This window comes from Phocoena sinus, chromosome 19 (assembly GCF_008692025.1).
Source record: "Phocoena sinus isolate mPhoSin1 chromosome 19, mPhoSin1.pri, whole genome shotgun sequence".
NCBI classification, from domain to species: Eukaryota; Metazoa; Chordata; class Mammalia; order Artiodactyla; family Phocoenidae; genus Phocoena; species Phocoena sinus.
In genome coordinates, this window is record NC_045781.1 from 8,363,998 (window position 1) to 8,636,468 (window position 272,471).

The following is a 272,471-nucleotide window of genomic DNA, read 5'->3' on the forward strand; positions in this document are numbered from 1 at the left end:
GCAGCATGTGGGATATTCCTGGACCGGGGCACAAACCTGCGTCCCCTGCATCGGCAGGCGGACTCTCAACCACTGCGCCACCAGGGAAGCCCAAATTGTACACTTTAAACGACTGAATTGAATGGTCTGTGAATATCTCAGTGAAGCTGTTTTTAAAAAAAGGAAGTGGTCATCTTCCACTTTCTGTTGGGACACTTGCTCTTAACCCCAGCCTCCATACTAGCACAAGACAAAGCACCTTATGGAGACGTCCACATGGAGAGGAACCAAAGCTTCTGACCCTCAGCCCGGCCAACAGCCCCAGCCAACAGCCAGCACCATCTTGCTGGCCACGTGAGTGAGCCGTCTTGGAAGGAGATCCTCTGGCAGACAGTCAAGTCACCCCAGAGGGAGGAGAGAGAAGCCATTCTTGCCAAGCCGTGCCCAAAGTGCTGATCTGTAAGAAAAATAATTGTTTGCTGCGAATTCCCTGGTGGTCCAGTGGTTAGGACTTGGCCGCTTTCACTGCTTGGGCCCCAGTTCCCCTGGTTGGGGACCTAAGAACCAGAAAGCCCTGCGGCGCAAGTTTGCTGATCACTTGCTACAGAGCATTAGATAACCCGAATATTCTCCCCACCCAATTCTCTCTTCTCCTATTCTCTCCGTTTTTGCCCAACCCAAATTCTCTTTCTCTCCCTGACTTTAGTTCCTTTCTCTGCTGAAAGTGGCAGAAAAATAAGCAGAAACATTGAGAAGTGCTGTCAAGGAAAAGAAGGAGCTATGACAGTGTCTGGCTTAGTGTAGGAGTCAGGAAATAATATTGTGAGAATGTGAACTCACTCTCCATTTTTCTGAATTTAGTCTATCTGATAGGTTTATTCATTTACATTTCCCTGAGGATGTCCTCAATGCCCAGCCCTGTACTAGGCAATATATAACCTCTAGGGGGAGTATTTTGTACTGTGGTTTCAGGGAACATGTCTCAGAGGAAGTAATGACCAAACAGACTCTGGAGGAATGAAAAGAAGTCAGGTGACTGTGCCATGGTGACCCCAGGGGACAAAGGGATCATTGAGAAACCAGATCATGAATTTTTTAAAAACTGACATATAACATTGTATTAGTTTTGTGTATGGTCTTTTTATTTTATTTTTTCATAAATTTATTTATGTATTTATTTATTTTTGGCTGCGTTGTGTCTTGCTGCACACGGGCTTTCTCTAGTTGCAGTGAGCAGGGGCTACTGTTCATTGAGGCGTGTGGGCTTCTCACTGTAGCTTCTCCTCTTGTTGCGGAGCACAGGCTCTAGGCATGCGGGCTTCAGTAGTTGTGGCACAGGGGCTCAGTAGTTGTGGCTCGCAGGCTCTAGAGCGCAGGCTCAGTAGTTGTGGCGCACGGGCTTAGTAGCCCCATGGCATGTGAGATCTTCCCGGACCAGGGCTCGAACCCATGTCCCCTGCACTGGCAGGCGGATTCTTAACCACTGCACCACTAGGGAAGTCTCTTTATTTTTTTTTAAGCCTGGAAATCTATTTGATCATTGCAATATGTGATCATTGTACTTTGAGGCAAACAGAGAATGTAAAAAATTCAGGATCCTAGGGAATTCCCTGGTGGTCCAGTGGTTAGGACTCTGTGCTTTCACTGCGGAGGGCCCAGGTTCAATCCCTGGTCGGGAAACTAAGATTCTGCAAGCCACTGGCTCAGCAAAAAAATAAAATAAAATTCAGGATCCTGAGCACTAAAGATGCAAGTCAACTCTTCCAGAATGAGCACTGCTTTGCTTAGAATAATTTGAGGCTGTCTTTGAAATAAGCAAGTTTGGGAAGCACATGCCTCTTCAGATTTGTCATGTTTCTTCCAAATATTGCTGGGCCCCCTAGGAAAGGCCCTTTCCTAACTGCCTTCCTGACCCCCAATTCAGCCTCCAATCATGACCTTACCCCTTATCTTACTCTAGAGGATGAGATGCAGGTGCAGATGGTTTGAAGTTCAGGGACAGAATGAGAAGAGCCATTTGATAATTTTGATTTTATTTTATTCTGTCAAAAATTTTTATATTTGGGACTTTTAATAGGCCCTTTTTTGTCCTATGAGTTATAGTATACTGTATCTTCATAATTAGTTAAGTTATGGTTTATGATATTGATTTATATAACTGATATGTTTGTATCATTATAGTTAATTTTTAATTCTAATGAAGGGGAAAAGTGACACCAATAAATCAAAGATGAAGTTAACCAGGCTTCCCTGGTGGCGCAGTGGTTGAGAGTCCGCCTGCCGATGCAGGGGACACGGGTTCATGCCCCGGTCCAGGAAGATCCCACATGCCGCGGAGCGGCTGGGCCCGTGAGCCATGGCCGCTGAGCCTGCGCGTCCGGAGCCTGTGCTCCTCAACGGGAGAGGCCACAACAGTGAGAGGCCTGCGTACCGCAAAAAAAAAAAAAAAAAAAAAAAGATGAAGTTAACCAATTAAAAAAACTTGGATCTTCAAGCTTAAAAAAAAAAGATCTTCAAGCTTACACAAAGTAGTCCAGGGCTTCTCTGGTGGCACGGTGGTTAAGAATCTGCCTGCCAACACAGGGGACACGGGTTTGAGACCTGGTCCGGGAAGATCCCACATGCCGCAGAGCAACTAAGCCCGTGTGCCACAACTACTGAGCCTGCGCTCTGGAGCCCGCGAGCCACAACTACTGAAGCCCACATGCCTAGAGCCCATGCTCCGCAACAAGAGAAGCCACCGCAATGAGAAGACCACGCACTGCAATGAAGATGAGCCCCTGCTCGCCACAACTAGAGAAAGCCCATGCACAGCAACAAAGACCCAATGCAGCCAAAAACAAATAAAAATAAAATAAATTTATAAAAACAAGAAACAGTCCAATGAATATTTACATAACTTTATCTAGATTCATTAATTTTAAGTTTTGACACATTTATTCTGTCACACGCACGCACACATTTTGTATATATAATTTTTATTTTGCTAAACTATTTTAGAGTTAGTCATCCCAGGTCTTTAAATAAATGCAGGGAAAAGTTTTGAGAATTTTTTTTGAGAACTACAGATCTCACCAGGAAACTCTGGAAGGCCAGATTCTCTTAAACATTTCTGGTACATAAAAAGCCAAATATGCACAAATTCCTTAAACCAAAAGATTCATTCCTGGGACTTCCCTGGGGGCGCAGTGGTTAAGAATCCGTCTGCCAATGCAGGGGACACAGGTTTGAGCCCTGGTCCGGGAAGATCCCACGTGCCACGGAGCAGCTAAGCCCATGTGCCACAACTACTGAGCCTGTGCTCTAGAGCCCATGAGCCACAACTACTGAGCCTGTGTGCTGCAAATACTGAGCCCGCATGCCTTGAGCCCATGCTCCGCAAAAAGAGAAGCCACCACAATGAGAAGCCAGCGTACTGCAACAGAGAGTAGCCCCCGCTCAGCCACAACTAGAGAAAGCCTGTGCACAGCAATGAAGACCCAATGCAACCAAAAATAAATAAATAAATTAATTAAAAAAAATTCATTCCTGAGGTCTGGGTCACTTGAACATTTCTATATTTAACTCCAAATATTCCCCAGCGTTAAATGATGTCAACTAGGGAAAAAATTATGGTGACAAGGGGATTCACTAAGTTCTCTCTATTTTTTAAATCAATATTTATTTATTTATTATTTTTGGCTGCGTCCGGTCTTAGTTGCGGCATGCAGGCTTCTTTCTAATTGTGGCACACAGGCTCCAGAGCGCATGGGCCCTGTGGTTGAGGCACACCGGCTCTCTAGTTGTGGCATGTGGGCTCAGTAGTTGCGGTGCACGGGCTTAGCTGCTCCGTGGCATGTGAGATCTTAGTTTCCCAAGCAGGGGTGGAACCGGCATCCCCTAGATTACCAGGGAAGTCCCTCACTAAGTTGTCTTGATCATCACTGTGGCTGATGGCATTTTGCAAAGATATGGGTACAATAATATCTCTCATCCTACATACTCTTCTCGCAACATCCCTTTGACACTACTTCCAATGAAGGGGTGGGAGGTCTATGTTTCCTTCCTTGAAACTGGACTGGATTTGGCGACTGTTTGACCAATAGAATGTGGCAAAAGGGACACTGCTTAACTTCTGAGCTAAGTCAGGAAAGAGCAGGCCACTTCCACCCTGTTCATGGGAACACTTGAGTTTGAGCCCTGAACCGCCAGATAAGCAGTCCTACTGCGCTGAGGCCACCATGTTGAGAGGAAGCCCAACCAGCCCATGAGGAGACACCGTGCGGAGAAGCCCAGAAACTATACAAAGATGGAGAGGTCCCTGCCCAGCCCCTAGCTCTCCATTCATCCACTGTTCCAGTTCTAATCATATGATCTGCAGTCATATGAGAAGTCCCAGGCCAGAATCAGCCATCCTGAATTCCTGACTCACAGATACTGTAACAGATAATAAAATGAAATTGGTGCAGCCACTACGGAAAACATCATGGAGGTTCCTTAAAAAACTAAAAATAGAGTTACCATATGATCTAGCAATCCCACTCCTGGGCATATATGTGGAAAAGATGAAAACTCTAATTCGAAAAGATACATGCACCCCAATGTTCATAGCAGCACTATTTACAATAGCCAAGACATAGATACAACCTAAATGTTCATCAACAGAGGAATGGGTGAAGAAGATGTGGTACAAATATAGAATGGAATATTACTCAGCCATAAAAGAAGAATGATACAATGCCATTTGCAGCAACATGAATGGACCTAGAGATTGTCATACTAAGTGAAGTAAGTCAGACAGAAAAAGACAAATATCATATGATATCACTTATATGTGGAATCTAAAAAAAGATACAAATGAACTTATTTGCAAAACAGAAATAGACTCACAGACATAGAAAACAAACTTATGGTTACCAAAGGGAGAAGGGGGGAAGGGATAAATTAGGAATATGGGATTAAAATATACACACTACTATATATAAAATAAACAAGATCCTACTGTGTAGCACAGAGAACTATATTCAATATTTTGTAGTAACCTATAATGGAAAAGAATCTGAGAAAGAATATATACGTATAACTGAATCACTTTGCTGTACAAGTGAAACTAATACCTCATTGTAAATCAACTATACTTCAATAAAAATTGTTTGTCTTGAAAAAAAGAATAAATGTCAGCCACCTTAAAAAAAAAAAGGTAATCAAATGATTGTTGCTGCTTCAAGCCACTAAACTTCAGGGAAGTTTTTTATTTAATTGTGGTAAAATGCACATCCCATAAAATGTACTAGCTCACCCATTTGTAAGTGTACAGTTTGGTATTGTTCAGTACATTTACATCATTGTGCTACCAATCTCCAGAAATTTTTCATCTTGCAAAACTGGAACTCTATACCCATTAAACAATTCTCCATTTTCCCCTCCACCCAGCCCCTGGCAACCACCATTCTACTTTTAGTTTCTATGAGTTTGACTACTCTAGATACCTCATATAAGTGAAATCATACAGTATTTATCGTTTTATGACTGACATTTCATTTAGCATAAGGTCCACAAGGTTCATCCACGTGTAGCCTGTGTCAGAATTTCCTTCCTTTTTAAGGCTGAATATATTTCACTGTAAGTACATACCACATTTTGTTTATCCATTCATCCATCAATAGACATTTGGGTTGTTTCTACCTTTTCCACTAGGATGAATAGTGCTGCTGTGAACATGGGTATACAAATATCTCTTTGAGACAGTTTTCACTTCTCTTGGATATATACCCATGGGCAGTTTGGTTTTTAGCAACAGCTAATCAGAACAGCTGCCGAAACTGAGACTGTGTAACTTAAAAGGGTTGGAGACCAGTTATTCAGTAGATCAGGCTCCTGGGTTTAAGGATTACGTAGGTGACTGCTCACCATTAACCAATGCAGCCGTTCTCACCCACCTGCCCATTAGCATTATCTGGAGAGCTTTTTAGCAAAGGCAGTGCCCAGGCCCCACCTTCAGAGACTGCTTGATTGGTCCGGGGTGGAGCTGAGACATTGGGAAGTTTACAAAATGCTCCCCAGATGATTCTAAATTGCAGTCACGGTGGAGAACAGTGGAAGAAAGATGTGAGTCTTGCTTCATTCTAGTCTGAATTCTTTTCCTGTTCTTCCTGTTAGAACCATGTAACTCTTAGGGCTATTTAAAAGACACTGGGGGGACTTCCCCGGTGGCGCAGCGGTTAGGAATCCGCCTGCCAGTGCAGGGGGCACAGGTTGGAGCCCTGGTCCGGGAAGATCCCACATGCCGCAGAGCAACTAAGCCTGTGAGCCACAACTACCGAGCCTGCGCTCTAGAGCCTGCGTGCCACAACTACCGAAGCCCGCATGCCTAGAGCCTGTGCTTTGCATCAAGAGAAGCCACTGCAATGAGAAGACTGCACACTGCAAGGAAGAGTAGCCCCTGCTCGCCCCAACTAGAGAAAGCCCGCAAGCAGCAATGAAGACCCAATATAGCCAAAAATAAAAAAATAAGTAAATAAATAAATAAAAGACACTGGGGGGAAGTCCCTGGTGGTCCAGTAATTAGAACTCAGCACTTTCACTGCTGTGGGCCCAGGTTCAATCCCTGGTCAGGGAACTAAGATCCTGCAAGCTGCGTGGCAAGGCCATAAAAAAAGAGAAGTTAATTAAACAAACAAAAAAAGACATTGGATTGGGGGCATAAATTAGGAGTTTGGGATTAACATATACACACTACTAAATAAAAACTAGATAACCAACAAGGACCTACTGTATAGCACAGGGACCTATACTCAATATCTTGTAATAATCTATAAGGGAAAACGTTCTCCAAAAAAATGTAAAACTGAATCACTTTGCTGTGCACCTGAAACTAACACAATATTGTAAACCAACTATACTTCAATTAAAAAAAAAAAAAGACATTGGATTAAGCTCTGAGTATTTCTCATGGATCTGCTTTTTTTAAGCTCTGGGTATCTCTCGTGGCTCTGCTTTTTTTTTTTAATTTATATTTATTTTGATTCTACCAGGTGTTAGTTGCAGCACATGGGACCTTTTAGTTGCGGCATGCATGTGGGATCTAGTTCCCGGATCAGAGATCGAACCTGGGCCCCCTGCATTGGGAGTGCAGCGTCCTACCCGCTGAACCACCAGGAAAGTACAGGTCAATACACTTTCTAAGCCATTCTGTACACACTGCTATGAGAGTCAAATAATACATGGAGATTTAAAAACTAATTTTTTAAAATAAATTTATTATTCTTTTTTCGGCTGCGTTGGGTCTTCGTTGTTGCACGTGGGCTTTCTGTAGTTGCAGCAAGCGGGGGCTACTCTTCGTTGGGGTGCACGGGCTTCTCATTGCGGTGGCTTCTCTCGTTGCAGAGCAGGGCTCTGCGCATGCGGGCTTCAGTAGCTGTGGCATGCAGACTCACTAGTTGTGGCACACGGGCTCTAGAGCGCAGGCTCAGTAATTGTGGCGCAAGGGTTTAGTTGCTTCGCGGCATGTGGGATCTTCCCAGACCAGGGCTCGAACCCGTGCACCCCCCCGCACTGGCAGGCGGACTCCCAACCACTGCGCCACCAGGGAAGTCCCCAAAAATAATATGTTTTAATAAAAGTATAATATGATAAAGTACATACATTTCATTATACAGATTGATGAATTCACATCTGTATGAAGTGTTATGGGTCAAACTGTGTCCCCTCAGAAGATATGTTCAAGTCCCAATCCCTGCTTCGTATGAATGTGACCTTACTTGGAAATAGGGTCTTTGCAGATGTAATCAAATTAAGATGAAATCATTAGGGTGGGCCCTAATCCAATATGACTGGTGTCTTTCTTCCTTCCTTCCTTTCTTTCTTATTTGAAATACAGTTGATTTACAATGTTGTATTAGTTTCTGGTGTACAGCAAAGTGATTCAGAATATATATATATATTCTCTTTCAGATTCTTTTCCATTACGTTTTCTGTGTCTGAGAGTCTCTGTTTTGTAAATAGGTTCATTTGTATCATTTTTTACATACATATCTATTTTTTTCAGATTCTTTTCCCTTATAAGTTATTATAAAATATTGAGTATAGTTACTGTGCTATACAGTAGGTCCTTGTTGGTTACCTGGCTATGAGTTTATAATTGTTGAAGTTGGATGATGGGTACATGAGGGTTCATTTTACTCTTCCCTTTATTTTTGTGTATCTTTGAATTTTTCCATAATAAAAAGGTTTTTTTTTTTTAACTGTTTTTAAAGTTCTGAATCTAAAGCTATCGAACTATGCCGTGCTACTATTTCCAATCACAGGATCAAATGATCCAATGACAGGATCAAATAATCTCTGTGCAGGAAAGACTTTTAGAAGTCATGGAATGACCGGGCAGCAGAGGGCTATATCAAGTATCTTTTGGATAAGACTTTGGAAATAAACACTTTTGCTGAGTTGCCTTATATTATTAAAGAGAAATGTAAATGGATCATAGAAAGGAAAATAAAGGAGTCAATCTCTTTTGAAGAGCGAAAACAGATCCTTAGCGTTGAATGATTTATTTGTTAATATGTTGACCTTGAAATTGACCTTAAAGATCCATGGCATGTACTCCTTTGCATTTGGTTAGGGAGTGATCTGAGCCTTTACCTGTGAGTATTTAGTAACTCTTGTCAAATGATCACTTTGTTAAAAAGAGCCCTGTAAAGTAAAGCTAACTGCTCTATAAATTATTTTCTCTGCACTTCTAGACTCATTCAACATCTAAAAGTGTCCCCTTTCCCTCTTTCCCCTTATACATTTCTAAAGCTTATAGAGAAATTTCAATGTAATGATATGTTCTCAAATTTATATATTTTTAAACTTTTTTTTACAGAAGTGAAATTCACATAACATAAAATTAGCCATTTTATTTTATTTTTTGGCTGCGTCACATCATGCAGGATCTTATTTTCCTAACCAGGGATCGAACCCGTGCCCCTTGCAGTGGAAGCCCAGAGCCTTAACCACTGGACTGCGAGGGAAGTCCCTAAAATTAACCATTTGAAAGTGACCAGTTCAGTGGCATTTAGTACAGCCACCATTGGCAACCACCATCTCTATCAAGTTCCAAAACATTTTTATTACCCCAAACATAGTGGTATACATTTTGTAAATTTCCAGGAGTCTACCATGACTTTGCTATGCACACAATTCCAAAAGAACTGGAAAAGTTCAGCATGACAGCTTAATATACCTTAGTGTAAACTGTTCTTTCCATTATTTATGAACTATCGTTAACTGCGTTCATTAGGTAATCATTAATTACCAACGTAATGTCGCAGGACATCCTATCATCCCCACTCCCTATCCTCTAGTGCCGGTAGGTAACAACCTCCTCATTATTGTGATGTCCCAAAAGTTCACGCAAATTTCCAAAACATCCCCAAGGGAGCAATATTGTCCCCCTGAGAATCAGTTGACGACCAAAAATAATTTCCCTCCATAATTTTCAAAATGTCCTCTAGGGGGCGACATCATCACCTTAAGAATTAGGTAGACCAAGGATCATCTAAACTGGACTTCTTTACCTCCGACCTCCCCATTAAATCCAAGGTTGGATTAGCAAGAAAGAGGTGGAAATAGCTATCGGGTTGGCAATCAGTAGGATCCAACACACCGTAATGTCTCTCTTTGGCCGATGGTCTCCTTTTTTCCCCAGGGTTTCCAGAGGTTGGAGCCAGCTGCTGGTGCTGGTTCTACACCGTGTGATGTGTCTTCTCTCTAAAGGACTGCTCATCCGTGGCGCAAAGAACCCATCCTAGAGCCACCCCAGGAACTAGAAAAAACAAATCTTTTGCCAGAATTATGATCTTCCAAGAATACAATGAAACATGTGCCATGGAGGCATTGGTTAGACTTATGGGCATTACAGAAGGTTCTGTCTCAGAAAAATACAGGAACCTGCCTGCTCAAAGATGTTTTGGAGATCCAAAAGAAGAGGTATGTTGGAATGCAATATTTTTTCCAAAACAAAAGGCGAGTTGCTGAAACTTGTGTCTCCCCCGCCCACACACTACAAAAAAGCCAAAATGTTTGGAGGCCCTCTTGGAGTTTTGGAGGCAATTTGCTTCATGGTTGGGAGACTTGCTCTCACTCATCAGCAAAGAAAACTCTAAAGCTTCTGAGCCCCATGCAAGAGGAGGTTCTCTAGCTGGTCCAAGATATAGTGTATCGGAGAGGGGAAAGTTCTCTTTTCACCCCTCTTGAGTTCTTGTGGCTGGATTAGTAATAAAATTGACACAAGACAGATTAACAGGAGAAAAAGAGACACATTTTAATCCTTGCCCATGGAGGTCTCATAGAAATGGAACCTAAGAAGTGGCCAAAACAGGCAACTTCTAGACAAAAATTGTTTCTTTTAGACAAAGTTTGGGCTTGAGTAGTAAATTAGTAAAGAAGTAACTGTTTATATTGTTTATATAGCCTACTTGGCCCTGAATTCCCTGTCTCTGGTGATAAGGGAGTCTTTCTACCTCTCAGTACAGGGAAGACACCTTTCACATGGGAGATATATTTCCTGTTTTCAGGGAGACAGAGAGGAAGGTCAAAGTGTCCCTCTTGTATCAGTCATTTTTTCAGTAACTTTCATTCGAAATTATCAATATGCCGTTGAGGTATATTTTGGGATGGTCTGCCCTAGGTCCCTACAAGTGCAAAGGACTCTGCAAATGGGTCTTATAATGCAGTGATCCAGGGGCTCTCAAAAGTGGTGACTACACTACAGTTTGTCTGGTTTACTATTGATGTGCATTTAGGAAGTTTCCAGTTAGCGGTTCTTTCGAATAGTGCTGCTGTGAGCATTCTTGTTTGTACCTTTAAAAAAAATTTTTTTTTAGTTGAAGTATAGTTGATTTACAATGTTGTGTTAATCGCTGCTGGACAGCAAAGTGACTGTTTTATATATGTGTTCTTTTTTTTTTAAATTTATTTATTTATTTTAGTTTTGGCTGCGTTGGGTCATTGCTGCACACGCGCTTTCTTTAATTCCCGCAAACGGGGGCTACTTTTTGTTGCAGTGCATGGGCCTCTCTATGCGGTGGCTTCTCTTATTGTGGAGCACCAGCTCTAGGCGCAAGGGCTTCAGTAGTTGTGGCACGCAGGCTCGGTAGCTGTGGCGCAGGGGCTTAGTTGCTCCGCGGCATGTGGGATCTTCCCAGACCAGGCCTCGAACCCATGTGCCCTGCCTTGGCAAGCGAACTCTTAACCACTGTGCCACCAGGGAAGCCCTATATATTCTTTTTATATTCTCAGTTTTACATGTTTTTCATTATGGTTTATCGCACTGAATATAGTTCCCTGTGCTATACCGTAGGACCTTATTGTCCATCCATTCTATATGTAATAGTTTGCATCTACTAACCCTAATCTTGTTTGTACCTTCTGTATGCACTTGTTGGATATATACTTTGGGGTTTGTCAACGAAAAAAATTAATCAGTTGATCTAGGAAAGAAATGGAAAATTTTATTTGAGCCAAATGGAAGATTATAACCTGGGAACAGCCTCTCAGAAAGCTCTGAGAACCGTTCCACCCATTACAGGTCAAAGCACAGTTATATAGGTTTTTGAGACAGAAGACTGTACATTAAATGACATAGATAGTTTGCAAAATCCAGATCTGTGAGTACAAAGTGATGGGTCCTGTGTCCCCTTACAAGATCCAGAAGGAATGTTATCTTTTAAGGAGTTGTCTTGTTGATGCCTGGAGAATGTTTCCCTTTATGGTAGAGCAGGTATTTCTGCCAATGGGGGAGGTTTGGTCGATGCCTAATGCAGATACACAGTGCGCTGCAGAGGGGAGAGAGGAGGCCAAAGGGCAGAGAAAAAAATTTTTGTGTTTAAACTTTTCTTATCTTGCCATAAAACATGAATTTTATTTCACAGGTTGGAATTGCTCTATCTTGGTGTAGGTGTACGTTCAGCTGTAGTTGATAACTGCCAGGCTATTTTTCAAAGTGGCTCTAAGGGAACTCCTGTGTTTCTCCATTACTAGAATACTTCTGTATTTTGGTCACCAAATGCGTAGAGGTTTTCCCACACCAAGCAATTCTCCAACTGGCATGGGGTCCTACACTTCAATTCAGTTCTGACACTAGCTGGAGTTAACATGAGATCCTGCAAGTTAAGGGCTTGTTGCAGGAAGGGGGACCCCTTCCAGGGCCCGAGAGAGGGCTCTTTCCTAACACTTGGAAATGAATTGCCCGAGGAGACACACGTGCTGACAAAAGCAAAAAACTTTATTGGGAAGGGGCACCTGGGTGGGGAGCAGCAGGGTAAGGGAACCCAGCAGAACTGCTCTGTCCCATGGTTCGCAGTCTCAAGTTTTACAGTGACGGGGTTAGTTTCCGGTTGTCTCTGGCCAATTATTCTGACTCAGGATCCTTCCTGGAGGCGCACGCATCTCTCAGCCAAGATGGATTCCAGCGTGAGGCTTTCTGGGAGGTTGGCAGGACATATCATATCCTCCCTCCTCCTTTTGTCCCCTCCTGAATTCTTCTGGGTTAGTTTTACAAGACATACTGTGGGCTGGCGTGTCCTCCCTCCTTTGGGCCCCTCCCGCATTCTCCCAGTTCGTTTTGGGTGGCAGCACCCTGAGCCTTATTGGGACCTCTTGCTGAGAAACAGCTCATTCAAGAAGTTATCATCATGTCTAGCCAAGGCGGGCGGTTTCGGTCCGCATTCTCCCAGTTCGTTTTGGGTGGCAGCACCCTGAGCCTTATTGGGACCTCTTGCTGCGAAACAGCTCATTCAAGAAGTTATCATCATGTCTAGCCAAGGCGGGCGGTTTCGGTCAACGATTCCCTAACAGGCTCAGTTCCAGGAGATGGCCCACCTGCGACTTCAAGTGATGTTGGCAAGTACCTACAGATTGGAGGTTCCCACAATCCCTTCTTCCAGTTCAATTAATTTGCTAGAGTGGCTCACAGAACTCAGGAAAGCAGTTTACTTAGAAGATTACCAGTTTATTACAAAGGATATGAAAGAATGCTAACAGAACAGGTAGATGAAGGGATGCATAGGGCAAGGTCCGGAAGGATCCAGAGCACAGAACACAGAAGCTTCGGGAATTCCCTGGTGGTCTAGTGGTTAGGACTCCACGCTTTCACTGCCCAGGGTGCGGGTTCAATCTTTAATCCCTGTTTGGGGAACTAAGATCCCTCAGGCCAACAAACAAACAAAAAACCCCACAACACAGAAGCTTCCTTCCCCTTGGAGTGTGGAGTGTACCACCTTCTCGGAACATGGATGTTTTCTTTTTTTTTTTTTTTTTTAACATCTTTATTGGGGTATAATTGCTTTACAATGGTGTGTTAGTTTCTGCTTTATAACAAAGTGAATCAGCTATACATATACATATGCTCCCATGTGTCTTCCCTCTTGCGTCTCCCTCCCTCCCACTCTCCCCATCCCACCCCTCCAGGCTGTCCCAAAGCCCCGAGCTAAAATCCCTGTCGGAACATGGATGTTTTCTTATTCACCAACCCAGAAGTTCTCCAAACCCCATAGCTCAGGGATTTTTAGGGAGGTGTCACTATATAGGCACGATTGATTAGATCATTGGCCATTGGTGATTAAGCTAATCTCCAGCCCTTCTCCTTTCTCCTAGGGGTTGGAGAGTAGGACTAAAAGTTGCAAACCTCTAATCTCCTGATTGGTTCCCCTGGCAACCAGCTTTGTGGCTTTCCAAAAGTCACCTCATTAACATAAACTCAGGTGTGGTTGAAAGGGGCTTGTATGAATAAGAAAGGCACCTTTATCTATAGCTCTTATCACTCAGGAAAGTTCTAGGGCTTTAGGAGCTCAGTGCAAGGTACAGGGACAAAGACCAAATATGTATTTCTTAATATAAATCACAATACACGTGGTTAGTCCAATTTATAGTCCTATCAGCCGTGTAGGAGAGTTCTGGTTGCTCCACATTAGCACCAATACCTGGTTTAGTCACACTGCAATACTACACAGAAATGAGAATGAATGAACTTCAACTATATGCCACAAATCTAATGTTGAGTACAGGAAGCCAGATTCCAAAGAGCATAGGTTAGAAGTCAGAAGGGTTATTACCCTGGGAAGAGGTAGCGACTAGATGGGGACAGGAGGAGGCTCTGGATTGGCTTATCATTTTCCATTTTCTTTTTGTTTGTTTGTTTTCTCCACCCTACCCCCTTTTTAAAAAATAATTTTCTGTTTCTTGATTTAGGTGCTGATTACGTGGCATATTCACTTCATGTAAACCTATCAACCTGTATAATGCTGAACTAAAACCAATAAAACACCGGGTTATTTTGTCACCAAAATGGGTTTATCCAGGAACAGAAGAATTGCAATTCATGTCTCACAATCTATGAGGAACTACAGGCAAGCCCAGAGAGCAAAGGAAGGGAGTCTGCTTTTATAAGGAAAAGGGGGGAGTTGGGAGGGGCTATTCTACATGAAAGTTCGTTGGAGGAAAGTAGGAGTTCAGGGGTGGCAATGACTTCTCATTGGCTGGGCTGTTGCTAAGCGAGGAGAAATTCTTCCTTTGGTATAGTAATGCAGTTGCCCCTCCTGTTTGGGAGTGCAAGGTAGTTTCTTTCCGTGGGGTACACAATTGGCATCAAGGAGCAGGGCATGAGAGCTCCCCCTTCTGGCCTCTTGACTCCATCTTTTCTTTTGTTTTATAAATTTATTTATTTATTTATTTTTGGCTGCGTTGGGTCTTCGTTGCTGCCCTGGGTTTTCTCTAGTTGTGGCGAGCGGGGGCGCTGCTTTTCGTTGCGGTGCGCGGACTTCTCATTGCGGCGACGTCTCTTGCTGCAGAGCACGGGCTCTAGGCACGTGGGCTTCAGTAGTTGTGGTACGCCAGCTTAGTAGTTGTGGTGCATGGGCTTAGTTGCTCCGCGTCACGTGGGCTCTTCCCGGACCAGGGCTCGAACCCATGTCCCCTGCATTGCAGGCGGATTCTTAACCACTGCGCCACCAGGGAAGTCCCTGACTCCATCTTAAGTGAGATTTCTGTTTATTAATTTTCACAATACTCGTGATTATATTTTTTCTGTATGTATGCTAGTCTTCAATAAAGTAATAAAAACAAATAAAAATAAGGGTAGTCTGTGGGCCTCTGGTAAGCCTCAAGGAGAAATAAACCTTGGGGTTTTATAAAAAGCCATGATCTGTCTGGTGATTGATTCTTCTAGTACTAATAATCAGCTCTTGGCATATTCATGGGTTCCATGAAGACCACTGACTGGCCACAGAATCCCAGGTGATGGTGCATTCTCTGAGGCACCAAGAGATGAAATGGGCAGGCCCAGCATCTAGTGGAAGTGTTATATTGGGGACTGAACCCAAGCTGGTCCTCAAGGCACAAGTAGTTCTGTGAAAAGTTCTCACACCTACCAGCCACTGGTGGCAGGTTCTTTACCTTGGATCCTTTCCAACTGGAAGGGTCAATTCCCCTTCATTGCAATAATGATTGTCATCACTGTTGGAAACTTTTTTTTTTTTTGCCTCTGCCCTATTTCTGCCAGCATCACCATCCCTGAACTTTACTATCTGTTTTCACAGTATAAATTTTATTTTATTTATTTATTTTTTTTGCGGTACGCGGGCCTCTCACTGTTGTGGCCCCTCCCGCTGCGGAGCACAGGCTCCGGACGCACAGGCTCAGCGGCCATGGCTCACAGGCCCAGCTGCTTCACGGCATGTGGGATCTTCCCGGACCGAGGCACGAACCCATGTCCCCTGCATCGGCAGGCGGACTCTCAACCACTGCGCCACCAGGGAAACCCCACAGTATAAATTTTTAAAAGTTAAAAACATCACCCTCACACAAAACCATGGTGAGCACATATCAAAGATGTTAACTCATCAATGGGGGAACTAGCAGAAAAATAAAGCTGGTTCAAGGGAGGACATGAGATATGAATATGTACAGACAGTGGGGGAAAAAAATGCCGGAATTAAGTTGGAAAGTTTGATACAAAACTGGTTAATGTCTTTCAGGGCTGTCTTTTCTGGCAGAAAAAAATCACTTTGAAACATGAGAATCTCCCATAACTTTACTGAGTCTGGACCCTAATCAACAATTAAATATTAAGTCCAAGTCATCTAGAATGTCAGAAGCTCTTGGTGGACAACGTTGTAGTTTGACACTGAAAAAGCATGGAGAAATCTTGCTCCCTGGGATTCGCTGATATTTTCATTTTCCTCATTACCTAAAAGGAAATGGCCCTCAAAAGCAGAAGGCCCTCTAGAATTGTGGCTTATTGAAGCTTCAGAAATGGTGCCAACTGGAGACCAGATCTTGAAAGGACAGGGTACCATCTTCCTAGACATGGTCTGTGGTCTCACCTAGTATTGTTTTGTCTACAACTAGAATACACGGGGTTCAGAAATCAAGGCATAGAAGGGGAATGGCACCTTTCACAATGACACATAATGACCCACTTCTGTGCTTTTCCTTTCCGTTCTCACAATCCTGCTCTACTAGCTCTCCGTGTGTTTAAAAAAAAAAAAAATCCTTTTTTTTGGACAATTTAGTTATGAGCATGTACCAATGTTTTATTACAATGATGCATGCAAGGAGAAAAGGTCTCTTGTAGGCCGACTGAAACATTTTCTCTTGGTAAGGTCATTTTATAGAAGAGAATTGTTAAATAACCCTATTAGACTACAGATTAGATCCAGGAAGAAAAGATGATCCAGTTAAAGATAGCAGATTCTCGGCTGGCAGTCAGCTGACTGTTAACTGAGTGGGCCACTGATTTCCCAGAAGTTTCATTCCATCAAAATTCAATAGAAAATGGCTTAATCATTTCACTTTATCAGGAATGCCAATTTCTTCCCTGAAGGAGGTTGTAAATCACCCACACGAAGAGCTTGTGTCCCAGACCAGGTTTGGGACATTTAAAATTTTATAGTAAGATTAATATAGCGGGTGATCTGGTGCTTCTGTCTCCAGGATTTTCTCTGTTCCTGGAAACTAAGTCGTCCTTGCCTTGTTTCAGGGCATGAAATAAGCTATTTCTTTTGCCTGGAATTATCTCTTCTTCATGTCTCAGCTTAAACAACCCTGTCCCCCAGTATAATAGGAGCCCCCTTACTCTTCAACTTAGAGTTTCTTTCCCCTGGGGCATTATCAGTTTTTAAGCTCCAAAAAGAAACTATGTTCCATTCGCCCATTACAGGACTTGGCACTATACAAGGAGCTCACAAAAGCATCGAATGAAGATCCTCTCTTGTAAACAGGACTGAACAGAATTTTTGCTGGGGGCAAGAGCCAAGTACCTAGACACCGCGAGGTTCAGTATGCACCGATTAAACGGCCAGCTTGGACTTCCCTGGTGGCACCGTGGTTAAGAATCCGCCTGCTGATGCAGGGGACACGGGTTCGAACACTGGTGCGGGAAGATCTCACACGCCGCGGAGCAACTAGGCCCGTGCGCCACAACTACTGAGCCCGCGTGCTGCAACTACTGAAGCCGGCGCGCCTAAAGCCCGCGCTCCGCAGCAAGAGAAGCCACCGCAATGAGAAGCCCGCAGACCACAACGAAGAGTAGCCCCGCTCGCCGCAACTAGAGAAAGCCCGCGTTCAGCAACGGAGACCCAAAGCAGCCGATAAAGAAAGAAATAAAATAAAATAAAATAATTCTCACTTTAAAATTTAAAAATGGGCAGCCAATAGTAGCTCCCCTTAGTACAGTTGTGAGGATCAAAAGATTTTACGTTTTTATACTCGAACCCGGTTAGTGCTCCCATGTCCGGCATTTAAGATCTTGCACCTACTAATAAGCAAGCTCCAGGTTCTTAACTCCCCCAAAGCACTACCAAGGACCGCCCTCCCCGCCCACCCGCACCGCCCAAGGATAACATCATCAACCCAGGTCTCTAATGATGTCATCTCCGGGCCTGTTCTGCTTCATCCTCCGGAAACCTACAACTCCAGGCACCCGGTCTCCAGCCTTCGGTTATTTTTTTCTCTCCATAGCCCGAATTCCTTCTTTCCCATTCTCCCACCTAAAACTTTCGACTCTTCCCGCCTTCCCTCAAGGTAGCAATTTTCGGTTCTCCCCGCTTGCTCTCGAGCGAATTCCTCAAAGTCTTTTACTCTCTTAATTAATTGCTTCACTAGACCCACACTTCAGCTCTTTCCGTCTAAATCCTATTACCGCCGCCGGGCGTCAGTCGGCTGTTTCCGCCTCCTGTCACCCACCCTAGACACCGCCTTCGCTTCTTTTCGGATCACCTCAGTTCCTTGTTTTTTCCCAGTCCCGATTCGCTTCGGCTATTTCCGGCTCCCCGGGGCCTCCCATTCTTTCTCTGGCCCCACCCCCGTTAACAACTTCGGCTCTTTCCGCCTCTCGCGATCTTCAGCTCAGCTCCTTCCGGCTTTTTCCGCCTTGCCTCGGCCTCACTCTCTCCCTTCGGCTCTTTCCGCGGCCCTTCGGGAGAGCAGTCTGTGCCTCTCTCCTCCACGTGACGCCGCCTCCACCTCCCAGTTCCCCCTCCCACCTCGCCCTTCCTCCCGCCTCAGCCTCTTGGCACGTCCGGGCCCGAGCCGCCATTTTGTGTGAATTTCTGACTGCGGCGGGGGCCGGGAAGCCGGGGCACCAAGGGCCGGCAGACAGTCGGCCTGTCTCTGCGGACCGTTTCCTTTTACTAAATTACTTTTTTTTTTTTAATCGCCCTCGCTCGCTCTCCTCTTTTCCCTTTCCCCCTCGCTTGCTCCATCGCGCGCGGCCCGCGCTAATTACACCGAACCACCCACCAGTGTCCGTGTCCCCCGGGTCTCCCACTCCCGGGCCCGCAGCGGTGTGTGTGTGGGGGTGCTCTCGCCCCGATGAGGGCCCCGCGCCTGTGAGCGAGTGACCCCAGGGGCGGGCTGCGGAGAAAGCAGGCGCCGAGCGGCCCGCTGAGGCCTAGGCCGCGCGGCCTACGCGGAGGTCGGCGCAGAGGTGATTCCGAAACTGAAAAAATATATACGCATTACTATCAGGAGCCCTCCGAGCTGAAGTGTGCCCCTCCCGCCACGCCCAAGCAGTCCTTTTTCGTGCATTAACATCCCCTCCCCCCCAAAGGAACTATGGAGGCCGCGCCCGGGACCCCCCCGCCGCCGCCATCAGAGTCGCTGCCGCCGCCATCGCCGCCACCGCCATCAACGCCTTCGCCTCCTCCGTGTTCCCCCGACGCCTGCCTGGCCACCCCGCACCTCCTCCACCACCGCCTCCCGCTCCCTGACGACAGGTCAGGCCCCCGGCCCGGCCGGGGCGGCGTCCCCGGGGGGAGGTTGAGGAGGAGGAGGAAGGGGGGCGGCCGCCATATTGGGCCGGGCCGCGGAGGAGGAGGAGGAGGAGGAAGGGCGGGGTCGGTGGGTGTCTCTCGCTCGCTCGCTCTTTCTCACTTGCTTTCTCTCCCGGCCTCATGCGTTTCCCCCCCCTCGCGGCGCTCGCCCGCTCTCCCTCGCTCTCGCTCTGTCTTTTTTGGGCGCCATGCTGAGGGGAAGGTGAGGAGGCGCCCCCCGGACCCCCCGCGCCTGCCCTGGGGAGGGGGCGCCGGGGGCGGGGGGGCTTCGGAGGCCCACGGGGGTCCTGGCTGCCCGTGCTCCCGGAGCTGGCAGCCACGGGCCCGCCTGCCCGTCGCCTGGCTTCGGGGAAGGGAATGGGGGAGGGGCCCCCGGACCCTTTTGGGGGGGATGTCGAGCAACAGCCCCGCTCTTAGGGGTTTGGAGTCGGGGGGTGGCTCCCAGAACCCGGCAGTATCCTTTCTCCTGGGGGAGGTGTGCCCTGCCCTACTTGGAGAGGTACCCTAGCTTTTGTAGGAGGCAGGAAGTGGGGGTTCGTTAATTGCTTTCTCCATCCTTACGGGGGGTCCTTTCGGTGGGGGCCTCTTGTACTTTTTTTTTGGCGGGAGGTGTTTCCTAGCTATTCTCTAGGGGGCAAAATTGGGAGGATCTCTCGCCCCTTTGGAAGCCCCTGCCTCTTTTTGGGGAGAAGACCCTTCCCCATGCTTTCCTTAAAGGGAGGGGTCCTCCTGATTTTCGTAGGTAGGTGATGCGTTTATTGGCGGGGGTCGGGGGGGAAGCTGGTGAGGTTTGGTTTCCCTGCCTTGGAGAGGAGAGGAAGTTTGTCCCCTCTTTCTCGTGGGGTTCCCTCCTTTTTCGGGCTAAAATGGGGCGCCATCCCTTCCGGGAGAAAAACGAGGTTTCCTTGTGCTTTGGCAAGGGGTGAAAGGCAGCGCCCCCCTCCCCTTTATTAAGTACGAAATGGGCTCGCCCCATGCCCTTCTCTGGAGGGTGATAAAGGGGCCAGCCCGGCGCGTTTCAGCGAGAGGTTGGGGCCCCCATTTACCCTGCGTCAGCAGAAGGTTGGGGTGCAGGGTTCGCCCACTTTTTTGGTGGGGCAGGGGAAGAGGTGGCTAGAGAGTGGATTTGGAAATCGTAGAAGGGTTTCAGTCGGCAGGAAAGTGAGTCTTGGAGGGAGTGGGGGTGGGGAGGGGAAGAGAAGGCGCTGGACAGATGGCTGCCCCGTCGCAGCCCGGGGCTGGGGAGTCGCAGAGGACCCTCCCTTAGACAGGGGTCTTAGCTAGGGCTTCCCATGCCAGGCATCACGGCCTCTTCTCCCCACTCCCACCTCCCCTTTTCCCTTTCTCCTTCACAGACCATACTTTGCCTTTTAAAAGAAATGCCACCCACATTCAGAGACACAAGTGCAGCAGTTTGGTGAGCTTTTACAAATTTTTTTTTGTTTTGTTCTGTTTTGTTCTAATTAAATGTATCGTCCTGGGAATCGCAGCCCATCGCAGCCTGACTCCAGTTCAAGGAAATAAACAGATTAGCAAAGGTCTGTTCGCTAAGCCCACGTTGGGCTTTCGGGCCCCCTCTTGGGGGCAGGTGCATTACTCAAAGGTGCTTACACGCTTTATTCGACCTCTAAGGAGTTCTCTTATGTCAGAAGTGTATGTCTTACAATGGGTTGGGATGGTAAGTAGCCTCTTTTATTGAGTAATTCAATTATCTCCCTCTTTTTGTCCCTTTCCTGCCTGCCTTCCTCCTCGCCTTTAGACCAAAGTGATGCTTGAGAGCGTGAATTTATATGTTCAAATCAGGATTCTAACCCTGTTGAGCCCTTTTAGACTTGCACATCCTTTTCAATGTTTAATTTTTAAAATTTGATGTACACAGTTTTCTCAAAAAAGAAAGTGTATTACTGTAACATGACAAAAACCTCTGTAAAAGGCCCATATGTTTTCAAGCCCTTGGTGTCCCTCTTGCCATTTCAGTCCATTGCTTTGTCTCCAGCCTTCATCTTTGAAGAAAGTGGATACTTCAAGTCCATTTGTAGGAGACGAGGTTACTGAATTTGGTTTATGATGCTTGCGTGCAAGTTAAATGTTCTCCCTCCCCCTCTGCCCCAGCCGCCCCAAAAAGATTGTGGTTCAAGTAGATCCAATTTTCTCATTTGACTCCGATGTCTCTTATGGTGATGGACGTTTAAATTAAGCAAGTCATTTGTAAAGTACTGTTTAAGCACCAAATCTGTAAAGTGTGTCAAGCCTCAGTTTCCTCTCCCCGTCTCCACTGTTCCTTTGTTCGAAAGCACATGCCTGACCGTGAAAAGTCGATGCAAACGTGTTACACGCCCAACCATGGTGGAGAGAACACTTCCTCCGGCCCCCAGTCCCCCCTCTCCTACATGTACAAGGAAAAAACAGCAACAGAAATGACTTGCAGAACCAACCACTACTTCTGATGTGTTTTACAAGCATAAGTTCTTCGGTTAAAAGACAAAACACGTTGAAGTTCCATTTTCCCTCTTAACCACTTTTGGTCCCTGACATACTTTGTTAGAGAAAACTTTTTAACACACACCCTGTTCCCCTCCCAAGATCCTGTTTCCTTTTTTCCATTCTTAGGAGAAAAAAAATTCACCGACATTTAGATGAGGAAACATGTAAACTGCAATTCAGTGGGCCACTTGTTTTGTTCTTCCTCTCGGTATGTTCACAACTGCCGTGAAGATCTTAGGTATGTAAAATCATTTGTGGGAGGAAGAAGTGTCCACACAGTCCAGTATTCCTGCAAAACAATGTCTGAAGCACAAACTGAACACACTATCCAGTGCGCAGGGTCAGCCGAAAATGAATTGCATTTATTTGAAGTTTCCCATCCTTTGTAAAATTTCTCCTCCAGGAGCCAAATGCAGAAACTGGATGCTAACAGATGAACCTTCCAAGTGACAAGGGCTACTAAGTGGAGAAGGATGCTTTTTTAACTTTACTTTTAAAGTGAAATGTTAAGGAAATTGCATTTCTTTTATAAGTGAAAATTTTAGCAGTCATTAATGTTAAAATATTTCCTCAAGCACTTAAAAACGCTCAGGCATATCAACACAAGGGTTTATTGTTTTTTCCTTCTCAAAGGAATCTCATCCATCAAATCCAAGAAGCCCCAGTAATTATGTCAAAGTATTTCGGTAGTCTTTGTTTTTGAAATGTCACAGTACTACCTTTTCCTCCTCAAACTGATGTACCAGTATTAGTTAAATTTCATATTAATGGATGTTGCAAAAAAAAAGGGTGTCACTCAGAATCCCTGATTTAACAGCAGCTCTTATACACTTGTAATCTTTAAAATTTTTATGTTCTCTGGGGAGAGAGCTTTAATCTGAAAGCAAATAAAAATCTCCCAGTAGAAACAAAATTACCTGTGACCATGAAAACAGTTATTCTGGTCCTAAACCCCTTTATATTTTTTATTCCCCTCAAATTTGCTCTTCAAAAGAAAAAATTGTGATTCCGCAAAAGGGCTTTCTAAATTCATCATCTGTACTATCTCCCAGATAGGGTTTCGATTTGCTCTGAAGGTTTAAATTTTTGATTCTTAACAAGCCGGAGTTTTCTTAAAGTAGAGCTAGCTATTTTAGAAAACCACTAGTATGGCCACTAGTATGGCTTTGCCTCAGCCAGGAAGGCTGATCCCAAGGGAAAGTTGTTTTGCACCTGAAGAAATTAAGGCTTTCCCAGCTGTTGATGGGCAAGTTAGAGATGAATGGTTGCTTCTGAGTTTGTGATTTCCCCTCCAGTTGAATGTAGACAGTTTCATATCGGGCTGGTTCAGCTATTTGTTGTTGAGTAATGCCTCTACCTCCGCTCCTTTCTCTTAGATCTTTTCCCTTCCCTGATGTGCGAAAAATGGATGTCTCAGGGTTGCCTTACTTGTTCGCTTCTGTTACATTTTTGTGGTTATCAGCTTCCTAGAACCATCTTGTTGTGTAGGCCAGATCCAGTTATGATAAATAACCTCTATGGCCAAAATCACTAATGAAACTATTTCCAAGCCTCTGTGGGTAGCTTCAGGTCCAACCATATTCCAGAGAACCTAATTTTGGTCCCCGCAGACGATATTTTCTAGTACCAGAGTGACTGGTTCTGACCCAGCTTAGGAGGTTAGAAGAAAATAATTCAGAGCAAATAGGAAGTGAAGTGGCTGAGTTTCTAAATGAGCAAGGTGCTCACCTGTACCTTGGTAACATAACGACTGACATAATAGGAGAAAAAAAAGGATTGTTTCTGCGATTTCTGGCGGTTGGTATTTAATAAGCTGATTCCAAGGTCCGTAGGAGCAGTCTGCTCATTGGTGGAGGGAATCCTGTTAAATGGTTTGAGATCGGTTTCACAGTTGGAACCTAATGGAAAGAGTGGAAAAGCTGCCTGTTTGGGTGGCATCTAAAGTTCATTTGAGTAGGTTAAGGTAAACTGAGATTGTTTGGTATCATGGATTTGGCTTTCCAAATTTATCGGCTGAGTCTTTGCTGCAGGCCTCTTTTGCTTTTGATAGTTCATGAAGATGCAGTCTTGAAGACATTGTGCAAAGTTTTTTGCCTGGAGTTAGTAACAATATGAGGTTGTGAGAGCAGTTCTTCAAAATTTTTTTTTAAAATTTATTTATTTTTGGCTGCCTTGGGTCTTTGTTGCTGCACGTGGGCTTTCTTTAGTTGCGGTGAGCAGGGGCTACTCTTCGTTGCAGTACATGGGTTTCTCATTGCGGTGGCTTCTCTTGTTGCGGAGCATGGGCTCTAGGCCTGCAGGCTTCAGTAGTTGTGGCTCACGGGCTCTAGAGCACAGGCTCAGTAGTTGTGGCCCACGGGCTTAGTTGCTCCGCAGCATGTGAGATCTTACGGACTAGGGCTTGAACCCGTGTCCCCTGCGTTGGCAGACAGATTCTTAACCACTGAGCAACCAGGGAAGCCCATGAGGGCAGTTCTTAAAATACATTTCTGACCCGTAGTCAGTTGATGACCAAGATGAAGACATGGCCTCTTAGTTGGTGTAGATGTAGTTGCATCCTGCTTTGGGAATAATTTTTTTAGTAGTACATAGGTTATTTGCTCAGAGCATAGTTTGCTTCTGTTGGCCAAATTGCTCTGGGTAGAGGATCTTTCTTGGTTTTTTATTTTTGTTATTTTTCATCTGTGTGAACTGGTGGCTCAGCTCGCTATTTGTAAGGCAAGTGGTGACATCTTTTGAACGTTGGAGGTGGCAGCAGGATATGAAGGAACAGCGTGGGTTTGGAGGCAGATGAGATTGTGTTCAGTGTGCAGTGGCCACCGAGGATAAGGCCCTCCTCTCGGGGCATTGCGGTCAAATGGGCATATGCAGAACACCCACACAATGCCTGGCATTCAGAGAATCTTGGTTTCTTTATCTTCCTGCTGTCCCTACTAGAGAAAAACTCTAAATAGAATTTACAGTCTGGTGTATAAACAGAGGTAAGAATAACATCTGTGTTTGTGAAGGAAGTCAATTTATCTTTCACTTCTTGGGTTTCTGGTCAGCAGTTTAATTGCAAGGAGCTGATTGGGGTTTCAACTAAGTGGAAGCCATCTTAAGGCATTTCTTGCTGGCTCAGTGTCCTTATTATACGATGCTGCAACAGTCATGCTTTCTTGAGCTGCTGGCTACCTTCCCCTGCTCATCTTTTGCAATCAGAGTCTGAGTCAGGGCTACGGCCTTGGTAGGCCTCCTGAGACCAGGGAAGCCAGGGCTCTAGCACCTCACCCACTGCTAACCAGTCACGTCCCCTTAAGTAAGTCCTTTACCCTCACCAGAGTCCGAGAGAACACGGTCTGTCCCAGCTCCAAGATTCTCCCACCCCTTGGTGATTTGGCTGCGTCAGTTAAGGTTTTGTTCATTCAGCAGCCAGGCTTGTCTCGTGCTTTTCTTGGAGCCGAACAGTTTTCGGAGTGTTCAAGGAGCGCTTCTCTCCTCGGGACTTCATTTAGAGTTGGGCAGAAGTTGGTACTGCCTTTACCCGGCCTCATGTTACCTTCCTGTATCTGCCCTGCCTTCTGCCGCTTCTGGCCACAGTGAGGCATGGTTGCTGCTACTGCAGCTCCTGATACCCAGCTGTAGAATAGATGCCTTGAAAATGAATTGTAGGGGTAGGCTAGGTGGCTAGATCCCAGGAAGAGCCGTTAGAGAAACCTTGGCTCAGCAGCTTAGCTGAATTCCAGGCTGGATCCCTTGTCCCTGGTGAGTGATCCCAGAAAACCCTACACTTCAGAGCCATAAAGCTTAATAGAGCCTGGATGCTGCCTGCTCCCTCCACACCAGGCAGGCCCAGTTCTGTTAGAGAGATGGTGGGGAGTGGTGGCTGGCTGTGGACGTGGGTGTCAGGCAGACTGGATGTGCCGCAAGGGTTACTCATCTCTTAGGTCAGTCTCCTGGCCTTCCCAAAGGTGTGACCTCCTGGGCATTGTCATGTGAAGGTCAAAGATTACCTGCCCCAGGGGCCGTCTGAGTGCTTTTCATGCATTAGCTCACCTTAGTCCTGCTGAGAAACTGAAACAGAGGTGAAGTCACTTGTTGAAGGTCACAGGGCTGTTGGGTGTGGAGGCAGTTAGAACCCAGCCAGCCTGTACCCAGCCCTGAGGTCTATACCCAGCCCTGAGGTCTATACCCAGAGGCCGTCCTGGGTCTGGCACAATATCTCTCAAACTGCAGCATGCAGGCATTAGTGGGTCCATTTATTGATTTGCCTCCTGTATGTGGAAAACAAATGGAGGAGGGTAGAAAAAGCAGAGTACCGCAGAGGTTAAGTGTGGCTTTGTGAAAGTTTATAAGCTGAGTTTTATCGGAACATTCGTTTATCTTGTCTGCGGCTACTTTTGCGCTAAACAGCAGAGTTGACTAGGTGGGACAGAGACTGTGTGGCCCGCACGGCCTGAAGTGTTTTTTGCTGCCCTTGGCGCTGGTCTTGTGGGCCTAGTGCCTGGAGGGTGTACACAGCAGCCACCATCGTTTATCTTTGTTGTGGTGGTGGAGGTGTTGGGGGCAATGGGAGGGGACTTTAAAGTTGTCCCCAGAGAGGGGGGCTGTGCTACTACTGCCCCTCCATGACTTGTTGAGGTTCCATCATCCCTATGTTCCACTCCTTCCAGTGGATGTAGAGGCCCACACCTAGTCTTTTGAACCTTTAAATTGAAGGGATGTTCATTCATTAGAAGGAACTGAAGACCTCTTGAAGCCCAGTGAGGAAATGGATGGCAGCTAACACATCCCTTCTATGGCCCGACCCAAGGGAGCTGGGCCCAGACGTGAGTGTCACTTGGCTAAACCTCCACTGCAGGTGGCTTGGATTATTACCCTCATTTTCCTAACAGACACCAGGGCTTAGGTTTCCTTGGGATTCCAGGCCCTGCCATTGCACGGGGCACCAGAGCAGTCCCCGGAAGCACAGCCTTTCAGTGACAGAGGCAGCCCCTGGCTGCAGCCCTGAGGTGGCTGACTGGCAGCCACGCTCATCTGCTCAGTTGGTGCACCAGTCACATAGGGGCTCTTGTCATTTATCCTCTGGTCTATCAGGAAGCCCTCGATAAACACCTTGGTGAATGAGTTTGTGACCAAAGACAACCCCTCAGTGACCTATTTAGAGTTTTAAGTAATCCAGGTTGCTGCCTGGGAAATGGTCCAATGTCTTTGTTGATGAAATTGACAAAGAGGGTGTGGATGGCTGAGATTGATGCCTGTTTGTGTAGACCATATCCGAAGCACCCGCCCAGTCTATACCTGGCCCTGTGCTGGGCCCTTGGAAACTCAGGGATGAGTGCCAGCCTCTTTCTTCTCCACCCTCCAGGAGCCCACCGTTGACTGGAATATTTGTATACAGATAATTGCATATATGAACAAGAAATCTTTGCGTCCTAGGCCAGGTCTCTTTTAAGAGGAAAATGTTAATACTTTGCCTTGGCTGAATGGAACCAAATTGATTCCCCTGAAAAAATTATAAACAAGAAGTCTTAGTTCACAAGTTTCATGGTTCGATTTTCCTTTCTGGAATAATAAAAATCGTCTCTCTTTGGATGAGAACCAGCATCTTTCCAGCTTTAAGCAATCCAAAGCGTGGCTGGCCTGAGAAGGAGGTTAGGAAATTCTTCGTTGCTGCGAAGCAGATTTCAGAGGTTCATCTGACAGGAAAAACTTGGATCAGAGAGATGCCTCTATCAAGAACACGAGCTGTTTTCAGGGCGAGTGGGAGTAGGAGAATAGCTATTTGAGCAAAGAAAAGGACACTTGACTCAGAGGTTCGTCTAGCAAGCTGGGTTTTTCTTGGTCAGCTTGTTTTAAACTCTACAGAAATGTTCTGCCTAAGAGGTTTGTGTGCTTGGACGAACCCCAGTGTGGATGCCACACACTTGGGAGTGTAGCGATCCTTCTAGTGTTAGAGGACTTTGGAATTTTCCTCCCTTGGATTCATGTTGCTTTCTGTCCCTCTTGGGATAAGTCCTATTTGTTTTTTTGCTATAGGATTCCTTGGACCTTTGTAGGCACCTCTTTTTTTTTTTTTAAGACACTATTTATTTACTTATTTTGGCTGTGTTGGGTTTTCATTGCAGGGCATGGGCTGTCTCTAGTTGCGGGGAGCGGGGTTACTCTTCGTTGTGGTGCGCAGGCTTCTCACTGCGGTGGCTTCTCTTGTTGCAGAGCAGGTGCACAGGCTTCAGTAGTTGTGGCACGCAGGCTCAGTAGTTGTGGCTCGCGGGCTCTAGAGCGTAGGCTCAGTAGTTGTGGTGCACGGGCATAGTTGCTCCGCGGCATGTGGGATCTTCCCGGACCAGGGCTCAAACCTGTGTCCCCTGCATTGGCAGGCGGATTCTTAACCACTGCACCACCAGGGAAGTCCCTTCTGGGCACCTCTTATTCCCTAAACTATCCAGATGTCTTTGGGTCATATTTTTGAATGTCCCAATTCCATTCATTTGATGTTGGATGGCCTGGATTGGCTTTGTGTCTTTGCATGTTGATAGTTTTTACTCCTAAGCAGTTATTCTGGGCCAGGTTGGTGCTAAACACTTGATTTACATGGTCTCAGGGAATTCTTTCTAGGAGGATATATATCCATCCTGGAGGTTCCTTTACTGCCTTCACTTCACAATTGAAACAGGGCACAGAGTGTTTAAGGAGCTTGCCCAGTGTCTTAGTATCTTACTTTGGCATTTTTGCAGTACTGTTTCATTTAATCTGTTTTCTGTACCTGTGTCTTATTTTTTTCCAACTCAAGTATAAATTTCAGGGTGAGAGTTTTTTTGTTTGTTCGCCTGTTTAGTAAATTATTCTTTTTTGGATAATTTCTAATTGTCTCAAGGGTTGAGGTTAAGAGCTGGACCTGGAGTCAGAAAGTCCTGGACTCTGGTTCCAGTTCTGCTTCTTCCTGCTGTGACCCTGTGGGCATATTTCTTCCCATCTTTGAGCCTCAGTTTATTTGTCTATAAAATGGGGATACTAATGAATTGCTATTGCATACGTTTGTTAATGCATTTCAGTGACAGATGTGCAGAGGTGGAGAGCACAGCAGTGTGGTGCCTGGAATGGAAATTGCTGCTACAGGATGTTAGTAGTGAATATTTCCTATGGCTCTTGGATTTTATAAGACCCTGGGGTGCCCAGGAAGGTTTTGTAGTTGAGGAAACCACAGCAGAGATGTGAGGGCTGGTGGAGGCCCCCACCTTGAACTCCAGCTCTTTGCTAGGGAAATTAACTTTTTGAGGACCTTGATGAGCTCTCTTCACTTTACTGAGAGGTTGTCCCCACCCAGGGCATCTTTTTTATTTTTTAACTTTTTCTTAGGGAAATTTTCTAACATATTTAAGAGAAGTGAAAATAGTGTCATAGATTGCCTTATACCCATCACCAGTTTCAACATTTTGCAAATTTTGGTTCATCTCACTACCTCCCCCCATCCCCCTTGAGTATTTTAAAGCACATCCCAGACCTCATCTCATTTCACCCATACATTCTTCAGTATGAATCTTTAACTTAATTTTTTTTAACATAACCACAAAACCATAATCATGCCTAACAAAATTAACAATAATTACTTAGTATCTCAAATATCCAGTCCGGGTTCAGATTTCTCCAATTTCCCCCACATTGACTTCTGGCAGTAGGTGTGTTCATGTCAGGGTCCTGGCACTGGACAGGCTGTCTTGCTTCCGTTGAAGTGAGGGGTTCGGGCTGCGGCTTGGGCTTCTCCTGTGGTTGGTTTGTGCTTGCTGCTCGGGTGGTGTCTGTGATGTGGGCATGTTGCCATGGAAATGCTGTGATGTCACTGAGCCAGTTATGACCACACCTGAGAATGTTGAGGGGGAGGGAGACACAGTGCTTCTTTGCTCTTGATCTGTGGTTGATGAACCTGGGTAGTAATTACACCGAAAAACATGTGCAAGACCCAGGAAATTTCAAGAATTTCCTGCCTCTAAAAAATCCCTCAGTGAGGTTCCCCCCGTGGCTGCTTCACCACGGCCTAAATCGAGGGAAGTTCTCAGGGTCCTTCCTCAGGCATGAGCCCTGAGCCAGTTTTGTAAAGCAAAGGCTCCGTGCCTTCACTCCTAGTAAATGACTGTCCTGCAGGGTTGGATTTGGGGATCCTGGACTTCTGCATTTAGGCCTGTTGTTTAACATTTGAAGAGGCGGAGCCTCCTTGTAATTTTTGTAATCTTGTCCCTAATTAATGGGTCATTCAGAGCCTACCCAGGCAATTTGTTGAGAGTTTGGGCAGTTAATGATCATAACCCTGACCTTCACATTAACCTGGCCGCCTCTTGTCAAGGACTCTCATGATCTTGAGGTAACAGCCACTGCTCCCATGGGTTTTCATCTTTTTTGTTTCTTGCCTGTCTCTCCTCTTTCTCTCTCTTTTTTCTTTTGTAAATCAGGTAGACCCATAAACCCAGGCCCCTTTCAGCTTCCATCCAACTCTCCTCTAGAGGATTTCTGTGTTGCCAAACTTCATTTTTGTAAGGGACCTTTCTCCCTTTTTCCCGGGGCTCAGCTCTCGCTGTGCCTTTTCCTCCTGGTCAGCCACTTGGTTACTTTCTCATACCACCTAGATGAGAGCTGAGGAAGGGGAGATGTCGATTTGTCAGTTTCGTCAGCAGGGTTTATTTGCAGAGGATGGTGGCACAGACGGGCCAAGAAAAGTGAGAACTTGTTGGCCAGCAGTTGGCAGTGCCTGTAGCTTCTCCATAGAAGAAAATGCTTCCCAGTAAGCACTGCAGCTGGTTTAGGATTATCCATGTGGAGGTGTGCTCATGCTAGCTGGCTCTTAATACCAATAGCTATTACTTGTCTGGTACTTACTTTGTGCCTGCCCCCCATGTCCAGGGTTTTATCTGTGTTATGTCGTTTAACCCTCACAACCCCTTGAGGTAGGTACTACACTTATCCCGTTCTGCAGATGAGAAAACCGAGGCTCAGGTTACGTACCTAGGTTGAGTTCCTTGAGTTCCTTGGTCTGCAGAAGGAAGCAGGATGCCCAAATCTGTAGCCTGGTGGCTGGGCCCAGCCTCCTTGGAAGCATGATGTTTCTTTGCAGTACTGTTTTTGCCAAGCCCATGGTATGTGACGAACCTGACACACTTCTGTGCCCTGTGGAGTTGGCCCGTAGACATCCTTAGAATGGGCACCCTGATCTCTTCTTTGACCCAGAAGGAGGAGTTGGCCATCACCAGCTCTGCAAGTGGAAACTTAAATGCCCTGGATGCTTAGTCCAGGAGGCACAAGGCAGAACTGAGCCTCAGCAAGGCATTGGCCTTTTCCTGTTTCCTCCCGGGCATCCATTCCAGGTTGGTCGCCCAGCATGGTTGGTTTCTAGTTCCTGATGTCTCTGGCAGGCCAGCCCTGGTGCAGCCATCCCAGCACGATGCCAGTCCAGGCTCTGGGAATTAAGTGGTCTCTGCCCAGGCCGATGCTTCAGGGTTTCTCCTACATGCTTGTCTCAAGAAGGTTTGGCACGTCTAGATTGAAATGATTAGCGCAGTGGGGTTTCCCCCACTTTTCTTGGGGAATCATGTCACAGTCTATTCAGCATGCTCCCTCGGTATTTAATCCCACTCTGACATGAATTTTGCTGGCAGTCTGTTCAGTGGCACCACTTAACCCCGGTTGCTATTTTATGGAGGCAGCCTTTGTGCGGTTGTGTCAGTGGCCCACAGGATTCCTGCCTCTATCCCAGTTGGCTTGATTTTCTTTCTTTCTTTTTTTTCTTCTGGTAAACAGAGTCTGAAGAAAATAGGCCCTGTATTCATGCAGGACGTTTAGCTTGGAATCTCCAGCGTTATCAAGGGGAAACCCCCTCAGGTGACCAGAGGTGGGCCCAGGGCTCAGAAGAGTTGGAGAGCATGGTGGGCCAGATGGTGGTGAGGATGCGCAGTGGGCAGTCAAGTGTCACCATCCCCGCGTCCCCTCTGATATCCCATTCCCCTTCAGAAATCACCAGGGATTTTTTTTTTTTTTTTTTTTTGCGGTACGCAGGCCTCTCACCGTTGTGGCCTCTCCTGTTGCGGAGCACAGGCTCCGGATGCGCAGGCTCAGCGGCCATGGCTCACGGGCCCAGCCACTCGCGGCATGTGGAATCTTCCCGGGCTGGGGAATGAACCCGCGTCCCTTGCATCAGCAGGCGGACTCTCAACCACTGCGCCACCAGGGAAGCCCCTACCAGGGATTTTTTGATGCTGTTTATTTTGCAGCTGCTCCCAACTCCAGGGGAACAAAGTTTCAAGTATTCAGTACCCGGTTTGTAAAAAGTTGTAGATTCTCACTGAGCCCACATCTGCCTGGGGCTGTTAATACAGATAATGCAGAGAATTCCTCTTTGGCTAAATGTCTTTGAAGGGTGGTTTTGGATGCTGTACCTCCCTGCCTTTGGAATGAAAAGGCATTCTTCTGGAGCCATTCTTGAGGATGGTTGAAGCTCTTGGAGTTGCTTGTATGGTCTTTTGTTCCCCCCTCCCACGAGTGTTAGCAGTGATATGTAGCAGCAGGACAGGGATGGAGGCCTCAGCTGACCCTGGGCAAGACCTTTGCTGGCCGTGCCATGGCATCCTTGCCCGTGAACGTAGAGGTGGAGGAGTGTTTGTGGATGCCAGCCTCTCTGGCTCAGCTGCCCTGGCCCTGTATCACAGACACTGCCCTGTGGCCTGGGTTTCTTGTAATCTGTATCTTTTCCTGCAAGGACAATGCAAAACAGGAGGTGCTCAAGGACCCGGCACAGAGAAGATGCTCAGAAATGTTTGTGGCATCAAGTAGGCGGTCGATGAGTGGGCTCCCCCTTCCCTTTCCGTCCTCAGCAATTGAGGAAGAATGGCGAGCTTAGAGCCAGTTTCTGGCTTTTTCGTGTCCCCCTGTCTATCTGACCTCGACAGATTCTTTCACCTGCTATCCCTTTAAGTTCCTCCTGTTTGAAAATGAGGTGGTTGATGGTGCCCCACCGTCCCTTCCACTCTGACACGCCTCTTCTGGTTCCAGGAGGGTCTTTTGCCCTTTGCGATCTTGGGCCTTCTTCTCATCCGGGCTTCTGGGCCCCCAGGCATTTTCTGTCTTCCTGGGTTCCCTTCATCCCTGCCCTGGGATTCTGGCTACTTTCAGCTTTTTCCTTTCCAGACTAAAGTGTGGAGAGTGATGCTTTTGTTTAGCTTTTCTTCATAGACCCAACCCCCTTCCTCTCCGGTCTGTTGCTGGGCCTTCCCTAGTTCCATAGCCTCTGTCTAGTCTGTCTGTCCCTGTATTTCTCCTGAGGTGTGGTGACCTGGCCCGCCCAGCAGTGTTCCCAGCAGGGAACAGTCTATTCAGCGTGTTCGGCTCGGCTCGGTATGAAAAGGCCCAGGCGTCTCGGTATGAAGAGGCCCAGGCGTCGGCAGCAGCAGGTTTGCCCTGCCCATTAGTAACAGCTTCCCCCTGTTTGGTGAGCTTGCCAAAACCAGTTTCCCCAGTTAGGTGGCGCTTTTACTGCGGACAAGGCCATTCTGGCAGAGTTGCCTCATCGCATGAGAGCTTTGCTCCCACGAGAGCGGCTCCTGGTGTGGGCCGCACCCAAGCCAGAAGGTGCCTCACTTGTCAGGAATGCCGCCTCCTGCCTCCACCACAGTTGACTCGGCATCTTCCCTCTGGGCTGGCCCACGACAGCCTGGCGTTCCAGGGGAACGGCACGAGGCACCCATCGGTCACCTCTCTGTATTGTTTCCTTTGAAACATCGGGAGGAGTTTTGGTCCTGCATTCTGTGTTTGAGAGCTGCCCTTGACCTCTGCCAGGGTAACCGTGGGGCTGTACCATTTGGGTTTGAAGCTGCCCCGACCCCTTTGAATTGGGAGTGAGAGTTAATGGAAGAGTCCCCTTGGTGGGGAGCAGCGTGGAGGCGCACAAAGGGAGCAGTGTGAGGGAAAGGGCCGTGGAGGATCCTCAGAGAGGTCGGCAGTTGTTTCTCCACAAAGCCTGTTAGAACCTTCAGGGCTCCAGGGGCCGGGCTCGCCTGATGAGCTTGTTCCCATGCTGACCGGCTTCCATCTGAACGGCCGAGGCCTTTTTGGCCTAGATTAGTTCTCTCTGTGGTTAGCCTTTTAGGTCCTGGGTTCATTATGTTACTCTTTATCTTCTTCACATTCTCTTTGTGGGTCTTAGTTAATGGAGAAGGAAGGAGTTTTTTATGCTCTCACACATACTTTGCCATCGTCATGCATGAGGAACTTGAGGAGCTTTTGACATTTTTTTATTTTTTTAAAGCAACTCCTGCACTTGTGAGAACTGTGTCTGTGGGTTTGGCTCAAAAACTGGATTATTTTTCCAGCTGCTCCTTTCTTAACCCATTTATCCACCCCACCCCACCCCCCACCCTGTACATATTTTGATGTTCAGAACGTTCTGTCAGCAGCATCTGTCACATGTGGAGAGTGCTTTTGTTTTGTAAAGTAAGGGAGATTGGGGTGATGTGGGGGATTTGGTAGAGTCAGGAAGTCGTAGGACAGGGAGCCAGAAGGGATACCCGGAGGTGAGGCAAGTCAGGTGGGAAGCAAGGGGGCCAACAGCAGGTGGGGGTGAGCCCTCGTGTGGTCGTGTCAAGAGGGGCCTGGGACCCTTCCCCTCTCTCCACCTGCTTAGCTCCCTGCCTCTGGCCCAGAGCCGTGGAGCTGGCAGAGCAGTCAGGCCTCGAAACCCAGGGACCGGAGCCTGTTTGCTCGTGGCAGCACCTCTGGCATCCACGGCGCCCCCCCCCCCCCCCCCCCCGCCCCCAGCCGGGACAGACAGAGCCGAAGCAGCCCTTTGGGGGAGATACAGGATGGGACGGGGAGCGGCCCCCGCCCTGTCTCCCCGGGCCTTTCGCACTCAGCGCTGGGCCCTGCGTTCCCATCGCCCTGGGCCAGCCCACAGCCCCCGCGGCTCTCCCTTCAAACCCCTTGCTCACGTCGGCTTTGGGGTTGGTTCATAGGGAAGATGGTGAGTTGGAAGAAGGCGAACTGGAGGATGACGGGGCCGAGGAGACCCAGGACGCCTCCGGAGGCCCCGAGAGGAGCCGGAAGGAGAAGGGGGAGAAGCACCACAGCGACTCAGATGAGGAGAAGTCTCACCGGAGGCTGAAGCGGAAACGCAAGAAAGAGCGGGAGAAGGAGAAGAGGAGATCCAAGAAGAGGAGGAAATCCAAGCACAAAGTAGGTCCTGGCGGATGTGCTGGGCCTCCTGGCGCTGGGCCCAGCCGAGCGCCCCAGGGGCCGAGCTCATCTTGTCAGGCCAGAGGGCACTCTTAATCGGGCTGTTTTTCCTTTCCCCAAATTGGGTAAAGACCTTTTCTAAAAGAGTTGGTAGCTCACGCTCCATTGCTGCTAGATGCCCGTAGGTGAGGCGTTTTGCACGGAGTCCTACCGGCACATTCCAGCAGTGGCTGTGCAGGTGGCCAGCCCTCCGCAGAAGCTCTAATCCTCTGCCCCTGTCCTTGCAGCGCCACGCTTCTTCCAGCGATGACTTCTCTGACTTCTCAGATGACTCGGATTTTAGCCCCAGCGAGAAGGGGCACCGCAAGTACAGAGAGTACAGCCCCCCCTATGCGCCGGTGAGTGACTGCCGGTCAGGGACCCCCATGGGACTCGGAGCTGGGGGTAATGAAATCGCCCATGTTTCCTGAGCACTGGCTGTGTGCTGGGCATTCTTATGTGGCACTTTACACGGATTTTAATTCTGCAAGATTAGGTATTGTTTTTATCCCCGCCTTATAGGTGAGGACACTGAGACTTCGAGAACTTCAGCCAGGTTGCACGGCTCTGATGTACAGGAGCTGGGGTTGAGCCCAGTCAGTGGCTGATTGCCCTACTTCTGTATGCCACCTTTTCCCATGGCCTTGGCAGGGCTCGTCATATCCCCTGTCCCCAAGAAAGATGATGATTTGTCCCTGTGAGAGCTGACTTTTCCACTGTTCAGCAGTGTCCTTTTGTGGAAAGTTGGCAAGAGAATGAAACGGTTATGGGAGTAAATCATCTCGGATGTTGTGGGGTCAGAAGTAATATACCACTGAGCTTAAGCATAAATTTAAATTATTTGTCTGGTTTGTATATTTTTTTATTTTCCTCAGGCAAAACCAGTAAGAAGTAAATCAACATAGATTTTCAAATTTTGATAAAAAGTATTTTTAAAGTTAGTAGTTCTTAAAGGTGTCCTGTAACTCAGCATCATCCATCATAACAGAGAAGTTATTGTAAGGAATAAGAGTTGACATTGATCTACTAATGTGGATTCAGACTTTAAACCTGAGGGCAGCAGGAAATGGAGAGAACACCACCAGCTTTGATTGGGAACTAGGGGTTGAGGCATTTTAAGATCTGCTAAAGTGGGACTTCCCTCGTGGTCCAGTGGTTAAGAATCCACCCTCCAATGCAGGGGACACGGATTCGATCCCTGGTCGGGGAACTAAGATCCCACGTGCCATGGGGCAACTAAGCCTGCGCACCGCAACGAAAACCCAACGCAGCCCAAAAAAAAAAAAAAAAGGATCTGCTAAAGTAGTTGTATACATCTCCATGTTTTATGTTTTCTTTTTTTTTTTTATAATGAGTGTGGATTTTTTAAATGAATAGACTTTATCTTTAGAGCAGTTTTATTTTTTAAATTTTATTGAATATAATTTTCAGTGTTGTGTTAATTTCTTCTGTACAGCAAGGTGACTCAGTTATATGTACACATATTCTTTCATATTCTTTTCCATTGTGGTTTGTCACAGGATATTGAATATAGTTCCCTGTGCTATGCAGTAGGACCCTGTTTTTAGAGCAGTTTTAGGTTTGGAGAAAATGGAGCAGGTAGTCCAGTTCCCTACCCACCCCACCCCACCCAGTTCCCCAGTTTTTAATGTCTTGCATTAGTGTGGCACGTTTGTTGTAATTGTTTAGCCAGCGTTGGCACGTATTTGATTAGAGTCCATAGTTTACATTAGGGTCCCCCTTTGTGTTTTACAGTTCTTTGGGTTTTGACAAATGCATCTTGTTATATATGCACCGTACACTATCATATAAAATAGTTTCAGTTCCCTAAAAGTCCTCTTTTCTTTACCTACTCATCAGTCCCTCCCCCCAAGCCCCTCGCAACCACCAGTCTTTTTACTGTGTCTGTAGTTTTGCCTGTTCCAGAATGTCATTTAATTGGACTCATATGTAGCTTTTCCGGATTGTCTTCTTTGACTTAACGATATTCGTTTATATAGTCCTTCCATGTCTTTCTTATTTCTTTTAATTGTTGAATACTCCATTGTCTGAATGTACCAGTTTGTTTATCCATTTACCTATTGAAGGACATCTTGGTGTCTTCCATTTGTGCATGTATGTGTATTTTTGAACTTCATCCAGTATCTCTTGGAACTAGCACACTTTGGAAAGCATCATTTTAAATGGTTTTCTAGTTTGGTTGCCAAATACTCATTAATTGAATTCTAAGGCCCCAGAAAAATTTTGACTGAGGAGCACTCCTCTTGCCTATCAGGCCTCCTCCCCAAATGAGATTGTTCTATCTACCTGGGAAATACACCCTTCTTTTCCCTCTCCAGTAATTCAGGGGTCGTGGGGCCTGTGTTTCTCAATTGTCTTTAAAGCTGTGGCTCTTTCTGAAGAACAGAAACATCTGGGCCGACAGCCCAGATCTCATTCAGGTGGCTGGGGGCTAGCGTCTCACCCCAGGGACAGCAGAGACACCCAGACAGCTGTGCCAGTTCAGGGAATAGTGGGGATCTTGGTCTGAATCCGAGACCCCAGGGCCAGCTCACTGTCCTCTCCCCATCAGTCCCACCAGCAGTATCCCCCGTCGCACACCACGCCCCTGCCCAAGAAGGCCTACTCCAAGATGGACAGCAAGGGCTACGGCATGTACGAAGACTATGAGAACGAGCAGTACGGGGAGTACGAGGGTGATGAGGAGGAGGACATGGGCAAGGACGACTACGACGACTTCACCAAAGAGCTGAACCAGTACCGGCGGGCCAAGGAGGGCAGCAGCCGGGGCCGAGGTGAGACGCACAGCTTCTCCTCCAGGTTGTCGGAGCAGGCCCGGGGCTGGGGGTTGGGCGCTCAGTGCAGAGCCAGACAGACCTCATGGGCCACGTGCTCATGGAGCGTCAAGTCTGGGAGAAGAGATGTGCAGTCATGCAGGGCTGAGATAAACATAGAAGGAGACAGGCAGGGGGCTCCATCCCAAGCACAGGGGACCAGAGTTCTGCCACGTGAGAAGAGGGTCCAGTGCTGAAGCCGTGGTTGGGATGGAGCCAGACTGGCGTGAGGCAAGGAGAAGACTGCTGTGGCTCAAGGTGGTGGTGGGGGGGGGGGGGGTTTTTTTTTTTTTTTTGGCCACACCCTGTGCCGAGTCCTAACCACTGGACCGCCAGGGAAGTCCCTGGAGGGTTTTTTAAATTCACTTCCTGGTCAGCTATGAAGAGATATAGAAGGGACAGCTCTCACCCCTGGGGACGGTAACTGACAGCTGGCGCCTCCTCCCCCAGCCTCCCATCACCTGACAGAGTGTGACTGCAGCCACGGGACTGCCACACCTCTGAACCTTGAACCTGCGGCAGTTAGGAGGATGATGGGGGAGGGCAGAGCACCAGCAACCCAGCCTGGCCTCTTAGAACCATCTCCTGCCAATGATATTTCCCAACCCCAGAGTGCTTCCAGAATTTTCCAGCCCAGCAGTTCTTAGCCCTGCTTGAGGCCCAGCTTGTTGTTTGAGTGACTGGTCATTCTTTCTTTCAGCGGTCTTTCTTAGACTCCTCCCTAGATAGGCCCTGCTCTTTGGGGAGATTCTGGACTAGCCTGTCCAATAGAAATATAATGCAAGCCACCATGCAACTACAAATTTTCTAGTGGTCACATTAGAAAAGTAAAAGGAAACAGATGAAATTAATTTTAACAACACATTATATCAGTACATTCCAAATCTCACTTCGATATGTAATCAAAATAGATGTGACATTTTATATTCTCTCTGTCTCTCTTTTTTAATTAAGTCTTTGAAATTCAGTGCGCACTTTATACTCACAGTATTTCTTAGTTTGGCCAGCCACATTTCAGGTACTCAGTAGCCACACGTGGCTGGTGCCTCTGTGTTGAACAGCGCCTCAGTCAGGGTAGTGTAGTGAGTGCTACAGCAGGTGTGTGTCCACGGTGCTCAGCTACCCCTGTCCAGGGGCCCAGGGACCATGAATCAGCCTAGAGCAGCTGGGAAGGCTTCTTAGAACAGGAGGAGGCGGAGGAAATGATTGACCTTGGGCAGTCAGTGGGTTAACTTCTCTTCTGCTGGTGGGTCAACTTCTCTTCTGCTGGTGGGTCCTGCTTGCTCAGACACTCACTGTCTGAATCACCATGCAGGCAACCGAGGCCGTGGCAGGGGCTACCGAGGCCGTGGAAGCCGCGGAGGGTCTCGAGGCCGAGGCATGGGCAGGGGCAGCAGAGGCAGAGGCAGAGGCTCCGTGGGAGGAGACCACCCGGAGGACGAAGAGGACTTCTATGAAGAGGACATGGAAGTAAGGCTTTCTCCAGCTTGGGGTGGGGGGTGGGAGTGGGGGCGGGTGGCTGGTGAGCTGCAAGACTAGGTCTGTAAGACTGAGGTGGAAAGAAAGCATCAGATGGCAGGTTTATGTGTTTAGAAATGTTCATTTTATTATTTGGAATAGAGAAAACCTTCCTATGGTTCAGAATTGAAAAAGTACCAAAGGGTGAGCTGTCAAAAACATCTTCATCTCACTGCTCTCTCAGCGAGCGCCTTAGTTCCCATCCCTGAAGACAGGGTTCCCGAGGGTACTCTCGAAGCATTTAATGCCTTCGCAGTCAGTTGCCTGTTTAGTTACCTCCTACACACACACAAACGCGTGTGTGCATGAGGAGAACTGCCACGCTCACTGTTTTGTCCCTGCCCGAGACCTTGCCACGCTGCCCCTTGGGAGCTGCCCAGTGGGCTAGGAGTCCTAAGAGTGAAGACTGTGACCAGCCGCCGCTTAGGCTGTGGCGTGTGAAGAGGGGGCACAGGTGTGAGTCACTGGGTTGCTCACTTGCTCTTCTGAGTTTGACATTGTCCTGAGTGTACAAAAAGGCAGAAAGGGCTGGAGTATATAGTTCAGGACATTGTTCATTGTTCACCAAATGACACTTTCCTGCTTCTCTTTCCTCCGGAATTCCAGTACGGAGAAAGTGAGGAGCCGATGGGAGATGAGGACTATGACGACTATTCCAAGGAGCTGAACCAGTACCGCCGGTCCAAGGATGGCCGAGGACGAGGTGGGCGGGGGCCGCGAGGGGCCAGTCTGTGGGGCTCCTCCTGGCAGCTGCTGGCCTCGGGTCCTGGAGGGAGGCCTCGGGTTAACGCCGTTTCTCTCTTCTGCAGGGCTAAGTCGAGGCCGTGGCCGGGGTTCCCGAGGTCGAGGGAAAGGGATGGGCCGGGGCCGTGGTCGAGGTGGCAGCCGAGGAGGGATGAACAAGGGTGGAATGAATGATGACGAAGACTTCTACGACGAGGACATGGGCGTAAGTCGGCTCTTCATTCTGATCTGATGTTTTTACTCAAGGCTTCTTCTAGAAATTTGTTTTTTTCTTTAATGAGTTATCCTCCGAGGCTGGTCCTGTCCCCCTGCTCCCATCAGCCGTTCCCCGTAGGGCCTGTCAGCACTAATTATCTCTCATGGGGGTTGCGCTGCTGGTGAGACCCTCTGTTTTTAAAGGCATATCTTAGTAGCACCTGCAGTCACCTGTTCTCTGAGTCCCTGAGTTAGCCCTGGAGAGTTTTCCAGGAAGGCTTGTGCCGCCTCTTCTTGGAATGAATGCGTTCCCGCACAGGTGTGTGGTGCGCGAGTCCGCAGCTGCCCACACTCCACGCTCCGGGGCTCAGACCCCACAGAGTTGGGTGCTGGATGGAAGCTGCTGGTCAGCACTCCTGTTACACGGGGGCGTGCTCATCCCTGCCAGCTAGCCTGTTTCACTTTCCCTCCCTCAGAGCCCGTCTCCACCTGGCCTGCACAGGCCCTCCCTACCCTTCCTCTTCATTCCCCTTTATAGTCACACTCTGTGTTCCTAACAGGATGGCGGTGGAAGCTACCGGAGGGGTGACCATGACAAGCCCCACCAGCAGTCCGATAAGAAAGGCAAAGTCATCTGCAAATACTTCGTGGAAGGGCGGTGCACATGGGTAAGGGGCCAGTTCCAGTAGTACCAGGGTGCCCAGAGCAGGGACACATGGGCCTCTGGTAGTGTTCTGGAGGCCACACTCACTGGGGGCAGTGTTCTGGTGGGCTTGGAGTGATTGTCTGAGAGATGCCTGGAAGGCCTGGAAGACTTAGTTCACTCCTCAGAGTGACTGAAGAGCCAGGACAAGATTGGTGACACATCTGGGTTTTTTTGGTTTGGGAGGATTTTTTTGGCCAAAATTTTCATCCAATCCATATGGCCTCAAACGTTTTGTTAGAATTGATGCTCATGCAAAGGTGTAACATATCCTGGTTGAGTTACTGAACTTCAGTGTCGGAGAGGGAATCATTAAGGCATCCAGACAGAAAAGGTGGTCAAGGTCAGCCTTGACCTTCACAGCAGAGTATAATGCCAGAAGATGGGCCAATGACCTGAAAGTTCTGAAGGAAACAAGTATAATCCAGTGTTAGTTCAACCAGGCAGCTTGTTATTCAGGTATACAGGCAGCAGGCAGATATTGGCAAGCAAGCACCCAGGGAGTACTGCACCTGTGTGCCTGTCTTAGGAAAAAATATTACTGTTTTAAACAAAGGTGTGTTTGTGTGTAAAATAGTCTTTATTATAGTTGCAATTCATATTATTTTTAGAAACTTGAAATATATATAAACAAAAAACAGTAGCTATTCCTAAGAGAATGGGGGAACGGGTATAGAAGAACAGTTTCTCTTTTCAGTTTACCTGGATGTTGTTTTGTTTGGATTGTACAATTTGACTACAAATAGCAGAAAACTCAACTCCACTGGCTTAAACACATAGACGTTTGTCTCTCAGAATAGTCTGGGAATTCCCTGGTGGTCCAGTGATTAGGACTCTGCACTTCCACTGCGGCTGGCATGGGTTTGATCCCTGGTTGGTGAACTAAGATCCTGCATGCTGTGTGGTGTGGCCAAAAAAAAAAAGGTCTGGGGCGGGGGCGCGGGGGCATTACAGGGCTGGTACAGTTGTCAGTGGCACCATGGGGGACCCAGGTTCCTTCCTACTTTTTATTCTGGCATCTTTAAGCGTGTGGCTTTTGTCCTCATGGTTGCTTAATGGCTGCTGTGCCTCCAGGCATCACATCCAAGGGCTAGGAGGAAGAAAACTGTGTGAAGGGATTTTTTTAAAAATCAGGGCAGTATTGTCTTCCCTTGGGAGTTTGGGGTTCTGTTAGAAATTGGGGTTTTGTTAGAAAGGAAGAAGCATGAAACTGGATACTAGCTGTTATGCAGCATGTTAACAGTAAGTGAGTAAGAGAGGCGAAGGCAAGAGGAGGAAGAGTTAGAAAGAAGCAGTGAAAGGCAGCAGAACGGAGCCGGGAGGACTGAGGACATGGGGGAGGGAGGCAGGGGCAAGAGAAAGGGCCACACACTTTGGCAGAAGTTTCAGATTGGTGGGAAACTGCATTTCTGTGTCTGCCTTTCCTGGGCCTCCTGCCCTTTCTGGGGTCGGGGTGGGGGTTTGTTTCTGTCGTTGGTCCCTGTGTGCTTCAGCAGTGACAGAGCAGTACTTCCTTTTGCAAACAGCTTACCTTTTCACTGTTTCTCTTCCAGGGAGACCACTGTAATTTTAGCCACGACATCGAGCTACCAAAGAAGCGAGAACTGTGCAAGTTTTACATCACCGGATTTTGTGCCAGAGCCGAGAACTGCCCCTATATGCATGATATCCTTTGGTGCCCACATTTGGTCTAATTGAGGGTGCAGAGCTCCTTTTCTCCTTATTGGTAATAACAGCTGATCTTCACCACACTTTCGCTCTGTGTGCCAGTACTGTGCCAAGAGCTTTGTGCATCCATCTCTTAACCCTCACATCTGCCCTGTGATGGGTCTGCTCTTCTAGTCTGCAGATGACTAAACGGAGGCACACACGTTATATGTTCCCTTTACGTGTACAGTTGACCCTTGAACAACATGGGTTTGGACTCTGCAGGTCCACTCAGATATTGTTTTGTTTTCAGTAGTAAATACTGCAGTACTACACAATCTGTGGTTGGTTGGATCCACAGATGCAGAACTGAGGGTATGGAGGACGGATTACAAATTATACTCAGATTTTTGACCGAGTTGGCGCCCCTAACCCCCATGTTGTTCAAGGGTCAAGTGTACTCTCGAGACTGGCTTATACCATTGCCTGTTATCTTTCTGAGATTTTTCAAATGGCTGTGTAACCATGGGCAAATCGTTGAACTTTTCCCCTCTTCCTGTTGAGTGAGGATCTGAGGACACAGCCTCAAGGCCAGCGTGGTGGGGCGGGAAGCACTACAGAGCGGGGATGTTGAGAACCGGGGTCTCATCTTGGGTCAGCTACCAACCTGCTGTGCAGCTCTGAGCCAGTCACTTTGCCTCTCTGGGCCTCAGTTTCCTTGTCTCTAAAACAAAGGGGCTTGGATTCTGTCCTTGGGTGGGTTTCATGAGGTGAGGCATTTGCCTTAACTTGCCGTGAACGTGATTTTCCGTGTAAGTTGTACCACACGACCGGAAACTGCATCAACGGCGATGACTGCATGTTCTCTCACGACCCCTTGACCGAGGAGACCAGAGAGCTCTTGGACAAGGTAATGTCCAGGCTGACAGCAGCCGTAGCTAATGGGGACCAGGAGGTACGCCTGCCACGGGCCTGGCACTGCAGCCCGCCTGTCTGGCCTCTGTGCAGAACCAGAATCCCCAGTTGCGTTGATTGGAGCTGGGCCATGTTTAGGAGGAAATGGGGACTGTATTCTCTGCAGGGAGAATTGAGGTGATCACACGTGTGTCTTCTCTCCGGCCGAGACGGTTTTCCCTGGAGGGGTGGCTCCCTAAAAGGAATGTTGTGTGGTGTGTCTCCAAACATACCTTGTGATTTCTTAACTGTCCTTTAGAGAGAGCCCGTGGTATACAAAGAGGAGGTGAGACTTCGGATGGGTTCTGTTTTTTAATTATTTTTTAAGTTATTTGTATTTTTTATTTTTGGCTGTGCTGGGTCATCATTGCTGCGCGTGGGCTTTCTCTAGTTGCGGTGAGCAGGGGCTACTCTTAGTTGCAGTGCGTGGGCTTCTCATTGTGGTGGCTTCTCTCTTTTGCGGAGCACGGGCTCTAGGCACGTGGGCTTCAGTAGTTGTGGTGCCTGGGCTCTAGAGCGCAGACTCAGTAGTTGTGGCGCACGGGCTTAGTTGCTCCGCGGCATGTGGGATCTTCCCAGACCAGGGCTTGAACCCGTGTCCCCTGCATTGGCAGGCAGATTGTTAACCACTGTGCCACCAGGGAAGTCCCTGGATGGGTTCTGTTTTGATGGAAGGGTCAAACGTTTCTTTCCAAGTCTTAAGGATTCTTGTATATAGTAGAAAAAGTAAGGGGCAATTGGAGGCTCTCACGATGGGGAGACTTCCTCAACAGTGAGGTATCAGGGCTTCCTTAGCAGCCAGATGACATTTGAAACTCATCCTCATGTCTGTTGTTCTCCCTGAGGAATCAGGCTGAGGACTTTGGGGCCCCCGGTTCCTGTCCTTGATTTCCTGACATCCATCACTGGGTGAATGGGTGCGAGAACACGTGTCCTTGCACATGAAGGCTTTCCTGCCTTCTCTCTGGTTCCCAGAAAGTTTAAGGAGATTGGCTGTTTTTTGAGAATGGAAAGAATCGGTGCCTCAGCCAGGTTCAGGAATCCACCCATGCGGGCTGGGGCTGCCTTGAGGGGTTGAGGGGAAGCCCTGCACAAGCAAAGCAAGAGAACGTCCACTCCTCATTAGGAGAGCATTCATGGAGAAAGTTCTCATCTTTGCCAGGCCCTTTGGCCTGTTATCCTAGGAATAGGGTTTTGTAACTGGTAAGCTGTCTAGAATCTGTGAGTCATTCACAGGGTAAGGAGTGGGAAAAGTCATGGCGACTTCATTTCTCATTTGAAGAACTAAACAATCTCTGACTGAGGACTGCCCCCTGCTGGTGGTTCAGAGTTTGCTCTCTAGACCAGTGCTGTCCAGTAGGAACACCACAGAGCCATAAATTTAAATTTTTTAGTAGCCACATTAAAAAAGTAAAAAGAGGTGAAATTAGTGCTACCAGTATATCTTATTTAACCCAGTATATCCATGTCCAAAGTACCACTTCAGCAGGTAATAAATGATGAAATAATTACGATATTTGGGGGATTTTTTGTTTTTTTTTTGGTACTAAGTCTGAGGAATCTAGTGTTTATTTTCTGCTTATAGCACCCAGTAGCCACACATGGCCATTGACCACTATATTGGACAGCACAGCTCTAGACACCCTAATAAAAACTCAAAGCAAATCAAGGTGGCACGTTTCCATTTCTGGTCACAAACATTTTGAGAGTATCAGTAACATCCCCTATCTAAAGTCAAGTCTCAGTAAGTTAAAAATGAGTGTTGAACCTGGAAAAACCATTCCAGAATCGAATTTGGGTGGTCAGAAAGTAAAACTTGAACCTTTACAATGGGCCCAGAGTAACCCTGATAAACATGTGGGGTCAGCCATTTCCTTCTCTCCTGGACAGAGTTGCAGCTTGATCAACTAGGGCTGGGGCCTGAGGCTCCTGGGCAGCCCTTGGGTCCAAGCTGTGGTGCCACTTAGGACAGGGCCTTCGTCATCCTCTCCTGAAATGTCTGTGCTCTCTCTTCCACCCTTTTCTTCAGCTTTATTTTCTTGCTTCTTGGTGATGTTTCTGTCTGTCCAGAACCATCCACTTTAGGTTTGAGACGTGCCTGCCTTTGGGGCTGTCAGTGACTGTAACGTGAGAGTGAGTGGCAAGAATAAGGCAAAGGATTCCCTCCACCTAAATTCCTCTGTCAGCATTATTTTGCCCCATTTGCTTTATCACTTTGCTCTTGTTTATTTTTTTTCCTTGATCCATTTGAAAATAAGTTGCGTACATTATGGTTCTTTACCATTAAATCCTTCAGTTACCATTTTATACATATACTGTTTTATAGTCAGGTTTGTCAAGGTATAGTTTGTATCCAGTCTAAAAAAAAAAAGTGTCCCTGTTTAGTTCTGTTAATTTTTTTGGCTGCGCTGGGCATCATGCGGGATCTTAGTTCCCCAACCAGGGATCAAACCCATGCGCCCTGCAGTGGAAGCGCAGAGCTCTTAACCACTGGACAGCCAGGGAATTTTCCCTAGTTCTGTGAATTTTGACAAACACAGAGAGTCATGTGACCACCTCACAGTCTAGGTAGAGGAAATTCATTCTTTCACCCCCAGAACCCCTTCCCTTTTGTAATCAATGCCTCTCCCATCTCCAGACCCTGGAAACCACTGATCTGTTTTCTGTCCCTGTAGTTTGCCTTTTCAAGAAAGTTATATAAATAGATATATGGTATGTAGCTTCTAAACATGTGTGCAGTTTATATAGCCTTTTGTTTTTTGTTTTTTTATAAATTTATTTTTTAAATTTATTCACTTTGTTGGGTCTTTGTTGCTGTGCGTGGGCTTTCTCTAGTTGTGGCGAGTGGGGGCTACTCTTCGTTGCGGTGCGCAGGCTTCTCATTGCGGTGACTTCTCTTGTTGCGAGCACAGGCTCTAGGCGCGCGGGCTTCAGTAGTTGTGGCATGTGAGCTTCAGTAGTTGTGGCTCGTGGGCTCTAGAGAGCAGGCTCAGTAGTTGTGACGCACGGGCTTAGTTGCTCTGCGGCATGTGGGATCTTCCTAGACCAGTTCCCCTGCATTGGCAGGCGGATTCTTAACCGCTGGTCCACCAGGGAAGCCCTATAATAGCCTTCTGAATCTGCCGTCTTTCATTCTGCATAAAGTGTTTGAAGTTCATCCACATTGTTGCAAGTGTTGATAGTTCATCACTGTTTGTTCTTGAGTAGTACTCCACTCAGTGTGGATGATCTGAGATTGTTTATCTAGTCACCAGTTGAAGAACATTTGATTTGTTATCAGTTTGGGGCAAAAGCTTAGATTTTTTTTTTTTTTTTTTGTCCACGCCGTACAGGATCTTAGTTCGCCTGTAGGATCTTAGTTCCGCAACCAGGGATTGAACCCGCGCCCCCTGCAGTGGAAACGCAGAGTCTTAACCACAGGACCACCAGGGAATTCCCAAAGCTTAGAATGTTTAACAAATGGACATGAGCTTATTTCTTATTTCCTTGGCCCATGAACCTTGGCCCACATGTCTGTGTGTATCCGCAGGTGTGGCCGTCCTTTTCCATTGAGAGGATGCCTTTGACTTTTGGAAACCCGGGAATCATTCAGAATCAGTCCTGGCTGGGGACGTTGTGGGACCCAGCAAGGCCCTGGTTGTGTGGTGTGAGGGAGCTCCTTGCTTCAGAGAGGCCCAGGAAGGGGCGCATGGGAGTCTCTAAGGATAGATGTGCTGGAGGACTGCCTGGATGGTTTGGGTTCAGCTTTTCAGGGTGGGAGTGGGGTGTTGACATCCCCTATGTATCTTATGCATCAGTGTTCTGGGCTCTGATGCGATTCAGCCCCGGCTTTTGAGGCAGCACTTGCGGCCCAGTGTGGGTGGTGGGTAAAGAGATAAGTGCAGGGAGCTGGCTGTGTCCCTCGCGGGAGTCCTCATCGGGGTGTCATGGGGTCTGCGTGAGGGGTGGGGGGGGCGAAGTCCTGGAGTGGGAGCCCGCCGTGAGGTGAGATTTCTCCCCAGCATGGAATGAGTGTGGAAGCCCCAATTGTGGGGCACAGTGGGGAAGCAGAAGTGACGGGACCCAGGGAGGTGAGTGTGAGAGAGAGGGTGCCCGCCTTGCCTGGGGACCAGCGATACGCTCGTAGGGGCTGTCCTGTGGGCCAGTGCTTCAGTTCTTTTGGTCATTGAGTTCATTGCGTGGCCCAGTGTGCTGAGAGCACCGTGCCGGGCCAGGGTTGGCAGTGGAAGGATCACCTCAGCCTCTGTCCCCCGCACAGGGGCCATTGGCTGGGTGTTCCCGAGTGCTGAGAGATGTGTGACCCTCGTCTCGGGGGCGAGGGGAGTGTGGCGCATTTGGTGTCTGGACCACGGCATCTCCTCCCTGGGTGGGGAGGAAGTTGTGGTCAAGTTTGTTCCTGTTTAATGAGGTATAACGTCCTCCTTAGGTTTTGCCTACACCTGAGGGCATTTCGTTGCCATTGAGAGGAGCTAGCAGTGCAGGGCTTTGGCTCTGTGACTGGAGGCTGCTCTGCCCGAGTGGGAGTGAGTGCAGAGAGGCTGGGGCAGGGTCCCTCTCAGAGAAGGTGGGGCCCGGGCTGGAGGGCGGGGCTGAGCTGGGCAGCAGCTCCTGGGCGGAGTTTGGGGGTGGGGATAAGAGAAGGGAGGGGTGCGGGGTCCCCCCCTCACAGCCCAGCTAGTGGCCTGTGGAGGAGCAGGAAGTACATGGAATGAGGTGCGGCCAGATGGAGATGGAGATGGTACCCGTAGCTCTGGCTAGAGAGGTGGTGTGGGAGCCCCAGCCGAAGGTGGGGAGGTGGAGGGGCAGTGGAGCCGGGAGGCAAACCCAGAGGAGCACCAAGCAACCGGGTAGGCCCGTCAAAGCCTTAACTCCTTTAGTCCCCTGTGCCCCACCCTCTGGAGCCCGGGGAATGCAGGGGAAGGTGCGCTTGTCTGTTTTCTTTGCTCATTTATTTAACAAATGTGTGGTCACGCCTGCTTTGTAGCAGGCACTGTCCTGGGCACCGGGGACGCAGTGGTGAGGAGACAGGATCCAGTCATCAGGTAGACGCCGATTACACACTGGGATCGGGGCAGTGGAGGGAATGTGCAGGGAGCCCAGAGACCCTCAAACAGGCTGCCATGGGGGGAGGCTCAGTGAGGAGGTGACACTCGCTGGCCCCAGGTGAATAACAGGCAGGAAGGAGGGGCGAGGGAGGCATGTGCTGAGCTGGGGTCACAGTGCGAGCAACAGCTACACACACGGTTGAGGGACCAAAAGGGGCCAGCTGGCTGGAAGGGAAGCGGGCGGAACGTGGGGCAGTAGAGCAGTCAGGGCTGCCTCTGTGGCTGCGGCCCCTCCGCCGCCCCCGAGAGCAGTGCTAAAAGACACCACGAGGTGCGGGGCTCTCTCAGCACAGCTAGTCTCGGGCAGCGTTTCCCACACTGCGGTGGACACGTGTGAAATGTGGTCCTAGTTCAGTGGGTCCCCCTGTGCTGCTGGTCCACAGACAAACCACACCTTGAGTAGCAGGGCTCTAAGGGAACAGATGTTTTCCACTGATCAGACTTCCAAGTTTTCCATCCCCTTTGAAGCCAAATTCTTCTTGGACCCTGCGTCCCTGGGTCCACATACTGTTGCTGATGGTTAGGAGAGAGAAAAGCTGGGAACTGCCTGATACCCGCCAGGAAGTCCTGCCTCTGCCACCCACGCCGCCACCACTGTCCCTGGGCGGGGGAGCAAGAGGAGGGATTGTCTTGAGCAGCGCTGAAGCTGAGGCGCCGGGGCGTCTCAGAGCCCCCGTTAGGGTCCACTAAGGCATGTGTGCCGAGGTCCCCAAGGCCACCTGGGCCCAGGTTGGACAATTTGCTGGGGAGACTCCCAGGGCCGAGCTGGCTGAGATTTAACTCCAATGAAAGCACACAAAGCAGAATGCACAGAAGAAAGGCAGACGGTAAAGGCTGAAACCAGGCACCAGCTTCCAGGAGTCCTTGCCCCCTGGAGTCACACGGGACGTGTGTAACTCCTCAGGTTGTGACAGAACGCATAGAACGCTGTCCACCATGGGCGTGCAGTAGAGACTCAGTCAGTGCCCAAGGTTTTTATTGAGGGCAGCCTCTGCCTGGCATGTACCAAAATCCCAGACTCCCAGAAGGAAAAGGGGTGTTCCGCAGAAAGCATGGTGTTTGTGCAAACGGTTTAGACACAGTGAGCCCCTCTTAGCAGTCAGGGAATCCTGGGAACCCTCTCGAAATCCAGGTTCCCAGGCACCAACCAAAGGCCAACATTGCAAGCTGGCCTTCCAAGAGAAGCAGGCAGGCCTGCAGTGTTAACTTCTGCCCAGGATCCTAATTGGTGAGACGTTCTGCTTGAGTTCAGACTTTGGAATTGTCCGTCTACCCTGTACCAGGCCTATGGTGGGCCCTGTGGGTCTTGCCCTTGTGGAGTTGGTAGTCATCAGGCCAGGAATAAACAGAGATACAACTAAATGTAAAATCTTACAAAGCTTGGGCAGTGCTTTCAAGGGAGCTAATAGTGTTCCAGTAGTAAATACAGGAGACCTGGCCAGTCACTCTGAGTTGACCTTTAATAAGAGACCCCAGCAATTGGGGGATACGGAGCCATACATTAAGAATGGAGGGGAAAACGAATGCCTGGGGAGAGGCCTGGTCTAGGCCAGGACCCTGCTGGGGAAAAGAGCTTAGCTGTCCGCAGAACTGAAACAGAGCTGGGTGCTTAGGGTGGAGGAGTCCGCACACCATAGAAGGAAATGAAGCTTCCAGGGTGCTGTGAAGTCCTCCCCAGACACCCAGCCCTGCTGTCAGGCCCTGTGGGTCCTCGTAAGTGATTGGGTTTTGATTACAAGTGCGGTGAGGCGCCCTTAAAATTCAAACAGAACAATGAACTTTTTTTATATATAAATTTATTTTATTTTTATTTATTTTTGGCTGCGTTGGGTCTTTGTTGCTACGCGTGGGCTTTCTCTAGTTGCGGTTAGCAGGGGCTACTCTTTGTTGTAGTGCGTGGGCTTCTCATTGCGGTGGCTTCTTTTGTTGTGGAGCACGGGCTCTAGGCGTGAGGGCTCAGTTGTGGTGCGAGGGCTCTAGAGTGCAGGCTCAGTAGTTGTGGCTCACAGGCTTAGCTGCTCCGCGGCATGTGGGATCTTCTCGGACCAGGGCTTGAACCCATGTCCCCTGCATTGGCAGGCGGATTAACCACTGCACCATCAGGGAAGCCCAGAACAATGAACTGTTAATCAGCCATGAAATAGATAAAATAGATGAAACAGCTACAACATGGGGGTGAACCTTGAAAATGTCATGCTAAGTGAAAGAAGCCAGTCACGAAAGGCCACAATATTATAGGATTTCGTTTCTGTGAAATGTCCAGAATAGACAAGCCCATAGAGACAGAAAGTAGATTGGCGGTTGCCAGGGGCTGGGAGGGAGCAGGGCATGGGGAGTGACTGCTTAATGGGTATGGCGTCTTATTTGGCGGTGTTAGAACTAGATAGAGATGGTGGTTATACAACATCGCGAATGTACTTAATGTCCTTGAATTGTCCACTTGAAAATGGTGAAATAGTACGTTGCATGTGTTTTGCTGCCAAATAAGAATGGCTCCCCTGTCAGCTGTTCACCGAGAAGGGATGTGGCAGTGGTATGGGGCGATGACTTTTGTGCCAGAGAGGCTTTGTGGTCGTTGGCCTTATGCTGTAAGGCAGAGGTCCCCAACCTTTTTGGCACCAGGGACCGGTGTTGTGGAAGGCAGTTTTTCCGCAGACCCGGTTGGGGACGGGGATGGTTTCTGGGTGATTCAAGCGCGTTGCATTTAGTGTGCACTTTATTTCTGTTATTTATTACATTGTAATATATAATGAAATAATTATACAACTCACCGTAATGCAGAATCAGTTGGAGCCCTGAGCTTGTTTTCCTGCAACTAGATGGTCCCATCTGGGGGTGATGGGAGACAGTGACACCCGAAGTGTGTTGCTTATGTCCAGTCTGCTCCGTAAGATGCAGCTTAATTGTCACTTGCCACTCACTGATAGGGGTTGTTTTTGTTTGTTTGTTTTTGCATTGATAGGGTTTTGATATGAGTCTGTAAACAACCGATTTATTATGATCTCTGCAGTCAGACCTCTCTGCTGATGATAACCTGTATCTGCAGCCGCTCCCCAGCGCTGGCATCACTGCCTCTGCTCCACCTCAGATCACCAGGCGTTAGAGTCTCATGAGGAGCACGCAAGCTAGATCCCTTGCATGCGCGGTTCACAGTAGGGTTCATGCTCCTGTGTGAATCTAATGCCCACGCTGATCTGACAGGAGGCTGAGCTCAGGCAGGAACGCGAGCAACGGGGAGTGGCTGTAAATACTGACGAAGCTTTGCTTCGCTTGCCCGCCTCTCACCTGCTGTGTGGCCCGGTTCCTAACAGGCCACAGACCAGTACCAGTCCGTGGCCTGGGGGTTGGGTACCACTGCTGTAAGGGCCTTGGGATATTGAAGAGTTATCCTCAGCAAATTCAGCTCTCAGCCCCGGAGGAGTGCATTCCAGCCCGCCTCCTCCCCTGTCCTTACTCTCACAGTTTTGTCCTTCTGGCCCGCAGATGTTGGCTGATGACGCAGAGGCAGGCGCTGAGGATGAGAAGGAAGTTGAGGAGCTGAAGAAGCAGGGCATCAACCCCCTGCCCAAACCTCCCCCTGGCGTGGGCCTCCTGCCCACCCCGCCCCGCCCACCTGGCCCTCCGGCCCCGACCTCTCCGAATGGCCGGCCCATGCAGGGTGGCCCCCCACCCCCGCCCCCGCCCCCACCTCCGCCCCCCGGCCCCCCTCAGCTGCCCATGCCTGTGCATGAGCCGCTGTCCCCACAGCAGCTGCAGCAGCAGCAGGACATGTACAACAAGAAGATCCCCTCCTTGTTTGAGATCGTGGTGCGGCCCACAGGACAGCTGGCTGAGAAACTGGGTGTGAGGTGAGTGCCTGGGGGCTTTTCTGGGCTCAGCCAGGCTCCTCTGTGCCAGGGCCCTGTGGCCTGGAACCTAACCAGGCCAGCATCCTGCCTCTCTCCAAAGCCCTCAGTGGCCTGGTCTGGAGACCTCTGTTGCTCAACCATGAGCAGGCCTCTGTGTCTCCTCAGGAATGTGGCTGCCACCCTTCCTCTGCAGCCCTGCTCACGGGCACCATTTTCTCCTTCCAGGTTCCCTGGACCCGGAGGACCCCCAGGACCGATGGGCCCCGGGCCCAACATGGGACCCCCGGGGCCGATGGGGGCCCCGATGCATCCTGACATGCATCCCGACATGCACCCTGACATGCATCCGGACATGCACCCCGACATGCACCCCGACATGCCAATGGGCCCTGGCATGAATCCTGGCCCGCCCATGGGACCTGGCGGCCCTCCAATGATGCCCTATGGTCCTGGAGACTCCCCACATTCTGGAATGATGCCCCCCATCCCACCAGCCCAGAACTTCTATGAAAACTTTTACCAGCAGCAAGAGGGCATGGAGATGGAGCCAGGACTAATTGGGGACGCAGGTATGCAGGGCTCAGGGTGGGGGCCAGCCGGGGCTGCTGGGGTCTGCACAGTGGAATGTAGTCAGGAAGATTTGGTTTTTCTTCCTTGGTCTGAGTCTTTGAAAACATGAATCCAACTCCATCTCTGTACCGTGAGTGGTTGAACATTTTCAGTGACGTGGGATTCACTACCTGTTGAGTCTAGGAGGAGTGTTACGATTACCATCACTATAACTTATTTAATTTCTGTAAGTTTTGCTTGGTGTGTGTGGAGTGGGAGCTTGGGAAGTTAGAGGGATGGGTGTGGAATGGTGTTGAACTTCAAGGCTGAGGTGCCCTCAACCAAAGCGGCCTCCTTCTGGGGTGGTTCTTGGCTTGGAGCTGCCTTGCGACTCTGCTTGTTCTGTCCCCACAACTGACCATCTTCCTTCCTCCTTTCCTTCCTTTCTTACAAAACGAGAACATGTGTTGGTAACAAACTAAACGTCCGACAGCCGGGTGCTTGGGTGACAGTGCCGCATCAGTAGGAGGCGGTGTGCAGCCCTCAGAAGGATGAGATGTGTCATTGCTGCCAGGGGCCAGGCGTGCTTCTAGGCGTGGGGTCAGAGCAAGCAAAGAACGTAGTCCTTGCCTTAACTGCATTTGAGTGGAGGGAAACCGACAGGAAATGTGTAAACAAGGGCGTCAGCTCGTTTCGGCATTGGTCATTGCTGGCGGTGAAATGGGGCACCATGTGAGGGTGACGGGTGGAGGCCGGGCCGGCTGGGTGCGTCACAGCCAGCAGAGGCCTGTCTGAGAGGTGAAGGCGGGGAGAGAGTCGTGGGCTTGGCTTAGGTGGCAGCTGCAGCAGGTACGGAGGCCTCAGCCAGTCACCTTGTTTGTGGAAAACAAAGGTGTCCATGTGGCTTGGAAAGGGAGGACAGGGGAGAGAAGTCCCAGCACACAGGACCCTGCGGGCCATGGCGAGGTGGACTCGGTGAAAGAGTGACGGGGATAGTGGAGGAACACAAGGGCGATGGATGCTAGTAGGGGCCGGAGGGGAATCTTGGAAGCATGTGGGCTGCCCTTGAGTCGCCCTCGGCAGAGGTGAGGTGGGTAGCAGCCGAGAGAGGACAGGGAGCAGCAGGGCTAGGTTTAGAGGTGGAGCCATAGGGCCAACGTGACAGGGTGGCAGGGGCGGGTGGGGATGCCAGCTGCGGGGCAGAGGCGCTCTGGGTATTCATGCCGAGCCAGGTTGGGGCAGGGCAGCACTTCTGCTTTGGCCACATTAAGCACGAGATGCCCGTTTGACAGCCATGCAGACGTCAGGAAGCTGACCAGGCTGGAGGTCAGTGTGAGAGTCTTTGGCATCTCAGTAGTGTTCAAAGGCACGAGAGCAGGTGTTTGGGGCAGGGAGCCAGGTGAGTGCATGTTCTCAAGTGAGAAAAGCAGGCGACCTGAGGGGGCTTCCTCCCCCTTTAAACAACGTGTGTGAAACGTGCATGGAAAAGGTCTGGGTGGGGAAGAAAACCCCAAAGTCTGTCGAGCTGATAACAGTTGGTATCTCTGGAGTAATTCACTCTAATCCCATATCATGAAATCTACCTTTTTAGTACTATTCAGTTGTTTTTAATATATTGAAAATAGCAGAACCGTCAAGTAATTCACTCTTGAATTCCGTGCAGGGGGGACTGGGTGGGACTGTTGTTTAAGGAGTGTCCCCAGCTCCGAGCCAGGGTGTGGCTCAGAGCAGACTCGCCCATCAAGTTCACATGTTATGAAGTTCAGGGGCTAGAAGAAAGTGACCTTTCACTTTTTGCTTTATACACTTTGTGTATGACATATTTGCATATTTAATCACTTTAATCCTGAAAGTTTACTTTAAGTTACAGATTCACTTTCTTGGTAGTGCTGGCCACATTTTGGCTGCTCAGTAGGGGAGCCACATCACACGGTGCAGATAGGGGATATTTCAACCTTGCGGAACGTTCGTTCTGTGGGACAGTGCTAACTGGACTTTGTCTCTGACCCACACATGCGCGCGCGCACACACACAAGTCTCCAGGTGTGTCGTTGAAGATCTGCCCACGGTGTTCCCCTCGTCTTTGGCTCTGACTTGGGTAGCATTTTTGAAGGGAGGTGGCTAGTGCCGGGCGCCTGCCCGCCCTCCGAGAATGAAGGCAAGCCCTTCCGCCTTGTGCTTCCTAGGTGCCGTATGGGAGAAACACCCCCGCACCTCGTCCCTTTAAATGCAGCAGCACGGTCGTAAACGTTTGTGGAGTTACGAACCCATAAAGGGAGGAGGAATCACCCGTCAGCCTCTGGGTGGACATGTAGCCATAGCAACATTGTGGTGTATTTTCTTCTCTTCTCTACTAGTCTTTGTTTACCATGATTGAACTCATATTCTGAGAGATTAGGGTGTGTTTTTCTTTATTGATTATTTATTTATTTATTTCAAGAAATCATAAAATTAATGCTCATCAAGAGTAATTAAGACAGATTAGAAATGTGTGGAGTAAAAAGTGAAAGATCCCGCAGCCCCTCTCTCCTGTTCTCATCCCCAGAGGGACTGTTTTCTGTCTGTCTTTTCAAAGCCTTTTCTTTGTGTTTTACAAACATCCGTACGATGTTCCGTCCTGTTTTCACCTCATGAGCATTTGCCCATGTCACTAAACCTCACCGTGAACCCCATTCTCAGTGGCTGCATCCTAGGTGGGACCCTCCCCACCCCCCATTGGCTGCTCCGTCCTCCGCTGCTGGGCTTTCCGTGGGGCCCCTCCTGGGGAGGGTAGGAAGGGACGGGCTACACACTCTCACCCATCGCCATCAGGGGGTGGTTTTCCAGTTAAGGGCACGGGTGGGTCGGAGTTGGTGCCGTGAGGCCCTTCCCGACATGAACCCTCGGTTCTTCCCTGCCACAGAGGACTACGGGCACTACGAAGAGCTGCCGGGGGAGCCTGGGGAGCACCTCTTCCCCGAGCACCCTCTGGAGCCTGACAGCTTCCCTGAGGGAGGGCCCCCAGGCCGGCCGAAGCCGGGCGCCGGTGTCCCTGACTTCCTGCCCTCGGCCCAGAGGGCCCTGTACCTGAGGATCCAGCAGAAGCAGCAGGAGGAGGAGGAGAGAGCGAGGAGGCTGGCTGAGCGCAGCAAGCAGGACCGGGAGAGTGAGGAAGGCATGTGTCCTCCCCAGGGGCAGGGGCTTCCCTGACGGGCGCAGCCCCCCCGGGCCGCCGTGCAGGGCAGAGGTGGGGAGCACCTAGGTCGGGTTTTGTGTCAGAAAGGGACCTGTGGCCGGGGAGGACCCCTGCCCAGGGCTGTGAAGCTGCTGGGGCTGCTGCATGTCCCTGAGAAAATTAGAAGTCGGGGCTGCCCTTCTGTGTCGTGGGGTTCGGGAGAAACCCTGATCCCATTGAGGAGGGAGGTGGGCTGGTCCCTGGAGGAGACAGCAGGCAATAGGGTTCACCCCCTGCACCCTTACAGAGGAAGCTGTAGGGAGATTCTCAATCCCCCTTTCCCAGATCATGTTCTCGGGAAGCCAACAGATGAGAGCTAGTCATCGACATAAACCAGTAATGATCACAGGCACAGCTGCCAAGTCTCAGGTGCTGTGCAGTGACCTGATGGTATCCACCCCAGGGTGAAAGGGGGCAGACAGAAACGGTATGTAGAACCTGAAGCCAGAGGCCATGGGTGGCCCTGACCAGAGCCAAGGAGCAAGTGGGACAGTGAGAACAGGGGACAGCCCCCTCCCCTAGGGGCTCCGGTTGCACCTGCCTAGAAAGTTGGACATGGGCTAGCTTCTGAGTCTGCCCACCTGGCCCCGCCTCTTATCAGCTGGTGACTGCCCTGCCATGGGTCGCGGGAACGTTTTGAGGGGCCTGGGAGGCACGTGTCTGTGAGCCCCAAGCGCAGTGAGAGCCAAGGCAGCAGTAGCTGCTCACAGGCACTCAGAGCCAGGCCTGCCGTGCTTGGGCCTGAACCTGCCCAGGAGGTGAGGAGGTGGCGGCAGAGCCCTGGACTCGGAGTCTGAGCTCAACCCTGGCTCCGTCCCCTATCTTATGGCACTGTCTGTGCCTCTGTTTTTCTTACCTGTCAAATGGGCGTGATGATAACGCTATATCCTGGGTGTTTGTGACAAATAAGACAAAGCACTTAGAATGGTGCCGGTACGGGGAAAGGTCCATAAACGATAGCCAGAGACCTGCCAAGCTCGGTGCTTGGCCTGCCTGAGCTCACTGGCTCTTCGTGGCATCCTGTGCTGGGGATGGGGTGTTGTAAGAGAGGAGAAACTGAGGTTCTGAGAGGTAAGAGGCAGGGGAGTGGGCTGCCATGGGGTCCAAAGAGGGCTGGTGGCAGATATGGTGGCCACTCACCTTCTTCCTGCTCCTTTCTGCTTTTTCTCAGGTGACACTGGAAACTGGTACTCAAGTGATGAAGATGAGGGTGGGAACAGCGTCACCTCCATCCTGAAGACCCTGAGGCAGCAGACGTCTAGCCGACCCCAGGCTTCTGTTGGGGAGCTGAGCAGCACTGGGCTGGGGGACCCCCGCCTCCAGAAGGGACACCCCACGGGAGGGCGGCTGGCTGACCCCCGCCTCAGCCGGGACCCCAGACTTAGCCGCCACGTCGAGGCTTCCAGCAGTTCAGGCCCAGGTGACACAGGACCCTCTGACCCTCGACTGGCTCGCTCCCTGTCCACCCCCAAGCCCGAAGGCGGCCTTCATTCCAGCCCCGCAGGCCCCAGTGGCTCCAAGGGGTCTGGGCCACCCCCTGCAGAAGAGGAGGAAGGGGAACGGGCCCTTCGGGAGAAGGCTGTGAACATTCCCCTGGAGCCCCTCCCTGGGCACCCACTGCGGGACCCGCGCTCGCAGCTGCAGCAGTTCAGCCACATCAAGAAGGATGTGACCCTGAGCAAGCCGAGCTTTGCCCGCACTGTGCTCTGGAACCCTGAGGACCTGATCCCCCTGCCCATCCCCAAGCAGGATGCAGTGCCCCCCGTCCCTGTGGCCCTGCAGTCCATGCCTGCCCTGGATCCCAGGCTGCACCGCACCACCACCTCGGGCCCCCCCAACCCCCGGCAGCGCCCAGGCACCTCTACAGATCCCAGCACATCTGGCTCTAGCCTGCCTGACTTTGAGCTCCTCTCTCGCATCCTCAAGACTGTCAATGCCACTGGCCCCTCGGCGGCCCCTGGCCCTGGTGACAAGCCCAGTGACCCTCGAGTGCGGAAGACACCCACCGACCCCCGGCTGCAGAAACCAGCAGACTCTGCTGCCTCCTCCCGGGCAGCCAAGCCTGGCCCCACAGAAGCGCCCTCTCCAGCTGCCAGCCCCAGCGGGGAGTCCTCCCCGCCAGCCACCGCCCCCTATGACCCCCGTGTGCTGGCAGCCGGCGGCCTGGGCCAGGGCAGCGGGAGTGGGCAGAGCAGCGTGCTGAGCGGCATCAGCCTCTACGACCCCAGGACTCCCAACACGGGTGGCAAAGCTGCAGAGCCGGCCGCTGACGCAGGCACCCAGCCCAAGGGACCTGAGGGCAACGGCAAGAGCTCCGCCACGAAGGCCAAGGAGCCCCCATTTGTCCGCAAGTCCGCCCTGGAACAGCCTGAATCGGGGAAGTCTGGGGCAGATGGGGCCGCAGTCATGGCCACAGACAGGTACAACAGTTACAACCGGCCCCGGCCCAAGGCCGCCGCGGCCCCTGCCGCCGCCACGGGCGCCCCGCCAGCAGAGGGCGTCCCGCCCCAGCCCGGCGTGCACAACCTCCCGGTGCCCACCCTCTTCGGGACCGTGAAACAGGCACCCAAGACGGGCTCCGGAAGCCCATTTGCTGGCAACAGCCCGGCCCAAGAGGGTGAGCAGGACGCTGGGTCCCTGAAAGATGTTTTTAAAGGCTTTGACCCCACTGCCTCCCCCTTTTGCCAGTAGTGTTAAGCCGGAGTCGAGCGCTCCCTGCACCCCACCCTTCCCAGGGCAATATTTAAGGGCAGCAACCAGAGTTGGGGACTTGGGGGGAGGGGGGAGGGGGTCTGGGTGTTCTTTCTTTTCTTTTTTCCTATTCTTTTTTCTTTTCTTACCCCCCCCTTCTTTTTTTAAAGTAGTACTTTCTTTGAAACATATAAATTGTATATAACTATCTTTAACTTCTGGTCAGTGCTGCGGGGCTCCTAGGCTCCCGCCAAGAAAACCTACATGTGCATGTGTACAGTTGCGAGTCCCCTGGGCCTCAGCCCCAGCTGGCACTCCGCCTGGCCTGGCCAGGCCTGATTTTCAGGGACTTCTTAAAGGCTGGGGCCCCAGTTTGGTGGCTGGGGGTCTGGTGGGTTTTCTGGGCAGAGCTTGGCCCCTCCCCCCCATCCTACCCCCCGCCCCCCAGGACAAAGGGAACAGCAGGCGTCGAGAAGGCATTGAGCACTGCTCACCCTGTGGTGCATGAACAAGAAGAGACGGAGCCGAGACGGTGGGCAGGACCCGCATGGAAGCAGGTCTAGGCATTTCTGCGTCTCCTCTGCAGTGTGCAGGCCATGATGACCCGCTTCAGGGGCCAGCGGAAGTGAGAAAGTGTCAAGACAGAAGGAAAAGAGAAAGAGCCTTCGGAAGCTGCCTGGGCCGGGAGAAACAAAGTCCTTTTCCACTGCTGTCTCATCTGGATTCACACACCGGCCTCCCTGCCATCCTCCGTCCAGAGTTCATCCCAGAGCAAACCGGCGTCCTCCAGCCTGCGACAGGAGACTCCGGGTGAGAAATGGACCTGGAGTTGGCAAGGCTGGTGTAGCCAGGAGCTGCCTGCGAGAGGCAGAGCACGCGCTTTCCGTCTGCTTAGCCCGTCCCGTCCTGTCGTGTCCCGGCCGTGCCTTTCCCCCTCGTGCTGGGCTCTGTCCTGGGCTCAGAAGGCAAAGTGCCCAGTGAGCCGGCCCCGGCCCTCTGGGGACAGCTCAAGGATCCATGGCACGGCCACGCCATCAGGCTCCTGACAGAGGGATCCCTGGGTGGTTCTCGGCAAAGTGTTTTGCTTTCTCTGCTTTCTTCACACCTCCTTGCACCATATTTTTAGGGCCCGTGGTTTTGGTGTGTTTGGTTTTCTTCCAAGCCGACAGGTGCGTGGGTTCGAGGCGTGTACAGAGTTGGATTTGTGGATACTTCCGGGAGGGGGCCTGAGGACACGGTGGGAGACTAGCCAGGGCAGGGTGTGGGCTGCTGGGCCCTCTCCAGGAGAGGGACTGGGACCCCCACTGTGGGCAGGGGCCATGGGACCCAAAGCCTGTATCCTGCTCTCCTCATCCGGCTGAGCCGGGAAGGGAGCATAGATGCCTGCCCGGGCTCCGCCCGACCTCCCCCAAGACCCTGGCTGAGGTCCCATCCTGTCCACAGAGCCCCAGAGAAGGCCTACCCCGTGGACGTGGCCTGAGGGGAACCGGCGAGGCTTGTGCGGCCGGGGCTCCCTTCCGCCTGTGTGCCGGTACTGGCCGGCCGTCTCCCGCCTTTTTCCTCCTCATCCCACCGTCTCAACCACCTCGCTTAAGGGCCCTGACTCTTTCTTACTAAAAATGAGGAAACATGGTGTCCCAGCCAAAGGGTTCCCCCTCCCACCTCCTCGGGGTAGGAGGTTAAAGAGGGTTCAATACCAAACGCCCTGCCCCAGAAGAGAAATAGTCATTGAGTTTGGGGCCGGAAGCAAGGGCGGGAGAGGCAGTGCGCCATGATCAGGTTGGTTTGGTTTGTCTTTGTGTCTTTTTGTTTTGTTTTAAACAATCATCAGTGAGATTTTTCTTCAGCCACCAGTGTTGGCCTTGAAGCAGAGGGCTGCAGCCCCGTAGTGTTTGTAAAATAAGAAAGAATACACAGTGTGGCTGTGGTTGGGTTTTTTTCCCCCTCCTTTGAGAATTTTTTTTATAAAAGCAAAATTAAATACTTTTTTAAAACTGAAATCTGTGGATGAAATAGAAGCTGGAACCCACCTCTTGGAATATTCAGCCTAAGAACCTCATGGGACTATGAATTCACCTGAAATTTTCATTTGCCATCAGGCTGAGCTTTTAAAGAAAAATTGTTCTCTAACCAGGATTGTAACAAAAGTGTAAATACTATTTCAGAGTTGAAAGTTGATGGTGCAAATATGTATATAACGTACTGTATTTTTACAATGATCGTCGCATGACTCTATTCCACCCCCTTTTTGTACTCCATATCTGTCTTCCAGAAACGTCACCTGCCCTTTCTCCTGTGGTCTCTTAATCCAATAATTGTACTACTGCCATTAAAGGATGCAGTTATTTTAAAAAGCCTGTGGGCCTTGTTTCTCCGTGCTGCCCCCACCATCCCTTGTCCCAGAAATGACAGGGCGGGGGTGAAACCTTGAAACCAGGGTCTCTTCTGGGTGGCCAGTCCCAGGGTGACATTCATGATGACACTGTGGGAATGGTGCCTCCCAACAGCTTCAGCTTCCCTTAGCGGCTGACGAGCTGACGACTGCATTCTACAGTTCTTGAACTCTGGCTCCGGGCCAGTCTCCGCGTTTAAGGACACAGTTGGCCCACACAGGCATGGTCCTGCCCACCGCACAGATCACAGAAGAGGCCAGTGATGAACTCAGGACAACTGGGCTGGCTTCTAAGGATGAGAAACGGGAGCCCTCTAACTGCTGTAGACTGTGTCACCTCAACATTTATATGTTGAAACCTAGTCGCCCAATGCAATGGCGTTTGGAGGTGGGACCTTTGGGAAGTGATGAGGTCAGGAGGATGAAACCCTTACGAATGGGGTTAGTGCCCTTATAAAAATGAGACCCCCACAGAGTATCTCTGCCCCTTCCTCCGTGTGAAGATGTGGCAAGAAGACAGCCATCTGGGAACCAGGAAGAGGCTCTTCACCAGACAGACACTGAATCTGCTGGCACTCGATCTTGGACTTCCAGTCTCCAGAACTGTGCTATTTTGTTACAGCAGCCCCAGCGGACTCAGACATTACCTACTTGTTAACCAGGAGTCTTCTCCGGGGAAGCCGCACTCGGCGAGGGTGAGAAGGGAGCAGGACTTGGCCTGGAGAGTAGCCATGTCTTCTTTGGACTTCCTTTGGTTTCTGTGTTTCAGTGGGCCTCTTAATTTTCCATGACTGCCATATAAATTATAGAAGCCAAGTGGTTTAGAACAGGAACTTTGGTGGGGGGGAAACAAAACAAAACAAAAACAGGAACTTGCTACATTACAGTCCTGGAAGTCAGAAGCGTGACACGTCTCACTCCATGGTTGCCAGGGCTGCCTGCCTTTCTGGAAGAACAGGGAGATTCTGTTTACGTGCTTTTTTCAGCTTCTGGAGGCCACCCACCCACCTTGCCTCGTGGCCCTCTTCCGTCTACAAAGCCAGCAACGTCACGTGTCTCTGGCCCTTCTTCCACTGTCACATCTTTCTCTGACCGCAGCTGGGAAAGGTTCTCTGCTTTTCAAGACCCATGTGATTAGATTGGGTAATCCAGGATCATCTCCCCATCTCAAGATCCTTCATCACATATGCCAAGTCACTTTTGCCATGTAAATTACATATTCATGGGTTCTGGGATAAAAACATGGACATCTTTGGGGAGCTGTCCTGCCCTTTAATTGGGATCCTGGGTATTTCTCAGAGCAGGGTTCTCACAGCCCTTACGCTGGTTGCTGGTCTAAGCAGATAAGCTCTAGGTCTCTGTCAAATATTCAGGGTTCAGCCTTTGAATTTCTTCTAATTCATCCACATCGAGTAAGGATGATTTCACCTGTAACTCAAAACTCCAGCTCAGGGACTTCCGTGGTGGTTCAGTGGTTAAGAATCCGCCCTCCAATGCAGGGGACGCAGGTTCGATCCCTGGTTAGGGAACAAAGATCCCACATGCTGCGGGGCAACTGAGCCCACGCGCCACGAATACTGAGCCGGCACACTCTGGAGCCCACGTGCCACAACTAGAGAGAAGCCCACGTGCCGCAAGGAAATTCCCGTGTGCCACAACTAAGGCCCGACACAGCCAAAAGTAAATATTTTTTTAAAAACCCAAAAAACTCCCAACTCAGCTGCCTTAAACAGGCAGGAGTTCATCATCTTAAGTAAGAAGGTAGGGTGGTTTCAGGGTTGGTAAAAGAGTTAACTCCAAGTTCACTCAGGTTCAGCCCATCTTACCACACTGCCGGTCCGGGGCAGCAGTACCCCTCGTGATGGCAAGATGGCTAGAGCATCTTCCAGACTTCACCTCCTCACCCAGCCAAGTGCAGAAGCAGAAAAGAAACTTTCTATGTATCTATGAGCAAGGAAACGCTTCCCAGAAGTCCCTCAGTCTTCCTTTCAGGTCTCATTGGCTGGATTAGATGGTGTGACCCTCCCTACGTTGGTCCATGGCAAGAGGGGAAATAGAGGTCTGACGTCTGGTTCTTAGACTAATCAAAGATCCAGCGTCCTGGGGCTGAGCACATGGCTGCTTGGAAGGTAGACATTGCAAACACCCGTGGGGCTCGTGCAGGAAGAAGGCGGCGCAGGAGTTGGAAGCCGCAGCGGCGGTATAGGCATCATTCAAGTGTTTGGGGCATGGACCTTCTCTGCACCAGAGCCTGTGCTTGGCACGGGGCTCCAGCAGGAATGACACACTGTCTGGGGTGAGGTGTGCAAGGAGAAGGAAGGTGGCATTGAGGCTTGGGAAGTTGGCAGGTCCTGGAGAGCCTTGAAGGCTGTGTTACAGACATGGGCAGGGGAGAGCTTGTATTCAAGTAACGACTGGAATCAGAACCTTCCATCTGGCGGAGGTGTAGGACATGGGTTGGCCAGGGCAAGATGGGGTGGGGGTAGGGCGAGTGGGGAGCCTGGTGGGATGACAAAGCAGGAGGATCAAGGGGCTGGGCATCAGATGGATTTGAGACTCAGAGAATAGCACACATAGGAGTTGTAACTGGGTCAGATGTGGCAGGTGACAGAGATGAGGGGTCAGGACAGGATGTCTGAGGCAGCCCAGAGGAGGGCAGTTCCCTTACTGAGGTGGCACATGTGAGGAGAAGGTGGTCTTGGAAGGGGCTGAGTGCAGCTTTGGACCTGGAGCTCTGTGCTGCAGGCCGTGAGAGGCCCCTCCACAGAGCTAGTCATCAAAGCTGCAGGAACGGATGGCGTCACTCGGGAAGCACGTGGAGCTCTGCGCAGCATCGCTGTTGGAGGAAGAAATGGAAACTGAAATGGGACAGGAGTGGCCATCAAGCATCGGCTGGTAAGTGGGGCTGAGAGCCTTCCGATGGGACATTGGGAACAGCAAAGAATGCCAGGTGTTCCTCGGGTGCCTGCCCTGCCCCACCACCTAGATTCTACAGGTGTGAACATTTACTGTACTTGCTTCATCATACATTTAGCCAACTGTCCATCCCTCCGTCCACCCATACATCATATTTTTGTTTGTTTTGTTTTGTTTGCTTTGCATGTGGGACCTTAGTTCCCTGAGCAGGGATCGAAACCATGCTCCCTGCAGTGGAAGCGCGGGGTCTTAACCACCGGACCTCCAGGGAAGTCCCATATTTTTGGATGCATTTCAAAATAAGTTCCAGACATCAGAACACCCTAAATCCTGCAACATGTGTATCATTAACCAGAGTTCAATATTTATTTACATTCCCTTTTTTTTTTAAGGTGGAATTTCCATATCGTGAAATGCACAAATCTTACATGTACACTCGTGGAGTTTTCAGAAATGCATCCATCTAGGTACCCCAAACCCCTATGAATCTAGAGAACAAAGTTCCCTCATGCCCCTTCCTGGTCATTCCCTGCTCTTACCCTCCCATGGGCAGCCACTCTTCTGGTTTCTTTCCTTCTTAGATAACTTCTGCATCCAAGTAATCTTGGATGGTCGGTGCCTATATCGGCAGCTCATTGCTTTCATAGCGGTGTAGTGCCCCCTTGGACGGTGGACCACAATCACTCCCTCACCTGCTGAGGGATATTTGGCCATTGCTACTTTGGAGATGTTATAAATAAAGCTGCCGTAAACATTTGTGTACAGGTCTCTGTGTGACCATAGCTGTTCATTTCTCTTGGGTAAATACCTAGGACTGAGATTGCTGGGTCACAGAGCAGGTGAACACTGAGTTTTATGAGACTGTCAAACTGTCTTCCAAACTGGTCATACCATGTTACAATTCCCAGCACAGTGAATGAGACTTCCACTTGCTCTACATCTTTGCCAGCGCTTTATTTTGTAATGTATTTAATATTACTATTTTTAATTGAGGTGAAATTCACATAAAATTAACCATTTAAAAATGAACAATTCAGTAGCACTTAGTACATTCACAATGGACAGCCATCACCTTTTTTTAGCTCCAGAATTTTTTCATCACCCCAAAAGGAAACTCATTATTAAGCATTACATCCGAAAAGATCCTTTTTCCAAAAAAAGGTCATATTCACAGGTTCAGGGGCTTAGGATGTGAACATATATTTTGGGGGGGGCACCTTTTAACCCCCTACACTACTCTTTCATCTGGTTCCAGGGTTGCAGGCAGGGAAGGCTCTGATGGTCCTGGAGGACCTTACCAACTCCCTCTGACATCTGTCCTGGGATGTGTGTGTCATGGTTGCTGCTACTAGAGTATTTCTCACCTAGCAATAAAACATTTTGGATGAGATATGATCATTCAATAAGATTCCTAGGAACACTTTACCGGGTATTTGCAAAAGACCCACCTAGGGGAAAATGAGCTAGCTGCTTTTTCTCCCAACAGTGTTGTCCAAGGTGTGAGCCTGGTGAGCATTTCTTAACGATACTCGGAAACAATTGGGTTTTTTTGAATAAATTTATTTATTTTATTTATGTACTTTTGGCTGCGTTGGGCCTTCGTTGCTGCGCGCGGGCTTTCTCTAGTTGCAGCGAGCGGGGGCTACTCTTTGTTGCGGTGTGCAGGCTTCTCATTGCAGTGGCTTCTCTTGTGGTGGAGCACAGGCTCTAGGTGCGCGGGCTTCAGTAGTTGTGGCACACGGGCTCAGTAGTTGTGGCATGTGGGCTCCAGAGCGCAGGCTCAGTAATTGTGGTGCATGGGCTTAGTTGCTCCGTGGCATGTGGGATCTTCCTGGACCAGGGCTCAAACCGTGTCCCCTGCTTTGGCAGGCGGATTCTTAACCACTGTGCCACCAGGGAAGGCCAACAATTTTTTTTTTTTTTTAAGATTTGGAGCTTATCAGTTGTATTGGCAAAGATGGGCGAGTTTACGCTGCAGAAACACAGACTCCCAAATCTCAGTGGCTCATCCGCAGGTCAGCAGGAGGCTCTGCTCATCGCAGTCACTGAGGGACCCAGGTTGGTTGTTCCCACCCCTGGAACAACTTGGCAGCAGTGAGGGAGGTGGAGAAGAGCCCACCAGCTCTTAAATGCTTCCTCCCCAAAGCCAAGGACTTTGCTTTGGCTGCGTTTCATTAGCTAAAGCGAGTAAGGGGGCCAGCCTAACTTCAAGGGGATGGGGAGGTGCAATTCTACCAAGTGGCCAGGAGGCGGAGAGCTGGAAATATTTGGAGACCAGGACTAATGTTTTCCACATCAGCCCTCCCCATTTCTCCCAGGCATCCCTCATTGTTTGCAGGTGCCATGCCAGGGGCTACATTGCCAGCTGAGGAGGTGTGGTGGCTTGGATCTCTCACTGCAGGGAGCGTCATTATCTTAAAGCCTCGGTTGCTGCACCCAGAGATTCACCACCAGGTTTGTGTGGAGGCCACGCCCCTAAGCCTGTTCCAGCCAATGAGTGAACTGGGGGTGGGGTGGGGTGGGACCCAGGGATGAGGGTTTGTTGGGCCAGAGAGAGGGAGAAAACTGGTGTCTCCTCTAAGGACCCTAATCCTATTGGATCAGGGCCCCAACCTATGACCTCATGTAACCTTAATTACCTCCTTAAAGGCCCCATCTCCAAATACAGTCACATTGAGGGTTAGAGCTTCAACGTATGAATTTTGGGAAGACACAGTTCAGTCCTTAGCACCCGCCCTGTCCATTCCACCATATCCCCAGTAGCCCACTTGAAAAGCAAAAGCTTTCACATTCTTTCTTATTTCTTCTGGTGGTTACTCTGTTTGTCTCGAAATATGTCAACTTTAGGTATTTCCTGCCAACTTCCTGCTCCCTTCCCTCCCCCTTACTTTCAGGCTGCTCGTCTAAATACTATGATACCTCATTCTCTGTGTTTTATTCTCTCAACCAGCAGTGCCCACTAGAATGTTCCACAATGATGAAAATGTTCTCTCTTCGGTACTGTCCAATATGAGAGCCACTGGGCACATGTAGCCACTAGCACTTGAAGTGTGGCCAGTGCAACTGAGGCACTGACTTCTCGTTTTTAAGTTTAAATTTAAAGAGCCACATGTGCCCAGTGCCTGCCACGTTGGACGGCACAGCTCTAAACCTTAGCTGGAGCTCCTTGTTAAAATGATTACAATTACAAATCATGGGACTTCCCTGGTGGTCCAGTGGTTAGGACTCCGCACTTTCACTGCCAGGGCCTGGGTTCAATTGCTAGTCAGGGTACTAAGATCCCACAAGCCACGCAGCGTGAAAAATATAAAATAAAATAAAATAGAAGTGTTGACAGGGCTGTGTTCTTTCTGGAGCGCTCAGGGGAGAATTGACCTCTTGCTTCTGTTGTCACATCTTCTTCTATTAACTGATCCTCCTGCCTCCCTCTTATAAGAACACTTCCGTCCGCATCCTAATTCCTGGAACCTGTGAATGCTACATTCCATGGCAAAGAAACTTTGCTGATGTGACTGAGTTAGGGATCTTGAGATGGGGAGATGATCCTACATTATCTGGGCAGGCCCAGTGTAATCGCAAGGGTCCTTATAAGAGAGAAGCAGGAGATCAGAGTAGTAGATAGAGCAATGGAAGCAGAGGGTGGAGTGACTCCAGGAAGAGGCCACAAGCCAAGGAGTGCACGTAGCTTCTTGAAGCTGGAAAAGGCAAGCAAACAGATTCTTCCCTGAAGCCTTTAGAAGGAGAGCAGCCCTGCTGATGCCTTGATTTTATTTTATTTTATTTTTTAATTTTTATTTATTTATTTTTGGCTGCATTGGGTCTTCGTTGCTGTACACAGGCTTTCTCTAGTTGCGGCGAGCAGGAGCTGTTCTTCGCTGCAGTGCACAGGCTTCTCATTGCAGTGGCTTCTCTTGTTGCGGAGCGTGGGCTCTAGGTGCGCAGGCTTTAGTAGTTGCAGCACGCAGGCTCAGCAGTTGTGGCTCACGGGTTCTAGAGCACAGGCTCAGTAGCTGTGGCACATGGGCTTAGTTGCTCTGCAGCATTCCTGGACCAGGGCTTGAACGAACCCGTGTCCACTGCATTAGCAGGTGGATTCTTAACCACTGCACCACCAGGGAAGTCCCAACACCTTGATATTAGATCTCTGATCTCTAGAATTGTTAACAAAAAAATTAATTTGCATTGCTTTAAGCCACTAACTTCGTGGTAATTTATAACATCAGCCATGGGAAACAAATACACAGACTAAACTAACCTGTGTTATTAAAGTCACTGTGGCAGTGGCTACAGTGACTAAGAAGGGGCTTGAGGGGTCCCCTGGGGGCGCTGATCATGTTTATTTCTCAGTCGGGGAGGTGGTGATGTGGGGTGTGATTTTAAAAAAATTCATCGAATTATGTGCCGTGATCTTTGTACTTTTCTGGATGTGTGTGATGCTTTAATAAAAAGTTAAATAAGAAATTCCAGGGCTTCCCTGGTTCTTCCACTGCAGGGAGCACTGGGTTCACTCCCTGGTCAGGGAACTAAGATCCCACAAGCTGTGCAACCAAAAAACAAACAAAACAAAACAAAAGAAAAACGTAGCTCCTAAGAAGATTAGATTATATATACACAGAAAACTGCGTAATTCTGTCCTACCATTCCATGCTAAATCCTCACTTTACAGGGAATGGAAAAAAACAGAGAACTAACTTACCTGGCATCACCTGAGTCGGTCTAGAACAGACAGCCAGAACCATTTTAAGGCCTCATATGCTATCACATGTACTAAAACAATAACCACTAACACATACACACACAGTACGTGAGATGGTGCTGGCCCTGGGCTGGGTGTTTGCATGTATTGAATAATTTCCAGAACTCCATGAAGTAGGTCTTATTATGTTCCCATTTCACAAATGAAGAAATTGAGGCCCAGAGAGACTAAGCAACTTGTCCTAGATCAACAGCTACTGAGTGGCAAAGTCAGTCTCCAAAATACAGACAGTCTGGCTCCAGAGTCATCTTACTCTTGGGGAGAGAGAGCCCCAGGGCTTGTGGTTGTCAGAGGAATACAGAGCGATGCCCTTCCTCCCCTCTTGATCAGTATCTGATCAGGAAAACTGAAACCACTCCAGGCATTTAAACCAGAGGGAATGTAATACAGGGAATTGGACACCAAGAGGCTGGAAGGGCTGGAGAAGTAAAAGAGGCATAATCGGGTTACCACCAATTAGTAGCTGCGGGAAGCTGCTAGAATCCCCAGGGTCAGGGTAACAGGAAAACGACAGTGTCACCCAGAGACTGCTATGTTGCTGAAGTAGGAACCAGGCTGCCTGAGCAGGACTTCTGAAGCTTGAGCTTGGCAACCTTCCCTCAGGGCATCACCAGAAGCCAGGGGGAAGAAAAGCTTCTTGCTTTTATGCCTTCCAACTGACAGAAACTAAGAGGAAACCATCTGGCAAAGGAGATGGAGAAATGTAGTTTGCAGGCTTCTAGCCCCTGTTGTAGAGAGGAAGGTATAGGAGGGCAGCGAGTGTGGATCTAACATACTGACTCTCTTTTTCGTGCCCCAGGCATCTGCTGTCTTTGAGGGGCATGTGAAACCTTCTGCTGCGTGAGCTGTTCCTCTTGTAGGGGACCCAGCCGTCACCCTGGGGTGTCCTGAGTCACAGCACAACTATAGAGGAGGGTCTGCAGTGAGGAGGAGATGGGACAAGCTGGTGGAGGAAGAGGGGAGAGTGGGGAGATGACCCCTTCCCACTAGGCCCTGCTTCACCCTGGGCCCCTCCCTTTCTCCACAGTGTGTCCCAGAAATTGCAAGAGCAGGCTCTGCGTCTTCCCTGAAAGGGCTCTACTTCACCCTTCTCTTCCCCACACAGCTCACTTTATCCAGCCTTCTGTCTGTTGCTTCTGCTACGCCTCATGGATGATCTGATGTGTCTTCATGAAGGACTTTGTTAAAACAGATAGCCAGTGCTCCAAGCCAGCGGTCATCTAAGAGCTAAACACACAGACCGCATCTTGTGGGAGAGGAATGCAGGAAAGCCTGGAGAGGGAGTGGATGGATGGATGGGTGTCCAGGAAAGACCCAGCTTTCTGGGCATGTGCCAGGTGTATAGGACATATGATCGCCTTGTACCGTTGTGCAGGTTTAACACTGAACAAGGACATCGCACCTAAAAGGACACCATTCACATGGAAATCATAGATTTGTAGACTGATGTTGACAATTTACTAGCATTTCGCAGAAAATTCTCTTGTTCTAACCAGATCAGTGTAGTAGGATAATTTTCAGGTAAGTGGAGACACTAAAGGAGAGTTTTGATCCTTGGATGGGCTGGGGGCCAAGGAAGTGGGGGGAGGGAAAGGAAGGGAATCCCAGAGGGAGACACAAAGGTGGAGGGAGGGAAGGTCTGGCAGCCTGGGGGGCGAAGTCGTGAGATTAGAAAGGGGAGTTGCTTTTAGCAGAGATGGAAGAGCAGTTCAGGGTTAGGTGGGGTCTGAGGGGCAGGGAGAACAAGGCTCCCATCAGAGCCTTCAGACCCCTCCATTTCATCTCCTCATGTCTTTTACTTACCACAAGTGGGCGGCAAGTCTGTGTCCACCAGAGGGATATCCAGGTCCAGAGATGGATAGGACGCTGAAGCCGAGGCAAACATCCAGGAAGCCATAGGGAACAGAAGAGCTCAGGGGGCAATGGGAAGGACCCCAGCCACTCCCTGTGGCTTGGCCTGCCCTGACATTTCTGCTTTCAGAAGGACGTTTCTTGGGAAATAGGTGAAGATGGGCAAAGGATACAAACTTCCGGTTAGAAGATGAATGCACTGTGGGGATCTAATGAGTACAGGTAACAGTACTCTCTTGTATACTTGAAAGTTGCTAAGACAGTAGATCTTTTAACTTTTTTTCTTTACCATGCCACGCGGTTGGCAGGATCTTAGCTCTCCCACCAGAGACTGAACGCGCACCCTCGGCAGTGAAAGCACAGAAAAACAGATCTTAAATGTTCTCAACACGCACTGAAAAAAATGGTACCCGTGTGAAGTGAGGGAGGTGTTAGCTAACATTATATTGTGATACGCATTTTGCAATATATATGTATATCGAATCATCACACTGTACATCTTAAACCCAATCTTATACACCAATTATATCTAAATAAAGCTGGGAAAAAAACCCAAAATGACATTTCTCCTCTCTCCCACCCCCCACCCCAGGTTACAAAAGCAATCTTTTTTTTTTTTAATTTTATTTATTTATTGGGTCTTCATTGCTGCACGTGGGCTTTCTCTAGTTGCGGCGAGTGGGAGCTACTCTTCGTGAGGTGCACGGGCTTCTCATTGTGGTGGCTTCTCTTGTTGTGGAGCACAGGCTCTAGGCGCGCAGACTTCAGTAGCTGTGGCACACAGGCTCAGTAGTTGTGGCTCACAGGCTCTAGAGCGCAGGCTCAGTAGTTGTGGCGCACGGGCTTAGTTGCTCTGCGGCATGTGGGATCTTCCTGGAGCAGGGCTCGAACCCGTGTGCCCTGAATTGGCAGGCGGATTCTTTTTTTTTTTTTTTTTCCTGTATGCGGGCCTCTCACTGTTGCGGCCTCTCCCGTTGCGGAGCACAGGCTCCGGACGCGCAGGCTCAGCGGCCGTGGCTCACGGGCCCAGCCACTCCGCGGCACGTGGGAACCTCCCGGACCAGGGCACGAACCTGTGTCCCCTGCACTGGCAGGCGGACTCTCAACCACTGCGCCACCAGGGAAGCCCCGGCAGGCGGATTCTTAACCACTGCACCACCAGGGAAGTCCCCAAAGCAATCTTAATGGTAAAATTTTTTGGAAAACTCCCTCCTCCCCCCAAAAAAATGGGAAGAAGAAAATAAGTATTAGCCAGAATCTCATAAAGCAAGTTATTCAGACTGTTGTCACAGGGACACCTTGTTCCCTCACATGTAGAACCCTCACAACCCATAGCCTTCTCTTCCCTGGATTCACATGTTCACTTTCTGGAGTACATCCTTGAAATCATTTTTACAAGGAAGAGAATACCTGGGTGTGGGGACGATAAAAAGTGGAGAGGTGTTATTTAGTCAAGAAAACTGCTATATACCAGCAATAACCAACCAGGAAATTAACAGAAAATCAGATAACCTTCCCAAGAGCGATAAAAAAAACTAGAAAGTATCTCGGAAGTAACTTAATGAAGAACACACAAGGACTTTCTGGAGGTGTCAAATACTCCGGACAGAGTTAATTTTATTTAAAAAGCCCACTGCAGTAGAGAGAATGCTCTGAGCTCCGAAATCTGCAAGCGGGAATTCCCCGGTGGTCCAGTGGTTAAGACTCCGCTCTTTCACTGCCAAGGGTCCAGGTTCAGTCCCTGGTCGGGGAACTAAGATCCCACAAGCCGCGTGGTGCAGCCAAAAAACAAACAAAATCTGCAAGCATCTTAAAAATCAGACAGAAAAAGACATTGCTTATCTAGGGTAAGAGGGTTTCGCAGTCAACGGGAAGTTGCCTAGATGAGGAAAAGTAACCATGGTGGTTTGCAAGACACACAGGAAGTGTGTCTTCCTGGGGTCAGTGCGTTCTCAGGAGAAGCTGACGAGGAGGCATGTCCCACTTTTCAGTCCTCCGGAGAAGAGGGAAGCTATAGTTAAGGGCCTGGGGGGAGGAGACAAGCCAGACTTAAGTTTGCGTAGAGCAAAACAGAGGGTGAGACCGAGAAATGGGCCGTGAACACCTGGTTGGACAAAATGTTGAAATCTTATTCAAGGACAACCTGAATAAATGCCTTCTTTGTGGTTTTCACAACTTGGCATTGTAATTCCCCTCCACACTCTGAAATGTCCTGCCTGCCACCAAAGCTGATCGTTTATCTCCTTGGTTCATTGGGTTCATTGTTGTGTCCGTGGGTGTTGGAACAGTCCCTGACATCTAGTCAGTTCCTTTTTAAAAAAAAAAAAATGTATATATGTATATACATATATATATATGTGTATATTTATTTATTTATTTATTTATTTATTTGATTGTACCAGGCCTTAGTTGCGGCAGGCAGTCTCCTTAGTTGTGGCATGTGAACTCTTAGTTGCAGCATGCATGTGGGATCTCATTCCCTGACCAGGGATCAAACCCAGGCCCCCTGCATTGGGAGCACGGAGTCTTATCCACTGCGCCACCAGGGAAGTCCCCATCTAGTCAGTTCTTGATAAAAATATATTCTTTAAAAAAATGTGTAGGGAATTCCCTGGTGGTCCAGTGGTTAGGACTCTGCACTCTCACTGCCAAGGGCCTAGGTTCAATCCCTGGTCAGGGAAATAAAATCCCACAAGCTGCATGGCATGGCCAAAAAAAAAAAAAAAAAATTTAAAATGGAGATATAATTGACCTATAACACTGTATAAGTTTCTATTGTAACTGTGATGATTTGACACACATTGATCCATACATACAATTACCACTGCAGTATGATTACCACTGCAGTGTTGGAGCACCTCCATCGCATCACATAATTATATTTTCTTTTCTTGTGATGAATAAAAATATATTCACTGTAAAAGGATACCAATGCCTGATCTCACCCTCCGATCCGCAGGTCCTGACTATGTTGCTCCAAGATGGGGCTGGAGCATTAATGTTTTTCTTAAAGCTCCCGATTGATTCGTTTTAGAACCACTGATGGAATCACAAGTGCAGAGGCAACTGGCCAGCTCTGTCTCTTTAAAGAGGATTTGTTTTCTCTGCAATGACCCTTTAATCTTTTTTTTTCTTCTCTCCTTTCTCATCTGCCTAAAACCATTCATCAGCCAAAAATGTGAAAAATGTGTTTCAAATATTTTCAGTTCCCATTTAAGCCCATTTAATGCTTAACATTCATTGCCAGCAGGCAGACTATTAGTACAGCCCGTTTGAATTCCCTCCCCAAGTTTAACCCCCCAACCTGCCTCTCCCTCCATAAAATCCAAGCTCTTCCCAGTAGGAGAGGAAGGAGCAGAGGTCGACAGGGGCCTGGCCTAGCCGGCCTTGCAGCCACGGTTCTGGAGGGTGATGGAAAGCTGTGGAAGATCTTCACCCTCATAGGAGGGTTTAAGCTGGGGAGAAACATCATTTGATGCTCATTAAAAACCTCTTCCGGGGACTTCCCTGGTGGTCCAGTGATTAAGATTCCGTGCTCCCAGTGCTGGGGGCTGGGTTCAATCCCCCGTCCTGGAACTAGATCCGGCATGTCACAACTAAAAGATCCCGCATGCCGCAACTAAAAGATCCCACATGCCGCAACAAACCTCCCAGACGTGGCAATGAAGATCCCACGTGCTGCAACTAAGACCCGGTGCAACCAAATTAATTAATTAATTAAAAAATCTTCCACCTGCTAAGTCCGTTTTCCACTGAGCCCTCAGCACCACATTCAAAAGACATACATCAGATCATGCTACACCCCAGCTCAAAATCTCCCACTGGCTCCCATCACGAACTATGGCCCACCAGACTCCAATAACACACCCCAATTCTCTCTCTGCCCCCCATTCTCTCTCTGACGTCCTCTCCTCCCAATCTCCCCATTGCTTAGTTCTGCTCTAACCATACTGGCCTCCTGGCTATTTCCCCAGCGTGTCAAGCACACCCCGGCCTCAGGGCCTTTGCACTTGCTATCCTCTCTGACTGGAGCACCCCGCCTCATGACCTCATGGCTGACTCCTTTTTGTTACTCAGATTACTACTCACATGTCACATCCTCAAAACTTAGTGATTTAAAACAATAAATGTATTATCACACATAGTTTCTGTAGGTCAGGAATCCTACAGGAGTGGCTTAGCTGGGTGGTTCTAGCTCGGGGTCTCCCATGACCTTGGGTTGGGGCTGTGATCATCCAAAGAATTGACAGGGACTGGAGGGTCCACTTCCAAGGAGGTTGACTTGTGTGGCTGGCAAGCTGTTGCTGGTTGTTGGCTAGGGCCTCAGTTCCTCTCCACGTGGGCCTCTCCGCAAAGATGCTTGAGTGTCCTCACAATGTGGCAGCCAGTTTCCCACAGAAAAGGTGATTCAAGAGACCAAGGTGGAAGTTGTAATGTCTTTTGGGATCCAGCCTTGAAAGTCACATTCTGTCACTTCCACAGTATTCTGTCGGTCACACAGAGCTGTTCTGATTGGATGTGGCAAGAGACTATACAGGGGACTTCCCTGGTGGTCCAGTGGTTAAGACTCTGCGCTCCCAATGCAGGGGGCCCAGGTTCGATCCCTGGTCAGGGAACTAGATCTTGCACGTGGCAATGAAGATCCCGCGTGCTGCAGCTAAGACCCGGTGCAGCCAAATAAATTAAAATACAAAACAAAACAGGGACTTCCCTGGTGGCACAGTGGTTAAGAATCCATCTTCCAATGCAGGGGACACAGGTTCAAGCCCTGGTCCAGGAAGATACCACATGCTACAGAGCAGCTAAGCCCACGCGCCACAACTACTGAGCCTGCGCTCTAGAGCCTGTGAGCCACAAGTACTGAGCCCATATGCCACAACTACTGAAGCCCACATGCCTAGATCCCATGCTCCGCATCAAGAGAAACCACCGCAGTGAGAAGCCCGCGTACCGCAACAAAGAGTAGCCCCTGCTCGCCACAACTAGAGAAAGCCTGCACACAGCAACGAAGACCCAATGCAGTCATAAATTAATTAATTAATTAATTAATTAAAAACAAAACAAACAAAGAAGGACTATACAAAGTGTGAAGATCACTGGATCATCTTAGAGGCTGGCAGCCACACTGTCTCATTTTCTAGCTCATCACCTTGACTTATTTTCTTCATGGATTTGACACTACCTGAAATTACATTAATTATTCCTTTGTCTCCCTTCCCCAATAGTGTCATGCCCATAGGGGCTGGGACAGTTTTCTATTTTGTTCACTGCTATATCCTCAGTTTCTCAAACAGAGGTTGGTACATAGTAGGTAATCAATAAATATTTGCTGAATTAATAAATGGAGAATCTACTTTAGGGGAGGTCTTTAGATCATTGAATGAGCTTTTTTTCAGGTGTCCAGGTGAAAGATAACAAGGGTTTGGACTAGGGAAGTATTGGAGAGAAATAGATAGGTATTGATATGGTAACCTGTCCTCTTGCAAGTTTCTGATCTCTCCCTGCTACAATCCATCCTCCAAAGAGAGGCAGAGTGATTTTCTTAACAGATAAACATTGTCTGTTCCCTCCATAGCGCCATAGCTCCCTAGTGCACAGGATCAGGAATTAAAGGTGACCCAGGAGCTAAATGGGGTGATTTTGGAGGGTTAAGATTATCGATGCCTTGCTCTGGTTGGGGTTAAGGACAGCAGAGAGCTGCTTTTCTGGATTCAAAAGATCTCTACACACTCTAGGTCATCTCAGACAATATAATTATCACAGCTGCCCACAAGAAACTAAGGAAACTCTCTCATGGTGGTAAATAATCGTCATTTATTTTATTGTTATATTCAGTTTCCTACACTCACAGGAATCTTTCCTGGGCCCCCGATTCTTTCTGCAAGTCTCTGATCATGCTTTACCTGGTCCATGCCTACTCATAGTTCCAGTTTCAACATAGGCACCCCCTGCTGACCCCACATCCAAGCAGGGTTAGTTACCTTATCTGGACTCCTCTAGTGTCCCAGACTTTCCCTAGAATTTACTTATTTAGCAAATTTATGGCTTATTTTCTGCCTTCCCCTCTAGAGCAGGGGTCTGCAACCCCCGGGCCATGGACTGGTATCGGTCGGTGGCCTGTTAGGAACAGGGACGCACAGCAGGAGGTGAGCAGTGAGTGAGCAAAGCTTCATCTGCCGCTCCTCATCGCTCACATTACCACCTGGACCACCCCTCCCGCCCCCCTGCGGAAAACAGGTCTTCCATGAAACTGGTCCCTGGTGCCAAAAATGTTGGGGATCACTGCTCTAGAATGTAAGCTCCATGAAAGCAAGGAACTTTCCAATCCATGAACATGGTATATACATGTCCATTTATTTAGATCTTCTTTAATGTATCTCAACAGTGTCTTGTAGTTTTCAGTATAGAAATCTTGCACATCTTTGGTTAAATTTATTCCTAAGTATTTTTTTAAGATTTTTTTTGATGTGGACCATTTTTTTTAAGTCTTTATTGCATTTGTTACAATATTGCTTCTGTTTTATGTTTTGGTTTTTTGGCTGCGAGACATGTGGGATCTTAACTCCCCGACCAGGGATTAAACCTGCACCCCCTGCATTGGAAGGTGAAGTCTTAACCACTGGACCACCAGGGAAGTCCCAGTATTTTTGTTTTTGATGCTAATTGTAAAGGGAATTATTTTAAATCTCACTTTATAATTGTTTCCTGTAAGTATATTAACATAAGACTGATTTTTGTGTATTGATCATGTATCTTGCAGCCTTGCTAAATTCATTTATTGGTTTCAGTAGTTATTTCGATTCCTTAGAATTTTCTATATAAACAATCACATCACAGGAATTCTCTGGTAGTACAGTGGTTAGGACTCCATGCTTTCACTGCTGAGGGCCCAGGTTCAGTCCCTGGTCAGAGAACTAAGATCCCACAAGACGAGCAACCAAAAAAAAAAAAAAAATTACATCACATGTAAATATTGACAGTTTTACTTCTTCCATCTGATCTTTATGCCCTTTATTGCTTTTTCGTGACTTATTGCACTAGCTAGGATCTCCAATATAATTTTGATCAGAAGTGGTGGGAGTGGAAATCCTTGATTTATTTCAATCTTAAGGGAAAAGTAGTAAATATTTTACAATTAAGAATGATGCTGGGGCTTCCCTGGTGGCGCAGTGGTTGGGAGTCCGCCTGCTGATGCAGGGGACACGGGTTCGTGCCCTGGTCCGGGAAGATCCCACATGCCGCGGAGCGGCTGGGCCTGTGAGCCATGGCCGCTGAGCCTGAGCATCCGGCGCGTGTGCTCCGCAACGGGAGAGGCCACAGCAGTGAGAGGCCCGCGTACCATAAAAAAAAAAAAAAAAAAAAAAAAGAATGATGCTGGTTGTAGGTTTTTTGTAGATGCCCTTTATCAGATTGAGGAAGTTCAGGGCAGAGAATTTTATCTGTTCACTGATTTATACCAAATGTGTAGCATGATGCTGTCAGAGAGCAATTTCTCAGTAAACACTTGTTAAATGAATGAATGCGTATAAGATGCATGGCACAGTGGCTAGTAATTTGGCGTTGGACTTAGTTAACTGTGTGATTTAGGGCAACTAATTTAACCTCTCCTCTTCCTTCTCTGTGAAATGGGGATAATAATGGTATATATTACCTAGGGTTGAGGATTTAATGAGAGTATCCATGTAAAGGAAGAGCACAGTGTCTGACATGGTTAGTGCTCAACAAACATTAACTTTTATTACCTCACTTCTCTGAGCCTTATGTTTTTTTCCCTCTATAAAAGAGGGAATGTTCTAATCCTTAACTGCTAGGGTTATGATAGGGTTAAATGACATTATGCACATAATGTGCCTAGCACAATTCCTGGCACAGAGGAAGTCATTAATAAATGTTTGCTATTCTTATTTACCAAGTCCCCTACCTATATTGAATGGAGGGACATGGAGACCTGTTGATCAAGGACCCAGTCCACTGGAAGCTCACAGCCTGATAGCAGGGACAGATAAGTATAGAAATCATTACAACACAGTGTAATAAGGGCATATATAAAGCCATCTGTGGACCCAGAGGCAGAAGCTGGCTGCTGAAATCTGACAGTTAAATCAGGTCCCTCTCAACTCAGACATTGGCTTAGACCTAAAAGGAAACAATTGTTTATAGCAGGAAAAATTGGAAACAATCTAGGGCTTGGGATAACTTGTGGTACGTCCTTATAATGTATCAGTGTGAAGCTTTAAACTTGCTGTGGAACAGGGGATGGGAACTGGCTGGGGGCACCGGATGTGAATTACTTTTCATTAGCCCACTTTGTAACTTGCATCTTGTACCATGTTCAAAATAACTAAAAATTAAAAAAAAAAAATTATGCTATGGAAAAATATTCAGTGCCACCGGTCAGTGTTCACGATTGACCGCTACCATATGAAAAAAATTAATTTGTCAAACGACAACTGTTTACACCCGCCTAGAAAAAAGGTGGAATAGGGGTACAACAAAATATTAGCAGTAACCGCTCATTTGGTGGGACTAATGTTGAATTTTACTTTCTCCTCTGGGCTCTTCGAGATTTTGCAAAGTTTCTACATTAAGCACCACGAGTTTTGTTTTGTTTTTTGGCTATTAAAGTTATTAACAAAAACTACAAGTCCCGGTAGACATAGCGCCTCCGACTTCTGAAGACCGGCCTTCCCCCTGCGTAATGAACGCTGGGATTCGAAGTCCAGCCCCAGAAGCAAGGTGGGACGCACGGTACCGGCACAGATGACAGAGGAGGGATCACCGCTATTTCAACCAATGAACAGTGCGCACCGGACCTGAGTGGCACACGCAAAACCAATAGATGAGCGGCTAAGCCTGAGTGACGTGCGCTTCAGCCTACGGGCGGCCCATGGGGCGGTGCGGTGCGCCGCGGCCGTAGTGCGAACCATGGGAGGTGGCTGGTGGTGGGCTCGGGCTGCCCGCCTTGCCCGACTCCGCTTCCGGGGGGCGCTGCTGCCGCCTCCGCGGCCCCGGAGCGGGGGTGCCCGGGGGTCCTTTGCTCCTGGCCACGGCCCCCGCGCTGGGGCTTCGCCGCCCCCAGTGTCCGAGCTGGACCGCGCAGACGCCTGGCTCCTCCGGAAGGCTCATGAGACAGGTCTGGGGCTGTGGCTGGGGTCGGCCCGGATGGGAGAGGGGGATCCGCATAGCCGAGCTGTCCGCGCGCGCGAGTGGAGGATGGTGGTGGGATTTCTGCTGGAAACGGGGCCCGGGCTCAGGGGGGAGAAGGGCTTCCGTGTAAGCGCAGGCTGCAAGAGCGCAGTCTGTCCGCATAGGAGACGGGCTTGTGGATGGGACCGTGGGTCCGGTTTATGGGGTGCAGTAGGGATTGGAGAGGTTGGTCGGGCCAGGACAGGCAGCCTTATCAAACTGCGCTGTCTGGGTGGGAGAGGCTTCCAAAGAGGGCTATGGGCGGGGGAGTTGCCTACAAGAGGGGGCCTCGTTGGAGGGGCCAGTTCAGATTAAAGAGGCGACCACTCTGCATAAAGCGGGAGCGTGGAGCCCCACAGAAAAGGGAGGAAGTTGCGGATTAGAAGAGGGAACAACCAATAGAAGAAAATCTCTGGGCTGATTGGAGGGCGTGCTGCTCCTGGCTGCAGGGGGCGGGGCCTCATGTGGGCGATGGGGGTCCGGATTGGAGAGGACTGGTCTTGTAGGTACAGGATGGGGTAGGGGTGGGGGGATTGTAACCCGACTAGTCCCCGTTAGTGCCACACCAAGGACTTGAATGGATGTGAATGACACCAAGGAAGAGCATACCCAGCAGCAGATAGTGAGGTTTCAGAAAACTGAAGGGGGAGGCTGGAGAGAGGCCTGGGGGAGTGTGTGTGTGTGTGTTGGGGGGGGTGGTAACAATTTTTCCGGAGGTCTGAGGAAGAAGTGAGGGGGCACCCCTTGGGGATACACATGTGGGGAGGACGTTGACCAAGATGACCTCTTGGGACCTTCCTGTCCTCAGATTTAGGTTCTGAAATTTTTATCTTAGATCCTCCGCCAGATTCTGCAGACTGTCTTGAATCTTTGGTGTTGCAGAGTTTGGGGTGGGGAGGGGCTCAGAGATGGAGACGAGAGAGGGTTTTGGGGGGATAGGGTTTGGTAGGCGGACCGCCAGGACAAGGTGGGGATTTGGGGCCAGACTGGGCGGTGAGATGAAGAGGCGCCCCTCAGTTTGACTGTCTGGGCTGGGGGGCTGCAGAGCAGGGTTTGAGCTGATGCGGATTTCTCCGCCCCGCCCCACCCCCTCCAGCCTTCCTCTCCTGGTTCCGCAATGGCCTCCTGGCATCAGGCATCGGGGTCATCTCCTTCATGCAGAGTGATATGGGTCGGGAGGCCGCCTACGGTGAGTGCAGACCTCAGTGTCGCCCCCACCAGAGAGTGGGGCGCTCCCTCCCCCACTGAGGAAGGTAGACTCCTGCCCCATCCCGTCACCCCCCCCAAGAGTAAACGTCGCTAGAACCCCTCATTCTTCCCCCACCGGAAGCTGCCTCATCTTGTGAGTGTCCACCTTCTACCCACCCCATCCCTACCTCCTGGGCACTGGACCCACCAGAGGGGGTGGCTCAGGGCAGGGCTGTGGGTCCTCATCCTTTCCAATCTAACTTCTCAACAAAGATGAGGGTCTCTGTCCCAGCCCCACCCCCAGCCTGGTCCTGCCCCTGCCCCTCCGACCTTATCTTTGCTCTCAGACCAACCCCCCACCTCCAAGCCTAGCCACCCCTCCGATTCCTTCTCCTGTCCCCGACCTTGGCTCTGTACTGTCCCTGACCCCTACCCCGCTCTTGAGTGTGCCCCATCCCCTTTCTAACGCCACCTCAGTCCCGTGAACGGCCTGGGTCCCCAGGATCAGCCTCCCTGACGCCGGCCCGCACTCTGTCCCACAGGCTTCTTCTTGTTGGGCGGCCTGTGTGTGGTGTGGGGAGGCGCCTCCTATGTGGTGGGCCTGGCGGCGCTGCGAGGACCCATGCAGCTCTCGTTGGGGGGCGCGGCCGCAGGCGTGGGCGCCGTGCTGGCCGCCGGCCTGCTCTGGGCTTGTGCCGTCGGCCTCTACATGGGCCAGCTGGAGCTGGACGTGGAACTGGTGCCCGAAGACGACGGGACCGCCGCAGCGGAAGGGCCGGACGAGGCGGGCCGGCCGCCACCGGAGTGAGCCGCAGGGCCGCGGCTGCGGGGAACGGCTGGGCACTGGACTGCCAGGGCCCGAGGACCGGGACATTAAAACCTGACCCTTCCCTTGCTCCCGATTCCGAGTGGTGGTTGCTTTTGCGGGGATGCTGAGCGAAAGAGGAGGGTAGGGGCGGAAGGCGCTGGGGGGCACACGGAGATACCTAAGAAGGAAGAAAAGGAGAGAGGAGCTCCTTGACCCCAGAGAGGAGCCACAGAGTGGGAACAGGCGTTTAATTCACCGGGGCTCAGAGCCCTGGTCCCCACCCATCCCCCAGGTCTGGCCACGTGGGGGGCTGTTCCAGTCCTCAGTCCCCCTTCCGCTGCACCCTGGTGCCCAGGGGCCCCGCGTAGGGCAGGCCCAGCGCGGGGTAGAAGGCCTCGGGGAGGGTGGGGCCCGGGCCCAGCCTCTGCAGGTGCGGGTACACGAGGCCCAGCTCGGCAGGGCCGTAGCGGATGGTGCCAGGTGCGCACAGGCCCCGCACCACGGGGGGCAGGAAGCCAGTGTGCAGGAGGGAAGGTGGGGGGTCCCCAGGAGGTGCCAGGCCCCACGGCCCCACCAGGTCCTGCTTCAGGGCCCCCGCCCGGATGACCGACGTGAACTCGGGCCTCGTTGGGGCCAGGTGGCCGGATGGCTTCTCATCCCCACTGTCCTCCAGGTCTTCAGTCTCCCCCGGGCCGGGCTCCACTTTGATGGGTTTGCCCCGGGGCTGGGGGTCCTTGTCCTCCTGCGGGGGGACGGCCTGCTTTCCTTCCACTGGTGGCTCTGGCTCTGCAAGAGGAAGATTCGGAAGGGCTCCGTGTGTGCACGTCCCCAGCCCTCAGCCTTCCCATCTGTGGAATAGAGCAGCGCCCCGTGGTCAAGACCCGTGGATCTCTGCTGGAGGGGTTTGGTCCCCTTAGGGGACACTTGGCAAAGTCTGGAGGCATTTTTGGTTGTCACAACTGGGGAGGAGGATACTCCTGGATTCTAGTGGGTAGAAGTCAGGGATGCTGCCAAATGCCCTACAATGCATGGGATGGCCACCACCACAAAGCGTGACCATGCCCCAGATGTCAGAGGCTCTGGTCTGGACGCAGGCTGTCCTCTGGAAGGAAGTTCCACATCTGCACTGGCCACCTATGGCCACCAAGCTCTTCAAACGTGGCGAGTACAACTAAGGAAATGGAATTTTAATTTTAATCTTACTGTAAATAGCCACATGTGAAGCTAGTGGCCTCTGCACCAGACAGCACAGGTCCCAGAGGCCACTCGGAGCCTCCCAGGGGCTGGGGTGGGAGGTGGGCTCACCTGTGGGTGCTGGCTCCGGGCTGGACGTGTCCTCATGGGCCACGCTGGCCGGAAGCTGGAAGGCATCCAGAGGTATCTGGCCCCCCTCGGCTTGACTGGGACAAGACAGATGGGATTGGGAGCTCAAATCCCGGGCCAGCCAGCCTCTGGTGAGGGGAGACTCCCTCCTTCCTGCCAGTCTTGTGAGTGTAGACTTCCCCTCCCGCTCTGAGTGTAGACACTTCCCCCCCCGCCCCCGCCCGAGGCACTTGGGACTCATCATTGGACCCCAAATTCCAAGTTGGCTTCTAGCCCAGCTTGGCCCAGTCTCCCGAGGCCCAAACTTGGCAGCCCGTGGCCGCCTGGATGTCACCACCTAAGTGTCCCCCGGGTACCTCATGCTCACCTGACCTCAGCATCTTTCTTCCAAACCTGCTGCTCCTCTCAGAGGCTCAGACCCAGGCCCCGCAAAGCCAGAGATGGCCAGATGGCCGCCTCCCCTCCTCCACCTGTGCTGCCCGGCATTTCCCAGGACCTGCCCCTGGCCCCCCATCCCTGTCTTGTCCCACAGACCTCCCTGTACATGGCAGCCAGAGTGGTCTTTCCAAGAAGCAGATTTGACTGTGACTCTCTCCAGCCCTAAACCCTTCCATGGCTTCCCAGTGCCCCCACCACCATCCTAAGCTTCATCTCTCGAGACTCTATACTCCAGCCCAGAGCACCCCCTGTAGTTCCTCAGATGGGTCCGGCTGTGACCCTGAGCCTTTGCCTGTGCTGTGCCCTCGGCCTGGAACGTCCTTCCCACCTCCAGCTTCTTTCCATCATCTGCTCTGCTCTGTGGTGGCCCTCCCCTGGTAAGAGCCTGCCATGGCTCCCCCAGTGCCCCAGAAGCACCCTGGGCCTGAGGCCACTTCATATCTGCCTCTTTCTCCCTGGAAGCGCTTGTCACTCTGCCACCCACCCCTGGCCTCCTGCAAGCTCATTCCTCCTCCAGGCCTTTACTCTCACTGGACCCTGTTCCCCTTCATGTTTTCACCACCACTGCCCACATCGGTCCTTTTCTAGAAGCCCTCCCTGAAGAGCCCCCACCCGAAGGTGGGGAGAGCTGGCAGAATCTTCTGGAGGGAGTTCTGAGCTCCCCGTGGGAGAGGAGAGGGGCGCAACCCTCACCTGAGCACGTAGCTGACCCAGAGCACGTGACGCTCTCCAGGGCTCTTCCCGCTCATGGCCACGGTGGCCACGGACTGTAGCCACACGAAGCCCCCGGCGCGCTGCAGCCAACGGTAGTAACCGGTCATCACCTGGCCCTTGTCCAGCACTGGGCCCAGCCCAGGGACCGGAGACACCAGAAGGGATGGGGTAGGGGTGGGATGAGGTGAGAGGGGCAGAGAGAGACAGGCAGTGGGAGAGAGGTGGACAGGGAGACGGGCAGAGAGGGGGCAACAGGGAAACAGGAAAGGTGAGACGGTGTGGAGAAGAGAAAGGCAAAGTACAGAGAGGGAGGCAGAGAGAGCCCGAGTCAGAAAGACAGAGCGGTAACCCCGCATCAAGGCCCCTGGATTTTGAAGGGTGGGTCAGAGCTACCCCACGGTTCCCTTACTCCCCACGCCCCCATCCTGAGCTGTTGCTCAGAGTCTCCTTGCTGCTCTTCCTGTGCTGAGTGGAGCCCCTGGAGGTGGCAGCAGGAGGGACTGTGGTCAGCCCGGGATAAGGACTTCCAGGGAGTGGGGCAATGGGGGTGCTCAGGTCTGGGGTGAGAGGTCCTCACGGTCCAGGTGGCTTTGGCGGATCCTGGTTGCATCCTGTCCGTGGACAAACTGGTAGCAGCTGCGGCCCACTAGCTCCGAGGGCCCCAGGTCCATGTGGTCGCTGACTCTGAGGGCAGGGGGCAACAGAGAGGAGGGGAGAAGGGGTCCCAGACCATGGGGTGGGGAGAAAGAGGCAGGGTTGGCTCTGGAATCCCTCAGGGTCCAAACCCTGGCTCTGGAGTGCTCTGGGTCTCAGTTTTTCCCTCTGTAAAATGGGTGGGAGAATATTTAAAATAGTAGTGTCCCTCCTCGGGCAGCCATGGGCATTCAAGCAGACGGCACTCCTGGGTGTGGGGTGGCCCGGCCACCCGGCGCTCGGTGCTTGGAGACCAATTCGCTATTTAATTTCCCCCCACTGCGTCGTGCGGGAGAGTGGATGAGAGATGAGAGGCCGCAGAGGCAGAGAGAAATAGGATCAGGGAAGGGCGGAGCTCTGCTGAAGGGAGGGCCTGGGTCTCTCGGAATCGAGCACGGCCCCGCCTCCATCCTAGAGGCCCCGCCCTAGACCCCGCCTTCACTCCCTCTTCCAGTTCGCCCTCCGCGGCTTTCCCTCCTCCCGCGGCTCCCCAGGGCCCCGCCCCCACCCCCGCCCCCGAGCTCCTCTGACTTCCTGCCTACCCCCGTCTCCCGTGCGACCCCATCCTCCCACCTCAGCCCCCAACCCCGGTACCTGCTCTCACAAGCAAGGATGGTGAGACCCAGGCTGAGTCGGAAGACGATCATGTGTCCGTGCAGCGGCAGCTCAGCCAGTGGGGCCGGGGGCAACGTGTGGCCAAGGGCCACAAGGCCCAGGGCGCGGGCCCGAAGGCGACCGGTCACATGGATGACCTGCAGGTGGCAGGCGCGATCGGAGGAGGGCAAGGCGGGGCCAGTGGGGTGGGAGGACTAGGGGGGCTCGTGGACAGAGCTGGCGTGAATACAGGCGCTCTCCTTGGGCCAGGGAGGGGACCCGGGAGTCAGAGGCTGGGGCGGAGAGCTCACACCCACCTTGTACCCTGAGGCCTTGACGTGCAGCCCCCTCTTGGTGAGGGTGGATTTCATGCGGATGAAGAAGGAGCGCTCCTGGACCCGGGAGGAGGGGGGCACCTCGATGGGGCTGGCCTCTGGGACGAAGAGTGAAGGAAGGTTATGGAGTCCTGAAGAGGACACACACGGCCACCCCTGCCCTCTACAGAGCTATCCAGACACAGGGTCATGGCCACAGTCACACAGACGCACCTACTGGGTTCTACAAGCCCACTGACATCCTACATCAATCTCCCCTCCCAGCAGCACCCAGCCTGGTCTTTCTAAAGCTCAGATCTGACCCCATCCCTCCTCTGCTCTGAACCTGCCATGGCTCCCTAGTACCCTTGGGGGAAAGCCCAGCTCCTCCTCACCATGGCCTAAAACTTTGGCAAGAACTGCCTCCTGCTGACATCATCTCTAGCCACAACCTCCAGGTCTCAGATCAGACATCTCCTCCAGGAAGTCCTCCCCGACCCCCAGGCTGGGTCAGCTGCCCCTCCGGGGTCTCCTACCCCAGCCCTGCCCACTCTGGGTCATCACTGTCTGGGGACAGGGTCAGTCTCCCCCACTGGACTGTGAGCCCCGGGAGGGTGGGGCTGGGGCTTTTGTCACCACTGTGTCCCCAGCCCTGCCCAACCGAGGGCTGAGCACAGAGTGGGGGCTTGGGCTATAGCAACAAATAAGCCACACAAATACAGATTATTCTATAAACCCTGTGAAATTGTCTTATAAATATGCTCACACCCAGATGACCCTGTGCCTCAAACTGAGGTGTAAATATAATCACGCTCCCTAACAGTCCCACACGTGTCACAAACATCTCCCCAAGCTTGCAAGCACTGCTGATAGCTCAGATGGTTTGGGTATTAAGCAAACTCCATATAAGAAAAGCCTATTTATGAGAAAGATAACCTCAGTCCCCCAATATCTCAGAGCTAAAAGGGTAATCTCCAACACCCTCCCCAAAATGGAGTGGAATTTTCCACTGGAGAGGAGTAGAAGCACAGGCGCTGGAGTCAGACAAGCCTGGGCTGGAGTCCAGCTCAATCACTTACAGCTGACCTGGGACACAACTTCTCTATGTTGTGCCCCAGGTTCCTCCTCTATAAAATGGGGATAGTCATAGCTCCTGCTTTGTGGGCTTGTGGTTAGGATTTAATAAAATTATGTACTTAAAGGCAGGGCACGTGTAAATGCCCAATAAGCACACGTTGTTATTATTATTTACCAAAGCCTGGTTCCATCTGTCACCCACAGGCACCCACCTCCACTCTGCAGCCAGAGGGGTCTTTCTAAAGTTCAAATCTTGGGGATCCAGGCAATCTTAGGGAGCCACGTCTCGCTACCTCAATTTAGACTCTGATTCATTTTACAAAAACTTGCTTGCAATACTCTAACAAGAGTGTTTTTGTATAAAGGAGACATAGTTGGATACATTGTACCCATCATCCCCTAAGCTACCCTCAGGCCTCTTTCTTTGGGGATGCTGAGAATTACCTATCTCAGGGGTATCCGCAAGCGAGGAGGACGAGGACGAGGAGGAGGAAGAGGAGGGGACGGAGGGCGGGGTGGGGGGTCCGGGGGTCGGGGCCCGCAACCCCAGTTGCTCCAGCACCTCGGAGTGGTCCCCCGGATGAATGTAGTCGAAGAGGCTGCTGCCCGTTAGCTCCACCTGCCGGCGAAGGAGGGGAATGCAGGGGGCGGGTGAGGTGCGCGCGCAGTCACTCGCCCTCCTGTTCTGCCACAGGCTCACTCGCCAGCAAGCAGGTGTGTGTTTTTATTAGAAAATAAATATATATATATATTTAAACCATTTTAAAGGAGGATAAAAAGGCGCTTCCCGTGCCCTCCCACTTCAGACCCAGAGATTATTAAGGATTTTCTGCCCCTGCCTACAGTATAAAGAAGCTGTGTATGTGGTTGGGATGGGGGTGTCGTAAGCCTTCATATACGCAGCTCTTGCTTACTCACCCCCATACAGCAAACAACTGCGCCCTGAAATGACTCACAGGATGGAAATCAGGACACAAGCAGTGGAATGGCTTTCAAACTCTTTAAAGAGTTAGAACCTTTTAATTAGACAGACTTTACATTCAATTCATCCCTCAAATCTCTCACAGTAGTGCCCTTACCTCCACACCTTCCCAGTCCCCGCACCCATCTTCTCCCTGCTGTGTTTCTGTCCCAGCGTCCTCACTGGTCTTCTGGCCTTCAGTCCCCACGTACATACCCCTCCCTAAGTTACTCCCCTGACCATGGCCCTCCTCCTCTCAGAAACCTCCCATGGGACTTCCCTGGTGGTGCAGTGGTTAAGAATCCGCCTGCCAATGCAGGGTATACGGGTTTGAGCCCTGGTCCTGGAAGATCCCACATGCCGTGGAGCAACTAAACCGGTGCTCCACAACTACAGAAGCCCATGCACCTACAGCCCGTGCTCCGCGACAAGTGAAGCCACCACAATGAGAAGCCTGCGCACCGCAACGAAGAGTATCCTGCTCACCACGACTAGAGAAAGCCCGCGCGCAGCTACGGAAAGCCAACGCAGCCAAAAATAAAAATAAATAAAGTAAAATTTAAAAAAAAAGAAAAGAAACCTCCCATGGCTCCCACTGCCCTTGGGCTTGGGGTCACATGCTTCCCTCTATCCCTCATTAAACACCCCCCCACACACACACACCAGCTTTGAGCCTTTCCCCCCACTCTTCCTCCCTCCCTTCCCCTTGTCCATATTCTCCCTTCAGGGTCTTCCTCCTCCAGGAACCTCCAACAACTCACTGAAGAGCTGCTCACGAAGGCCAAATACCAATGCACTGAATTTTCTAAATATATCATTTGTCAAAATCTTTGTAACAATGATAAAAGTTGACAGCAATTTGTACTGATTGCATTGGCAAGTCCTAAGACGCTGCACGGAGACAAGACTCCAGGGCTGGGGGCTTTTGGCTTCTCTTTGCCCCCCTTTTACCTTTCAGCCACCAGCTGCAGGAGCTGGAACAGAAACAGAGGGTTGAAATAAAGGCAAAATGAAAACTAGTCAACGAAAATGCCACAGAAAATCTTCCCAGCTGGAAACCCCAAGCCCTTCCGGTACGAATTGCTGTAATCTTTTAAAAGTGTTAAGAATAAACAAGTTTTGGTAAATACGGTACAGTTGGCAACCCCTCATAGGCAAATTTAGCTTTCTGCTATTTTGCTCTCTCCAAATCGACCTCTTACTTTAATAACCCTCCTCTGTCTGGGAGGAGGAGCCATGTTAGGTGCCATGTGGGGTTCCAAGGAACACACTTTGGGAACCAAAGATGCAGTCCTTTTTTTTTTTTTTCACGCTGGGATGGTGAGGCCAGGAGAGAGGAGGGCCGGCAAGGGAGATGGCAGCTGAGCCAGTCCAGGCAGGCTGCTGCGGGCCCCTTACCTGTGAGAGACCCAGATAAATGGAGACTGTCTCTGAGATGTAGAGGAACTTCCCTTCCTGGTTCAAGGCAAACACGAAGCCGTCCAGGGACTAGAGTGGGGAGAGACAGGGTCGGGGAGAGGAGGGCCTGGCATCTGTAAGAGGTTCTGAAATCTGGATCTCCGCCTGGGATGGATTATTCTGGGGTAAGGCGCTTCAGCGGCCCTGGGGGGAGCAGGAGGGGGAGCCTGAGCCTGGGGGGAGCAGGAGGGGGAGCCTGAGCATTCTGCCTCCCAGTTCTGGGGCTCCCCTACGGGACTGATGCTGGAGAAAAGGGTGCGGTTCTCCCGAGACGGCCACCAGGTGGCAGCAAGGAGCAGCAGGCAGGGAAGGGGCCTCACCTGCAGGATGTGTCCTCCCAGGTGCTGCTCGAAGACTTCGGAGACCAGCGCCACGGGGCCCCTGCGGCCTGGGGCTGGGGGAAGAGGGAGGGGTGAGGCCAGGGCCTTTTGGCCCTATGAAGAATCGAATAGGTGGTGTGAAATAAAGAAGCACGGGGGGGTTTCCCTGGTGGCACAGTGGTTAAGAATCCGCCTGCCAATGCAGGGGACATGGGTTGGAGCTCAGGTCCAGGAAGATCCCACATGCCGTGGAGCAACTAAGCCCATGCGCCACAACTACTGAGCCTGCGCTGTAGAGCCCGCGAGCCACAACTATTGAGCCCACGTGCCACAACTACTGAAGCCTGCGCCCCTAGAGCCTGTGCTCCACAACAAGAGAAGACACCGCAATGAGAAGCCCGTGCACCGCAACGAAGACTAGCCCCCCGCTCGCCGCAACTGAAGAAAGCCCACGTGCGGCAACAAAGACCCAACGCAGCCCAAATATTTTATTTATTTATTTTAAATAAATAAATAAATGAAAGAAGAAGCATGGGGAAAGGCCTGTTGAAGGAGGAGGGGGTGTTTGAGCTCAGACCTGAAGGGTGAGAAGGAGGCAGATAGGAGACAGAAAAGGAGACAGAGAGACAGAGAAAGAGACATTGAGAGACAAAGACAGACAAATAGATGGACAGAGAGATATAAGGAAATAGAGAAAGAAATAAGGGCGTTACAACTCAACAACAAAAGGATGAACAACGCGATTCAAAAATGCGCAAAGGATTTGAACAGATATTCTTCCAAAGAAGATGCACAAATGGCCGATAAGCACATGAAAAGATGTTCAACATCATTAGTCATTAGCAAAATGCAAATCAAAACCACAGTGAGAGATCACTTCACACCCACTAGGATGGTTCGAATTTTTTTTTAAATAGAAAATAAGTGTTGGCGAGGATGTGGAGAAATTGGAACCCCCGTGCATTGCTGGTGAGAATGTGAAACGGTGTGCCACTCTGGAAAATAGTTTGGCAATTCCTCAATAAGTCAGACATAGAATTACCATATAACCCAGCAATTCCACTCCTAGGTATACACCCCAAAGAATTGAAAACAGGTGCTCTAACAAATACTTGTACATGAATGTTCATAGCAGCATTACTCCTAATAGCCAAAAGGTGGAAACAACCCAAATGTCCATTAACTGATGAATGGATAAATAAAATGTGCTATATTCATAGAATGGAAGATTATTCATCCATAAAAAGAAATGGAGTACCGATCCATGCTACGACGTGAATGAACTTTGAAAACATTATGCTAAGTGAAAGAAGCTGAACACAGAGGCTACACAGTGTAGGATTCAATTTATACGAAACGTTCAGAAGAGGCAAACCCAGAGATGGAAGGCAGATCAGTGGTTGCCAGGGGCTGGGGGGAGGGGTAGCAGGAATGGGGAGGGACTGCTCATGGGACAGGGTTTTGGAGGGTGATGAAAATGTTTTGGAACTAGATAGAAGGGCTGGTTGTACAACACTGTGAAGGTGCTAAGTGCCACCGGATTGCACACTGTAAAACGGTGAATTTCATGTTATATAAATTTTACCCCAATAAAATTTTTTTTAAAAGAGAGAGGGGTAAAAAAAAAAAAAAAAAAAAAAAAAGAGAGAGGGGTAGAGACATATATAGACACAGAGAAACTGAGACAGAGATAGGTAAAGACAGAGAGACACAAAGAGATGGAGGGACAGAGGGAAACAGATGTACAGAGACAGATACAGAAAAAGTGGCAGGAAGACAGAGATGGAGAAGTAGACAGAAAACAGAGACACAGGCCGACCCATCCCCCGCAGTGAGGAGCAGAGGGCTCCAGACATCCATGCTGGGCGTGGGCAGAGGCCCTGTGTTCCTGGACTCTGTTCCCACCCAGGATGCCCTCCCTGACCCTGCAGAGAACGACCCCCGCAAGGGGTCCCTGCTCAGATTGGGGAGCCAGTGACCTCGAGGGTCCCCAAGCACCTGGTTCCTGCAGGGCCGAGGGTCCAGTTCTGGCGTTAAGCCCCAGGACTGTTCCTCCCTGGCTGTGTGCCCTGGGACCAGTGCCTTCACTTCTCTCTGCCTCAGTTTCCTCCTCTGTCAGGTGGGTTTGCTAACGAGCTGATCTCACAGGGGTGTTGAGCATTCAGTTGGCTTAGGGAACTGAAAGGGCCTACCGGGCGCCCGCATGCAGCAGGTGCTCTGAAACAGAGCTGGGATCAGTATTAATAGCGTGATCACTATTGTTATTTCCAGACCATCAAAACACCAGGCGGCGAAACGCCACCCCCTCCCCCCCAATCAGGACGCAGCTCCCAAGCCCCGCCCCCAGCCCCTTAATGTTTGGTCTCGCCTCCTCTCCCAGGAGCACCCCCAGCATCCCCACGGCTGTTCACACCCTTTTTCCATCCCCGCCTGGAACTCCAGGAACAATAACGGGGGGTGTGTGTGATGGGGACCCCTCCCCCGAGATGCAGCGGGAACCAGCCGGGTGACAGGCGGGAACAATGCCGCCTGCTAATTGTCGCAATTTTCCCCTGTCATTTTTGCTAATTCCTTCATTTTCCCTCTCACAGGATCAGCCCAGGTCAGACTGAACGGCTGCAATTAACAGCCTTAATGGGCACGTCGGGAGGCGGGTGCGTATAGGGGGAGGGCTCAGCCACTTGCTGTTCCCTCATCCTTTCCCCGGCCTCTGTCCCCATCCCTGACTGATGTGTCTTATTACCCCCGGCCTCCCCCGGCCCCAAATCCACCAACTCCCTGACTCCTCTCTCTGTGTTTCCTCCTCTCTCCCACAAATACCTCAACTCCTGTGTCCGCCAGATTCAGCTGTGGGCCCTTCCCTACTCTCAGATCTGCCCCCTCCTCACATCCGGACCCCAACCATCATTCGCTCATTCAACAAACATTTGCTGAGTTTCTTATCAGAGCCTGCCTCTGCTGGAACAAAACTGGCCCAGCTGTCATCTTCCCCCACACACAGAGGGGGCGCTGAGGGGCCGAGGGGAGAAGCCAAGACTTCTCCCAGGGCTCCCCCTCCACCTCCCATTCTCAACTGCCCTGAGGGATTTGCTGCCCTGGGCTAGGGCAACTAATGAAGGGCTGGGACTTCATTAGCTTTGGAAGTCTGGGAGAGGGAGCCCCCTGCCATAATCAGAGTGCCTTGCTCCCTGGGAGCAGGCCTGAGGACCGGAGTGGGTGCATTTCTGGCTGTACTTTCCTCAGCTGCATCTGTGAAATGGGTCTAGGGCTGGAGCAGAATGGGTTCATGCATGCAAATGGCACACAGCCAGGTACACAATAGGTGAGTCCTGCACCATTCTTATCAGAATAAGCTCTACTTCAGGCACCTCTACCTTTTGGGGAGGCTTCCTTACCATCCACCTTGACCCTCGCTTTCTCCCACACCTTCACCCATATTCTGCAAGTCCTGAGGCTGGACCCTCGCTGCATCACCTGAATCCTACCACCTCTCACCCCACTGCCCCCACCCTGGTCTAGCTGCCCCACCTCCCGCCTGGACGACTGCACTTGCCTCCTCACTGGGCTCCCAGCTTCTGCCCTCACATCCATCACCTCTGTAACTCCCATCTCACTCGGGGTAACAGCCAAAGTCCTCACCACGGCCTGAGAGGCCCTGCAGGACCTGGCCCCTGACCCGCTGACCACTTCCTGCCTCACTTACTCCTCTCTGGAGCCCCTGACCTCACAACTGTGACCTGCACGTAGCAAGCTGATTGCTGCCTGCCTCAGGGCCTTTGCACTTGCTGTTCCCTCTGCCTGGAAAACTCTCCTCCCAGCTTTTCTCCTAGCTTTTGCTCCCTCACCTCCTTCCAGTCTCAGCTCAAAGGTCACTTAGAGAGGCCGTGCCTGACCTGTGAGTTGTGATGTCCCCCCTCCTCCCCTCAATGCAGTTCTATAGTCACCCAAGAAATACTTAGTGACCCCTTACTGTGCCCCAGGCACTATTCTAGGCTCAGCACACAAGGTGCTGTAAGCGAGAAACACAAGAAACAACAGAAATAAAAAATATATAGTATTAGATGATGATTAGTACTATGGAAAGAAATAAGGCAGGAAAGGAAGATAGGACATGCTGGGAGCAGGGGTTGTCTTTTTTTTTTAAGCACCTACTATATGCCACGTGCTATTCTCTCTCTCTCTCTTTTTAAAGTCTTTATTGAATTTGCCACAATATTGCTTCTGTTTTATGTTTTGTTTTTTTGGCCCTGGGCATGCGGGATCTTAGCTCCCTGACCAGGGATCAAACCTGCACCCCCTACACTGGAGGGAGAAGTCTTAACCACTGGACCACCAGGGAAGTCCCAGGGTTGTCATTTTTAATAGAGTGGTCAGGGAAGGCTTGACTGAAAAGCTCACATTCTAAGGGAAGGGAGTTCCTGGTGGAAGCCCAGCAAGTGCAAAGGCCCTGAGGTGGGAACAGGCTTCTCTGAACAGCAAGGTGGCCCATGTGGGGGAGGGGGTTGAAGAGGCCAGAGGGGTGGAAAAGTGATATCAGGGAGGTGGGGGGCAAGGGACCTACCGTGTCAGGTGTGTAGGCCCACCTTTGAGGGCAGGGACTTTGTCCTGTTCCCTGCTGTGTCCCCAGCACCTAGAACGGTGCCTGGCACAGGGAAGGTATTCATTGGGCATTTGTTGAATGAATGACAAACACTGATAGGAGATCAAGGCTGTCTCCTCCCCAGACTTAGAGCCCCCTGGCTAGACTTCAACATCTGTCATCCCATTTCACTGATGGTAGAGTAAGGCCCAGAGAGAGGCCGAGACCTGCAACATAGGACCCATCCCTGGAGACCCACAAGCATGCCAAGGATGGTGGTTGAGAAGGTGGGCTCTGGAGCCAGGCCACTTGAGTTTGAATCTCAGCTGGGCCCCTTCTCAGTTGTGTGACCTTGGGCAAAGAGCTTCACGTCTCTGGGTCTCAGTTTTCCCTTTCTGTAAAATGGGAACATAGCATTGCCTCCCTCCGAAGATTTTTGAGAGGATTAGCAAGTGAATTTGGATGCAGCACTCAACACCGTGTCTGACTGGTACGTTACTGCCATTATTTTTGAGGAGAACGCGGGAGCCCCCTCCTTTACAGAGAGCTTGAGGCAGAATGCTTTGCTCTCTGACGGCAGCTAATTCACTGTCCTCAGTTTTCCCATCTGAGCTATTGAAGCAGGTGCTTGGCCTCTTGTTGGGGTCCCGGGAGAGCAGGAAATGCTCCCAATTTCTTAATTTTGTGGGTACAGCAGGAGTCCACGCAGTTCCTCCCCCCGCACACTGTCCTGCCCCTCCCCCTTCCCACGTACAGGCAGGGAGGTTGCTGAGGTCAGTGGTCTTGAATTAGCCATCCCGGCAAGCACGGAGGGGGGAGGCCGGACGCCGGTGAGGCTCTCTCAGCGTCTTCCCCCTTTCTCTCCCCGGGGCTTGGGGACAATAGACAAGATGTTTATCCCCCGCCGGCGCACATGTTGTTCGCGGTAATGACAGTAATCAGCGGCGCTAATGCCGCATTCTCTCCGCGCCAGTCAATTCGCCTAATTACCGCCTGGGAAGCCGGATTATTTAAATTTAAATGGTGATTTATTGCGAGTTTAATCAATGCTATTTTCTCTCCCCCCTCCCCCCTGAGACCAGGGCAGGAGGGGAATTGGAGCCCCTCCAACCCCACCTTAAGGACAACCCTTCGGGGGTGGGGGGGTGGAGGTAGCCTAGGGTGCCCTGTCCCTGTCACCTGCGACCTCAGATGAAGACGACTCTCTCTCTTCTCGTAATAAGAGTAAAGTAATAAAACATAAAATAGAAGTAATAACATAACACTTCTATATAATGAAGTCTGAATAATAATGAAAGTAGATACCTATCTATATATCTGTGTTTTACATATTCTATATTTTAACATATTATTGATTGCATTTCGTTATTGTGTCTTGGCCAGTAGGATGTCAGCCTGTCCAGGGCAGGCACTTTTATGCAGCTTGTTTTCTGCTGGATCTCCAGGGCTCAGAACCGTAGCAGGCACACAGTAGATGGTCAATAAACCTGCAGGTAACCATTGATAGCAGTGCTTGCTAGACACTGATCGTTTACTCTGTGCCAGGTGTGTTTAGGGTCTTTACACATACACATATTACCTGGTAGATCTTCTTCTCTTCTCAGCCCTGCGGGTGGGGGTGGGGCTTCATCATGATTCCCATTTCACAAGTGAGGCACAGAGAGGTGAGGCGACCTGCCCAGGGTCACAACGGTGGGGAGTGGCTGAGTGGGGACAGGGACCCCCGTCTTTCTGAAGCTCGCCATCTTACCTGCCATATTATCCTGTCTCCCTCCCGCATCTCAAACTGGGAATTCAGACTCTAGAGGTTCCCTCTGGGGTCCCTCAGGTCTGAGTGTGGGAGTTTCTTGCCCATTAGTGGATAGGAGGCCCAGGCTGGGTCTCCCCTGTCCCGCCCATGGCGCTGTGATAATCTCCTTTGTGATAATAATGATTCGTTTTCCCTGATAACAATAAGAGCATTAACTGGTTGTATGATCCAGTGTGGCCAGGCCCGTGATTAGGCCAGAATTCATGAAATCGTCCCTACCTGGTGAGCCCGTTTTAGAGATGAGTAAACTGAGGCTTGGACAGTTGAAGCCGCCTGATAGGAACACACAAAAGGTCTGACTCCAAATCCTGTACTCCCTCAGGGTGCAGGAGCTGGGAGAGAGCTGGTGCGCACCCTCAGATACCGGGTGCCCTGCACCAGGGGAGCGCGCCTGGACCCCCCCCACCCCCGCGCATGCGCACTCACCTAGGCCAGCCTGCGGCCCCGCGGACCTCAAACCCCAGGGTGGCGCCCCGAGAGCGGCGAAGCGGCGCAGGCGGAGGTAGGTGACGCTGAGGCGCACGATGGACGCCTTGTCCAGCTGGCTGGAGATGGCTCCGGGCAGCGGGAGTAGCTTGGCCAGCTCGAAGAACTCCAGGTTCTCCTTTCCGCGCCGCGAGCGCGCCGCGTTACGGGACTTCTCCTTGCGCTGCGCCTGCAGGCTGGGCGGGCGGCGCGGAGGGGGCGTCAGCGGGACCCGGGGACTCAGGGGTCTGGGGTTGAGGGACGAGCCTCGCCTCTTGGGGCCTCGGGAACAGGACGGGATGTTGAAAGTGGATTCAACACTCCGAGGTGGGGCAGAGCCTGAGTGTGACTTCTACACCGGCCGTGGAGCAGAACCTGGGGTTGTAAATTCTGGGGGAAGGAGGAGGAAGAGGAGAGAGATAAGAATGTTGGGTAGGAATTCCGAAGAAGGGGGCTAGGAACAGAACGCCAGGTGTGTGGGGTGGGTGTTACAGAACAACAACTGAGCAACTCCAGGTAAGAAATTCTGGCCCGAGGGGGCGGGGCAGAAGGCGAGTGTGAATCCTCCCGGGACACCGCCTTGGGGGCGGGACCACAGCCCGAGGGGCGGAGCTTTGCTCACCAGGGTCCGGGCGGGGTCTTGACCACGAACCCTGGCAGAAAGTCCCAAGGGACGCTGCCGCCGCGACCTCCCCCGCACCTGACCTCGCCTCCACCGCCACTGCTGGGGTAGGGGGCCGCCATCTCCGCGGAGACCCGCTCAGGCAGGCTCAGAGCAGCCTGCGGAACTCGAGAGCCGCGTCTCCTGCAGCGGGAAGGAGCGGGAGGCAGCGCTCAGCGCCCGAGGGGGCAGGTGGGGCACCTGCTAGGGAAACCGAGGTCCGCGTGGGGCGCAGGGTCCCAGCAAGGAGCTGCGGCTAGATGCTGCCTCAGTTTCCCCTCCCTGGGGTCCCCGCTACACAGTCCGCAGCTCTCACCGCGCCGGGCTCTGGGAGAAGCTCAGGACGAGGACGTGCCCCGCCGCCGCCTCCCCCGCGCCGCCCGCTAGAGCGCCCGCCTCACGCCCGCGCCGGGCCGGCTCCCGCATACCAATAGGCGCACGCGGCGCGCATACGGATCCGACCGGCCCGCGCGCTGCGTGCCAAGCATGCCCAAGCCGGGAGGGGGGCGGGCGCCTCGCCCGGGCCCGGGCGCGCCCGGCTGCAGCCCCCAGAGCCCTCTGCCCCGGGGAATCCGCCCCCAGAAGCCCATCCCAGGAGTCCGGTTCCTTGCATCTGCCGTGCGCCTATTTCCCGGGCTGGGCTAAGGAGGTAGCGGGGACAGAGGGCAGGGACCCCACCCTATGCTCTGCCCAAGGACCACCCCCAGCCCCTCGGGGTGATGCCACGTGTCTGGGCAGCCAAATCTCCGCAACCACAACTTCCTCCCTGAAGGCCCGGACGTGCGAGCCTCAACCCCAGATGCAGTGGCCAGAGCCTCAGCCAGAGGACGCCCCCAGGATGGACCAGACACTCGGGGCCCAAGTGTCCTAGTATCCAGATCCCCCAGAACAAGGAACGTGTTGAATTCGGTCTTCATTCCTCCAGGACTAGGCATTCAGGATCCACCCCCGCTCCCCATATCTACACCGCCCCCAAGCCTCCCCAACCAAGTGTCCCGATGCCCTAGACCTTGGCGTCCAGATCCCCCAGCCCCCTATTTCTCCAGGACCCAACATCTGTGCGCCCCCTCCCTCAGCCTCGGGATACAGGCGTTCCGATGCCCTAGCTCCCAGCACACTGGAGTTCCGGTCCCCTTTTCTTCCAGGACCCAGGAGTTCCCTGTCCTCTCATGCCAGCCCCCAGGCGTTCCCTACCCGCAGTACCCACAGCCTCGTTACCTGGTCACGGGTCAGGCTCCGGGCACGGCGTGGGGCCGGCCGGGCGGCGCAGCAGAGGAGCGGCCCCATAGACCCCGGGGCGGGCCGGGCTCGGCGAGTCGCGCGGGCTGTGGCGCTAGGCTCTCAGCGCCCACCGAGGCCTCGCAGACTTCGAGATGCGGGGACAGCGCTGGCGGGCGGGGGCGGGGCCTGCTGGAGCCCCGCCCACAGACTCTCCGCCCTTGGGTCCAGCCCAGCTCCAGCCACTCTGGCCTTTTCCGTGGTAGGGGTTTCCAAGCAAGGGAGTCCCGGGCTGCTCTGGTGTCCGAGTCCCCTCACCCCACCAGAACGAGAACGTCGAAGTCAGCTTTCCCACCCCGAGAGAAGAACACCAGAGTCCGGGCACCATCCACTGGGAGGGACTATCATCCCATCTTCCCCAAGAGAACCCGGCACCCCGGCAGCCCCTCGGGATAAGGCGGGCACCTTGCACCTGAGTCTCTTTTAGGGGTGGAGACCCAGACGTCGGTGCCCCCTCCAAGGGCACAAATCCAGGTGTTAGAGACTCTTTTCCAGGAGAGAATTTAAGGGTGTCAGCAAGAACCCCTGGACAAGAAGGTGACCTTGCACCCAAGCTCTGCCCCCCTCCTTATAAGAGCAGGATTTGACAACTGGGCCTCCCAGGGACTGGGACACAGGCATCCGAGGAACTTCCGAGACCAGGATCCTGGGGTCTTATACCCACCACTGCTCCCACGGCAACCCCGACATCAGAGCTTCCCATTAGACCATAAATGGGAACTAAGGAGTTATAGCGCCTCCCACAGAGAACTGGGGACCCAGGTGACTGAGCCAGGCCTTTCCCACTCTGGTAGGAGATACTACACCTCTCTCTCCCAAGCCCCTTCAGCAGCCTGGCATGCGGGTTTCCAGGCGATTAAGTGCTCCTAGGAGACACCAATGCAACTAATGAAGGTGGGACAGGAGTCCTAGGAGAGGCAGGTGGGTGGAGGCTGGCAGAGAGCAAGGATTCCTCTGTCTGGTTGGACAGAGGAACCGAGGCACACACCTCTGAACCCTCATGTGCACTGGCTGATGGGAACACTCTTCAAATGGCTCTGGATAACCACACTGAACAACTTGGGAACTAATCTTTTACGTTCTGCTAATTTTTTTCCCCACAGCAAGGTTCTGAGCTGGGCTCTATTACTAAGCCCACTTTACTAGGAAAACTGAGGCATAGAGAGACTAGATAGCCTGTTGGTGATGGTCTGTCAGCCAATAATATTTTCCTGTTTTTTCCCAGAGAGACTTGCTAGGGTGTCAGGGTAAGGGATTCAAGCTCAGAACACTGGCTCTTAACTGATGCTACTTCCTGGCTGTGTGACCTGGGCAGGTGCCACGCCAGGCCTTGAGAAGTGCACTCATACTATACAATTTATTCATGATCACACACACACACACACACACACACACACACACACACACACACAGATCTTGCTGAGGTTAAGAGCCTAATTTCTGGGGTTCAGACTGCAGCTCTACCCCTTACTGCTGTGTGACTTTGGACAAGTAACTTCACCACTCTGGGCCTTCTCCCTTGTAACGTGGGGATAATTTCATTTTAGTACCCACCTCCAAGCATCACTGTGAGCATTAAATAAGTTCAGCCAGCAGTTCTCGAAGTGTGACCTGGGCACTAGTTCCTGAGACTATCTCAGGGGGTTCGCGAGGTCAAATTTTCATACCGAGACATTTTCTGCCTTTGTCACTTCATTCTCCCATGAGTGCCAGGTGGGGTTTTCCAGAAGCTGCATGGCATGTGATATCACAGCAGACTGCATGCAGAAGCAGCCAGGAGGATCCAACTGTCTTCTGTTATGCTGGACTTTGAGGAGGTTTGCAAAAGTATAAAATAATGACAGTATTCTCACTAAAATTTTTCATAAAATATGTTATTTATGTTAGCCTGTGATGTGTTTATTATTGCTATTTAAAAATGAATTTTGAGTCATCTTCAAGAACTTCCAGTTTTATTTTTATAAATTTATTTATTTACTTATTTTTGGCTGCGTTGGGTCTTCGTTGCTGCGCGTGGGCCTTCTCTAGTTGCGGCGAGCGGAGGGGCCACTCTTCGTTGCAGTGCACGTACTTCTCATTCCAGTGGCTTCTCTTGTTGCAGAGCGCGGGGTCTAGACGCGGGCCTCAGTAGTTGTGGCACACGGGCTCAGTAGTTGTGGCTTATGGGCTCTAGAGCGCAGGCTCGGTAGTTGTGGCGCACGGGCTTAGTTGCTCTGCAACATGTGGGACCTTCCTGGACCAGGGCTTGAACCAGTGTGCCCTGCATTGACAGGCAGATTCTTAACCACTGCGCCACCAGGGAAGTCCCAAGAACTTCCATTTTTAATTTCTGATATGGCTTATGAAACAGAAATAAAAGCTTTTTGTTTTTCCCTAAGAATGTAAAGAGACCAAAAAAGCTGAGAATCGCTGAGTTAAGCTATTTGAAGCTGAGAATAGAGCCAGGCATTAAATATGCTAGATGTGATATGTACATCCAAAGACACATCGCCCTCATATAACCAGACGCAAATCATGTTACCTCTACACCACTCAGGGAGTCACTGAAAAACACACACCATTTGGGGTCTCAGCTTCCCATCAGTGAAATGGGTGGGCTGCTCTGTGACGTCTGTGCCCTTCTGCAGCTCTGGTAATACAGTTGGGAAAAAATAGGACAGCTTCTGGGTCAGGGTGTGCAACAGGCCGGGCCCCAGGAGGAGACAGCTGGGGCCCTCCAGCTGGGAACCGAGGGGCATTTCAAAAAAGACCCTTGACAAAGGTTTGGGGAAAATCTAGGAGGGCTGGTGTTACCATCTGGGGCCTGAAGGGGTAGGGAGGGGGCTGTTAAGGGACACTGGGACTGTGGCAGTCGAGACCTTCATGGTCTCATATCCGACACCTCCTGCCCTAGCCTGGGTTCTCAGCTGCTCAGCTGCATTCAGCTCTCCTTGGCCTTCCTCAGCTTTGGAGATGTTTCCTATCAAACCTCGGAGACCCCACCACTCCCAAAGCCGCCTGGGTGGAAGAGATGGGGGAGGATGGTATATGGCCTTGAGAGGTGGTGAGCTCCCTGTAACCAGGGGTAATCAAGGAGAGGTACAAGGATTTTAGTAGGCAGTAAGAACATGGATGGGGCTTCCCTGGTGGCGCAGTGGTTGGGAGTCCATCTGCCATGCAGGGGACATTGGTTCATGCCCTGCTCCGGGAACATCCCACATGCCGTGGAGCGGCTGGGCCCGTGAGCCATGGCCGCTGGGCCTGCGCGTCTGGAGCCCGACGGGAGAGGCCACAACGGTGAGAGGCCCGCGTACCACAAAAAAAAAAAAAAAAAAAAGAACATGGATGTGCGTGTGCGTGTGCGTGTGTGTGTGTGTGTGTGTGTGTGTGTGTGTGTGTGTGTGTTTTGAGGGTTCCAATGACTTCTCCTTAAACAGTCTCATTTTTCCTTATTAAGAGAGTATACTTTTAGGGACTGCCCTGGTGGCGCAGTGGTTAAGAATCTGCGTGTCAATGCAGGGGACACGGGTTCGAGCCTTGGTCCGGGAAGATCCCACGTGCCGCGGAGCAACTAAGCCCGTGCGCCACAACTACTGAGCCCGCATGCCACAACTACTGAAGCCCACGCATGCCTAGAGCCCATGCTCTGCAACAAGAGAAGCCACTGCAATGAGAAGCCCGTGCACCGCAATGAAGAGTAGCCCCTGCTCGCCGCAACTAGAGAAAGACCGTGTGCAGCAACGAAGATCCAACTCAGCCATAAATAAATAAATTTATTTTAAAAAACTATACTCTTTTTAAAAATTAATTAATTAATTTTATTTTTGGCTGCGTTAAGTCTTTGTTGCTGCGCGTGGGCTTTCTCTCTAATTGTGTTGAGCGGGAGCTACTCTTCGTTGTGTTGCACGGGCTTCTCACTGCGGTGGCTTCCTTATTGCAGAGCACGGGCTCTAGGCACGTGAACTTCAGTGGTTGTGGCACGTGGGCTCAGTAGTTGTGGCTCGTGGGGTCTAGAGTGCAGGCTCAGTACTTGTGGCACATGGGCTTAGTTGCCCCGCGGCATGTGAGATCTTCCCGGACCAGGGATCGAACCCATGTCCCCTGAATTGGCAGCCGGATTCTTAACCACCGGATCACCAGGGAAGTCCCAGAATTCTCTTTAACTAAAATTTTAAACCATGTATGCATCTGACAAGAATGTATAAGTAAACATAATGCAATTCCTCAATCCTAAAAAAGGTATGAATACCTACTATGTGCCAGGGGCTGGGGAGACATCAGTGAACAAAACAGACAATGTCCTTATGTGTGTATATGGGGGGCAAACAAGTAAATTAAAAAGATGATTTCTGCTCATACTGAGTGCTGTGAAGGAAATAAATCAGGGTGAGGCGAGAGAGTGACTGGAGGGTAGTTATGGTGACAGGAAGCCTTCTCAAGGGTGGTGACATTTGCTGGGAAGCCTGAGATGAGATGAATCTATAGGAAAAGTGATCCAGGCAGGAGGAATGGCAAGTGCAAAGGCCCTGAGGTGGAATGGAGGAACTAGGGAGAAAAAATAAAAAAGCCTGCGTGTATCTGGGTCAGCTGCAGTGGGCAGGGACTTTCGGGGAGGGGTTTGGTTTTCACTGGGACTGGAGGTTGTTAGGTTGGGGAGGGGCCTGATCTAATTCCATTTATTTATTTATTTATTTATTTATTATTTTGGCTGCTCTCTGTGCAGATCGTAGTTCCCCAACCAGGGATCGAACCCACACCCCCTGCATTGGAAGTGTGGAGTCTTAACCGCTGGACCGCCAGGGAAGTCCTGATTCCTGTTTTTTTTTTTTTTTAAGTGTGATGAAGACATTTATTTTACCTCTAAGAAACTCATGTTACAAACTGATTTCGATACTATTCATTTAAATAGGGTACAACTTTAATGTAATAAAAATATGGCTGAATATATGAAAAAGACTGATTCCTATTTTTTTTTAATTTTTATTTTATCATTTTCATTTTATTTATTTATTTTTGGCTGCGTTGGGTCTTCGTTGCTGCACGCGGGCTTTGTCTAGTTGTGGCGAGCGGGGGCTACTTTTCGTTGCGGTGCACGCGCTTCTCATTGCAGTGGCTTCTCTTGCTGCGGAGCATGGGCTTCAGTAGTTGTAGCGCGTGGGTTCAGTAGTTGAGGCTCACGGGCTCTAGAGCGCAGGCTCAGTAGCTGTGGTGCAAGGGCTTTGTTGTTCCGCGGCATGTGGGATCTTCCCGGACCAGGGATCGAACACGTGTCCCCTGCATTGGCAGGTGGATTCTTATCCCCTGCGCCACCAGGGAAGCCCCCCATGATTCCTATTTTTGAAGACAATTTGGGCTGATGGGTGGAGAAGGAAGTGTAAGGGGTGAGAGCAGAAGCCGGGAACCCAGCTGAGGGGGTGACTGGAAGAGTCCAGGTGGGAGGTTATGGTGGCCCCCAGGGAGGCAGTGGGGGTTGGGAGAGATGGTCGGATACTGGAGATATTTCAAAGGCAGGGCTGCCGGGATTGGCTGGCGACCAGATGTGGGGATGACAGAAAGAGAGGAGGAGTCAAGGGGATGTGGTAGTTTTGGCTCCAGTGCCTGGAGGATGGAGCTGCCCTTGAATAGATGAAGCAGGAAGGGCTGGGGAAACAGGTGTTGGGTCTGAGCTCCCAAGGTGGGTTATAGCGAATGAAATCCCTCAAAGCTGAGTCTCATTGTTCTTGAGACCTCCTGGCACAGACCTGTGACTCCCTGAATCTCCAGCATCCTCCAGGCTTTCACTTTCCGGAAAGTCCTACCACACATCTGATCTTCATCCTTCCTGCTTTCACTCCTGCACTTTGCAAGCCTATAGTGAGAGTTCCTGGAGCCAGACCTTGTTGGAGGCCAGGATTCTGAGAGTCAGGTTGTCAAGGAGCTGTCTCTCCTGACCACCAGGGGTGCTAATGGTGTACGGCACCCCAGGAGTGTATTCCTTGAGCAGAGAAGCTCGTGCTCAGGTCTGAGAGTAAAACTGTTTTCGCTTAAAGCACATTAAATGGACGATGAAGAGTCATTTGAGAACTGGGCAGCCCAATGTGGTCCCAGAATTGTTCTGTTTTTGGTTTTGATCTAGCCAGCAAACATTTATTGAGCACCTACTGTGTGTCAGAAGCTCCAGGGATCCAGCAGAGAAGAAACAGGCAGAGATTCTTGTCACTGGAGCTCGCATCCAGGTGGGGGTGTGGGACAACAGATAAAACAAGAAAATATCTGCATCAGATGGAGCTAAGTGCTAGAGAAAAACAAAGCAGGGGAGTGTGCGTGCATCTGTGTACGCGCGCGATCTTAGGTAGGCTAGTCAAGTACTGACAATTACCGGGGAGAATAAAGGAAGTGGGATATGAAAGAAAACACCACCCATCAACTCGATAAATAGCCCCACAGCCAAGTGTCGCCCAACCTGACACTTGGGTGTTGTCCCGGGCGCCTCCTATCTTCCAGCCCCACCTTGTCCTCTTCAGGCCACCCAAGGTGTCAGGGAAGAACTCTAACCTCACAGCAGACATCAAGGCCTACCTGTCACCTGTCCATAGGTGCCAAAAGAGGACAGCAAGCCTCAGGGAACAGAGAGAGATGCTCGTTACAGCACAGCCCACAGCGGGAGCGTCGGCATTGTTGGGCTAGTCCCCTGCCCCCAAGGGACACCAGGCAAGACCATGGACCCAGGTGGAGGCTACAGCACTAAATAAGTAGCAAGCAGCAAACTAGCCAGTGTGCTCCCCTAGGGAGGGGGCAGTGCCTGGTGGTCACTCTGTTGTCACCTTTACTCATTTGCTTAGGGGACCAGCTACAGAGACAGAGGTCTCAGGGTCTGGGCCAGTGGGCCAGTGGTCCTGCCTACCCAGGAAGGACCTGTGGGGATGCCCGGGGAGCTCGGCTGACTGCTCTCCCAGCCCAAGGGCTGCTCCTACCAGAGAGAAAGGGACTCTCTCCACTACTGACACTGCAGAGTCCCCTGGAGAAGGGACAAGAGGCCGAGCAGCAGCTGGGGAGGCAGCAGGGTGAAGGTGGGGCAATGATGAGATACCTCTGCAATTATTATTAATTAATTAATTAATTTTTGGCTGCACTGCTCAGTGTGCGCGATCTTAGTTCCCTGACCAGGGATCGAACCGGCGCCTCCTGCAGTGGAAGCGCGGAGCTGTAACCACTGGACCGCCAGGGAAGCCCCTTCAATTATTAAATGTGCCTCATCCTCATCGTCTCTGACTTCCCAACCGCCCACTTGGGCGTCTCCGACTTTATTCCAGCCCCGAGCTGCCCTTCAAGGTCGTAAGCACAATACCGATGACAACAATAAGAATAATAGCATCATTCGGGCTTCCCTGGTGGCGCAGTGGTTGAAAGTCCGCCTGCTCATGCAGGGGACACGGGTTCGTGCCCCGGTCCGGGAGGATCCCACATGCCGCGGAGCGGCTGGGCCCGTGAGCCATGGCCGCTGAGCCTGCGCGTCCGGAGCCTGTGCTCCGCGACGGGAGAGGCCACAGCAGTGAGAGGCCCGCGTACCGCAAAAAAAAAAAAAAGAATAATAGTATCATGGGGAAGAGTTGTAGGGGGTTGAGTAGTGCCCCCACCCCACCCCAAGCGATATGTCCATGTCCTAACCCTGGAACTTGTGAACATCACCTTACTTGGCAAAAGGGTCTTTTCAGATGTAATTAAGGATCTTGATATGAGATCATCCTGGATTATCTGGATGGACCCTAACTCCAGCGACAAATGTCCTTATACGAGACAGAAGAGGAGGGAATCCCGTGGCAGTCCAGTGGTTGGGACTCCCTTACTTTCACTGCCTAAGGGCCCGGGTTCAATCCCTGGTTGGGGAACTAAGATCCCACAAGCTACCATGCGGCCCAAATAAATAAATACATAAATAAAAAAGAAGAGGAGACGCCCAGAAAAAATACAAATACACAGGGAGAAAGAAGAGGAGGCCATGCGAAAACGGTGGCAGAGATTGGAGGGAGGCCAAGGAGCCCCCAAAGGCTGGAGGAGGCGAGGAACAGCTCTCCTCTAGAGACTTCAGAGAAGCACAGCCCTGATGACACATTGATCTGGGGCTTCTGGCTGGTAGAGCTGTGAGGGGAGGCATTTCTGTTGTTATGACCAGTCTGCGGTCATTTGTTACAGTAGCCACAGGAAGAGCCATGGGCTTTGGGGTGCAAATCCTGGCTCCCACTTACTAGCTTGTGATGTTGGACAAATCACTTGGCTCTTTTGTGCCTTGGTTTCCTCATCTGGAAAGTGGGGATAAGAAAACAGGGCCTGATACCTTGTAAATGTCCAAAAATTGTTAGCTTTTTTTTTTTAAGATACTTTTTTCTTCTTTAATCAATTTTTAAAAATTGAAGTATGGTTGATTTACTGTTAGCTTTTATTTTTATTTTTTAAAATCAATTAATTATTTTTACAGTAGGTCTTTATTGGTCACCCATTTTATTATTTATTCATTTTAAAATTTATGTATGTATGTATGTATTTATTATTGGTTGCGTTGGGTCTTCGTTGCTGTGCGCAGGCATTCTGTAGTTGCGCCGAGCGGGGTCTACTCTTCATTGCGGTGCACGTGCTTTTCACTGCGGTGGCTTCTCTTGTTGCGGGGCATGGGCTCTAGGCGTGCAGCCTTCAGTAGTTGTGGCTGGCGGGCTCTAGAGCGCAGGCTCAGTAGTTGTGGTGCACAGGCTCAGTTGCTCCGCGGCATGTGGGATCTTCCTGGACCAGGGCTCGAACCCGTGTCTCCTGCATTGGCAGGCGGATTCTTAACCACTGCGCCACCAGGGAAGCCCATAGAGCAGTGTGTACATGTCAATCCCAAACTCCCTGTTAGCTTCTTTTTTTTTTTTTTTTTTTTTTTTTAGCTTCTATTAATATGATTTGTCTTGCTAACATTTGTGACAACTGCATGCTCTTTAATCCCCACCTAGGAGGCAGAGTTCCGGTGACCAATATCTCTCAGATCACCGCTTTCTTCTTCCTCCTCCTCAGCTCCTGCAAATCCGACGCAGTCTCTCCCATGCTCAAACTACCCCATGGCTCCCCAGCGCCCCCAGGACAAACTTTGAGCTTATTACCTCGCCCTGAATAAATGGATGGAGGGCTGGTTGGATGAGTGGCTCACCCCCTGCTTCTCAGCCTGCTCCTGGGACACTTCCAACCCCGTTCTCACCCTAGCTTAAAACGTCACCGACCCGGCTTCCAACACTTCCCAGGCCCGACCACGGCTGGGCAGGGCGGCGCTCTGCTGACCCCTGGTGGCCTCATGGAGTAACACGCCGCGTTCTCCACTTCCGGGCAGTCGGCCTGGAGCTGGTGAGAGCCTAGCAGCCCAGTAGGTGTTCGGTGCTGGCTGCAACTCGGGGAACAGACGGTGATTAGATACACTTTGTGTCAGCCCTGGAGTCGTCCCATCTCCTCTCTCTCACAGCCACGTGCAATGTTGAGCAGATTCTGTCGCCCTGACCTTTAAGATATCCGGACTCCCACCTCCTCTCTCCACGTCCACTGTCCTGGCTTTGGTCTCATCCACCACCGCTTTCCTCCCCACTCCAGGCTGTCTTATCGATTTCTCCTTTTGCTTGGGCCTTCACAGCACTGTTACTGAATCTGTTTTTTACCTAAAATTTTGATCATGGATTTTGGGGAGCTGGCTTTGATTTTTTAAAACATGAATTGAAATATATTTTATCTTGATCACTGAGTTTGTGCCCCTTTAAGTTTTGTATCCGAGGCAAGTCATCCTGGTCTCTGCCTGCTGCAATGATGTCACATCCCCAGAGAGGTCTTCGTGACCACCCCAAATAACAGACCCGCTCCCCCTTAATACCTTATCTACACTCGACATTATGCATACATTCATTTCTTTGCCTGTTTACTGTGTCTGTTCCACTAGGGGGTCAACTCCCAGCTGTGTCCCAGGGGGCCTGGCACAGAGTAAACACTCAGGAAATACGGGTTAAAGGGGCGAATACAATCTGAACGAGTAACAGAAAAGCACTGTTGCAGAAGAGAACATTTTTTTTTTCTTTGAAAGCAAAGGAGCTCATCTTGGTCTGGGGGGAGGGGGTGACTTTCCCAAGGAAGAGTCCATGGACCTGAAATCTAAAGGCTAGGGCGGGAGTTAGCAAGGAGGGGTGGGCAGAGTTCCAGGAGGGAACAGCATGTGCAAAAGGCCTGAGGTGGACGGGCCCTTGAGGACTCACAGAGGGCTGGACCGAAGGGTGTAAGGTAAGACTCCCTGGGGGGCTGGCGGGGGCTTCACAGGACCTGCTGAAGAGTTTGCCTCTGAGGGCACTGGGGACCCCCAGGAGGTGTTAAGGGAGGGGTGGCAGGGCCAGATCTGTTTTGAAAAGCTTGCTCTGCTGCCACAGGGAGATGGAAGGGAGGGGGTGAGACTGGAGGCTGGGAGACCTGGAAGGAGGCCAAGGAGGAAGCTGGTGAGATTCAATCAGGACGGTGGCAGGAAATGAAAGAGGAAAATGGTGGATCTGAGAGCTACGTGGAAGGTAAAATGCAACTTGGAGGTGGGCCGGGTTGATGGGAGAGAGTAACACCCTGAGGAGGTCTCCAGGGTCTCTGGCTTTGGGGAAGCATGGGGGATGAACAGGTTTGGAGAAAGGGGTCGGGAGTGTGGCTGTGGGTATGTCACGGTCAGCAAGTGGAGTGTCACAGGCAGGTGGGTAGGAATGTGGCCCTCAGAGCAGAGGTCTGTGCTGGGAGAGGTCGGCTTATAGATTCAAGTCAAGGGCCAGGTTGAGACCGACCATTGCGTTCTACAGACCGAGGACCTTGGTGGGCGCCTTGCTCAAGGCACCTCGGTGGGCATTCTGAGAGGACATACGGGGGAGCCACAGGCCCTGCCCCCCCAAAGCTCTCCACTTGGGTGGATGGGGCTGAGAGGTATAAGTATACGAGTACACGTGACTTGAGACAAAGGTTTATGTCAGTACACATATTGAGTGCCAGCTGTATACTGTATAAATTGTTTTGAAAAAGAACAAATGCTGAAGCATTTATGGGAGTCACACGAATCCCCATAGTAGGCAAATGGTTGTTGGGTGAGTCAGTGTGTAAAAGGGTCTGGGAAGAATTTCTAGAGGACGACTGGCTTGGAAGGACAGGCGAGGATCTGATGGGCAGAGCTGAGGTTTGGGGGTGTGTGGATTGGAGGAATTCCAGGCAGAGGGAACAGCACAAGCAAAGACTTGGAAGCCGGAAGGAGCCAAGTGCATTCAGAGGATATGATTTTGACAGATGCTGGGAGTCTGACTGGAGGAGTGGGAGAGAAGGGCAGGCTGGGTCGAGGGAGGGGCCCCTGGCTGGCCCGCGGTAGACCTGTGAATGACTGCTGGCTCCTGTCGACGGGCGGCGACTGCCTGGAGGGGCGTGTGGGGCCCGAGCTCTGGCGAGGGAGGGTTGTGATCAATGACTGCGCCTGCCACGGGCACGGGAGGAGAGAGCATCTCGTTCGGTGACTAGTCCCCACTGCTGCTGCAGGTCTTCCTTCTGGAGTAACTTGGGGGTACGAAGACTGAGGACGGGGAGGTCACTGAAGGTGTGGGAGTGTCCGTCAGAGTCCAGGTGAGCCAGAATTAGGACCTGGGCCAGAACGGAGGCGGTGGGGACAGAGAGGTCACGGCTGCAGGTGGCATCTGGGAGGTGACCTAGAGAGCCTAGAAGGAGGGGTGAGGAGGGAACAGGGATAGAGCGGACCGAGTCTGAGTGGCTGAGGTGTCTTTGAGGGGCAACCTCCATCCCTGGAGCTGCTGTCCTGAGAAGCTGACTCTCCTGGGTCACCCAGGGGTAAACCCTGACATCTGACCCCAGAGCCACTGGCGTGGCCTCCGCTCAGACAACAGGGAGTGACAGGGATGGACAGGAGCTGCTGTTTCGGTGTCTCCTGGGCCTGCTGGGTCCTGTGGCACAGGGGTCTCTGGGTGGTGCTTCGCGTGATGACCTAAACTGCAGGGGTGACGGTAGACATGGGGGGGGGGCAGGTCGCTCTGCTAGAGGAGAGGAGAGGAGGCCAGTGCTGGCCCTGTGCAGGCGGGGAGCTCCGGCAGCAGTCCCTGGAACGGAGGCGTAAGGTGCCAGCAGCTCCTCACGGGGCCCGGCTCTGCTGGGGAATGCCTGCTCCCAGGGGCCCGGCTCTGCTGGGGAATGCCTGCTCCCTGGGGCCCGGCTCTGCTGGAGAATGCCTGCTCCCAGGGGCCCGGCTCTGCTGGGGAATGCCTGCTCCTGGGGCGCTGGTGGGACCCTCTCCCTCCATGGCCAGAGGCCCACCGCGCTCCTCCTGAGGGTCTGAGGATGGAGCCAGCGTCCCCGCGGGGCCTGAGGGGGCGGGAGCCTGGCCTGCTGGCCTGCCCCGGGGTGGGTGTGCTCAGGGCCCGGGGAGGAGGGGCCACCTTCATCTCTCTCAGGTTTGGTTTTTTACAAGATTGATTTATTAACTATGATACATGTCACATAAGGCCTTTTCAGTTTTTTACACCATTCCCATTGAGACAAGTACAATACTCTGTAGCAAATACATGATTTTAAAAAACAAAACCAAACAAAAACACCTCAGTCAGAGATGCCTCAGCCTTAGTTGATGGCTGACCATGCACTAATCAGGTTGGAGCCTCAAAAAACCCACGTGTTTAAAAAAAAAAGTCTGGAAATTAAGCAAACATTCCTAATACCAACTAGAGGATGTCCTGGTTAAAGCCCCTAAAACACAAAGAAATAATTGTTATACTTTCTTTACATACACTTCACTTTTGCTGCGAAACAGAATTTTGGGCACACAGCCAGACTACTAACACATTTCAATACCATTAATGTTTTTTTTTTTCCCCTCAGGAAACCTCAAAATATTTGTTAATTCAACATATATAAGATCATTTAACATGTGAAAATACAAGTACCAGAAAATAAGCTGGCAGCAGCACTATTCCGAATTTTCAAACAAGTTTTATTCCCAACAATTCAGACTTTTTAAAAAATTTCTTTAAATGTACACAGGGAACATGATTCTTTTTTATGCAAACAATAACTTACGCCCTGTCTCGACTACATTGAAGTGTAACATCACTGCTGTTGGAGCTTGCCGAGGGGGGCTGCTGGGCAGGAGCTGCAGGCAGTCGCCTCTGACCCTCGAGGAGTCTGCAGGCAGGCGGCCGGCTGAGATGGCTCTCAGAGGAGGTGGTGAGAAGAATCCTTCCCTTCTAAGACAGCGGCGGCGGGCCCAGGCCGGGACCTTAGACGAGAGTGGCCCTTCCCCTCATGCCAGGCCTTCTCTGGTGCGATCACCAGCAGTCATGGACGTGACTTGGGCTTTCGGCATACACGACTCAGTCGTCCTTTCACCTAAGCACGAACGAGCGGCTTGAACCTGCCCAGCAAACCGGAGTGAGGGCAACTCTTCCGTCCATTGTCTGCGGAAACCAGCAGTGCCAGGGAACGAGCACCGCGACTGTCCCCAGCCAAGCTGGGCCCGTTCCCAGGCCCCGCGGCCACCCATGCCCATCGCACACGAGGAAGGTGGTGTGAAGGAACTTGGTCCGCAGCAACCCACCCAAATCCCTGGAGCTTCCTTCTCTTGGAAAAGCAGAGCCCTCAGTGGCAGAGCCAACACTTCCTCCAGCAAACATCCCCCCCGCAGTGTAGGTCTCCTCTTAGGAGGGGACTGGGGAGGGCACAGATGAGATGACCTTAGATTACAATGCAGCTGACTGGTTTCCGAGTTTCAGGCTGAGGCCGGAACACCCATGGCCTAGGGGATGGCGTCTCTCTAGGTACCCCCCCCCCCCGCACCCCCTCCCCCGGAGGAGCCAAGATGCAAGGACGAGGGAAGTCGTGCTCTCCCAGCCCCTCCTGGCCGGTGTGCTGCCCCTATGCTGTCACCCCGTCCACCCTGGCAAGGACACACACATTCTGCTAGAAGAATCTCACCTGCAGCATGCATTCTGCTTTAAGCAGGAAGACCAAGATGGCAGTGGATGTAGGAAAACCCAGGAAACAGCACTCAGTATTTCACATTCCTCCTCAAAATGCCAAGTGATGGGAAGAACTTGACAGAACGCAGGAATAAATGTGCTGTGATACCCACATGCAACACAACCAAGAACTGAGGGCAAATTCACAAGCCACGCCTCCTAACCTTGGACCACTTCCCTCTGTGGAACCATCGGTGCTGCAGATCCAGAATCAGCCTTATACTTAAAACCGAGGGCTGTTCATTTCCAGCTCCTGGTGCCTACACTCTTGTGGATGTAGAAAGAACACCGGACAGGGAGAACGCTTCCGGGCACACCGCTATTTTGCTGTGAGGCACCGAACGGAGCCCCATACCCCCACTGACATGCTTACCCATTTTGGCAAAGGTGAATTAATGCCTGCCACTCCCTCAATTCCTAGAGCCGTGGTGCAGCTCACATGAGAATGACTTGTCAGATAACTTTCCAGAGCTTAACACACTAGATGAACGGGAGGTGGGGGGTGGGAAGCATTCCAGTTACGGGTAGCCTGCCCCAACACATCCCACACTCGCCTTCGTGGGTCCCCTCCAAGTGCCCATTTGGTCCAAATGATGACCTCCACCCCCACCCCCAGAGGCCAAAGCCCAGGGCCCAGCACTGCTGCTGGTACCATGCCAACTTGGGATGAATGTCCTCCAGCCCGAGAAGCAGAAAATGTAACTGAGTTAGCAAAGGAAACAAAGAGGAACCCCTGAAGCTTCCTGTCCGATTGTGGCTTTCGGGGCATGAGCCACCAGCCCGCACCTGCACAGTTAAAGCCCTGGCAGGACATTGGGGGCAGGCACATGAGGGGGTCCCTGCAGCTGCCCAGGGGCATCATGGGACCGGAGGCTAACCTGTGGAAGCCTGGTCTCTGCTACTCCCACATGGGTAATGATGCAATGCACAGGCGTTCGCCCTTACCGTGCCCCTTCCCCATCCAGAAAAATCACCTACCACTTACAAGGACTGTGCAGTCTCAGGGTGGGAGTTGCCTGGGAAGGCAGGACAGCTCGGGGCTTGTGAAGTTCCTGGTGCAAAGCCAAGGTTGCAGCTAGCCCAGTGTGCCAGCACAAAGGGGTGGTAGTGTAGACTGGGCAGTGGGAGGGATCCGGGCCACTTCTGTTTTAGTTCACACATGGGACAGTGGCCCCAGGCCACCCCCACCCCAAACTGGGGCTGACTGGGAGTAGGTGAGCATGACCTAGAAAAGGCAGAGATTAATGGAGTCATTTCCTCACCTGCCTGGGGCTCAGTGCTGAGGGAGTTGGAGGGCCAGAGAAGCATGAGTCTGACCACCTCAGTCAAAACTGAACACAAACACTGCCTTCCAGCCAAGCCCCGACCTATAAAGCATGAAGCACAGATCCACCAGAACAGAAGAAACCCGGCATCCAACATTTACGTAAGACATTCATGTACCTTGGATTTGTTTTTTGACTTGTATCCCTAAGGAGGCGGTAAAACTTGCAGGGATAATTTAGTTTTTCCAAGCACCTTATTTTGTCAAACAACTAGAAACGGTGAGATATCCAGCTTATCCAGAGAAGTCAGTGAGCAAAGGGCCTACCCCGCCCTCCAACAGCCAACAGGAAGCGTTTGGGCCTGGGAGTGGCGGGGATTGTTCCGAGGCATCTTTTACTCTGTCAGGTCACCTGGCTGAGGCAACCCAGGGCGTCCAGGAACACGCCACAGGTGCTGCTTCTTAAAGTGCAAAGAGACCCCAGAGGATTACGCAGCGTGTGGGCCTCCACCCCACGCCCAGGGTACCTTAGTGTCAGGCTTCTTCACTGCAGAGGCCATGGCCCAGCAACGGGGAATGGGGGGCAGCCAGTATCTGTAGCAGCCTTAGCAGGGTTGCTGTGTTTGGAGGGCGGAGGTGGGAATGAGAAGGGTTCTCAGGGGCCAGTGGAAAGGCCAGGAAGGGCGGGGGAAGGCCGCGGGGGGAGGATGGTGTCAGGCAGGCACGATGCCCTCCTCACGACTCTCACGGTCTTTGTACCTTTAGCTCCTCCGGGCTCTGACAGCCTGGGAGCTTGAAGGATGGCCCTACGTGGCACCAACAGACCACCGTACTTCAGAGTTCCCCACACACAGCCCACTTCCCACAAATACCCCTGCTGGCGCAGTATGAAAATGATTCAACACCAAACACACTGAACCAAACCCCAAGTGCACCCTGGCACCCTCCAGCTGCCCCCACCCCAACCTTGCGCGCGCGCCCACACACGCAGCAGCAGCGTTTCTGTAGCATTGTAGTGTTCCAAGGCAGACCAGTATCTATGCTGGTCTCCCTAGCTCTTCCCACCAAGGGCTCAAACTGTCTTCTTGGGGTGGTGGGGGGCATCTAGTGACAGGACGTAAGTGGGACCCCAAAAGGCTCTCGGGCAACCACCCCCGGGCAGGCACCCCCGCTCTGCTGTCACCAAGACAGGGGTCCGCGTCCACCTGTCTGCCTCTCGGCAGAGGTGGGGAGAGAGTTAAATCTCGACGTCTGTAGCTTTCTTCCTTTTCTTTTTAAAAATCATTGGAGGGGGTCTTCCCATTTTTCTTCGTGTTCCTGTTTTAAAGGGAACGCATCCCCAAAGCCTGTGAAGCGAGGAGGGGGTGCGTGGGGGGTGGAAGCGGCGACACCCTCTCTCGGTCCAGGCACGAAGCTACCCTCCCTCTGTTCTGATCTGTGCCCAGCACTGTACCTCGGGGTGGCAGAGCCGTGGCCTACATGTTCCCAAGGAGGCTGCTAGACAGGCTGCAGAGGCAACGGGGGTGAGGTGCAGATACGGAAGGTGGGAAGCGGCAACAGACGGGAAGTGTTCTCTTTAGGGGCTGCCGGCCCCGTCCTGGGGCAGCCTGAAGCCCCAAATCTCCTCCTCCCCTGGCCAAAGCCCGTGCTCTGTCCAGTGGGCGGACGCCCTGAGGCTGGTGTGCGCAGACAGGTCGGGGAGGGGGTCCGGGGAGCAGTGAGCATGTGGAGGGCCACAGGGTCGCTGCCTGGCTAGTTCAGTCCTCAAAAGGGTCCAAGTCAAAGGGCAGGGCCCCGGCTGTGGCCTGCAGCCAGCCCCAGGTCTGCAGTGCTGGGGCTCAGGGCACTGGACGGCCCAGCCTCTGGCGGACTGTTGGCTGGTGGCGCTACTGCTGAGATGTCGAGAAGGTGAGAGGAGAGAGGGGACACCCTCCCCACCCCCGCCCCCAGTAGACCTGGTTTTGTTCAAGGCCAAACGCTACCCCGACAAACAGAGAAGACCGTGTCTCCTTTCGCCCTGGGCCTCGGGGGGCTCACAGCGTGTGTTCGGCTTGAAGCTGGGAGGGGAGCAGTGGCTGCATCGGGGACTGGGGGGTGGGCGGAGGCGACTGGGGCGGTGACGGCTGACTTGTGACAGGTGTGGAGGTGAGGAAGGGCACGGTGGAAGCCAGGGCAGAGGGGGAGCTGGGCGTGGCGCCGGGAGGCTCGCTGATGGGCCTGTTGTGGAAGAAGAAGGGGCACTGCTGGATGAAGAGCTCAATGATTGTCTGGTAGGTCCGTGTGGCCGTGAGGGCGTCCATGGTGCTGAAGTCGGGTCTCATCAAGGTGGGCCAGAAGCAGATGGACAGGTTCTCACTGGTCATGAGATTCACCTTGTTGTTGTGGCTGACTCTGTAGGCGACACCAAACTCAAGGTCAGAGCCCAGTAGCAGGCCTGATCGAGGATCTCGACCGACTGTGCTCATGGTCACTGCCTCGCCAGCTGCTCTCCTGGCCCGCCCACCCGCAGCCCGAGAACAGAAAAGGCCCCAGCACAGCTCTCCAGGGCCCTGGCCTGCGAGTTGAGGCCCGAGCCCCTCCACGCCCCGTCCTCTGTTCCAGTGCCTCACGCGGCTCTGAGGCCCAGCTCACGGGAGGCACCCCGCCCCCCCCAGCCCCGTGGGTGGGCAGGATGCCTCAGGGACTCTCCCGCAGGCCCCCAAAGCGGGGCAATGCTCTGGCTGTACAGAGAAGAAGCGTGTGTATCCCAAGCCACGGTTCACAAGACACCACTTTGTCAGGAGAGGAATAGGTCTGACTGGAGAACAAACCTACTCTGTGTGTGAGTAACCACGCAGCGAACTGGTTTCCTGACTGTGGCTCCCGCACTTGCTTGAGTGCAGTTCACTCTCTTACACCGCACACCTGTCTCGGCCCAGCGTGCTGTCACGCCAGTCAGGAGACACGAATCCTGGAGGAAGGACTTCGGGTGTGCGGGGGGCCACACAGGCCTCTCTCAGACAGAACCAGGACAGGAGCCCGAGGTGGAGGAGCCAGCAGCCCAGCAGGCTGAGGACGGAGCCTTGCTCAGCCGCATTCTACAGCCAACTGGCCCCGACCGGAGGTTTTCCAAGGAGGGAAGACCAAACAGCAAGCCCTGCAACGTACTTGTTCAGGTGAGAGATGACATATTTGAAGACTTCATGGTTTTCCTTCGGGAATCTCTTGAGTACCTCCTTAAGGGCGTGTAACTTTTGCTCACGGTCATTGATTTCTGAGGAGAGAGAAAACCAAGACAAGGCTGGTGGGCCTGGGGCTCAAAGCAGATACTGGTCCTGGGCAGTTGGTCAGACTGGTGGGTTGGCGGCCAGGGAAGAGTACGCTGTATACTCTACCTTCTCTGAAGGAAGCCCAACCCCATCCTCTCCCTGCAAGCCGGTGCCCAAGGCTGGCACACCTGGCAGTGGCATGGGGCTAGGGGTCAGGCCCACCTCCGTGTCCCAGGCCCCTGCTGAAGGGGAGCGCTGTACGCCTGGGGCTTCCTGGCCCCCCTACCCGAGACTGCACGATCCAGAGAGAATCCACCATAAAGAACACCATTCTTCGCTCATCCGGTTGCCCCTGGAGACAGGCATCCCAATGCAGAAAGCCTGCCTGCTTCCTGACCAGACGGGTGAGCGCTGCCACCCACCCACGCCAACAGACGGTCTAGGGAGGGAGTTTGTCACAAGACCAGGCCTCTGTCCTTTTCCTGGAGTCATAGGGACCCTCCACATATCTCCCTATTGGAGGAGCCGATGGAAACAGCGGGGGAATTCTTATGTAGTTCGTCAAAGGGACGACATACCCCCTTCCCCCACTACCGCCCAGAGTTTGCCCATCACGGAATCCTAATGTACTGAGAGAGGGAAAATAAGCTAACCCAAATGAAACGCTTAATCCACGCCAGGCCTGGCTCAGCGAGCCCTCACAATCCTACGAGGCTGGGGCTGTTATCACCCCACTTCAAGGATGAGGAATCTGAGGCCCAGAGAGGTTGCAGACATCAGCCTCTTGGTCTGGGAACCAAACCCTCTCCAGATGGCTTCAGAGTCTGAGTGAGGACTGCTGTGCTCCCTGGGGCCCTGGTTCCCCTTCCTGAGTAGACCTGGCCTGCCTTGTCTGGGAGAGCCGCCCTGGGCTAGTGGGACAAAAATGGTCCAGAGACCACTTGGAACCAGTTGGTCGAGAGATCTCTCTGAGCATGGGCAGGTATCCCCGAGGCCACTTGCTGGAACTGAAGGCTATCTCTAGGACTCCAGGGCTCATAAAAATCACAGGAGGATCCCATGAAGAGATGGCAGCTCTCCCACAACTGATGGCTGTGGGGTAGGTGGACAGGGGGTTCATTAAGAAATATGATGGTTCCTAACTCGTCTGGGGACATGGGCTCCTTTAGGATAGATGAAAGCTCTGGACCCTCTCCCACAAATAAACTGTGTACAGCCCTGTCTACGATTCCTGGAGCTTCACAGACTCCCCAGACCCACATATTCTTTAGGAAGCCTCTGGTCTCCTAGTTAAGAACTTCTGTAGGAGGTGATGTTCCTAGACGGTCACCACAGTCTGGGAGCCTCAAGCTAGACTTAGAAGGACAGACAGAACATAAACGGCTGGTGGGGAGGTGTGGGGAGGTACAGGGAGGAAGGGCTGTGCGGTGGTCTAGATCTCGTCTCTGAGACCAACCAGCTGCGTGATCTCGGGGGAGTGACACGTCTGAGCGGCAGTCTCCCTGCCCATGAAAGAGGCTCATGACAGTGCCTCCTTTACTTGGCAACACCACACCATGAAATGAAGAGCTCACAGCCAGACACACAACAAGCACCTGGGAGCAAGTCTGAGTTTCAGGGAACCAGTGGAAGAGGCGGCCGCCAAGATGGCAGGCATGGAGCTGAGAGTGTTCGCTGGCAGGCTAATGAGCATGAAACCGGTGAATGTTTTGACTTGAGAGCGTGCTTGATAAAAACAGTGTTTTGGTAACATCTGTCTGTTAGAGGATGACTACAAACCCCCCCACAGGAACTAATTATGTGGCGCCATTATCAGTTTCATTTCTCTGAACCCAAGACTTATTGTAAGGGTTCAACTTCAAGGGCACACTTTTTGTCTGGCCTTGGGTTTCAAAATCCTTTACTGTTACGCTTCAATAAAAAGTTTACTTAAAAGAAGGAAACTGCTCAGGGTGGGGGCAGGGGTGGAGGGATGAACAACTGTCCTGGAAAACACGAGACGCACGGGCATGCCGAGTCTCACTTAGAATAGCTGCGCCCTTCCAGACGCGGCTTCCGGAGGCCTCTTGTAGGCGCCCGCACGACAAGAACACAGCTGTGTACGAACGGCAGCACCTTCACGTAAGAGCCCAGCCTCACCCGTCCTCCTGGCTGGACGCAGGAAATGGGGCTGCTAATGGCACTGCCTGCCCGGGACGGCCCCTCTCCTTCCTATCCGCTGAGCAACAAGGACGGCTGCTCCGTCTCTCTCTTCCGGGCGGCGGGCCGGGGGGATTACAGAACCTGCTCGGACAGTGATTCAAGGGCCACCCTCAGGCACGCCAGCCTCTCTCCCCCTCCCGGTGTAGCACACCAGCAAGGTGCCTAACAAGGCCCTAGACGGAGGGGAGGGCGGCGAAGGGAACAACCGGAAGCCTCCCGGTGCAAAGCCCCATGAAGAACAAGGTCCACCTCACGCACAGCCTTCTGACCTGACCTGTCCTTCTGTCTTGATGTTCCTCCAGCAAGCACACCACCACCAGCGTTGAGGGACCCACTCACACCGGCCGTCTTTTCATGGTAGTCACGACACCAGTGACTTCTTACCTCTGGAGAACGCAGGAATGTCGGCGGGGCGATTTCACAGTTGCTGTTTGTGTCATCCTCCCACCACCAGAGGGCAGGTGGGGCTGGTTTATCCCACATGCTGGCTAAGAAGACCCACTCAAGAAAGAGGCAACACCAAGGACACAAGGCTGGTGAGTGGAAGGAGTGGTGGGCACCAAGCTCTGTCTCCAAGTCCAGCACTCCTGCCCTGGGTCACCTGCCTGCCACCCTGCTCAGAGCCCTCGCCAGCTTCAATAATCCTCTTTGAAAGGGGTGAAGGGCTCTATAGGGCTCAGGCCTCCTCAGCTAAAAAACCATACTTTTTTCTTTTCTTTTTTTTTTTTGCGGTACGCGGGCCTCTCACTGCTGTGGCCTCTCCCGTTGCGGAGCACAGGCTCTGGACGCGCAGGCCCAGCGGCCATGGCTCATGGGCCCAGCTGCTCCGCAGCAAGTGGGATCTTCCTGGTTCGGGGCACGAACCTGCATCCCCCGCATCAGCAGGCGGACCCCCAACCACTGCGCCACCAGGGAAGCCCCCAAAACCATACTTTTAAAACCATGTGTCTGTCAACTGAGACATCAATACAGGTTCACGAGAGGCATGTGAGGTCAGCTGAATCAAGACGAAGTCTGGGCACTTCCCTGGTGGTAAAGTGGGTAGGGCTCCGTGCTCCCAATACAGGGGGCCTGGGTCCAATCCCTGGTCGGGGAACTAGATCCTGCATGCCGCAACTAAGAAGTCCGCTTGCTGCAACTAAGAGATCCTGCACGCCACAACGAAGATCCCGCATGCTGCAGCACGAAGGCCTGGCACAGCCAAAAGAACTAACTAGATAGACAGAAAGAGAGATAATTTAAAAAAAAAAAAAAGACGAAGTCTGGATACAGACCAGGGAACTTAGAACTGAGGTCCCAAGAACTTTGGAGCAAGAGGAGAGGACAGGACTTCCCTGGTGGCTCAGTGGTTAAGAATCCGCCTGCCAATGCAAGGAACACAGATTTGAGCCCCGGCCCGGGAAGATCCCACATGCCGCGGAGCGGCTGGGCCCGTGAGCCATGGCCGCTGAGCTTGCGCGTCTGGAGCCTGTGCTCTGCAACGGGAGAGGCCACAACAGTGAGAGAGGCCCGCGTACCACACACACAAAAAAAGAATCCGCCTGCCAAGGCAGGGAACACGGGTTTGAGCCCTGGTCCAGGAAGATCCCACGTGCCACGGAGCAACTACGCCTGTGCGCCACAACTACTGAGTCTGCACTCTAGAGCCTGCGAGAGACAACTGCTGAAGCCCGTGCGTCTAGAGCCCGGGCTCCACAACGAGAAGCCACTGCTATGAGAAGCACACGCAGCGCAATGAAGAGTAGCCCCCGTTCGCTGCAACTAGAGAAAGCCCACGTGCAGCAACGAAGACCCAATGCAGCAAAAAATAAATAAATAAATAAATTCAAAAAGAGGAGAGGATAGCCAGAGGCCACTGGGGACCTCAGAGGCTAGCTTGCTATACCCCTCACAGTATACAGAAAAACCATGGCCCAAAGAAGTAAGAATGCTGGTCCGAGGTCACACAAATTGGTGTCAGGGGCCCTAATCCCAAACACTGCTCTTGCCCTGGCTGTGTCACTCTGCTGCCATCTCTGGTACCCAGGCTGTCAACCAGGCTCTAGGCTTGGATCTGCTACCGCTCAACCCAGTGCCTAGAGGAAACTCCCTGATGGATTTTGACCACCTTGCACACCTGCACCACCAGAAAAGGAAAACACCGGCGCAGGTCACAACCGCTCAGTGATGCATGCAGCTGCCAGTGTCCTTCTGGTGGGAAATGACCCCAAGGCTGAACTCTCCCTCTGCTGGGCCCAGAACGGAAGTTTCAGGGTGTCCTTCTCCGGGAGGTACGACCTTGCAGTAACCTGTGCAATGTCTCCTACCCACCAGATGAAGGCAGGGACTGCACACGTGTCTGTCTGCTGCCATCTGTCCCTGTCCCACGCAGGGCCTGGCACATGCTAGGAGATGAGGGACACGCCCGTGCTCTTAAGCAGCTAACTGGACAGACAAGAGGAAGCAGGATCCCAGAATTAGCAACATCACAAGGCAGCATGTGAACAAGAGCCCAATGAGCAGCACGACTGGCTCACCTGGCGACCTCGCCGGTCAGTCATTTATTAATCTCTAGCTCTAAGTTGTCTCATCTACAGATGGAAAGGGTGAGACAATAAGCCAGCATCCTGAACCATCTGGGCTCATATATCCCTTTGATGATTTTTTTTTTTTTTTTTTTGCAGGGGGTGGGTGGGCCACACTGTGTGGCTTGTGGAATCTTATTTCCCTGACCAGGGATCGAACCCGGGCCCTTGGCAGTGAAAGTGTGGAGTCCTAACCCTGGACTGCCAGGCAACTCCCATCCCTTTGACAATCTGATGAAAGACCATGGTCTTCTCCGTAGACTTAAATGCGCACACAGAACTCACAAGCAGTTTATGGGGACTAACGAGGCTCTGAGGCCAAAGGTCCTTAGGCTCAGAGCCTCTGGACCAAGACAGAGGCAGCTCTAGGGCCTTTCCTGGCACAAAAGACATAGGACAGGGTGTGTGGGGACTGCTGGACCAGAGGGATTCCGGATAGGTGGTGGTGGGGTTTGCGGGGGGGGGCTGTGAGATGGAGAGAAGACGCGGGGCAAGAATAAATGATACTGTTTCTTGAAGGCTGGGGTGAAACGTGAGGACGAGACAGAACGGGGAATTCAAGCCCCCTCTAGCTGCCTCCTGAAATCCTGGTCCTCTCTGAAGCCAAGCTCAGGTGCCGTCTCTTCCACGAGGCCTTCTACCTTCCTCTCTCCTTACTGCGTTTCTGCACTTCCAGCTCAGGTTGCTTCACGCTGTCTGGCAGAGAACTTAAGTGAGCACTGGGGAGGGCAGGAACCACGTCTCAGCACAGGTCGCGCCCAGCTTGCCCTCCCTTGCAGTGTGGGCTGCGGCTGCTATTCCTTTCTCAATCTCCCACACATCACCTTGAACGCGGTAGGAAAATAACTGGTGAACAGTCACGAAAACCTCCATTTGTAGGCAGAATTTCAGCAATGTTCAATATTGTGAAATCTTGGAGCTTACAAAACACTTTGATAGTGACCTTGATATTTGTTGTGATGGGATCGGAAACCATTTCCAAGCCCTTAACACACACAGACACAACAGCTCTTAGGTATTACGTGGAAAGAGCTGGTCAAGTTGACGTTGCCATGGAAACCCAGCCAGGCTGAGAATAGCTACTTTTGGGCATGAGAATCTTTGTTCCATCATGTCCCTTAACACTAACTTTGGCACTGCCTGGTTGGTGTTTCTGGCTCAGTTAAGCTCTGGCACACACAGCCCCACTCTTCACTCAACTGTTAAGGCCGTGAGAGGTGCCATGTCAGTGAGATACACTTCTCTCTACCAGGTTCAAGACAACGGAGCTCCAGCTGACTAGCTTGGGGCACAGGAAACACACAATGGGAAGAGGAAGCGGAAAATCTCCACCCTTTTCCAGGCTGCAGTAGCAGCAAGAAGCTCCCTTCCTCAGCAGAGGCAGGCAGCGGAAGCTGCTGTAGGAAGGCAGCTGATTCCCTATCAATAACACCTTCCTCTCCTGCCCCCTGTGACCCTCCCCAAACAAAAAGACGCTATGTCAGCAATTCCCGCAGAAACAATGGGATTCTTTCTGCGGGGTGCCAGGACTCTACAAGCCTCTAGATGGCGCCAAGTCAAGACAAACGCTGTCCAGAATCTCTGGGCTTCCAGCAAGCTGGGTACCACCAGCCCACACCTTCTCTTCCCAACTTCTGCCCAGAGACAAGCTTAGCTTACATGGAAAGAAAGCTGGCTCTGGATGGAGATTTCCCATGTGTTTCACATCTGAGCCAGCCTGGAGCCTGCTAGAGAAGTGACTGCTGGGAGGACCTCTATCTTTGGATGGTAGGACCAGAGCAGAAGCTGGCACCTGTCCCCACCCCCTAAGTCATCTGGAGAAACCCAGACTCCTGTCCTGAGAAGGTAGATGGGAAAGAAGGCCAAGGAACCCTATGACAGTCCCAGAAGCTGCCAGTGCTTCTACCCACCCCTGTGGGCTTGGATAAGATTGGGGAAGTGAACAATTTCAATCAGCTAAGATGGTGTGTGTAAAATATGGTGGTGAAGGCGGCACCTAGACTATAGAAACAAACATCACAGGAAAGGCAGACCACAGAACAGAGACTCTGGGGGCTCTGCAGCACTGACAGCAGTCAGGTTCTGACAGGGACACCCCTCCACAGTTGGGCTTCTGTCAGCACCTCTATTTCCCGAAGCCACTAAGAGTCCATGACTCACATCTTAAAAGTCCTGCGAAGTTGTGACAGCCCCCAGAATTCTGCCCACACCATCAGCTTTGTGAGTAAATCGTGTTTGCTTAAAACTCCCTCTTTTGAGTTGGGCAGTGGCAAGATAAGACTAATGTGCTGGGGTCCCAGGAACACAGCTCCCTTTCCACTTCCCCACCCCCTTGGTCGCTGGCAAAGACACTCCCTTCTGTGCTGCACAGCAGTGGCTGCTTCTGGGGTCTTGGCCCACCCCACCAGAGGTACAAAGTAGAAGGCTGCCTTTGGCTAAAAAAGTTCAGAAATGTCACCCCGTGTAAAGCTCGGAGATGGAGAGGTCAGGCCCCCCGCCTAGAGCACTACATGAAGTCCAGGAAAGGCTGCCCAGTGGGAAGGTTCCCACATGGTGGACAAATGCCTCTGGAGAGAGGCAAGCCAGGGCAGAAACAGCTCTCGGGGCAGGCAGGATGGCGTGCGAGGTGACCATTAAAACCAGAGATGCTAACCTGCTGCAGCCTCAAGTGACCATCTGGTCAGGGCCATCGGAGCTGTCCCCTTCCCTCAAGAGGATGGCTTCCTCAGAGGCTATCTGGCTCTGCACCACACGTTAATTTCCTTCTGAGAGAGCTGGGAGAAGAGGGGTGAGCGAGAGGAGGGCAAAGGAAAGTAATACACCTATCACCTAACAGGTCTGTGACACAGCCTTGCCTCCAGACCTCTCCGAGTCTCATTTAAAAAATACGAGGAGGGATGGTAACAGAGATGACTGAGGGCCAGGGAAGGTCACGCTGGCCACGCACACACTGTGAACAAGCAACGGAGCAGAGATGGGCCCCAAGTCCGACATCAAAACCAGGCTCTCAGCTCACGGAGTTCTGGGGCCACGTGCAACTTCCTTGACAGAACCCTCAGAGAAGCACCTCTGGTCAACCAAGGCAGGGGTCTAATGTGTCAGCCCCTTCGGTGCCACCTTGCTGGTCCCCTTTCCTTACGTCCTTCACATCTCGGTTCCAAGAGTCCAAATGTCAGCTCTCTGAGGGCAGGACCCATTCTTAAGGTGCTGCACCCCCTCCCTCAATTTGCCCAACACAGAGTCCGCCTGGGGCGCTGCCAGGGGCCCACAAGCTACACACGTTGCCACTACTCACTGTGTGCCTCCACCAGATCGATCTGCATGTTGTACGGGACCAGGGGGTCTGGCAGTTCTGAGAAAAAGCTCTTCATGGCCCCTGCCACAGTGTTCACTGTGAAGTCCTTCTCTGCCAAATCCAGGTTGTGATCTGAAAGGAAGTTGGGAGAGTGAGGCCAGATCAATGTAAGCTGGGCAGAAGCGAGGAACACTCAGCGCTGGGGATAAGCAGAGAAACGAGGACCCAGGGGCGCCGCCCAGGGCAGGCCTGGAGGCTGGGTAGGGACTCAGGATCATCACAGACTGGACAGAAGGTGGCACCCCTGGGTGCTGCTAAAAAAGAAGAAAAGAGAGTTCTGAGACTCAGAGACAGAGGCTGACACCCAACCTTCCAAGGTCAGCCTTTGAGTAGAGGAGCTGCACCACCCATTCGGCGCCATCCAACTCCCCTTGTTTGGCCTGGATGTGCTGCTACCTCTTCCTTACACCCTCGCACTCAGGGAAAACAGGAGGAGGCTTTCTCAAAAGGCCAGCTCCCTTTTCCTGGAAGGTTACAGAAATGCTGCCAACAGCTGGGCTGCCGTCCCCGTCCCTGCTCCTGTGGTGATCGGGTAGTGAGGCTCATTCCCCTGCTGGTTCCTTCCAGCTTATGATACCTCTGACCTCTGTCTCTAATTTTCCTTTACATACTTTACTGCACTTCTGATCGTAACAAATCATCTACTGATAGATATCAGCTGCTTCTACTGGGGGGCTGTATGTAACCCATGTTACAGATTCTGGCATATAATCAAGTGTATACCCAAGGGTGGCTTTACCCTCACTCTGACCTCATGCTTCCTATCCTGCAAGACTAACGCACATTTTCCTTCTCTCCTGGGTCACCTCCTCCCGCTGCCAGCCAGCAGAGACTGTGGTGTTACGAAGTGCTATGGGCCCCTGGGTGCTGGGGTGGGGCGCCTGTTCCCAGCGCACAAGGCTTAGCTGCTGGCTCCCGCAGGCCCGCACAGGCTGCCTGGCTTGGTCTCCTGAGGCCCAGTCACATGCTAAGTTGGACCCTGCTTTGATCCCCAGCTTCCTTTCCTCTTTGGTCAGTGACATCTGTGAATTTTTACTGCTTTGGCTCGTTTGCTTCTGGCATTGGTGGGTGTTACAGTTTGGCTGTTGGGTTAGGGTGGAATAGATTTGGCCATCTGGCTCTAGGTCTCTCAGACCTGATCTAGCTTAGGAGACAGAAGTCCCTGCCAAGAGCCAGTCTAACTCAGGAGAATTCCGCTTCGGGAGTCTGGGGCCCAAGGCTCAGCTCATCACAAAAGGCTCCCTTGCTTCGTTTCTCTCCTGCAGGGACTCTGTGAGGAGGGTACTCCCGTGGCCCTGGCAAAAGGGGATTGTCATCTCAACCCAACCTTTACATCATGTGCCTGAGATTCACCCCTGCACAGCCCAGTCCAAGGGAAGCAAGGCCCTTTCCTGGTGAGCGAGGCGCGGGCCGGAACAGTGCCTGGATGGTGGGGTGCGGGAGCAGCCCAGCTGAAGCAGGTTTGGCGGGGATGACACTTCTGTTTGCTGACAGGGCCCAAACCCCTTCTCCTTCTCAGTCACCCGGCCAGCACCCCTTGGCTTTTGAGGCTCCTGCCTCCGGTGCTCGGCTGGGCTGTGGCCTTACCTTGGTCAAACTGCCTTTGCAGACTCTCCATCTCTGACTTGTTCCCGCTGACCCGGTAGATGCCTTCAGTGCTCAGTCCTGAGAAGAAACAAGCAGGTGTCTTAGGAGCAGGAAGTGGAGAGCAGAGAACGAGGAGGACTGCACTTGAGGAAAGAAGGGGAGAGTCCATGAGGCACCACCCACTGGGAGACAGGAACAGGGCTGAAGCACTCTTGACTTACCTAGATGCTTCAACCCACTTTTGCCCATTTTCTTTTTCACTTAAAAATGTAAAAATATTTGCTTTTTGTAAAAATTAAAATGATACAGAAGCACATCAGACAAAGATATCTTTTGTCCACATTTTGATGTATACTCTGGAATCTTAGTTTTTTTTTTTTTTAACAAAATGGAAAGAACACTGTTAATTTAACCCACCCATTTTCATTTACAAAGTATGTTGTGAACGTAAATCATTAACTGTTTTTTTACAACATGATTTTTAAAGACATCAAAATACACAGTAACTTAAAAACAATCTACTGTTAATCATTTAGGTTTTTCCAAGTTTTCACTGTTAGGAATAACCCACAATTATGTTTTTTGATAGCTAGTTAAGTTTAAAAGATTCTTGGCCGTGTGTGTTTCTTACTCTGTGAATTTCCTATTCGTGTTCTTGTTCATTTTCCTATAGCAGTGGTTCTTCTCATTTTGTACTTGAATATTAAGGAACTGGCTATGTTAATGTTATACATCTTTACGTTTTTTCCCTTTTGTTATCTGTTTTCTAATTTTGTGTACTGAATTTTTTGGAAGTACATAATTCAAAAATTTTAGGTTTTCAAGACCCATCAATTTCTTTATGATGTCTTCATTTGTTTTTATGGTTAGAGAGGATTTTCCTGTTCTAGATCAGATATTCTCTATTTCTTCCTTCTTGTTCTTTTACAACTTATTTTTTTACATTTAACTCTGCGATTCTTTTGGAACTTACTTGGTGTACAGTGTTAGGTAAGGAAAAAAGCAATGCTAAAATTCAATTAAATAATAACATGGGAGGATATAAAGTACCAAGTGAGAGAATGACTCCCTCCACCCTTCACTCCCCACCCCTTGACACAGGAAGTACTGTGCAGCTTGCAGTGGACTCCAAGCACTGTCTCTCAACTTGGTTCTCCTCCTCTCCAGGAAGGAAAGTCCACTGTTGCGCCCCTAAGACCATGGGTCTAAAGGACAACGACGTCACTGTGAAAACCAAGATGGGATCTCATGGCCAAACCAACCCTGGTTCCCTTCTGAAGATCACGGTTTTGAGCAACTCTGACCAGCTGAAGGGGCACTGAGGAAGCACCCTGGAGCCACCACTGAACACCAGAAGGCAGTGCGGACAGTGGAGAGAGGACTAGGCCCTGAAGTCCATTAGGAGGCTCTTGAGAGCCAAGTGTCTCAACGTCAGTTATCACCTAATTGATGCCTCTGGAGAGGCACCCATCAGGCGCGATAAACGCAGTCGGCCTGTTTCTGGAGCCCCGGATTGGTGGCAGGTGAACTGTGAAGAACATCAAAGCAGAAGCCATCAATTCCCTATAGCCTAAAAGCTGTTAACTGCACATGGGCCCTTTCACCCCAGAGAAAAGGGGGTCAACAGACCAGCCTCAAGGACGCCCTGCTGTGCAATGCCTAGCTACGAAGGAGCTGCGCCATCACCGTACTCGGCACAAGTGCAGACACCATCCAAACTCGAGGCCCTGGACACACCCCAGCCCAGTGGTGACCCTGCCCACTGCCCTCCCTTCTGGAGTTAATATTTCCTGCGTGGTCACCATGTTGTGCACTGGGCTACATGCTTTCCCACATCCACCACTCATTTATTAGATGAATGATTGATGCCATCGAATCTTCAACCCCTTATGGTGGGGCTACTGGATGGAGAGAGAATACAGATGAGAAAGGGAGATTCAGAAAGGTGAAGTCCTAGCTGGTAAGAGGCAGAGTGGTCTAAGTCCAGGACCTCTGCTACTCTTCTGCCTCCACACTGTTCCAGAAGATGCTTGACATTCATCCACCATCAGGCTGGGGTCCAGACCACAGTCTCCCCCCCCGACCAATCCCCTCAAAGAAACACCACATTTGAGTGAAACCCACTGGCCCTCAGTACCCTGGGGAGCCAATCTTGAGACGGTCCATCCCCTCTATTGCTGTCAACCTCCAGAAGTTAGAGGTCAGGATGGCCCCTGTTCACCATCCCTAGTTAGTAATTTTACAATGGTCTCTTTCCTCAGTGACTTTTCTAAACTATTCTCAGACATATTTAAACTTTCTACCTATTTCACATCTCGGGTAACACGTCACATGCTTACACATGAAATCACCCGCGTTTTGACAAGCCCTGGGTATGTGTCAACAGATTCAAATCTTCACGCCCTAGGTTTAAAAAAAATCACTACACTTTTCTCTTTACCTGAATATCAGCCCTCTCTAATACAAAGAAAACAATGATACAAACGGCAGGAGCTTAAGAAGTCCTCAATGAAGTAGCAATACCCACAGTTCCCAATACCCACAGTTCCCGAGCCCCAGGGTGGAGAGGCTCTCGGATCTGGAGAAGATCCTGACAGCCTCAGGCCATTCATCACCTTCTGGCAACCCTGACCTTCAGCGCAGACAGAGGTGCCCTCTGCATTGTCTCCTAATGGCCACCTGCCCCGGTATCACAGGGCAGAAAACAAACTGCAAGTTAGCAATCGGGAAATTATCGGAGGCGCGGGCCTGCTGAGACCTCACTAGATGGATGATCACAAAAATGGAAGCATCTGAACCACAAGGCCGGCTCCACAGCATCAATTAATCATCAACTTAGTATTTCCCGTAATCTGGACACGTTTATATTACGAAATCCCACTTTAAAATAGCAATTCTGCCACCGCTCTACACAACAACATGGCATAATTTAGGAAAGGTATCATCTGCTTGGCCAGTACAATTTTTCACAACTATTAATTAGACAACAATTAAATAAAAACAAAAGTCTGAGAGCAGACTTCAAACTGCAGACTGCTCGGGAAACAGAGCTAGCAACACAGGTGAGAACCAGGATGGCTGACAGAGCAAGGGCAGCTTTGCCAAGGAGCCCGGGACCGGAGCAGGGAAAGGGCCGGGGGCCTGGAGCAGGCCCCTAGGCAGAGACGCTGGATGCCAAGGGGTGTGCATCCTGGGACCCACAGACCCACACAGAAACACTCAGGGGCTGACTCTGGCTCACCCCTGCCAGCAGAAAGCAGTACCCCCCAGCCACAAGATCTGTTCCATGGCTAGAGGCCCCACTGAGAAAGCTTCAATCTTAAACTATGAGGCATCTCTACATACCAGAAATCTCCAAAGACCCATTACCATAGCAGAATCTCAGCAATAGGTCTTTTTTTTTTTTTTTTTTTTTTTTTTTACAGAGCCCTACTGATTTCTTTGGGAATCTTTTAATCTTTGGGAATAGAACAAGAGAAACAAGTTAACATGTGGGAATAGAACAAGAGACAGTTCAGAACAGCCAAGGCTGCTACCTTCAAAAATCTAAACAATTTCTATGTAGAACAGTCTTGTTCCGACGGCTCTAGAGAACAGAGCTATGACTAGACTGGGAATGACAGGAAGGCAAATATTCTCTCAATATATAAAATAATAGTAGCTACAGCTGTCACTCATTATAAAGGGCCAGAGTTTTTGAACTCCCTTCTCACTGGATAGCCATCTGTCTGGGACGCTGTTTAAAAAGATTAATACCTGGTCTAAGAAGACAGCTAATAACAGCAGTAATAAACCATTTACTGAACGCTTACTATGTGTGAGGCACACAATGCTAAGTCCTTACCGTGCATTTTTACATCTGTTGTCACAATAGCTCCTTCAGAGAGATTGTTACTAATCTCATTTCACAGATGGGAATGCAGAGGCTAAGAGGTAACGTAACATGCGCGAGGTCAGAGAGCTAGTGAATTGCAATCTGAACCCCATCTGCTTCCAGAGCCTGTGTTCTTCTACTACTGCGTTTTAAATCACCAGTTTTCAAACTTGAGCGGGCAGCAGAATCACCTGGAGGGCTGGTTACAATACAGGTTACAGGGCTGCAACTGTAGGGTTTCTGATTCTGTTGGTTGGGAGTGGGCCCCCAAAATCTGCATTTCCAACACATTCCCAGGTGACGCTGAGTGCGGCTGGTCCAGGAACCATACTGTGAGAACTGCCACCACTCTAGAAGATGGTCCAGGTCTCTAAGGTCCCTCTGACTCTTAAGATCTATGATTCAATAAAATGGGGGGGCAATACACAAGGAAAAATAAATACCAGATACTTCAGGAACAAAGCATCTCCAAAAAGTATTAAAACTGGTGCTTTTTATTTGTTAGCAAGCCTCTACACATTATTTAAACCACGGCCACGTGTGATTTTTCAAAAGGACATTAAAAAATAGAAAAGCAAAGAGGCCTTATTTTTTCTTTCAATAAGTATTTACTGGGCTTCCCTGGTGGCGCAGTGGTTAAGAATCCACCTGCCAATGCAGGGGACATGGGTTCGAGCCCTGGTCTGGGAAGATCCCACATGCCGCACAGCAACTAAGCCCGTGTGCCACAACTACTGAGCCTGCGCTCTAGAGCCCACGAGCCATAACTACTGAAGCCCGCATGCCTAGAGCCTGTGCTCCACAACAAGAGAAGCCACTGCAATGAGAAGCCCGCACACCGCAACGAAGAGTAGCCCCCGCTCGCCGCAACTAGAGAAAGCCCGTGCGCAGCAACAAAGACCTAACGTGGCCAAAAATAAATACAACACAATAAAATAAATAAATTTTAAAAAAAAATTTACTGAGCGCCCAACATGGCAGATAAGATCCTTCACAGAGCTTTCAGCTGTGGTCTTCCTCAAAACTATTTTGGTGACAGAAGGCTAGATGACCCAGCAGTGCCAGCCACGAGGCGTTCCCTATGGGCTAAGAACTGGCATATTTTACCCTTGACTTCCCCATCACAGCGTCCGAGAGATGCCTGTGGCACTTGCCACACCAGGGGCCCCAGGAGAATGGAGAGGTGACCTGCAGGAGCTTGGAAACCGAGAGGAGAACCACCTTCTGCTCTGGTACACGTCTGATTTTCTGAAACGTCCAAAAAAGTTTTTATTCCTGGATCCCAAGCACCACTTCTCGGCACCGGCATTCTTGGCCTGAAGTCTTTCCGTAGTCTGCCCCGGCCAGGCTTCGCCCCTGCTCGGTCACACCAGGACTCAGTTCCTCCTAAGTTTCCTTTCTAGCAACAAATCAATACTTCCTCCAAGACAAACTCTGACTTGTTTATTTTTCACTTTCTATATTTAGATATAAAACTCAGCACTTTAGTCCTTAAATTTTTTTTTTAATTGGTGCTGCCAGTGCTGTAAAACACCCCACATCAGACAGGCTTTAACTACTAAACTACTTCTGTCAACTTTTAAGGAAATGCATCTAATAGGCCATTCTCCTTCTTTCCTGTATCCCAGAGGTAAGTCTCAGGCAGGCTAAGTTTCAAGGCCAGAGGGGTGCTGAGAACTCTGGGAGAAAAGGAAACCCCGTCGAGCATAAAGTCCAAGTTGTCTTGAAGGGGGCCGACCTCTCTGGGTCAAATGCCAACAGTGACACTGCAGCCTGTCTCCTCCTGAGGGTCACACTGCAGAACCCCCGCCACGACAGAAGGTGAAAGGGCTGGAGTGTGGCTGAGCGTAGCGCGGAATCACAAGCCACTTACTGGCTCTAAGATCCTGGGCGATAGCGCTTCCTTTCCTTTTCTGCACAACACAGAATGGTCCCCACCATACGCCCTGTTGGGGTGCACTGAACGAGGTCTTAGCACAGGGCTAAGGGAGCAGCTATTATCCTAACGATCTAAGTGGAAAGCAAGCTGCCAAGTGGAGGAGCACCTGAATTTTGCTGTCAGGGAGATCCAGGTTCGGATCCTGACTCTAACTTCTGCACATCTGACTCTACAGCGGCTCAACCCCCACCTTCTTAGACGACTGCAAGGAACAAATGAGATAACCTACGTAAAGCCCACAGCATAATGCCTTCCCCCCGCCCTTTCTCTACATTTTAACAAGCTTCAACAGCAGCGCCTCCCTGTAGGATGGCCTGCTCTGAGGGCTCGGCCAAAACAGGCCAGTTGGCAGAAAAATATTAAAAACACACACAGGCTTTGACACCAAAGTAACCTCAGTTTTGATCCTGGCTCTGTCTTACAGCTGCTGGGTGACTGAGGACAAATCATTCCACTTCTCAAAGCCTTGGTTCCTCAACAAATACGGGGTTGTTTATTAATGACTATCAAGATGTTGTGAATACTGACAATACACATGTGAAAGCAAGTAATACAAACGGCTGGCACGCTGAAATAATAATGATAATAATAAAACAATAATAATCACACTTAACTTCTGCTGAGGGCTTACTATGTGCCAGGCACTTTCCTAAGCTCTGCACTAGAATTATCATAGTGAATCCACCCAATAATTCCTTGAGGCAAATATTATTATTTTTATTCCCATTTTACAGAGAGCAAATAGCGGCTCAGAGAGGCTAAGCCCAAGGCCACAGAGCTGTGTGTACATGGTGGGGGGAGCAGGCTCTGAACTGGCTCACTCGAGTCTCTGTCTCGGATGACTGTGTGCTTATTTTTATTTACTTTTTCACATCTTTACTGGAGTATAGTTGCTTTACAATGGTGTGTTAGTTCCTACTGTACAACAGAGTGAATCAGCTGTGTGCATACATACATCCCCACGTCCCCTCCCTCTCGAGCCCCCCTCCCACCTTGACTGTGCATTTAAAACATCACGCTACTCCCTCCAATGTTAATCCCCTGTTCCCTTATCCTTTAAATATTACACGCAGGCTTTATCCTATAAATGCCAGATTCATTACGGGTTAGGAGGATTTTCCATTCCTCCCTTGTTTACTTATACACATTCATCTCTTCATTCACACCCCACTCAGTGTTCTCATCTGTCAGTTGGAGGATAAGCAGGGAAAGCCAGAGAAAAAATGCTGCCTCCTCTCTCGACAGACAGCAGCCAATGGACAGTGTCCGTGCTTTATTCCTATGATGAAGTTCTACTATTGATAACATGAAAGAATCCCCACTAGATCTCCCTGTTGCCTTCCTGTTTTGGATGTGCTTGGAATGATTTTCTGGCTCTTCTATTACTTGAACACTAGGGTCACTCTGGCCCCTCCAGTGCCCCTTTGTTAGCTGTCTTCCCTTGGTAATTCCCTCGCCAATCAAGATCTGTTTCTGGCAGTGCCAGACCTCCTTTCTCCCCATGACAGAATGCCACTAGCACTCTATTATGACCGCCTGACCGGGTGTTAGCCCCACAGCTAGGCATTGTGGCTTTATAAATTTCCAACGCCATTGCACGTACACACAGCCACGTCATAAATCTCAATGCTGAGGAGGAAGGGAGAGAAGAGATCTGAAAGGAAGAGAAGAAAATATCACACCAAGTCTGGGGCATCATATGGCTCCAGCATCTGGCTGATCCTTTATAAGCCACCCATGTATTTACTGTCATCAACTGTGAAAGAGGGCTTCTGGACCCTGCTCTGAGCCATATGAGGGGCTCTGTTTTTTTCCTGACTTTCAAGGAAACGCATAGCCCAATATATGTGTTTAAGAAAACCACTATGACAAAGTGAACCTTAGGCCAGCCCAGAGTTAATACTGCTCTTTCTGGGCAGCACGGGATGGAGGGGAGAGGAGTGTGACCTATAACTGAGGTGAGCAGACTGTACTCTGCAAAGCAGCAACGAATGTTCAAAGCCAAGAGCAGCTGGGAGACCCTACTGCCAAGAATGTGAGCGTCCTTCGGGCTCCAAGTGTGACTTCGCCAGCACACTCAAGCCCAGTGGCGCGGGGGTGATGCAGTGTGGCTCGGAGGTGAGCTAGTGCCACTGCAATGGGGTGTGTGTGTCCTCACTGACTAACAAAGAGCCACCAACCAAGAAACAGCCAAACTAATACACAGGTACAATACCCGCCCCCCATGCATACAATGCCAACTTCCCTTCCACAGCAGGCCCCCACGTAAAGCCCCTTGAGGTCATAGGCAGATTCCTCTGAAGCATTAATGAGGGCAGAGGTTAACTTCTTTCCGGTTCCTCATTCCCAATGAACCACGAAAGGTTCTGTGATGTCACCAATCACAGCCCAGTGTCCCTCCTTTCCTGGCCTCTCTTTCCTCACTAAGAAAGTACACTTCATAGGTTAGAAGGCTGTTAACACTCTGGCATTAAATCTGATCGTGGTTACTCTGCACCTAGGATACAATACAAAGTTGTCCACATGCGGCCTGGGTGGCCTGCATCACCACCTCATCCTGCTGCCCTCTCCCAACCCACTTCACTCCAATCACGCTGGCCTTTCAGAGTCTCAAAGCGTGAGCCCCTCCTGCCTCCGAGCCTTCCTATAGGTTGTTCCTTCTACTTCTACCTCCACCTTTTTGGCTGGCTGAACATTGCTCCCTCAGAAGTCTCCACTGACCCCCAGATCTAAATTAAGTCAGTTATGATAATAAAAACTGCTTACATTTATGCAATCCTCATATTTTGGGCCAGGCACAGTGATAAGCGTTTTACATGCATTATCTCCGAAACCCTTACGACAGCCCTATGAGTTGTATACTACCATTATGACTATTCCCATACAGACTCCAAAGCCTGTGTCTAACCACTGCACTACACTACCCCCATACTTTCTCTGTATAGCAGTGGGCAAAACTTCAAAGTTACTGTACAGCTGTGTGATTATTCACCGCATGCTGGTCCTGTAAGGAGAGAACAGGCATGTTTTCCGATTACCGTTCTGTGTACTTGGATTTGGCACAGTAACTCGTGCCTGGAGAAGGCATTCAGTTAACTATCCACAGAAAGGAGGGAAGGAGGAACACATTCCTGAAAATAAAAGTGCAGTTTCTCTGGCTGAAGAGAGGAAGGAAGCAGACTGAAGTAGTTTGTTCTCAACCACCCTCGTGCCTCAAGGCATACTGGCAGGCCTCCCAGCCCACAGAATACGGGAGAGGGAAGGCCTCAGGCCTGGCCAGCACAGAAAAGGTGCTTCCTACACAAGCGCACCCAACTCCTACCTTCCTTTATGGACTCTTTTCCCTGCCTCCGCTACTCCCTGGAGAAGTCATGGGGACTGAGTGAATTCCTGATCTCACCAGGGCAAGCCATCTGCTGCTCTACGTGTGGTCGGTCTCTGAATCTGGCCTGCTCACTTTTCCAGAGCAGGGCAACGGCTTTGCTTTGCCTGGGATCCCCCACAAGAGGGTTGCACCCTTTCCCAGAAGCTGGACAGAAACACACACACACACACACACACACACACACACACACACACACGCACACACCCCACATGAGGGAGAGGGAGGGAGGCAGCGAGGGCCCTCAGTCGAGAGCGCATGCTGCTCCCCAGGGCTGCTGTGACAGGACAGCCTGCTGCACTGCCTGTCGGGGCAAAAGCAGTCTCATCTCCTCTCCGCCGGCGAAGGGCAGAGCGGCCTGTCCACCAAAGCTCACTGCTGGGGAGAGGGAAAGTGCAGCGGAACAGGCAGGCAAGGCAGGCCTGTTGGAACTGTCTTGGGGATTTGGGCTTCCACCCAGATGATTTCTGTCTTGGATGGAAGGGCGGGATTACTCTGTGAAACAGGCTTTACTTCGTTTTGGCTGCTGGGCTCTCCAGGCAGCTTGCCAGGGCATGCTGTTCCGATCAGGGCACTGGGTCCCAAGGAAATCTGCTAGTACTGCCGAGTCACAAGCTACATGAACGCTGCTTATCTGAAAGAGCCCAAAGTGGAGCTGACTGCCTGCTTTTATGGCAAGAAGGCATTTTTGGAATGCAAATGACTTGTGTTTAACTTATAAGCAAGCAGAATACAGGAGGGTGGTGAGAAATGGGCACATAGGAAGTAGTCAAAAAATGTGGAGAAAGCTTTGTTTTAAAACTATTTGGATAATGAGAAAGCAACTAGCTTACCTAGAATTATAGGGGGAGGGAGAGATTAAGTAACACAGAACCCCCGTAAAATCATAGCACATGAAACCACATACCTCATATTTTAGCACTTTACCATCAATTCAAAGCAGCATAAGTATGGCAGTTACACATAAAGCCCGTTGGTATATTCGAGCTGTAACTAACTGCACCTAGTAAACTATTATAGTGATAGGTGGGGGTATCTCTACTGAAATTAGCTGCCTTTTCTGAAAGACAGAATCACAGAGATCTAGGCTGACTGCAGGGAAATAAATGTCTAGATTTAACAGCTCTGGTCCCACCAATTCCCTTCCATGATAACTGTAGAGAGTGGCTATGATAAAAGAGGATGGAAATATGGAGGCTTTTTTTTAGGGCAGTCCCAAGTGGGAAGGAACTTGGTAAACTTCTGAATCGTTTCAGTCTGATGCTACAGAGCTCACAGCTTCACCAGCCTGAAAAGCACAGAAGAAAGGGCTGGAATGTGGGTCCTTTCCATTCTGATGGCTGTGAGTGGCCTCTGCCCAAAGAACTCCAGGATTTGTTCCCTCTCTTGTAAAAAGGGATTAGTGCTACTTTGAGATTAATGCCGTCCTCTAAGTCATGGGAGAGTAGCTAAGAAAGCAGGTAGGGTGCTCTAGGAAGAAAAGGCCCTGCGTGAGCACCGTCCTCCCCGCATGACAAGAGGCACACCGGCCCAGGGTTGGGCTCTTCCTGCGGCTCCTTCCCAGCCTCAGAGGCCACTGGCCAATTCAGCCCTAGGTGTCCACAGAGGGGCTAAGGAAGCCCACTGGCAAGGTTTTAGACGCAAGAGCCCTGGAGGGAGGGCAGGGACAACGTGGTATAAAGGAAATATATATTTGGTCTTTGTCCCTAGTTCCCGGCACAGAGCTCCTAAAACCCTCAGGAATTTCCTGAGTGACAGGAGTGTCTTTTGTTATTCATAACAAGCCCCTTGTTACCCCTTGATACCTGAGTTTATGATAACGAGCTGGACTCTTGGCGGGGGTGGGGTGGGGAGCCTTAGATAGCTTCAGGATGGGGGCTAGTCACCAGAAAGACCCAGCCTTGATGAAAGAGTGGAACTTTCAGCCCCACCCCCACCTCCAGGGAGGGTAGAGGGGCTGGAGATTGAACTCAGTCACCAATGGTCAATGATTAATCAATCATGCCTGTTTAATGGAACCTTTATATAAAAACCCTAAACAACAGGGTTCGGAGAGCTTCCAGGTTGGTGAACACATCGAGGGTGGCGTGCCCAGAGAGGGCATGGAAGCTCTGTGTCCCTTACCCCATACTTTGCCCTAGGCATCTCTTCCATTTGGCTGTTCCGGAGTTGTATCCTTTATAGTAAACTGTAATAGTAAGACAGTTGAACCCTGAACACGGTGGGGGTTAGGGGTGCTGAATCTCGACACAGTTGAAAATCCGCCCATAACTTATAGTCGACGCTCCATATCTGCGGTTCTTCCGTATCGGTGGTCCAGCATCCACATTCAACCAACCGCAGACTGGGGAGTATGGCTGTACTTACTATTGAAAAAGATTTGAGTATAAGTGGACCCACGCAGTTCAAACTGTGTTGTTCAAGGATCAACTGCATAGCATTTTCCTGAGTGAGTTCTGTGAGTTGTTCTAATAAATTATCGAACCTGGGGCGAGGTTGTGGGAACCCCCGACTTTCTGGCCAAGTCAGCCTAGGGACTTGCAACTGGCGTGGTGAAGTGAGGGTGGTTCTGCGGGACTGAGCCCCAAACCTGTAGAGCCTGATGATAACTCTGGGTGGTTAGTGCCAGAACTGGGTGGCAGGACACCCGGCTGGTGTCGGAGAATTGACGTGGTATTGGAAAAGACCCCACACAGTTGGTGTCAGGAGGGAAGAAAACCGTCCCATGCAGTTAGAGAGGGGCTATTGGTGTAGGGTACCAGAGTCCCACATCAGCTGCCTGATCCCATTGCTCCATTAGCTGGCAGGGCCCAACTGATCTGTCTTCTTTGGGCTTCAAATTACCCCAGTGAAGGGAGGCGATGTGGCCAAAAGGGTAGTCAATGGCTCTGGGTCAGAGTCCCAGCTCCAATCTCCATCTTTCTGAATCCCCTTTTCCTTTTCAGAAAATTGGAAATTACACCCTTCTCAGAAGACTGCTATGAGAATGGTATGAGACTCATGGAAACACTCAGCACTGGGCCTGGCAACGTGAGGTCCTAATTGGCACTTGGCACGCGTTCTCTCTTAATATGCACAACTACCCTTGCAAGGAAGCCAAGGAAACACAGACTCAGAGAAGGTAAGGAACGTACTGAGGGTCAGGCCTGCCTCGCTGCCCACAGGTGCCGTAGAAGGCTCTGTGCCGCATGCTAGGGCTAAGTAAAGAGCATTTCCCAATTAGATTAAGCAGCCTGGGAGTTCACCAACAACTGTAGGAAATCAGCTCGAGAAAGAGTCTGGCCTTTTGTCCTGCTGTCTCCCACCAGGGCAACACTGTAATTTGCTCTCAGTTAGTTATAAAGCTGAAATATATGCATATTACTTATTCCGAACACTTAGCAGCCATTTTCCATTTACTAGTTTGGTGGGGTTTTTTGGAAGGCAGTTCCAGGAAAGACTGGGTTGGTGTTTTCTGAGGAATGGTACACCACACATCAAAGTGCTCACTGACGCTGGGCGTCTGTTTCTCACGGTCACTGTGAACACACAAGGGAGACAGATGTGTGCTAAGCCATCTCTCTGTGGGGAGGGATAAAACCGAGGGAGTTATTAAACTCCAGCACCCAGGAGGGTTGTCTATTTTCAATCTGTAACATGGAGGTGAGGTACTGAAAATAAAGCCAGGAGCTAACGTTACCACTTTAAAAGTTTTATTAGCTGCTATTACTTCTGTTTGTCCTGAGTATACGAGATCAGCGACTCTATTTTGGAAAGGGTCCAATGGGAGGGGATGGGCACACAGTAAAACTGGAGGTGGACTATACCAATTTGGGCCACCAAGTTGCATGGAATCACTGGGAAGCTATGAGGCCTCCTGTCTCGGAGAGCTGGGAAGAGAAAACTATTTGACCTAGTCTCAATCACTTCAATGCTACTCATCCTTCAAGTCCTAACAAATCCATCTCCCAGCCCTCACTGATCTCTCTTTTGCCAGCTCTAAGAGGTTTCGGGTCAAATCTTTTAATCTTTATTGGATCATAAACTCCTTGAGGACGAAGGTGTGCCATCATCCCCGCCTGCTCTGGGTCATGTGGTAGGTATTCCAGCCGTCTTTAGCCTTTTGGGAGGAGGAGACGCCTCTTACTTTGATAACCTAATGAAGGCTGTAGGTTCTGGTGCATCCCCATTGTGCGTGCACGCACACACACACATACAAGCTCACCAACAGCTGTAGGAAATCAGGGGTTCACAGGTCTCCAGAAGCCTATCCATAGTCCCTAGGTTATGCGCCCCTAAGTAAAAATAAACCCACACAGTTCTTCAAGTCACAGTTTCCAGGGGTTTGAGAATCTGCTTTTCCCCAATTTCCCTGCTCTAACCGTACTAGGTCCCTTAAACAACAAGTATTTACGTAAACTCCAAAGACAGCTCTTGTGGCAGCAGCACCCTACAGCATTCAAAGGGAAACAAAATTTTATGCAATCAATTTAAGAGCCTGGGCAGGGAAAAAGAGAAGCAAAAAAAGCGATAGTGTAGACAGACTTGCCAAGAAGAGATCTTTAAGTGATCAATCCTCGAGAATTCATCTTGCGTCTAGTGACCATTTCCTATCTGCCTTAATCTAACTGATTTAGTACATGGGACAAAACAATCACTTATTCCTTCAATAAATACCCAAGTGCCTACTGCACGTCAGGTGCTGTGCCTGGGGATGGCAAAGAAGAGACAGTCTCTGCTCTTGAGTTCCTCAGTGTAGCAGCGGTGCAGGAAACAAAGCAGCAAAGTGACAAAGACAATGAATGCAGAGTGGTGACAAGAGGCCTGCGTACCAGTAGTAGACAGCCTACTGGTTCTGCCAGTAGTGACACCTTACCTTGCCTTCGGCAGGTGGGAGGGTGGGTATTCAGGGAAGGATTCCTGAAAATGGAGATAAACTCAGAAGCCAAATCCAACCCAAGAATACTTGTAGCAAAGAGATCTAACAATGGCACAAGTAGATCTTTTTCAGAGGGCAAGGAGAGAAAATTGATTGCTTCTCTGAGGCTGACAACACTCCACAGACAACAATTCATTCAACTGTTATTTAGACAGTCAAGCTCTCTGTCTTTACATCCTTGAAGGAAGAGTGTTCGCTAACAGCCTGCCCACTGCTGCTCAGATTAGCCTGGGTGTAACTGCTCACTTAGAGTCACAGAGACTCCAACACTGTCTCCGCCCAGCCTCTGCTTGCTCCTGGAAGCTGAACAACAGCTCGAGCAGCCCCAGGGTGCATCAGGGAGAAGAGAAATCACCAGGTAATGAGGAATCTTTGTCAGAGCAGGTCTCTGCTCTAAGGACCTCTGAACTGATACAGGCTGCAGTGGACTGAAAAATTTTAAGTGCCAATCCCCTGGGGTAAAACATCTATCCACTTATCCTCCATTTATTATTATCATAATTATTAAAACAGCTCTTTTTCTTTTTTCTTTGGCCGTGCTGCGTGGCTTGCAGGATCTTAGTTCCCCGACCAGGGATCAAAGCCGGGCCACAGCAGTGAAAATGCCGAGTCTTAACCACTGGACCGCCAGGGAATTCCCTTATTTTTGAACTCTAAAGTGATTTATAGACAATTCTCCCAACTCAGAAAAGGTGCACCTGAATCCTCATGGCCAGCCGCACCCTCGGGACACCAAGTCTCCCATTAGCCCTGGCAGCCTGACCCACTCGCTTTCTTTCCCCCTGCTCTGCTGACTCGCAGCTCCCTTCCTTCTGCGCCCCTCTATTTAAGTATCCTATCTCGAAAGTTTCACATTCCCTGGACTGTTAGCCATACACCCTCTACCCCTCACACTAAGAACACAGGGAAATAGTTCTCACTCAGACGTTGCAACCTTGCTCAAGACCTTAGTATTATATGCATCTTTTTACTTCTCCCTATCTTTAGATACAATTCCACGTTTCCACTGAATGGCACTTCTGAGGAAAGAGGTCTTCTGAATGTCTCTACACCATTCATTCATTCATAATCATTTATTAGAGTCCTGTGTCTTGGTCTGGAGGATACAATGATGAAGACCCAGTCCCTTCCCTCAAGGAACTTAGGATCCGTTGAGGAAGGAAGACAATCAGAGTCCAGAGTGTAAGTGCTCACAGAGCACTGCACAGAGCACTACAGAACACAGGCTGCTGGGCACTGGCTCAGAGGGTAGGCCAGAGAAGGACGCCAGGAGGGGACTCTTGAAAGGGAACGGCGAGTGAAGGTACTGCGGGTGAGACATAGCACAAAAGCTTCAGAAGCGGCGTGCCGCTCTAATCTGTGCGGCTGAAGTTTATCATCGTGGATGAAAATGGCATGAGGTGAGGCTAGATGATGGACAGGGGCCGGTTTTGCTGGCAACAGCATTAAACTTTATCCTGGAGGTAATGGAGAGCCACTGAAGAATTTTAAATGTGGGAAGGTGATGTGATCTCATTTATTTTACAAAGATATTTGCAGCAGTGTGGCTAAAGGACTGAACGGACATGAGACCAGAAGGAGAAAGACCAATTACCGAGAGGCTATGACCATAAACCAGGAAGAGAGTGAGATTAATTGCAGTGGCAGGGGCCAGATTCAAGACCCACTCAAGTGGTAAAAACAACAGCATCGATTGATTAGGTTGACTGATATGGGAAGGTAACAAGGGAGTGCCCTCCGAGAGCTTCAGCGAATTCTCTCAGATAAAAACCTTCAAACCCTGCCTTCCCACTGATGATAACAAGGGTTGATAAGCTTTCTCAAGAGCACCAAAATCCTTTTTCCAAATAAAATCTTAAACTGAACTTTAAGGGTGAAGGACCCAGAATCCTAGTGGCCTGTGTTCCCCGTTTCCACACAGAAAACCTTCCTTAGAATCCTAGGGACCCGAGACAGACAACCTGAAAACCCCTGTCCAAGTCTAAATGCCAGAACCTGACATTCAAAGGATTCTAGGGCAACATAGCTATGTGGTCAACAGCACCTCTCACCTCTACACCTGAATCTTGTTCAGTCCACCTTCCCTGCCTAGAAGATTCTTCTCCATCCTTTCTTTGTTACAGAATCCAACTTATCTTTCTGGCCAAGCCCCCAGCCAAGTACCAAGCCAGCTCAAGGGATTTCCTTTCTTCCCTGACTTCCACCTAACGTTTCAGCCTCACGGACTTGAGGCAAACTCACTGCTGTGAACTATTAACTATTAATTTCCTCTTCCATGTAGCTCTCTTTCCAATGGGACCTGGCCTTAGGCTCAGGTTCTCCTCAGCATTGAAAACGCCTTGTACTCAATAGGCCCAGATATTTACCGACTGACAAACTAATTCATTACACTTGACCTCATCAACCTTAGAAAGGAAACACAAACAACAGCAGGGCTTCCCTGGTGACGCAGTGGTTGAGAATCTACCTGCCAATGCAGGGGACATGGGTTTGAGACCTGGTCTGGGAAGAACCCACATGCCGCGGAGCAACTGGGCCCGTAAGCCACAATTACTGAGCCTGTGCATCTGGAGCCTGTGTTCCACAGAGAACAAGAGAGGCAGCGATAGTGAGAGGCCCGCGCATGGCAATGAAGAGTGGCCCCCGCTTGCCACAACTAGAGAAAGCCCTCGCACAGAAACGAAGACCCAACACAGCCATAAATAAATAAATAAATAAATTAAAAACAAAAATTTTTAAAAAACAACTGCAATGACTAATTATGAGAAAAATGAAGAGAAAAAAATACAGAGACATCATGACCTTGAATTGAAAGACCACACACTACACAAAGATGTTGAACTGCATTTTAAACATAAACCAAATAAAAATCTCAACGGCATGAGGACTTCCCTGGTGGCGCAGTGGTTAAGACTCCATGCTCCCAATGCAGGGGGCCCGCCCGGGTTCGATCCCTGGTCAGGGAACTAGATCCCACGTGCATGCCGCAACTAAGAGTTCACATGTCACAACTATGGAGTCCGCATGCCACAATTAAGACCTGGCACAGCCAAATAAATAAATAAATATTAAAAAAAAAAATCTCAATGCAATGGTTAAATGCACTAAAGAAAATAATTCAAAAAGTCACATTAAGATACTTTTTAAAAGAAAAAAATAGCAAAACTATCTTTAAAAGATCCCATAAAAAATATCACACAGAGGCAGGCTGGAAGGTTACCCTGTAGACCTCGGTGGCTGCTGGGCGTATAAGCTAGGCAATGGGGCTGTAGAAAAATGGAAGCTTTGCCGCCAACTACTTCCTTTACTAACTTGGTCTTGACTATAATCTTCACTAGACTGAGAGCCCTTCTAGGGAAATATGAACTGTCTTATTCATCGTTGAACCTCCAGCACCTAAGGGGAACTGGCATATAACAGGCTTTTAATTACTCTTTTAGGATAGTGTGAGGCTATAGAATATCCTGGTAAAGAGTTGAAAATGATTAATTCTACCAGTTATTAGAACACATTCTAAAATAAGAATTCACAAACCATGATTTCGGTGTAAAAACAAGAGAGTGAAATCTGTAAAACAAACATCTTAGAAAAGACCCAATTTTTAGGATTTAATGGTTGATAAAGTAATTGTCACAAGACACAGGGGATGATACAAAAGGTAGTACTATGGTAACTGAATAAAAATTTAGATCCATGCTTCATATTCGGACAGGCTACCAAAGACTTATCAAGACTATGCATTTCTGCAAGTTTTTGAGACTTTTATAGTCTCACCCTGGGTTCATGTTGGCTTATGCCTATTCTATCTTTTCAAAGAATTCACATATTGATCTTAAAACCCAGGTAAAATCTTCTTCCAGTAAGCTCCAACAAACCACACCAACTCTTCTGCTGAACTGAAACTGCCCTGACAAGCAAATACTACCCTAAATCCAGAGGGTCAGCTGAGTCAGTCAGCAACTGAAAATAATTTTGTCACACAGTTTTTCAGTGGAGGTTGACCTATGGTGTAAAGGAAGACAAAGAAAGATGCCACCTGCTCAAGTTTGCAAAATAAATTAGCAATTGAATTTTCTCTTTATAGTAATCGCATCTCTGATATGACACATGGTGGTATTTGGGCAACAGGGTATCACAGCAATAAATCATTACTGAAAGCATACTACCTGGGTGACACTACACTAGGGATATAAAAATCACCAACACTGTCATATCCTTTCAGGAGGTGACAATTTAGGGAGACAAGGTAAAGCTGTGAAAAGTGTAATCAACTTAAAGATAATAAAAGATAAGCTATAAGGTAGAACATGTGACTACTAAGCAGAGTGCACAGACAATATTGGCACAGAAGTCCAGAAGAGGGAGGGCGAGGTCAATAGAAGTAAGGATGGCCAATCAGTGAGAAGGCATAATTCAAGCTGGATCTTTGATAACAAACTGATTTGCTGAGGCCGGAGTGGAGGAAGGAAGCAGAGGGTGAAGGGAAACAAAAGGGCAGACAGTAGTGAGGTGGGGTAGGGGCTTGGAGTAAGTCCAACGTGATGAGAATTTTCTACTGAGAGGACCCACTTACAGAAGGCCCCGTCTGGTTCAAAATAAGGACTTACCAATTTGGTGTCTCTTCAATATCATATCTGGAATGTCTTCCCCCAGCATTGTATTTACCGGTGCCCCCTTTAGAACAGATCAGTAACTACCTTTAACATTTCCTCCATGTGTCAGGGATGTTTAAGATTTAAGAGGTGGCCATTCTGGACTTTACATACTTACCTAAATTTGCATAAATCAATCTCTTGGTATTGTCAGGACACGGCCATGATAATAAGACTGTATTATGTTAAGAGGGCTGGCTCTTGTAATTTAGCCATTATTTCTAACTCATGATCAAACAGGACATTCCACACAGATGTGCTACTAGCACTAGCAAAGTCAATAGGTATGTGCATGCCAGCAAGTGTTCAGAATACATCTTAATCTCCGATCAATTTTTTGACCACAAGGAAAATTTCTGACCACAGGAAATGCTCAAACAACCCAACTATGCTTTGACTCACAGAAAGTTTCCAGAGAGAATCTCCGCAGCAAAATAAAGGAATCCGGGATGCTGAAAATCCTGGAGTCACACACCACACAAAACAATTCCTTGGAATCCACCACTCCACCACCCTCCTAAAGCAGGCCAGGAAGGATAACACAGAAATCTGTTTCTTTTTTACTTTAAACAAACAATTTTACTGAAAAGATACAATTATCTAAAATAGGGACTGGCCTGAAAACAATCAGAAATAAGCAGTGGCAAGTACAGATTAGGATGCAATGAGAAGAAGGTTCAAGGAAAGGAAATCATGAGTGAGAGGCAGGCTGGAATGACAGAGAACTGGACTTTTCCTCAGCTGTAAGCCTTCTGAGCTTGTCTTATCAACTGGGTGTGTGAGGCCTGTGCTAGGGTATTCCCAAACATAGCAGTGTGTGCTATAAAACCAGAAACTCCATTTGACACAGCAGCTGGCTCTCAGACACACCATTATTCTTCAAAGGCCTCAAGGTGAGAGACACTGTCACACATTCACAGCCTTTCCGAGTGCCAACAGCATCACTAGTCCAATATTGGCAAGACAGGTCAGGGCTCCAGAGCCAGCGTGAGGCTCTCAGGAAACCTCAGCTGCATCTGGCAGGAGAGGGAGGAAAGCCTTCAACTCTTGGGGTCTTAATCTATAAAACCAGAGTTGGACTAGATGCTTTAAAAAACAAAAAACTCTCATTGAAGTATAATACACATTTATAAGCTTATAGAGAAGTGTACAATGATAAATTTTCACACACTGAACGCACCATGTAAACAGCACCCAGACCAAGATACAGAACATTTCCAGCATTCCAGAAGCCCCCTTCTAGTCTCTATTCCTCACCAAGGATAACCACTGTCCTGATTTATAATAGCACAGGTAAGTTTTTCTTCTTTATATAAACAGAATCATACAGTATATATTCTTTTGTTTCTGGCTTCTTTTGTTCCACAACGTTCGTGAGATTCACCCATATCGCAGAGTTGAATTAGATGAGTTTTTGAAAATAAATTTATTTCTTTATTTTTGGCTGCGTTGGGTCTTCGTTGCTGCGCGCAGGCTTTCTCTAGTTGCAGTGAGCGGGGGCTACTCTGTAGTTGCGGTGCGCGGGCTTCTCACTGCGGTGGATTCTCTTATTGCGGAGCACGGGCTGTAGGCGCGCGGGCTTCAGTAGTTGTGGCGAATGGGCTTAGGTGCTCCGCGGCATGTGGGATCTTCCGGGACCAGGGCTCGAACCCGTGTCCCCTGCACTGGCAGGCGGATTCTTAACCACTGTGCCACCAGGACCCTGAACTACATGATTTTTAAGGCATCCTGAAATTCTAACGTATGGCCATTTTAAAAACATGTGCTACCCTTATGCACTGAACAGTATTTTGGCAATATCCATCAAAACACAAAACGTACCCTTCAGTCCACTCTGGGGTATTTATCCTACAGATATATTTGTACACCTGTGTTTCAGTGTGCATACACATGCCTATAGACAGATATCCACTGCAGTACTGTTTATAATAAAAGACTAGAAACAATGCCCCTCAACAGCAAATAAATGGTGATATAGCCACACCAAGAAATACTATATAGTGAAAGGGAGGAGGAGGAAGCAGAAGCAGAAGAGGAAAAAGTAGCAGTGGTAGTAGTAATAAGTAGTTTATACCTACCAATATGGGGAAATGTACACAACATGTTTTTTAGGTGGAAAAAAATAAGTCATAGGACAGTACGCTTAGTGCTGCTCCAACTGTGTGTAAACACATTGTGCACGTGATGTATTATGTATACGCACAGAAAATAAATCTCTGCAAGGGAACCACTCAAACTCCTAACAGCAGATATCTATGAGGAATGAGAAAGCAACTCTACTTTTCCACTTCAAACAATTCTATACAGTTTAATTCTTTTAAGTAATATACATTTATTGTTAAACTTCTTTTCATACAATATAGCAATTACGTACAGAGTAAACAGTAAAAGGCCGATTTTCCAACACAACCCCTATCAAAAATCTCCCTCCCCTCCCAGAGCCACCTGGAAGGCACTCCTGAAACCCTTGCAATTTTCAGACATTTTTCACACCAAGTCATAAGCATATACCTTGACATAAGCACAGGTTTACTCCACCTTATAATGGGATCACACTACACACGTAATTTTGCAACCTGCTCTTCCCACCTTACAATAAATCACGGACATACAGTCCCATATTGGCTAGATAAACCTTACCTTTTTAACATCTACCTAGAACTCCACTGTACAGATGCACTATTCTATTAACAGACATCCTTGTACATACCTTTGTGTGGACATACACAAACACTTCCATAGGACGATAAATTCCCAGAAGGGCCAGCGGTTGGGACTGAGAACGTAAGAGGTTTAAATTTTTAACAGATACTGCCAAATTATCTTTTTTAATGGCTATGTCTATTTACATTCCCACCAACAGTACACGAGTGCCCCAAATTCTAAGCATTCTGCCTTTGATTATTCTTAACAAGGAGTACCTATTTTACAAGAACAACAAACACTTAAAAAAAAAAGGAGTAGAAACCTTTAGGTTTAGGACCTAGTGAAAAAAAGTCTTAAGTTTAACCTATTTTAAAATACTTAGAAGGCCAAAGAAAGCACCTGACTTACTGCTATGCACACATCCCCACCCACGAAGACTGCTGGTCCTCGACATTTTGATCAGAAACTATCAAGCCACCATGACTTCTGGCTGCCAAGGTCCATGCTACAATCAAGCAAGAGACGTATAGTTCCTGTGTTGCCATGAATCGTGTTTCTCTGCCATATCAAGACTTCCACTGTAAAATTATTTGGGCTTTGGTTCCTTGCTTCTAGGAAATGCCAAATGTTGTAAACAGGGCTAGCATTTCAAAGCACAGACAACCGGGGGTGTTATGCTAGTTTTAGGAAGGCAGGCATTTTTTTAAGTCAGCAAGGCCATTGTAGACAAGATAGTCTAATAAGCCTCCCATTTAAAAGTTGGGGACACTCAGGTCTTAAGATATAAAGATTAAGAGCCTGAGTTCTGGAATTAAATAGATCAACATTTGAGCTGAATCTGCTATTTATGAGTTAAGCCACTTTTGGGCAAATGACTTAATTTTTCTCAATACCAGCTCACCATTAAAATAGGAAAATAATAGTCTCTGCCTCATAAGACTCTATGGGAATTAAGTAAGATAATGCACGAGAGAAAAGCTCAGAACCTTTTCCCTCTGCAAAATCACTCAGGAAGTTCTATGCAGAGCTGGGCACAGACATTCCAATCCACTGGTATGCTAAAAGAAAAACGTACAAATTCAAAGACCAGAAATTCTAAATGGAACACTTGCCAACTCTGCTGATACAACTGACAGGTAGCCATGGTTGTCCTTAATTAGTACTTCTGTCATTGTCCCACTCTCCTTTCCTGGGAACAAGGAAGAATAAACTCCTTTGCTCCCACTGTGGTTGGGTAAAGTCATGTGACCAGTTCTGACCAGTGACTTGTGAGCAGAAGTGAGGTGAAGCTGAAACATTTAATTGCTGGAATGAGATCCTCCAGAAGTTTCTTTCCCTTCGCACCTAGCGTCGTTCAAGAGAGTGGCTGCTCCATCAGTGGGTCCCTGAGTGAGGACAGTGCAGAGCAAAGCTGCCAGAACAAATATCATAAATGAGTGGGAAAAAAAATCTTTGCTCTTTTAAGCCACTGAAATTGTAAGCTGGCCTCATCTGACTGATATACTATGGCCAGCTGGAAGAGAAGAATCTAGCTAAAGAAATGACAGCAATAATTAAGGCTGGGGTGAAAAATAAAATCTATTCTATAAAAAGGATCTTTCTTTATGTAGACTAAAGAATGAAAACTTACGAAATTCTCCACACTACAAGACCTAAGGAAGCCACAAGGGTCTGTGTGGGTCTGTTACCTACAAACTCACAGAGCTTCCTGTTTTGGTGACGGGACTGGCCGGCATTTACTCCTGCCGCACACACTGCCGGATCATAAAGGAGACATAGCTTTCTCAAGTTTCTCAGCAGAGTGATATATATACACAAGAAGATGTGTAACCAAGCACAGAGATCTAACTGAAATGCGCATAAAATCAGAGGGAGACAGAAACAGGCTAATGGAGAGAACACAGGAAAGGGTCTAAGCATATCTCTCTCACTAACCCCTCAAGCCGCTCCCTCAAGAAGATCAGATTACCTTTAAATGACACAAAAGCAGCAATTTCCCGACCAATGGTGGTGAGCAAGTTCTCAGGAGGAGGCAAAAAATAAGGGCTGCTTAAAAAATGAGTTTTTCAGAAAGCTAAATTTATTAAAGTTAGAAGACTGGACTTCATTTTAAAAAGGCAGAACGAAGACTTTACCCCTTTCTCCACTAGAGAACGACACAAAAGCAAGCAGGAGAATGAGAAACAGAAACATCACGTCTTTGACAAAACTAGAGACATCTGTGACCCCAAACCCCAATATGTGAGTAAGAACCACCAAATGCTGTAAAGGTCAAACAAGGGTGTGGGAAAGCGATGAGAGAGAACGCCTGTTGTTACAGATGTCAGACAAAGCATGCAAGTCCACTTCTCAAAAGTAAATGCTTCATTCTAAGGGGGCAATACCAGCAATCCATTGTTTCTAACAGTGGGAACTGGCTCAGGGACTGGTGACTGAGGCTTCCTCAGACCCAGTAAGGCATGAAGAATCATATATACAAGTCAAACCTACAGGAAGCAGTCTGTCAAGGAGGTAGGGTGACAGGGAATGCCTGGGGCATTACAACTGCCATTTCCAGATGTCTGAGGGCAAGAAAGGCTAGTAGAATATTCAAGAAAAACCCCTCCTAGGCTAGCCCCTTCCCAAAAGAATTTTCTACAGACTGCTAGAATGGAAGGAATCACCTCATTCAAAGATGAATGACAATTTTATGAAAGGATCTAGCACATACTGAACTGTACATTTAAAAAATGATTGATGGTAAACTTTATGTTATGTATATTTTATCACAATTTAAAAAAAAAGGAACCAGCACAAAACTATCAGCAAAAACACAAAACAAACAAAAAGAAAAAACCTCAAAAAACCCCACAAGAAAAACCAATTGCAAAGAACATTCATCCAAAAATGCTTCCATTAGGGACTTCCCTGGCAGCGCAGTGGTTAAGAATCCGCCCACCAATGCAGGGGACATGGGTTCGAGCCCTGGTCCGGGAAGATCCCACATGCCTTGGAGCAACTAAGCCCATGCACCACAACTACTGAGTCTATACCCTAGAGCCCGCGAGCCACAACTACTGAGCCTGCAAGCCACAACTACTGAAGCCTGCGTGCCTAGAGCCCGTGCTCTGCAACAAGAGAAGCCACTGCAATGAGAAGCCTGTGCCCCGCAATGAAGAGTAGCCCCTGCTTGCTGCAACTAGAAAAAGCCCGTGTGCAGTAAGGAAGACCCAACACAGCCAAAAAATTAAAAACCAAAAAAAAACCCCCAAAATGCTGCCATTAGTAAATGAAAATATATTCCCATGAAATAAAAAACAAATGAACCACACAATCTCTTCTATGAAACAACGTGTAAAGCAGAGATACACTAAGAAAAGACAAGAGACAACAAAAGTAGATAAAACACTTAAGGGCAGAGCTAGGGAAGTAGAAGAGAAAAATAAATCTTTTTCCATTACAGAGACCAAAAACACATGGAAAAGAAACGACATTGGGCTTCCCTGGTGGCGCAGTGGTTGAGAGTCCGCCTGCCGATGCAGGGGACACGGGTTCGTGCCCCGTTCCGGGAAGATCCCACATGCTGCGGAGCGGCTAGGCCCGTGAGCCATGGCCGCTGAGCCTGCGCGTCCAGAGCCTGTGCTCCGCAGCGGGAGAGGCCACAGCAGGGAGAGGCCCGCGTACCACACACACACACAAAATTGGTGAGTTTTATTATATGTATATTACATTTCAATAAACCCAACTGAATCATTTGAAAAACTATTACAAGCAATAAAATATTCAAGTAAGGAGTCTGGATACAAAATTAATATGCAGAAATCAAGTCTCCATCTATATAAACACACACCTATTAGTCCATTTCATCATGCAACCAAAAAAAAAAAAAAAGCCACCAAGAGCTACATGAAGAAAAGTTTAAAACACTACTGAGAGACAAAAAAGAAAATGTAACATCATAAAGATATCAACAGTTAATGTATGATTTAAGGGTTACAAAAGGCTTATTTTAAAAATTAAACAGATTCTGAAGTTCATACAGAAAATTAAACAAGAAAAGCCAAGATAATTCCAAAGTGGCTACCTATAAAACTCAGTCATTAAAACAGTGTAGTGCTGGCACATGGATGGATGGGTAGCTAGTTAGCTAGATCAAAGAGATGAGAGGGTTCAGAAAGACGCTCCAATACATACTGGAATTCAGTAGTATATACTGTAATATATACAAGTAACCATAAAACACTAGAAAAAAGCTATGGTAGACTTTCAAAAATAATCTTGGAGTGGGGTAACCCTTTCTAAGTGAGTATATCAAAAGCCCAGAAGCCAAAAGAAACAATAAAAAATTCAACTGTAAAAACAAATGAATAAATGAATTCTATAAAAAACAAAGATTATAAATAAACAATTAGATATCTGCAACTTATACACAAAGGGAGTTTGCTAGTTTAGGGGAACTGGGATAGAAGGCTAAGAGGGAGACCTACTTTTTCACTGCATACCGTCCCGCATTTTACACCAAACACATGATAAAAAAAAATTAATAGAAGGCTAGCTTATATTTTGAAATCATCTTTCCTACTACGTCGAGGTTGATGAAGTATTCTCACTTTTATGAAATAACAGTCATAAAAGATATTTTAAAAAAATTTAATATCCTTGCTTGGCAGAACAAAAAGCTGGCAACCCTCTGTCACCCCCAGAATGCTGAGGGCAACAGTACTAGTCCACCAAATCAAAAAGTCTGGGAGCTGCTGTAGTTCTGATCGTGATTAAATTGACAACCTCTTAATAGGCAAGATATGCAAGATGTAAGACCAAAGTTGTGATCACCCTGCTCCCTACCTGGGAAGGCACAGCTACCAATCCACCTCTAATCTTTTTTTTTTTTGTGGTATGCGGGCCTCTCACTGTTGTGGCCTCTCCCGTTGCGGAGCACAGGCTCCGGACCCGCAGGCTCAGCGGCCATGGCTCACGGGCCCAGCCGCTCCGCGGCATGTGGGATCCTCCCGGACAGGGGCACGAACCCGCGTCCCCTGCACCGGCAGGCGGACTCTCAACCACTGCGCCACCAGGGAAGCCCTAATCTTTTTTTTTTTAAACGCTCATTCATTCATTCATCCACCTATTTATTTATTTATTTATTTATGGCTGCATTGGATCTTCGTTGCTCCACCTGGGCTTTCTCTAGTTGTGGGGAGAAGGGGCTACTCTTCGTTATGGTGCGCAGGCTTCTCATTGCAGTGGCTTCTCTTGAAAGAAGAGCACGGGCTCTAGGCGCGTAGGTTTCAGTAGCTGCAGCACACGGGCTCAGTAGTTGTGGCTCACGGACTTAGTTGCTCCGTGGCATGTAGGATCTTCCCGGACCAGGGCTTGAACCCGTGTCCCCTGCATTGGCAGGTGGATTCTTAACCACTGTGCTACCAGGGAAGTCCCCACCTCTAATCTTTATGGCATTATTAAATGGTCTACCTCACAAGGCTGCTGTAAAGATTAGATGAGATACAGCACCTAGCACATACCTATTCAAGAGTAACTGAAGGCCTTACTTCTACCTTTCAAATTATAAGACCAACACACCTCAAGACAAGAATAGCTGCAAAGTTTCATAATCTGAAAATACTTCTATGTGTCTCTTCTTTGATCTTCAATATCACACGCCATGTAGCATAGGTAAGGCAGATATTACCTCCATCCTGCACTGAAGAAATTAAGGATAAGAGAAATGAGGTGACTCCAGCTCCCCTGCTGGGTTCTCATAGTCTTGAACACAGGCATATCCCTCCCCCATTCTCATTTCCTAACTCCTAACGGCAGGGGGCCATGTTCTAGTCGCTGTCTTCTGGATTACTGAACATGCTCTATCAACATCCCCATGGCCTGAATGAGTGAGCAGCAGATCCAGAGCTCAGAGTCAGCTGTTCTGATGCCTGCCGTCTATCACCTTGCCACCACACCAAAACGGTTACGAGGCCCAGCCTCACAAATTTGAAGTAACTGAGAAAGCCTATTTGGATGAATAAAACATCTAAGCTAGTTTAAATCAGGCTTTTGGGGGGAAAAAAAAGATGAAGGATGGTACCATCTGAATAGCAGTGTTAGAAGGTCTGTTTTAATAACAGCTAGAAGTCACTGGTGATTAGTATGTTGAGAGCTATAAAGAAGTACTTCTCAAATGCTCAGAAATAGTTGGTTAAAACTAAGAGAATATCTGGATATATCAAAATACTGTTTTTATCAGCACTCCCATTTAACAGATGAGGAAACTAAGGCTTAGATGGGGTAAGTAACCTGCCCCAGATCACAGAGCTTAATGAGGTGGCAGGACTAAGCCTGGCATCCAAGCAGACTGACTCCAGGGGGTTGTTCTTTTCTTTTTTTTGGGGGGGGGGGGGGCCTGCGTTGAGTCTTCGTTGCTACACACGGACTTTCTCTAGTTGTGGCGAGCGGGGGCTACTCTTCATTGTGGTGAGCGGGCTTCTCATTGAGGTAGCTTCTCTTGTTGCAGAGCACGGGCTCTAGGTTCGTGGGCTTCAGTAGTTGCGGCACACGAGCTCAGCAGTTGTGGCGCACGGGCTTAGCTGCTCCGCGGCATGTGGGATATCCCCGGACCAGGGCTCCAACCCGTGTCCCCCTGCATTGTCAGGCAGATTCTTAACCACTGTGCCACCAGGGAAGCCCTTGCTTATATTATTTAAATGCTATGTAAGTCCTTTCCTTCAAGGATAGAGCTTCCTTACCCCAAACACAGGAAATATGAAATAGTGATGTCCAGATTAGAAAGATATTGTCGGCCTTACGTAACTGCTGCCAAGAAGGCTGTTGAAAGGCTAGCTGTGTGTGGGCAAGGGACAACTCCTCCCCGAGAGGATGAAACGAAATAATGCTTATAAAGAGCTTAGGACCCGACCTCCTTAATGCTAATTATCCTCATCACTATTGTTGTTAAGACAGCCATTACCGCATTCCTTCCCTCTGATGATGGGCACCTCGGCCCATTTTAATGTTTTCCACACTAGGCTAACTTACTGTTAATACCTGCACTTACTGTGCTGCCCCACAATCCTTCCCCCAGTAGCTGTTATCACACGGATGGGGGCAGTTTAGAACCAAGGGGCTTCTTAGAATCAATAACTGTTATATTTAATTCAATTCAGATTGGGTATTTTCACCTTGTTTTTCTTCATTTGGTTTTAGTGATATTAAAACAATAACAACAACAACTACTACATAACCTACATTTTTCAAGGCTCAGAGGAATTTTGAATTTACCCCGATTTGGGGTCCTTCACTCCCTTCACGGGTTATAAAGGCATACATGCTCTTCACAGAAAGCCCGGCCAGGAAGTGGAATACCTCATTACGGATTAAGTTTCCACAAAAACACTCTCTTGCTGCCACAGCCCAAATGCTGGCTCCTGACAACCACAAAAGAAGAAAGAGTTTTCTGTTGTGGCTTTTGAAACACAAAAAATAGATCACAAAACAGAAACACTGATTGTAGTTGCAGTTATCAGGAGCTACATGCTAGAAAGGTCTTGTTTCAACCAAATTGCAGCTTCCCCGAAAAGATAAATTGTGTGAGTTTGTTTTTAAACTGTTGGGAGGCCACCAAATTTAAATAGACAAAGGATTCCAGCCAAGGGTGAAAGAACGCAAACTGGGGTGAAATCACAAGGCCTTGTACCATCTCTGTTTGAAAAAGGGGGATTCAATTGTCTGATACCCAAGTCATCTTACATTTCAAACAAATAAACCACCTGAGAGCCAGGTACAACACAAAAGAGTGAGCTTATCTTTTTAGACCAGGATTCTCAAGTGATATTCTTCCACGTCTTCTTCCACCAGCTTCAGTCCTTCTGACTTTCTGTTGCCTCAATTCCCATTCCTACTGACCCAATTGTTCTGTCCTGGTCATGTGAACACAAAGATACCTGACTGAGGTCTCTGGAGAGCTAGGCCCCATGGGGATGCATAAATGAAGGAAGGATCAGCCCATACCTTAAGGATCTCAGGAGTTTTGATGCCTGCATCAATCACCTTGCCATCTGTATTCTTCTGCTTGGGCTACCATGACAAAATACCATAGACTGGGTAGTCCGAGATCAAGGTGCTGGCCAATTCGGTTTCTGGTGAGAGCTCTCTCATGTCTCCTCTTATAAGGACACTAACCCTATTAGGCAGGGCCCACCCTTATGACTTCATTTAACCCTAATACAAGGGAAAACCTGCTGTGACAAAGGCATGTTTAGAGAGGGAAGGTTTAGAAAGAGTGGGGGTTTGTCAGGTGGGAGGGGAAACAACATATGAGTCAGAAAGAACAGTGATGAGCAGAGACATGAGGCATGAAACGGAAAAGTGTGAAGAAAGATGAGTAACCCAGCTGCTGACCATTTCTTGCATTCTTCCAGTTTTGGCTCTAATCCAGGCTGCCCTCCTATGCTGAGTTATACACCTCTACCCTTTCAGGTTTAAACTAAGGATCTAGGTGAACCCATGCCAGCATAATGCAAGACTGGGTACATATGCAGAGAAAGGAAGGGCAGAACGGAGGAAGATTTGCAGAAAGGCAGCTAGATCAAGTGCATTTCAGTCTTCAAGGGTCAGAACTGTTCTCCACACAGTGGTCAGAGTTATTTTATTAAACAAAGGCCAATTACTGTCCCTTCACTCAAAAGCTCCCAATGGCTTCTGACCTCAGAGTAAAAGCCAAGGTCCTTACCAGGAATGTTCCAGTCTCAGGAATTTTACACTCACTGTTCTGTCTGGAAGTCTTCCCTGGGTAATCGCATGGCTCCCTCCCTCATTTACTTCAGGTTCACATCAAAAGGCACTCTCCCCCAGCCCTCCATCTCTAAAATTTTAACATTCACCCCAGACATTTCACATACCACTCTCCTGCTTCATTTTTTTCCTCTCAAGCACTAATCATTAAGATTCTTAAAAAAAAAAAAAAAAAAAAAAAAGATTCTTTATATTTTGTTTGTCATTGTCTCCCCAACAAGACTGCAATGCACGGTTCATGAGGGCAAGGATTTTTATCTCTTTTTTCCAATATTGTATCATCAGCATCTTGAACAGTGCACGGCACACAGTATAGAAGGTGCTCGATTAATCTATGTACTGAATGAATGAGAAAAGGACAGGATCCTCACAGTTCGACGCACTCCAGTCCTCTGGCACTCTGGAATCAGGCAGAGAAATAAATGTACAGAGTTATCTAAAGAGTGAGGTTATATGGAGGTGAAGATGGCTCTGTAGAAAAAAAGATTCCCAAGTATTTATCACAGGCCAAGTAGGCATGGAGAAGATCTAAAACATGTAACAAACATCCCTGACTGTAAGGGGTGAACATCTAAACAGGGAATCAAAATCAACTCATGAAATAATCAGAGGACAAGCAAGAAGTTAATACTGAAGATTTCACCACAAAATGACAAGGTCTCCCCTTTCCTGAGTGTTTAGTATGCGCCAGGCCAAGTATCTTACACGCGATCTCCTTCAACCCTCACAGCCCTAACAAGGTGGGTATTATCGTTAGCTGCATTTTGCAGAGGAAGCACAGGGCTCAGAGGTGTGAAGCGGTGAAACTAAGAAGAGGAGCAGCGGAGTTGGGATTGTGAACGGGGTATGACTCGTTCCAAAGTCTATGCTTGACCCGCCTGGCTATCAAGCTCTTTGAAACTCAGAAAGGGGAGGGAGTCAGTGGGCTACCCTTCCTGGAGGGAGAAGCCTGGGCTGGACTTTGAAGGTGAGGGGCCTCTGCACAGGGGGAGGGGAACCAAGCCTAGCGGACAGCAGGGCTTGGCAAATGAGGCTCCAGCAAGCTGAGAGGCCCAACTAGAGTGGAAGATGCACTTCAGTGTCAGTGCTAAAAGCAGCAGCAACAAATGCTAATTGATCATTTACAACCTGCCAGGTACTGTTATAAGGTTTTTAACATATTGAATCACCTCAATGATTCAAAGTACTATCATTATCCTCATCTTACAGTCAAGGAAACTGAGTCACAGAGAGGTTAAACATTTGTTCATAAGCAGCAGAACAGAGATTCGAATCCAGGCAGTTTAGCTCCAGGTTTATCCTGCACAGATTAGTCAGCAGCAAGAAAAAAGGGGAAAAAAGGCCATCAAAACATATGCATCATGTATGTGCATATGTACACAGTCCCCACAGGCACATGGCAAGAGTTCTCACTTGGCTTCTCCGTGGACCGTCCCCCAGTTACTAATAACAGTTGCACTCTGTCCTCTCCCCATCTCTACCCCCTGCCTTAATCTGCCCTGATGTGCTTGTTGCCAGGCTGTCTCCCAAAAGGCCTCTGATCTAATGGCAAGCGCTTCTCCCCAAAGATGCTACCCTCAATTAGTGGTGAAATTTAAATCTGCCACGCAGAAAGCACTCTGCTCATTTACCCGGGCAAACGAGCTCAATCAGGAAGAAGGTCACAGCTCTTAAGTATTCTGTCAAAGAGCATTTTTACAGAGGGCTTCCATTTGCGCAGAGGAGCCGTGGGCCACCTCTGACCTGCGAACAAAGCAGACAAGCTGATCTCCAGCCACGGCTGCAGGGCTCCACACTCACACTCAGACACACTGGGGGAAGAGCTTCGCTTCCAGACTCTGCCTCACCCTTCCTCCCCTCACAAACTGCCCACAGGGTTGAACATTTCATTTTAAAGTCTTACTGGTAGGTGTCAATAAAAACACCTATTTATCTGTGCTACAAATGGCCAAAACTGAATCAGGGAGCAATGCCCCATGACAGCTCATCAAGTAAAAACCACAGGGTTACCAAGAGCTGTGCTAACCACAGTCTCAACTCGGAACCACGAGGAGAGCCCCAGCAAAGAAAAGGGCTACACCACAAGGTATTGGAAGAATTCAAGATCCTTCCAGCCAGGCACACTTGGCAAACGGGAATGATCTAGCTGCTAAAATAATGTATGACACAGCTCTGTGCACCCACATACACCCTCGCCAGAACGACCCCTTACCCCTTAAAAGACAGGAAACACAAAGCCATAAATAGGTAGCAGAGATCCTCCTACTGCTTTAGCTCTCAGCCTCATAGACTTATTGCCCCTTCAGGAACTGATATGTGCTTCAAGACATCTTTTAAACCAACATGTTCAACATGTTAAAATTAATTATTAAAAACTGCCTCACTCCTGGGTATATACCTGAAGTAGATGAGTGCACATACACGCACCAATATTCATGTACAAGAATGTTCAGAGCAGCACTATTCATAACAGCCCCCAAACTGGAAAGTGCCCAAATACCCACGAAGAGTAGGATGAATAAATAAATTGTGGACTAGCCACATGATGGAACAGTATACAGCAACGAGAACGAATGAATCACGCAACCACGAGGGAGCTTACAGATGCATGTCACAGACATAATGCTGAGTGAAAGAAGCTAGACCACAACTATGCATTTGGTATATGAGTCCATTATTAAAGTGCAAAGGCAGGCAAAACTATTCTGTAACTGGCAGAAGCCAGGGTAGTTAAGTTTTGCAGGCAGCTGGTCATCTTCTGTTCTTGGTCTGGGTACTGGTTATACAGGTGTATTCAGTTAGCGGCTATTCATTGAGCTGTACTTATGATGAGTGCACTTTTCTTAATGGATACTATACTTCAGTGAGAAGTTTTTAAAAACTGCTTACAGGGAATTCCCTGGCGGTCCAGTGGTTAGGACTCCGTGCTTTCGCTGCTGAGGGCGCGGGTTCAATCCCTGGTTGCGGAACTAAGATCCTGCAGGCCGTGTGACCAAAAATAAATAAATTAAAAAATAAATAAAACGCTTGATTCTGTTGCCTCCTCACCTGGTTAAAACAAACAAACAAACAAACAAAAAACCCTGCCTACAGACATTGTCTAATGTCATCCACTACTGTTCTGGGTAAGTGTCCTATTTGGGTTTCCACAACCGCAGTAAATCAGTAACATGAGCCACCAAAATAATGGCCAACATGGGCTGAGTGATTACTATGTATGAGGCATTATGCTAAGAACATTACAAACAGGAGTTCATTTAATTCTAAAAAATTCCCTTTGAAAGAGCTATTATTTTTATTCCCAATTTGAAGGAACAGGAAAATGAGGCTTAGACAGTTTAAGGCCAGCTACTGCGTGGGAAAGTCAGGACACTAGAGGTGACTCAGAAGCTCATACACTAAACACCTGGTTACCTGAATGGGAAAGGGGTTCAGGTTATAAACACAGAAGTTGCACTAGGCCCCCAAACTTTTTTTCTATTTCATGACACTGACCTTTTTATTGAGTCCAGGCCAGTTGTCTTGTAAGATGTATCACATTCTGGATTTGTCTGATTATCTACTCATGATAAGATTCAGATTAAATATTTTTGGCAACAAGGCACATAATGTCAGGCTGAACAGCTGGGGGTGCCAGTCCTGTTCACCTTTTGTTAAGGTAGTAACCCCCGTATCTCCCCATTATAAAGGTACATTTCTCCTTTGTAATTAGTAATTAATGTGCTGGGTGGTATTCTGAGACCATGCAAATATCAAGTTCCCTCAACACCTTTCCTCAGTGATTTTAAAAAAATCAACCATTGAGGCATAATTTATATACAATAAACTGTATCCATTAAAAGCATACGGTTCGGTAATTTTGAAGTATGTGTACATGAGTAAAATTATCACCACAATCAAGATATGGAATATTTCTATCACCCCCAAAAGTTTTCCCATGCCCCTCTGCAAGCAATTTTTCTTGCCACTCCCAGCTCCTAGGCAACCATAACCACTGACCTGCCTCCTGTCACTATAGATTAGTTTGCATTTTCCAGAGCCATGTATAAATGGAATCGTAATTTGTAGTCTTCTGTGTCTGGCTTCTATCACTCTCAGCATATAATGATCCTGAGACCTGACAATGTTGCTGTGTGTAGCAGTAATCCATTCCTTTTGGCCCCTGAGTAGTATTCCAGGGGATGGATGGGCCAGTTTGTTTACTCACCTGAACAGCAGCGGTGAGGGTTCTAACTGCTCCATATCGTCATTTGGTCCTGTCAGTCGTTTTATTCTCCAGTGATTTTTAAAATCCAGTAATGTTCCTTGCCTGAATTAATTATTCATTTGTGTGATTATGTCTATTTCCTCCACCCCTGGTCATCATGAGGGCAACTTTAGTTCAACACAATGCCTAGCATTAATTGATATATTAATAAATTAATCCAATAAATATCTGCTGGGGGCTTCCCTGGTGGCGCAGTGGTTGAGAGTCCGCCTGCCGATGCAGGGGACACGGGTTCGTGCCCCGGTCCGGGAAGATCCCACATGCCGCGGAGCGGCTGGGCCCATGAGCCATGGCCGCTGAGCCTGCGCATCCGGAGCCTGTGCTCCGCAACGGGAGAGGCCACAACAGTGAGAGGCCCGCGTACCACATAAAAAAAAAAAAAAAAAAAAAAAATCTGCTGGATGAATAGAATCTGCCATCTATCCATCCCCCCGAACAAAAGATGGTAAGCTAAATATTTTTCAACCTACTAACGACTTATCAGGACATTTCTTTCTTTCTACAACCACCTGGTGCTGTATCTGGATTTTCCCTCCATCAGAGGTGAGAGGTCAAGCTTGACCGGATTCTGCTGCCCATCAAGGAGCCCCTGGAAGGCAGACAGAAGTCCCTCTCAGGACCTCCCTGGCAGTCCAGTGGTTAAGACTTCGCCTTCCAATGCAGGAGGTGTGGGTTTGATCCCTGGTTGGGGAGCTAAGATCCCACATGCCTCGCGGCCAAAAAAACCAAAACATAAAACAGAAGCAATACTGTAACAATTCAATAAAGACTTTAAAAATGGTCCACATCAAAAAAAATCTTAAAAAAAAAAGAAAAAGCCCCGCTTGCAATACAAAGCCTGCTAAGTGCAGGCACTGAAACCCCAATGCAGGGTAGTGTGGTTCGATTCCAGGCCCTCCAGCAAAAGGGCTTTTGAAAATAAATGTGAATTTCAGGGGCAATGTTGTGCCCAGGTAAGCACTGCCTCGAAAGGCAGGGTCCTGGTTCTGTTACCAGACTGTGGGGTAGGATTCCTCCCAGAGAGCAGGGGAAGAGAATATAAATGCTGCCACCTTCTCCCCACCTTCTCCCTCCTGCACTTTATTGACACTGAGGTCCTCCCTGCAGTGATAAAAGACCGTGATGTACCCTGACTGCCTCCCAAGGGTCACCCTCCCACATCTGGCTTCTTACAGCAACAAAACAATCTCTTGTGAAATGAGATCACACATGCCAAGTGCCCAGTACAATGCTTGGATCATAGCAAGCACTCAATAAATGTGTCAGGAATAGAAAATGGGGAATGTTAACGTGATGGCAGACCATCTTTGGCATTAGTATTTTAAACAGCTGCAGGCCTCCTTGACTACAGGGAGCTTTTCACTCTACAGGGACCAACAGAAAGTAAGATGCACTAACAAAACCATGGCCTACCGATTATTTATATGGCATGGTCTGAATACATTGTAATTTAAGATGCAAAAGAGGGGCCTTCTGTCCAAATGAAACTACTTCTCCCTGGGAACAATTCCTATTCTCAGCCCTCTGTGGCACTTGCTAGAGGTGCTGGGGATTGGTCACCTCTCAGTAAGCAAAGCAATTAAGAAAAGGATGGCTGGATGTGAAATGATTTTTGCCACTGTCACCCTGCCCCCTCTCACTGCCAAAAGAAAAAGGTTAAAAATCACAGAAAGAGGGAGCAAGGAGGTTTGGTCTCACACATTATTCAAAGAAATCATTCCTAGAGAATGCTATTCTTAGTTAAATGGCTGACATGCGAGGCTGCCGGCCTGGGGAATACATGCAGCAGAGCCCAGATGAGCAGGGCACTAGGCATTCAGCCTCCAGGATACTAGACCTCCCGGGATGGGGAGGAGTGACACTTGGAAGAAGCTCCTTCAGGGAGTTTCTATGCTGTACGACGTGGATACTTCCCCCCAACTTCGAGAAGGAAGCCTTGACTCAAGATTGGCCCAGAGACTCGGGGTATAAAACCTTAGTTTTGTGACCACAGTGAGGTGTAAAGATAGCGTACTTATCCTGAGAAATTATTCTCGGGAGGATTGTGAGTAGGCTCTAAAAGTAAGTCCTCACCCCAACTCCAGTGAGATAAACTGTCCAGAATTGAATATTCCTACTTCCTGCCACACATGAGAGACCTCAGATTAGCTTGGCCAATGCTCTCCTTCACCGAGGAGTCACACTGCTATCAAAGGGGAGCAGTGACTCTATTGCCCTGACCGATTTTCCACATGGATGAAAACTTGAAGAAAACTTGAAGAAAAAGCTTTCTAACCAGAAATACAACGTCAAATCTGACCCCCAGTCAGTCCTCCCATCCCGCTGCCATGGTGACCCCAGAGCAGCTGCAGTAGTTACATGCCCTTTTCCAGCCTTCCCATGTAACCAGAGCTGAGAAAGTGAAAATCTAATATCCTATTAGCACAGAAAGCACAGAGGCTGTCACTGGGCCTGGGCTAAAAGCATCTGCAAATCAATCTGAAAGCTGTTCTACCTACTGGCCATTTCTGAACACATTCCAATTTTAGAAAATATGGAAACAGGATAAATGAACCGGTCAGAAAGCTCAGGAAAAAAAACAGGTGCAGGGACTTCCCTGGTGGCACAGTGGTTCAGAATCCATCTGCCAACGCAGGGGACATGGGGTTCGAGCCCTGGTCCGGGAAGATCCCACATGCAGCAGAGCAACTAAGCCTGTGCGCCACAACTACTGAGCCTGAGCTCTAGCCTATGCTCCGCAACAAGAGAAGCCACTGCAATGAGAAGCCCGTGCACCACAATGAAGAGTAGTCCCCGCTCTCTGCAACTAGAGAAAGCCTGCGCGCAGCAACGAAGACGCAACACAGCCAAAAATAAATAATTTTTTTAAAAATTAAAAAAACAAACAAAAAACAGGTGCAAACTAGAACCAATCTCCACCCACAATCTTATGAGCTAACCTAAGAATATGGGGGAGGAGCTCCAACAGAGTCCTGGTAACAGCAGGAGCAGCACATTTTGAGGCAAGAAGGCAGCAATCCTTTCTTTGTGGTTCGTGTTTAGGAGGAGCCAGCAATTTACTCACAGAACATGGGACAGGAACCTGCCACCCCTGGAAGGCAGAATGGCTGCAAACAAAGCTTCTCCTCCCATACTCCCAGAGACCCCCTTTGAGCCCAACTCTTGCCACCCTCTTCTCAGGTCAAAGGTTAAAATGCAGTTGGCTTGGAGATGAAATTTTAAAAGATGATGCACAAGATACAGTGTTAAATTAAAACAAACAAAAAACAAGCTGTGGAACGGTAGTACATGATCTCATGCTTTTAAACATTTTGGGGGACAGTATTAGCAGAAAACACAATCCAACTATTAATGCAGATTACTTCTGGAGACGGGATTATAGGGACTTTCACTTTGTTATATACCTATGTAACATCTACCTATGTATATAATGATTAAATTTTTTACAGTGAACAAGTATATTACTCTTATAATAAGATCTTTTTATTATTATTATTTTTGGCTGCACTGCACGGCACATGGGATCTTAATTCCCTGACCAGGGACTGAACCGGTGTCCCCTGCATTGGAAGCAGAGTCTTAACCACTGGACTACCAGGGAAGTCCCAGAAAAAATATTTTTAAGGTGATGGGATGGTTTAAGTCGTCCCAATTCATAACGGTCACACCATTTCCTCTCTATTGCAAGGTTTTGGTTCGGTTTCTACTGTGACACTGGCTGTGAAGCGGCAGCTGGGTAGCAACACAGGCCCTGAGGCATGAAAGGCCTAACCATGGCTGGCAGGACTATGAACTCCCAAGCACTGCCCTTGAAAGTGATGATGTAATACTTTATTTGCCAGGATAAGCACAGTGCCCAGGTGCATGAGATGGACACAAGAACAGGGACACGATGACTTCTGACTTTGAACTGCATGGGGCAGTCCTGACAAACAAGTTTTATTTGGAATATCATTTCTAATTGGTTAGAAGTGACTGCCTGGACCACCACATGGAAACTGGGTCATGTGGCAATTCTACCATGAGTAAGAGAGGGAGAGATGGGATGGGTGGTCAGGTGGCAGCACAGGCTTTCCCTAAGAAAAGCACAAGTTCAGTAGAAAGCAGCCAGAGCTGGGGAAACACCTGACCGACGAATTCATTCAGAGAGTCCCAATGCCCAATTCACAGATGTGCTGTGTCCAGGGAGGGAGGTGTCTGCAGCCCCAGCCCTCGGCTCAGACAGGAGCCACATGAGGAGGTGGCTGTGGGTGGTGTCAGAAGGGGGCTGAGGACACTGGAGAGGTACAGACAGCACACCACACAAGGGTACAGTCTATACGACAACTGTCTAGACTCTTCAAGAAAGGTCATCACTAAAAAAAAAAAAAAGGCAGAGAGAACTGTTCTCGACTGAAAGGGACTAAGGAGGCAATAGCTAAATGCACTGTGAATACTGATTGGATCCTAGAACAAAAGACTCAGCTATAAGAGACAGTTTTAAGTCAACTGAGTAAACTTAAACATAGATCTATATGAAATGCTCTTGAATTAATGCTAATATTCTTAAAAGTGATAATGTTATTGTAGTTATAGAGGAGAAAGTCCTGAAGCTTAGGGATATATGCTGAGACTTTTAGAAGTAAAGTGACATGGTGTCCGCAGCTCACTTTCAAATGGTTTAACAACAATACAGTGGGCTTCCCTGGTGGTGCGGTGGTTGGGAATCTGCCTGCCAATGCAGGGGACATGGGTTCGAGACCTGGTCTGGGAAGACCCCACATGCCGCGGAGCAACTAAGCCCGTGAGCCACAACTACTGAGCCTGCGCTCTAGAGCCCGTGAGCCACAACTACTGAGCCTGCGCGTCTGGAGCCTGTGCTCCGTAACGGGAGAGGACGCGACAGTGAGAGGCCTGCGCACCGCGATGAAGAGTGGCCCCCGATCGCCGCTCAAATGGAGAAAGCCCTCGCACAGAAACGAAGACCCAACAGAGCCAAAAATAAATAAATAAATTTATTAAAAAACAATACAAATTGTGGGGAGAAAGAGCAAATGTGGCAAAATGTGAACCACCGGTGAATACTGGGTGATTACTGTAGTACTCTTTCAATGGATTTTACCACTTTCAAATTTAAAAGTTAGGGAGAAAAGAAAAAGGTCATAACTCGGTAAAGTCTGACCGGCAATAGGAAGGAAGACCGAATGTACCACGGGTGAAGCTAACCGCGACGACCAGCACGCACTGAGCACTTCCGTGTGCCAGGCACCACACTCGGCGCCCGACGTGCAAGTCCCCCTGAACCCTGGCAGCCCAAGCAGGCAGGTCCTGTCATCACCCTCAGTTTACAGATGAGCAAATGGCAGAACAAAGATTCTAAATGCGGTCTAATTGCAGACCTGAAGCTCTATATCACTCTTCCCAAATGCCTCTCCTAGTGAATCTGTTTTATTTTAAGTACATCAGGAGAAAATGCTACAGGGGCCTAAGAACGGGGAATGGTTAAATAATCTGTGATACAGCCATTTAATGGAACATTGTACAGCAATTAAAAGTCATATTTTCACAGAGTATTTAATGACAGGGGAACATGCTCACAAAATAATGTCTGGTTTAAAAAGTAATGGTTCTCAAAAAATGGTCCTCTAACATAACTCTTAGTTACTGAGTTCCTTTTTCTGCAGGAAAACGGGAGTAGGTAAGCTGGTGAACTCAGGGCTCTTTAGCCTCATCTGAGTTACACTAAATTTTTTTTGAGAACTATAATACCACATATTCTGAATTACGTAAAACTAAAAACCTATACACATGCAGAGAAATAAAACTATAAGGAAATACATCAAAATACCAACAGTGGTTTTCATTAAGTGGAAGATAATGAATCTTTAAATTCTTTTTCAGTTTTTGCCTTTTGTTGAATTTCTACAATGAACATGCTTTAATTTTATGAAGAGGAAAACAAATTCTTTTAGGAAACTGAGTACACAAAAGACACCTGCCCCCACATACACATTAAGCTCACAGATACCACATCTAATTATTTTCCTGAAATTCTATAAAAGTACAAACTAATGCCAATGAGGGGAAGCATATGACCAGAATTTAAAGGGAAAGAAGAAGAAAACAATGCAATTAAGGTATTCCAGGTTGAAAACCAATCATTCCATCAACAACTAATGTGTATTGTGTGCCAGGTTCTCCGAGACAAGGGGAACAGAGAATCCTGTTCTCAAGATTGAAATGTGCTGGGAAGAACTACCAGGAAGGTTACATTCAAAGTGCTGCTGGGGGTGGAAGAGTCCTGAAGAATGAGGACAAGTTCCAGAGGCAAGGAGGAACATGGGACACATTTCAAACCACACGAAGGGTATATGCAAAGCAGAGAAACACAAAGAAATCCCGCTCTGGCCATATCCTTCTAATACATGGTGTGTATTCTTGTAAAACAATTTTAAAATTAATGCCTGTGGTAGTATAAAACAGAAAGAATGGGGAGGGAGGGTCGGAGGGAGGGAGAGAAGGCAGGCAGACAACCACAGCATAACAGTACTGCAGTAGTGCGCGTAATAGGGAGGAGTTGAGACTGCGTCGGCATCTGGTAGGCAGTGAGGAAGCAAGAAGAGGTTTATAGTGGAGGAAATGCCACGTAATCAGGATGGACTGAGAAGGAGGGTGACAGTGGGGCAGTGGAAATGAAGTGGAGGAGACAGAGCCAAGAGATGACAAAGGACAGCGACACACTTGGGAACGGATTAGATGAGTCAGAGAGGACCCTGAAGTTCCAAGCTTTTGGGTGTCAGGGTGAGCAGGGGTGCAATCTAACAGAGCTTTAAGAGAAGCAGCAGCTCAGGAGTGGCTGGTGGTAAACTGGGGGCAGGGTTGAAGAGGTCTTCGCACCTGAAAGGATTCATAGGTAGAAGAACACCTGTAGAAGCACAGGTAGAAGAGAGGCAGTGGACATAATAAAAAGCTAATCACAGGGCTTCCCTGGTGGCGCAGTGATTGGGAGTCCACCTGCCGATGCGGGGGACACGGGTTCGTGCCCCGGTCCGGGAAGACCCCACATGCCGCGGAGCGGCTGGGCCCGTGAGCCATGGCCGCTGAGCCTGCACGTCCGGAGCCTGTGCTCCACAACGGGAGAGGCTACAACAGTGAAAGGCCCGCGTACCGCAAAAAAAAAAAAAAAAAAAAAAAAAAAAAAAAGCTAATCACAGTCTAAGAGTCAGAGAGGCAAGGAGGGTATGGTAGATCAAGCCCACAGATGTGCTCAGCGAGAGGGCATGTGGGTAAAATTCAGGCATTTGGTGCTACCACAGGTGAGCCAGTCAAAGAGCCCACTGAAAAGGGAAGCTCACCCTGACAGGAGAACCCTAACTAATAAATGAAGAAGGAATTAGGGTGATCATTGTCTCAGGGAAGAATCATCAATGGATGCTAAAACTAGTGGGTGAAAATATTAGGAGAAAACAGATACTTAGTCTGAAAGCATTTCCCTACAAAATACTTATTCATACAATGGGGGAAGAGTAGCTTTACAGTGGAGAAGCTTGGCAGACACCACTACCTTAATCAAGGGATCAAAGAGAAAATCTCCAGTGATGGGACAAACTGACAACACAAGCCAATTGGCATGATGCACTGAGAAGGACACAGCCTCGCTTCCCTGCTGTTACTGCCACAAGTGCAAACATGAACCTAATCATGAAGAAACATAAAAAAAAAAATCCAAGTTGAGGAACCTCCTACAAAATAACTGATCTGTATTTTTTAAAATTATCAAGACCATGAAAAACTGAAACTGTTCTAATTAAAGGAGACTAAAGAGGACTCGATAATTAAATGTACCATTTAATGTGGTCTGAGATTAGCTCCTGGACCAAAAAAAATTTTGTCTTTTGCTATTAAAGGATGTTAATGTGACCAATGATGAAATGAAAACGTCTACAGATTAGACAGGTTAGTATTGGGTCAATGTTAATGTCTTAATTTTGATAACTGCATGGTGTTTATATAAAGGGAATGTTTTTAGTAAATACCCACTGAAGTATTTAGAAGTAAAGGTGCATCATATCTGCAACTTCCAAACATTTCAGGAAAAAAGATACACGCACGCACACACACACACACACACACACACACACACACACACGATACAGGGAATGTGGTAAAATGTTAACATTTAAGGAACCTGGGAATTGTAACTTTCAATTTCTTACAACTTAAAATTTTGGTAACTTTCCTATAAATCTGAAATCACTTCAAATTAAAGTTAGGGACCCCCCAAATGATACAAACTATCTCTCTGAAGTGGAGAGAGAGGCTTGAGTCACTCAAACTTTCTTCCTGAAGATTTCCTCCTTGCCCAAGGCGGAGGTGCCAGGAAGAAACTGATATAAAACCAATGTCAAGAAGATGGACACTGACAAAAGGCTTTGGGTACAGATGGTCTAAACAAACTACAGATCTGCTATGATTATGCCAAGTGCTTGCTGTGATTCAGTCCTGGTGTGCTACTGAGAAAACCCTGGAGATAACTCCAGAGTCTTTAGAGAGCTTCAATTTGAGACCCATTTCCCCTGATTTGGCACATCCTGAGTAAATATGAACACCACCAGTCAGCCTAACATGACGCTGCTGAAATTAGCAGCAGAGCTTGGTAGGCTGTCCACACCACACAATACTTAATATCATTGCAGGTAATACCGGAATTAGAAAGAACACATAGGGAGGTTATAATCCCTACCTTGGTTTCAAACTAGTAGCAGCCTATATCCTTGAGCTCACCTCTTAATGCTCAAGGGTCCACATAACCATGTGCCCACTATACCACCTCCTCAAAGCTCATCAGCTTTGAAAGTATCCAGGAGAAAATCAAGGGAAACAATGACATGGAACTGGAAGCTCCGGGGGTTACAAAAGAAATGCCAAGGATGGGAATTCCCTGGCAGTCCAGTGGTTAGGACTCTGAGTTTCCACTGCCGGGGCCTGGGTTCAATCCCCGGTCAGGGAACTAAGATCCCACGAGCCATGTGGCATGGCCAAAAAGGGAAAAAAAAAAAAAAAAAAGAAAAAAGAAAAGAAAAGAAAAAAATGTCAAGGATACAGGTTATGGGAGCTCTAAATGAAAAAAATAAATGTTTTTCACAAGGTAAAATTTTAACATTTCAAGAGCAATACAGAAAAACTGTAAGACAGTCAGCCTTTGTGATAACACCAAGTTGCCAATGGACTTGAAAATGCAGCTGTGCGGACTAGATGATGTCTAAGCATCTTAGCTGGTTTTTTATTGCAGGAAAAAATTTCTATCAATATATGAATTTCAGGCACCTGATCAATGGCCATCTATACATTCCTTTTATTAAACCAAAATGTGTTAGTTTGGGTCCAGTACATTGGACATTTGGGTCCAGTACAGCACTGAAGTCACTGATAAATAAAACCCTTTCCCTGCTGGGAGACCTGTAGGGGACAAACAGACTACACGCTATGACAGGGAGCTGCGGGACCACAGAAAAAGGTATTCCACCAGCCCACAACTGCAGTCCTTACAACAGGACTGCTACCACACACTGAAAGGCCTAACATATCCCGCACGACAGCCTCAAAACTACATGAAGATGGAGGATCCACAAGTCTGACAGCTGTCGGGATTACTCAGCTCCTTCCCAGAAAGCATCTCACGGAAACAAGAAATAATTCCAGAATCTCCAGATGGCCCAGCCCTCTAGAGAGCGTCCTGTAAACAGTGAAAGCTGTAATCGGCTCTGAGGCAACACTTACCTGTGGCTTCAATGTACTCAATACATCGTTCAATAAATACAGGAATCGGTTTCTCTGGAGTCACCACGGTTGTTAAGGGCACCCCAAAATAGTTACTCTCCCAGGTCGCCTTTGTGATGGATGGCCGGGGTTTGGGCTTTGGTTTCTGTCCAGGAAAGAGAAAAGAAAGCACAAAAACAAAGTGATTCTCAACATACAACTACAACTTCAGCAAGGCTTCCAGAGGGGAACTCTCAGTGGTGTGGAAACTGTTAGAAAGATTCCAAGCAGGATAAAGAGACCCACTTACTCATCTCATTCATCCAAGTATCACACAAGATGCCGGCAAGTTGCCACATAGTCACACCTTGGGTGTGAAACTGCATTATCAGAACAAAGGTGTTTATAAGAGGCAGGCCATGTTTATTTAATAACAATGAGATGACTGTCCAACATCCTTTATCAGGGGTACAATGGAGTAAACAGGAAACTTTCCAAACATTCCATACAGATAACAGATACTATACACTCAAGGATGGCTAAAATCTTTTCAAAAGATTAAAAAAGTGGAATTGAGGGCTTCCCTGGTGGCGCAGTGGTTGAGAGTCCGCCTGCCGATGCCGGGGGCGCGGGTTTGTGCCCCGGTCTGGGAGGATCCCACATGCCACGGAGCGACTGGGCCCGTGAGCCATGGCCGCTGAGCCTGCGCGTCCGGAGCCTGTGCTCCGCAACGGGAGAGGCCACAACAGTGAGAGGCCCGCGTACCACAAAAAAAAAAAAAAAAAAAAGTGGAATTGAAAACTAATAATTTCCTCCTTCGAGAAAAGAGAGCATGCATTCTGCTGAAAGCCCAAGAGAAGAATTCCCTTTGATACATCAGCCTGGGGTTAATTCCCAATGGCTTCTGCATTAGGAAAGGGTAAAACCAACTAATCAGACATGACAAATAGGATAATTCTTTGTCCTTTCCTTCCTAGCAGTCACCTTCCTCATGTAGCAGGAGGAGCAGCAGCAGCAGCAACTACTTGAGAGCTGCTACGTACCAAGCCGTTCCCAGCTACTATTTCTATTAAACCGTATGGCATTCCATTTTACCAAGGAAAAATGTCTCACATGACACAGCTAACAAGTGACAGTGCTGGGATTCAAACCCAGGAGGGTCTGTCTCCAAAGCCCATGCTCATAAACATTACTGAGATATTTTGCTCCAAAATTATTCAATCCTTTTATTTTGAAGATCACATGAGGAGGAAAAAATGCTCTAAACCAATGGTAAATTTCCTAAAGCTACAGAAATACACCTAAAATTTGGGGCTTTTGTTAAAATATCTACTAAAGAGGAGGATAACCAAATAGAATCAAGGTAAATGGACCCAGGTGTATCTCCAGCAACTCAGTTTCATCTGCAAGTTAATGCGACTAATTTAGAAGGGCAGGTTTATTTACAAATATGCCCAACTTAAAACTTAAAAGTATTTAGGGATCTCTGCATAAAATCCACTAAAGAGGACAGCTAGCTAGCTGTCATTCCTTCTGGTACCCCCTTTATATGAGAACAAATCACTTCCTGTTTAGTCTGAAATTCGCTGAGGACTTCCTGTGCAAACAAGTGGCAAAAAAACAAACAAAAAAAAAACCCGGCTGAGAATAAACTGTACATGAAAGAAGGAACGAGGCCATGTCTGGACTGCTGGCTGACACTATCTGAAATGACAACCCAAAGGCAAAGATGATCCAGTCCTCACGCAGCCCGCTAACTGATCTGGTATGGAGGACTGTAATGCAATGTGAATGGATCCCAGGGTCCCAGAGAAGAACACGCACTCCACAAAGCCTGTCACTGCAATGTGCCTGCTCCTGGTAAAACCAGTGACACAGCCTCTCAGGCTGCAGGGAGTGGCTGCTGCTCTCTCCCCTGTATAGACTGCCTGAGGCAAACAGGCTCTGATTTCACACTTTTTACCAAAGAAGTATGGAAAAGCAAATTAATGATTTACCTTTACACGAAATAATTTAACCAATGTAGACTCTCCCTAGCATCTTCTACTTACATGAAGTACAACATAAAGATTTAAGCTTTCAAATCTAACAGACCTGGGTTTGAATCCTGACTGAGAAGTTCTGTGACTTTGGTCAAGTAATTTAGCACCTTGGGGACAGTACCCTCCTCACGAGGTGGTCCTGAGGGTGAAATGATATGATGTACTGGAAGTGGCTCAGTGCCTAGAGCGCAGTAGTTGCCCAACAATGTGAGAAGGGCGGAGTGTTTTCCATTGTTACACACTGTAGCAACCGGTAACAATGCATCAGGTGAGGCTCTCCCTTAAAAATGCCGTACCATTTAAACTGTTAGCTGAAGAATCTGAACACACAAGGAAGACCATCCGGATTTAAGCGACATTCTCTTGGCCAACCCCAACCAGGCAGCATTTGCCAGTCAAAACTAACATAACAATAGCACTGTTCTTCAATAAAACCTTGAAGCTTCCAAATAAACTGCTGTTATAGAATTTTAAAAAATGGGAACTTTAAGAGAGCTGCCAGGAAGCTACTTCCAATCACTATAATGCCTTCTGACCATAGTTCTAGTAAACAGACAATAAATTTTAATCTCATACTTCTTCCACCCTCTCAATACTAGAGCAAGATGATGAGGTGTGTTCTAACAGTCTAAGTTAGCTAGAAAATTTAGCCTCCATCAACTGAATACTTACTAAGCACCGGATCCTTGCTTAAATTCTTTTTTTTTTTTTTGCGGTACATGGGCCTCTCACTGTTGTGGCCTCTCCCGTCGCGGAGCACAGGCTCCGGACGCGCAGGCTCAGCGGCCACGGCTCACGGGCCCAGCCGCTCCGCGGCACGTGGGATCTTCCCAGACCGGGGCACAGACCCGTGTCCCCTGCATCGGCAGGCAGACTCTCAACCACTGCGCCACCAGGGAAGCCCTACTTAAATTCTTTATATGTATTATTTCATTCCAGATTCACAACAGATCTGTAGATATGGGTGTTAAAATTTAAAACTCCATTTTACAGATGAAGAAGCGGAATCCCAGAAAAATTCAGTTACTTGCCCAAGTCAGTTCTGACTACAAAACCTGCGTTCTTAACCACTATGGTTCACTACCTTCCTCTGAAAGTTCTTGGGATATGTGGAATTAAATAAATGATTAAATGATTAAGGGTACACTGACAATCTGAAGAACTTCTAAAGGTAATAAAGACTCACATAAAATACCAGGGATCTTTAAGCTGGGCAAGGGAAGAATGGGGCATGATGACAGCTATTTCAAATAGCTACAGGACTATCTCATGAAAAGAGAGCAGATGACTTTGTATAGTCATGTTGGGAGAGATAAGAGAGGCAGTTTTGGCCAGAGAAATTAAAAAAAACAAAAAACCCCCAGCTGTTTAAAAAGGAAAGGACTGCTCTGTAAGTATTCGAAGCAGAGGCTGCAACCTACCTGCCATACTCATTGTCAAGGAGATTCTGCTGTCAGGTGGAAGGCTAAATTAGAGAGCCGCTCTTTTTTTTTTAAAGGTAACTTTAAAATATATTTATTTATTTATTTAGTTTTGCCTGCGTTGGGTCTTCGTCGCTGCGCGCGGGCTTTCTCTAGTTGCGGCGAGCAGGGGATGCTCTTCATTGGGGTACGCGGGCTTCTCACTGCGATGGCTTCTCTTGCTGCGGAGCACGGGTTCTAGGTGCGCGGGGGGCTTCAGTAGTTGTGGCGCACGGGCTTAGCTGCTCCGCGGCATGTGGGATCTTCCCAGACCAGGGCTCGAACCCGTGTCCCCTGCATTGGCAGGCAGATTCTTAACCACTGCGCCACCAGGGAAGTCCCAGAGAGCTGCTCTTATCCCTCTCACCTCAAAGAGTCTAATAAGATCTAACCTAGTTCAGCACTTCAACTTACAAAACAGAGAGTAAGCTTTGGCAAGGGCATCAACTCCCGTTGTTGACTGACATGGATATTCATTCTCATTCTCTCTAAGATTTAAACAAACTCTGCTTTACAGAATGTCAAAATACTTCCTTGAAATAACTGAAGGCTCTCTAGGGTGTCACAAAATCAGGCAGGGATTCTTGCACAACTAATTCTAAACCTTCCTAGGAAGGAAATCAGACTTTGTGGTGCATGCCAAGAATTGGACCAGACTGTTGACATAACAAGCAACACCTCAGGCATCTGAAGGGTTACTGGGCACATGTCAAGATGGAAATGCCATTCTTCTGAGTGGCCTGCCAGATGTCCCAGTCCCAGGTCCGATATGTGTCACTCATTAGGGAGTCAGTGGAGCACCCTCAGCAGCAGGTCCTTGGAGAGAAGAAAATAACACCATCCCAACATCTCTCTTCTTTTAGGCTCACTCATTAGCAGGCTGAACTGAAAAAAGCATCTAGCCAGAGGAAACCAAGCCCTGAGAACAAACTACACATCTGCACGTCTAACTTTAGAGTCTGACTGGGTCCAAAATGGAAAATAATAGTGATTAATCACGAGTGGCCATGTGCTAGACACACTGTGCTAGGTGCTCTGCACAGTTATCTGAAACCTCACAACCACCCTTCGAGGTAAGGGTTATTAACCCCATTTTACAGATGAGAGAACAAAGGCTCAGACAGATTCACACCCAACACTGAGAGCCAGGATTCAGAGGCCAGTGATGTACGAATGTCAAAGCCCCAGTTCCTTCCCCTACATGAACTATCTCCATGATGAAACACACCGCTGACAGAAACAAAGGACTGGGTCAGCTCAAATCATCTTCACCTTGCCCTCTGGATAGATATTTTTTGAATAAATAACGTAGTCCATTGTTCTTTACTGCACAGTTTCCTTAAAAACATGCCTGATTTTTAGTCTTGATACTAACCAGGTGGCAAAGGAAACAAAGAAATAAAACAATAGCTTGTGCCAGTGTTGCAACTGGGGAGAAATGGTGATTGGAATTTGGCCTCTGGCCTCTTGGCCTTTCTGAAACAAGACAGAGCATAAAGGGGGAAACTCCTGCTTATGGGACAGTAACGCCCACCCCAAAGCTCCTCCAAGATCCAACGGGGCAAGAAAATGATTAGAATGCCAGCCAAAGAATACTAACAGCCAAGAGAAGGAGCGCTTCTATCAGCCTGTAAAATGACTGGGTTCCAGAGCCTGATGTGCAATTGACACTCAATACATTTCTTGAACAACAACGGTTTCCAGTAATGTACAAGGCCAATGTTCCTTTATATTTTTTTCAAGTTTAGCTGAGATGATGACTATCTCTGTGGGTACCAGAGTATTTTTTTTTGTCTTCTAACATTGTTCTGCTCTTACTAGGATGTGAGGTGAGGTTCAGAACGTCATGTTCATACCGACAGTAGTATTATCACAGACTCCGTTTTAAAAAACAGATGAGGTCATGAATTTCCTGTATCACTCTGTGAGCACTGAACAAGGGACAGTCATCTACATACACAGATGACCGTTTTCCTAACACGCTAAGTTTCCAGTGTGCAGCAATCCAGGCATTTTTCCTTTTTAATGAATTATACCCAAGGTCACCTACAGACTAGCAGCAGAGCTAATACTAAAGTCATCTCTCGCCCTCAGTGAACTTACAATCTAATGGGCATTAGAGAAGATATATGTCTACAGCAAGCAAAGGTGATCTAGATATCAGATAAAAACCAACTGAGTCACAAAGAAAAAAGAAGTCTCCCACAGCCTCAATGGAGAGGTCAGCCACTCTTTCTGGATAAAGAATATTCTATCTTCTATGGAAACAGCAGGTACAGCTATTCAGTGATCCTAAACTGCCAACTTCAAATATTCTCTCCCCGTCTCCATAAATACCCATATCCATGTCAAATTACTTATCCAGATTTTAGGGTCAGAAAACGCGTTCACTGGAGTTGTACCACCTAGCACAGCCTTTTAAATGCTTGGTAACATACCTAATACAGCAAATAAAAAACAGGATCCAGTCCTGCGTTTCTGTTTTTTAAGGAGGAATGCCATATACAGAATGTAGTCTGCAACAGGGACGGTGTCCTCTGAGTGGGGCAATTCTCCCTCTTGAGAGTGAAACTGATACCAGCAGAGCCCTCGAGGGTCACACACATGGTTTGCCAAGTTGTATAGTGGCACACCCTGAACTAACTGTAACTGGTAGGAATCTCAGAAAAACCAAAAGATCCCATAAACTACATTACTCTAGGTTTCCCCCAAAGCGTTTCCTTGCGTTCTATATTCAACATTACGGCTTTCTGATTGGTGACGATTCCCTCGTATTTCCGACACAGCTTCAAAAGGACCCTTTCAATTAAGTTACTCCCTCATGCCCCACATGTATTCTTGGCTGACTGGTGCTCCCCCTTCTGGCTCTGAAAAAATCTAAGCCCAAGTTCAAGAGAAAACCTGGGGACGGATCTGTTCTGACTGGCAAAGTCTATTATGAAAGCACAAATGCTCAGCCTCGTCTCCTTCAAGCTAGCAGTTAGCACTATGACCCGGTCACTCTCCCACTTGGAGCATCTTTATTTAGGGATGAACCAGGAAGTAGCACGAAGTCTCCTAGCATCCCTAACCCTCCCTCTGGCACGGTGGGAAAAGAAAGGCATGTCATCCCCTCATAGGCACCAAATAAATAGAGACCATAGCTTTTTGCCCTATAAAGGCATGAATCTGGGTCAATCCCTGTTGCCTTCTCAGGCTGAATGGCCAATGCAGTAGGGGGCCTGAGCAGGGAGGAGGGTCCACTAGTTCCAGGAAGTGTTTATAAACATTCCTGCCTGGTTCGACACCCACTGAATCTGGACTTTCCAGAGCTGTGGGGGTCAGTTTTCACCTGCTAGCCTCCCCTCAAATACTGTATAAAAAGCATTCAGAAGGCCTTTCTCTATGGAAGTAGAGGTGATCCCTGATTTGAGCTGAAATAATCTGAGTTCCTACAAAGATATTTCAGTATCACTAGGTGGTAGAGGAGAACAAGTTGGCCCAGTGAAGATCAGAGCAATTCTCTGTTCTTTGAAAAATAGATTTGGGTTGACTATTGTAATTTTTTTCTTTTTTAAAAGAACAGGTATGCTCTAAGCTAAAGCAGATAGTTAAAGATAGCGTATTTTTGTCACCAAAAACAAACTACAGCAGTTCTTTGGGCTTAAAATAAACTGAGAACCGAGTGACACCAGTTCAAAACAATTTCTCAAAGTTCCAGTTGCTATTTCAGTGACTCCATGCCTTTTTTGTCCTCTACTCAAGTAGACACTGAAGCTAGAAACAAACAGCACTACGCTGTTCTTAGGGGGCAGTGTGGGGAAATAGATGTTGCTAGATAATAAGCAAAGTCCTTTGTCTAAAATGAACAAATTGACTGGACTGACTGAGTACTCCAACTGTGTGCCTGGCTATGGAATAGTACCATCTTTCCTGGAGACGGGACTCTAAAAACCCACTGGAAGCAGAAGTCAGGAGAGTGGGGTTCCAAAATCTCAACTTCCACTCAGTAACTACACTAATTTGGGGGCACTGAGACTCAGTCTCCTCATCCCTAAAACCAGGATTTTAAAAAATCACTTCCTTAAGATTGTTAAGAGAAATAGATGAAAAATTGATGTGAAAATGCCTGGTACTGTACCTGGCATACAGTAGGTATTCAATAAATGTAGGAAGGTACAAAGTCTTTCACATGGGATCCGTAGCCCTCTGTTATTCTGCCCAGTTCTCCCTCACCCTCTAGCCTCACAGTAGCCGCTCTAGGTCTCTTTCAAGTCTTAGCACATGCCACATTTCTTTCAGCTCCAAGTTCCACACTGTTTTCTCAAAAGCTCGACCCAGGAAGCCTCCATCTTCACTGACTTTGCCTGCCATCCTTTCAGTCTCAGCTTTATATATCATTTCCTCTGGGAGCTTTCCCAGATATCCTAGGTGAGTGTAAAACTCCTTGCTATACAGTTCCTTAGCACCCTGCACCTCCGCTCCGGCAACATTCAAAATGCACGTAAATACACGTATAAAATCTATCATTCTCTGTTACGGTAAACTAGATGAACGCAACTACCACACATATGATACTTAGCACAACACCAGGCATACAAGTGCTCAGGAAATGCCCGTGCGTGGAGGTGAATGTTTCCTTCCTAAAAGAATGAATGAACATGTGCTTTGGAGCAAGAGTACTTCTTTTTTTTTTTTTTTTTTTTTTTTTTTTTTTTGCAGTACGCGGGCCCCTCACTGCTGTGGCCTCTCCCGTTGCGGAGCACAGGCTCCGGACGCGCAGGCTCAGCAGCCATGGCTCACGGGCCCAGCCGCTCCACGGCATGTGGGATCTTCCCAGACCGGGGCACGAACCCGTGTCCCCTGCATCGGCAGGCGGACTCTCAACCACTGCGCCACCAGGGAAGCCCCAAGAGTACTTCTTTTAAAAGATAAAATTCTTTCGGGATTCAGAAAATGCAAGGTCAAGTCAGCGCCCCTACCCCACTTTTAAGACCAAGGTATTTATCTGGACTTAGAGCTCATGGGGCAGGGCTTAGCCTTTTCTGAAGCACACACTGAGAGTCTTTCCCGAGCAGGTTACAAAGAGCTCATATTTCATACCATTTCAGCTTGTCAAAATGCAACATCCCTCCCTGTGGAGCGAGCAGTCCAATTCCCCAGCTGGTTTTTATTCACACTAGAAACTTTAACTCCGTTCTAGGCCTCACAAAATGAGAGCTGTGTCCACACAAAGCCACAACAACCAGCCAATTCACTGAATCCAATGAAATAAGCCAATTCACTGGGGGGGGGGGGGGGGGCGGGGGGGACACAAACTGTCAAACTGGTTACTTGGTGCCTTATAGACCAAACAATGCGTGATTGAATTGGTTTGCTTTTCAATAGGTTGTCTTGTCATGTGGTAGCTGGAGTGAGTGAAAGATTTTCTTTATCATTCTGTTTTTGTCTTTTTTTTAAAAACCCCACAAAACAAGAGCACGTCAGATAGAAGGGTAAAATAGCCGGTAACGTCTCCTCTAAATCTGTGGCCAAGCACAACGAATTCAGCAGTCTGAGCTTGCCCGAACAGCACATTGTGTGCAGCAAGGCACCCCAGCCTGTTTTTTGGCTTTAAAATAAGACCCTGCTGGTCCTGATCTCATCTTTGCAAACGCATGGCACTGGGAGACAGAGACCATGTGCAATGACAACTCTTTACAGACAAAGCATCTATTCATGGACCCCACTGAAGTGCAAGCGTAGATTTTCAATTTCATTCAGCTGAGTGCGGAAGGCTCCCACTATGAGGGTGGGTTACTAAATGGTTCAGCTGGGAAAAGGACCCAGAATGAGAGTCAGCTGCTTTACAGTTTGCACTTTCATGAGCAGAAATGAAAGCCATTCCCTCACTCTAACTCCAGTTTTACAGTAAGGAGCTAATCTAGCATATGAGCCAAGGGCACTGAGCAATTTCTCTTTCTCCACATCACACAGGTATCCAGAGCACAGCTTTTTTGGTTGTTGTTAGGGCTGTCGCTAGGGTAAGGGCGGAGAAAGCAGCCAAGTAACACACAGGGTTAAAACTTATACAAAAGGGAGGGACAATGTTGGTCCCTCAAGCTCTCAGCCAGACCAGACCAGTCTTCTCGCATCCTTGAATACAACATGCATATTTTCACCTTCAAGCCTTTCCCCACCTCACACCACTTCTTCAATTCTACTCATTCTTCAAGGTCAAGTTAAATAATAATAACTAACGCTTATCCAGCATGCACTGTGCTCAGTGTCTTACAGGCACAATCTCATCCCATCTCCCACACCGTATGAGAAAGGTGCTACTAAGTCCGCCCCTTTTGCGGAAGGGACGTGGAGAGGTGAATCAAGTGCCCGAAGGCCCAGTAAGGAAGAGGAGGAACTGGGTTTTGACTTAGGCCCCCTGATTCCCAGAGCTCCTGATCACCACACATTGCACTACCTTAACCACCCCCAGCACAGGATGTCTGCTCTGCCCCACACAGACCCCCTCCCCTCCCCCTCTTAGGCAGAGCACCTATTTTCAGAAGCCGTGTAGGTCTTGCTGCCTCAACTGGGTGCTAAGGTCTGGGCAGGACGGGTCTGTGCCATTTCCCCAGTGGTGTGTGGCATGCAGGAGGAACTAAGTGTGTTTTCCATTACCAAACGGCTCTCCCCTCACTTCAAATAAATACTGTACTGCTTTGGCATGCCAATAAAAATCAAAGGCCAAATCCCCCATGTAGGGGCTGGCTTGGCATTCTCTGACCCATGGTACCTTGCTTTCCCAGTAAACAAGCGTCAGTCTGATTTCTTAACGGCAGCAAATTTTAATAGGAGGTTTGCTCCAACCAGGAACAGCATGAAAACTTTGCTTATCTCTGCACTAGGATGACAAAGCAGCTACTCTCATTTTAAGGCACCATTTTCCAAGGCAGGAAAAGACAATTTCACCTTTTACTCACTCTTTCCAAAGGATACTCCTAAACGACTTCTGGCACGCTACTGATCTTGGGCCAGAGGTATCATTTTTATTTGACTAGGAGAGGTGTGGCCCACGTAACCAAGACAGACGGGAAGCCGACCACTTCTTGCGTGCTGACCCGGCAACCCGGCGCGAGGCAGCTCCGGGTTAGGAGGCACTCATTGCCGGCGTGGAGGCGGCCATCCCAGAGGCTCACGGCAACCAGCTGCTCTCTGCTGAGCCTACTCTCTAAAACACAGCTTGTCTGGGAGTGTGTTTTAAAAGCTTTATTTCCAACAGTATTAAAAACGTAGCTTGAAGTCGGAAAACCCGTTATGATCCGCAATGTGGTATTATGCCACCTTCCTAATTCCCAGGTGTGCAGACACCTCCACACTCAAAAGACTGTCAGCGTTTAGATACGCTGCGCTGGCAATAGTCTTCACTGGGAGTGGAGGAGGAAAAGAAGAAAGCCAAAATGTTCGAAACGTTTGGATTCCAGTACCATCAAACAGGAGAGCTCTGGGGAAATACTGGCAGGCTGGTCAGGCTACTTTCTGGCTTCCTAATAAGAGCTGCTTTCCACCGGTCTGCCCGCTAACTTGGAGAACAAAATACTGCAGGCGGATAAAGGTATAGAAATGTAAAAGCAAACCACAGGGAGAGCAAACAGAAGAATGCCTATGACATTTACTGATACACAGCTCAAAACGGGAGGGGAACAGAACACACAACGATACTGCCCTGCCCTTTCTGAAATTCTATAGGTAAGAAAATTCTGGAAGCTCTGGCCAGTGGTGATTAAGAAGCATGCTGTATGCTGTCAGGGAACACAAAGTGAATAGGTCTTCCCTGTGAGGGCCACGGCACCATGTTCCTCCGTCTCCAAGGACCCTCTTAACCGATATGAGCTGCAGAACCTGCCTCCAGATAATACACAATGCTGGGGGCGGGCCCGCACTAACAGAGTCTGTTGACAGGGTCCTGTTGTGGTGTCTCACCAAGATGTCTTTCTCTGAAAAACATAAAGGTATTTCCCCTACTCTAAATGGGGAAAAAATAAAGTTGAGAAATACCTTTTCTATCTCAAAGCCTAAGCCCAAGAGGACAGGGCACACTGCCCTGCACAGCGCAATTCCACACAAGATAAAGAGACTTCATTTGCTCCTACATTTGGGGCTGTTTCCTCTACATCCGACAGCAGGCCTGACATTCCTAACACACATGGTTTACTTTTTCCTTCTTTTCCCCTTCCTGCCCCACTTGTGGTTCCTAAATCAAATCCGAAGCTCTCACTGATAGCAGCAACAACTCACTCAAGGAGCTGGAGGGCACTCCAATTTTACAAACACGGGACAGGTTTATAATGCAAAGAGACAAGATTATTTTTCATTTAGGTACTTGAAGACCCTTCACTGATTTATGTGTGTAAATAAAATAACCATCTAATTTTTCCTAATCTAAAATGCAGCAACCTTTACAGAGCAGCAAGGGGGGAAAGGAGCATTTAAGAGATGTACGGATGAAATGTTTGCTTCTCAGTCAAAGACTGAGGACTGTGATTCTGGGTTCTGCTGTTTAAGTGAAGAAAGGCCAAGCACACTGTCACTGGCCTGGCTGTTTGTCAGGACCCTGACAAGTTCTGCATGATCTGCTCATTTTGGTAATTGCCTAACTATTGTTTTGGACAAAGACAGCTCGGGCTATCTATCCCAAGCCCTCACCACTTGAGAGCTACCAGTAGTAGCTATCTGAGACACTGCTTATTTTTTAATGCTAAGTCAAAGAGTAAAGACACACACACACACACAACACACACACCCAGGGCAGTTTTTCACCAGGGTAAGCTGTCCTTGGAAATCTTCATCATCATCAATGAACTCTTACCAAGGCACTGTGCAAGCCACTCCTATAACTCACGCCTACACTTGGGTCTTACCTTAGTGTTCCTTCTTAGACTGCGAAGAATGTTCCTCCTCCTTGGGTCTTCATCTGTCTCATATGGAATGACGGCGCTGTCCCCTTTATAACCCTGGGATGCCTGATCCTCCTCTTTTTTTCGGATGGGCCCAAGCTCATCATCGCTCCCCACGGTGAAGCTGGTTCGATAACTAGCAAACCTCCCCAGCCGGCTGCATCTCGTCCTGTACAGCACTGGCTTGCTCACGATGGATACCTTGCGTCCTCGCTCTAGAGAACTAGTGTCCATTTCGCTGTCGGAACCATTCCCACTGCCATTGGACTGGGCTTTGTTGATATTCCGAATGGTGATGATTTTGCCTTGGGTGCTGTCGTGGGGCACTGAGTATATGTTTTCTTCTTCGTTCCTTGGCTTGACCACAGCATCCATGGGTTCGGCATAATCAGAAGGATCGAACCCATCTGGAGGTAGCCAGGTGCTAGAAGACACAGACTTCCTCTGTCCATCTCTATGGCCTTGGTCTAAATAAGACAGATCCCCCTTTGTAATTTCAAAATGGACAGGAGGCTTTGGTTTGACTGGCGGAGGTACTTTGTTGTTCAGTTTACTCTCAAAATTGCTCATGATGAAAGACAGCCCATCATTTCCCTCCAGTTCCATAGAGAGCTTAGAATGGTCTTTGGACAGAGAGGGCAGTGACGTGTCTTCTCGAAACAGGCTATAAGAAGGGGGCTCGATATCTTCTTCAGAATCCTGCAGGTTTGAGTTGCAGAGCGGAGAGCCTGCCCGGGGGGAGTTAAACACCTCTTCTGTGGTGCTGCAGGCCTCGGCAGCATTGTCGTACATATGAGTAGCCTCGATTATGTTCTTTTTGTCCACCACATCTTTAAAAAATGGGTGGAAGATCTCAAGTTTATGCTGGGGTTGGCTACAGGGGATACTTGTGAACTTTCCGTCAATTTCTTGAGCAATCTCCTCCCCCTCAGTCAGCTGTTCCCGACTTAAGTCATTATCCAGGACATCTATAGCGCCGTCAGTGAGTGCAACCAGCTGGATGGGGATAATATCCTGCACTTCACAAAGAAAGGCACGTAACATAGCCAAGGAGGCCTTACGTTTGGCTGAATAGAAAACAATGTACCCATGGACCAATCGGCTTTTTCTGATGCTAAATGAGGAATGGTATGAAAGAAGAGACAGTTCGATGCGCTTCTTGTGTAGTCCGATTGGTAGTTCAAGTAAAACAGAGTTGTTGCTTCCGCAATGGGAAGACTTACAGGTTTGGGACTGAAGGACAGGAAAGAGTATGTCATCTGCACTAAAAGGATCTCCACACATCAGACACATGACAATTCGCAGGTCAACATCAGCCAGATCTTTGATGCTAGCCGTAGAACTGACCAGGTTTAAGTTACGCTTGGAGTCCAGAAGTCCTTTCAAAACTTGACTGATTTGCTTTTCGTTAATGTTGCGTCCGTAACCAATGCCAGCAGAAGCAGGGTCGAGAAAGACACACTGAAGTTTGCTAGCAATCTGCTGACCTTGCTGTATTAAGCTATGCAGGGTCTCTCCACTGGTGTCTCCTCTTTTGTTAACCAAAATTAAGGTCAGAGGGAGATGGACTAAATGATTATCTCGCCTGCCAAGTGTGGACTCTCTGCTCTTCTCTATACTCTCCACCACATAGGACAGAGACTCCTTTGAATTGTAAAGGCAGAGACAACCATGGGGTTGAAACGTTGGTGTTTGGAAAGAGTTCACAGGAAGCCTGACATTCCCTTCTATTGGCCTCAGGGAGAGCTCATACATTTTACCATCTATTACATACTTATCATCATTTGTACAAAGAGCTCGAATCTCATTGGCCAACTCTCGTGCAAGGCCATCCTTGCCCAAGATCACCAAGTTGATTCTATCAATGTTGGGGTCGGAAAGTGAATTTTTCTGATTCCGGTCAGATGGTCGGATAAACCGAGAACTAATCAAGTGCTCGATCTTAGCATCCACACAGGCGGGGCAGCTAGGGCATGTTTCCTTTGTTGGGTGGTACACAAAATGAATGTGCTTCAGAATAAGGGCATCACGCTCTGCTTGGAGCTTCTGTAGTGCCTTAAATCGCTGCTCCTCCCCCAGAACATCCTGAATGACACCCATCTTCTCCTTGCTGGGCTTAGCATCCAGCTCCAGCTCATAAAACAATTCCGAATATTCCAAAAGCAGCTCCTGAAACTCTTCCTTTGCTTTGTCTATAATTTGCTTTTGGTGTTTGCCATAAATATCCAAGTATACAGATTCTTCTAGCCACTGATAGAAATCTTCATTCATAATAAAACTGCGGGCCTCTTCCCAAGGCTTTCCAGGAGTTATGAAAGGAGAGGTCTCCAGGTTTTCTTTGAATGCCCTTCTCATCTCAGCTCTTTTCCTCTCATTCCGCAGCTTCTCTAAGTGGGCCTCGTACAGCTGCTCCGCAGGGACGGTATCCATTAAGTCAAAGGGAATCCGCTCGTTCTCGATGTTGTCAATGTGGCTGGTGGCATCCCACGGTGTCTCTTCAAGCACAACAAACCACTTCAAGAATTCTGGCTTGGTCTCCAAGAGCTTTTTGGCTTTTATGCAGCTTAGGTGGTCTATTTCATCTAGATTGGGTATAAGAGCTTCAAAAGCTAGTGGGAGGGCTGCCAGGTACAGCTTCCTCCTGCGCTCGATATGCTCATGCTTGAGGCGATGGATGTGCTGGAGAAATAGCTTCTTGGCTTTCTGAGTCCCTTCCAGGTAGACATAATCCTGGTATTCAGGAGAGGCCTGCATCTTTCGGCTGACACTCAACCAATTCTCATTGTGGTTTTTCACAATGCGACTCACCAGCCACTCATACTTGTCTTTTGCTGTAGCTATCTGCTGACTCTGCTGCTTGAGAGCTTCAAAATAAGGAATGATTTTCGTCTTTCCCCGACTTTTATCAATGAGTTGCACTAAGGTGCTGAAAGCTAAGTCCACATTTACATTGGATCTTGCTGAGGTCTCCACAACCTGGAGGTTCTTTTTGCTTAAGGCAAAAGTATGTGCATCTCTAATGTACCGCTCCACGCCCTCATCACACTTAGTCAGGACCACCACTATGGGCTTTTTTGTTTTTGCAAGCTGATTGTAGAGATTAGAGACAAACTTGAGCTGGTCATCAAAGTTCCTATTCATGCCCCTGCTAACATCAATACCAAGAAGAAAACCATCAATTAGCAGCTTTCCATCTGGCATTTGTTTCTGCTCAAAGTCCTGCTCCAGCCCCAGCTGGTCAGTGCAAAAGTACATGAGTTTTTCAGCTGATGCGAGCTTGGTTGCAGCAGCTCTCTTGATATAGGGCTGCAGGGCCGTGCTCCGGTGAGGTTGAAAAGTCTGATCATCAATGAATTCAGTCTGCTCCACAACGTGCATCTTACATTCCACACAGTCCTCCAGGGAACGGCTAACTTCTCCCCAGTAGAGAAAGTGGTCATTATTGACCACTCGCCCACCAAAGTCACTGGTGCTGAGGACAGAGGTATGGTCCAAGTGAAACTCGTCAGCGCTCGGGCGCACAAAGCGGTTGCACAAACAAGACTTCCCAATGCCGCACTGGCCCTTCTCCTTCTCCGTCCCAGACAATCCCACCACACTGATGTTGTAGGTGGGAATGCGGACATCTTGCTTTCTTGCCATCATCATCGTCGACACATCCTGCCACAATCAGCTACTTCCAAGATCAGATTAGTGTTTTCCAGTGGACCCAATGGCTTCCCCACATTATCACTGGGGACCGGCTGCCCACGAAGCAAAAGTGTCAGATCTCATCGTGCTTGTATACCAGTACGAGGTTAGTTTTTGCCACTTCTCATCACCAAATAGCCAACATTTCTTCCTAGGTGGGGGAGGAAAAAAGAAAACCAATCAGCATCATAATTTTGAAAACAATTTTAATCACCAAACAATAGGAAAAATCAATTTTATTGTTCAACAAATAATCATAGTGAGCATCAAATGTACGAGGCCTTAAGTTGGGTAAAGACATAAGAGCAAATAAGACTGACATCTGGACTTCCCTGGTGGCGCAGTGGTTTAGAATCCGCCTGCCAAAGCAGGGGACACAGGTTCAAGCCCTGGTCCGGGAAGATCCCACATGCCGTGGAGCAACTAAGCCCATGTACTGCAACTACTGAGCCCACCTGCTGCAACTACTGAAGCCCACATGCCTAGAGCCCATGCTCCGCAACAAGGGAAACCACCGCGATGAGATGGCCGCGTACTGCAACGAAGAGTAGCCCCTGCTCGCCGCAACTACAGAAAGCCTGAGCACAGCAATGAAGACCCAATGCAGCCAAAAATAAAAAAATAAATAAAAACGAGAATCTGCCAACAGCAAAGAATGTAAGAAGTGGTGAAATAGCCAAAGCATTTGCACTAAAGGCAATCTACAAAGCAAGGCAGTTTACAATTATTTAAAAAAAAAAAAAAAAAGACTGACATCTGTGTACCCTCAGAGGTACAATGTCATCTAATGGAGGAAGACACATAAGTAAGCAGTGTGCTAAGGGCTAAAACAAGGGCTTGCAAGCTCCTTGGAAAAATGGCTGATTCCAGGGCTAGGGCAGGGTTGGTACAATATGAGCCTGGAACATCTTATTGTACAAGAAAGGAAGGAAGTGCTTGAAAGAATGATAGGGTACCTCACAAGGACACAGGAGCCAGTTTGAAGGGGCACCCATTGGTCAAATCTGGGACCCTATGAACATCAAAATAATACAGTAATAGTACAGTAATGAATTACAAGCCACTGCAAAAGTAGGAACTTGAGTTCATAATCCTGGATCAGACAAGAATCATCACTCGATGCTGATCGGGGGTGGGGGGGGGAGTTTTGATGAGGAGCAGGATCTTGCGCAGAAATGAGGTCTCCTGAGAGACTACTTATTAGCTGCAAATGGAAGAAGGAAAACAAACACACACTAATTACACGGTGGAGATACTGGGCAGCACTTTGGGTAATGAAAATTATCACCACCAAAGAGCCAGAAGGACATCACAGGTCTCCAGATGTGATACCCCAGGAGGATACAACATCACTGTGCAGTATGATGGCCTAGAATGCACTACCTCAACCTAATCACAAGGAAACATCAGACAAACACAAAATGAGCAAGATTCTATTACGGCCGGTGCGGGGGGTGGGGCGGGGGTGTGTGTGCATTTCTGTACTTAAAAAAAAAAATCAGAGTCATAATAGACAGAGAATGGCTTTGTAAATAAATATTCCAGATTAGAGGAGGCTACAGAGACATCCTAACTAAATGCAATTATCTGACCCTAGACTGAATTCTGTATGGGGTGGGGGTGGAGGGGCAGGAGGAGAAAGGCTATTCAGAACATCATTAGATCAATTAATAACACTGGACTATGAATGGAATTAGATAAAAGTATTCTATCAGTGTAAATTTATGAAGTTTATACCTATCATGTGAGAGAAAAGCCCTACTCTTAGGAAATACACACTGAAGTATTCAGAGGGAAAAGACCATAATGTATGTGACTGGTCCAAAAAAAAAAAAAAAAATCACACCTATATATTGAGAGAGACTAAGAATGCAAACAAGGTAAAATATTAACAACAGGTGAATCTGGGTTAAATGTACAGGATATTCCTTTGTGCTATTTTAATTTCTGCAACTTCTCTAAGTTTGTAATTATTTCCAAATAAAAGGTTTTTTTGTTTTTTTGAAGGGTATGAATATGGGTGGTTCCCTGACGAGAACGTAAGCCCTGTGAGGGTAAGGCCTACCCCTGCCTTCTTCACTCTGTGTCCTCAAGCTACGAGAACATGTTTGACACAAATATTTACTGAAGGAATGAATAAATGAATGACTATTAGAGCTTATTAAAGGGTCCCCAAACCCAGCCTTTTAGATTTAGGAAAGCCTTGCTAGAGGAAGTTCCATCTCAGGCGAGACCTAAAGTAGAGGGGCTGAAATGTTGCAGACTCCTCTCTCTCCAGAAAAGGGCATTCATTCCCCATGCGAGAACCAGTTGAACTTGAGTGTGTATGGGGAGATGGGTGAGATGCATTAGCAAGTAGGCAGGGACCAGATTAAGCCACTTTCAAAGAGCTTTGATTCTTCCCCAAAGGCTACGGGGAGTCACAGACTGTGGCTGTGAAGTGGCACCTTAAAGGATCTAAAGTTTGAATAGCTGAAGTCATAAAATGTTATGATGTCTTACAAAGTCTTTAGCAGCTTTCCAGCTGAAATAAGTAAAATATGTAGTCTTTGGCTGCCGCTACATAAATGTTCTTCTGGTTGCTACAGTTTATACTGCACTGCAGTCTACTTCCACACGTAAATATAACTGTGCAATTGCTGAAGCTGTAGCCAAATGAAGTCTCCCGAGACACTCCAAAGAGAATTTAAAATAAACAGCAATTTTCTTTTGAATCTCATTTATGCTTGGTAGGAACCCAGCATTTCCACAACCTTCATATTTTTCTGAGAGCCTATCTCACAAGAGGTGCCACAGGAAGTCAGACCACAATACATTATTCTGACTGATACAAGGGGGCAACAAATGGGAGAGCACAACTGTCCCCTATGATGATAACCCTGAAAGGTCAAAGACCTTTCCCAAAAATCCGTGTCTTCCTTTGATAACCCAGAAAGCCAAACCCTCTATGGAGACAAAATGTGGCTAGATGGTATGTAAAAATTGTTTGACCATTTCTCAAAAGAGAAATCTCAATGCCTGTAAGTAATCGCCTCCAGATAACCTACTGGCATGCTCCTATGGAAGCCAAGCTCCAGACTTCAGGAGGAGCAAGCGGGACAGCTATGGGAAAGAGAGAAAAAAACCCAACCTTCCCCATCCCCCACTTCCCTAGGTGATTGCGTACATAAGTAAAATTATAAGACGCTTATGAACATCTAAAGCATGTTTACACACATCCTCTGAAATACCTGAAAAGGAAAGATTTATATGAAATCAAAGTGCTTTTTGCACATTATTCTGTAGTACACATATACAATTTTTTTAAATTTATTAATTTGTTTATTATTTATTTTTGGCTGTGTTGGGTCTTGGTTGCTGCGCATGGGCTTCCTTTAGTTGCGGCCAGCGGGGGCTACTCTTCGTTGCGGTGCGTGGGCTTCTCATTGCGATGGCTTCTCTTGTTGCGGAGCACAGGCTCTAGGTGCACGGGCTTCAGTAGTTGTGGCATGCGGGCTTCAGTAGTTGTGGCTCGCGGGATCTAGAGTGCAGGCTCAGTAGTTGTGGTACACGGGTTTAGTTGCTCCACAGCATGTGGGATCTTCCCGGACCAGGGCTCGAACCCGTGTTCCCTGCATTGGCAGGCGGATTCTTAACCTCTGCACCACCAGGGAAGTCCCTACAATTTTTGTTTTAATGAGGCTTTAACAGAGTCTCAGGTAGGAATGCTGACGAAGGTTTAAGGAAGTCAAGGGTGCTCACCTAACAGAGCCCTTCTCTATCATTCCTCATCCCAGGGTCTGGCAGGAGCCAAGGCCACCCACTTGACCAATCTTGAAATGCAACTTGGCGACACAGGTCCTACTTCAAGCAACTGCTGCATGCAGCTGGCAAATCATCCCACTTACCCTCTGTAAAGTGGGCCGAATAATCTACCTCTTCACAGAAATCTCAGGAAAACAAAACCCCAACCTGCTCTTAAACCTCAAGAAATAAAGATATTGGTTTAATTTTGAACTAAACTAAAATGCATAGTCCATGCAACACCTTGTTCCTTACAATTTTTTTTTAGGCAGGATATTCTATTTAGTCCATTCAAATCAATGTCTCAGTTATCTGAAGGATGCTACAGAAAAGAAAACACTCTTGACTCTCAAGAATGGAGCAACTGATATTTTAAACCCAGAATGCTGCTGGCTGAGCTAAAAAAGCTACAAAAATGAGAATTAAGTGGCATGGGAGTGGTTAATTTTTGGACACCTGGTAACTTTCCACTTGTTAGAAACCTAACAGTTTCCCTGGTATAAGTATACTCTTCTTACATGTCTGTCTTTGATGTCTAGATAATGCAGTTTTACTAGTTCCTCAATTGGACTGAATTACATGGTAAACAAAGACTTATAAATCTAAAAACGTCTCAAACACTTGGTTTAAAGGAAATAACCTTAAGTGCTTGGTCACAAACACGTTCAACTTTTCTAAGAGGTGGGTAAAAAAAATTAGCTGAGTCACTAAATTTAATGATCTGAAGACCACAAAGAAAGAGAAAGTAGAAGACGGCATGTCCAAGACTTCGCAATGTCTTCAGAGTGTAAATCTGATGGGAACTGGTGTTCTTAGTGGGCAACTAAGCTACTCAAACAACAAAATCTGAACACCCATTCTAATAATTTGCCAATACTAATCCTTTTAAAACTGAAGAGTTACAATAGAGGAGGAAAAAAGTATTCTTTAAAACAGTAATTCCGGGCTTCCCTGGTGGCACAGTGGTTGGGAGTCCGCCTGCCAATGCAGGGGACACACGGGTTCGAGCCCTGGCCTGGGAGGATCCCACATGCCACAGAGCAACTAAGTCCATGCGCCACAGCTGCTGCGCCTGCGCTCTAGAGCTCACGTGCCACAACTACTGAGACCTCGTGCCACAACTACTGAAGCCCACGCTCCTGGAGCCCGTGCCTCACAACGGGGGAGGCCACTGCAGTGAGAAGCCCGCGCACCACAACGACGAGTGGCCCCCACTCGACGCAACCAGAGAAAGCCCGTGCACAGCAGCGAAGACCCAGTGCAGCCAAAAAATTTTTTAAATAATTAATTAAAAAAAAAAAACAGTAACTCCTTTTATCTTTAAGCTTTACTGAGCTACTTGTATTAGAAAAATAAAAACACAGAACCTAACATTTAGCTTCACATTTGAAGGCGTAAGTCCACTTCTTCAGGAAGAAAAATACTCCAGGAGTATTTTCAATTCTTTGTCACAAATATAGGCTGAACATAATGCAGGGACTTCCCTGGCGGTCCAGTGCTTGAGACTTTGCCTTCCCATGCAGGGGGTGCAGGTTCGATCCCTGGTCGGGGAGCTGGGATCCCACATGCCTTGCAGCCAGAAAACCAAGATACAGGACAGAGGCAATACTGTAACAAATTCAGTAATTTTCAATTTCCACTTTGAAAATGGTCCACATCAAAAAAACAAACAAACAAAACCATAATACAAACATCTGAGAGCTTTTTTAGAACTTGTCACCAAGCTTCCGGAGTTATTTGACTTGTTTAACCAAGACAGTAGCTCCACAAAGAGCGCCTCAACTGGAAGGTAGGAAGAGGGGTGTTTTCTTTTTTAACACCTCTACAGAACACCCAGGGCAAGAAGAGGTAACATTCCCAAGATAGTACACATTTCATAGGACACAGAAATGCCACTGTGATCCAGCATTACTATGACTGCTCAAGTTCAGCAGCCCAGTGTGTGTTTCACCCTTCCATCCACAACCTCACACCCCCTACCCCCACCCCCAAGAGGAAATGTTTCTGGGCTCTGTGATCTAGAATGCCCTGTTAAGACACAGATCTACATACCACCAGTATTCATAACCAAAACTACTCTCTCTGCCTGTGAGACTAGCCAACAAATTCTGAAAATGCATTTCGTTTCGAACAACCATATACAGAACACCACCAAACTAATAATAATATAACACTGTAAAATAATTATATATAGGATAATATAAGGAAATAATTTCATAGTGAGCTACTAGCAAAGGAAGCAAAATCCTTGTTACCATAATTTTTCTTAATTCCAATAGGAGAATGGAATGGAAATACGCATTTTAATTTAACAGAAAGCAGAGCATTTTCTAAATGTCCTTAATACCTCATACTTCTAAACACATTAAATTTCTGAATGGATTTTCAAAACTATGAATTACCATCAAGAGCTGGTTAAAATGTCTGCATTAAGTAGATACATGATAAGACTCACTGCTCTACAGAGGGGAGGGGAAGAACAAAAGGAAGGGATCTAAGCAGGAAGCATTTTCCCTGTAAGAAAGATTCCTTAAGAATTTTTCAGAGGAATTTACTTTCCAAACAGGCCAGGAAGGATGCGATATAAAAGCTCCAGTAAGGGCTTCCCTGGTGGCGCAGTGGTTGAGAGTCCGCCTGCCGATGCAGGGGACACAGGTTCGTGCCCCAGTCCGGGAAGATCCCACATGCCGCGGAGCGCCAAGGCCATGGCCGCTGAGCCTGCAGGTCCGGAGCCTGTGCTCCGCAACGGGAGAGGCCACAACAGTGAGAGGCCCGTGTACCGCAAAAAAAAAAAAAAAAAAAGTTCCAGTAAGAAGAGAATACGACTCTCTGGTCTACTGAACCACTGAATTTAAACAAAATAGTCTTTAAAAACCCAATGTTTCTATTTTCACATTATTAAATGTTAAAGTAAAATTTCCTACGGTTTTTATTTGTTTTCCTTCACAAAAAGAAATTAAAGTTGGAAGTGGAATCCAAGGTCCTCGTTTATCCAATTAATTCATCTGTGAAATCCAAATAAATTTACAGAACCTTAAGAGTTAGTGATGTACACAAATGATGCATCAGAGTATTTAGCTATAAATAGGAATTATCATCCTTATAAATCTGACACCAAAATACAGAGGGAGTCTTCACTTCTTCTGTGTGATTTCTATTGAAACGTGAAGAAATGCCCTTGCTCCGCTCATCTCTTTACCGCATGAGAAGTATCTTTTGAAATGACTACAACTGAAATGACAACATCGAACTTAACAAGCACAACACAGCCTCTAACACTGAATAAAAGAGAAAGGTAGGCCATTTGATGGCCCCAGTTACAGAACAGCTAAATTCTCCTTCCTTCATAATATTTCAGAGACGTTAACCATTTTTTTTTTTTTTTTTGTTAACCATTTTTGTATCACTCTAGTCTCTAATCCTTAGAATTAAGAACTGAACTGTCCATCAACCAAATCAAATACATATTTATATCTAAGACAAGGTGATGAAACAAAGAAGAAACAGGACCCTGTCCTTGCTGGTGAGAATCTAATAATTTACTAGAGATACAATATTTTAACTTAAAAAATAACTAGATCACAGACAATAAATGGCATAGACCAGACTTCCCTGGTGGCGCAGTGGCTGGGAGTCCACCTGCCAATGCAGGGGACATGGGTTCGAGCCCTGGTCCGGGAAGATTCCACATGCCAAGGAGCAACTAAGCCTATACGCCATGACTACTGAGCCTGCACTCTAGAGCCCACGAGCCACAACTACTGAGCCCGCGTGCCACAACTACCGACGCCCGCGTGCCTAGAGCCCGTGCTCCACAACAAGAGAAGCCACCGCAATGAGAAGCCCGCACGCTGCAACAAAGAGTAGCCCCCACTCAACGCAACTAGAGAAAACCTGTGTGCAGCAATGAAGACCCAATGCAGCCAAAAATAAGTAAATAAATTTATTAAAAAATAAATAAATAAAAAATAAATAGCATAGACCATTTCCTGGGATCCAGAGAAAGGAAGAGGGGATCATTCAGATCTGGGATAGACTGGGAATGGTGGGATAGACTGGGAATGGTGTCAGAGCAGAATTAAAATTTGAATTGGTACATAAAAGACTGGCAGGGCTTGGAGAGATGGCCCAGGTACTCTAAAGACATGAAAGGGTATGAATGACGGTGACCAAAATGGAACAGCAGCAGATACGTTTCAGGACATACTGACTGGCACAGAGTTTTTGTCCGTGGAAGGTAGAAGACAAGAAGGTCAGCAGGGCTCAGACTATGAACAGACTGTATTTTTACCTGTGAGAATCTAACGTGAAAATAATCTTTTATCCCACCAGTGTTACTTATTGTTGGTAACACTGCTTACCTCAACTCCACACCGAACAAATTAACACAGTCCTAAGGAGATGATCATCTTAACGTGAAAGAAAACACCATTTGAATATGGCAATTATATTTTCTACCGTTCAGTCCAATGCAAATTCAAATAACATGGTAGGTAAGGGCAGAAAGCACGGATTTTACAAAGGAAGCAAAGAGCAAATATTTGCCCGGAATAGTACTGGTGGTTGCTCCCACTAGCACAGGCTACATACACCTACTCCTGTTTAGCGTAGGAGGGAGGATTTCCTCAAAGCCACAGAATCTTGCTATATCCCCAGGGCTCTGGGTACAGGAAATCTCTGAAATGGGTCATCTTGATCTTTGGAAAGACTGATTTAAGTGTTTCACCATCTGGTCTTGAAACATGTAATCTCATACAACAGATGGGCTATTCTTGGACAATGGGTATGTATGTGCACTCAGCTCTTACTATGCGCTGTGCAATGGCCAGCACTCTCCAGAGGGCCCAATGAAGAAAACACAAAGGGATCAAACACAATTTTCAAGGACTGATAACTCAGATGACTCTTTTGAAAATAATTTGGCCCAAAGTTAATTTTTTAAAGAACAGCTATGAAAGATTCTCTGACATTACATATATAATTTTTACAAATGTCTCTTAATGCTCCTTTTTTTTTTTTTAAGATTTATTATTTACTTATTTATTTTTGGCTGCATTGGGCCTACGTTGCAGCATGCGGGGTCTTCACTGCGGCACGCGGGATCTTTCGTTGAGGCGCACAGGCTCTTCGTTGTAGTGCGCAGGCTTCTCTCTGGTTGCGGCGTGTGGGTTTTCTCTCCTCTAGTTGTGGGGAGCAGGCTCCAGGGCACGTGGGCTCTGTAGTTTGTGGCACGTGGACTCTAGTTGCGGCGCAAGAGCTCATTAGTTGTGGCGCACGGGCTTAGTTGCCCGTGGCATGTGGGATCTTAGTTCCCTGACCAGGTATCAACCCGTGTCCCCTGCACTGTAAGGCGGATTCTTTACCACTGGACCACCAGGGAAGTTCCAATGCGCCTCTTGATTTATCTTCCCCCCAAACCCTGGTAAAGGTACCTCAAATTCCAGCGTAGAAAAACACAGCTCCGTTATCCTACCATCATAGCCGGCCCACACAGAATAAAGCAAATAGCCCATTTTTCACCATGACACAGTTCTTATGCAGAACTCTACAAGCCGGTCCCAAAGAAACAAAATTTCTAAGCCAAGTTATTCACAGGATGAAATCAAATTCCCCTGATGAATGAAGGGAGCTGCTTTCAGCAAAAGCACTTCCTTAAACTTTATCCTCAGCAGCTTTCTCTCAGGTAACTCTGAAGTTCTGATCAGGCTATCTGATCAAAGCAACTATAAACAAAGACAAAAGTGAAGGCTGAGAAATCTTTCTCACTAATGCAGCACAATTTCTCTGGGTTACCTATATTAAGAACAATAACAACACACAATTTCTGATAACCTGCAAAAATATTCCACGCCAAAGGAAATGCAACACCAAAGCCAACTGGAAACTGAAATTACTCGAATCCACCTTGGTATCACAGCCTATCTACCATTAATACAGTGAGCTAAGATCCTTACCAAACCAAGATACAAAAACACAGCCACATATATGTATAGCCGATTCACTTTGTTATAAAGCAGAAACTAACACACCACTGTAAAGCAATTATAATCCAATAAAGATGTTTAAAAACAAACAAAAAAAAACGCAGCCACATCTTACCTCTGAATTTCCTGGTATTTGGGCCAATTTTACATTGATTTTTGAAATGGTAAAGAAAACCTATAAAATTATCTCAGCAGTTGCTTCTGAGCACTTCTGATCTATTCAGTTTTTTTTTAAAAGTTCAGTAGAAAAAAACAAAGTTTTTTTGAAAGAACATTCTCCAAAATAATTTATCTGAATATACAAAAGTGAAGGTACCGTCCAGCCAAATGTGTCTTGCAGAGGAAGAAACAGGCATTTCTGTCAATTGGGAAAAATAGGTCGGCTTGTTTTCAAGTCCAACAGTAAGCCTTACTATTCTGTTCCCCTGGTGGCAGTCTAAGACATGAGGATTTCAGCCCATTATCTCTAATTATTCCTCACTACTCATTTGCATTATTCTATAAGTTGCCAGTCCTAAAGCAGACTGCTGCTAGTAATAAAAATTATGCCACATGTATGAACTTTTTTAATAAGAACAGTTGGTTTTATTTAATTCACCTGTACTGAAGATAAGACCAATGGTCACAGAGAAACATAAGAGAACAACTTCTAAATCCAGCAAATTTTAGTAGGGAACAATCTGAATTCACAGATTAAAGAACTTATTTAGGACTCACACTAGTAAACCAACACTTATATTTCTCCTTTCCATTTTCTAGCCTCCACACTTACTTATATACTTGCCTTGCTTCAAATAAAGTTAAAAGCAGAGGTCTGAGAGAAATGGAAAATGAACAGTTACAAGACAGAACATAGGAAGGAGGCTGGAATTAGCACAAAATCATGCCTTAGGCTCAATTCATCATATTTGAAAATCTGCTAAATTGAGGTGTTTATCCCTATCTTCTAGAGGTGATGGATTTATGAATTAATACATTTAACACAAAATGGATTTTCTGAATGAGAAGATGTTACACGTAGGCACTATTAACAAAAAGGTATTATGAAAAATATTTCTTACTCAAATATTTATCACCTCACTATCTGAAAAGCATATCTCAGGTTCCTACTTTGAGGCTAGGAAAGGAGGTACGATAGAAAAAGGATACGAGCAGAGCTTCTGTTCTATTTCTTGACCTGGGTTGGTTACACGGGTAGGGTATTCACTTCATAATTGTTCAGACTGTACATGCTTTATACACTTTTCTCTACAGTTTTTAAAAAAGGATACAATTCAGAGAAATGAAGAAACACAGGTTCACATAGCTAGGAAGTAGAGCTGGGATTTGAACACACCCCTCTCTCAACCACTGGGATTCTCTCCCTTGTATATTAGGCCTCTCTGCCTGGGGTCCTGTCAAACAGGTGACTCTAATCCTCACGTGCCAATGAGAAGAACAGTTGAGGAGCAGTGCCCTGGAGGGCCCCGGATGTAACTGGCAGCTCTTCAGGGCTATGGAGAAGGCTGAGCAGGTGGAACACCAGACCTTCCGGCCTTGAAACAGAGCAACTCAATTTGATCTATTTTATATGCTGGGATTCCACATATAAAGAAAAGAATTTTTTCAACTTCTATAGTTTTTTAAAAAGCTCAAAAAACTTCATGGTTCAAAAACCAATTTAATAAGCAGACATTTGGTGGTCTAATTCCCAAGATTTTGCCAAGAGTCAAGAGTCAAAAAGAGTCTCCTGTCTGTCCCCGAAAGGCTCCCTTCTCTTCTCATTCAGGAAACTTATGCAGATTAGTGAGAACCGAGACAGAGAGAAGGGAAACAACTTGGCTAGTAAGGGATGGTGTCCGTCTGACAGGTCCAGGTCTAACACCTCCCCACCCCCGCCAGGCCTGCCCTCCTGCTCTAACATGCTGTCCTGGCCAGAGAACTGGAACGGCGAGCATAAGGTACGTATGGTGGGAGAGGTCAGGGGCAAACCTGTTTTGTGGTGGGCCCTGTCACAATAAGGAGAGTCTAGACTTCATCCTCTGAGGAACCCCCACGATTCTGAGCAAGAATGGCTTGGTCAGTCTGGGCTGAAAGAGGGAATTCTGAAAGCAATCTTTGTACTCTCCCCCTCCCTCCACCTCTCTCTCTGATGTTATACCCTCACCCTACTGGGTAAATGCCTTCCGTGTAAAGGCCACTTCAAACCTGGTCATAATAAGTACCATGAAAAACAACTGCTTACGACGGAAACGCTGACACAGTGGTGGTGTAAGATGCCCCTTTGAAAAGCCTTGTCAGGGCTCAGTCTTTGTAATTTAGTGGTGGCTCACAGGAAGTGCCTGAGAGCCAGATTCTTTCTGACTGTGCTCAAGGCCATAATTTCCTTCCCATACTTAAACCGATGACCCTGTGTCTCACTGTCAAGGGAGTCGGCCAAGGGGAAAGGGCAGATAAATAAGAAGCAAAATCTGAAGAAAACTGGCCAAAAAAAATTCCTAAGATTCTTCTTGGGATTAACAACTAAAAAGACTTCTAGATGAACCAATCTGTTGTCTCTCCAAACAAAAGCTCCTTGAATGCAGAGCTGTGGAGAGCTGTCAGCCAACTCCTTCAGGTAACAGATGAGGAAGCTGAAGAGGAAAAGGGAAGTCACAGAAGCGCCGTCAGACCTGTGCTAGGGCCTCTCCCGCGTCTCCCCACCCCACCCCACCCCAGGGCTGTTTCTACACACCACTCTCTGCCATGGGTTAACGAAACCCTTTTCATAAGGTTAATGAAATCCGAGAATCAAAATGATCAGGAAGGGGACAAAAACAACCTCTGTCCCTCATCATATGTATACTTTCATGAGCTTCTGCTATATGTTCCATATAGCACCTATCTACTACCCATTACTTCAAGATAAATTTCAAACTCTAAAAGTAACATGTCCTGTTGAGGAGTCCAAAAACAACTAAGAAAACACTTGTAGTCATATAAGGAATTTAATAAATGGCATTTTCTATAAAATGCTAGCTTCATGATTTTCCCTTAGATAACAGACCAGAATAGTAACTAGTTCCTCCTTATCAACCACCATTCCTTGAAAGTCCTTGGCCAGTAATTTCCATGAAAACTAATGAGTCATCTCTTACCACTACTTCAGCCTTTATACTTAAGAAGGAAAACAGGTTCAACCTACTCTTCCATGACAGCTGTCCTACCTACAAGAGGAAATCACCTTGACCTCATGTATTTGGCTGCTATTCAGAAAACAATGTCTCTGAATTCAAAGTATCAAAAATATACTTACACTGGGTGACAACATACCTTTCTCAGTTACCTGTGCACGTAACACTCACACTGTTTCATCCCAACATAAACCCACTGACTGTTTCCCTCATTGACCTCATCTCCCACTCCCCAGGTTACACATGGCCCTGGGAACATATCACAGCTACTTTCTTTGGAAAAGTCTTAAAATCAGTGTACAAGAAATAGCTACTGATTTCTAACTCACACTAGAAAGAACAGAATAGAAAAATATGCCACCATTTTAAAACCTTGTCAGCAGACTGACTTTACCTACAGCATCATCTATGCTTAAATGAAAACTTTTATAACATGGCTAATGTGACTAGTCTGCAGAAGGAAGAGAGGATTTGGTAACGAACAGAGGTGACTCAACCAAGCTCCTTCACTTTCTGCACGTATCTTCCCAACTCCTCAGACCACTCACTCGCTCCTGCAATCCAACTGCTATTTCAACTTTCTGCTCAGAAAACCCACTGTTTAAGAGAGCCTGTCAGGGGCTTAATTTTGTGGTCCGTAACAGGATGATCCCCCTGGCTATCAACTCCCCTAAACAGCACAGGTGTCGGCCTGTAAACTTACGTAACGTGTCTATACCAAAATACTCTGTCAAACACACCAGGCCTTCAGGTCTTCCTCATTAAGGACATCCCGATTTACACTTGGATGAAGAGATAATATACACTTTCCTGAGCCTTTCTGCCCAGTGAAGAATGTTACACAATACATATACAGTATGGTGGGATTTCTCTCACTGTTTTTATTTTTGGAGATGGGGCGGGCAGGGGTGGTTGTAATAACTTGTCAGTCCTTGAATGTATATATTCCTCCACTGTCTTATTTAAAACATTAGAGCAGACCATTTCAAAGGTGACAATTAAAATCTATGTAATCATGGCTTGTCAAGTCTTATAATTACATGAGTTAAAAAAACGTAAGCTACTGAACTCCATTTTCCATATTGACTACCTAACAAAAGCTCAACTCAACCAGATGAATCATGAGAACTAAAAGCCTAGTCAGGAGCAATCAGAAGGCAATTGAGCTTGAAAGCTGTATGTCTACATTCCACACAGTTAAGGCTGCAGTAAGCCAATGGCCTGGACAGGGCTAGAACGTGTTCGATACAGCCTTTTCACGCCCCTTCTTGATTCCTCCTCCAAAACCCATATTCCTACAGGTGCAAACCACACTCTACAATCTAATACAGTAAAACCAGTGTTGTCTGGAGTCACAAAGTTTTATATGTGCTTGCTTCTAATTAAAGACCATTCTATTTTAAGAACTTAATAAAAAGGCCAAACCTGTATCATTCCACAAGAATGCCAAGAATGCTAAGTACCTAAATAATATTCTTCCAAAGTGACCTTTATTAAGGGTTGCCTCTACTACTTTGCCAACTAACGCATCAGGAGGCAGAAACATTCCTATCACAGGCTACTCAACTCCGTTTTAAAAAGCAAAGTCGGGGCTTCCCTGTTGGCACAGTGGTTAAGAATCTGCCTACCAATGCAGGGGACACGGGTTTGAGCCCTGGTCCGGGAAGATCCCACATGCCACGGAGCAACTAAGCCCGTGCGCCACAACTACTGAGCCTGTGCTCTAGAACCGGCGGGCCACCACTACCGAAGCCCATGCGCCTAGAGCCTGTGCTCCGCAACAAGAGAAGCCACCACAATGAGAAGCCCGTGCACCACAACGAAGAGTAGCCCCCGCTTGCCGCAACTAGAGAAAGCCGGCTCACAGCAACGAAGACCCAACGCAGCCAAAAATAAAATAAATTCATATATATATTAAAAAAAAACAGCAAAGGCAAGTGAAAAGGCCTTCCTCAAGTAACCACAGCAACTCAAAATTCCTACAGCGAAAAGTACTAGTACAAAGTCTTTAAAGTGGCAAAATCAAAGTTTAAAAAACCACTTACAGTGCCTGCAAATGATTCAGAAGAATTCTGAGAAAGGTAATATCAACATTTTAGTGGTAGAACACTTGGAGAGTAGCCAAGAGGCCTGGACTTTCTCCCTAACTAGGTCATTAAATCTCACAGAGAGGAGGGGAGGGGAGGGGAGGGGAGGCACACACAGACACAAACTAGTTAAATGGCATCTAACAGTCAAGCTGTCTTGACAGCTTTCTTCCGTCAGCAGGATCCCTGGACAATGATGTTCTTCAAGGAGACAGGTAGGTCTCTTGGGGCTAATGATAACCTAAGTGCATGCAATTATAATCAGACTGATAACAATCAACCCCTACCCTTGGAACAGACACTCAAACTCAACAGCTGAGAAAGAAAACATATCTGTTTCCAGGGAAGCTAGATCCCTACAGCATCAAGTGTTCTTCCCACCCTACTCTTGCTCTCTGCAATCCATACTCTGTAGAGTAGCAAATCATCTTTTTAAAGTACAGATCTGTTCTTGCTGATCTCCTGCTTACAACCCCTCAGAGCTTCCCTCTGCCCTTCTAATAAAACCCCCAATTCTTATACATCCCTATGTGATCTCATCTCCACCACTCTACTTCTTTCTCAGGGACTCTAACCACTGTGGCCTTTATTCAGTTCCCTGGGTGCCCCTATTCACTTATTCTCATTCAACCATTCAACAAAAAAATACTAAGCCTTTGTAAATTACCTACTATTGTGCCAGGCACTACACTAGGCACTGGGGATATGGCAATGAACAAAAGAGACAAAGATCCTTGCCCTCCTGGAGTTCATATTCTAACAAAGGGTAACAGACAATTACAAAACAGAAAAGTGAGGGAGTTAATAATGTGGGAGGCTGGTTCCAGGTAAACAGCAACTACAAAGACTCTTAAGGCCCGGTAGGGCTTCCCTGGTGGCGCAGTGGTTGAGAGTCCGCCTGCCGATGCAGGGGACACAAGTCCGTGCCCCGGTCCGGGAAGATCCCACGTGCCGCGGAGCGGCTGGGCCCATGAGCCATGGTCGCTGAGCCTGCCCGTCTGGAGCCTGTGCCCCGCAACGGGAGAGGCCACAACAGTGAGAGGCCCGCGTATTGCATTAAAAAAAAAAAAAGACTCTTAAGGCCCGGTAATATTTTTCCTTTAAAGTGTTTCTTGTTAAATTGTTGACTCCAAGAAGATGGGGACCTAGTGTCATATCTATTCCCCTCCCCGCTCAACCTCAGTACCGCACATAATACCCGGCTCAATAATTACTTGCTGAATGGGATACGTGAATTTGTGTCTAAAGAAAAAGCCAAAAAGGTGTCCCGAAGTAATAAAAGTGTCACCTCAAGTTATCAAGGCCCCTGCAGAGGTTACACAGGTTTCAGATTTACTAATAAAGTTTGTGACCAGGGTTAATTTAGTGCCACTTTGAGACAGATCCACACAATATTATGATGAGTCTTACTCACTGAGGTACCATCCCAGAGACAGGTAAAAGCATAAAAAGGAGAGAACAGAGACCTTCAAAGATCCTAAAGTAATTAACACATTCAATTTATGTGGAAAAACTAACAGAAAATGAGAATTCATTATTTCGTCCAATGGCTTGCCCCAACCCACTGATATATACCAGTTAAAAGCTTATCTCGGATTGCATTTTCCTCTCCAACTCCACTACCGTGGCCTTAGTTGTGTCCTTGCTATTCCAAAACTTGGACTATCGTGTGGGTTTCCTCACTGGTCTCTCCCAGGCCAAAGCATTGCTCTGTGTTAATTTTAGAACAGTTTTGTCGCAACACCTCCACCCCAATTTGACTCCAACCTACCTTTCCAACCTTATTTCCAATTATCCTTCAATAAGAATTCCAAGCTCCAGATAAACTGTTCCCTGAACCTGCCTTGTACATTCCTGCTTTCACACCTCTACCCAGGCTATACCCCTTAGCTGGAATGCCATTACACTTTTCCACCTATCTGAATGTTATCAGTTTAAAATAATGCCTTCTCCGCTCAGGTCCACTATGACAAATTCATCATTCCCAAGTAACGCTAGCATTCATTTGGCCATACCTATACTTTCTATACTCTTCTCTGTATCACCAGAACTGAAAGCCTGCAAACTACATTTCCCAGACTCCTTTGCTAGCTGGCTTCCAGTTAAGAATCTGCCAAAGGCTAGAGACTGGATGGCAGGAATAGGGATACAACACTTTTCCTGCTTCTGGTTATGTCTGCAGCAGCAACGAGCAACTGTGGAGGACTGCAGGCAACTGCACACACACCACAGGTTCTAGCAGCATCAGCGGAGCACTGGTTTCTGGGTTCCTGCTGAACTGTGGCAATATGGCTCCAAGCTCATCTGTGAGTGCAGACTCCTGGGCTCCAGCCCAAAGGCAGCTTTCTGATCTTTGGCTAAGAACCCCCTTCTCCCTTGTGCTCCCCACCACACACCTCTTTTCCTCCTTTTGCTCCTCCAGCCCTTCCATGACCTCTGTAACAAATCCCTCTCTGCTTGAAGTATCTAGAGTGGTTCCCACTTTCCTGATTGGACAATAACTGATCCAACAGCAGATAATGAAGAAATAAAAATAGTAATATCAACTAAATGAAAAAACATAAAATGTCGAAAGAATGAAGACCACCAATTTTTTAAAATTTCATAAAATGAAATCCTATAAAATGTCTCCCTAGGTACATTACAATGTCATTTTTGAGTTCTAAAGATTAAAATGCTAGTTTAGCTGTATATTTATTTAGGTGTACTTTTTTTTTTTTTAAAGGAAGTCAGTATCGCTTCTCTCTTTGACTCACTGAGTTTCTAGGGAATAGAGAGAATCCTTCTATGTGTTTCCTTCTATGTTTCCCCAGAACCTCACACACAGGAGGTACTTCTTAGATGTCTGGTGTCTGACTGATGTCTGTTATACAGTTGTGGGATTCACAGAGATTGGGGGTGAAGGCCAAGCAAATAGCCTAGTTCTAAAAAGCAACTTGAATACAAATCTCACCCAAAGCACTCAACAAAGGATTCCAAAGCTCTTTCAAGTCCTGAAATGCAGCCACTAGGGAAGGAAGGCAGAGGAGTTCAATTGGCACATGAGGCAGGGACTTTTGCCTCCTCTTTGCCGAAGCCACCCTCAAACCTCTACTTCTGATGAGGGTCTCTATTTTTTTGTTAAACATCTAGCCTGAAAACCCCATTACAAAAAACTGCCCAGAACACAGTTCACCTTTCTTAGAAGGATGAAGAACTGAATCAATCCAGAGCAGATGCAAGCCTCCAGCTCCTGAAAGTCCGTGTTTCCAACCTGCTCAGAGGCCACTTAGACAGCTCTAAGTCTTATCTTAAATTCAATTTCAGGTATTATTTTAAGCCTAGATAAAGGTAAGAGGTGCTAGAGAGTGTACATTTTTTAAAAGGCCAAAGAAAAACCTGGTAACTCTGGAGGTTAACAATTATTAAAACCACACCTATGGCCCTTCATCACATCACCTGCTGACCCAGTTTTCCATTAACAAAAAAATGTTTCACGAAATGGAAACCTTAGAGAAGATATAACCTCCAACCAGAGCACAAAGAAGCTTGATTCTCACTGATTTCCAGGCTGACTGATGAAACTGGGCCATCAGCTGTTGTCATTTTCATACTTCATCTGCCAACAAACCTAACAGATAAATGCTTTAACATTTTTAGCCAGTCCATTATTACTTCTAACAACCTTACCACAGGAAACCATGCTGTACAACCCAATATAAACATTTTCCAAGTGTTAGGCACAATAAATTCCTTTCAGAGACTGGAAAATGAAAAGGTCTTTTAAAATGGGATTTACTGAATGCTTCATAGATAATCAACTCTCAACAAACTGGAATATACAAAAATATATCTAGCAATTACCACAGGAAATCACATCTTTCTCTGATAATTAAGCCAGCACTTCACAATGAGGGGCTTCAGGTTCATCACTTAGTTAACATTTACTGAAGGCCTTCTTGGGGCCAGATGAGAAATAAAAGGACAGAGCAGGAGTCCCATGCCAACATGAAGTCTTCCCATTGCACAGTATGTGGGGTAAATGATGGAACAGAAAATGCACTAGAATTGCCTTTAAATACACACACACGCCTACACTAGCTGTTTTCCCATTTAGTCATCTCTCTTTTATACAAGTAATAATAGCAAATATTCATGAGCCAGACACAGTACCAAATAAACAATATACATATATGATTTCATATCATTTTTCACAATAACCCAAGTCAGGTACAATTATAATCCCCATTTTACAGATGAGAAAACAGCCTCAGAGAGGTCAAGCAACTCATTCTAGATCACCCAGCTTCGTGTGGCCCTAGCTGCCTGCTTCTGAAACCTATGCACATGGCTTAACCCCAACACTGCAGTGTTGCAAAGGCTGAACGGACAAAAACAGCTGTGCAGCTTGAGCTTTCTGGAGAAAACAGGGGCTACTATCACTATAATCCGTTTGCTATTTCAGCAGAGCTCTCCACTATAAGAGGAACAGGCTTTTATCTACCTCGAGGCAAAACTTTAATAATATGCTCCCCATAAAAATGTGCCTGCGCCTTATGTTGCTCAAAGTACTATTACATACCTTGTCTTACGGCTTCTTAAACCCACTTGGGAAGGGAAAGTAGGTCAGGATTCAATATGCTGTCTCCTCAATGGGCACACTGATGTCACCCAAGACTCAGAAGAAACAGAATGTCTCTCGTGGTTTTATCCACAAAGACCATTCCCAAAATGAGACTTGATGGAAAATGGTTGCCTTTAAACTTCAGTAATTTGCAATTAAGAATTAATATGACTTCAGTCATCTGAGCATTAAATTGTGAGAAAACACAAGTACTTGCACCTTTCTTCAGTTCTCAAACAATGTAAGGGAGAAGATGCTATAAATTTCTGCCCTTGAACTCAACCTCATTTTTTTTTTCTCAACCCATTGCAAAAATTGATCTCTACTCACACAGCAAGTACACCTGAAAAGTCACCAAAAAAAAAGTAATTATGTGACTCCACTATTATAGAAGTACTCTTTAAAGGCTCTGGAAGAAGCATCTTCCTTACTGATCAGACTGCTGTGTTCATATGAATCCTGAGGGGGTTAGCCCCCAATAAGGACAATCATAAAATTAAATTCTATGGAAAGAAAGTCAGTCTCAAATTTAAAGGAATTAAAATATCTACACTAAAAAATCGGTGGGTAGGTAAAAATTCATCTTTTATCTCAATCCCAAGAACTCACAAACAGCAGAGTTAAGACGCAACACAGGAGACAGCAGGAAAGGATGGAAGTCTTTCCTTTCACCAAAAGTGAAAAACACCAGAATAGTGTAAACAAAGTCAATTCCATTTAAAGTTTCAAGGAAAAAAAGAAAAGAAACGTCTCAAAGAATGAATCAGAAGTGACATTTTATTCATAAATCAGAGCTATCTTAGAAATTTCACAGCATTGCTTAACACTCAAAAACTCTAACCTCAAGGTAAGAATCTCACCGTATCAGGTCATTTTTGACAAAATTCACCAGATATAAAAGGAATCTTGCCTTTAACCATGAGCTTCCGAATTGTGGAGAAAATGATTTCCCTTGAAACCCACAGGCAATGGATTGCATCCTAATTGCATCATTTGCTCTGTTTTGAGGGTTCTGGGACAATTTTAAAGACAAGGGAGTTGTGCTTTAAAATTTTCATCCTAGGGGCTTCCCTGGTGGTGCAGTGGTTGAGAGTCCGCCTGCCGATGCAGGGGACACGGGTTCGTGCCCCGGTCCGGGAAGATCCCACATGCCACGGAGCAGCTGGGCCCGTGAGCCACGGCCGCTGAGCCTGCGCGTCCGGAGCCTGTGCTCCGCAACGGGAGAGGCCACAACAGTGAGAGGCCCATGTACCGCCAAAAAAAAAAAAAATTTTCATCCTAATCACAAAATGCAAGCACTTGAAGAAAAACTATCTCCTGAATTTATGGTCAAACGCCCCATATCAGTAGAGAAGTTTGATTTCCCCAACATGCAGCCTTCACCAGCATGAAATTGCATCTAAGAATTTAAGAGACAGGGCTTCCCTGGTGGCGCAGTGGTTAAGAATCCAACTGCCAATTCAGGGGACACGGGTTTGAGCCCTGGTCCAGGAAGATCCCACATGCCGTGGAGCAACTAAGCCCGCGCGCCACAACTACTGAAGCCCGCATGCCTAGAGCCTGCACTCTGCAACAAGAGAAGCCACCACAATTAGAAGCCCACGCACAGCAACAAAGACCCAACACAGCCAAACATAAATAAATAAAATAAAGGATTTAAGAGACAGCCTGAAATCTTCAGGGGGGAAAAAAACAGAACTCAATTAAAAGGCTGAAACAAACCCAACGTAAAAACAATTCAGAAACATTAATAAGTAAATGTACTCTCCTCAAATACATTTTTAGTTAGGGAAGATGGTATTACAAATCTATATCCCAATCCTGTTAAGGGATTCACTTATAATGGAAAGAATTAAGTGCCTGACTCTACCTAAACCCCGGGATCATTAGTTCATACTCCTACTGGTGCAAAAAGCTTCAATCCAATCTTCCTATGTTAATGTGCTTACGATATGGCATGAAAACCTCACTGGGGATTGGCTAATGTAAGAATGCTGGCAGTGACCTTCACACACATTTTAAACATTTTTAATCTGTTTAAGTTATAGGTCAAAGACGGGGGGTGGGGGGGTGGGGGGTACTCAAAATATTAATAAGAGAAGAGCACTTTATAATCTTCAAAGCACTTTCCCATTTAATGCTCACAACAATCCCAGGCAGAGGTTGGTGCCCCGTCCTCCAGATCACAGAATTTTAAGGCTGATGAAGGGACTAACCCACCCAATACTGGCTGGGACGATACTACTGGAATAGAAGCAGGGGGCCTTGTCTGGTTGTTCCCTATCATATTCTCATAGCACCTGGCACACAGCAGCAGATGCTCATTAACACCATCACTATTACATATTCAAAAAAAGTCCAACCCACTTTCCAGAGAAGATAACCCCAGTCCAGAAGTGATATTACCTGGCCAAGGCCATAATGTTGGCTACCTATTCCCCACACTCCTGCTTCCTAACTCAGGGTGGGTTCTTCTCCCTACGCAGGCTGTCACTGAGGCTATAAAAAGGGTTTCCCAAACTCCCTCCCAGAACTCAGAACTCACACTGGCATCTGATCATTTTTTCTGTTTTCAGTAATTTTTTTTAACATCTTTATTGGAGTATAATTGCTTTACAATGGTGTGTTAGTTTCTGCTTTATAACACAGTGAATCAGCTATACATATACATATGTTTCCATATCTCTTTCCTCTTGCGTCTCCCTCCCTCCCCCCCTCCCTATCCCACCCCTCTAGGTGGTCACACAGCACCGAGCTGATCTCCCTGTGCTATGCGGCTGCTTCCCACTAGCTATCTATTTTACGTTTGGTAGTGTATATATGTCCATGCCACTCTCACTTTGTCACAGCTTGCCCTTCCCCCTCCCCGTATCCTCAAGTCCATTCTCTAGTAGGTCTGTGTCTTTATTCCCGTCTTACCCCTAGGTTCATGACCTTTTTTTCTTTTCTTAGAGTCCATATATATGTGTTAGCATACGGCATTTGTTTTTCTCTTTCTGACTTACTTCACTCTGTATGACAGACTCTAGGTCCAACCACCTCACTACAAATAACTCAATTTCGTTCCTTTTTATGGCTGAGTAATACTCCATTGTATACATGTGCCACATCTTTATCCATTCATCCGATGATGGACGCTTAGGTTGCTTCTGTTTTCAGTAATTTTAACCTGTATCTTTTTCCTCCCTTTAGCAGATATTCGGTTCCACCTTAAGCATCATTCTTCACTTTAGTGCCTAACTCTATACAAAGGACTATGCCTCTGGAGGACAAAAGATGAATGAGAGTGAGTGCTTTCAAGGGATGTATAAGCTGATAACAATTAAGAAAGGCAGCATCAGGAAGGAGCTCTGAAGCACAGAGAACTGGACCTGCAAATTATGGGAGAAAGTAGAGTCTAGGCAGAGGGACCAACATGAGGTGATAAAACCTTAAAACATGTCTGGAAGAAAACAAGTGATTCAGCCTCATTGGAAGTTATAGTAGAGGGAAGAGGAGGCTGAGTGATGACCTAGAATCAGTCTGTGGAATATGTGGGCAAGAAGCTGGCATTTAATTCTTCAGGTAGATTCTTACTCCCTCTGATACCTCTCTTCCTTTCTTACTTGTCCCCCTTCCTCCCAGCTTAAAGAATAAATAAATAGATAAGGGTGGCACACAAAAGCTTTTGAGTATTCACTCTATATCCTCATTATGTTCTTTTTATTTGGATCAGTTCTCTCAGTAATATCTTACTATAATGGATAATTTCAGATCAAGGGTACCAATTGTGACTCTATACTGACCTAATAGGTCAATTAACCAATTCTTAATCATTTGGCAGTTAAGGATCCCTTTGACAATCTGATGAAAATATGGACCCTCTCTCTCAGAAAAATGTACTTACACAAAAAAATTCAGGAACCCAGATTAGGAATCTTTCGCTAGTAAAAAGTATGGAACAAATAGGACTAACCAAAAAAAAAAAAGACATAACCACAGTTTCTAATACTAACCAGGAGTACCCAATTCCTCCCATTCACATATGTAGAATCTCTCTTCTGAGTGATGTAGTAATTATCCTTAGTGAATAAATAAAATGAGAGAATTTCTCCAAGTTTTATAATCTCCATCAGCTAGTAACAAAACAGCTTCTACTTATTGGGCTTGACTACGTCATGACAGGCCCTCTGTGAAGCAGCTGATATGCAGTATATAATGCTAAAGTCCTACATAATAGTTGTATCTCAGAAGAAACCGAAGCTCAGAGGGATCAACTGACCTGATGCAAGGATACTCAGCTGGCAAATGGCAGAGCTGGGTTTAGAACTCAGGCATTTTGACTTCCAAAGGCCATCTATACTGCCTCCCAGCAAAAAGGACCTTGTCACCATACTGATTATGGGGAGTGATCAAAAGATACTGCCATCTCCTAGTAAGTAAACAGTCCAGTCAAAGGTTCCAGTCCAGTATTACACACCCTACGTACAGGTGGCCAATAAATACATGCTGAGTGACTATGGGCAAAGAGAACCTTGTCCACAGAAGGGGGGAAATGGTGTCAACAGTCTTTAAAAGAGTTCCACGTGAATGCGTGTGTCACAGCTTGGACCTCAGTCACTGCTGTATTTCCAACTGGGCCTCTCCAGCTTGTCAATGACCCTAAGCACCATGAGGTGCTATGTTACACCCCTGCATGCAAAGGTTTGCAAAATACCAATGACGTAATGAGATAAATCAACAGTGAAATTTATTTTTATTTATTTATTTATGGCTGCATTGGATCTTCGTTGCTGCGTGTGGGTTTTCTCTAGTTGCGGCGAGCAGGGGCTACTCATCGTTGTCATGTGCGGGCTTCTCACTGCGGTGGCCTCTCCTGTTGCAGAGCACAGGCTCTAAGTGCGCAGGCTTCAGCAGTTATGGGTGGCGGGCTCTAGAGCGCAGGCTCAGTAGTTGTGGCGCATGGGCTTAGTTGCTCCGTGGCATGTGGGATCTTCCCGGACCAGGGCTCGAACCTGCATCCCCTGCATTGGCAGGCGGATTCTTAACCACTGTGTCACCAGGGAAACCCCAACAGTGAAATTTCAATAAAATAAAGTCTGGATAATTTTCCCCTCATGCTCCTATTCTACCCTGTACACATCTTCCAAGACTATAGCCATGACACTACATGACAGTTGTTCCCTTGAGACTATTAGCTACCATTTCTGAGCACTTACGTTGTATATCACTGAAAGCCTATTTAAGGCCAGAGCCTAGTCATTTTCATCTTTATATGACCACTGCTCAGCTACTTAGACCTAGCAAAGTAGTAATCATATTTCAAATACAAAGACATTTTTACTAAACAATGAGAGAATACATGAAGGCTTAAGAGCCATAAACCAAGCTTCCAAAAAGAAAACTTACACACTCCTCCCTCCCTTAGATGTTCAACAGTAGACGCCTCCAAATAAATATCAAGGAAAAACAAAACACAGGGCCCAATCTAAAACGGTGAAATAAAAGGGAGACAAAATGAGGCCATGGGTGTCGGTGTTACTCTAAACCAGTGGTTCTAATCTTTTCTGGGTCATGGATTCCTTTGAGAATTAAAAGAAAGCTACAGATCCTCTCTTCACAGAAAATAAACAGAACCAAAATTCAGCACATACTCTTGACAGCATCATGGACATTCCCCCATCTCAATCCCTTAAGGGTCCACAGACCCTTGAGTTCGTAACTTTTCCTTAGAATCTGCATCTCTAAGCCCCGTCTAACTAGATGCAACCCAAATTCATCAACCTTTTTGCTCGTTAGAGGTCATACCGACATAAGGGAAATTGAAGACAGAGGTAATAGCTTTAGCACTGGCAATGTCTCACTGCCCAGCGCAACAAAGGGCGCTACTCTCACTACCTGATTCATGTTATTATGTCACAGTAAAAAACTGTGGGGTAAGCATGTTCATTCTCCCCCAAATAGAATGTAAGAAATTCAAAAGCAGGCGTCATATCTGACAATATTATCTAGATAATGGTTTACTTAAAGAACAGATTTAAAACAACCTACACGCTATCTCTTAGTGTAAAGTGAGATATAAATTAATGTAGTACAGGAAAAGACAGTCTGGTACATAACTAGCAGATTTTAAAACAAAATATTTTCCTGAATTGGACCCCTGGGAGCTTGAAATACAAGACTAAGTTTGTTAAAAATGTGCTCTCTCATCTCTAAAGTCCTGATTTCTCTCTCTATGGCAGGGATTTGGCCACCTATGGCATATATGCCACTATACAGCAAACTACAGTCACCATTCCCCTAAAGGAATAAGGGAGACTGCCAGTGGGGTCTGAGAGGGTGAGGGGGTGTGAGCAGGAGTCTTGCTTCTTGTTGTAAAGATATTTATTCAAGAAACATTTCCTGAACATCAATGATGCCTAGACTCCTGGGTTACATGCTTAGAGATAAAGTGGTGAAAAGCACAGCCCCTGTCTTCAAGGTGTTAAGACGTAGCTGGATAAAGAGAGAAGCAAGCAGACAGTCAGATCACAGGGTAATAAGTAAACTCAGGCAAGGCGCTGACCACTGCAGGCCAGGGGGGGGCTTTCTGAGGGAAATAAAATCTAAGGCAGACCTAAGGAATTAAAAGGAATTAGTTAAGTTTTGTGTTTTTGTTTTTTTGGTTTGTTTGTTTGTGGGGGTTGTTTTCGGTTTTGTTTTGGTTTGGTTTGGCTGGGGGTAAGGGGTGGCAGGAAAATATACCATAAAAAAGAAAACAGTATATGAAAAGAGTCAGAAGCAAGGACCTCTGGAAGAGCTACAGTCATCCAACGTGACTGGAACACTGACTTTAACGAGGGAAGTGGACAGAGAGAGAGGCAGAGCTCCCAGAGGGCCCTTATATAATCTAAATCTATGTAAACCCCACCTCACTTAGGGAACTCACAGCCCTTAAACGCTCTTGCTCTTCCTGGCTTTTTCTTTAAACTTACTTTAGAATAATTTTAGACTTACACGTGTCAAAACAAAGAAATTATCTCTGGTACAAAAAACTAAACTGCAGACTTTATTTGGATTTCAGTTTTTCCATTAATTCTCTTTTCTGTTCCAGGATCCAATGCCACATTCCACTGAATTCAAAGACTTTAAAAAATTCCTTCCTTTACTCCTGAGCACCACACTTTTATCATTTTTCATCACTCTATCCATGCCTCGCTAGGCCCCAACATCACCAGCCCACTTACAATGTAAATACTACATCATTTCAGAACAGAATGGAAGTTCCCAAAACCAAATGATTTGGAGTAGGGAAAACAATTAGGGATTCAAGGAAATTTAATAAAAACTAAATCAGGGCTTCCCTTGTGGTGCAGTGGTTGAGTCCGCCTGCCGATGCAGGGGACACGGGTTAGTGCCCCCATCCGGGAAGATCCCACATGCCGCGGAGCGGCTGGGCCTGTGAGCCATGGCCGCTGAGCCTGCGCGTCCAGAGCCTGTGCCCCGCACAACGGGAGAGGTCACAGCAGTGAGAGGCCTGCGTTCCGCAAAAAAAAAAAAAAAAAACTAATAAATCAGTGACATTTTTACATGGGAAAAGCGTATGCACGTGAGCACACACATACACACACGCCCCCTACCTCCCCCTTTACAAAAAGAACCTGGCCTATGGTGCTGCTTCCACTATGGAAAAGAAATGACAGCAGATCCGTTTCTGCTTCTTGTCTTCCTAGCAAGTAATAAATCCTTAAATCTCTCTCTTCAGATACCCCAATCATCCCAAGAAGGAATCAAGCCAAAAACACCGGAACACCCAACTTATCCTCAGAACAAAATGCCAGCAAAATCATCTGGGATATGGAAGTGGAAAGAATGATGATTCATCCTCTTAAGATTTTCACCAAGGACTCTAATCATTAGGACAGAATTCCATTATGTCACAACAATCTTCATAAAGCTACCTGACCAATATTAGTCATACTTCTATTAAACGTATGACCCTTTCTATTATATCTATTTTAAGCCTCCACATCTCCGAAAATTCCCAAACCTACAACAACCCTGGTGAATTTCAATTTGTAGAATCAAGGATGAATCCTTTGCAGAAATCACTGAAATGCCAATGAAAACTGTCAATTTTTTCTACAACTAAAACACAATTCTTAAAAATGGCTATTCCTAGGAAGTAGAATTTAAGGAATATTTTAACTTTCTTTACATATTTCAGCTATTTATCTGAGGGCTATTTATCAAACATTCATCAAATACATAAGAAGCATGGTCCTATGTCAGAGTTAGGAGAGGGAGGAAAAGAAGAATCTCTCCCTTGTGGAGGATACAGTCTACATCTGCGCTCCCTAATGCTTTGCCCATTTAAAGTTTAATCAAGATTAAATAAAATTTAAAATTCTGTTTCTCAGTCCCACTAGCTACATTTCAAGTAGAAACACGCAGCTGGTGGCCATAGTAAAGGACAGAGGTGATTAGACAAGGCTGATCTAAAAGAATCCCTGATGCTGATTCAGAGCTTGGAAATAGAGAAAGGATCTGGGCAAGGTTTCTGGGAAGACATGCATCTGACATGGTTATTAAAGTGAGCATTCCAGGCTGGCTGATGACACACAACACATGCCACTGGCTTTCCCCTTGAACATCATGCAATACCAAAATTCCCAGGGCTATTCCCCAAATATCAAAAGCAAATTTTTCAAGGAAGCATAACAGAAAGAATTAGGTAACAGGCTTTGACTGTATTTTGCTAAAGTAAGATTAGATGAGAAAACTAGATTATAAAGTCCAATTAGGACCTCACTAAAAAGGAGGGGCAGAAAATGGAACTGGAGTTAACTGCTACATCATTCTGGAAATCTTTAACAGGTAAGCTAAACTAGGGATCAAGGGGACAAACGAAAGAATGTACCATGTTCATCCAAATACCCTTCAGTGGGAGAAATATTTCCCAATAATCGAGGTCAATAATTAAGGTGAAACTGCAGAGACACAGAGAGAAAAGAGAGCACACACACAAAACCAGCCTGGTAAAACTGTGTAACAATTTGGTACTTTCTAAGGGGCAGGTGTTTTTTTCTTACTCTCTTTTCTCTGAATCCACCTACATTACCTAAACACATGCTGCCCTCAGTTCCCTCATCTGTAAAGTGGGCACAGGAATAGTACCAGTACCTATTTCCGGGGTCTGTTAACGTGGATTCCTTGAGTGAATACATGTAAAGTGTATAAAACAGTGCCTAGCACATAGAAAGGACTAAAGAAGTATTGGCTATTATTACTGCAGGAGTCTCTGAGGACCTAGTTTCACTTGGTAGAGAGTAAAAGGATTTCCCTAGGGGTGAGCTCACAGGGGAGAGGGATATTGTATTGACTGTCATATTGGGAGGGGGGTTTTGAAAAGTCACATCTGTCCCAAGCTGAGTGAGCTACACAGACATCTTCTAACCATGTCCTATGGGCTATTATAACACCCAAAGCCATGGGGGACAGCTGCCAGAACTTCGTCAAGCTTTAGGATTTAGCTGTGGACCCCTGATATCTGGACTTAGGATATCAAAGTCCAGTTTTTTTCAAAAATCCATCTTGGCTTACCAGCTGGACTATTCTATCCTTCATTCAGGCATTAATTAGGCACCAGTGACAAGTTAGGCACTTTATGAGGAAAAGCGAAAAAAAAACAAATTCCTAGCTTTTTTTTTTTTTTTTAAAACAAATTCCTAGCTTTAAGGAGCAGAAGACAGGAATTCCCTGGTGGTCTAGGGGTTAGTACTCGGCGCTTTCACTGCAGTGGCCCAGGTTCAATCCCCTGACAAGGAACTAAGATCCCACAAGCCATGGCAGCCAAAAAAAAAAAAAAGAAAAAAGAAAAAAGAAAAGAAGTAGTAGTAGAAGACAACTATTCTACTTCTAGGAATTTCTCCTCCAGGTACAATCTCACACGTGCAAAATGACATATATTCACGTTTCCCCTACGGCACTGACTGCAAAAGCAAAGAACTGGAAACAAATCCAATATCCATCAATAGGAGACTGGCTAATTACAGTATATCTGTGTACTGGAATACCACGAGGCTGTAAAAAAAGAACAAGGAAGCTTCCTTTGTGCTAACACTGAACATCTCCCAAAATATTAAGTGGAAAAAAGGAAGATGCAGAACAGTAATCATAGAATGCTACTATTCACGTAAAGGGGGCGGGGGGTGCATGCATACTTCTATTTGCTTGTTTATATGTGCAGAAAGTATCTCTGGAAGGAAAAAAATATCTCCGGTGGAACACTGATGTCTCCAAAGGGGACAGGTGAGTGGGTGGCCAAGGAACAGGGATAAGGGAATAGTATGGGTGTTTTGTGACTGCTGATTCAGACATACAAACATATCACTACACACACAAAAAAGTGATATGTACAACATCACCAGCAAAGTGCTAATGGAACACAGCTGAGGAACAACCCCAGGAAGAAAGGTCTCAATAGTGTACACTTGAGAGGATGCTGAAGAATAAGCAGGAAATTCACCAATCAGAGGATAGGTAAGGGGAACTCTCAAGAGGAACCAGCTTCATCAAAAACACAGAGGCAGAGCTTCTCTGGTGGTGCAGTGGTTAAGAATCCACCTGCCAATGCAGGGGACGTGGGTTCGAGCCCTGGTCCAGGAAGATCCCACATGCAGCAGAGCAACTAAGCCCAGGTGCCACAACTGAGCCTGCGCTCTAGAGCCCGTGAGCCAAAACCACTGAGCCCACACCCCTTAGAGCCTGTGCTCCGCAATAAGAGAAGCCACCGCAATGAGAAGCCCGCGCACCGCAGCCAAGAGTAGCCCCCAATCCCTGCAACTAGAGAAAGCCCGCACAGCAACAAAGACCCAACACAGCCAAAAATTAATTAATTAATTAATTTTAAAAACAGAGGCAGAAAAAGAGCAGAGCGTGTTCTGGAGACTGGGAAGGCACGATGGGCCAAAGCGTATAAAGGATTCCATAGAACACACTAGTGATCTGGACTTAATCTTACAGACCATAGAAAAGCACCAAAGGTCTTAAAGCAGGGGAACAACAGTCAGGTTTTTGTTTAGTGCCTCCAGTGACTTGTCAAGAATAAACGAGAGAGGAAAGAATGAAGAGGACACCTTTGTAGGAAACTTCTGCAATCAAGCACAATACCCTACTTCTCGGAATTCCCAGTGGCACAAAGCACAGGGGATTTCGCTTAACTGGCTTGATACTCAACTAATCATTTGAGGATAACAAGCTCTATCAACTGAACACTTACTATATGCCAAACATTTTTCATACATTACCCCGGTTTCTCAAAACAACCCTGTGAGATAGCTATTAGTATCTTTACTTTACACATGAGAAAACTAAGGCTCAGAGAAGAGCTTAAGGTGACAATAAATGGAGGAACTGAGACAGGTATCTGTCTATTTAATACCTGTCCACATACTACTCGTGTTGGCCTGTGGAAGTTTTCTCCAGTCTATGTAAAAATGAGAATTAGAAACATACACCTACATAGTCCACGTAAAGCTGCCAACTTCCTTAAAAATGGCTACCTTTTGGGAATTTCCCGGCCGTCCAGTGGTTAAGACTGCGCTTCCACTGCAGGGGTCCCTGGTTGGGGAACTAAGATCCCGAAAGCCTCGTGGCCAAAAAAGAGAAAATGGCTGTCTTCTATTCTAATAGTGGGTCCTTTTTCTTCAAGGAAATAACGGTGAGTAGTTTCCCTTTCTTTCTATTTTTTTAATGTCCTCCCTGACGAAACTAAAAATTGGTAAATTAATATTTTTTTTTCCCCACCACCATATTGTCAACTGGTCTGTAAAAGCCAAGTCTGGAACTACTGCACTAATAATGACATTACAGAGCATTTACCATGACGCAGGCATGATCTTAAGCTTCTTAAATACACTATCAGTTTTAATTTGCACAGTGACCCTATGAGTAGACACTATTATATGCCCCTTTTTATAGATGAGGTGCCTGAAGGCACCAAAGTTTAAGTGTGTTGTCTGAGGGTGCAGAGCTGGCAAGAGGTGGTGGGACTGGGACTCGACCCGAGGCCATGCATCATGATGGGAGAAAGAGTAACTGAGGCCTCAGCGCTAACACTGAATACTAAACAGACCTCAACAACTGCTACTTGGCCTATGACCTGCAACATTTAGATGTGTGAGACCCTGCTGAGACCCTAAAATTGGCTGCTACCTGGGGTGAGTTACAAGATTACAGATCAATAGCATGTGCTGTTCTACTGATTCAAAACTTCATCAGGCTTCCTCTAACATGCTGGCCTACCTAAACAGTTTAATTAATCAAACTGTGCTTTTTCATCCTCCCAGAAAACTGAAAGACTGTCCAATGTTACAGAATTCCACATCCACTGTTGGCATTTAGTTCTCCAAAAAAAATGTGGACACAAAAAGCCTTTGTAGCAGGCAGAATAGGTATTTAGGCCCATTTTATAGACAAGAACTCAAGATAAATGACTTGTCCAAGGTCACAAAGTTGGTAAGAAGCAAAATGAAAACGGCAGAAAGGGTTTTTAAAGAAGTTTCTTGAAGAAACCCAAGAATCTAAGGACTGAAAGATTCCAGAGACTTTATTTTTCCTGGTTTCTCTCAAAAAATCGTATCTTTAATTCAACGAATACTGTGCTCCTATTGACGTGTTCTAGGACAAATGTGATGGGTTCACAGAATAAACGGGGAAACAAAACAAAAAAACCCTGTGGAGCCTCCAAGCTACTTTGCAATTTCTTCCTCAGGTCTAAATGTAAACCCCTCACACTGCAAATGAACATCAGGTCTTCGATGCTCTCCCTCGTGAAAGAAAGAATGACCAATAAATGAACAGGTATATGTGTGTGCAAATGTCCTGTTAGTAACAACAATAAAAACAAAGAAGGTAAAATTTCTAATTTCCAAATTATTCCGTATTCAAGATAAAACGTGGACCACTTTCTTTCTCATAATAAGATGGTATCTGTCTTCCTAGTCAACGCATTCTTGTGTTGAAATGTTAAGTCGCACTTAATTCTTTAAGATAAGATCGGGGAGAAAAAAAAATCAGGCCACTGGCCTTCTAAATTTTTTACTTTCTGGTACAGAAACAGGGTGTTCCTTGTGTCACCTGTAAGGGAAGAATTGCTTTTGTTTTACAAATGGCATATAAACTCTCAGAGAGGAGGAGGCATGTTCTGTACAACTGGTACTCTAAACAGTGTAGACACCCAAACACTGGTTGAATGGGGAGGAAAAGGAAAAAATAAAACTTGTCTACCTACACCTCTAGCCTTTGGAGCTCAGAGAACCAATCTGTTCCCTCTTCTGCTTAACAGTCCTTAATTATTTAAGTTATTTAAATATTTAAGTAAAATTAATCAACTACATTAAATAAAATTATTTAAATCTGATCTAAAGAATTTTTTGGCCCATAAAAGGGACGATATAACTAGTTCCATGTCCATTCCTGATTTTGACCAAGAAAAGGAAAAAGTAATGTACTCATGGCTCCTTTAAAACAAGCATGGTTGGGGTGGGGAACACCTTGGTATAGCTACAGCTATCAGCCATGAAGTAGACTTTTATCTTCCTCATTTCTGGGGTAAAATCAGTTCTGTAAAGTGTACAGCACAGCAGAGAAAGTGGCAGAAAGCAGGGGCTCCAAGCAAAGGCTCTGTACCAGACTGCCTCAGGGACCTATCAGCCCTGTGGCCTTGGGTAAGTTCCCTCAGGAAGCCTCAGCTCCCTCATTAGAAAATGAAATATCACCCACCTCAGAGCAGAGGATTACCGCGAGGAGAATATGAGCGAACACTCAGGAGTCTCCTGGTACTCAGTAAGCATACTGCTGTTATTAACTGGTAATACTGCTATAATTTATAATTCAATTATTGTGCTAAGAAAGGGTAACTGCCTTACCTTCAAAGGTACTAGAGTCCAACAGACCTCACTATTACTAATTTCTTGCTTTTCAGCTCAATTTTTCCTTCATGTTTTCAAGAAAAAACAAACAATACAACTGCTATGTCAAAAAAAAAAAATTGTTTAACCTTTTTTTCCTCTGAATCAAAAACAGTAAAATCATGGAAAATGGGAAAGCTCAGAAAAAAAAAATTTAATCACTCGAAATTCTACAACATAGAGATAAATACTAACAGCACTTTGGCATATTTCTTCCATTTTCCCATATATGTTTTTAAATAACTGGAACCACACTGTTTATAGTTCTATATCCTGCTTTTTTCTCATACTTAATTTTATTTTGTGTGCACTTTCCCATGTCAAGAATTCTCCAAAAACATCCTTTTTACATGACTCCAGACTTTTCCATAAAGTGACCATTCCCTTAAAGTTAAAACATTTAGACTGCTTCTCTTCTTTCCAGTACACATCACTATAATTAACATCTTTGTATAAAATCTTGGTCCTCATCTCTAGTTTTTGGTCCATATAGATACCTATAACTAGATCAAGGATTGTGTCTCTTAAAACACTGCCACACCGCTTTCCAGAAAGTTCACACCAGTTTGCGTGCCTGACAGTCCCATCATGATGTCACAGCAGTGACCATATCTATTTCCTTTCAATTCCAAGTAAACAGAGACCCAAAAACTGGAATTACAACACAAATAGGAAAGATCTGTTATTACAAGATGCTTTCAACACTTGTAATTTGTACGAGATCACTATTATCCCATTCATTATCAGGTATATGACCTCGAACAAACTTGGAAAAGTTATAAATATGATCCTACACATTCACATTTGTATATTGAAGTCATGACTGAAGTGCCTTACAGATAGACTCTCAAACAGTTTCCAACTTATGAAGAATTGTGTGAAAAGGAAATCATGCCCCATCATATGAAAAAGGGGTCTGTACAAGATGTAGAAAATTCAGAAATGTACACTTAAGATTTATGTACTTTTCTACATGTAAGTTGCTCCTTAATTAAAAAAAAAAAAGTAAACAAAAAGAAAAAACGTTAAGGGAATCTGTACATAAGAAATATGTATTCCCTGTATATACACATATAACATCAAATCACAACTACTTTAACTCAACTGGCCATTTTTAAGCCTTCATGGCTGTTGACCAATACTAGGCATATGCCATAACCCACTCCCGCAGCAGTCAGCGTCCTTTTTCCTCATTTATCAACGGTTTTATGTGCATTCCTCAACTGACTGACCAATCAGTGGAAGAAATTTCCTATAGGTCAGCAGCATTAAAATATTCAATGGTATCAGCCCGTTAAAAATGATATTACAAAAGCAGCATCTAGGGCTTCCCTGGTGGCGCAGTGGTTGAGGATCTGCCTGCCAATGCAGGGGACACGGGTTTGAGCCCTGTTCTGGGAAGATCCCACATGCCGCGGAGCAACTAGGCCCGTGAGCCACAGCTACTGAGCTTGCGCGTCTGGAGCCTGTGCTCCGCAGCAGGAGAGGCCGCGATAGTGAGAGGCCCGCACACCGCGATGAAGAGTGGCCCCCGCTTGCCGCAACTAGAGAAAGCCCTCGCACAGAAACGGAGACCCAACACAGCCAAAAGTAAATTAATTAATTTAAAAAAATTTAACAACATACACGTACAAAGTTTAAAAATGAAAATAAAAATGACTGGCCTGGGCTTCCCTGGTGGCGCAGTGGTTGAGAGTCCGCCTGCCGATGCAGGGGACACGGGTTCGTGCCCCGGTCCGGGAAGATCCCACATGCCGCGGAGCGGCTGGGCCCGTGAGCCATGGCCGCTGAGCCTGCGCGTCCGGAGCCTGTGCTGCGCAACGGGAGAGGCCACGACAGTGAGAGGCCCGCGTACCGCAAAAAAAAAAAAAAAAAAAAAAAAAAAAAAAAAAAAAAAAAAAAAAAAATGACTGGCCAAAATATTTAAAAAAAAAAAAAAAAAAAGCAGCATCTACCAGTCTTCCACCTAAAAACTTAATAAGCACTTCTGAAAAATAAAGACCTAGAAATACTTTTTTTATTCCCCAATAAATTTATTTATTTATTTATTTTTGGCTGCATTGGGTCTTCGTTGCTGCTTGTGGGCTTTCTCTAGTTGCAGAGAGCGGGAGCTATCCTTCACTATGGGGCACGGGCTTCTCATTGCGGTGGCTTCTCTTGTTGCGGAGGACGGGCTCTAAGCACATGGGCTTCAGAAGTTGTGGCACGCGGGCTCAGCAGTTGTGGCACATGGGCTTAGTTGCTCCGTGGCATATGGGATATTACTGGACCAGGGCTCGAACCTGCGTCCCCCACATTGGCAGGCGGACTCTTAACCACTGCGCCACCAAGGAAGTATAAGACCTAGTGCCACTTTTAATCACCAAGCATTTAGGTACACTACTCCCAGTGACACAATTCCCTTGAAGTGAAAGCCACTCTAGCTGAAGATGCTGATTTCAAGAATCTAATAATCTTGTATTAATGCAGTGCTGACTTTCATTTGTACACAATCAATTTGTTACTGAACAAAGAATCCTTTTTAATTGCCCATGGCAATTAACAGTAATCATTTTCCTTGTCTTATTCCTAAGCAGTGCAGGCTGCAATAGATGAAGCCTCGGTTTTGACCTTTCTTTTAAATGGAGATGGGAAGAAGTACAATGCAACAATATTTTTTTTTACACTTCAGGAGGCTATTAGCTGGAGCTGGAAAACACTCTCTCACCCCAACATTATTTAATAACTTTCTGAATTGAAATTTTTTTTAAAAAGTATTATAGGGAGCTCCACACAAACAAGTCAAGGGGCAAAGTATATTTTTATCTATACATTTGTAGTTGTCTAGAGAGTTTTCTCAGAAGAAAATCAATTAAGAGCTATTCAGATACTTTTCTATTTGCCAAAGAAAATATAGATTTTTTTTTTCTTGGCTGCGCTGGGTCTTCGTTGCTGTGCGCGGACTTTCTCTAGTTGCTTCGGGGGCGGGGGGGCTACTCTTCGATGCGGTGCGTGGGCTTCTCATTATGGTGGCTTCTCCTGCTGCAAAGCACGGGCTTCAATAGTTGTGGCGCACGGGCTTACTTTCTCCCCTGCATGTGGGATCTTCCTGGACATGGGATCGAACCCATGTCCCCTGCATTGGCAGGCGGATTCTCAACCACTGGGCCACCAGGGAAGTCCCAAAATATAGATTTAAGGCCATAACGTGACCAAACATTTCCATCTTATTTCTGTTAGACAAATTTGCTTACAGTTTTGTTACACCTGGGTGTGAATCCAGGTCAGAAATAAAATGCTCAACTTCTTCAATATGCTGACTAGAAAGACAAGCTGGTACTTGTGGCTGTGGATTCCTTTTAAAATACTGTGATATGGAACCTAATGTGTGTTCAGTCTCTGAATATGAAAATCTTTAAGATTAATATGGGACTGCCTCCAAAGCAGCTAGAAATTAATAATAGTCTATTGAACATTTACTTCCCTCACCCCACCCCATATTATATATATAGTTAATTGTTTATAACTGACTATGAATTCCTCCATGGATTAGAAGTACAGCTTATTCTTACATCCCAGACAGGCAAGGCAGTCTAATAAAATAAACACAAATTTTAGAATCAGACAGACATGGATTTATAACATAGCCCTAGCATCTATTAGCTGTGTAGCCCTGGTCAAGACGCTTACGATGTATGTGTGTATGTATGTATAGGGATTAAATGCTGACCAAGAGGGCATGCCATCTAAGAGTTTCAAGCCTAAAAATAGCCACTATGGTCAGTGTACACATCTTCCCAACTCCCCCCTTCCCCCACCAAAAAAAAAAGTCTTTGGCACCAGCTTGGCTTCAATCAGCATGTATGTAGTGGGGGCCTACTATGTACAAGATATTTTGCTAGGTATGATGGGAAATAATGGGAACCAACTGGTATAATCCCTTCATTTTTCTAATGAAGAAACTGTAGCCCAGAGAAGTGAAAATGATTTGGCCAAAGTCACTCAGCTAGTAAGCAGCAGAGCCAGGGCTAGAACCCAGGTTTCTTCTTTATCAATTCAACATTGTTTACGCCATAGGAAGCTGCCTCTCAATTGTTCAAGTTTGATTACCAAACGCAAATATTACAATAGTGACTAGCAAGAAAACATTTTCCAAATAAGAAGGCAGACACTAGGAGAGCAAAAAAAGTATGAGGGTAGGAACTTCTCTGGTGGTGCAGTGGTTAAGACTCCACGCTCGCAATGCAGGGGGCCCAGGTTCGATCGCTGGTCAGGGAACTAGATCCCACGTGCATGCCGCAACTAGGAGTTTGCAAGCCACAACTAAGGAGCCCATGTGCCACAACTAAGATCTGGTGCAACCAAATAAATAATTAAAAAAAAAAAAAAGTATGAGGGCTTTCCTGGCAGTCCAGTGATTAAGACTCTGCCCTTCCACTGCAGGGGGCGCAGGTTCAATCCCTGGTCAGGGAACTAAGATCCCGCATGTCATCCAGCGCGGCCAAAATAAATAAATTAATTTTTTTAAAAAGTATGAAATACCTATAGATGCATAATACAACATCACAACTGCCACAAATTTCATAAAATGAAAATGCTCATTTCAAAAAGGATGAAGGAGACAGGCAAGTCTGGCTACTTTTGACTAAAATAAATATTACTTTCCTGTGAGGATGCTTCATGGCTGGTTCTCTGCTAATGTATCAACTTAATGGTGTCTCTTAACATCAGCGAAGCAAATAAATGAAGACTAGACTGACAGATGCCAAGTATTATTTTCAAGAATTCTTCATAGATGAAGCCTGATAAAGCATAGTATCAAAAATTAAATTGAAATAAACTTTCAGGAAGATGAACATGAATGATTTGTTTGCATTTCTTAATTCCAGCATTCAAGTGCTATTCAGAACACTGCTATTTGAGAGCCTAGGTCAACAATGACTCAGCTTGAAAAATTCCATATTGTTTTTAAGAGGTATATGGTTTTAGTTATGTAGTTAATACAGTCTGGATGCCCCTTTCTCCCCAAATTATAAACTAATCTTCATGTGAATGCCTGAAAAAGAGGCAAGTGTTTATTTTATTGTTGAAAAAGCATACAACAAAGGTAATTCAATTCATTTCACCGCATCCCCTGAGGAAAGAGCCCCCCCACTGCCTGGCCCGTTCTGGGTTACGGGATTTGATGGGGGGGGTGGGGGGGTGCAGTGGTTAAGTGTAGCACCAGGAGCCCAGTCCCAGTCCCAGCTTTGATGTGGTATGTGATCCAGGACGAGAATCTACAATCAGAGCTGAATGGCACACAAGACTCCAGGCTACGAATGTGAAGCCCAGAGAGGTAAAGCACTCTGTCCAAGTGTCCCTCTAATTAGGTTAAGGCCTAGACCAGAAGGTCTCCTACCCGTATGCCCATTACTTTTTCAACTATGACAGGAAGCCTGTCAGCATGCCCCTTGCAAGCTTTCCATTTCCCCAACTGTAAATGAGGAGGCTAGACGAGGCACACTGAGCTTCAAGCTGTTGTTCCAAACCCAACAGTTTTCTGCTGGTCACCTTCCCTCTTCAAGCAGAGAATCTCCAAGTTTATCTATTTCATATAGTGTGGAAAAGAAATTTTAAACGACTGAACTGGATGATAAATAAAACGTCACAGTGACTGAGTACGTTAACACACTGTTTAGACTGCCAGTTGGTGAATGACAAGAGTCAAAGCAGATCACAGGAAGGCCCTACAAGAGACCTAACACCTCTCAGAACACCACAGCAGACGAAGAGGGGAAAGCAGACAAGACTAGAGGGAAACAGACAACTTAGTCTCATCTTTTCAATCTCCAACTATATTGACCTGATGTGTTTCCTCATCACATACAGACTAACCAAACACCTATGAGGCTGTAGTTTACAGTCACCTATGCAACCCTCACTCCTCCCAGACTGTCCTTTGTCAAAAGTCACCATTAGGCCCACGGATCTGCACAAGGACAATTTGCATGTGTCCAGTATCAAGAGGATTTCTGATCTTTTTATTGTCCTAAATCTTTGGCCTTCATCATGGCAAGAAAAAAGGGGCAGAGGGTAAGGGAGGGGGGACATAGCCAAAAAGAAAGGCTAGTATAAAAAAAGACAGAAACTTTAATCAGGCCAGTAATACAAAGATTTTCTAGGCAGGGCAAGAGCCCTTGAAGACCTATTACTAGGTCGAAAACAGTCGTCTACAGCCATCCCCCACTCCACACCCCACCCCCAACTGGCACATTAAATGTTCCAGAAGGCCAAGGCTACCACCTCAGATTTCTGTAGCACCCAATTCCTTCATGAAAACAAATGTTGATACAGGAGTTGGAGCCTCTGCTACCATCAGAGAAATCTGACAAGCTCTGGAACATCAGTTACCAGTTTAGGAAGAAAAATCAGCTCTTTGTTCTTCTGTCTCCTCTCTTCCTATTATGTAAACGTAAGCTTTGGGCACGCAGAAACTTTCTATGCTGCCAGTGGTGTTAAAACCCTGGAACACGAATTTAAGCAGTACTGCATACACAGTTGTTTTTATTCTTAATTAGCTGCCACTTCCACGTTAAGAATAAAAAACAAAACAACTATTTACACCAACATGAGGAACATAAACTCAAACAAATTCAGAGAATTAATCATGGTTCACAAGGCCAAAACTCAGAAGTGAACAGAAACTAACAGAAATAAACCAAAATTCTTAAAGTCAATAATGGTGAAGACAAATGCCACAGATAATTAAAATTACCAGACTCTGCTTGTCACAAAACTTAAAGTCCTAAAAACTTAGAAACTAAAGGAGCCATATGGATCTACTACCCAGCCCCCCTCACCGTCTCACATACAAATGCCCTAACATTTGATGAGTCAATGGTTCAATTCTGTAGATGACAGTGAATGTTTTTTATTTCACATGCATTCACACAGAGCTATTCTAAATAAGTGCTGAAGTAAACAAAGTTTGATTATAGCTCAGTTAAGAAATAAAGTCCTTCCTGTAAACGCTCCTTCACAGCTTGATGGCTGCTTTAATATGCAATTGCCCTAGGCCACAGGGGGGAAAAAAAATCAGGCTTTTGATTTACTTAAGAAATAAAATAAATAAACCTAGAACATGCAAAAGCTTCCTTCTCCCAAGGTAAGGAAGGAAAATGTTTGTCTGGTTTTCTGTAAAAACCACCTCTTCCTCTGAATGAATTTACTAAACCCCACCCCCAACATGAGATCACCAAAGCTCAAGGAAAAGGCAGCAAAGGTACCTTCCGCAGGTAATAAACCAAAAACCCAATCATATCAGACAGTTCCTGGCACCCATTTCTCACTCTACCAAATCAGGGCAGTCAAAAGGCTGGAGGAGGGCTTCCCTGGTGGCGCAGTGGTTGAGAGTGCCCAGGTCCGGGAGGATCCCACATGCCGCAGAGCGGCTGGGCCCGTGAGCCATGCGCTCCGCAACAGGAGACGCCACAACAGTGAGAGGTCCACGAACCGGAAAAAAAAAAAAAATTTAAAGAAGGCTGGGGGAGCGTCAGGGTCCACCCACATACTCCTGGTACAGCAATGAGCCCCCTCCCTTTCCCAAACATAGATCTACCTATAAGCGTTCAACTCCTGTGGCTGGGAGCGCCTGCAATACCAGAGGGCAGAAATCTAAGTGACACTTGGCACTCTGTTTCAACAAACAACTGCAAAGAGCTTTCCAAACCCAGGCCCTCACCATTTTGAAGACCAGGAAGCTGAATCCTTCCTGGGGCAGAGGTGAAAAAGAAATAAGCCCACTTTCCACCACCCTTCCCAAAGGGCACAAAGCAAACCAGAGGCCATTAGGGAAGGCAAGACTGGCAGCTTCTGCAGACCCACAGCAGTAAACAGCAAGTGCGACCACAACCCCCGGTGGGACTGGGGGAGAACTGGCATTTCCCCAGCCGAAGGTAAAACAAATATGACTTGTCAGCTGGAAAAAAACAAAAGAGCATACTCCTAAACTCTCCCAAAGGGTGCTGGCTTGGAGGTGAAGGGGGGAGAGGGTACAACTGTCTCAATAGCTCAGAGAAGGAGGGAGGGAAAGTGAGAAAGAGAAGACAGACCTGTGAGCAGCTGCACTCTCCTTTTCCGAAGGACACACAACTGCAAAGCCCAGGGGCCTGGAGGGGCTGGGGAGCAAAATGGGAGCGGGAAAGAAGGCGGGGCAGTGGAAAGGAGACCTACACCCACCACCACTAACCTTGGCAGAAATGGGGGAGATGGGGGGGACACTCCCAGACTCGAGAGCAGTAACCAATCAACCAGCCCCCACCTATTTACTCAGATCTCACAGGATCCCTCGAGATAAAACCCTCAGGGTCAGAGAGCTGAGCGAATCTGCAGTCTAAACCTGAGCTGCAGAAGCCGAGGCCCAACCCAGCCCCTTCCCCTCCAAAGCTGAGGGATGGAGACCAGAGAAAGGCATGCCTGAAGAAGGGAAGCACCCAGTGGGAATGGGCAGGTCAAGCAGGGGAGCTGGGAGAGGCAAACCTGATAGGAACTAAATGGGAAGAGAAGAAGCCTAGCAAGATACAAGGGGAAAGACAAGATGGAGAAAGCAAGGCAATGAAGAACAGATCTGGGAGAGGGGTCACAAAAGGGAGGGAGACTCTAGCCCAGAACTGAGACAGCTCTAAGAGGAAGCTGGGGTGGGGGGAGTGACAGGTAGGAATGATTGGGAAAACATCTCTATACTGGGCAGAGCAGGGGGAAGGAGACTCAGTAAGGGGGTAAGAGGTAGGGGAAAAAGGGGAGGACAAATACGAGGAAGGAGAGAGTGGAGGTTGAGAGCTGAATCAAAATGGTGGGGGGATAGAAGATCAGGTGGAAAACTTGGAACTGAGAGGCAACAGAGGTGCGAGGCAGTCGCAAGATGACCAGAGTTAAAGAGGACCACACCGAGAAGGGACAGCAGTAAGAATTAAAATGGGTCCAAAAAATAGGTGGACAAGTGGACAGCTCCAAAAGGGGCAGAGCTGTGAGGAAAGCATTAAATAGAGAGGATGGGGCGGAACTGAACAAATGAAAGAGCAGGTGCAAAAAGGACTGGGGGCAAGTCTGAGGTGCAGAATGGGAAGGGAAGGGGGTGATGGATCAGAGACAAGTTATCGACGGTTCAGTGAGGTAAAGGACAAATCTAAGAAGGACCAAAATGAAGAGGACAGGACTTGGAGAAAGAGGCTGGAAGCGGGTCTTACACAGAGAAGTACTGAAGGGGAGACAGGTCAAAGGAAGCCGGAGCAAATGAATGGAACCGCTCAAAAGAGGGCCAATAGGGAGGTGGGGAAGAGAGGAAACAGCAAGGAGAACGCTGGGGTAGAACTGGGGACTGCAGGGCTTGAGGCTGCGGAGAGGCTGAGTTCGGGAGAAAGGTCAGAGAAGTGAAAGGCAGAAACGAGAGAGCTGCAGGGTCAGAGAAGGGGGAGGAGGCTGCCTCATGGAAGGCAAAGTCGGAAAGCAAGCAGGCTGGAGGGCACAGCAAGATCTGAGATTGGATGAGGGGCAGAGTGGGGAGGCAGAAAGGTCTGGAAGAGAGGAAAGGCTCTGAATGGCAGACGGGAGCAAGGTCTGAGCAGGGGAGGAGGCAAGCATGGTGCATCGGAGTCCGAGAGGGGGCAGGGAACTGAACTGAGGCAGACGAGGGTCAGAGAGTCCAGGGGTATGGCGGGGGGAGCAGGTTTTGTCAGCAGGCAGTAGGGCCCAAGAGGGACGTGGAATTAAGTCCAAGGAGAAGACCTGGGAGCAGCAGTGCCAAGACGAACAGGGTTTGGATGAATCACCAAGGAGGTGGAACCGCAGGTCCTAGAGGGACAGCTCCTGGCGGTGAAACAGCGGAGGGTAACAGAAGATTGGGTCAAAGAAGGGGGCAGATCCAGGGTGGTGAGAGCGGAATCGAAGAAGGCAGAAGAATCACGAATCTCAAAGTGCGGGTCCAGAATTAAGGGATGCGGAAGGGTCACTGAGAAGGTGGATCCCTTGAGCACTGCAGAGTCTAGGAGGGGCGAAGGGCATCACTGAGGGGCGGAAGAGGGAAGGGGGAGGCGCAGAATTGGGAGCAGAGTTGGGGGGGAGGCCGAGGCAGACACCGAGATCCCAAAGGGTTGGAGGGCGGGGGCAGACGCGGCGACAGCAGGGCTGGGCGGGCAGGGGCAAGTCCGAAGGGCAGACGGGCCCCGGCGGGCCGGGCCGCAGCACGAAGCGGCGGGGCCGGCGGGGCCCGGGGGGCTGGGGGGCCGCTCCCTCCCCTCCCCCTCCGACTCCTCCATTGTTCGCGGGCTCCGGGCCCCGCCGTCTCCGCCTCCCCTTGGACCCCGCAGCGGGGCGGCGCCCGGCCTCGCGGCCGGGGCCCGCGAGCTCGCGCACTCACCAGCTGGACGCCCTCAGCGCGGCCCTAGCCTCCGGGATCTCGGCAGCGGCGACGGCTGCCCCGGCGCCATGTTCTGCTGCTCCTCGTTCAGCGGCAGCGGAGGCGGCGGCAGCAGCTCCGGCGGCGGGGGGCCGGGCGGACCCTCCCTCGCGGACTCCCTCCTCCGCCTCCTCCACCTCCTCCTCCCGCCGCTCCGCGGCTCTCCCTCGGGGCGGGGGGCGGGGAGGGGAAGGGGGGAGGGGCGGGAACCAGGGGGAGGGCGGACCAGCCGTGCTCGCTCCTTCCCTCCCTCCTTCGCAATGGCGGCGGCGGCGGCGCCTCCTTCCTGCGGCCGCCGCTCCCGCGCGCGCTCCCCCTCGCTGCTGCGCGTGCGTGGCGCGGGGACCGTTGCAGGGGGATAACGGCCCGTGAGGGCGCGCCGCGAGGGGATAACCGGCGCGTGGCAGAGGAGAAGCGAGAGCGCGTGCGCGCCCGAGGGACTCACTGCCACTGCATCGGCCGCGTCCAGGGAACGGGCGCGGAGGACGCAGTGCGCGTGCGCCCCCAAGAAATGCCGCTAGTGCGGTGGCTGCGGCTCGAGACAGAGCGCGAGGCGACCCGCGACCGGGCAGAGGAATGGGGTGACCAAGTGCGCGTGCGCAGGAAGGGGTGCCAGCCGCCGCGGCTACTTGCACGAGGCGGAGGGAGTGGTCCTCGAGAGGCGCGCGCACCCTTGCGCGCGCCAGTAGCAGCCGAAACCCTCCTCGCCCTGGCTCTTGGAGAAAGCGGGAGGAGACAGGCATGGCCCAGCTTTGGGGGCGGGAGCGAAGGGCGCGATCCCGCTCGCGCGGGACCTGACCAGCCAATGAGAGGTAAGGGGCGGTGGGTTTGCCGCGAGCTCAGCCCCGGGGAAAACGGAGGAGGAGAGAGGGAGCGACGTAACTTGGGGCGGTGGGGCGGGGCTGAGGAGGAGGGAGCGCACCCAGTGGAGGAGTTGATTGGGGAACACGAAGAGGCGTGGCCCGCCTTAGCCCAATAGGAGCCTCAATTCGTCGATCCGGAAGAAGGGGCGGGGCTGAGGAGCGCGTGCTCTTTTTCCTGGCAGAGAAGAAAATCTGCAGGTAACGAGTGCCTTATTACAACTTGCTTTGGGTTCTGTGATCGCCTGATCCCGGAAGAGGCGCGAGGGCCTGGTCCCGCATGCAGCCCTGGCCTCCAAGTCGGCATTGTGTAAATGACTGCAAATCAAATGTCAGTTCGAGAGCCCGGAGGGGAAAGAGTAGTGATGGGAAGGGGCACCGCTGTAACCCCTGAATTCCTCTAAACTGAAGAGGGGTTCCTCTGGGACCCCTCCGGAAGTACGGGTCTTGGAAGATGAGCGTTCTGGGAGCCCAGTCAAGATTCAAGGAATTCATGAAGAAAAGCTGTGCTTCTTATTGCATTTTTCATTTCTTTACTCAGTCTCCTCATCTAAAAAATGGAATGATAATCTTAGCTCTTTAGTAAGGTTTGCAGGGAGAATTAAATGAGTTCTATTTGTAAAGCGCTGAAAATCATGCCTTACTCTATAAACGTTGATAAATAAAATTACATGCGCTCAGGGCTTCCCTGGTGGCGCAGTGGTTGAGAGTCCGCCTGCCGATGCAGGGGACACGGGTTCGTGCCCCGGTCCGGGAGGATCCCACATGCCGCGGAGCGGCTGGGCCCGTGAGCCATGGCTGCTGAGCCTGCGTGTCCGGAGCCTGTGCTCCGCACCGGGAGGGGCCACAGCAGTGAGAGGCCCGCGTACCGCAAAAAAAAAAAAAAAAAAAAAAAAAAAAAATTACATGCGCTCAAGTTTTGTTTTGTTTTTGAGGTCATATCTCAATGCTTTTTTAAAAAATTGAAGTGTGGGGCTTCCCTGCTGGCTCAGTGGTTAAGAATCCGCCTGCCAATGCAGGGGACACGGGTTCGAGCCCTGGTCCGAGAAGATCCCACATGCCGCGGAGTAACTAAGCCCGTGCGCCACAAGTGCTGAACCTGTGTGCCACAACTACTGAAGCCTGCACGCCTAGAGCCTGTGCTCCGTAACAAGAGAAGCCCTCGCACTGCAACAAAGAGTAGCCCCCCGCTCTCAGCAACTAGAAAAAGCCCGCACACAGCAACGAAGACTCAATGCAGCCAAAAAATACGTAAGTAAATTAATCTATAAAAAAGTAAAATAAAATGAAATTGAAGTGTGCTCAAGTTTTAAAGCATCCCATCAAATAAAGGTTTTCTGATTACTGATGACGGTCGTTTCCATTGACTCCCTTTTTTTTTTTAATTTAACACTTTTAATGCATGAAATTTGATTTTTAGATGCTCGTGACTTGTTTTCTGGGGGGGCGCCCCACATGGCATGCGGGATCCTAGTTCCCCTAGCAGGGATCCAACCCGTGCCCCCTGCAGTGGAAGCGGGAGTCTTAACCACTGGAAAGCCAGAGAAGTCCCCATGCATGACTTTTTTTAAAGTTTGTTTTTAGTGCTGTGGGCTAAACAAATCCAATGCGTGGGCCAGATTTTCTTTAGGTGCCACTGCAAGCCCTGGTTTGTAAGTGATTTTGAGATCTATCACTTGAGAACACCAGAAAAACGGGAGAAGGGACATCGGATTCCCCTACTTCAAATTAATACGTGTTCATAACTCCAGTGCCGTATTCTAGGTCCTTCCAATCTTGGGAAATTTTTGAACTGGCAGCACCTAGAGAAGAGAGAAGCCTGGGCTCACTCTGGATCCAGATGCCCCTCTCCCCTTCTTTTGGAGCCCATCGACCCTGTCTTATCATTCAAGTCTCACTCGAAGTCACTTCCTCAGGGTGGCCTCGCAGATTTGGCCTAACCCTCATATTTTTATAAAAATGGGCACTTTATGCTAGGCAACATTCTAAAGCACTTTAAACATATTAACTCACTTAACCCTCAGAACACCTTACAAGTAGGTTAGAGTTGTTATTCTGCTAAACTAAGGCACAAAGAGGTTACACAGCTAGTGAGTGGCAGATGTGAGATTCAAACCCAGACAACTGGGGTCAGATAGCTGCACACCTAGTACTTCTTCACAGCACTCCATCAGGGGTTGAAGTTCTGTATTGGTATCACCATTTTTCTTTCTTTCTTTTTTTTGGCTGTTGGGTCTTTGTTGCTGCACGCGGGCTTTCTCTAGTTGCGGAGAGCCGGGGCTACTCTTCATTGCGGTGCGCGGGCTTCTCAGTGCAGTGGCTTCTCTTGTCGTGGAGCACGGGCTCTAGGCGCGCAGGCTTCACTAGTTGTGGTATGCGGGCTCAGTAGTTGTGGCTCGCAGGCTCAGTAGTTGTGGCACATGGGCTTAGTTGCTCCGCGGCACATGGGATCTTCCCGGACCAGGGCTCAAACCCGTGTCCCTTGCATTGACAGGCAGATTCTTAACCACTGCGCCACCAGGGAAGTCCCTGTTATCACCATTTTATGTGTGAGCCCTTTGAAGGCAGGAATTCTGGCTAGTTCCTCAGTCTGGAAAATGGCCCACAATAAATAATTGCTAATGAATAAATGAATGAATCTAATTCTAAACAAAGGGGATGATGGCTGGCACTGCAGGCATGGTAACCAAGACACAGTCCTTGTTTAATGACTAACTTCTTTCCCTCTTTCAGATACTAGCTCAGATGTCCCCTCTTCCGGGAGGCCCTCCCTGAGGCCCTGCCAGTCTCCCTCTAGGCTTCCACAGCACCTTCGGGTCCTCCAGCCAAGCCCTGACCACCCCTGGGTTGTTCCCCTATACTGATAGGTCTCTCTATCCCACTGGACTGTGAGCCCCATGAGGACAGGGTGGGGGTGTCCCTATCAACGTTGATGTTCCTAGCACAGGTCCAGGCACAAGGCAGGGCCTCAGGCAGTGTTTCCCTGGATGAATGAAGGGAACCATCAAGGAGGGCCTTCCCAGCTCTGCATCTCTTTCCAGTGCACAAGAGGGCGGGTGTTAGTTGAGCAAGCCAACCACAGGAAGCAGGCTTCTCTGGGGGCAGCCGCCTCCACGCACTCGGCTAACCTCCACTCCAGGATAAATAGACAAGCGAGTAAACAATTAGCTGACAGAGAGAGGTGCCGACTGCCGGCCTAGGCCACTGTCAAGATTTCCCAAGCATGGACTGGGAAATAGCTGGGACTGGAGGTCACACCAACCGTGGAGCTGGAGTAGGTGTGAGGCGGGACCTGGGGATCTGGATCCGCATCGGGGAGATGCACAGGCAGAAAAATCCACAAAAGAGTTCTGCAAAAAGGGTGGAGGTGCTGGGGCATATTCTCTCTCCACTCCTCAGAGTCAGAAAGAATCAGAGGGTGGGGACCAGGTCTCAGCTTGACCAAGGAGTCGGTGAGCTCACAGCGCCGCCTACAAACCGAACTGAGGAAGCTGCAGCTAGCTGATGCTGCGGCTGTTATGTCAAAGAGAGGTGAACTCTTCCGCCATTGGCCGGAAGAGCAGCCAATCACGAGGAAGGAATGGGAGGCGGGGATGCCTAGGCTCAGTGCAAAATTCCAGCGCCTGGCCAGTGTTTGACACGTAGTGGGCACACGCTAAATGTCTGATGGAAGGATGGATGATGAACCTCCCAATTTTTATAAACTTTAAAAATGGAGGGAATTCCCTGGTGGTCCAGGGGTTCGGACTCCGCGCTTCCACTGCAGGGGGCACGGGTTTGATCCCTGACGGGGGAACTAAGTTCCCTCATGCTTCGTGGCACAGCCAAAAAAAGAGAGAGAGAGAGAGAGAGACCATTAAAAAAATAATTTAATAAAATAAAATAAAACATGCACACCGAGAAGTGCACAAATCACAAGTGTACAGCTCGATGAATATTCCAAGAGAACACGCCCTTGTAACCAGCACCCAGATAAAAAAACAGAATGTGACCAATCTCTGAGAAGCCCCCCAACCCTGTCCCCTTCCAGTCACTCCTCTTCCCCCTACAAGAAGACCCCCTATCCTGATTTCTATGCTTATTTTAGTTTTAGTTTTGCCTGTTTTAATTCTTCACATAAACGGAATTAAGTGGTCTCTTTTTTTTTAATTTTTTTTTTATTTTTTTTTAAGTGGTCTCTTTTGATCAACATAGTTTGTTGGATTTATCCACGTTGCTTTGTGTAAATGGAGATTGTTCATTCTCAGTGCTGTGTAGTATTCTACTGTGTGAAGAATCCACGATGTATTTTTACATTCTATTGTTGGTGACCATCTGAGTAGTTTCCACTTTTTGGTTATTATGAACAGCGCTGCTATTAACAGTCTAGAACATGTCTTTTGGTAAATATTTATACTCATTCCTGCTAGGTATGTACATGAGAGTGAAATTGCTGGTCACAGGGTGTGCATGTGTACTTCAACCAGTTTCCCAAAGTGGATGCACCTATTTACATCCCCAGAGACATGTAGAAGAATTTCAGCTGCTCCACGTTTTCCCAAACACTTGATATTGTCCATCTTTTTAACTTTGGCCATGCTAATGGCTGTGTAGTGGTATCCAGTTGTGGTCTTAATTTGTCTTATCCCATTGATTAATGAGGTTGAGTATCATTTCATATATACATGAACCATTTGAATAGCATCTTTTGTGAAATGCTGTTCAAATCTTTTGCCCACTTTCAATTGTGTTATGTATTCTTTTCATTATTCTATTACCAATAATACATGAATTTCTTGTGCTTACAAAATTTTAAAATACACCAGATAAAATGAAGTCTCCTTGGACAACACAACCCCATCCCCTCGCCTTTCGAGAAATGTGTTTTTTTCCAGACTTCTCTATATAGTTGCCTGAATGCACACATTTTGTTATGTGACTGCATATGAACTAGCTGATTTTTCCCCAATCAATGCATATTTTGTCTCTTTCCAATTTTTCCCTATGACAAGCATGTTGAAATGACACCTCAAAGGAAAGGGTCTTTCCAGGTTCTGTAGTAAAGAAGAAGTGCTGGGACTAGTCCTTTCTGTCTATATCTATATTCCATAGATATAGACAGATTCAGACTCCAAACCACCCAGGCCATGAGATTCTTGACAGCAGAAACAAGGTCTCTTCCCTGCTTGGACACTCTGCCTAGCTCTGTCCCTAACTCTTCAGCTAGGCTAGGTGCCTCTGCTTTAAGCAATTGTGGTAGCCAGGTCTCCAAGACGGACCCCGCTAATTCTCACCTGGTATTCAGATCCCCTCCTACCTTGGATAGGGCAGTTCCGGGTACCAATAAGATAATGTGGAAATAACAGGGTGTGACTTTGAGGCCAGGTCATAAAACATATTGCAGCTTCTGGCCTTGCCCTTTCTTGGATCATTCACTCTGGGGAAAAACAGCTCATGTGTCCTTGTGGAGAGGGCCACCTGCGAGGAACTGAGACCTCCTGCCAACAGCCAGCGTTAATCAGCCAATGCCATGAGTGAGCCCCTGGGAGGGAGATCCTTCAGGGCCAGTCGACTGAGCCTTCAAATGGCTGCATTCCCAGCTGACATCTTTTTTTTAAAAAAAATGATTTATTTGGTTGTGCAGGGTTGCGGGAGGTGGGCTCCTTAGTTGTGGCATGTGAACTCTTAGGTGCAGCATGCATGTGGGATCTAGTTCTCTGACCAGGGGTCGAACCTGGGCCCCCTGCATTGGGAGCGTGGAGTCTTAACCACTGCACCACCAGAGAAGTCCCCAAGCTGACATCTTGACTGCAACCTCATGAGAGACACCAAACCAGAATCACCCAGGTAAGCTGCTCCCAAATTCCCGATCCATAGAAGCTGTGTGAGATAAGAAATATTTATTGTTATTTGCTCAGTAATTTGTTATTTATTTGCATATATCATTTAAGTCTATTTCCCCTGCTAGACCATGAATGACATCGGGTGGGGACAGTGTCTGTTTTCTTTTCTTTTTTTCTTTATTTTATTATGGCAATTTCTGAACATAAAGTTGGAAAGTTTTACACAGTGAATGCCCATATACTCAGCATCTAGATTCTATAATTTTGTTTCTTTTCTTTTCACCTCTCTATCCTTTAATCAATCCACTAATCTAACTTACTTTTCTGATATATTTTAAAGTTAATTTCAGGTACTCCCCTGGTGGTCCAGTGGTTAAGAATCCGCGCTTCCACTGCAGGGGGCTCGGGTTTGATCCCTGGTCGGGGAACTAAGATCCGGCATGCTGCACGGCGCGGCCAAAAACAACAAAAAAAAAACCCCAAAAGACAAAAAAACAAACCAATATGCATATCATCAAATAGAGCTCAATATTTACTGACTATTTTTGTTCAGGGAAATTTTATGTAAGGTGAAATGCACAAATCTTGTGTATCATTTGTTGATTTTTGATGTATATCTACACCCATGTAACTAAAACCTCTTTCAAAGTATAGAATATTACTATGCCAAATCCAACATAATCCTTACCTCCTAGCCCCCTGCCCACAGAGACAATCACTGTTCCTGTTTTTACATCATAGATTAGTTTTACCAATTTTAGTCTTCATGGTCATTCAAACAAATCGCATAGTAACTATTCATTCGCGTAAGACTTCTTTTACTTAGCATTACACGTGTCTGTTTTCTTGATACCTATTAATTCATTCATTCAGCAGATGTTTATCAAACAAACACCAGACTTGTGCCAGGCACTGAGCTGGGCACTGGAGATCAGGGCTGGGACCAAGGGGAGGCAAGCCAGGTGCTCACTTTCAGGCTCCTGCAAGGGCTGGGTCAGCACCTAAGAGTGAGTGCCTTTTTAACTTTTTTTAAATTTTGGCTGCGCCCCGCGGCATATGGGATCTTAGTTCCCTGACCAGGGATCGAACCCACACCCCCTTCATTGGAAGCACGGAGTCTTAACCACTGGACCGCCAGGAAAGTCCCGAGTGAGTACCTGTTTAAATTTTTCACCCTGGGCGCATTGCTTACCTTATCCTGGTCCCAACCCTGTTGGAGATAAAGCAGTGCAAGAGACGGAAATGATCTCTGACCTCTTTTTGCCCCCGCAATTATTCAATAGCTATGTGTTGGTTCTTCTGCCAATACTACACTTTTAATTTACATTGCTCTAGGATATGGTTTGTTTTTATTAGGGCAAGTCTCCCCTCAGTATCAATACCTTTACTGAGTGCTTACTATGCGCTACCGTGTTCTAGGTGATGTAGATAGAGTTAATAGACAGGGTCCCTGCTCTCAACAGGGACCTAAGGGGAGATCCAGACAACAGACCCACACACCCCAAATAAATCATTAACAGTCGTAAAAAGGCTTAAAAAAATCACACTAACTGCTGACCTAGAGAATTTGAGGGGTCAGAGAGGGGGACTTTTGTATATTGGGTCCTCTATATAGTACTGTGGAGGTGCTGTTTAAGCTAGAGGAAGAGGTCAGCCAGCAAATAAATGGGGGAAGGATTTCCAGGGAACAGCGCAAAGGAAAGGCACTGAGGTGGGAAAGCACTTGGCCTGTTTGGGTAACTGAAAGAAGGCAGGTGTACCTCTGGATAGGAAGTAAGAAGACGCCTATTACCTGATGTATGTTAACAGTGAACATTCATGATTTTAATATTTATTGAGCACTTACCATGTGTTGAGCACTGTGCTAAGTACTTTGGAAACTTACCGAAGCTTTACAACAACCCTACTGAGGTTACCCCTTGATCACCCCTCTTTTACAGATGAAGAAATTGAGTTTAGGGGTGAAATTGCTGGCCCAAAGTGCTAGGAAATGCGATGGCTGGATTTGCACACAGTTCTGACTTCCAAATTCATGCTCTTAAACCACTGTCTGTCTCCCGCAGAAAACACTCAACACATTTTAAACAAAGTACTGGGTGAACACGGAAAGACAGTTACATTTCTAGCTCCCCCAACGCAGTTTCTTATTTAAAACAACTATTCCCAGCTTGTCCTTCTCGCCTTCGCGGGGAGGTGGAGGGAGGCTGGAGGAACTACATTTCCCAGGATGCAGCGCTCGCCTCGCTGGCCGTCAAGCGTATCGGGAATTGTAGTCCTCGGAGGACTACAATTCGCCCACGGCTCCCAGCATGCATTTGGAGTCCGAACCGTGAGGTAGGAAACGGACAGTCGCGCAGCATGCTGGGAAGCGAGACCGGCTTTTTTCCCAGGCTTGCCTCTCAGATAAGCGAACCCATTTTTTTTCCGGACTACAATTCCCAGCGGGCTGTGCGCGAGAGGGCGGGCGAGTTCGTCTCCCGGAAGTCCGCTCTAGCCTTCGGTCCCCCAGCAGCTGCTAGAGCCGGAGCCGCCCAGGAGCCGCGGGACCGGGGCCTCTGGGGTCCGGACGGGGGTCGCCATGGTAACGGGGGCGCGCCCACGCTGGGGACGGGGGAAGGGTGGGTCCACGTGCAGGTACTGGAGACTCGGTGGGATACTGACAAGCCGCCCCTGCTGCGGTGCGATGGTCTGGGCCGGGCGCGGGCTCTCGGGATTGGGGCCGATCGAAGGCCGGGGAAGGGGAGAACCGGGAGGTGGCTCTGAGCGCTGGAGTGTACCGGGCTCTCGAGGCCAGGGAACTTTGGAGACCAGGTGGCAAGGGGAGAGGGCTGTGCGGGAGGGAGACACTGGAGGTGGCTGGAGGGTTTTGAAACAGGGAGGCAAGAGATCAGGGAGGATCTCAGAGATGGGCAGAAGGAATTGGAGGTGGGGAGGGGACATCCTAAGAGGAGGACTCTGGGAGCGTGGCAGGAGAGTTGAAGAATGGGAGACATTGTGATATGAGAGAGGGGGTCTCTAGAGGCAGGAAGCTGACATTGCAGGCGGAGGGGGTGTTGGAACTGGGCCGGATACTGCTGATGAGAGAGGTATCTCGAGGGGAAGAGACTGGACCCTGGAGACGGGAAGTAGACAACTGTAGGGAATGGGGCTTTAATGTCAGGGAAAGTGTGCAATAAAAGGGAGAAGCCTTGGCGTAGGGAATGAATGCTAGAAACGAGTGGGGAGCAATGGAGTAGGTCTTTGCAAGAGGAGGGATCTTGGAGAGTAGGGAGTAGGCATGGAAGTGGGAGAGGTGGGGATGGGGATTTGGGAACAAGGACTGGGCATTGGATTTGTCACCGCTCCCCGGGGATCGGGATGGGGCGACCTGACAGAGGGCACTGAAACGGAGAAAGCAGGAGTCAAAAGGGAACAACTCCCGGGTAGGGGGCTTGGAGACAGAGAAGGTTGGGGAGCATCAAGAGGGGACATCAGAGGGGCGAGGATACAGGAGGAAAGGGACTTCTCATTGTGGATTCCCTGAGGTGGAGAGATTCTATTTGGGAGGAGAAACAGGAAGAGGTGTGTGAGGGAACTTAGGAGTAAGAGGCAGAGCTCTCCCTCAGCTGTGTAGACTGGCTTCTATGTCTCTCCTCCCTAGATACCCCATCTATCTCTGGCTCTGCCCCCAGGCTGTGGCTGTGTGGCGTGGGTCCCCCCAACTCCCACCCCACGCACTTTCCCTGCCTGCCAGGACCCCTGCCCTAGGAAGTGGTTTTCCCTGGCTCAGCAGAAGGGGTTCTTGGAAGGAGAGTGTAATATCCTGTTTCTGTGCAGCCTGATTGGTTGGAGGAGGAGGGATGGAGTGTGTGGAGAGTGAGGCTTAGGAAAGAGAGCAGACTCTCGCCAGTGGGTGGAGGCTCCCACAAGTGAGGGTAAGGGGGTTCAGAGGAAAGCCTTTGGACTCCCAGCTCTGCTTTCTGGCTGCGAGACTTCCTTTCTCTGAGCCTCAGTTTCTTCATCTATAAAACGGGCATAAGCCTGCCCATCTCAAACAGAACTGAGCCCAAAGGCAGGCTTCCTAGCTACGTGAACTTGGGCCACGGTTTTCTCAAAGTCAAATGCCGATGAATTATAATATTACTAAGAACTAATATTTGTATAACACTTAGTATGTACTAGTCACTGTATTATACCTCTTATATTTAATATCTCTTGCAACAGTCTCCTGAGGGAGGTACTCTCGTTATATCCATTATACAGACGGAGAAACTGAGGTCCGGAGAGGTTAAGTAACTTGCCTGCAGACACACAACCAGCAGTGCCAGGATTCATTCGGGCTCTGGAGTCTGTGTCCTTAGCCACTTGGTCAAATGCCTCAGTCATAATAGCTCGTTTTCTTTAGCACTCAGTATGTAATAGGCACCGTACAGAGCACTTCCGGGATCAACTTGTTCAGTGTTCACAGAGCCCTATGAGAGTTGAGCTGGCTTTTCAGAATCATAAAAACACATTTCCTAGCCATCACTGGTGATGATCGTAGCCAACACCGAGCGAACCTGCTAGTGCCAGCTACTAGACTAAATTTATAAACTTATTTAACCTTCAGAACACCCTGACAAAGTGGGTCTTCTATGGAAACTTGTTTTGCCGGGGTGGGGGTGGGGGGTGGGGAACTGAGGCTTAGAGGGGCGGATCTTTTGTCCAAGGTCAGGGAGAGGAGAGTTGGTGGAGCCTGGGACTTAGTGCCCTAGAAATGACTGCAGAGTTGGCCAGAGAAATCACGGGGGTGTTGGGGGGGACCTGGGACAGGAGCGTGTGGCCAGGCCAACCTGGCTGGGCTCTGGGGCGTGGCTGAGACCCTTGGAAGACAGGCCGCAGGGACGCGTGGGCCCTGTCTCCCCTGTGGGGATGGGTGGGGCTGTTGGGCAGGGCCGCCCAGCACTGGCCCGCCCTCCCCACCCCTCTCCCTCCCTCCTCCTCCTGCTGCCCCCAGATCCGCTTCATCCTCATCCAGAACCGGGCAGGCAAGACGCGCCTGGCCAAGTGGTACATGCAGTTTGATGACGATGAGAAGCAGAAGCTGATCGAGGAGGTGCACGCTGTGGTCACTGTCCGAGATGCCAAACACACCAACTTTGTGGAGGTGACGGGAAACTACCCCCCCACCCCCGGCCAAAATGCACCCCCCACTTCCTTGCTTCCTTTTGACCCCTCCTTCCCAGCCTCCTGCCGAACCTCTAATGGCAATAATGCCTCACGCCCTCCTTACTTACCACATTCATTTATTCAACATGCTTGCGGTCTTCCTTACTTTGGGGTTTTTTTTTTTTTTTTTTTTTTTTTTTTGGTACGCGGGCCTCTCACTGCTGTGGCCTCTCCCATCGCGGAGCACAGGCTCCGGACGCGCAGACTCAGCGGCCATGGCTCACGGGCCCAGCCGCTCCGCGGCATGTGGGATCTTCCCGGTCCAGGGCACGAACCCATGTCCCCTGCATCGGCAGGCGGACTCTCAACCACTGCGCCACCACGGAAGCCCTGGGGGGTACGTTTTAGTGTGAAATTTTTCCAGCATACAGGTTAGTACAACAGGAGAGAAGTCGATTGCAAACTACCCAGATTTCATAGTATTAAGAGTTTGCTTTTCTTTTTATTTTTATAAATTTATTTATCTAATTTTGGCTGCATTGGGTCTTCGTTGCTGTGCGGGCTTTCTCTAGTTGCGGCGAGCAGGGGCTACTCTTCGTTGCGGTGCGCGGGCTTCTCATTGCGGTGGCTTCTTTTGTTGCGGAGCACGGGCTCTAGGCACGTGGGCTTCAGTAGCTGTGGCTCGCGGGCTCTAGAGCGCAGGCTCAGTAGTTGTGGCGCACGGGCTTAGTTGCTCCGCGGCATGTGGGGTCTTCCCGGACCAGGGCTCGAACCCGTGTCCCCTGCATTGGCAGGCAGATTCTTAACCACTGCGCCACCAGGGAAGTCCTGCATTTTTGTTTTACCTTTTTCTCTTCTTTTCGGCCGAACAACTTTTTTTTTTCTGGTGCCTTTTAAAAACTTAAAATGCTCAAACACACAGAGTAGGGAATGGTATAATGAACCATCCCTTGCTGTAGTGTTTTCCATTAAGTTACAGAGATCACGGGGGAATTCCCTGGCAATCCAGTGGTTAGGATTTCTCACTCTCACTGCCAAGGGCCTGGGTTCAATCCCTGGTTGGGGAACTAAGATCCCATAAACCGTGCAGTACAGCCAAAAAATATATGTAAGTTACAGAGACCATGACGTTTCATCCCTAAATATTTCAGGATACATCTCAGAAAATAAAGACACTTCTTTCCATGACCAAAGTATCATCAGGCCTGATAAAATGAGTCATACTTCCTTACTACTATTACTCTAATACCCAGTCAATACTTAAATTTCCCCCAAATCATCAAAACTGATTGTCCAAAGCCAGTCAAGGATCTTGGCGTTGCTTTTGGTTTCCATGTCTCTTTGGTCTCTTTATTGAGGTGCCTCCAGCTTTAATTCCCACGAGATTAGCCTGTTCAAGAGACCAGGCTGATTGTCCTGTAGAATTCAACAAATATTAATCAGGGGACTGCTGTGTGCCGGGCAATGTTCTAGGCACTGGTGATACAGCAGGGAACAAAACAGACCCAGTCCCTGCCCTTGGAGAGCTGACAGCTGACATTCTAGTGGGTGGGAGACTGTTAGTAAAGATACAGTGTATCGGGTGGTGATAGGTGTCAGGGAGAAAAAAGAAACAGCTGTGGGGGGTGGAATTGCTGGGGTGTGTACAGCAGGGGTTGGAATGCAGGTTTAGATGGTTTGGTCAGGAGGTCTTCATTGAAGAGGGGCCATTTGAGCCCAGACCTGAAGAAATTGAGGAGTGGAAGGAGATGATATCTGAGAAAGGAACATTTCAAGCCCAGGGAACAGCAAGTGCAAAGACCCTGAGGCAGCAGGAATGTACAGGGGCATTCCTAGAATAGCAAGAAGGCCAGTGTATCTGAGGTGGAGTAAGCCAGTGAGGATGGTGGGAACAGATGAGATCATTGCAGAAGGCACAGGGCGTTGTGGGCCATGGTGAGGACTTGGGCTCTTGCTCTGAGTGAGACGGGAGCCACGGAGGGGTTTTGAGCTGAGGAGCGACATGGGTTGACTTAGGCTTTAGGGATCCCTCTCTAGGGGACAAGAGCAGAAGCAGGGGGACCACTCAGGAGGTGACCTCTGAGGTCCAGGTGAGAGATACTGGTGACTGGCACTGGCATGGAAGCAGTAGGGGTGCTGAGAAGCGTTTTGAAGGTAGAGCCAACTGAAGGGCCAAAGATTGGATAAGGTGTGTGAAAGAAAATGGAGCCACCAGTAGGGGGCGCTGTCACTTTCTCAGATGGGGCCGACTCAGGAAAGAGCAGGTTGAGGTGAAGATCAGCCCTGAGGTGTCTGTTCTCATCCCAGCTGAGATGTCCAGGAGGGGATGAGGGGAGAGGAGTGGGGACGTCAAGGGATGCCCGCTGTCCCGGGGCATCCTGCTGCCGGCGCAGGGTGGGTCCCCCACTGAGTGCTAGAAACGGCAGCAACTGAGGGACCCAGAGAGGGGCAGGGAGGCCCGAATAGACAGGAGTAGCCAGAAAGGCTGGCGGGTCAGGTGAAACTGTCACAAGGGGGCCTGAGCATCTTAGGTTGCTCCCAATCCAGGCCCACTCCAGCATGTAGCCCTGTGCAGGGCAGTGCTGGTGACACAGTGGTGACAGGAAAGAGCCAGGAGGATGACAGCAGGAAAGGGCGAATTTCAAGAAAAGAAGAGTGATGCTCAGTGTCAGATCCTGCCAAGGCCACACCAGCTATGACAGTCAGTTGGTAACTTCTCCAGATCAAGTTTTCCTGCCCTCTTGGCTTCCTGTCTTGAACCCTCAACTCCAGAGCAGGGGCCTTCAAACATTTGATCATGTATCTGTATCAGTTTAAAAAAAAAGTAGAGGGCTTCCCTGGTGGCACAGTGGTTGAGAGTCCACCTGCTAATGCAGGGGACGCAGGTTCGTGCCCCTGTCCGGGAGGATCCCACATGCCGCGGAGCGGCTGGGCCCGTGAGCCATGGCCGCTGAGCCTGCGCGTCTGGAGCCTGTGCTCCGCAGTAGGAGAGGCCACAGCGGTGAGAGGCCCGCGTACCGCAAAAAAAAAAAAAAAAAAAAAAAAGCACCCTGATATATTCTTTTTTCTTTAATTTTTTTATTACTATTTTTTAAATTGGGGTGTAGTTGTTTTAGTTTCTACTGTTCAGCCAAGTGGAGTCCCCTGTGCTATACAACAGGTTCTCATTAGTTATCTATTTTATACCTATTAGTGTATATATGTCAATCCCAATCTCCCAATTCATCCCACCACCACCCCCTTTCCCCCCTTGGTGTCCATATGTTTGTTCTCTATGTCTATGTCTCTATTTCTACCTTGCAAACCGGTTCCTCTGTACCATTTTTCTAGATTCCACATATATGCATTAATATACAATATTTGTTTTTCTCTTTCTGACTTACTTCACTCTGTACAACAGTCTCTAGGTCCATCCACGTCTCTACAAATGACTCAATATCGTTCCTTTTTATGGCTGAGTAATATTCCTTTGTATATGTGTACCACATCTTTATCCATTCGTCTGTCGTCAATGGGAATTTAGGTTGCTTCCATGACCTGTCTATTGTAAATAGTGCTGCACTGAACATTGAGGTGCATGTGTCTTTTTTTTTTTGGCTGCATTGGGTCTTCGTTGCTGCACGTGGGCTTTCTCTAGTTGTGGTGAGTGGGGGCTACTCTTCATTGCGGTGCACAGGCTTCTCATTGCGGTGGCTTCTCTTGTTGCGGAGCATGGGCTCTAGGTGTGTGGGCTTCAGTAGTTGAGGCACGCGGGCTCAGTAGTTGTGGCTTACGGGCTCCAGAGCGCAGGCTCAGTAGTTGTGGCGCACGTGTGGGCTTTCTACACTGTTCCCATTGATCTATATTTTTGTTTTAGTGCCAGTACCATACTGTCTTTATTATTGTAGCTTTGTAGTATAGTCTGAAGTCAGGGAGTCTGATTCCTCCAGCTCTGTTTTTTTTTTCTTAAGATTGCTTTGGCTATTCGGTGTCTTTTGTGTCTCCATACAAATGTTAAGATTTTTTTGTTCTAGTTTTGTGAAAAATGCCATTGGTAATTTGATAGGGATTGCATTGAATCTGTAGATTGCTTTGGGTAGTACATTCATTTTCACTGTATTGATTCTTCTAATCCAAGAACATGGTATATCTCTCCATCTGTTTGTGTCATCTTTGATTTCTTTCATCAGTGTCTTATAGTTTTCTGACTACAGGTCTTTTACCTCCTTAGGTAGGTTTATTCTTGATATAGTCTTACTAATCCATGGATTATGTGCAGGAACTACTGTAATAATATTAGAAAACATACTGGGAATTCCCTGGCGGTCCAGTGGTTAGGACTCTGCGCTTTCACTGCCAAGGGTGCAGGTTCAATCCCTGGTCAGGGAACTAAGATCCCACAAGCTGAGCAGTGCGGCCAAAAACAGTTAGAGAACATACTCAAAGTATAGGAATTAACAAAAGGATACAGTAGGAAGAAAATAAATAAAAATCAGGGACTTGAGGACTTCCCTGGTGGTGCAGTGGTTAGGAATCCACCTGCCAATGCAGGGGACAAGGGTTTGAGCCCTCGTCCAGGAAGATCCCACATGCCATGGAGCAACTAAGCCCGTGTGCCACAACTACTGAGCCTATTTGCTGCAACTACTGAAGCCCACGCACCTAGAGCCCATGCTCCGCAACAAGAGAAGCCAGCACAATGAGAAGCCCACGCACTGCAACGAAGAGCAGCCCCCACTCGCTGCAACTAGAGAAAGCTTGCACGCAGCAACGGAGACCCAATGCAGTGAAAAAAATAAATAAATAAAAATAAATTTATTTTTAAAAAAAGAAAAAAACATCAGGGACTTGTGTTGGCTTTTGCAGTCGCCACCAGGTGGCGACACACGCACACACGCCAGGCTGGCTTTTTCAGATTTTGGCCAAAGACATGGAACTTTGCAAGCCAGTATTCATATCTCTACGTGTCTATCACTTTATCTACTTACACATGCGTATAAAATTAGAGTCTGCGTCCCTGGTTCATGCATATTTATTCGTGGATTGTGTGTATGTGATAAGGTAGTAATATTTGTATTTATTTTACGGTTCAGTTAAGGGCAAGGCTGAGATTGTCTTGGTTACAGGTGGTGAGTGTGCACTGCCCAGCACAAAGCCTGCCACACAGTAAGTACTCAGGCAGTGTTTGTGGAATGATTGAGTAGATTAGTTCCGGGCTGAGGAGTTTGACTCTCTCCAGAGGCAACAGGGAGCCACAGAAAGAGGGGAACGGACACCGTGGAACACCCCTGCCTCTCTCTCTGGGCTCTGGGCTTTTGCAGAGTCTGTTCCCTCTGCCTAAAGCACTCCTGCCCGTTCACTCCTACTCATCCTCCAGATCTCAGTCCAGATGCCCCCTCCTCCAGGAAGCCCTCCCGGACCCCCATCCTGGGTCAGCTGCCTGCCCCCTTGGGGCTCTCACAGTCTAGCCCTGCCCACTCAGGGGATGACTGAGGATGAATCTGTCTCCACTGGACAGTGAGCCCTAGGCAGGGAGGGCCAGGACCACTGTGTCCCCAGCACAAGGCCAGACACAGAACAGGGCCTCAGGGACCACACGTGGAACGCAGGACTGAATATGTTGGCTCCACCCTGCCCAGCACACTGGGTCCTGGGCACACCCTGTCACTGACTACCTGCCTCTCTGCTCCGCAGTTCCGGAACTTCAAGATCATTTACCGACGCTATGCCGGCCTCTACTTCTGCATCTGTGTGGATGTCAACGACAACAACCTGGCCTACCTGGAGGCCATCCACAACTTTGTGGAGGTGCGCAGGCAGGCGGGCGCCGTCCCTCGCGTCCCTTCTGTTGGGATGCATGGGCCCTCCTTGCCCTCCCCTCAGAGGCGGGGGGCGGAGGGCCACTGTCTTTCTCTGCCCTCCTCGATGTTTCCTCTGGTCTCTGTCTCTCCCCTTTCCTCAGCTTCTCTCTGCCTTTTTTTGGCCATCTCATTCTGATGCCTTCTGTTCCTGTCTCTGTGTGTGTGTCTCTCTCTTCCTGCCCATCTCTCACCACCTCTGTCTTCCTCTCCCAGGTCTTAAACGAATATTTCCACAACGTCTGTGAACTGGACCTGGTGTTCAACTTCTACAAGGTGGGCTCCTGGTGAAGATGAGATGAGGAGGGGGCCGGAGGAGGGGGAAGGGGGGTGGGCTGGACCCCCGCAGCCGCCCCGGTGCCTCTGCGGGGGTCTGTTTCCTGGCCCTTGGGCATCAGCGCCCCCAGCCCCCAGGGTTTAGACCAGCATCCTGGGGGTCTCCCCACCTCTCACACCAGGTCTCCCCTCACCCTCCCTTCACTCAGGTTTACACGGTCGTGGACGAGATGTTCCTGGCCGGCGAAATCCGAGAGACCAGCCAGACGAAGGTGCTAAAACAGCTGCTGATGCTGCAGTCCCTGGAGTGAGGGCGGGCCGGCCCCTCCCGCCCCCGGTCCTGCCCCTGGTCGAGCCTGCTCCCTTCCCCTTTCCAGGCCCGGGGTCCACCCCAGCAGCCCCGTCCCTCAGCTGCCCCGGAGGAAGACACCCAGCCGGGTCTGGGCCACAAGGGAAGGGGCCGCCCCCCACGGCCTCTGGGCCCCAGCTGTGGGCGGAGGCCACTTTGCGTGTACCGAGTAACCATGCCGTTGTCGTGTGATGCCATGAGTGCGTGCGTGGAGCCCCCAGTAAACCTGTGGTCCCCGCCTGGCCTCGTGTCTTTTGAGCCCTTGCCTATCTTCCCTGGGAACCAGGGGCAACTCCGGACACCCTGCCATCAGTGCATCAGGCAGTCAGTCAACAAACACTCCTCGTGAGAATTCCCTGGTGGTCCAGTGGGTAGGACTCTGAGCTTTCACGGCAGGGGGCCTGGGTTCAATCCCTGGTCGGGGAGCTATGATCCCACAAGCCGTGCAGGGCAGTCAAGAAGAGAAAAACACACACAAAAAACAACCCCAAGGAACTGCTCATGCTGAGGTTGGGGGAGGGGGAGTGCAGATGCTTTCCCACCCGTTTCTGCCCACAGAGGGCTGCTGGGACTGGAAGCGGTGACAGATCTCGACACTGAGCGCTTGCTACTAGAATAATGATGCTCCGGGCCAACACCGATGTCTCTCAGGCGCCGTTCTAAGCCTTGACGTGTAGTGCCTTACTTCATCCTCGCAAGACGATGAGTAAGGGACTGTTAGAGGAGGTCACTGAGCTCAGAGAAGGCTGCAAGACTCGTTCAAGGTCACGGGGCGCGTCTGCAGATGAGCCAGGTTGCTTTTGAGCCCAGGCAGGCGTCTCCAGAATCCTCGTTCTTAACCACTAGGCCGGAGGTGCAGGCGCTGGGCCCAGCGTTCAGTGGTTCTCAGCAGTGGCACTTGGGGTAGGAAGATTCTTCACTGTGTAAGACTGTCCGCCTCCATCTGCCAAGTGCCAGTACCCAGTGGCCCTCAGCACTTGTGACAACAGAAAACACCCCTGCGTATTTCTTTCTTTTCTTTTCTTTTCTTTCTGCCTGCACTGTGTGGCTTCTGGGATCTTAGTTCCCCAACCAGGAAATGAACCCAGCACCATGTCAGTGAAAGCGCCGAGTCCTAACCACTAGACCACCAGGGAAGTCCCCCCATGTGTTTCTAGTGCCCTCTGGAGGGGCTGTGCCCCCTCCCCCCATGCCCACTGAGAGCAGAGTGATGGCTGCTGGCTGCAGCCGTGACTGGCATCCTTGGCAGAGCTGACAATGCTAGGCACCTCCCGTCCACTTGCATTAATGTGACCCAGCTTCGCGTCGGTCTCCCAACTGCAGGGGTAGGTTGTGTCTCAGCTCGCTACATACACACTATACAACCTTGGGGTAAGTCACTTAACCTCTCTTGCCTCTGTTTCTTCATCTGGAAAGTGAGTCGACTATGGTTTTTAATCTCATGGTGTGTGCTTGAGGAGTAAATGAGTTAATCCCGGGACAGCTTAGGGTAGTACCTCGCATCAGTAAGCATGCCTTCACTGCACAGACATCAAGGGCCTGCTGTGTGCAAAGCCCTGTGAGAGAAAAGATGTTTATAGATGTGAACGGTGAGCACTGACCACGATCACTGTCATTTTACATGTGGGACACAGAGGCTTGGGGAGGTGAATTCCCTTCTAGATACCATCACTCCAACAGCGTAGTCGTTTCTTGCTGCTGCTGTAACAAGTTATCACAAACTTGGTGGCTTAAACTAACAGGACTTTGAGACTGACCACCCTGGAGGGGTGAGGGTGTCAGGGGGGGCACCCAGGCTGAGGCCTGGATCTTCGGCTGGGTGACGGGGTGGGAGGTAAGGTCCTTCCCGAGATGGGGAAAGAGCAGGTTGGAGGAATATGCCAAGGTTATTAGAACATGGAGAGTGTTTTAACTTCCTAAGCCTGCTGTAACAAATGACCACAAACTAGGTGGCTTAGAACAAGAGGAATTGATTCCGTCTCAGTTCTAGAGGCCAGAAATTTGAAATCCAGGTGTCAACAGGGCCGTGTTCCCTCTGAAGGCTCTGGGGGAAGATGCTTCCTTATCTCTTCCAGCTTCTCATGGCCCCTGACATTCCTTGGCTTGTGGCTGCATCTCTCCAGTCTCTGCCTGCATCTTCACATGGTCTTTCCTCTATGTCTGCATCTTCTACTTTTCTATCTCTTATAGGGACAGTTGTCATTGGATTTAGGGCCCACCCAGATAACCGAGGATGATCTCATCTCAAGGTCTTTAACTTAATTACATCTGCAAAGATGTAATTTTTTTTCAAATAAAGTCACACTTATAGGCTCCAGGATGTGGACATGTTTTGGGGGCTACCATCAACCCACTAGAGTGAGTGTGAGCTCTTGGGGGGTCACCCAGGAAAGGACCAGGAGGCCTTTGGACACATAGACCTGAGACTCACAGAGGGAAGGATGCAGAGAGCGTTTGCTTATTTGTGCATTCAACATGTTTCTCAGGCACCTACTATGTGCCAGTCACTGTTTTAGCACCAGGGGATACAGCAGTGAGCAGAACAAATCCCCTGCCCTCAGAGAGCTCAGTCCCCTGAGGGTGATGGGGCAATGCATAAAGAAGCAAGTCCATGTCTGGTGTGTCAGAAAGTGAGGCAAATGGAGGCAAATCAAACAATGAGGACAGGGCTTCCCTGGTGGCGCAGTGGTTGAGAGTCCACCTGCCAATGCAGGGGACACAGGTTCGTGCCCCGGTCCGGGAAGATCCCACATGCCGTGGTGAGCCATGGCCGCTGAGCCTGTGCGTCCGGAGCCTATGCTCTGCAACGGGAGAGGCCACAACAGTGAGAGGCCCACGTACCACAAAAAAAAAAAAAAAATGAGGACAGAAGGAAGCCTGGCAGATGGCACTGCTATTCTAGATGGATGGTCAGGAGGGCCTGGCTGGAGGAGGTGACATTTGAGCTGAGACTGAAGGAGGTGAGGGAAGGAGCCATGGGAAATTTCAGGGGAAGAGAATTGTGGGCAGAGGAAACAGTGAGTGCAAAGGCCCTGAGGCAGAACATGCAAGGAGGCCAGTATAGCCGGAACAGAGTGAGCAAAAGGACAGTGGAGGCGACGTGTTCATAAAATAGAAGGATTAGAGGTGGAAGACAGAATACACAAGGTCAGAACTGCTGTGGTGAGGACATTGGGTTTATTCTGTGTGAGATGAGAGCCATCTGGAAGGACATCTTTTTGGAGGGTTTGGGAGAGGGTGGTAATGACCTTATTGAGATATAACTCACATACCATACCTTGTATAGTATGTAATTCGCCCATTTAAAATGTACAATTCAGTTGGTTTTTCTTTCTGTCTTTCTTTTTTTTTTTTGCCACGCAGCTTGCAGAATCTCAGTTCCCTGACCAGGGATCAAACCTGGGCCCTCGGCAGTGAAAGCGCCGAGTCCTAACCATTGGGCCGCCAGGGAATTCCCCAATTCAGTTTTTTTTTTTTTTTTAAGAATATTCAGAGTTGTTTTACTGTCATCACAATCCACTTCAGAACATTTCATCACCCCCCAAAAAAAACAGTACCCTTAGCTATCATCCCTCAATCCCTCCATCCCCTTTCCCCAGCCCTAGGTAATGTACTAACCCACAATCTACTCTCTGTCTCTGTGGATTTGCCCATTCTGGACATTTCATAGAAGTGGAATCATACAATATGTGGGGCACGGGAATGTTTTGAGCCAAGGAGGGACGACAGTCTGCCACATCTGACACAGGAAGCCAAGGGTGGGAGCCAGGAGCCAGTGAGGAGGTGATCGCAACGATCCAGGCAAGAGGTGATGCTGGCTTCGGACAAGGTCGGGGCAAGGCGACGGAAGTAGAAGTGATCAGATCCTGGACACATTTTAAAGGTGGAATCAGTAGGATTTGCTGACGGTTTGATGTAGGGCAGGAGAGAAGTCAGGGATCGCTCACAATTTTACAACCCGAGCATCTGGAAGACTGGAATCACCTTTTCCAGAAGCAAGAAGACAGTGGGGGGAATATGTCAAGTTTGAGCTCCTGGGCCTCCAAGGGAAGATGCTGCGGAGGCAGTGATTGTGTGGGTCTGGGGTTCGGGAGAGAGATCCAGGGCGAAGATAGACATTTGAAAGCACCAGATGTCGTTTACTGCCATGAGATCAGCTGAGATCACCAGGGGAACAGGTGTGAAGACAGAAGAGATCTGCAGAATGAGATCAGGGAAAAGAGAAGAAATCAGAAAACGAGACAGAGAAGGAACAGCCAATGAGAAGGAAAACCATCTAGTGCAGCTTCCTAGAATCAAGGGCAAAAAGCGCGCTCAAGAGGAGAGTGTATTCACGCGTTAAACGCCGTTGAGATCACCGCAGCGCTATGAGAATGGCTCATTTAAAAATACCGAATGCATGGGATTTCCCTGGCCATCCAGAGTTTAAGACTCCGCGCGCGCTTCCAATGCAAGGGGCGTGGGTTCCATCCCTGGGTGGGGAACTAAGATCCCACATGCCTCCCGGTGCGGCCAGGAAAAAAAAAATACCGAGTGCAGGCAAGCACCCAGGGCAACCGGAACTCTCGTACATTACTGGTGGGAACACAAAATGGGGCAGGTTCTCTCGAATGGTCTGGCAGGTTCTTATAAAGTTAAACATTACACTTACTTTATGACTCAGCAATCCCTCTCCTATTTGTTTACCCAAGAGAAATAAAAACTGATGTGCAAAATTTCTATATGAACCTAAGTTAAATGAAGACCTATGTGCACGCAAAAACGTGTCCATGAATGCTTGTAGCAGCGTTATTCACGGTAGCCAAAAGGTGGAGACAACGCAGAGGCCCATCAACTGATGAAAGGATAAATAAGATATTCTATGTCCACACAATCAATTCTTTTTCAGCCATAAAAAGAAAGAAGCATTGATATGTACTAGAACATGGATGAACTCTGAAAACGTATGCTGACTGACAGAAGCCAGTCATAAAAGACCACGTTTTGTATGATTCTATTTATATGAAATTTCCAGAAGAGGCAAATCCCTGTTGACAGAAAGTAAAGTAATGACTGGGAAGGGTCGCGGAGAATGGGCTTTGGAGGTTGATAGCCAGAGGGTACAGGGCTTCTTTTCGAGGTGATGAAAATGTTCTAAAATTGGTAGTGGTGATGGTTGCACAACTCCATGAACATACCAAAAATCACTGAATTGTACACTTTTTTTTTTATCTTTTCTACTTTTGTTTTTTTGGGTTTTTTTTTTTTAAAAGATTTAATTTTATTTATTTTTTTGGCTGTGTTGGGTCTTCGTTGCTGCGCGTGGGCTTTCTCTAGTTGCGGCGAGCGGGGGCTACTCTTAGTTGCAGTGTGTGGGATTCTCATTGCGGTTGCTTCTCTTGTTGTGGAGCACGGGCTCTAGGCCCACGGGCTTCAGTAGTTGTGGTGCGCGCGGACTCAGTAGTTGTGGCATGCGGGCTTCAGTAGTTGTGGCTCACGGGCTCTAGAGTGCAGGCTCAGTAGTTGTGGCACACAAGGCTTAGTTGCTCAGCGGGATGTGGATCTTCCAGGACCAGGGCTCGAACCCGTGTCCCCTGCATTGGCAGGTGGATTCTCATCCACTGCGCCTGTGTTTTTGAATTGTATGCTTTAAATGGGCTTATTGAATGGTATGTGAGTTATAGCTTAATAATGCTTAATCACAATAATGAATGAATAAATGAGTAAAATAAATAAATAAAATTTACCTTGCAGTTGCAAACAGAAAAACAAAACCCCAAACCCCAGTGTGTTACTGTTTACAGTGGCTTTATTCATAAGCACGCCAAATCGGAAACAATCCAAATGTCCTTCAACAACTAAATGGATAAACAAACTGCGGTCCATCCAGGCGATGTACTATTCTTCAGCATGGGTAAGGAAAGCAGCTGATACATTCAACAACATGGATGAATCTCAAATCTCAAATATTTATGCTGAGGGAGAAAAGCCAAACCTGGAAGGCTACATGCTGTGTAATTCCATCATACGACATTGTTATAAAAGCAAAGTGACTGGGAATTCCCTGGCGGTCCAGTGGTTAGGACTCTGCACTTTCACTGCCAAGGGCCTGGGTTCAATCCCCAGTCAGGGAACTAAGATACTGCAAGATGTGTGGCGAGGCCAAAAAAAAAAAAAAAAAGCCAAGTGACTGAGGACAGATCAGGGGTTTCCAGGGACTGGGAGTGAGCTGGGGGCTCAGTCAAAGCGGAGCATGAGGGAACTTTTGAGGGGTGATGGAATTCTTCCATATCTCCATTGTGAGGGTGGTTATTTGACCTTCTGCCCTGTCAAAGCTAATGGAAGTGTCCACTAAAAAGGGTGAATTTTAGTATATACACCTTATACCCCCATCATCTGACAAAAATGCTTCTGAAGCCCAAATGTTGATCAACTGATGAATGGATAAGCAAAATCTGGTATATCCATACAAGAGAGTATTATCCAGCCATTGAAAAGAATGAAGTTCTGGGAATTACCTGGCAGTCCAGTGGTTAGGACTCTGCGCTTCCACTGCAGGGGGCACTGGTTCAATCCCTGGTCCAGGAACTAAGATCCCACACACCAGCACGTTAGAAAAAAGAAAAAAAGAAAGAAAGAAAGAAAAAGGGAAGGAATGAAGTTCTGATGCATTCTATGATATGGATGAACCTTGAAAACATTATGTCAAGTGAAAGAAGCCAGACACAAGAGGCCACAGAATGTATGATTCCATATAGTATAGAAAATATTTGGAATAGGCAACTCCTTAAATACAGAAACTGCATTAGTGGTTGTCAGGGGCTGGGTTGTTGGGGGAGGAATGGGGAGTCACTGTTTAACACACACAGGGTTTCCTTTTTCGGGCGATGAAAATGTTCTGGAGCTGGATAGTGATGATGGTTGCACCATTCAGTGACTATATGAAAAACGACTGAATCACTCACTTTAAAAAGGTGAATTTGGGGGACTTCCCTGGCGGCGCAGTAGTTAAGAATCCGCCTGCCAATGCAGGGGACATGGGTTCGATCCCTGGTTCGGGAAGATCCCACACGCCATGGAGCAACTAAGCCCGTGCGCCACAAATACTGAGCCTGCGCTCTAGAGCTGTGAGCCACAACTACTGAGCCCGTGTGCTGCAACTACTGAAACCCACGTGCCTAGAGCCCATGCTCCGCAACAAGAGAAGCCACAGCAATAAGAAGCCCATGCACCGCAACGGGGTGTAGCCCCTGCTCTCTGCAACTAGAGAAAGCCTGAGCACAGCAATGAAGACCCAACGCAGCCAAAAATCAATCAATCAATCAATCAATCAATCAAATTTTTTAAAAAAAGGTGAATTTGGGGAATTTTCTAGTGGTCCAATGGTTAGGACTCAGCACTTTCACTACAGGGGCCTGGCTTCGATCCCCGGTTAAAAAAAAAGGTGAATTTTATGTGGTGGAATGGAATACTACTCAGCCATTATAAAGAATGAAATAATGTCATTTGCGGCAACATGGATGGACCTAGAGATTATCATACTAAGCGAAATAAGTCAGACAGGGAAAGACAAGTATCATATGATATCACTTATATGTGGAATCTAAAATATGACGCAAATGAACATATCTACAAAGCAAAAGCTGACTCACAGACATAGAGAACAGACCTGTAGTTGCCAAGGGGGAGGGGGTGGGGGAGGGAAGGATTGGGAGTTTGGGGTTAGTGGATGCAAACTATTACAATGAGATGAAGGGGCAACAGGGTCCTACTGTGTAGCTCAGGGAACTATATTCAACATCCTGTGATAGGGATTTCCCTGGTGGCGCAGTGGTTAAGACTCCATGCTCCCGGTGCAGAGGGCCCGCAGTTTGATATCGGGTCAGGGAACTAGATCTCACACGCATGCCACAACTAAGAGTTTGCATGCCGCAACTAAGGAGTCCAGGCTCTGGACATGCAGGCTCAGTGGCCATGGCTCACAGGCCCAGCCGCTCCGTGGCATGTGGGATCTTCCCGGACCGGGGCACGAACCCGTGTCCCCTGCATTGGCAGGCGGGCTTTCAACCACTGCGCCACCAGGGAAGCCCTCCCCCACTCTTTTAATGCAAACGATGGTATATTGATCACACAATTTCTTCACCTTGGAGATGATTCCAAAGGAGTAGGGAAAGAACTTTGTTATTCCTTTAGCAGTGTGTGTGGTAGAGAAAGATTTCTTAGGATACAAAAAGTACTAACTTTTTGTACTAAAATAGTACAAAAGGAATATTTAGTACAAATAATATTTGTACTAAAATAAAAGACTGCATTAAAAGTAAAACCTCTGGGCATCAAAAGATCCCAAAAACAAAATGAAAAGATGAGCCACAAGTTGTGAGAAGATATTTACAACACATGTAACTGACAGAGGGATTCATATCCACAATATATAAAGAACTCCTACTAATCAATAAGAAAAAGACAAAGAGCAGAATGGGAAAATGTGCAAAAGAGGGAGGGGAAAACAGCTTCAGAAGTCCTGGCAGATGGGGGAAGGGGGCAGGTTATGCACATGGGGTGGGAGATTGGATCTCTACCTCAAGCCACACACTCAAAATAGCTGAGATGTGGCCTATCAGTAGTAGTTATCAGTGACCTGAGTGAAGGAGGGCCTGGCAGAAGACTGTGGGAGCCTCAGTAACACGGCTGAGAGTGAATTCAAGGTGGAAATGAGAGATTATTTCTTTCTGGCCTGGGGAAGGGAGAGGCCGGCTCAGCCCAGAGGGAAAATGTTAGGTGAAAGACTGGCTCCATGCCCGACACCTGCCTGAGTCTTGTCGAGGCTGGGTCAGCCTTGCCTTTCCTTCCCTGTGATGCAATCCTGCCCTCGTCTGACAACATCCTCTTTATTTATTTATTTTTTTGATATCTTTACTGGAGTATAATGACTTTACAATGTTGGTTAGTTTCTGCTGTACAACAAAGTGAATCAGCTCTATGTATACATATATCCCCATATCCCCTTCCTCTTGAGCCTCCCTCCCACCCTCCCTATTCCACCCCTCTAGGTCGTCACAAAGCACTGAGCTGATCTCCCTGTGCTATGCAGCAGCTTCCCACTATTTTACATTTGGTAGTGTGTATATGTCCATGCCACTCTCTCATTTTGTCCCAGCTTCCCTTCCCACTCCCGACGTGTCCTCAAGTCTGTTTTCTACACCTGTGTCTTTATTCCTGCCCTGCCACTAGGTTCATCAGTACTGTTTTTTTAGATTCCATATATATGTGTTAGCATACGGTATTTGTTTTTCTCTTGCTGACTTACTTCACTCTGTGTGACAGACTGTAGGTCCATCCACCTCATTACAAATAATTCAATTTCGTTCCTTTTTATATGGCTGAGTAATATTCCATTGTATATATGCACCACATCTTCTTTATCCATTCTTCTGTCAATGGACACTTAGGTTGCTTCCAATGCCTGGCTATTGTAAATAGTGCTGCAGTGAACATTGTGGTACATGACTCTTTTTGAATTATGGTTTTCTCAGGGTATATGCCCTGTAATGGGATTGCTGGGTCGTATGGTAGTTCTATTTTTAGTTTTTTAAGGAACCTCCATACTGTCCTCTGTAGTGGCTCTTATTAATTTACATTCCCGCCAACAGTGCAGGAGGGTTCCCTTTTCTCCACACCCTCTCCAGCGTTTATGACAACATCCTCTTTATCTGACATAGTACATACAGGTCGGGCACTTTCTCATGTGTGGCTGGGAGCTGAGTGCTTTGAGTACCCTATTTCCTTCAGTGGTATGGAAACCACCATCCTTCCTTAGGCTGGAAACTTTGAAGGGATCCATGCGTCTTCTCTGCTTCTCACACCCCACGTCCCAGCCAGCAGGAAATCCTGTTGGCTTGACCTTCAACATGTATCCAAAGTCTGACTCCCAAACTACCACCCTGGTCCAGCTGCCAGCATCTCCCACCTAGACTATGGCAGTCGCCTCCTTGCTGCTTCTGCCCTTGCCTGCAACAGAAAGTTCCCTGCCTGCTAGCAGAATCCTTCTATGGGAAGTGAAGGTTGTCACTTCCCTCCTCAAATTCCTCCTGTGGCTTCCGCCTCAGTCAGCATGACCCATGAGGTGCCTGTCCCCTCTCTAACTTCCTCCCTCCCCTCCCCTTCACTCATTCTATTCCAGGCACACTGGCCTCATTGCTCTGTTTTGACCTTACCGTGCACAGTCCTGCCTCAGGGCCTTTGCACTTTCTGTTCCTCTGCCTGGGACCCCCTTCCCCCGGATTTTTGTGTGGCTCATTTGCTCACCTCCTTCAGGTCTCTGCTCAAACGTCACCTCCTCGGTTGGGCCTTCTTGACCTCACCAAAGAAAATAGTTATCCTTGTCTTCGTACATCATATCACCATTTATCTCAGAACCTATTTTATTTCTTGATTTCTTCCCACTACATTTATTACCACTGGATGTGATAGATAGATAGATACATAGTGTCATCGCTAGAGTGTCAGCTCCACAGGACAAGCACAGCTATCTTGTTCACTGCTCTCTTTCATGCTGAAAAAGGTAGATATTCAATAATCACGCTTAATAGATACTCAATAAACAGTAAGTAAATGAATGAACAAATAGCCCTAAAAGGTAGGTACTATGACTATCCCATTTTGCTGATGGGAGACTGAGGGTGAAGTTGCCCACCCAAAACCTTCCCACTTGTTGAGTTCTCATGGCAGGTCAGCCCTGGATGTGCAGGCTCTCGAAGGAGGTCAGGATTGTCTCCCCGACTTTGCAAGTGAGGGGCCCGAGGATCAGAGATGTGAAGTCACTTAGCTGGAGCCACAGAGCCAGGAAGTTCCGGGATTGAAGGAGGTCTGTCTGCAGCCAGGGCTATCCTCTCGCCTTTACTGGCTGAGGAGTCTCGGTGCCAAAGTCTTCATCGAAAGATCGAGCATCCTCTTGTCATGTGTTGTCGTTTTGAGTGTTTTTGTTTGTTTGTTTTTTGTTATCAACTCATTGGCTCACCCTGGGCCCTCTCTACCCCATCCAGTGCCCACCCCTGCATTTATTTTTGAAGCAAATCCCAGGAGTCATATCATCCGTATGCACATTCCTTGGTGTTCAGGCAGCCTTAGAAGTGCTCACTCTTCAAACACGAGAATCATGAAATGACGGATTGGTCAGCCTCTGGAAGTGATGCTGTGATCTCCACGATGCTGGTTGACTTTGTGGAATTGATTAGAGTTGGGACCAACAGTGAAGTCACCAAAGCCAGATGGCCTGGGTTCAAAGCCAGCTTCCCCACTCACTGGCTGGCTGCACAGCCTCGGGAGCAAGCCTCAGTTTTCTCATCTGTCAAATGGGGGCAATTATAGCAGTCCCCACTACACAGGGCTATTGCGAGGGGTTAAATGAACGAATATGCACCAAGCACTTAGAACAGAACCGGCACTTAGTGAGAGCAAATATTTGTCTTTGAGATTTCAAATCCTTGAGCTATAAAACTCCCAGCAGTCATCTAAAACAAACACCAGAGCACAATTTCCTGTGGCACGATCAGTGAAGATGACTAAACCAGTATTTTGGTACATGTTTTGAAAAATGCCAAAATGCTATTAGTAGCACAAATATTTTAGTTTGAAAAAAAAAAGATGGTGTTTGAGCTCCATCTTCTCCACTCTGTTTCAGACCTTAAGAGTCAAGCCCGGGGCTTCCCTGGTGGCGCAGTGGTTGAGAGTCCGCCTGCCGATGCAGGGGACACGGGTTCATACCCCGGTCCGGGAAGATCTCACATGCCGTGGAGCGGCTGGGCCCGTGAGCCATGGCCGCTGAGCCTGCGCGTCCGGAGCCTGTGCTCCACAACGGGAGAGGTCACAACAGTGAGAGTCCCGCGTACCGCAAAAAATATATATAATAAATAAATAAATAAATAAATAAATAACTACCCAGTGTTAAAAAAAAAAAAAGGGCTTCCCTGGTGGCGCAGTGGTTGAGAGTCCGCCTGCCTATGCAGGGGACACGGGTTTGTGCCCCGGTCCGGGAAGATCCCACATGCCGCAGAGCGGCTGGGCCCGTGAGCCATGGCCGCTGAGCCTGCGCGTCTGGAGCCTGTGCCCCGCAAAGGGAGAAGCCACAACAGTGAGAGGCCCACGTACCGCAAAAAAAAAAAAAAAAAAAAAAAAGAGTCAAGCCCGATCCATCAACTGATGAATGGATAAACAAAATGTGGTGGATCCATACAATGCAATATTATTCAGCCTTGAAAAGGAATGAAGTTCTGATCCATGCTACAACATGGATGAACCTTGCAAAGGTTATGCTAAGTGAAAGAAGCCAGACACAAAGACCACCTAGCACATAGCCTATGATTCCTTTTTTTTTTTTGGCTGCACCTTGCGGTTTGCAGGATCTTATTTCCCGCGCCCAGGGATTGAACCCGTGCCCTCGGCAGTGAAAGCGCAGAGTCCTAACCACTGGACCTCCAGGGAATACCCTATGATTCCATTTATATGAAATCTCCAGTGCAGGCAAATCCATAGAGACAGAAAATAGATTGGTGGTTGCCAAGGGCTGGGAAGGATGGAGACAGAGGGAAGTGATGGCTAAGGGGTGTGAGGTTTCTTTTGGGGGTAAAGAAAATGTTCTAAAATGGATTCTGGTGATGATTGCACAACTCTGTGAGTATATTAAAAACCATTGAATTGTACACTTTTAAAAGGATTCCCCCAAAGATATATGCTATGTGAGTCCATTTATATAACATTCTTTTTTTTTTTTTTTTTTAATATAACATTCTTAACATGACAAAATTCTGGACATGGAGAAGAGATTAGCGGTCCCCAGGGGTTAAGGAGGGGGGTGGGAGTAGAGAAAGTGGGCTTGGCTGTAAAAGGGCACCAGGCAGGATCCTTGGGATGGAAACGTCTGTGTCTTGACCACTTCAGTGTCAATATCCTGGATGTGGTACTGAACAGCCAGTTCTCATTGTTCGCGGATTTCCTATTTGTGAAAGCAAATACAGAGAAATCCGTACCGGCGGCAATTTCGAGGTCATTTCCAGACATGCGCAGAGCGGCCAAAGAAATTGAGTCACTCGACACACGCATTCCCAGCTGAGGTCGACCGAGGCGAGGCTCTGCCCGCTCAGTTCAGCTCCCACACTGTAAACAAACGTCCCTTTCACGGTCTATTTGGTGCCACGTTTTTCACATTTTTTGTGCTTTTTGTTAGTGATTTTGCCGTTTAAAATGGCTCCCAAGCCCTAGTGCTGAAGTGCTAATCAGTGTTCCGAAGGGCCAGAAGGCTGCGGGGTGCCCTGCGGAGAACATGCATAAGATTTTTATATGTTATATAAGCTTCCTTCAGGCGCGAGTGTAGCGTTGTTCGCCTGAGTTCAGTGTGAGCGAATCAACAATGTACATTACAGAAAGTATCTTTAAACAGAAAAACACATAAAAGAAAGTTATATATTGACGGGTTCAGAAAATGTTGTCACCAGAATTTCGCGGGAACCTAACTCCGTATTCCCCTAGGAGCGGTGGTTCAGTATTCGCGAATTCAGCGTTTGCTGTAACTTTATAGAACGCTGCTGCCTCCAGTAAGGAGAATCAACTGTAGTTTTTATAAGATGTTCCCATCAGGGAGAAACCGGGTAAAAGGCACACAAGATCTCTTTGTATTTTTGCTTCAAAGTGCATGTGAATTTACAATTACCTCAGAAGAAAAAGTTCAATTAAAAAAGAAAAAGACGGGGTGTGGTGGTGGGATGAATTGGGAGATTGAGATTGACATATATACACTAATATGTATAAAACAGATAACTGAAACTATACTGCAATTAAAAAAAAAAAATGGAAGCAATGCTTGGCCTCTCTGGTGAGCCAGGAAAAGTGACCCTTCACCAGTAAGATACTTGTAAGGTTTTTAGCAGAGAGGCATGGAGTCAGAAAGCTTTCTGAATGAGTGAGCCCAGTTCCTCTAAATTATGAGGTAGTCTGCAACTCTCTGGGCGCAGCTCAAGGTCAATGATGCAAATGTCTGATTACCAAAAAATACTGAAGCACAAAATACCAGTATTTTGGTGATTGAAAATAGCATGCTATGGGACTTCCCTGGTGATCCAGTGGTTAAGACTCTGCGCTTCCACTGCAGGGGGTGAGGGTTGATCCCTGGTCGGGGAACTAAGATCCCCCATGCAGTGCAGCACGGCTGAAAAAAAAAAATAATAAAAGCATGCTAGCCTGGAGTACTGAAAACAGCTTTTGTAATCATTACACCACACACATACACACATACCCTGATTTTGGAGATTTATCTATCTTCTCAACAAACACTCCCTGAGTACTTCCGGTGTGCCCACCCTATGCTGGGCACTGCTGGGGACCCAGAGGTGACCAAGATATTCCCAGTCCTGCCTTCATGGGGCTCATAGTTCAGAGGTGGAAACAGACCATCCCAGACAGACTGGTAGAGGGGAGCCCAGGATCCACTGAGGGATCCCAGAGTGGGTATTGCATCCAGGTTGTAAGGAGAAATCAGAGAGGGCTTCCTGGAGGAGGGGGCATTTGAGCTGCACTATCAAGGATGAATAAACACAAGCCAAAGGGAAGAAGGGTAAGGAAGGAGTTCCAGGAGAAGGGTGCAAACGTGCAAAGACCAGGAAGAAAAAGGCATGTGGCATAATCTGGGGGAAATGACTGTATTTCTTTTTGGCTGCAGTATTATGAGAATAATAATAGCAAAGACTTAAAAAGCACCTACTAGTTTCCAGACTTTGTTCTAAGCACTTTGCACGAGCTAGCTCATTCATCCCTCACCATCACCATATGAGGAGGGTCAAATTTATAGATGAAACAACAGAGGCACAGGGAAGGGTAAGTGATCCCACCAAGGTCATAGCACTGGTAAGCAGCTGACCTAGGAATCACTTGCAGGCCATCTGACTTTGAGTCTGGCCTTTTATGTTGTACTTTAGGAAGTGCAGAAGGCATGGGGAGAGGGGGGCTAAAGTGGTGAATGAGGGGAGAGTTGGAGTCATAGGCCATGGTAGGCAGTTTGAGCTTTGACTCAAGGGTACTGGGGAGCCATGGAAGCTTTTTTTTTTTTGGCTGTGCATTGCAGCTTGCTGGATCTTAGTTCCCCAACCAGGGATTGAACCCAGGTCCACAGCAGTGAAAGTGCAGAGTCCTAACCACTGGACCACCAGGGAATTCCTGGAATAAACTTTTATCGAGAGATCTATTAGTTATCTGTTGCTGCATAACAAATTACCCCTATATTTAGCAACTTGAAGCAGCAAATGTTTATTATCTCACACAGTTTCTGGGTGTAAGGAATCCAGGAGCAGCTGAGCTGGGCAGTTGTGGCTTAGGGTCCCTTAAGAGACTGTGGTCATGTTGTTTGCTGGGACCACCATCATTCGAAGACTCAAGTGGGGCTGGAGATCGGCTCTCAAGGTCACTCAGGTGACTAATGGCAGGAAACCTCAGTTCCTCAGTGGCTGTGTCTGGACCCTTGAGCCTCTCCTCAGAGTCCTTATGACATGTGTTAAATTAATTAAACAAGGAAGCCATTAGACGGGGGTAGCTCAAATACATCAGCAGCCTACATAAGCAAACCCAAATATAAGTCCATAAATGCCTCAAGGTAATGTCGACTGAAGAAAAACACAACATAAAAGCTGCGAGTTATGTTTTATTCGGGGGCCTTACTGAAGACTGTAGCCCAGGAGACAGCCTCTCAGATAGCTCTGAGGAACTTCTCCAAAGAGGTAAGGGAGGAGCCAGCATATATAGGAATTTTTGCTGAAAAAAAAAAAAGACCAAAATGTAGTCAAGCATCAAAAGATTACTGCTAATCACAAAAAACCAGACATTTCAAGTTAGTGATTTTAGTGCTTTTCTAAGTATGGGAAGATGCAAGAGTCTGGTCTCATTGAAATGATTCCTTAGATATGCAGCTTAACTATCTAGGGCCAGTGTCTTGTTTTTCTCCATCCTGAATCCCCCTCAGGGCTCACCATGGGGGTGGCTGCAGTGGCTGATGCATTGATGATGGGCAATATTCAATGTTTACTGGAATGGCAGGCAACATTCTTTGTTATTGTTTTTTTTTATTTTAATTAATTAATTAATTAATTTATGGCTCTGTTGGGTCTCCGCTGCTATCGTGGGCTTTCTCTAGTTGTGGCGAGTGGGGGCTACTCTTCGTTGCGGTGTGCAGGCTTCTCACTGCGGTGTCTTCTCTTGTTGTGGAGCATGGGCTCTAGGTGCATGGGCTTCAGTAGTTGTGGCTTGTGGGCTCTAGAGCGCAGCCTCAGTAGTTGTGGCTCACGGGCTTAGTTGCTCCGCGGCGTGTGGAATATTCCTGGACCAGGGCTAGAACCAGTGTCCCGTGCATTGGCAGGTGGATTCTTAACCACTGCACCACCAGGGAAGTCCCAACATTCTTTGGTTACTAAAGTGGCAGGCAACATTTTTTTGTCCGAAGTAAGAATCAAAATCCAAGGGCAAAAAAAAAAAAAAAAAAAAAAATCCAAGGGCAACCAATCACAGCCAATGAGCCTTTCCCTAATAAGGCAAATGCTTAAGCTACAGCCAATCAAATAATTTCCTTGCTTTGTTTCCGGGTCTTCTCTACAAAAGTCTTGCCCCAGCTCCTGTCGGTGGAGTGCTCCTAACCACTTCTAGTTTGGTATTGCCTGATTGGGATTGATTTTTGCTTCATTCAACTGTTAAAAATTTTTATATGCCTCAGTTTTTCCTCTTAACACATGGCAGCTGGATTCCTCCAGGGCAGGTGATGAGAGACAGAGGGCCCAATATGGAAACTGCAATCTTTTTATAACCCGATCCAGGAAGTGACATACCTTTGGTTTTGCTATATTCTATTCATTGCAAGTTGAGTTACTAAACTCAGCTCTCACTCAAAGAGAGGGGGATTCAGCTACTTGACTTGAAGGGAGAATACTGTGCTATAATAAGACATGTATTTTATCTTTGTCCCTGGTTCTGGCACAGAGCTCCTAAAACCCTTGGAATTTCCTGAGTGATAGAAGTGTCTTTTATTATCCACTAGGAGCCCCTTTGATCATCGTGAGTTTATGCTAATGAGGTGACTTAGCACGGAGTCACCTCATAGCCTCAGGACGGAGCTGGTCACCAGAAAATTCAAGTGATCAGGGGCTTGGAACTTTCAGCTTCACTCACCCACCTCCGGGGAGTGGGGGGAGAGGGGACTGGAGATGAAAACTTTATAAAAACTGCCCCCCACACACACCAGTTTACTTTCCATTTTAATTTAAGTGAATTTTCCATCAGTTCATTTATTTTTTTCCTTTTTAATCACAAATAGTATAATTTAAAGTTTTATATTGAGGATTTTGGGAAAAAAGGCAACAGTCATCTCCTGGCTCACACTGAATCTATCTTCGCTTTCACTGTCTAGGAGAAATGAGTAGTTTCAATATCAGTGGGGCATAATATGGAGTTTAAAACAGTAATGAAGTTCCCTGTGATTTCGTTTATTTGGTTCAATTTTAACTATTCTATCTTTATGTGTCTGCAGATGTACCTTCTGCAAGATTTTACTTTGTTCGCATCATGACCAAAGACTGTACTTGAAGGTTAATTTTATTATAATTGTTAACTTCATGTCGGAGGATTTCTCTTTCCTGAGCAGAAAAAGTGTTGCCATTCCCTTTATTTCGCAATGTTCTTTCTACAAGAACCATGTGATGGCATCTTGAGTTTAGATTCTGAAAGTCTCAGCATGGATTTTTGCTTGTGAAAACAAAATTTTGTTGAACAGTGAAAGATGCGAACCCCAGTGTACGGCGATTTGTGGCTTTTCTGTCGCAAACATTTACTAACTGTAGCAGTTTATTCACCTCAGGGACGTGATGACATCTTACCATAAAGCTCCTCTGAGACGTTCTATTTTCTTCATCTCAAATCAATCCTCTCTTCTATAAAAACTCTGGAACGACAAGATCTGATGAGCTTCTGGGTTGGTGAACGCATCCACATGCCTGGAGGTGCCATATTCCAGTTCTATGGGGATAGAAGCTCCTATGCTTGGGACCCTTCTGGACCTCACCCTGTGCATCTCTTCACCTGGCTGTTCATCTATATTCTTTATAATATTCTTTATAATAACCTGGTAAACGCAAGTTAAGTGTTTCCCTGAGCTTTGTGAGTCGTTTTAACAAATGATCCAACAGAGGAAGGGGTTGATTTATAGCGAGTTGGTCAGAAGCACTGGTGACCACCTGGTTTTGTGATTGGGGATGGTCTTGTGGGACTGAGCCCTTAACCTGTGGGATCTGAGATTATCTCCAGGTAGTTAGTGTCAGAATTGAGCTGAATTTGTAGGACACCCTATAAAAGAATGAGAAAGTAAGGACTTCCGTGGTGACAGAGTGGTTAAGGATCCGCCTGCCAATGCAGGGGACACGGGTTCGAGCCCTGGTCCGGGAAGATCCCACATGCCAAGGAGCAACTAAGCCCGTACGCCACAACTACTTAGCCTGTGCTCTAAAGCCCGCGAGCCACAACTACTGAGCCCGTGTGCCACAACTACTGAAGCCCACGTGCCTAGAGCCTGTGCTCCGCAACAAGAGAAGCAACCACAATGAGAAGCCCAAGCACCACAACGAAGAGTAGCCCCCACTCGCCGCAACTAGAGAAAAGCCTGCGTGCAGCAACAAAGACCCAACACAACCAAAAATAAATAAATAAGGGCTTCCCTGGTGGTGCAGTGGTTGAGAGTCCGCCTGCCGATGCAGGGGACGCGGGTTCGTGTCCCGGTCCGGGAAGATCCCACATGCCGCGGAGCGGCTGGGCCAGTGAGCCATGGCCTCTGAGCCTGCGCCTCCGGATCCTGTGCCCCGCAACGGGAGAGGCCACAACAGTGAGAGGCCCACGTACCGCAAAAAAAAAAAAAGAATGAGAAAGTAAGAGGGGAAGGCCTGGAAGTTTTCTAGTCCAAAGAGGGGAGCAGGCCCAGGGTGGGGAGCCTTGGGAGGGATTATATACATAATATATATAAATATTACTTAAGTAGAAGTATAGTATATAGGAATACAAAAACATACTATATATATGGGATTATTCTATATAAGAATACTATGTATTGATATATATGAATATACATAGAAAAGTACTATATATAGAAATATATATGGAAATATTTATATAGGAACATTATACAGAGAGACATATGAAGGAATATAAATGAATATATTATATTTATGAATGGTATATGGGAATATCATATATAAACAAATATAAATATTATATTTAAGAATATTTTATATACCATTACTTTATATAAGAATACATAGGCATCTTACACCTATAAGAATATATACATAGGAATATTATATAAGGAAAACTGCGTTATAGTAATATGCACAAATATTATATATTTACTATTATATGTAAAAATATATGTGAGTATTACATATAAATACTACATGTAGAAACATATGTAAGAGTATTATGTATATAGAAAGATTAGAGTTATAGAAATATACACATAGGAATATTACGTATCTAGGAATATTACATATCTAAAAATGTGAATATATATTTGAATACATATATGTGTATATAAAGTTTAGCAATTAAGAGCCCAGAACAGTTTTAGGAGCCAGATGACCTCATTTCAAATCCAACTCCACCACTTAATAGCCAATGGCTTTGGGCAAGTGCCTGAACCATTCTGAGACTCAGTTTTCCCATCTGTAAAGTGGGGATAATAGCAGTCCCACATCATATAGCTGTTATGAGGATTAAACCCTTAGAGGAGTGCCTGGCACATAGCTTGATAAACCAATACACAGGGAACTTTTTTTTCTGTACTCACATCTCTGCAGCTTCCTTTTCCTACTTTATGCCACAGGAAATCCCTCTAAGTCAGTAGTTTTCGCTCTGGCTATCACTTGGGGGAACTTTTACAAAATACTGATGCTCTGGCCCCTCAGGGACTCTGATTTGGCTGTTTTAGGGTTTGGCCTGAAGATCATGATTTTTAAACATCCTGCCCAAGGTGATGTTAATACGCGACTGAGGCTGTGGACCACTGAACCAAGCCCGTCAGAAGAGAATCTTTGGAATGGTTGCATAAGCGTTCACAGAGTGAGTGGACCATCATTTTTCAACCCAAAGATAGGTTTTCGTCTTCAATTCCCAGCTTTTTGCTCCTCTAGTCCTGCAGTGAGCACTCTTGCATATAAGCCCTTACCTCATTCCGGAGGTTTGATTTCTATGAGATGCTTTCCCAGCAGTGGGGTTGTTGAATCAAGGGTAAAATGCATTTCTGATTGTAGTGGTTGCTGCCAAGATTCCCTTTCAAAAAAAGGCTGTAACAATTCTCATTGCCATCAGTGATATACGAGCCTGCCCTTTTCCACATGTGTGCCATTTGGCGGGTGTAAAAGGAAACTTCCATGTTATTTGAATATGCTTCACCCTGCCTCCTGCAGAGAGGCTACGTTTTCATATATGTATTAGCTGGTTCATTTTTCTGCTTAGAAAATTATTATTCAAATCCTTAGTTATCTATTCAAATCCTTAGTTTCCTTTGGGGTGTTTGTCTTAATTGATTTACAAAAGCTCATTATACATGTAAAACTTTTATGTGTCATCTGCGTTACCAGTATTTTCTCTCCATTTCTCATTTGCCTATAGGCTTTGTTTAGGGTTTTTGGTTTGTTTTTTTGCCACACAAGTGTTTTTCTCTCTTTTTAAAAAAATATTTATTTATTTATTTATTTGGCTGTGCTGGTCTTAGTTGCGGCATGTGGGATCTTTAGTTGCAGCATGCGGGATCTAGTTCCTTGACCAGGCATCGAACCAGGGCCCCCTGCATTGGGAACACGGAGCCTTAGCCACTGGACCACCAGGGAAGTCCCATGTTTTTCTTTTTAATGTGGGCAAATATGTCTATCTTTCCTTTTAACTTCTGCTTAAATGCCATCTCCCCTAAATGTTTTATTTAAAGCTCCAAATTATTCCCCTTCCTACCTAACACCAGCACTTCCTAACCTCCTCCCTGTTTATCACCATCTCGCATTCCAGAGTTGTGCTGTCAGATACGGCAGCCACCAGCCATGTGTGGCTATTCAATAATTGAAGTGTGGCAAATCCAAACTTAAATCTGCGATAAGTGCAAAATACATACTGGGGTTTGAAGACGTAATAATATGAAAAAAGAGAATGCAAAATAACTCCATCATTTTTATATTGATTACACGTTGAAATAATAATATGGATGTATGCGTATATTCATTTCTTACTGCTGCTGTAACAAATTACCACAAACTTAGTGGCTCAGTAGAAGACACTTTTTTTTTTTTTTTTAATTTTTTGGCCACACCATGCGGCATGTGGGATCTTAGTTCCCTGACCAGGGATCGAACCCACGACTCCTGCAGTGGAAGGGCGGAGTCCTAACCACTGGACCGCCAGGGAAGCACCCCGAAGACACATTTCTAAAAAAAATTTTTTTATCGAAGTATAGTTGATTTACAATGTTGTGTTAATCTCTGCTGTGCAGCAAAGGGACTCAGTTATACATGTATATATATTCTTTTTCATATTCTTTTCCATTATGGTTTATCACAGGATATTGAACATAGCTCCCTGTGCTCTACAGTAGGACCTTGTTGTTTATCCATCCTATATATGAGTTTGCATCTGCTAATCCCAAACTCCCAATCCATCCCTCCCCCCATCCCCCTCCTCCTTAGCAACCACAGGTCTGTACTCTATGGAAGACACTTTTTTTTTTTTTTTTTTCCCGGTACGCGGGCCTCTCACTGTTGTGGCCTCTCCCGTTGCGGAGCACAGGCTCCGGACGGGCAGGCTCAGCGGCCATGGCTCACGGGCCCAGCCGCTCGGCGGCATGTGGGATCTTCCCGGACCGGGTCACGAACCCGCGTCCCCTGCATCGGCAGGCGGACTCTCAACCACTGCACCACCAGGGAAGCCCCGCCTGTGAACTTTATTCTACTTTCCATCTCTGTGACTGTGCCTATTCTAGGTACACTGTGTAAGTGGAATCATACAATATTTGTCCTTTTGTGTCTGGCTTATTTCACTTAGCATAAGATTTTCAAGGTTCATCTATGTTGTAGCATGTGTCAGAATTTCACTTCATTTTTTTTTCCATTGAGGTATTGTATCTGTATGTTCGTATGTATTACATCTCTAGAAAAAGAATCTCAGGACTTCCCCTCCTGTGTGTGTTTTCTTTTTTTAAATTTTAATTAATTTTATTCTTATTTATTTTTGGCTGTGTTGGGTCTTCATTGCTGTGCTCGGGCTTTCTCTAGTTGCGGCGAGCGGGGGCTACTCTTCGTTGCAGTGCACAGGCTTCATTGTAGTGGCTTATTTTGTTGCAGAGCATGGGCTGTAGGCATGCGGGCTTCAGTAGCTGTGGCACACAGACTCAGTAGCTGTGGCTCACAGGCTCTAGAGCGCAGGCTCAGTAGTTGTGGCGCACGGGCTTAGTTGCTCCACGGCATGTGGGATCTTCCCGGACCAGGGCTCAAACCGGTGTCCCCTGCATTGGCAGGCAGATTCCTAACCACTGCACCGCCAGGGAAGCCCTCCCCACTGTGTGTTTTTGTCTTGCTTCCTCTTGGTCCATGATGCCAGCTGTGGTCGTCAGTATAATGAAACCAAACTAGTGGGATGGTCTTGTGAGGTTTACAACAATCTGCCCAGCTCTGTGATCATCAGTGATTTCAAGTTTACCAATGTAACCATGCTTCATCATCACACTTAGAAACTGGAAAATGACTTTGGAGCATAGCCTAACAAGAACTTGGCATGTGACTCTCATTTCGGCATTGTTGATGCTCTTGAGAACATCGTCCTGGTCATTCATGCCAGCATCATGGTGGCACAAAAAGAGAGGCTGAATAATATTCCATTGTGTGATATAGTGCGTTTTATTTATCCCTTCATTCTTTGATGGATACGGGTTGTTTCCTAGACTTTTTA

The 272,471-nt window shown here is 48.1% G+C and overlaps 5 protein-coding genes and 2 non-coding genes across 17 annotated transcripts; 5 read left to right on the forward strand and 2 right to left on the reverse strand.

Moving 5' to 3' along the window:
• The first annotated feature begins 18,505 nt into the window (after positions 1-18,505).
• ZC3H4 (zinc finger CCCH-type containing 4) lies at positions 18,506-61,396 on the forward strand. Of its 8 annotated transcripts, XM_032613061.1 has the most exons (16): positions 18,507-18,922; positions 19,046-19,211; positions 34,724-34,943; positions 35,231-35,341; positions 37,555-37,777; positions 39,132-39,286; positions 39,941-40,037; positions 40,144-40,283; positions 40,834-40,941; positions 42,530-42,641; positions 43,424-43,533; positions 52,166-52,530; positions 52,756-53,099; positions 55,982-56,233; positions 57,465-58,910; positions 59,571-61,381. In XM_032613061.1, the coding sequence occupies exons 2-16, from the start codon at positions 19,051-19,053 to the stop codon at positions 59,582-59,584; spliced, it is 3,858 nt and encodes a 1,285-aa protein (XP_032468952.1). In that variant the 5' UTR covers positions 18,507-18,922; positions 19,046-19,050; the 3' UTR covers positions 59,585-61,381. The 8 variants fall into 8 exon arrangements, with proteins under 8 accessions (XP_032468958.1, XP_032468952.1, XP_032468951.1 ...); XM_032613060.1 differs by having other exon boundaries at positions 57,465-61,393; XM_032613064.1 differs by lacking the exon at positions 18,507-18,922 and adding an exon at positions 20,624-20,685 and having other exon boundaries at positions 19,099-19,211; positions 57,465-61,389.
• A 12,111-nt stretch (positions 61,397-73,507) lies between these two features.
• Positions 73,508-73,580, forward strand: TRNAE-CUC. The gene has a single exon. It is a non-coding gene; the product is annotated as a tRNA-Glu (tRNA).
• Positions 73,581-75,442: 1,862 nt separating this feature from the next.
• On the forward strand, positions 75,443-75,515 carry TRNAG-CCC. The gene has a single exon. It is a non-coding gene; the product is annotated as a tRNA-Gly (tRNA).
• A 4,264-nt stretch (positions 75,516-79,779) lies between these two features.
• On the forward strand, positions 79,780-82,175 carry TMEM160 (transmembrane protein 160). The gene is made up of 3 exons (XM_032611807.1): positions 79,780-80,032; positions 81,182-81,274; positions 81,816-82,175. Exons 1-3 carry the CDS (start codon positions 79,825-79,827, stop codon positions 82,079-82,081), a joined length of 567 nt encoding a protein of 188 aa, XP_032467698.1. The 5' UTR covers positions 79,780-79,824; the 3' UTR covers positions 82,082-82,175.
• A 139-nt stretch (positions 82,176-82,314) lies between these two features.
• Positions 82,315-98,867, reverse strand: NPAS1 (neuronal PAS domain protein 1). 4 transcript variants are annotated; one of them, XM_032614711.1, is made up of 12 exons: positions 98,707-98,867; positions 97,528-97,632; positions 96,789-97,024; positions 89,974-90,047; positions 89,594-89,683; positions 87,679-87,853; positions 86,161-86,276; positions 85,844-86,001; positions 85,134-85,240; positions 84,536-84,683; positions 83,387-83,481; positions 82,315-82,867 (listed from the first exon to the last, which is right to left on the reverse strand). In XM_032614711.1, exons 2-12 carry the CDS (start codon positions 97,569-97,571, stop codon positions 82,404-82,406), a joined length of 1,707 nt encoding a protein of 568 aa, XP_032470602.1. In that variant the 5' UTR covers positions 97,572-97,632; positions 98,707-98,867; the 3' UTR covers positions 82,315-82,403. The 4 variants fall into 4 exon arrangements, with proteins under 4 accessions (XP_032470602.1, XP_032470605.1, XP_032470601.1 ...); XM_032614714.1 differs by having other exon boundaries at positions 84,536-84,636; positions 97,450-97,632; XM_032614710.1 differs by having other exon boundaries at positions 97,450-97,632.
• A 12,337-nt stretch (positions 98,868-111,204) lies between these two features.
• On the reverse strand, positions 111,205-231,361 carry ARHGAP35 (Rho GTPase activating protein 35). The gene is made up of 7 exons (XM_032612289.1): positions 231,182-231,361; positions 183,541-187,417; positions 171,184-171,328; positions 126,984-127,061; positions 125,337-125,468; positions 117,175-117,280; positions 111,205-116,418 (listed from the first exon to the last, which is right to left on the reverse strand). The coding sequence occupies exons 2-7, from the start codon at positions 187,222-187,224 to the stop codon at positions 116,061-116,063; spliced, it is 4,503 nt and encodes a 1,500-aa protein (XP_032468180.1). The 5' UTR covers positions 187,225-187,417; positions 231,182-231,361; the 3' UTR covers positions 111,205-116,060.
• An 8,979-nt stretch (positions 231,362-240,340) lies between these two features.
• AP2S1 (adaptor related protein complex 2 subunit sigma 1) lies at positions 240,341-249,735 on the forward strand. The gene is made up of 5 exons (XM_032613986.1): positions 240,341-240,483; positions 242,878-243,027; positions 248,703-248,816; positions 249,083-249,142; positions 249,352-249,735. Exons 1-5 carry the CDS (start codon positions 240,481-240,483, stop codon positions 249,451-249,453), a joined length of 429 nt encoding a protein of 142 aa, XP_032469877.1. The 5' UTR covers positions 240,341-240,480; the 3' UTR covers positions 249,454-249,735.
• The last annotated feature ends 22,736 nt before the right edge of the window (positions 249,736-272,471 follow it).

What these genes read in the sequence shown, in the direction of transcription:
- TMEM160 (XM_032611807.1), top strand. Translation starts at nt 79,825, where the DNA reads ATGGGAGGTGGCTGGTGGTGGGCTCGGGCTGCCCGCCTTGCCCGACTC. An exon ending in CCGGAAGGCTCATGAGACAG is followed by an intron (nt 80,033 to 81,181) that starts GTCTGGGGCTGT and finishes CACCCCCTCCAG; the next exon opens with CCTTCCTCTCCTGGTTCCGC. An exon ending in GGGTCGGGAGGCCGCCTACG is followed by an intron (nt 81,275 to 81,815) that starts GTGAGTGCAGAC and finishes TCTGTCCCACAG; the next exon opens with GCTTCTTCTTGTTGGGCGGC.
- AP2S1 (XM_032613986.1), top strand. An exon ending in AACACACCAACTTTGTGGAG is followed by an intron (nt 243,028 to 248,702) that starts GTGACGGGAAAC and finishes TCTGCTCCGCAG; the next exon opens with TTCCGGAACTTCAAGATCAT. An exon ending in CCATCCACAACTTTGTGGAG is followed by an intron (nt 248,817 to 249,082) that starts GTGCGCAGGCAG and finishes TTCCTCTCCCAG; the next exon opens with GTCTTAAACGAATATTTCCA.
- ARHGAP35 (XM_032612289.1), bottom strand. Translation starts at nt 187,224, where the DNA reads ATGATGATGGCAAGAAAGCAAGATGTCCGCATTCCCACCTACAACATC. An exon ending in GTCTAAGAAGGAACACTAAG is followed by an intron (nt 171,329 to 183,540) that starts GTAAGACCCAAG and finishes TTTCCTGGACAG; the next exon opens with AAACCAAAGCCCAAACCCCG. An exon ending in TGAGTACATTGAAGCCACAG is followed by an intron (nt 127,062 to 171,183) that starts GTAAGTGTTGCC and finishes GTTTCTTCTCAG; the next exon opens with GACTGAGCACTGAAGGCATC.
- NPAS1 (XM_032614710.1), bottom strand. Translation starts at nt 97,571, where the DNA reads ATGGCGGCCCCCTACCCCAGCAGTGGCGGTGGAGGCGAGGTCAGGTGC. An exon ending in TGGGAGGACACATCCTGCAG is followed by an intron (nt 89,684 to 89,973) that starts GTGAGGCCCCTT and finishes TCCCCACTCTAG; the next exon opens with TCCCTGGACGGCTTCGTGTT. An exon ending in TCAAGGCCTCAGGGTACAAG is followed by an intron (nt 86,002 to 86,160) that starts GTGGGTGTGAGC and finishes TGCCACCTGCAG; the next exon opens with GTCATCCATGTGACCGGTCG.
- ZC3H4 (XM_032613060.1), top strand. Translation starts at nt 19,051, where the DNA reads ATGGAGGCCGCGCCCGGGACCCCCCCGCCGCCGCCATCAGAGTCGCTG. An exon ending in TCTATGAAGAGGACATGGAA is followed by an intron (nt 39,287 to 39,940) that starts GTAAGGCTTTCT and finishes CCGGAATTCCAG; the next exon opens with TACGGAGAAAGTGAGGAGCC. An exon ending in GAACTGCCCCTATATGCATG is followed by an intron (nt 42,642 to 43,423) that starts ATATCCTTTGGT and finishes CTTGCCGTGAAC; the next exon opens with GTGATTTTCCGTGTAAGTTG.